Raw genomic sequence first — 288,358 nt, forward strand, 5'->3', positions numbered from 1 at the left:
TTTTCGTCCGTTTTTGCGGGCCGTAAACTCCCGAAAAACGACCGAAAAATCCGAAGGAGCGTTTTTTGATGTGTTTTTTTTACACATAAAAAAACGACCGCGAAAAAGAAGTGCAGGAAACCTCTTGAGACGTTTTTGGAGCCGTTTTCCATAGACTGTAGTGAAAAAAGCTCCAAAAACGGGCGTAAAAAACGCAGCGAAAATCGCGATTTGCACAAAAAACTTCTGAAAATCAGGAGCTGTTTTCTCTTGAAAACGACTCCGTATTTTGAGACGTCTTTGCCTATGAACATACCCTGACATTTATCAGGCTGTGGAAGGGGCGGGGGAGGGAGACGGGTGCCTGTACTTAGATCAGGGATAGATGGAGGCACAAAGGATAATGATGATTATTACTGTGTAAGGGCTTATTCAGACGAACGTGTAATACGTCCGTGCAACGCGCGTGATTTTCACGCGCCTCACACGGACCTATATTAGTCTATGGGGCCGTGCAGACTGTCTGTGAGTTTCACGCAGCGTGTGTCCGTGTGTCCGCTGCGTAAAACTCACGACATGTCCGACATTTGTGTGTTGTTCGCGCATCACGCACCCATTGAAGTCAATGGATGCGTGAAAATCAATCGCAGCACACGGAAGCACTTCCGTGGTACACGCGTGATTCGCGCGACAGCAGTAAAAAGTATGAATGAAAACAGAAAAGCACCACGTGCTTTTCTGTTTACAAACATACAAACGGAGTGTCATAATGATGGCGGCTGCGCGAAAATCACACAGCCGCGCATCATACGGGGCTGATACACGGAGCTGTTATGTACCTTTTGCGCGCACAAAACGACGTGTTTTTTGCGCAAGCAAAAGGCACACGCTCGTGTAATCCGGCCTCAGACAGTGTGCAGGGAGGGAGCCGTCTGCCTGTAATCTGGAATTAGAGCAAGGAAAGACATGTGACCATAGAGGGGCGTGGCAGTATGCAAATAGCTGATGTGCTTTGGAGGAAGGGGGAGGATGCAACTGTCTCCTCAGATGCAGCCGGGGATCATGGGTATAGTGGGTTACAAGACAGGAAACGGCCAGTAAGGGATGTAAACAAACAGCAAGGGATGTAAACAAACAGAAAAAGCAGCAGTGACGATGGAAATCAAACAGAAACTGGTTAGAAGTTTAATAGGGGGTATTAGGGAAGGCAAATCAAGGCTGGGGGACATTTTTTAGAAATTTTTTTTTCCTGGACAACCCCTTTAAGCCATGAAAATGAAAAATAATTTTTTTTTCCAACAAGATGTAGTTTTAGATACACATTTTTCATTTTTACAAGGAATAGAGAAGAAAAAGCACCCCAACATTTGTAAAGTAATTTCTCCCGAGTACGGTAACACCCCATATGTGGTTATAATCTGCTGTTTACATATATGGGAGCATTCAGAAGAAAAGGAGCGGTATTTATCTTTTGGAGCGTAGATTTTGCTGGAATGGTTTGCGGACACCATGTTGCATTTGCAAAACCCCTGATGTACCAAACAAAAGTGACCCCGTTTTAGAAACTACACCCCTAAAGGCATTTATCAAGGGGTGTAGTGAGAATTTAGACTCCACAGGTGTTTTTCAGAAATGAATACGCAGTGGATTGTGCAAAGTGAAAATTGCAATTTTTACACTGATCTGCCCATTCACCGCACAAGATGTTGTGCCCCTAGAGAATCTTACCCCATAAATTGTTACGCGGGTTCTCCCGGGTATGGTGATGCCTTACTTGTGTCCATAAATTGCTGTTTGGGCACACTGTAGGGCTAAGAAGGGAAAGACCACCATTTTGAGCATGGATTTTGCTTGGTAATAGTTCTGTTTGGGGTTTTGCTGGTATTTCCGTTTATAATGTGGGGGCATATGTAATCTGTGCGGAGTACATCAGGGGTATATGTAATCTGTGCGGAGTACATCAGGGTATATGTAATCTGTGAGGAGTATATCAGGGGTATATGTAATCTGTGCGGAGTACATCAGGGTATATGTAATCTGTGCGGAGAACATCAGGGCATAATAAGAGGGTATAATAATGGGGTAAATAATACAATTATCCATAGGTGTGGGTTATGCTGTGAAGCAATCCGTTATGCACAGGCCGGTGTCGCACTGATAAACGGTTTTCTTTCTTATCCCCCTTCTGTAACGCTCTGCACCTTTTGGGGACTTTTTCTCCTTCGTAGTTTGGGAAATTTTGCTGGGAAAGTTTTGCGCTGGTATAATACGGGCACCCTCGCTTCCAGCGGATGTGCTGTGTCCATTCCCTTTCCTAGTTCCTAAATACTAGGGCCCTGAAACTGAAGGAATGTTCCCCTCCGGCCTGCGCATTGAGATGTTTTTTCATCACCGCATTACTAGTGCCGTAACTTTTTTATTTTTCAGTTGATTGAGCGGTGTGCGGGCTTGTTTTTTGCGAGACGGGCTGTAGATTTTATTGGTACCATTTTAGAACACATACGACTTTTTGATCACTTTTTATTTCATTTTTTGGTAAAGGAAATTACCAAAAACAAGCAATTCTGGAATTGTTTTTTATTGTTTTTTTTATCGGCATACACAGTGTGCCCTAAATTACATGTTAGCTTTATTCTGCGGGTCGATACGATTACGGCGATACCAAATTTATATAGTTTTTTTTATGTATTGCAGCTTTTGCACAATAAAATCACTTTTTTTTATAAAATCATTTGTTTTCTGTGTCGACATTCTAAGACACATAACTTTATTATTTTTGCGTGCACAAAGCGGTGTCAGGGATTATTTTTTGCGGGACGGATTGTCGTTTTTATTGGTACTATTTTGGAGTAAATGTGACTTTTTGATCACTTTTTATAGCATTTTTTGGAAGGAGATGTGACCTAAAAACAAAGATTCTGGCGTTGTTTTTCATGTTTTTTTTTACGGCGTTCACCGTGCGGGATAAATTACATAATTGTTTTGTAGTTTGGCTCGTTACGTACGCGGCGATACCAATTATGTATCGTTTTTTTTATGTATTGCGGCTTTTGCACAATAAAATCACTTTTTTTATAAAATCATTTGTTTTCTGTGTCGCCATGTTCTAAGACCCATAACTTTTTTATTTTTGCGTGCATGAAACGGTGTCAGGGATTATTTTTTGCGGGACGGATTGTCGTTTTTATTAGTACTATTTTGGAGTAAATGTGACTTTTTGATCACTTTTTATAGCATTTTTTGGAAGGAGATGTGACCTAAAAACAAAGATTCTGGCGCTGTTTTTCATGGTTTTTTTTTACCGCGTTCACCGTGCGGGATAAATTACATAATAGTTTTGTAGTTTGGGTCGTTACGGACGCGGCGATACCAATTATGTATAGTTTTTTTGATTTTTACGGTTTTTCCCATAATAAAAGACTTACTATGGGAAAAAAGTCAGTTTAGCTTTATTTTTATTTGAAACTTGTGTGTTTTTATTGTTTTACCACATTTTTATTAACTTTTTTTTACTTTTTTTACTTGTCCCACTAGGGGACATGAGGGCCTGATGCCCCGATCGCTACTCTAATACACTGCACTACATATGTAGTGCAGTGTATTAGCGCTGTCAGTTATTCACTGACAGCAAGCCTATGAGGACACACCGCAGGCGGGTCCTCATCGGCTCCCGTACAAGGCAGACTCGGACGCCATTTTCTGGCGTCCGATTGCCACAGCAACCCAGCGATTGCATCACTGGGTTGCCGATCGGGTGAAAACCTATCTATTGAGCGCAGCATCTGAGGGGTTAATCTGCCGGATCGGAGAATAGCTCCGGTCCTGGCAGTTACAGGAGGGTGCCAGCTGTATAATACAGCTGTCACCCCGCGGTGATGGTGCCGGCTCTGCTTCTGAGCCCGCACCATCACTGCGCCGTACATATACGGCGCTTTGCGGGAAGCACCTCCCGACAGCGCCGTATATATACGGCGGATGTCGGGAAGGGGTTAAGGTGATACCAACTTATACAGGTTTTCTTATATTTTACTACTTTTACAAAGTAAAAACTATTTGTAAAAAAACAAACGTTTTGTTTCACCACAATCCGAGAGCCGGAACTTTTTTTGTTTTTTGGTCGATTGAGCGGTGTGAGGGCTTATTTTTTGCAGGACGAGCTGTAGTTTTTATTGGTACCATTTTTTGGTACATACAACTTTTTGATCACTTTTTATGAAAAAAAATTTAAAAGCTAAGGTGACCAAAAAACAGTGATTTTGCCATTTTAAATCTTTTTTTTTTTATGGTGTGGACCGTTCAAGTTAAGTAATGGTATATTGTAATAGTTCAGACTTTTTGCGGATGCAGCGATAACAATTTTGTTTACTTTTTTATTTTTTACATTACTTTAGAGGAAAAATGGGAAAGGGTTTTTTTTTGGTCGTTAAATATATTATATATTTTTTTCACTAATAACTTTATTAACTTTTTTTTTTTACACATTTTATTAGTCCCTCTAGGACTATCATTAGATTGCAGTATAATGTCATTTTAACAGGCTCCTGTAACAGCGCGATCGCTGTTCCTGTCCGTTAGTCCCGGGTGTAAGCTGTAATACACAGCTGACACCTGCAGCGCGTGAGCCCGCTCCATATATAACCCCCCGCACTACGACATGCTATTAAGTCGTGGTACGCGAAGGGGTTAATGCGCAGCGGATGGTGCAAAGTGACAACTACAATTTTCCACTGATATGCCATTTTAGTGCACAATATGTTGTGCCCAGTTTGTGCCACTGAAGACAAATACCTCATACAATGTTGAGCGGTTCCTCCCGGATATAAAATGTCATATATGTGGACGTAAGCTGGTGTTTGGGCACGCTGTAGGGCTCAGAAGCAAGGGAACGCCATTTGACTTTTAGAGCGCAGATTTTGCTTGGTAGTATTGCTTGGTAAACTGTGCGGATTACATCAGGGTATATGTAATCTGTGGGGAGTACATCAGGATATATATAAACTGTGCGGAGTACATCAGGGTTTATGTAAACTGTGCGGAGTACATCAGGGTATATGTAAACTGTGCGGAATACATCAGGGTATATGTAAGCTGTGCGGAGTACATCAGGGTATATGTAAGCTGTGAGGAGTACATCAGGGTATATGTAATCTGGGCGGAGTACATCAGGGTATATGTAAACTGTGAGGAGTACATCAGGGTATATGTAAGCTGGGCGGAGTACATCAGGGTATATGTAATCTGTGGGGAGTACATCAGGATATATATAAACTGTGCGGAGTACATCAGGGTATATGTAAACTGTGCGGAGTACATCAAGGTATATGTAAACTGGGCGGAGTACATCAGGGTATATGTAAGCTGTGCGCAGTACATCAGGGTATATGTAAGCTGTGCGGAGTACATCAGGGTATATGTAAGCTGTGCGGAGTACATCAGGGTATATGTAAGCTGGGCGGAGTACATCAGGGTATATGTAAACTGGGCGGAGTACATCAGGATATATATAAACTGTGCGGAGTACATCAGGGTATATGTAAACTGTGCGGAGTACATCAAGGTATATGTAAACTGGGCGGAGTACATCAGGGTATATGTAAGCTGTGCGCAGTACATCAGGGTATATGTAAGCTGTGCGGAGTACATCAGGGTATATGTAAGCTGTGCGGAGTACATCAGGGTAATATGTAAGCTGTGAGGAGTACATCAGGGCAAATGTAAACTGTGCGGAGTACATCAGGGTATATGTAATTTGTGCGGAGTACATCAGGGCATAATAAGAGGGTATAATAATGTGGTAAATAAATAATAATTCATAGATATGTGGCCGGTGTCGCACTTATAAATGGTGCCCGATTTTATCCGCTTTTGGAACACTGCACATTTTGCATCACCATATTCTGAGAGCCAGAACTTTTTGATTTTTTTTTTTTTCACAGGAGCTGTGTGAGGGCTTATTTGTTGCGGGACAATCAGTATATTTCATTGGTACAATTTTAGGGTACCTGCGATTTTTTGATCACTTTTTATTCCATTGTTTGGCAAGCAAGGTGACAAGAAAAAAAAAAACTTCTGACAATGTTTTTTGTCTTTTTTTTTTACGAGGTTCACTATGCTCTATAAATGACATTTTACTTTTTTCTGCGGGTCAGTACAATTACGGCGATACCATATGTATATGGTGTTTTTTATGTTTTGTGGCGTTTGCGCAATAAAATCACTTTTCTATAAAATAAATTATTTTTTGTCACCATATTCTGAGTGCCATAACTTTTAAAATTTTCTGTCAAAAAAAGCTGTGTAAGGGCTTGTCTTTTGCAGAACAGGTTGTAGTTTTTATTGGTACTATTTTGGGGTACATGCGACTTTTTGATCACTTTTTATTCTATATTTTGGGAGGGGTGGTGACCAAAAAATAGTGGTTCTGGCATTGTTATTTTTTTTGCGGTGTTACTTTGCCGGAAATATAATATTATAGTTTTATAGGTTGGGTCGTTACGAACGCGGTGATACCAAATATTTGTACTTTTGTAACGTTTTCATTTTTTCCCTATAATAAAAGGCTTATTATAGGGAAAAAAGCATTTTATGTTTCTGTAACTTATTTTTACACTTTTATAAAACATTTTTATTACTTTTCACTTGAAAACTTGCAGCACTGATAGCTGCTATAATACATTACACTACCTAGGTTGTGTAACGTATTGTAAACTGTCAGTGTGACGCTGAGAGTGACACTGACAGGAAGTATATGTGGATCAGCCTCCGGCTGGTCCTCATAGTCTTCCGTGCATGGCAGATCCGAAGGCCGTTGTATGGCCTCCGGTTTTGCCATGACACCAACGGCAGCAACCGCAATCGGTCCCTGGGAAAGTTTGTTGCAGCAACAAACTTTCCCTGCGTTCACATGATTGGGACCTGAACTAATCTCCGGGACCAGAGGCCGGTGTTAACAGCGCGATCCGGGTGTCAGCGCTACTCTGAGACACCCTATCGCGCTGCTAACACTCTCTCTGTCTTCTCTCTCCTCCGAACTCACACTGACAGGTGGCAGGACAGAGAGAAAGTTACAACCATCAAGTGCCGGGAAAGTTTGCTACTACAACAAACTTTCCCTGTGGTCGCTATGATTGGCTATCATAGCGATCACATGAATGGGACCTCAACGAATCAGGCCCTGATGAGAACACCCAGACCAGAGGCTAATAGCAACAGCCCATTCCGGGTGTTAGACGCACTCTGGGGGACCCGATCGCTGACTTTAGGAGGAACATAAATTAATGTCGGCACTGCACAAAGCCCAGCAAGCGCCGACGTTAATTTACCGTCGGCGGTCGGGAAGCGGTTAAGTTTGTCAGTTGGGAAAGATCATTATCTTAGTAATTGAAAGAAACCTGTTTCCTTTAAAGATCCACAGGTTTCAGTTTCCAAATTTCTATCTGGGTAGTTGAAATCACCCATAATAACAACTTCATTATGATTTGACGCCTCATCTATTTGCCTTACCAAAAGATTTTTTGTGGATTCTGTTATATTTAGTGACCTGTAAGGGTATATCCACACATAGCATAAATACTACGGACTTGTCGCAACGTATATCATTACAGTAGCATCAAAGTGGAAGAGATTTGAACAAATCTCATCCACACGCTGCGTAAAAGTGCCGCCGATAAAACGTTCATAAATTGACCTGCATTGCGTTTTTTTAATCCGCAGCATGTAAATTTCTGCTGGCTGGTTTTCTGTTGCGTGTTTTTTCTATTGAATTCAGTGGGAGGTAAAACCCGCAACAAATATCCGATGTTGCAATTTTTGCAGCAGAAAAGCCACGATTCTGCCGCAAAAATCGTAACTCAGAAAAGAAAAAAAAGATTATACTGCCGCAGTAACACGGGATGAAACGTCATTCCACAATTTGGTGCGGTTTTTCATCCGGAATTACCTGCGGGGACAGCATCTGCCCTGCGTGAACATACCATAACAGTATTTTTTTTATGGTTTTTCCCTTATATATTTCTGCCCATAGATAATTTCCCTCACATTTATCGTCCTGTATTGTCGGCTACAGAAGAGACCTTACAGAAAGGCAGAAACCTCCCCCTTTCCGGTTTTTACGATCCTTTCTGAATATTTGTAGGGTCATGTAAGGTTAATGTAGTTATATGTATGTTCGGAACATATTGTTTACAGATTCTTGTTCTCAATGGCAAAATATCCCTGAATTTTTTTCTAAATAAGTCCACAGAAGTGCAGGTATTGCTCTTTGAAGTTTTCTTATGTCACTACACTGACCTTAAGGGCATACATATAGCTATAGTTCATATTTTCGAGAATAGTACATGGGTATTTAGCTATGTTCTTCCTTTTAGAGAAAAAACAGGTCATATGTAATTATCTTATGGAAACAACGAATAAACACAAGTACAGAAATTTTGTTGTTCGACATGTCCAAACTTATGGGGTCAGTCCAGTTTTCTCATGTAGACTACGTGTATGACATAGCCATTGTACAAAATTGGGAAGGCTTTTTTTCTGTAACTTTCTGCATTTTACATATTTGCACAGGATTTAAAGATGCTCTGTCACCACATTATAAGTGCCCTATCTTGTACATGATGTGATCGGCGCTGCAATGTAGATTACAGCAGTGTTTTTTTATTTAGAAAAACAATCATTTTTGACCTAGGACCTTTTGAGTTAGGACCTATTTTAGCTTTATGCTAATGAGTTTCTTAATGGACAACTGGGCGTGTTTTACTATATGGCCAAGTGGGTGTTGTGGAGAGAAGTGTATGACGCTGACCAATCAGTGACCAATCAGCGTCATACACTTCTCTCCATTCATTTATACAGCACATAGCGATATAGGTATATCGCTATCTGCAGCCTCATGCACACACTAACATTACTGCAGTGTCCTGACAATGAATAGACATTACCTCAAGCCAGGACGTGATGTGTATTCAGAATCCTGACCACTTCTGAAGCGTCTGTGTGAGACTACTAAAAGAAGAGTAGTAAGGATGCACTCCAATTCGTTGGTGCTATTCAGGTTCGGGTTGTACCCCACTAATAGATATATAGAAAAACCTAAAAACACTCCAAAGACATATGGTTGTATTGATTCCAAGGAAGAATTATTTATTTTTCATTCATTCCACATGGTTTAATATATGTACAGAACAGAAGAAATTTGAATGCAAGCGATAGGCATTTAATGACGTTTCGGCCCAACCAAGGCCTTTCTCACATTCGCTGCGATAAAGACAAAAAGTACAAGATCATATATAACAATTTGTATAGGACAGAGAAAAATAATAAACATTAAAAGATAAAGAAATAATAATATATAAATACATTCAAATGTTCCAATAAGAGAAAATCGTTCATAATGGAAGTTAACAATATAAATGATACTCTGCATAGGCAGTAAGACATATTCCATAAATTTGACCATTTCATTTATGATCCAGTACAGTAAAGATTGTCTCCCTAGAACTAGGTATACAGAATATATATAAGGGATATGACCTAGAAACATGCAGATCTACAAATTGCAATGTATAACATAAATACAATTAAGGCATCCGAGCCTGATCTAGTTGGAGAGGTATTGAAAAAATACCTCTCTAGACCATACCATAAAATACCGGTGTGGAAGTCAATGGTGGGTAAGAGTATAGACATAAAAAGTAGATAGAAGATGAAGGGATAGACTGGTACCAGATGGTGTCATACCTGCACTACAGCACAGCACAGCGAGATCTTGCGAGACTACGCCTGCTATGCTGTAAATCACAGAGAAGTGCAGAGAAGTGACAGGATTCTGAATACACATCCCGTCCTGGCTGGAGGTAATGTATATTCATTGTCAGGACACTGCAGTAACATTATAGTGTGTTTATGTGGCTGCACATAGCGATATAGCTATATCGCTATGTGCTGTATAAATGAATAGAGAGAAGTATATGACACTGATTGGTCAGCGTCATACACTTCTCACCACAACGCCCACTTGGCCAATAAGTAAAACACGCCCAGTTGTCCATTGAGAAACTCATTAGCATAAAGCTAATATAACTCCGTCAAAAATGATCGTTTTTCTAAATAAAAAAACATTGCTGTAATCTACAACACAGCGCCGATCACATCATGTACAATATAGACCACTTATAATGTGATGACAGAGCCTCTTTAACATGTCCTCATCAATTGTAAAAGGATTGTTCAGTTTAAGCAAATACTTAGTCCTTACAGTTTTCAAGATCTCTGCTTTTTGTTATTTAGTAGGAACCTTCATTGTTTACTTCCAGGGGATAAAATCCAGTCATGGTCATGTGATGGACGCACAGGGGGAGGTCTTATTATGGTTATAGTATGTATATCAGAGCTCAGAACGTGTGTCCATCACATGACCATGGACAGAATTTTATCCACTGGAAGTTATCAATGCATTTTCTTATAAAATAACAACAAGCAGAGATCTTGAAAATCCTAAGAAATGAAAGACTATGTACATCTTTGAAAGGGATTTTCTTTGGGGAAACTTTCTAATCAGTTTTAATTAAAAATTTGTTGTACTTTTTGAGGTACAGCTGCTCTTAATTGTCTATACACAGCAGTTGTATCATGGGTTCAGTGTCAGCATGTCCTGCGTGTCTCTGACACACAGGATCCACCTGTGAACTTAGATGTGATGGATAACAGATGGATCCTGCATAGTCTGGAAGTAATTATGCCTGGGTGTGGCTAGTGAAATTGAACCCAGTTGTATCTAACGCTGAATCCTGTACCCGCCAGGTCCGTGGTACTGACGGGTTCAGTGTAAGCGGGTCCTGCGTGTCTGACATGCAGGATCCACCTGTAATCCATCGCATCGAAGTTCATGACTTATAAGTGACCGATTACAGGTTACAGGTGTCAGAGACACACAGAACCTGCTTTCACGGAACCTGTTAGTCCCACACAGGGCCGCCATCAGGGAAGTACTAGCAATACTCCTGTCAGGGGCCCGGCCACATGGCGGAAGGGGCCCCCCGCACTGTCGCCCCCCCTCGTGGGCTCCCCTTCGCAACCCTCACGGGTCCCCATTTGCAACGCTCGCGGTCCCCCCCGTCGCAATGCTCACGGCCCCCCCTTCGCAACGCTTACGGCCCCCCTCCTTCTGCAGACCTGTTGCTTTATCAACTGGACGTGGAAGATGCAGCATGTAAGCAGAAGCTCCATGTGGAGATCCCGCCCCCCAGCTCCTTCTATACACCGCCGACTGGACCCGCAGGCTGGCGAGTTTTCCCCCCCTCTCCATCCTGCTTCCCATTTCTCCTGACCCCACTTGTAGAATATATAAAGTATGTTAAAAATTATTATTTTATTTTTTTCGTTTTCCTAGCGTTTTTTTTGGTGCAATCGCAATCGCGTCAAAAATGGCGCAGTTTTGCCACGATTATATAAAAATCACAACAAAACCACGTGTTTTTTGCCGCGATTACGAAAATTGCATAAAAAAATGGATACAAAACTTTAAAAAATAGGGCTGTTAGGGTATATGTATGGGTGGCACATCCAGTGCAATATATGAGCACAGGAACCAGACAGGTGGCAGATTTTACACAACTTTACTTCAGAAATATAAGGCTATATTCAGACCAACGTGTGTGAAATCAGCCGTTTTTCACGGCCGATTTGCACCCGTGTGGGACCCGTTTTCACAGATCCCTCATAGACTTGAGTCTATTGAGGGATCCATGAAAACGCACAAATATAGGACATGTCCTATTTTTTTACACGGCCTTCACACAGTCCGTTAAAGCAACAATCATGTGAATAACCCCATAGAAATACATGCAGCCGTGTGACGGCCATTAAAAAAAACGTCCTTCACACGGACGATTAACACGTTAGTCTGAATAAGCCCTAACTCATGTAAATGGGGTTTGTCCAAACTTCATGCACGTGCAGAAAAAAAATCTGCTTGGAATTTAGGACGTGCTGCTGATGTATAACCCCTTAACGCAATATCACGTAACTGTACATGATAAGGGTTAGGTATGTATGGGAAGTATAGAGCGAGCTCACGGGCTGAGCTCGCTCCATGCACAGCAGGTGACGACTGTATTACGCAGCCAACACCTCACTGCAACGGACAGAATGAAAGATCACTTTGATTCTGCCCATTTAACACCTAAATGCTGCGGTCAATCGCGACCGCGGCATTTAAAGTGTTAGAATCAGGGGGCGTACCCTGAAACAAGCCATCACGCCAAACACCCCCCCTCCCCAGGATCGGCTGTTGACAACGGTTGTTATAGCAGCCTGGGGTCCTAATGAAAGCCCCCCAGGTCTGCCATCTTTTTACTCCTTTGAAGGGCTTCAAAGGAGACTGTCAGTATCAGGATATACTGCAATACATTAGTATTGCAGTATATCATGCAGTGGATGATCATTGCAGTGGATTGCTGCTTCAAGTCCCCTAGGGGGACTAATAAAAGAAGTAAAAGTAAAAAAACTATTAAATAAAGGTTTTTTTTATGTTCCAAAAAATAATTAAAAAAAATTAAGTAATAAAATAATAAAGTATTAAATGTTAAAAAAAAAAAACCTTTTCTCATTTTTTTCCCTAAATCAATGTTAAAAAAATAAAAGTTGGTGGCGGAGCTAGCGCGCTGAACAAGATGGACGTGTGAGAGCTCTCCCGGTGATCACAAATATACACCATCATCTGCCGACCTAGCGAGCTGAAACTCACCCCGATCCTGCCGGACACCATAGCAGAGACATCAGGAGTTGCCAGAGGTGGAAATCCTTTAGCTGGCGACGACGGCTGTGTAACACGGGACCGGCCCAAATATTGCGGCCGGAAGACGCCGACACATGGAGATCTCTCCTGCTAGCACCCCTCTCCTCCAGATCTCTCCCCCTCCTACAACTACATCAGCTGGTGGTACCGAAGAATACCGGGACATTGAGACGGCACACAACTGCCGAGTCCTTGTTGCGGCGGCCTGCAGGAGAAAATAGCCTGCGGCCTTGATTTCCCAAACGGGAAGAAGACGACTGCACTGTCACCATCCTTTTAGCTGCACTATCACTTGATGGACGTTGAAGGAAAAAGACTCTCTGCTGAGCCGTGAGTACACAGATTTGGCGGGGCTTGTTACACTGTAAAGCAGTGACCCTGAAACTGGAGCCTGTCAGAGCTCTGCGACCGGGGCCTTAATTAGTCTCACAGACACAGGCAGCGCATGGTGCAAACGAGGAAACAGATCTGATTCCATAGCGGCAGCGGCCTCTACTAGGGGCACAGCGTGCACACCTGTGTAACTGGGCTTGGCTCAAATTTTTCTTGAGGTCTCATACGGCCTCTACTACGCTCACCGTTACATTAAACCTACTGGGGTCTTAGGCCCAATTTTTTACCCTATTGGAACTGTTTACATGATGGTACCAATCTGAACAGGAGAACTAGGAGGGGAGAGACTTAACGAAAACCACATAACGTTTGCTTCTAATATTAACAAAAAGAGAGATCAAACATGGTCAGAGGCCATAAAACAGATAGCTGGGACACCCCCAAACAGAAGAAAAAAGGTCAGACAGATATTGATAAATTCCTAAATAAAAAATCTCCTACTTCGAAAAAAGATGGCCACAAAAATGGGCAAGCGCCACCCCAACAAACAGATCAGATAGATTCATCTGACGACAGCTCGGAAGACGAGGCTCCTAGTGGTGCTGGCTCGATTAATATATCAAAGGCGGTAATGCAAAAGATAATTGAAAACGCTTTGAAACCGGTTTTGAAAGAGCTTGTAGACTTCAAGCAAGAAGTGCGACATATGCATAAAAGAGTCGAGGTACTGGAAGAAACCCAAACCAAACTGCTGACTCACAGCGCAGCAACAACTACCGCAATGGAGAACTGCCAAATTCATTTTAATAGTATTCTCTCCTATGTAGAAGGACCAAGATAACAGGGGACGGAGAAATAACCAGCAGTTAAAAGGTATCCCAGAGACGATCTCACCGACGGAAATCCCATTGACAGTAGCCAAAATGTTGCAAGCATTGATGCCAGATGACCAAGGAGACAATCTAGTGGTGGAAAGAGCACAAAGGGCGCTGAGACTGAAACCAAAAGATGGGGACCCCCCAAGAGATGTGATTTGCCGACTCTTGAACTCAACACATAGAGATATAATTCTCCGGAATGCCAGAGAGGCTCACACGTTATCGTACAATTGCTATACCTACACAATATTCCACGATATCTCTCCAGTTACCATGAACAAAAGAAGACAACTAAAACCGCTGACAGAAGCTCTGAGAGCCAAAGGTATTCAATACCACTGGTTGTTCCCCTTTGGGATCGCTTTCGCAGTTAATGGGTCTATGAAAACCATACGATGTCCGGATGACTTAACACTTCTATATGATGATCTTGGAATGGTCTCTCGACGACCGTTGTCCTGGCTCCAAATTGTTGATGTTGCATCGCTTCCGAGACCTCCGAACCCTCCCATGATTGCACCGTGGATATCGGCACGGGGACACAACAGTAGGAAGAGACTTTCCACCCAAACGGAAGTTGACACAGAAGAGACCCCTTAAAGAGGTGTTTGTATCCTTACTTGAAAGGCTTGTTTCTAAATTGTTTCCAAAATCTTTTTCAGAAATGTATATTTTTGCACATTATATAATTATATATATAATTATATACTTGCGCATTCGAATGTTCTATACACTCAGTTTATTATATGATCTCCTCTCCTGGTTTACCATATACTGTGATATAGCTGTATAAGTAACCCATTATACTTGTATAAGTTCGTTGTCCTAATTGACACTTCACGTATTCTTACTAACACAGTTCCCAGTATTAGTTGATTTAACCCACACATGTCTGACATACACGTAACGACATGGAATGTAAAAGGAATGAATTCACCAACAAAGCGGTCCAGACTTCTCCAGGTCTTGAGATCCCAAAACACAGATGTTGCCATACTGCAAGAAACGCATTGGGTAAAGGGGAAGATGCCCCAGCTATCCACAACATACTTTAACAAGTGGTTTCACTCGCCACATCCTGATTTAAAAAAATGTGGTGTGTCCATAGCAATAAAAAAGTCTGTACCCTTTACATACATTTCCCAGCTTTCTGACCCAGAAGGGAGATTCCTTTTTGTTAAAGGCTTAATTGCTAACACACCAGTCACGATTGCAAACATATATGCACCAAACACTCAGCAAGTAAAGTGGCTGGTAGCCACTTTGCAACAATTGAAGCTATTCCAATCCGGGATATGCATTCTGGGAGGGGATCTAAATGTTACTCTAGAACCGTTATTAGATTCGTCCAAAGGTTGCTCACAACAATCATACAGGAGTCTTAAATTACTGCAAAAAACACTAGCAGACCTACAGTTGAGGGACATATGGCGATCATTTCACCCAACGGTTAAAGATTACACACACTTTTCAGTGCCTCACCAATCCTATCATGTCTTGACTATTTGTTCGTTCAGGCCCCACAGCTTGCCATGGTGTCCACAATAGCTATACGACAAATTGTTGTTTCAGATCATGCCCCGGTGGTTATGAGTTTTAAGGTGACATCTTTACCCAAATCATCACACACCTGGAGGTTAAATGAAACATTACTGAGGTCCTCTGTAAACACACAGAAGATACTAAGTAACCTTCAGCATTACTTTGATGAAAATATAACTGAAGATGTATCCATGGGCAACACTTGGGAAGCACACAAAACGGTAGTTAGAGGAGAGTTCATTTCCATAGGCTCTCATGCTAAAAAAACCCACATGAAAGAAGTAGATGAGACTATGAGGAAGATATTAACATTAGAGGGACAACATAAATTGACCTTGGCTGTACAGACCCAAAAAGAACTGGTTACACAGCGGGAACACCTTAAACAGATACTAAACCTTAGAGCCTCTAAAACTTACCTAAATTCCAAACATGCCATGTACCTTCATGGAAATAGAGGATCGAAGCTCATGGCCCTCATGGCCAAAAAGCGGCAGGATCAGGCTTATATTAAAACAATTAAGATAGAAAGTGGAAACACATCCATGGAAACAGGAGTCATTGCTCAACAATTTAAATCCTATTACGAGACTTTATATGGCATAAGGACACTGGAGTCCGGGGACCAGTTTACAAAAAGAGGTGACTCAATAGATACTTTCTTGCAAAACGTACACCTTCCTTCGCTTGACGGCAATCAGAGGGAAGTGTTGTCTCAGCCCTTCTCCCTGCCTGAAGTAGAAGCAGCCTTGCAAGGCATGCCTCTAGGAAAGAGTCCAGGTCCAGATGGCCTCCCAGCGGTCTACTACAAAACCTTTCGAGATTTATTATTACCACATATGGTATCGACATTTAATTCAATGTCTAAGAGCAGTGGGTTTACCCGACAGACCTTAGAGGCGCACATCACTATCATTCCTAAAGCTGAAAAAGACCTGACTCTCTGTAGCAGTTATAGGCCTATATCATTACTAAATGTAGACATAAAGATTTATGCTAAGGTACTCGCAAATATTAGTATTACATTTGATACAACTGGCCCATAAACGCCGACTTCCTTTAGCGCTGTTATCCACCGACGCGAAGAAGGTGTTTGATAGGGTAGATTGGACTTTTATGGTCAAAACGCTACAAAAGTTTGGCCTGCCGGAATTCATTATCTCGCAAATTATGGCTCTCTACACTTGCCCTACTGCAAGGGTCCGAGTGAATGGTACCCTATCCCGTCCATTTCAGATCTCAAATGGCACGAGACAGGGATGTCCGCTATCACCTCTGCTTTTCGTTTTAACGATTGAAACCCTGATTCAACATATTCGTCAATGCAAACAGATTCGAGGGGTAGAGATTGGAGGCCGATTACACTTGACGGCAACCTTTGCCGATGACCTCTTGCTACTAACCTCAAACCCACAAGTCTCGTTTCCGATACTAGCTGACATGTTTGCCAAATTTGAGAAACTCTCTAATTTTAAAATCAATCCTGATAAATCAGTAGCATTAAACATAACGTGCTCTGCAGAGGTGGTAGCGGGGGCCCAACTCACATCTCCATTTAAATGGTCATCAAAATCGATAAAGTACTTAGGTATCCAGATTGCACCTTCCCCGGACTCCTGGTTCTCACTTAATTATAAGCCTCTGGTCTCGCAAGTTGACAGATTACTGACAAATTGGAAATTACCATATATATCCTGGCTAGGTAGATGTAACCTGATAAAAATGTTGGTAATTCCCAAGATAACCTACTTATTACAGACAATGCCTATTCTCCTGCAGCAGCATTACTTTCAAAGCATTAACTCTAAACTACTAAGATATGTCTGGGACGGGAAAGGGCATAGGCTGGCGCATAAAACATTAACTAGACCCAAAATATTTGGGGGTCTTAACTTCACAGATATACAAGTTTTTTACCAGGCTATTCAGATAAGCAGAATACTGGATTGGTATGGGGTGTCTCACTCTAAATTGTACGTAGCTATAGAAGAAGAGATGTGTGGTAGGCCTTTAACCCAAGTGTTTGCCCCTGATCAGTATTGCCTGACCTAAAAGATGCTCCTGCTAATATACTCACAAAACCGGTGTTGGCTGTTTGGAAAAAACTGTCATTAAGAGAGGACATCTGCCCCACTCCTACACTCCTAACAAAACTAGGTGATTTACTGGGTCTTAAAGAGGTGGGAGAGGGGACTCATACCTCAGCAAGTTCAGATTTAAAAGATGTGGCCTTAGGAGATATTGTACACACTGGCGACTTTCCTTCATTGGAGGATTTAAAATTAAAGTATCCTCACACACGACTACACTACCTAGACAATATGCAACTGCTCTCGAACTATAATTTTATTGTTAAACATGGATTTGTCACAAGACCAATAACATGGTTTGAGTCATTGCTGTCCTCGTAAACTCCAATGCCAAAATCCCTCTCCTTGCTATATAAGAAAATAATATCAATGGATGGGACAAATGTCTTACCTCACATTGTGTATTGGGAGAAAGAGTTAAATGTTCAATTTACAAAAACTGAAATACAACATATTTATAAATCTAGTTGTGGGCCCTCTAGATGCATAAACCTACAAGAAACCTCATATAAATTAGTAAGTAGATGGTACAAAATGCCGGAATTACTTCATCGTATAGAGCCTACGATATCCCCCCTATGCTGGAGATGTAACCAACAAGTAGGCACATACGCACACATCTGGTGGGAATGTACACTCATCCAACCCTACTGGAGAGAAGTGCAGCGCATTCTGACAATGATTTGCCCCACAGCTCAGACTCTATCGCTCACTTATCTACTTCTGAACTTACATTCTGACAACCTTGCAAGACACCCTAAGGAATAATTGTGGCCACAATTAGTGCTGGCAGCTAAGGCTCTGATCCCGTTGTGCTGGAGGAAGGTAACTCCCCCATCTATAGCCCAATGGTTGAATAAAGTAGCTCAAATGTCAAGATTAGAGGAACTGAGCTATTTAGCGTTAAGGAATTTAGGTAAATATTATAAAATCTGGCAAACTTGGCTGGCCTTTATTAATGATCCTAGGGGTTATATAGAATGTCTAGATAATTGAAATAAATGGCATATGCAGACCTCCTCTGGACTCAAGATAGAGATGTAGCCTAATTAAAGCATTCAAAATATTAAGTACTCACAAAAGTATAAAGCTAGTATAAGTAGTATGTGGATGACATAGCTTGATGTAATGGAGTTTACCTTTTACGCTAATTTGTTGGATTTTGTGGATTCTGACACACTGCATTGTTTTGTTCTCACCTGGTTAAGCTACTGTATAATTATTACAAAGTGAATCATCTTTACTGTACTGTATAACATGTATGATGGAAAAATGGAAAATCTAATAAACAAAGTTTTGATAAAAAATAAAAAAAAATAAAAGTTAACATAACTGGTATCGCCGCGTCCTTAAAAGTCTCAACTATCACAATATAGCATTGTTTAACTCGCTGGATGAATGCCATAAAAAATATATATATAAGACACGCAAATTGCTGGTTTTTGGTCACCTTAGCGTTCCAAAAAAGTGATCAAAAAGTCGCATATAACCCAAAATGGTATCGGTGAAAACTACAGCTCGGCCTGCAAAATTTAAGCCCTCACTTCACTAAATTGATGGAAAAATTTAAAAGTTATGGCTCTCAGAACATGGCGACACAACCTGTAGAATAAGGTGAATATGTAGTTTTTACCACCTGATGGATGCCGTAAAAACAAAACCCCCAAAAAAATGGCTGTTTTTTGTCCATTTCACCCCACAAATATTTTTTTTTCAGCTTCCCAGTACATTATGCGGTACAATAAATGGTGCGAGGAAAAACTACTACTTGTACCGCAAAAAACAAGCCCTCATATGGCTATATAGACGGAAAAATAAAAAAATTAACGAATTTGTAAGGTGGGGAGGAAAAAACAAAAGTGAAAACCTGAAAAATGGCTGAGGAGGGAAGGCGTTAAATCAGCTGCATGCCTATTATGTTGCAGAATTGTAACATATTTCATCCTTTACAATGTAAAGGATTAATTTGCTGTAAATCCCGAGAAAATTCTGCAATGCACACGTTGAGGAATTTGGTGCACAAAATCCGCATCAAAACCGCAGGTAATTCCGCAGGTAAAATCTGCACCTAAGGGTATGTTCACACGTAGTCAACAAAAACGTCTGAAAATCCAGAGCTGCTTTCAAGGGAAAACAGACCCTGCTTTTCAGACGTTTTTTTACCAACTCACATTTTTCGCTGCGTTTTCACGCCGTTTTCGCGGCGTTTTTTACGTCCGTTTTTGGAGCTGTTTTCATTGGAGTCTATGAGAAAACAGCTCCAAAAACGTCCAAAGAAGTGTCCTGCACTTCTTTTGACGAGGCTGTATTTTTACGCGTCGTCGTTTGACAGCTGTCAAACGACGACGCGTAAATAACAGGTCGTCTGCACAGTACGTCGGCAAACCCATTCAAATGAATGGGCAGATGTTTGCCGACGTATTGGAGCCGTATTTTCAGACGTAAAACGAGGCATAATACGCCTCGTATACGTCTGAAATTTGGCCGTGTGAACATACCCTAACAGTGCGTTTTACATTTTGATACGGAAATAGGTGCAGGTTTTATGCTGCAGATTTATTTTTATATTTTGAAACTGGTCAGAAACAATTCGCAAGCGGAAACGCAAGATAAATTAACATGTATCATATTTTCAAATACGCACTGCAGGTAAATTTTTGTGCAGAAAATGTGACATGTAGATGAGATTTCTTGATCTTGGTACTGTATTACACTGAAAATACCTGTGACAAATTTGCATGTAATAAGCATTGTGTGTATTTGACCTTACAGAGTTTTTCTTTATACTCACCCTAAGGCCTGATTTACAGAAGCTTGTGCGTTTTGCGCACGCAAAAAACGCGGCGTTTTGCGTGCGCAAAAGGCCCTTAACAGCTGCGTGTGTCATCAGTGTATGATGCGCGGCTGTGTGATTTTCGCGCAGCCGCCATCATTATGACACTCCGTTTGGATGTTTGTAAACAGAAAAGCACGTGGTGCTTTTCTGTTTACATTCAGAGTTTAGACAACCTAACCAAAAACCTCACACCATAGAAATGGCATGTAGTGGGGTCCCCTATAGCAATAGAACCTAACAACGAACCAGATGGGACATATCCCTTAAGAAAATATTGTACTCAATATAAAAAGCACAAAAAATATCTTTATTAAATATAATGACAAAATAACACAGTAATAGAAAAAGAGAGATAATACAGCATATACGGAGACATATACAGCAGGGTCAGATAGAAAAGACCATGACCAACAGAATCAACCATATACTAATGATCACTCACACGCTCAAATAATATCCAATAATAACACAAGCCCAGGGGTGTGTAATATAAATCCCACATGTAGCAAATAAAAATGAGAAGGTGGCCTGTACAATATCAGAACCTGTACAAAAAGGGGAGGGCAGGATAACATGTGGCAGCATGCATATAATGATAATACGTCAGAGCCAACACAGAAAGAGTGCAGCTAAATCGATATGTATACAATAATACGTATAAAGACAGCGCAGTATAACTAAATAGATATATATATACTGCTAAATAGGAGTCAGCACAAGAAAAGAGTGTAGCTATTGACGTATATCAAGAGATAGTGTAGCTCAGATAGCTATAGAAAAAAATGCAGCTGCCATAGTTTAGACAATATAGCCCAAAAGTCAGTATAGGTTTAGCAAAAGCACATACACATACCCTGAGACATGTTGAAAGAGCGTGGAGGATCAGAAGATCTGGATGAACAAGCGCCTCGACGCGCGTTTCGCCCGATAGACCGGCTTCGTCAGGAGGCTAATTTAAAATGGTATTCCAGGGTTATAAATAGAGGACATAAAGTTAGGCTCACCTGTGATGAGCGCAAATCGGCGCTCAGAACACACGCCCAGTGACGCCCACATCACGGGACGCGCCGCGCGTCAGATGGAGAGGACGCCGCATGATGAAAGATCACCATAGCGACGTAAGACGCTAAGCGGCACTCCCGGATGTAGGCCACACTGCGCATGCGCAACCGAGCGTCTGTGCGGACACCACAGGGGAGACAACAAAAAACAAGACTAACACAATGGCAGTTTAGGAGTGGGGAGTAACTACGAGAATGCAATACATTCAACGGAATCTAGCAATAGAGGGTACATGTAGATAGAACAGGATGTAAAAAATACACAAAATACCAGGGGTCGCGTAACTAAAAGTAATAAAATAAAATAGGACGGGGGAAAGTACACATATAACAAGACTGTGCACAAAAGGAAAAAGTAAGTGGACTGTGATCCAGTAGAAAAGTGAAGCAAATATAAAAAAGGAGGGGGGGGGGCATTTAAATAAAATAATAAATATAATATATCGTGTGAAAAGTGGTATACATGAATGTGAATGGGCAATTCCCAAACACCCTATAAGAATAAATGTACATAGTACAAAAATTAAATAATGAAATGGTGACAAGTGAATACATATATATATATATAAATAAATATACATGAAACAAAATACATCAAAATGTTTAAAATACATCAATATACTCCATCCTATATATCCCACTATATATAACAGATGGAAAGCCGACAAAGTGGAACCCAAAATATAATAATACAATGGAATCCACAGTATCGGCAAAAATACACACATATAGATACATTGGTGGATGTACAAAATGCTGCAACATCAAATATACCAAAAATAGATATAAAATGCTACACAATATATAAAAAATACATATATAAATAGAAATATATTCTTATATAGTTAGTTGAAAAACGCAGCAATCGCTCCAAAAAAAGTTTTTTTTAGAAAAATACACACATTGGCAGAAATGATACAACAAATACATAATACATCAAAATTACAATATGTGTATAACTTCTCCACTTCTGGTTTGCAATAAAGGCCATATGCGATCCTCGTAGACATATAGAGAAGTAGACCCACTCACTGGACAAGATAAACTGCAATATACAAAAGTAAGTATAAAACACAAGAAAAAAACCCTAGAAAAAATAAAATTCACGCATGGTTAAAAAGATTACAAAAAAGGCCTAAAACTAGTGGCTTCATTTAAGCCAGATGGAGCTACAGTATTAAGTAACGTGATCCACTTCATCTCTTTTCTTAATAACGCCACACGTACATCCCCACCTCTACAGCCCAAAGAGATCTTGTCAATTCCACGTACCTCAAAACCTTTTGGATTACAGGAGTGGAACTCGCGAAAATGCCGGGCAACAGGCTGGAGTTTATCAATGTCCACGACAGTAAGTGCCGATTTAATCTTACTCACGTGTTCCAGCACCCGCACCTTCAATTGCCTGGTAGTCATACCAACATAAATAAGCCCACACGGACAGGTAGCAAAGTACACCACAGCCACGGTATTACACGTGATGTGGTAGACAATTTTATAATCTTTCCTTCCACTTGAGCTATAAAAGTTAGAGGTACGTAGAATATATTTACAGGCAGAACAATGGCCGCAGTTAAACGAGCCCCAAGGAGGGCCTCTACTCCCAAACGGGTTGGGGGGAGCACTAGGAATGTAGTGACTCGCAGTCAGAAGGTCCTTAAGATTTTTAGACCGCCTCCAGGTAATGGAGGGATAACTGGGTAAGACCCCTGCCAAGTCGCGATCAGTGAGAAGGACCCGCCAGTGCTTTTGCAAAATATCACGAATCTCAGTCCAATGAGGGTTGAAAGTAGTGATAAATCTGACATTCTGATCTATTTTGTATCTCTTGGGTCTACTCACCAGAAGTCCATCGCGAGTTGAGTTTTTAGCTCTTAGATAGCCTTTCTTAATGACCCTCTGACTGTACCCACGACTCTTGAATCTGGCTGTAAGATCCAAAGCTTGACGCTCAAAGTTGCTGTCACTGGAGCAGATACGCTTTGCCCTCAAAAACTGGCCCACGGGTATGGATGTTGTAACCTTTGGGTAGTGGGCAGACGTAGCATGGAGGAGGGCATTTGTAGAAGTTTTTTTTCTGAAAATATCGGTAGAAATAAAACCGCTATTATCTCTGCAAATCCTGATGTCCAGAAAGTCAACGCAAGTGAAACTAAACTGCCACGTCAATTTGATGTTGATATCATTCCTATTAAGGGAATTGAGGAAAGATTCCAAGCTAGACGTGGAGCCCTGCCAGATGAATAGAATATCATCTATATACCGTGACCACAGGAGCACTGAATCATGACCCGGAGTCTGCTGCACAGTCTCCCACTCCCACAGCCCCAAGAACAAATTAGCATATGAGGGCGCACAAGTGGCCCCCATTGCTGTGCCCTGGAGCTGTAGGAAGAGACGGTCCTTAAATACAAAAAAATTGTGTGTTAGTGCAAAGTCGAGAAGGCATAGAATAAACTCAACAAGATCCGGGTCATGATTGGTCATCTGTAAAAAATGTCTAGATGCTCGGATCCCGTGGTCATGGCATATAGATGTGTACAGGGACTCCACGTCACATGTAACAAGAAGCATGTCATCCTCAAGATACAGCCCATCAAGACGTTGCAACATATCCGTGGTATCCCTAATATATGACGGCAAAGTTTCCACACATTTCTGTAGATAAAAATCCACGAATCTGCAGATGTTCTCACATAAGCCTCCAATCCCTGACACTATTGGGCGCCCGGGAGGGCAGATGACATTTTTATGCACTTTAGGCAGTAAATAAAAAGTGGGCTTAATGGGAAAGTCCACGGAAAGACCATCTCTTAATTTGGAGTTGATAATATTTGAATCCACACCACGTTGCAATAAACTATCTAGTTCTGCTTTAAAGGCTAGCGTAGGATCCGATGGTAACCTACGGTAACATTGGCTCATATCTAGTTGACGAAAGGCCTCACATTCATACATCTGTGCCGGCCATAATACAACATTGCCCCCCTTATCAGCTGGTTTAATAATAACATCCCTAAGTTTTCTAAGTTCCAGAACAGCCTGCCTCTCCTTATAGTTGAGATTGCATGATGTCCTAGACTCGGAAATACTTTCCAGATCCTTCTTGACTAGTTTGAAAAAAATATCCACTGAGGGGCATAGAGTGAAAGGGGGGAAATGTTGGGAGCGGCGGCACAGATGCATGGGAAGTCTGGAATCAGTGTGAGCCTCCTGTTCCTCTAGAAGTGATAGAAGGGCATCAAATGCCTGTCTCTCTGCCGGGGAACCCATAGCAGCACTATAATCCCTTCTACCAAAATGTTTTTTAAACAGTAGTTTTCTAGAAAAAAGAGCCAAATCCTTAATAGTAGTAAAGAGATCAAATTTACCCGTAGGGGAAAAGGACAGACCCTTTTGCAAAACATTTATTTGGGAGGACGACAAAGTATGGGAAGAGAGGTTAATTACCTTTAGAGCCTCCTGTTTCTCTTGTCCCTGTTGAATACCCCTCTGGTCTTTCTTTTGACTGCCGGGGTTCTGGGGTCGAACAGGGGGTCTCCATCTCCCGTGGCCTGAGGTTTGTCTAAAAAACCGCCACATTCTTCTTCAGATACAAGAGAAGCAGAAGAGACAGAACGGGACAAGGACCGAGCTCTATCCCTTTTGGTATGCCAACGATAGATTTTATTTGACTGGAAATCACCCAAATCGCGCTGGAATTTTCTGGTTTTAAGATCTTGTATCTCTCTCTCCCACTTTTTCAGCTCCTCCTCCAATGCCTTATCAAAAGTGCCAAGCTCTTCTGTACTAAGAGATTGATGTATCTTTTCCTTAAGGGAATCAATTTCCTTTTCCAGAGAGTCGAGGGTTCTACGATCTGCCCCAATGAGCAGCTCAATAAGCGTGCGCGAACATTTAGTAAGGGAATCTTCCCATTTCGCAACAAAAGAAGGATCTTCCGTATCCAAAGTGGGGAACACCTGCAGGCGTAGGCCGCGAGGTATAATATCTTTCTGCAGATAATTTTCCAAGGCTGCCTTGTTCCACCAAACCTTGGTGCGTTTTTTGAGAAGATCACGTATTTTAAGTTTCAAGCCCTTAATGTTACTACTTTCTGTAGTCACTGCTGAATTCTCTCCGAATATGGTACCGAGTTGTGTAATCCAATCCTTATCTCTTTTCCTGAAATCCATAAATCCTGAGGTATTTTCTGTAAACACAGACAAGAATAGTCAAGACAACCTAACCAAAAACCTCACACCATAGAAATGGCATGTAGTGGGGTCCCCTATAGCAATAGAACCTAACAACGAACCAGATGGGACATATCCCTTAAGAAAATATTGTACTCAATATAAAAAGCACAAAAAATATCTTTATTAAATATAATGACAAAATAACACAGTAATAGAAAAAGAGAGATAATACAGCATATACGGAGACATATACAGCAGGGTCAGATAGAAAAGACCATGACCAACAGAATCAACCATATACTAATGATCACTCACACGCTCAAATAATATCCAATAATAACACAAGCCCAGGGGTGTGTAATATAAATCCCACATGTAGCAAATAAAAATGAGAAGGTGGCCTGTACAATATCAGAACCTGTACAAAAAGGGGAGGGCAGGATAACATGTGGCAGCATGCATATAATGATAATACGTCAGAGCCAACACAGAAAGAGTGCAGCTAAATCGATATGTATACAATAATACGTATAAAGACAGCGCAGTATAACTAAATAGATATATATATACTGCTAAATAGGAGTCAGCACAAGAAAAGAGTGTAGCTATTGACGTATATCAAGAGATAGTGTAGCTCAGATAGCTATAGAAAAAAATGCAGCTGCCATAGTTTAGACAATATAGCCCAAAAGTCAGTATAGGTTTAGCAAAAGCACATACACATACCCTGAGACATGTTGAAAGAGCGTGGAGGATCAGAAGATCTGGATGAACAAGCGCCTCGACGCGCGTTTCGCCCGATAGACCGGCTTCGTCAGGAGGCTAATTTAAAATGGTATTCCAGGGTTATAAATAGAGGACATAAAGTTAGGCTCACCTGTGATGAGCGCAAATCGGCGCTCAGAACACACGCCCAGTGACGCCCACATCACGGGACGCGCCGCGCGTCAGATGGAGAGGACGCCGCATGATGAAAGATCACCATAGCGACGTAAGACGCTAAGCGGCACTCCCGGATGTAGGCCACACTGCGCATGCGCAACCGAGCGTCTGTGCGGACACCACAGGGGAGACAACAAAAAACAAGACTAACACAATGGCAGTTTAGGAGTGGGGAGTAACTACGAGAATGCAATACATTCAACGGAATCTAGCAATAGAGGGTACATGTAGATAGAACAGGATGTAAAAAATACACAAAATACCAGGGGTCGCGTAACTAAAAGTAATAAAATAAAATAGGACGGGGGAAAGTACACATATAACAAGACTGTGCACAAAAGGAAAAAGTAAGTGGACTGTGATCCAGTAGAAAAGTGAAGCAAATATAAAAAAGGAGGGGGGGGGGGCATTTAAATAAAATAATAAATATAATATATCGTGTGAAAAGTGGTATACATGAATGTGAATGGGCAATTCCCAAACACCCTATAAGAATAAATGTACATAGTACAAAAATTAAATAATGAAATGGTGACAAGTGAATACATATATATATATATATAAATAAATATACATGAAACAAAATACATCAAAATGTTTAAAATACATCAATATACTCCATCCTATATATCCCACTATATATAACAGATGGAAAGCCGACAAAGTGGAACCCAAAATATAATAATACAATGGAATCCACAGTATCGGCAAAAATACACACATATAGATACATTGGTGGATGTACAAAATGCTGCAACATCAAATATACCAAAAATAGATATAAAATGCTACACAATATATATAAAAAATACATATATAAATAGAAATATATTCTTATATAGTTAGTTGAAAAACGCAGCAATCGCTCCAAAAAAAGTTTTTTTTAGAAAAATACACACATTGGCAGAAATGATACAACAAATACATAATACATCAAAATTACAATATGTGTATAACTTCTCCACTTCTGGTTTGCAATAAAGGCCATATGCGATCCTCGTAGACATATAGAGAAGTAGACCCACTCACTGGACAAGATAAACTGCAATATACAAAAGTAAGTATAAAACACAAGAAAAAAACCCTAGAAAAAATAAAATTCACGCATGGTTAAAAAGATTACAAAAAAGGCCTAAAACTAGTGGCTTCATTTAAGCCAGATGGAGCTACAGTATTAAGTAACGTGATCCACTTCATCTCTTTTCTTAATAACGCCACACGTACATCCCCACCTCTACAGCCCAAAGAGATCTTGTCAATTCCACGTACCTCAAAACCTTTTGGATTACAGGAGTGGAACTCGCGAAAATGCCGGGCAACAGGCTGGAGTTTATCAATGTCCACGACAGTAAGTGCCGATTTAATCTTACTCACGTGTTCCAGCACCCGCACCTTCAATTGCCTGGTAGTCATACCAACATAAATAAGCCCACACGGACAGGTAGCAAAGTACACCACAGCCACGGTATTACACGTGATGTGGTAGACAATTTTATAATCTTTCCTTCCACTTGAGCTATAAAAGTTAGAGGTACGTAGAATATATTTACAGGCAGAACAATGGCCGCAGTTAAACGAGCCCCAAGGAGGGCCTCTACTCCCAAACGGGTTGGGGGGAGCACTAGGAATGTAGTGACTCGCAGTCAGAAGGTCCTTAAGATTTTTAGACCGCCTCCAGGTAATGGAGGGATAACTGGGTAAGACCCCTGCCAAGTCGCGATCAGTGAGAAGGACCCGCCAGTGCTTTTGCAAAATATCACGAATCTCAGTCCAATGAGGGTTGAAAGTAGTGATAAATCTGACATTCTGATCTATTTTGTATCTCTTGGGTCTACTCACCAGAAGTCCATCGCGAGTTGAGTTTTTAGCTCTTAGATAGCCTTTCTTAATGACCCTCTGACTGTACCCACGACTCTTGAATCTGGCTGTAAGATCCAAAGCTTGACGCTCAAAGTTGCTGTCACTGGAGCAGATACGCTTTGCCCTCAAAAACTGGCCCACGGGTATGGATGTTGTAACCTTTGGGTAGTGGGCAGACGTAGCATGGAGGAGGGCATTTGTAGAAGTTTTTTTTCTGAAAATATCGGTAGAAATAAAACCGCTATTATCTCTGCAAATCCTGATGTCCAGAAAGTCAACGCAAGTGAAACTAAACTGCCACGTCAATTTGATGTTGATATCATTCCTATTAAGGGAATTGAGGAAAGATTCCAAGCTAGACGTAAAACCAGAAAATTCCAGCGCGATTTGGGTGATTTCCAGTCAAATAAAATCTATCGTTGGCATACCAAAAGGGATAGAGCTCGGTCCTTGTCCCGTTCTGTCTCTTCTGCTTCTCTTGTATCTGAAGAAGAATGTGGCGGTTTTTTAGACAAACCTCAGGCCACGGGAGATGGAGACCCCCTGTTCGACCCCAGAACCCCGGCAGTCAAAAGAAAGACCAGAGGGGTATTCAACAGGGACAAGAGAAACAGGAGGCTCTAAAGGTAATTAACCTCTCTTCCCATACTTTGTCGTCCTCCCAAATAAATGTTTTGCAAAAGGGTCTGTCCTTTTCCCCTACGGGTAAATTTGATCTCTTTACTACTATTAAGGATTTGGCTCTTTTTTCTAGAAAACTACTGTTTAAAAAACATTTTGGTAGAAGGGATTATAGTGCTGCTATGGGTTCCCCGGCAGAGAGACAGGCATTTGATGCCCTTCTATCACTTCTAGAGGAACAGGAGGCTCACACTGATTCCAGACTTCCCATGCATCTGTGCCGCCGCTCCCAACATTTCCCCCCTTTCACTCTATGCCCCTCAGTGGATATTTTTTTCAAACTAGTCAAGAAGGATCTGGAAAGTATTTCCGAGTCTAGGACATCATGCAATCTCAACTATAAGGAGAGGCATGCTGTTCTGGAACTTAGAAAACTTAGGGATGTTATTATTAAACCAGCTGATAAGGGGGGCAATGTTGTATTATGGCCGGCACAGATGTATGAATGTGAGGCCTTTCGTCAACTAGATATGAGCCAATGTTACCGTAGGTTACCATCGGATCCTACGCTAGCCTTTAAAGCAGAACTAGATAGTTTATTGCAACGTGGTGTGGATTCAAATATTATCAACTCCAAATTAAGAGATGGTCTTTCCGTGGACTTTCCCATTAAGCCCACTTTTTATTTACTGCCTAAAGTGCATAAAAATGTCATCTGCCCTCCCGGGCGCCCAATAGTGTCAGGGATTGGAGGCTTATGTGAGAACATCTGCAGATTCGTGGATTTTTATCTACAGAAATGTGTGGAAACTTTGCCGTCATATATTAGGGATACCACGGATATGTTGCAACGTCTTGATGGGCTGTATCTTGAGGATGACATGCTTCTTGTTACATGTGACGTGGAGTCCCTGTACACATCTATATGCCATGACCACGGGATCCGAGCATCTAGACATTTTTTACAGATGACCAATCATGACCCGGATCTTGTTGAGTTTATTCTATGCCTTCTCGACTTTGCACTAACACACAATTTTTTTGTATTTAAGGACCGTCTCTTCCTACAGCTCCAGGGCACAGCAATGGGGGCCACTTGTGCGCCCTCATATGCTAATTTGTTCTTGGGGCTGTGGGAGTGGGAGACTGTGCAGCAGACTCCGGGTCATGATTCAGTGCTCCTGTGGTCACGGTATATAGATGATATTCTATTCATCTGGCAGGGCTCCACGTCTAGCTTGGAATCTTTCCTCAATTCCCTTAATAGGAATGATATCAACATCAAATTGACGTGGCAGTTTAGTTTCACTTGCGTTGACTTTCTGGACATCAGGATTTGCAGAGATAATAGCGGTTTTATTTCTACCGATATTTTCAGAAAAAAAACTTCTACAAATGCCCTCCTCCATGCTACGTCTGCCCACTACCCAAAGGTTACAACATCCATACCCGTGGGCCAGTTTTTGAGGGCAAAGCGTATCTGCTCCAGTGACAGCAACTTTGAGCGTCAAGCTTTGGATCTTACAGCCAGATTCAAGAGTCGTGGGTACAGTCAGAGGGTCATTAAGAAAGGCTATCTAAGAGCTAAAAACTCAACTCGCGATGGACTTCTGGTGAGTAGACCCAAGAGATACAAAATAGATCAGAATGTCAGATTTATCACTACTTTCAACCCTCATTGGACTGAGATTCGTGATATTTTGCAAAAGCACTGGCGGGTCCTTCTCACTGATCGCGACTTGGCAGGGGTCTTACCCAGTTATCCCTCCATTACCTGGAGGCGGTCTAAAAATCTTAAGGACCTTCTGACTGCGAGTCACTACATTCCTAGTGCTCCCCCCAACCCGTTTGGGAGTAGAGGCCCTCCTTGGGGCTCGTTTAACTGCGGCCATTGTTCTGCCTGTAAATATATTCTACGTACCTCTAACTTTTATAGCTCAAGTGGAAGGAAAGATTATAAAATTGTCTACCACATCACGTGTAATACCGTGGCTGTGGTGTACTTTGCTACCTGTCCGTGTGGGCTTATTTATGTTGGTATGACTACCAGGCAATTGAAGGTGCGGGTGCTGGAACACGTGAGTAAGATTAAATCGGCACTTACTGTCGTGGACATTGATAAACTCCAGCCTGTTGCCCGGCATTTTCGCGAGTTCCACTCCTGTAATCCAAAAGGTTTTGAGGTACGTGGAATTGACAAGATCTCTTTGGGCTGTAGAGGTGGGGATGTACGTGTGGCGTTATTAAGAAAAGAGATGAAGTGGATCACGTTACTTAATACTGTAGCTCCATCTGGCTTAAATGAAGCCACTAGTTTTAGGCCTTTTTTGTAATCTTTTTAACCATGCGTGAATTTTATTTTTTCTAGGGTTTTTTTCTTGTGTTTTATACTTACTTTTGTATATTGCAGTTTATCTTGTCCAGTGAGTGGGTCTACTTCTCTATATGTCTACGAGGATCGCATATGGCCTTTATTGCAAACCAGAAGTGGAGAAGTTATACACATATTGTAATTTTGATGTATTATGTATTTGTTGTATCATTTCTGCCAATGTGTGTATTTTTCTAAAAAAAACTTTTTTTGGAGCGATTGCTGCGTTTTTCAACTAACTATATAAGAATATATTTCTATTTATATATGTATTTTTTATATATATTGTGTAGCATTTTATATCTATTTTTGGTATATTTGATGTTGCAGCATTTTGTACATCCACCAATGTATCTATATGTGTGTATTTTTGCCGATACTGTGGATTCCATTGTATTATTATATTTTGGGTTCCACTTTGTCGGCTTTCCATCTGTTATATATAGTGGGATATATAGGATGGAGTATATTGATGTATTTTAAACATTTTGATGTATTTTGTTTCATGTATATTTATTTATATATATATATGTATTCACTTGTCACCATTTCATTATTTAATTTTTGTACTATGTACATTTATTCTTATAGGGTGTTTGGGAATTGCCCATTCACATTCATGTATACCACTTTTCACACGATATATTATATTTATTATTTTATTTAAATGCCCCCCCCCCTCCTTTTTTATATTTGCTTCACTTTTCTACTGGATCACAGTCCACTTACTTTTTCCTTTTGTGCACAGTCTTGTTATATGTGTACTTTCCCCCGTCCTATTTTATTTTATTACTTTTAGTTACGCGACCCCTGGTATTTTGTGTATTTTTTACATCCTGTTCTATCTACATGTACCCTCTATTGCTAGATTCCGTTGAATGTATTGCATTCTCGTAGTTACTCCCCACTCCTAAACTGCCATTGTGTTAGTCTTGTTTTTTGTTGTCTCCCCTGTGGTGTCCGCACAGACGCTCGGTTGCGCATGCGCAGTGTGGCCTACATCCGGGAGTGCCGCTTAGCGTCTTACGTCGCTATGGTGATCTTTCATCATGCGGCGTCCTCTCCATCTGACGCGCGGCGCGTCCCGTGATGTGGGCGTCACTGGGCGTGTGTTCTGAGCGCCGATTTGCGCTCATCACAGGTGAGCCTAACTTTATGTCCTCTATTTATAACCCTGGAATACCATTTTAAATTAGCCTCCTGACGAAGCCGGTCTATCGGGCGAAACGCGCGTCGAGGCGCTTGTTCATCCAGATCTTCTGATCCTCCACGCTCTTTCAACATGTCTCAGGGTATGTGTATGTGCTTTTGCTAAACCTATACTGACTTTTGGGCTATATTGTCTAAACTATGGCAGCTGCATTTTTTTCTATAGCTATCTGAGCTACACTATCTCTTGATATACGTCAATAGCTACACTCTTTTCTTGTGCTGACTCCTATTTAGCAGTATATATATATCTATTTAGTTATACTGCGCTGTCTTTATACGTATTATTGTATACATATCGATTTAGCTGCACTCTTTCTGTGTTGGCTCTGACGTATTATCATTATATGCATGCTGCCACATGTTATCCTGCCCTCCCCTTTTTGTACAGGTTCTGATATTGTACAGGCCACCTTCTCATTTTTATTTGCTACATGTGGGATTTATATTACACACCCCTGGGCTTGTGTTATTATTGGATATTATTTGAGCGTGTGAGTGATCATTAGTATATGGTTGATTCTGTTGGTCATGGTCTTTTCTATCTGACCCTGCTGTATATGTCTCCGTATATGCTGTATTATCTCTCTTTTTCTATTACTGTGTTATTTTGTCATTATATTTAATAAAGATATTTTTTGTGCTTTTTATATTGAGTACAATATTTTCTTAAGGGATATGTCCCATCTGGTTCGTTGTTAGGTTCTATTGCTATAGGGGACCCCACTACATGCCATTTCTATGGTGTGAGGTTTTTGGTTAGGTTGTCTTGACTATTCTTGTCTGTGTTTACAGAAAATACCTCAGGATTTATGGATTTCAGGAAAAGAGATAAGGATTGGATTACACAACTCGGTACCATATTCGGAGAGAATTCAGCAGTGACTACAGAAAGTAGTAACATTAAGGGCTTGAAACTTAAAATACGTGATCTTCTCAAAAAACGCACCAAGGTTTGGTGGAACAAGGCAGCCTTGGAAAATTATCTGCAGAAAGATATTATACCTCGCGGCCTACGCCTGCAGGTGTTCCCCACTTTGGATACGGAAGATCCTTCTTTTGTTGCGAAATGGGAAGATTCCCTTACTAAATGTTCGCGCACGCTTATTGAGCTGCTCATTGGGGCAGATCGTAGAACCCTCGACTCTCTGGAAAAGGAAATTGATTCCCTTAAGGAAAAGATACATCAATCTCTTAGTACAGAAGAGCTTGGCACTTTTGATAAGGCATTGGAGGAGGAGCTGAAAAAGTGGGAGAGAGAGATACAAGATCTTAAAACCAGAAAATTCCAGCGCGATTTGGGTGATTTCCAGTCAAATAAAATCTATCGTTGGCATACCAAAAGGGATAGAGCTCGGTCCTTGTCCCGTTCTGTCTCTTCTGCTTCTCTTGTATCTGAAGAAGAATGTGGCGGTTTTTTAGACAAACCTCAGGCCACGGGAGATGGAGACCCCCTGTTCGACCCCAGAACCCCGGCAGTCAAAAGAAAGACCAGAGGGGTATTCAACAGGGACAAGAGAAACAGGAGGCTCTAAAGGTAATTAACCTCTCTTCCCATACTTTGTCGTCCTCCCAAATAAATGTTTTGCAAAAGGGTCTGTCCTTTTCCCCTACGGGTAAATTTGATCTCTTTACTACTATTAAGGATTTGGCTCTTTTTTCTAGAAAACTACTGTTTAAAAAACATTTTGGTAGAAGGGATTATAGTGCTGCTATGGGTTCCCCGGCAGAGAGACAGGCATTTGATGCCCTTCTATCACTTCTAGAGGAACAGGAGGCTCACACTGATTCCAGACTTCCCATGCATCTGTGCCGCCGCTCCCAACATTTCCCCCCTTTCACTCTATGCCCCTCAGTGGATATTTTTTTCAAACTAGTCAAGAAGGATCTGGAAAGTATTTCCGAGTCTAGGACATCATGCAATCTCAACTATAAGGAGAGGCAGGCTGTTCTGGAACTTAGAAAACTTAGGGATGTTATTATTAAACCAGCTGATAAGGGGGGCAATGTTGTATTATGGCCGGCACAGATGTATGAATGTGAGGCCTTTCGTCAACTAGATATGAGCCAATGTTACCGTAGGTTACCATCGGATCCTACGCTAGCCTTTAAAGCAGAACTAGATAGTTTATTGCAACGTGGTGTGGATTCAAATATTATCAACTCCAAATTAAGAGATGGTCTTTCCGTGGACTTTCCCATTAAGCCCACTTTTTATTTACTGCCTAAAGTGCATAAAAATGTCATCTGCCCTCCCGGGCGCCCAATAGTGTCAGGGATTGGAGGCTTATGTGAGAACATCTGCAGATTCGTGGATTTTTATCTACAGAAATGTGTGGAAACTTTGCCGTCATATATTAGGGATACCACGGATATGTTGCAACGTCTTGATGGGCTGTATCTTGAGGATGACATGCTTCTTGTTACATGTGACGTGGAGTCCCTGTACACATCTATATGCCATGACCACGGGATCCGAGCATCTAGACATTTTTTACAGATGACCAATCATGACCCGGATCTTGTTGAGTTTATTCTATGCCTTCTCGACTTTGCACTAACACACAATTTTTTTGTATTTAAGGACCGTCTCTTCCTACAGCTCCAGGGCACAGCAATGGGGGCCACTTGTGCGCCCTCATATGCTAATTTGTTCTTGGGGCTGTGGGAGTGGGAGACTGTGCAGCAGACTCCGGGTCATGATTCAGTGCTCCTGTGGTCACGGTATATAGATGATATTCTATTCATCTGGCAGGGCTCCACGTCTAGCTTGGAATCTTTCCTCAATTCCCTTAATAGGAATGATATCAACATCAAATTGACGTGGCAGTTTAGTTTCACTTGCGTTGACTTTCTGGACATCAGGATTTGCAGAGATAATAGCGGTTTTATTTCTACCGATATTTTCAGAAAAAAAACTTCTACAAATGCCCTCCTCCATGCTACGTCTGCCCACTACCCAAAGGTTACAACATCCATACCCGTGGGCCAGTTTTTGAGGGCAAAGCGTATCTGCTCCAGTGACAGCAACTTTGAGCGTCAAGCTTTGGATCTTACAGCCAGATTCAAGAGTCGTGGGTACAGTCAGAGGGTCATTAAGAAAGGCTATCTAAGAGCTAAAAACTCAACTCGCGATGGACTTCTGGTGAGTAGACCCAAGAGATACAAAATAGATCAGAATGTCAGATTTATCACTACTTTCAACCCTCATTGGACTGAGATTCGTGATATTTTGCAAAAGCACTGGCGGGTCCTTCTCACTGATCGCGACTTGGCAGGGGTCTTACCCAGTTATCCCTCCATTACCTGGAGGCGGTCTAAAAATCTTAAGGACCTTCTGACTGCGAGTCACTACATTCCTAGTGCTCCCCCCAACCCGTTTGGGAGTAGAGGCCCTCCTTGGGGCTCGTTTAACTGCGGCCATTGTTCTGCCTGTAAATATATTCTACGTACCTCTAACTTTTATAGCTCAAGTGGAAGGAAAGATTATAAAATTGTCTACCACATCACGTGTAATACCGTGGCTGTGGTGTACTTTGCTACCTGTCCGTGTGGGCTTATTTATGTTGGTATGACTACCAGGCAATTGAAGGTGCGGGTGCTGGAACACGTGAGTAAGATTAAATCGGCACTTACTGTCGTGGACATTGATAAACTCCAGCCTGTTGCCCGGCATTTTCGCGAGTTCCACTCCTGTAATCCAAAAGGTTTTGAGGTACGTGGAATTGACAAGATCTCTTTGGGCTGTAGAGGTGGGGATGTACGTGTGGCGTTATTAAGAAAAGAGATGAAGTGGATCACGTTACTTAATACTGTAGCTCCATCTGGCTTAAATGAAGCCACTAGTTTTAGGCCTTTTTTGTAATCTTTTTAACCATGCGTGAATTTTATTTTTTCTAGGGTTTTTTTCTTGTGTTTTATACTTACTTTTGTATATTGCAGTTTATCTTGTCCAGTGAGTGGGTCTACTTCTCTATATGTCTACGAGGATCGCATATGGCCTTTATTGCAAACCAGAAGTGGAGAAGTTATACACATATTGTAATTTTGATGTATTATGTATTTGTTGTATCATTTCTGCCAATGTGTGTATTTTTCTAAAAAAAACTTTTTTTGGAGCGATTGCTGCGTTTTTCAACTAACTATATAAGAATATATTTCTATTTATATATGTATTTTTTATATATATTGTGTAGCATTTTATATCTATTTTTGGTATATTTGATGTTGCAGCATTTTGTACATCCACCAATGTATCTATATGTGTGTATTTTTGCCGATACTGTGGATTCCATTGTATTATTATATTTTGGGTTCCACTTTGTCGGCTTTCCATCTGTTATATATAGTGGGATATATAGGATGGAGTATATTGATGTATTTTAAACATTTTGATGTATTTTGTTTCATGTATATTTATTTATATATATATATATGTATTCACTTGTCACCATTTCATTATTTAATTTTTGTACTATGTACATTTATTCTTATAGGGTGTTTGGGAATTGCCCATTCACATTCATGTATACCACTTTTCACACGATATATTATATTTATTATTTTATTTAAATGCCCCCCCCCCTCCTTTTTTATATTTGCTTCACTTTTCTACTGGATCACAGTCCACTTACTTTTTCCTTTTGTGCACAGTCTTGTTATATGTGTACTTTCCCCCGTCCTATTTTATTTTATTACTTTTAGTTACGCGACCCCTGGTATTTTGTGTATTTTTTACATCCTGTTCTATCTACATGTACCCTCTATTGCTAGATTCCGTTGAATGTATTGCATTCTCGTAGTTACTCCCCACTCCTAAACTGCCATTGTGTTAGTCTTGTTTTTTGTTGTCTCCCCTGTGGTGTCCGCACAGACGCTCGGTTGCGCATGCGCAGTGTGGCCTACATCCGGGAGTGCCGCTTAGCGTCTTACGTCGCTATGGTGATCTTTCATCATGCGGCGTCCTCTCCATCTGACGCGCGGCGCGTCCCGTGATGTGGGCGTCACTGGGCGTGTGTTCTGAGCGCCGATTTGCGCTCATCACAGGTGAGCCTAACTTTATGTCCTCTATTTATAACCCTGGAATACCATTTTAAATTAGCCTCCTGACGAAGCCGGTCTATCGGGCGAAACGCGCGTCGAGGCGCTTGTTCATCCAGATCTTCTGATCCTCCACGCTCTTTCAACATGTCTCAGGGTATGTGTATGTGCTTTTGCTAAACCTATACTGACTTTTGGGCTATATTGTCTAAACTATGGCAGCTGCATTTTTTTCTATAGCTATCTGAGCTACACTATCTCTTGATATACGTCAATAGCTACACTCTTTTCTTGTGCTGACTCCTATTTAGCAGTATATATATATCTATTTAGTTATACTGCGCTGTCTTTATACGTATTATTGTATACATATCGATTTAGCTGCACTCTTTCTGTGTTGGCTCTGACGTATTATCATTATATGCATGCTGCCACATGTTATCCTGCCCTCCCCTTTTTGTACAGGTTCTGATATTGTACAGGCCACCTTCTCATTTTTATTTGCTACATGTGGGATTTATATTACACACCCCTGGGCTTGTGTTATTATTGGATATTATTTGAGCGTGTGAGTGATCATTAGTATATGGTTGATTCTGTTGGTCATGGTCTTTTCTATCTGACCCTGCTGTATATGTCTCCGTATATGCTGTATTACATTCAGAGTTTGACAGCTGTTGCGCGAATCACGCAGTTCGCACGGAAGTGCTTCCGTGCAGCATGCGTGGTTTTCACGCACCCATTGTCTTCAATGGGTGCGTGATGCGCGAACAGCGCACAAATAAAGGACATGTCGTGAGTTTTACGCAACGCACTCGCGCTGAGCAAAATTCACGCACTGTCTGCACTGCCCCATAGACTAATATAGGTGCGTACGACGCGCGTATATTACGCTTGTGTAAATGATGCCTAAGGCCCCCTTCACACACGTTCGATTTGATACGGATTCCGATGACATGCCGATGATTCTGCATCCCATGCATATGAGGTTTCTGCAACCCAGTTCACATGCTGAGAAAATTTTTCCACGTGTATTTTTGTCCGCACCATGAAAAGAAATCCACCACAACAATAAGTAGCATGCTTATTATTTTGCATGGAAAAGCCGAGGATAAGAAACTTTGAATGACAATGGAACTTAGGCCTTGTTCACACAGTTTTTTGCAGGCAGAAAAATCTGCCTCGAAATTCCATCAGGCTTTCTCTGCCTCCCATTGATGTCAATGGGAGGTCAGAGATGTAAATGCCCGAAGAAAGGGCATTTTGCTTCTTTTTCACGCAAGCGTTTTTGTCCGCTCGCGGGGAAAAAACGCCTTCGCCTCCCATTGAAGTCAATAGGAGGCGATTTCAGCTGTTTTTTGCCGCAGTTTCCAACGCGGTTTCCGCTACAAAAAATGTGGCAAAAAAACAGGGCCTTATTCTCGTGCGGATCTGCTACAAAGCTTGTGACACATCTGCGTCAGAAATCAAAGGGTAAGTCTCAGATTTTTGCTGTGGAAAAACACATTGAACTTTAATGGCAACGTAAGAATGGAGCATTAGTGACAAGCTCTTCCCCATTCCCTTAATGCCCCTTCACATCATGTTGTTGCCCTAAGTATATTGTGTACGTCAGGAAATCTCCTAACGTACACTATAAACAACGTAGACGATAATCCACAGGGCTCCATTATCTCCTTTTAGCCTACGTCGGGCAGATAGACGTCGGTATACCTTATTTTTGAAGGATGGAATAGCGTAGTAGATTTTGCTATTCCGGAGTCCCAAGACAGGTCATCACAAGTGCTCTACCCATAGACTTTGTCCCTGGGAAAGCTCTTGACATCACTGTCCATATATGTAAAGTGACGTCAGGGGATTTCCAAAATCCCTGTCCCGAGTGTTACCGACGCTCCGGCCGTGTACTCAGGCTTTGCAAAGCTTCTGACGTCACTTTACGTATATGGACATCAGGAACAGTGCCATAGTCCTTGGGCAGAGCGCTGGTAGAAGGCTCCAGCCCTGTTCATGGACAGTGACTTCAGTAGTTTCCCCTTGGCCATTCACCGGGCGACGTATCCCACTATATGTCATACAGTCGGATACGTTTTGACTAAATAGATCAAAATCCAGAGCATTAACCAGTCACTGCCGGCTCCATGGTTTCCTTCACTGTAATTGACATCAGCACCAAAATCAGTTAAAACTTATTTACACGAGCGTATTTCACGTCCATGATACGCGCGTGAAAATCACGCACGTCGCACGGACCTATGTAAGTCAATGGGGCCATTTAGACATTCCGTGTTTTTCACGCAGCATGTGTCCACTGCGTGAAACTCACTGCATGTCCTATACTTGAGCGTTTTTTGCGCATTACACGCACCCATTGAAGTCAATGGGTGCGTGAAAATCACGGACATCACACGGATGCACATCCGTGTGCTGTGCATGATTGCGCAACAGTTGCTCAAAAAATGATGAGAAAAAGAAAACCAACTCCTTCATTTCATTTTGCATACGTCAAAACCACTTGACATAAGGATGCCATATGCGCAAAAATAACGCAGACACACACCAAACACTGATGACACACGGAACTGCAATGCACGCAAAACGCAGCGTTTTTTACACGCGCAAAACGCACACGTTCGTGTGAATCAGGCCTTAATGCGTATAACGTACAAACGTGAGTGCCACACTTTCCGTTGCCCACCCCTGGTAATGCTGTATTTATGTACTAAGCTTAGTACTGGTGCTGTATATATATGTACTGATCTAGGTTCTTTTTGTGTCCTCGGTCGCTAACCGCTAGCACGCTGTACTCCCCGGCAGCCGCGACTGCGGGAGACTGAAGGCCCGTGGTCGCCCAGGAGACGCTAATACACGCAGCTGCACTCTGCTTCTCTTGCCTCTAGGGCGCTCGTTCCTGGCCTTAAAGGGCCAGCACACGCACCAACAAAGTGTTACCTAACCTATCCTCTTACATCCTGGACTATATAAAGGGCTCTGCCTTTCCACCTCTTGCCTGAGCATTGTTGTTGAATTCCCATGTTAGTCTAGCAAATGGTCCTTTAGTTGTATCCTGCTCACAGTGTTCCCGTATCCTGCTTCCTGTATCCTGTATCCCATAACTGAGCTGTATCTAGTGTTGGAGGGTTATACTATCTGTGCCAGGACGACATGGCAACAATAGGCAAAGGGGACAACTACGGTTATCTTATCTGTAGCAGGGCCATAAGGCAGAAATAGGCAAAGGGGACAACTATGGTTATACTATCTGTACCAGGGTGACATGACGGAAATGGGCAAAGGGGTCATCATGTGTTCTTACCTAAGGGTGATATTTAGCCATTCCTCCGGAGTGATGCACTGGTGTCCTGGAAGTTGAGTATGGGACGCAGGTCCGACAGCAGAAGGTCAAAGGCTGAGATGGACAGACAGCAGTAGCTGTGGAACTTGTCCGGGTGCTGGCGCAGGTAATTGTAGAGGGTGTGGAAATTACCCTTCCTAGGCCGTTGGGGGACAATGGGATGAACCCAATACCTCCTCCTCTTCTCTTCTTTTCCAGCATTAGTGCTTGTTGTCCGAATCACTGAAAGAGGAGCCAGTTCTCGAGAACATCATCCTCAGGATCGCAAGATATCTTTGCAGTGAAGGTATCACCAGAAACCAGAGCTAGATCAGCAGAGGAGTCAGACAGAGCTCTCAACAAAGCTAAAACGCAAGAGAAAATGGCGCCAGAGCGATTATGTGAGCTACTCAGGAGGGTCGGACTACTAGTGACATATTTTCCAGCCACTGATGGCGCACGAATGGACAGCACTCTTTTAATTGGCTTTTACTAAAAAATGTTTTACTTTTTACAATGCAATTTCTATGTATCCTGTATACATGGAAGCTATATCATTCTCTCTTGGCCGATTCTTTTAGTTCAGCTGAACTGACGGCTTGGCTAAGAGTGGGTCCACTGTGTCTCTGACACAAAGGATCCACCTAATATTGATCAACTTAGATGTGATCGATATTAGCTGGATCCTTTGTGCCAGAGACACAAAGGACCCGCTCTCAGCCAAATCCTCAGTTCAGCATAATTGGCTGAAAGAAAGAAATACAACAGGATACATAGAAGCTGTATTGTAAAAAAATTAAAATAAAAGTCAATTAAAAAGTGCTTAAAAACCCAAAAAAACTTGATTTAATAAAAAAAAAAGGATTTTAATGTGTACATAGTCTTTAACCCCTTAGTGACCAGCCCATTTTAGGCCCTAATGACCAAGCTATTTTATTTGTTTTTCTATAGTCGCATTCAAAGAGCTATAACTTTTTTATTTTTTCGTCTACATAGCTGTATGAGGACTTGTTTTTTGCGGGATTAGTTGTACTTTTTAATAGCACCATTTTTGGGTACATATAATTTTTTATTAACTTTTATTACTTTTTTTGGGGGGATTATAAAAAAAACCTGAAATTCCGCCATTGTTCTATGCGTTTTTAAGGGTATGTTCACACGAGGGCGTCCGTAACGGCTGAAATTACGGGGATGTTTAAGCCTGAAAACATCCCCGTAATTTCAGCCGTAACGGCATGTGCAGGTGCTTGAACGCCGCGTAAATTACGGGCGTAATTGGCGCTGCTATTGATTGGAGTCAATGAATAACGGCTCCAATTACGCCCAAAGAAGTGACAGGTCACTTCTTTGACGCGGGCGTCTATTTACGCGCCGTCTTTTGACAGCGGCGCGTATATTACGCCTCGTGTGAACAGACAAACGTCTGCCCATTGCTTTCAATGGGCAGATGTTTGTCAACGCTATTGAGGGGCTATTTTCAGACGTAATTCGGGGCAAAAACGCCCGAATTACATCCGTAAATAGGCCGTGTGAACATACCCTAAAACTGTAAAAAAGTTAAAAAAGAAGTTAAATAAAGAATAGTTAGGTGTATAGTACCTGCATAGATAGGATGTTAGGGTAGCGGTAGTTTATGTTTAGCTAGTACCTGCATAGGTAGGACATTAGGGTAGCAGTAGATAAGGGGTAGCTAGTACCTGCATAGGTAGGGCATTAGGGTAGCGGACATATAGGTTAGCGTCCGTTTTATAATAAAAAAAATTATATAACATTTTAGGTAGTTTTAGCTATACAAATTTTCTAAAGTTAGTGTCAATTTACTGTAGTATATTTCAGCCCCCTGTAGATATTACACACCCCCCATAGATAGCGCCACACACAGTCCCCTATACATAGTGCCACACACAGCCGCTGTGGATATTACACACCCCCATAGATAGCGCCACACACAGCCCCCTGTAGATATCACACATCCCCCTCGTAGAGAGCGTTACACACAGCCCCCTATAGATACAAATGAATAACCCCCAAACGAAAATCTTTAGCAAAGTTTCCATCACCATTGAGATCAATGGTGATGCAAATGGAAGCTGAGGTTTCCATTTGCATTTCCGTTGAGGGGTTAACCAGACAGAACCCCTCAACGGAAAGGCATTGGTGATGTGAAGAGGGCCCATGTGCATGTGTAATACTATTTGTTGGACCCTGTATCTAAGCCTAAGGTAGGCTTAGATACAGGGTCCAGCAGACAGTATTCTTATGCAGTATAAGCTGGGGCCCTGTAGCTAAGCCTAACACATGGTAGGCTTTAAAGGTTGTCCAGTCCCTAAACATTGATGGCCTATCTTCAGTATAGGCCATCAATAGCTGATGGATTGGGGTCAGACACCCGGGACCCCCGCCAATCAGCTGTTTTGAAGGGGTTGCAGCCGCTCGTACGTGTGCTGCTTTTACCCTTCATTTCCCTCACTTGCTCACACTGTGAATCGCTGACACGACCGTGTCGGCGATTCAGTGTGAGAAAGTGACCGGAATGAAGGGGAAGTAGCGCTCGTACGAGCGGCTGCAACCCCTTCAAAACAGCTGATAGGCGGGGGTCCCGGGTGTCGGAGCCCAACCCATCAGCTTCAGCAAGATACTAGAGTTAAAATTACCTCCTCTTCGGACTCCATCAAGTGTCGTGACGTTATGCGCTGCGCACAGCGCTGTGACGTCAGAACCTCCGATGCGCTCCAGGAAGAGGAGGGGTAAGTACTGTCAGTCACTAGTAACAGGGGCCCGTGTAGTTTATTACATAGGCCCCACTTACTATAATAACTTTTCATTGATGTGTGAATGTGGCTGCCGCTAGCACCGGGGCCCCCTCCGGTGCTAGCAACGCCCCACCGGGCATGAGGGGGGCCGTGCGATCATGTGTGGTTCGGGCGGCCACCCGAACCGACCTAATGATAATCCGCCACTGAGTACACCCCCCCTAATAAAAATGTCCCAATCATCCCAAAGGGTCTATTCAGCAGAGGAGGCATACACCATCCTGGCCTCAGACACTGATTCCACCAGCGAGGGAGAAGAGGAATTTGTCCCATACATCTTGTCCTCCTGCCCCTCATCATCATCCAGTGATGAGGAACCCCCCCCCCCCCCCGCAAAGGCGACCCAGGACATCAGCTGAGGAAACCCCCCCAGATAAGTAATCCCGTGTGGAACCCACCCCCTGAGAATTATGAGCCTCAGATCCCCGAATTCATAGGTAGCTCAGGAATTCATTTTGAGACTGAAGGGTTCAAAGAAATAGATTTTTTTAAGGTTTACTTCAATGAGGATTTAGTGAATTTAATGGTGGTCCAGACCAATTTATATGCCCAGCAATTTATTGCCCAGAACCCCACGTCATCCCCACGAAGTGGACCCCTGTAGATGCAGCAGAGATGCTCAAATTTTGGGGCCTGGTGCTGCATATGAGGCTAGTAAAAAAGCCACAGATCAGGCAATACTGGAGTACACCCCCAATTTACTGCATGGCAATGCCCCGTACTCGGTTTGAAGCTATTCTTACATTTTTGCATAATAATAATGCACAGTGACCGCCCTGTGATGACCCCACATTTGACCGCCTATTCAAAATCAGGCCAGTAATTAATCATTTCTGCACCAAATTTCAAGAAGCGTATACCCCCCAAAAGAACATTGTAATAGACGAGTCCCTTGTACATTATAAGCTAAAATTCCGCCAATACCTGAACAGTGAGAGGGCAAGGTATGGGATAAAAATTTACAAACTGTGCGAGAGTAGCTCAGGTTACACCTACAAGCTTCAGTTTTATGAAGGGAAGGACTCCAGAATTGAACCTCCAGAATGCCACCCGTCCTGGGAGTTAGTGGGAAAATAGTGTGGGATTTGGTACCCACCCACTGCTGGACCAGGGTTATCAACTTTACAGGGATAACTTCTACACCAGCATCCCACTATTTAAATGCCTCTCCACCAGAAATATTGCAGCATGCGGCACGGTGCGCAAAGACCAGAGATGCCTCCCTAAAACACTGCTTGGCACTGAGAGCAGGGCATTATGCAGCGAGAACGTGTTGTTCGTCAAGTATAACAGCTCCTGATTTTCAAAAACAGCTCCTGATTTTCAGACTTTTTCGCTGTGTTTTTTACGCCCGTTTTTTGGAGCTGTTTTCAATAGAGTCTATTAAAAACGGCTCCAAAAACGTCCCAAGAAGTGACCGGCACTTCTATTTTGGCGGCCGTTTTTCAAAACGGCCGCACAAAAAAACGGCCGGTCGGAACGGAACGCCGTACTTCCCATTGAAATCAATGGGCAGATGTTTGGAGGCGTTCTGCTTCCAATTTTTCGGCCGTTTTCGGGCGTTTACGGCCGTGTGAACATACCCTAACGCTTACGTGGCATCCAAATGTGCGGGCCGGACAGGGTCATTCCTTAATTTTCAGGAGGAGATTATCAAGGTGCTTGTGTTTCAAAACCAAGCAGGGGAGGGCCCAAGCCCATCTGCTGAAAGTGAGGGCGCCAGTATTGTACCAGGGTAACACTTTGCCGGCATCGTTCCCCATAGTGCAAAGAAGGGAAGATCACAAAAAAGGTGCCGAGTGTGTAGCAAAAGGGGCATAAGGAAGGACACCACTTATCCGTGTGACACCTGCCCGAAAAATCTGGCCTGTGCATAAAGAATTGTTTCAAGGATTACCACACATCAATGAATTATTAATTGTATTATTCCTGCACCCTTTAATTATACTCTGATTTGCTCTTCACAACATACACATGCCCTCACATTATATAATGAAATACCAGTAAATACGGCCTAATTCAAATAAATTCAGACAAAAAGACCTGTGGAGTCAAAATGCTAACTATACCCTTAGATAAGTTTCTTGAGGGGTATAGTTTCCTAAACTGGCTCACTTTTTGGGTGTTCCCACTGTTTTGGTCCCTCAGGGGCTTTGCAAATTCGACATGGCCTCCACAAACCAATCCAGCAAAATCTGCATGCCAAATAGCACCTCTTCCCTTCCGAGCCCTGCCGTGTGTCCAAACATTCGTTTATGACCACATATGGGGTATTGTTTTACTCAGGAGAAACTGATCTACAAATGTTGGGGTGCTTTTTCTGCTTTAGTTATTGCGGAAATTAAAAACAATTAGCTAAACCTACATTTTATTGAAAAAAATGTAGATTTTGATTTTCACGGCCTACTTCCAATAATTTCTGCAAAAAACCTGTTGGGTCAAAATGCTAACTATACCCTTAGATAAGTTCCTCGAGGGCTGCAGTTTCCTAAATGGGATCACTTTTGGGGTGTTCCCACTGTTTTGGTCCGTCAGGGGCTTTGCAAAGGCGACATGACCTCCACAAACCAATCCATCAAAATCTGAATGCCAAATAGCACTTCTTCCGTTCTGAGTCCTGCCGTGTGTCAAAACAGCCGTTTATGACCACATATGGGATATTGTTTTACTCAGGAAAAACTGATCTACAAATGTTGGGGCACCTTTTCTGCTTTAGTTATTGCGGAAATGAAAATAAATGAGCTAAACCTACATTTTATAGAAGAAAATGTAGATTTTGATTTTCACGGCCTACTTCCAATAATTTCTGCAAAAAAACCTGTGGGGTCAAAATGCTAACTATACCCTTAGATAAGTTCATTGAGGGTGTAGTTTCCTAAATGGGGTCACTTTTGTGGTATTCCCAATGTTTTGGTCTCTCAGGGGCTTTACAAAGGCGACATGGCCTCCACAAACCATTCCAGCAAAATCTGAATGCCAAATAGCACTTCTTCTATTCCGAGCACTGCCGTGTGTTCAAACAGCCATTTATGACCACATATGGGGTATTGTTTTACTCAGGAGAAACTACTCTACAAATTCTGGGGTGCTTTTTGTGCTTTAATTCTTGTGGAAATGAAAAACAATTAGCTAAACCTACATTTTATTGAAAAAAATGTAGATTTTAATTTTCACGGCCTACTTCCAATCATTTCTGCAAAAACCCTGTGGGGTCAAAATGCTAACCATACCCTTAGATAACTTCCTTGAGTGGTGTAGTTTCCTAAATGGGATCACTTTTGGGGTGTTCCCACTGTTTTGGTCCCTATGGGGCTTTGCAAATGCGACATGGCCTCCACAAACCATTCCAGCAAAATCTGAATGCCAAATAGCACTTCTTCCCTTCCGAGCCCTGACGTGTGTCCAAACAGCCATTTATGACCACATATGGGGTATTGTTTTACTCAGGAGAAACTACTCTACAAATGCTGGGGTGCTTTTTGTGCTTTAGTTCTTGTGGAAATGAAAAACAATTAGCTAAACCTACATTTTATTGAAAAAAATGTAGATTTTAATTTTCACGGCCTACTTCCAATCATTTCTGCAAAAACCCTGTGGTGTCAAAATGCTAACTATACCCTTACATAAGTTCCTTGAGGGGTTTAGTTTCTTAAATGGGATCACTTTTGGGGTATTCCCACTGTTTTGGTCCGTCAGGGGCTTTACAAAGGCGACATGGCCTCCACAAACCAATCCATCAAAATCTGAATGCCAAATAGCACTTGTTCCATTCCGAGCACTGCCGTGTGTACAAACAGCCATTTATGACCACATATGGTGTATTGTTTTACTCAGGAGAAACTGCTCTACAAATGTTGGGATGCTTTTTTTTCTTTAGTTCTCGTGGAAATTTAAAAAAAATTAGCTAAACCTACATTTTATTGAAAAAAAATTTGACTTTAATTTTCACGGCCTACTCCCAATAATTTCTGCAAAAACCTGTGGGGTGAAAATGCTCTCTATAGCCCTAGATAATTTCCTTGAGGGTGTAGCTTCCTAAATGGGGTCACTTTTGGGGGGTTTCTACTGTTTTGGCACCACAGGACCTCTTCAAACCTGACATGGTGCCTAAAATATATTCTAATAAAAAGGAGGCCCTTAAATCCACTAAGTGCTCCTTTGCTTCTGATGCCTCTGCTTCAGTCCATTACCACTCTAGGGCCACATGTGAGATATTTCTAAAACTGCAGAACCTGCGCAATAAATATTGAGTAACCTTTTCTGGTAAAACCTTCTGTGTTACAGAAAAAAAATGGATTAAAACTGATTCTGTCTAAAAAAAATATGAAATTTTAAATTTCACCTTCACTTTGCTGTAATTGCTGTGAAGCACCTAAATGGGTTAAGAAACTTTCTAAAAGCTGTTTTTAATACTTTGAGGGGTTAGGTTTTTAAAATGGGAAGGGCCCTCAAAGTCACTTTAGAACAGAACTTGTTCCTAAAAAAATATCCTTTTGAAATTGTCTTGAAATTGTGAGGTATTGCCGCTAAATTTCTAAGCCTTGTAATGTCCTAGAAAAAGAAAAGAAAGTTCAAAAAAACTACGCCAACTAAAGTAAACATATGGGATATGTGAACTAGTAACTATTTTATGTAGTATAAACTACCTGTCTTACAAGCATATACATTTAAATTCAGAAAAATGCTAATTTTTTAAAATTTTCTCTACATTTTTCTTTTTTTTTTACAAATAAACACTGAATGTATCGAACAAATTTTACCACTAACTTAAAGTCCAATGTGTCACGAGAAAACGAACTCAGAATCGCTTGGATAGGTGAAAGCATTCCAAAGTTATTACCACATAAAGTGACACATGTCAGTTTCGAAAAAAATGGCCTGATCCATAAGGCAAAAAAAGGCTGTGTCCTTAAGGGGTTAAGTTACTTTTTTTTTGTTATGTAAAACATTTATTAAAAATAAAAGAAACAAAACAGTAATAACTCAAACCACAACCAAAACAGTTTCATCAGTCAAGTAAAAAGTGAAAAACATGTTGTGCCATTAAGAGTATTCAATCCGGTCATCAAGAAGTGAGCCTCCAAGTAACCTGTTCGTATAACTACTGCAATTCTGAAAGCTTTGGTTGAAAGTTGAACTGTCACCGAATGCATGTGAAAATATTTCAGTTTATGTCATTTTTTATTATTATGCTAGTCTTGTTTATTGTTATGTTTGCTAATTACTCATATATAATAACATTAATTAATTACCCTATATTTGGAGAATTGGTCCAATATGCATGGAAAATAGCTAACACCAAAAAAGAGAATAGATACAGGACCATAAATAGTCAATAAAAATATCATTTTATTAAGTCAATGATAAAAATGTGCATAGTGCTACTGTTTCCCGGGGGTCTTACCTCTTTGTACCTTTACAGGATCTATTTACCACTGTTGATTACTTTTTGTATTAAGGGATGTTTTACCCCCACGTAAACATGTCAGTGTGGTTTAATTGACACTTCTCTTGCGCTGTATGTATGATCATCTATATGGAATATGGAATGGTTTTTATTATTTCTAATATATATATATTTCGTATTTTTTTTATTGACTTAATATAATGATATTTTTACTGGCTATTTTGGCTCCTGCATGCATTTTCTTTTTTGGTGTCTAATTACTCATTTAGTCTACAAAATTAAGCATTAACCTTCACGAAATCAGTTTAATTTCTAAATACAAAAATGTCATACATTGTTATACTCTTACGTGTCGTACATTTACAATATTTTTTTTAAGACACAGTCTCCTTCAGAACTTAAAGATAAAGTTTGTGCAGTAAAATTCCAATTCGGCATCAACAGGGCCTGATAGTTGCCAGATTATCAGATTATCAGATTTTCTGGACTATCAGACTTTTATATAAAAGTATATAAAACTCACATATAGTACGCAACACACACAAAAAAAAAATGCTAGAGTGGTGCCACAGAACCACATGAATGGGAGTTTCAACTATCATGAATGTTTCTTCAAACTGTATTGAATAAAATGTACCATGCATTTTGACACTGAGCGGAAGTCTTTTTCAGGTACATCTGTTTGTTCCCTATATAAAACTCACCTGTAAGAGACCCTTCAAGAAGACTGCACAAAATTAAATGTTAATACAAAATCTCCTGCCGTCATTTGTAAACAGGAAATTAAGAATTAGGATTGTAAAATGTCACATTATATTGCAATTCTATGCTTGGAACAAGATCCAGATTAGGAGACTTTCTATATTATTGGATAAAAAGTATTTTACTGTAACATATGAGTGCTACAAAAAATGGCATATAACTGTAGATGATTTTTGAATTTTACAGATTGCATCATGAAACTTTCTTGTTTTACAGTACAAAAATGTTAAACTCACAATCATCTAACAAAGTAATACTTGCTTTATGGGAGTTAAATGGATTTTTTTTTTACAGAAAATTTGTAAACCTTACTTTTGCACTTCAAATGGATCGGTCAGGTCACTTATGCTGGCCTATATTAGTTGTTTAACCCCTTTCTGCCTAGCTCTGTAAATGTATGCCGTTAGTAGCTGGTACTCCAATGCATTTTAATTTAAAAAAAATGAAACAGTTACTGAATCAAAAATAGAAACCTCATATTACCACAAACTACTTCTACGATTTTTCATCTTGTGACCATATCTCATTAGGATATGTCAGCAAGTGTGAACAATTTGGTGACGTGGTACAACCAGCAGATGAAGAAAAAGGTAAATTGGTACACACATTTCTGCTATAGACATTCTAGAAAGGGATCACTTCGGATTTGAATCATGCCATAAAGGTAAACTTTATGTAATTGCCAGCAGGTGACTCTGATGTACTATCCTCTATAGCAGGGGTCTCCAACACGTGGGCCGCGGGCCAAATGCGGCCCCTGAGACTGTCATCTGTGGCCCGCGGGGCAGAGAGCAGCTTGAAGCAGTCTGAAGGCTGTCACACAGCCCAATATAGATAGTGCACCCCCAGTAGATAGCGCCCCACACACCCCACCCTGTTGACAGCGCTACACCCTCCCTTCCTGTTGATAGCTCCATTGGGGCTCGCTCTAGGAGTGGAATCCTCAGCCAGAGATTTGCCGACGCTATGGCCGGGGAGTCCTCTGCTGGAGGAGACCCTGGAGTCACTGTCCACATATGGACAGTGATGTCAGGGGCTTCCCCAGAGAAGAAGTCCCAGAGCAGGGATAACACTAGCGCTCTGCTCCGAGACTCCTGCTCTGGGGAAGCCACTGACATCACTGTCCATATGTGGAGAGTGATGCCAGGAGCAGAGCTGGAGTCCCAGTCAGAGTGCTAGAAGCGGCTCTGCTCCCGGATTCCGACTGGGGAAGCCCCTGACATCACTGTCCATATATGGACTTATCTAAAGAGGGCACTGTGACACTATCTAAAGAGGACACTGTGGCACTATCTAAAGAGGGCATTGTGGCACTATCTAAGGAGGGCACTGTGGCACCACCTAAAGAGGGCTTTGTGCCACTATCTAAGAAGGGGCTGCCCAATCTTGACATTCTTGTGTCTGCCAAATGCTGCCAACTGAGCCGCAGGACTGCATTTAGTGACACTTAAACTGGAAAACAGAATTGATAAAATACACATGGAGTAGACTCGCAAATTTCTGGTAAGTGTAAACCGAATGGTATGATTATAGTAATGTAGTATTGTTATAGTAGTTCAAATAACTAATTGAATAACAATAATTTTATATTGTATCAAATTTGAATGTAATGCAACCCATCAACTTCCCATTTTTTCTATGTGCGACCCATTTACCCGGCCAAGTTTTAGACCCCTGCTCTATAGTATACCCCATACATAGTATATTCAAGAAATGTATAATATTAAAGGTAATAATTCAAACAGTAGATCTAATGCAAGATTAAAAGTTAGAGTCCCCACAACATTTCAAAGTCAGTCCTCAAATATGTATACATCACCTATGGACGTTATCTGGATCCAAACACCATTACACCTGTTTCATATGGGGAGGTTCCAAATGCTTGTCCATTCAAAGTAGATGCAGTAAATGTCATAAGAAGTGCCGTCGTATCCACAAGGTGTTCTGAAGCTAGTGGTTCTCCCTCTCACTACTTCGGCTTCATGTAAGACAGACTTCAGTAGTGGAACATAGAAGCAAGGATAATTTATTGTACTCACAAAATGTACTTACTGTCAATAAAATCTGTGCACAGCACGCCAAATAATAGCCTAACGCTGGGTTTAACTCTATTCTGGCTTCTCCCGCGGTATGCACATTTTAACTTTTTGTTATGTATTTACATGCCATTAAGAGATGTCAGGTGATAGAATAAGCTGCGACCCTGACTGATTCGGAGAGATTTTCCATAACTTATTATACCCAGCACCAAATATTACTTCATCCTCAGTGCCACCTTAACTAATAACTTATGCAAAGACATAGGGCATATGTCCCAAGGCACTGTGTCAGGGATTCTTGTCATTCGTGATGGATGGGAGGGTGACAAGAACCTTATGTTCAGATAACTTAACCTGGAAACTCCTTTTCATTTGCTGCAATATCAGGTCAAAATAACGTTGTGAGAATTCTTATTTCTCACTACTGTATTTAGAAACCCAGTCTTTGATATGTCTGGGTACCTAACCTGTAAGTAACAGGTACCCAAATATAGAGATGAAGAAAAAGCAGAAAAATAACAGAAAGGTGACTATAGGGGTTGGCATTTATTTACAGTATATAAGAACTGTACTAGGGGCGCACTTTGCAGAAAATGAGGATCAGTTTATTTTCAATACCTCTAATCTAACTCACAGGCAGCTACATCTTAAAGTTATTTCATTCAATCAGTACATTGTCTATCATTCTTTATTTATTATTTATTTACCTTTACTTTCCATAAAAGGGAGTTTCATGGCGACCATCACTGTCTGTATCTCCTGTTATGACATATGGATATTGTAGATTGAAGTTCTTTACAATTATAGACAAATAATCTTAACTAAACAAATTACACAAAAACAGTTGTAGTGTTCATGTATTTATTTAGTATATTGAGAACACATACACAGTACAGGGAGAAAAAGTATGTGGACCAGTAAATTAAAAATCTGTAGAGTCCTTTAGCAGCAATTATCTCCACCTATGCCCCCCCCCCCCGATCAGATCCCCCCTCCCCCGCAAACCAGACTCCCCCATATCGGACACTGCTATTGTCTTCTCTTGTCCGCAGTAGGACCGCGCCAGATCCCGTCAGGCTGCCGCATTAGGTAAATGCAAGGTCCTGATGCCGGGACAGGTCAGGAACTTATATGCAGCGCAGCACACAGCATCCTGACACTGCCCAGCATCAAGACTTTTGATGTGCCGCAGCACAGTCTGATGTGGCAGCCTCAGGGTGATCTGGCGCAGGCCCTCTGCATGTCCCTTTTCTCTTCAGGCCAGCTTGCTACTGCGATCGTTATGCCAGTGGCTTTGGGTCATTGTCTTGTTATATTACCAAATGTCTCTTCAGCTTGAGGTCATGGAGTGCTGCCTTTACATTCTCATGTAAAAGTTTTTATACACCTTTGAATTCATTGTTCCCTCCATGATTGCATTGAGAAATGCTCGAAACGTCGCATGAACACTTGTGTGGAATAAACCAATTTTGCTTTTCATAATTGCAGACTGTGTGCTGTTACTTTTTTATTTGTTAGGGATTGGGGTTGGGGGTTAGATCATTTCCTGATGGTAACGTGCACCAGTCTAATTTGAGTCCAAAGTGCTGCACTTCTTCAATTTGATATCACTGATTGAAAAGTGTTTAGGCCATGAGGCAGTAAAGCAGCCTCAGACCATGACGCTCCTTTCACCATGCTTTACAGTTAGAATGAGGTTTTGGTGTTGGTGTGGAGTATCCTTTTTCCTCCAAACATAGATAGTGCACTTGTTCCACTTTTGTCTCATGTGTCCATAGAATCTTTTCCCAGAAGAATTGCAGAACATCCCGGTGGTCTTGGGCAATACTTGAGAATGGCCGCAATGTTTTTTTTTTTTTTGCAGCAGCAGCAGCTTTATTCATGGTGTACTTGTATAAATACCACTCTTGTTCAGTGGTATTCTAATAATGGACACACAAACAGTGGTTTTTGCAGTTTGTAGTCTTCAGTAGGTCTTTTGCTGTTACCCTTAAGTTCTTTCCCTTCTCTCTCAGGATTGCCCATTGTGATCTTGGAGTGATTTTAACAGAATACCCACTCCTAGGGAGAATAGCAACAGTATGGAATTTGCTACATTTTTAGACAATTTATCTAAACGTAGATTGATGTACTGTAGCAATGCGGTTGTAGCCTTTTCCAACTTCATGTTTCCCTATAAGACGTCTTCTGAAAGTTGTTTGCCTCGATGCATGGTTTACTCTAACCAATCTTTCTTGAGAAGAGCAAATTTGTCAGTAACTATGCTTTGTGTGCCTTTATTTATTAAAGGGCAAATCACCCGTGAAACCCACACTTCCAATCACATCCCCTTAATTAAACCATCTGTTGCCAATTATATTTGGAAAGGTCATTAATGGATATGTACACCTTTGAAAGGCAATTTTTTTTTTTATAAAATGGTATATCAGTTTGTCATGTGTAACTTTGTAAATACTTTTTATTAAAAATTTGTTTTACTTTTTTAGATACTGTTGCTCTGTATTCTCTATACAGAGCAGCTGTATCTAGTGCTATTCACTGAATCCGTCAGTCCCGCGGACCTGGCGGATTCAATGTCGGCTGGCATGGAGGATCCACCTGTAAACTCTCACATCTAAGTTCATAAATAAGATGTGTTTGATTACAGGTGGATCCTGTGTGTCGGAGACACGCAGGACCTGCTGACACTGAACCACTGCCTTTAAAAAGGTTTACATAGCCTTTGACACTGAGGTTTGCTTACTTTTTTTCATTAATGACATAAACAGTACATTTGTTTGTGTGTTATTAGTTTAGCTAGATTGTGTTTGTCTATAATTGTGACTTAGATAACAATTAGATAACATTTTATTAGTAATCAATGCAGAGATCCATTTTCTCCGTTTATCAGTAACCAATGGTGAGACATATCGAAACCATTGTGTGTTTATGTCACGGGTAAAAAGTCTGTGTCACCCAAAGACTTGGAAAGAGACAGTGAACAGGATTCGAGCTTTGTATGAGCGTAGGCCTAGAAAGTCGACCATGCTGACTATTATGGAACTACAGGTGCCACAAACCATGATATGTCGTATGTTACTAAAACGTCTGTGTTGTAAGCCATACAGATTACATTTTCTTCTGGAGCTGAAACCAGATCACAGACCAAAACGCAGTGACTTTTGCATCGACTTGCAGTGCCGATTGGAAAAGGATGAATTCGCTGACAGGCTGGTGTTCAGCGATGAGGCTACCTTTCACCTCAGTGGGAAAGTCAATCGCTACAACATTAGAATTTGGGGCTCAGAAAAACCATGTGCCCTTATCAAGCACATGAGGGACTCAAAGTAAACGTGTTCTGTGCAATCAGCAGGCGCAAATTCTATGGTACCTTCTTTTTTGCCGAGGTTACTGTCACTGGTCACCTCTTCCTGGAGATGTTAAAAGAATGGCTTATGCCACAGATAGAGGAAGATCTGCCAAACGTAGTCTATCAGCAGGATGGTGCCTCTCCACATTTCCATTTGGATGGTCGCCGATACCTAAACGAAACTCTGCCGGAAACAATGATTCACCAATATTGTGCTCGGCACACGATCGCCAGCTCTAACACCCTGCGACCTCTTTTATATTAATATATATGTCCTTGGTAACCAGTAACATCTTGTTTGATAACATACAGTGCTACAAAAGTTGATGGCACTATATGAAGAAATAATGCTAATAATAATAGTAATTTATTACAATTTATTATAATTATTTATCTAATAGACAGATTGTCCATGCATGCATCATTGCTGCAGACTGATAACACTATTTTATAAACAGTAAACAACATTTGCTTATAATTGAACTCCATGTATAATAATATGAACTTTACAGCTTAGGTTAGCACAACTATTTCCTGTGGCCTGTATGCTGCTGTGTTCTCTACACACAGCTTGTGGCTATTTATACAGATGATCACACAGGGAAAGGACTATGTGAAAAAATATATACCATATACAACAAGCCATGGATAAAAGGGAGAACATCTGTGATAACTAGATGATTTGTAAGTGAGAATTAGAAAGTGGAGATGAAGCAATGGGACCAAAAAGTGTGCAGCCATTCAGATCATGACCCAGTGGTCCAATGCTTAGAATGAGTTCACAACACTGGCGTAGCTATAGGGGTCGCAGCGGTCGCAATTGCGACCGGGCCCCGAAGCCAGGGGGGCCCACGGCCCCCCGCACCACATCAATAAAAAGTTACTATAGTAACTTGGGCCGCGGGCCCCTGTTACTATAGTAACATACTTTACTTACCTTCCTGGTTCCGGATGGCAGCGGAGGTCCTGACGTCAGGCGCTGTGCGCAGCGCATGACGTCACAGCGCTATGCGCCGCGCACAGCATCGAGACGACAGAACTCCCGCCGCGGCCCAAGAGGAAGGTAAGGTTAGCCCTGACTGGCGGGGTCCGACTCCGTGTCGGCAATTCACAGTGTGGGCGAGTAGTGAAATGAAGGGGAAGCAGCTCTCATACGAGTGCTGCGCCCCCTTCAAAACAGCTGATTTGCGGGTCCCGGGCGACACATCAGCTATTGATGGCCTATCCTGTGGATAGGCCATCAATGTTTAGGGACTGCACAACCCCTAAGCCTATGATGTATCAGGCTTAAGGGGCCCATGAGACAGGATCACAGATTGTGTGATCCTGTCTGCTGGGCCCTGTATCTAAGCCAATCACATGGTAGGCTTAGATACATGGCCCATGCGTGATCCTGTCTGCTGGGCCCTGTATCTAAGCCAATCACATGGTAGGCTTAGATACATGGCCCATGCGTGATCCTGTCTGCTGGGCCCTGTATCTAAGCCAATCACATGGTAGGCTTAGATACATGGCCCATGTGTGATCCTGTCTGCTGGGCCCTGTATCTAAGCCAATCAGATGGTAGGCTTAGATACATGGCCCATGCGTGATCCTGTCTGCTGGGCCCTGTATCTAAGCCAATCACATGGTAGGCTTAGATACATGGCCCATGTGTGATCCTGTCTGCTGGGCCCTGTATCTAAGCCAATCACATGGTAGGCTTAGATACATGGCCCATGTGTGATCCTGTCTGGTGGGCCCTGTATATAAGCCTACCACACTGTAGGCTTAGATACATGGCCCATGCGTGATCCTATCTGCTGGGCCCTGTATCTAAGCCAATCACATGGTAGGCTTAGATACATGGCCCATGTGTGATCCTGTCTGATGGGCCCTGTATATAAGCCTACCACACTGTAGGTTTAGATACAGGGCCCCAGCACACAGTAATCTTATACTGTATAAGATTACTGTCTGCTGGACCCTGTATCTAAGCCTATGTTGTGGTAGGCTTAGATACAGGGTCCCACAGACAGTATCACACATGGGCCCTGTATCTAAGCCTAACACATGTGTTACTAATAATTTTTTGTGTGTTTTCTTACAGGTTCGGTCATTGGACTATGTCAGATTCCAGGACTACTTCGATATACACATATTTTTTTGGGGCGGACACATATGTATTGGGGCTATTTCCCTGACATTTTAAGCCCTGAGGGTATGTTCTCACGGCAGCGTCTGTTACGGCTGAAATTACGGTGCTGTTTTCAGGAGAAAACAGCACCGTAATTTCAGCCGTAATGGCATGTGCAGGCGTCTTTCGCTGCGTCCATTACGGACGTAATTGGAGCTGTTTTTCCATGGAGTCCATGGAAAACGGCTCCATTTACGCCTGAAGAAGTGACAGACACTTCTTTGACGCGGGCGTCTTTTTTACGCGCCGCCTTTTGACAGCGGCGCATAAAAAAAAATGACCGTCGGCACAGAACATCATAAGACCCATTCAAATGAATGGGCAGATGTTTGCCAACGCTTTTGAGCCGCATTTTCGGACGTAATTCAATGCTAAAACGCCCGAATTACGTCCGTAAACAGGGTGTGTGAACCCAGCCTTAGTGACGCCCCCGGCTGCTAGTGTTGCATTGTTGGGTCACTTAGGAGACCCAGCAATGCAGCTGAAAGCTGCGGACCGTCGGCCATGAGAAGTTTGCGGGGGGGGGCCCAGTAAGAATTATTGCATCGGGGCCCATGAGCCTTTAGCTACGCCCCTGGTTCACACGACCTCTTTTCAGACGTAAACAAGGCGTATTATGCCTCGTTTTACGTCTGAAAATAGGTCTACAATACGTCTGCAAACATCTGCCCATTCATTTGAATGGGTTTGCCGACGTACTGTGCAGACAACCTGTCATTTACGCGTCGTCGTTTGACAGCTGTCAAACAACGACACGTAAAATGACTGCCTCGGCAAAGAAGTGCAGGACACTTCTTTGCAACGTAATTTGAGCTGTTCTTCATTGAAGTCAATGAAGAGCAGCTCAAGATTACGGGCGTCAAAGACGCCTCGCATAATGCGAGGAGGAGCTTTTATGTCTGAAACGACGCAGCTGTTTTCTCAAGACGTAAAAGACAGGTCTCGTGTGCACATACCCTTAGGCCAAAACACTGATTTCAGTCAACATATTTCACTGTGTAGGGAAAGAAAATCCTCCTGAAGCAAAGAGAATTCAGTAGCACTCTGCAGCACATGTAATACATGTTTAACAATCTAGAGCTGTCAGAATGTGTTCTAAGACATTTTAACATTTAGTGTATGTTCACACGGCTTATTTTCTACTGTTTATCGGGCCGTCCCGTATTGTAATCATGTTTTCAGTACAGGACAGTAGTTCCGCGGAGAGGCAGGGACACCTAGATAACTATGATGCTAAGAGCCCAGCTCCCTGCAGTATGTTCGGTCCGGGAAATGCAGCCGAGGTACGTACCGTATAACACAGACAACACGCTCATGTGAATCCGGCCTAAATGGGTTTATTCAGTTGCATTCAATCTTTGACTGCAGCTATAACAAAATAGTTAAAATTAATCAGTACTACAAAAAGTCTCAGTGTAGCCCTGGCCTAGTTGTCAGTAGCAAAGCTCTTAGGGTATGTTCACACAGAGTTTTTCCGACGCGGAAACCGCATCGGAAAACCGTCTCGCGGCAAGAAGAAGCGATATGCCCTATCTTCGGGCATTTACGTCTCTGACCTCCCATTGACATCAATGGGAGGCAGAGAAAGCTTATTTTGCGGCGAAAAACGGCGTGCAGGCAGAGCAAAATCTATTTTGAGGCAGATTTTCTGCCTGCAAAAAACTCAGTGTGAACCTACCCTTAGATGCCCCATGATTCAACTGGACAAAAGAGAGAATTACATAAAAAATAATATTTTGCAAATAACAATATAAAAGTTTCCCCCACAGTGGAGAACCAACTTAAAGAGAACCTGTTAGTTCCCCTGACGTATCTGTTTTAGTAAATACTTGCATTCTTTAATATATATCAATTCTATAGTATGATTGATTTCAATGGAAGGCAGAGGCTTTTTTTTCCCGCGAGCGGAAAAACCGTCTCGCGGGAAAAAGAAGGGACATGCCCTATCTTCGGGCGTTTACGCCTCTTACCTCCCATTGACATTAAATGGGAGGCAGAGAAAGCGTATTTCGCTGCTTTTTTTGCCCGCGGCGCTCAATGGCATACCACGTGCGGAACCCCTTTTACAAGCATGTTGCAGCACAAGCACTTTTAATAGAAAATACGGCACTCACATGGAAGCTGTACAGGTGTATTCTATGGATTTGTATATATGGATACAGCATTCAATGGAGTATGTTGCATTTAATTTTTTTTTTACACGTGTTGCGTAAAGAAACACTGTGTGAATAAGTCCATAGAAGAACATTTTCTGCACATTCAAGAATCTTTTCTTGCTGTTTTCAGTATTGCTGAATAGGATTGTCCAACAGTCACCTGGGGGCTCCTATTTTCCTGAAAGGTGGGGGTCCAAGAGAAGAGTAGTATATACATTACCCATATAAATAGTGACTGCCAGGGACGTAACTAGAAAACGCTGGATCCCATAGCAAACTTTCAAAAGGCCCCTCCCTCAGTAAAGTTTGGGGCCTTTTTAATGAATGTAATACCCAGATTGTCGCTCTATGATTCTAGTTCTATTTCTCTCTGTAGTAAGGATTTTTATGTCTTATGGTGTTGTTCTGCACTTTATACTCACACAAGAAAAAATTCAGGGTAGATGGTACAACATTGTATTTGAGGAGGCATTCACCGAGGAGGAGAAGAAGGTTAGATCCAATGTTGCTGATTTCCATGAATCTATGAATCTAATGAATATATATGCACAGTTATGTTGTTTATTTTGACTCCGAATAAAAACATCTCCATTGACAGACATGTAACATTTGGATTAATCCAACATTTGGAGTGCCACTCTCTCTTTTCTATTTTCTGTTATGATCTAGGCTTGGAGCTGAGCGGAACACCCACCTGGGAATTAAAATCCTTTGCACAGTGCCACTCTACAGCATTTTTTTAATATATATATATATACTCCCCAACATTGAAATTGCAACACCAAGAAGGGAAAGCTGTAAGGTTATGCAAATCGAGAAAGTAGCAGATGTCACTAAGATCATCACATTTCCAAGCATCTAGCTCCAGTCTGTGGCATGTGGGAGGGTATAAATGCCAGATTGAAAGTAATGTTTTTTAGCCACATGAAACCTCAAAAATTGGATCAAGTGGTGTGGGATGATTGTGTGATGCCTCCTGTTCATCAACGTGCCAGTTGTCACCACTTGTCGCAAACTGAGAGGGACAGAATCTTTGAACTGAGAGACCTTGGTTTATCACTCCAGCACAGTGGCGTAGCTATAGGTGTCGCAGCGATCGCAATTGCGACCAGGCCCCGAAGCAAGGGGGACCCGAGGTTCCCTGCACAACGTCTACAAAAAGTTACTATAGAAACTAGCGCTATGTAATAAAATACACGGGCCCCTGTTACTGTAGTAATAACAATGTACTTACCCTCCTCATTCCTGAGCGCAGCGGAGGTCATGGACCCAATGTCATTTTTAGAAAAAAAATTAAAATAATTAGAAAAAACGATGTACAACACAGCAGCAGCAGGCTAGCATTACCAAGGGGGGAAGGCCCACTGTTTCTGGCCTTTCCAAGTCGAATAATACAAGCCTGCCGCCGCCCCAATGCCCGGCCATCACTACAGATGGTCTGGTACTGGATCACACCCGGTTCTTCCCAGCACCCCTGGTGGCTGTGGGTACCAGGGTAATAATTGGGGTTAGTGTTAGCCTTTTTATCGGCTAACATTAAGCCCGCCTTAGTAATGGATGCTGTCAACCAGCCAGCGGCCATTACTAAGGCGGTAGTAATAAAGTTTTAAAAAATACAAGGCCATAAAAAAAATACTTTATTGAAATAAAAATCCCACACACAACCCTCGTTAATAAAAAAGTCGTCATGGAAGTAGTCCTCGAATTCGAAGTAGTCCAACAACCGAACCTGTAAAAAAACACAAACACACAAACAAAATTAGGTCCTATATCTAAGCCTATCATGTGTGATACTGTCTGCTGGGCCACTGTATCTAATCCTATCATGTGTGATACTGTCTGCTGAGCCACTGTATCTAATCCAATCATGTGCGATACTGTTTGCTGAGCCGCTGTATCTAAGCCTATTATAAGTGATACAGTCTGTTGCAATCACATTCTAATCCTATCATGTGTGATAGTGTCTCCTAAGCCAAAGTATCTTATCCTGTCATGTGTGATACTGTCTCCTGAGCCGCCGTTTCTAAGCCTATCATATGTGATACAGTCTGCTAAACCACTCTATCTAATCCTATCATGTGTGATACTGTCGAGCCACTGTATCCAATCCTATCCATATGTATAGGGTCGTAGTGCTGCAGATATACTCCTATATATGTGTGTGTATATATATATATATATATATATTTATTTATACATATATATATAGACGCACACACATTTTTATTTGGGGGGAATATGTATTGCCCCTCACATTTTAAGACCTTAGCGACGCCCTTGGCTGCTACAGCTGCATCGTTGGGTCACTGAGGAGACCCAGCGATGCAGCTGAAAGCTGCGGGCCATCAGCCATGAGAAGAAGTTGGGGGGCCCCAAGAAGGACTTTTGTATCGGGTCCGATGGGCCTTTAGATACAAAAAAGGCCCCTGCTCCAGCAGATCCCTACGCACCCAGGCCGAGATATCAACACTGTGCAACATTTTGTGTCCCGGAGCTTGGGAGAGCAACGAACGAGAATGACAGCAAGAGATGCACGGAGGTGAACCTCTGCACGGATGGATCATCTGATTGGAAGAATGACACATAGTGATCCATTCTGTACTGAAAATGAAGTTGGACATCACATCCCAAGCCTAGGGCGGAAACCAGTGTCGACACTAACCCTCATAAGGTATTTACACGACATTGGGCTACGAGCCAGACATCCAGCTACAGGTGTTGCATTGACCACCCGCCACCGCTCTCAAAGGCTATCTTGGTGCACACCAAGGAGGCTGGAATGGAGGTCGATCCTCTTCACCAATAAGTCTCGCTTTTGTCTCGGACGCAATGAGAGCAGGAGATTGGTCTGGAGACCGCATGGGCAACGACATGAAGAGACCTTCACAGGGGAAAGTTACACCGGTCTTACTATAAGGTGTGGGGTGGCACAATGTTCGCTAGCTGGACCCCTCTAGGCTTCATTTCAGGTACACTAACAGCTCGGCGTTACATTGATTTAGTCGTGGAACCAGTGGTACGGCCATTTCTCCAAAGTGTTCCAGCAGCCGTTTATTTACAGTACAACAACAGGGCGCATGTTGCTCGTGCTATAGTGAGCAGCCTGCATGGCCTACATGTGCTACCATGGCCTGCCGCGTCTCCAGAGTTGTCTTCCATCGAGCACATCTTAAACGTGATTGCAATCGCAAAGGGAGATGCCTGCAGCCAGTCTTGATGATTTGCGTGCCCTAGTGCATTCAGCGTGGCATAACATTTCTCAGACAACCATTAATAACCTAATTGATAGCATGCCAAGGCCTGTATGTGCATGTATTTCTGCGTGTGACGCTGTAATGTCCGTGGCTGCGTGCTGTCAGCTCCAACCTCCCCCTAACAGCCGCAGTCACGAGTCGGCAAGCGCTGGCCCCAGCCTCCTCCTTAGGTGACGCCAGCGCTCGCATACACTCACCTCTGTCGGATCCCGTATGGTGCTCACGCATGCTCGCTCTTAAAGGGGCAGCGTGCGCACTGGACCTCATGAACGAACTCTGACCTGTGAATACCCTGGACTATAAGAGGGGTCCAGCCCCCTAGTTCTATGCCTGAGCGTTGTTGTGTTCCCTATAGTTTGTCTATGCAAATGGTCCCCTAGTGTTTCCTGCTCCCAATGTTTCCTGTTCCTGTATCCTGATCTAGTGCCGTGCTTGCTATTGTCGTGCTATGCTGGATACCACGCCTGTCTGCTTCTCCACGCCTGACGTCCACCTGCTGCCTAGTTCCTGCCAAGCTTCTGTCCATGCTGCCACAGGTACCCTATATACTATAGACTTCCACCTGCTCCCTGTTGGCCAGTTGCCTTACCGCCAAGGCGGTACGGCCCGATGGGTCCACAGACCCTTTGTGACAGATGCTCATACACAATACAGAATAAATCAAGATGTTTGGAATATTTTGTTTCCATTTTTTTACCCTTTGCATATCTTTAACATGTCTATCGATCCTGTGATTTCCACAATTCCAAAATTCTCCTTCTTGGTGTTGCAATTTCAATGTTGAGGAGTGTATATATATAGGTCCTTAGCTCATATATACCTTCTTAAAGGGTTATTGAAATTAGATGATAGATAGATAGATAGATAGATAGATAGATAGATAGATAGATAGATAGATAGATAGATAGATAGATAGATAGATAGATAGATAGATAGATAGATAGATAGATAGATAGATAGATAGATGATAGAACGGACCTTGACTCAAAGGCTGGATTGTGAGGGCCCCTTGAACCTTAGGGTGGATGAGGTCTTGGGGCATATGCCCCTTGTGCCCTTCCTATAATCTGTTTGTAGCTATTCTGCCCACACTAGAAGATCAACGCTCCCATTTATATTTGTATGGACAAAGAAAACTACAGGTGGCTGGGCAACAAAAGATATTTTAGACTTTTAACTACCAGGCAGATACCAGGATAGGATGTGATGGCATGATTGACATTCTCACAGCACAAAATGGACACCGCAAGGAATTCCAGCAGAAAAACCGCACCAAGATGTGCTGCAGTTTTTCGCCTGGAATGTCAGCTGCGGAAAATAGCAGGTAAAACAAAAATAAGTTTATACTTACCCGTAGCCATGGCGACATGTCGCTCTGACCTCCTGCAGCCCGCAGGCCTCCTGGGATGACGTTTTATCCCATGTAACTGCTGCAGCTTGCAATTAGCTGCAGCCATCACATGGGATGAAACGTCATCCCTGGAGGCTGGGCTGGACTCAGTCGCAGAGAGATCAGGGTAAGTATGAGATTTTTTTTGTCCTAGTTGCGATCTTTGTGGCAAAATCTCAGCTTTTCCACTGCAAAAATCGCAACTAATGCTATTTGTTGCGGGTTTTACCTTCCCATTGAACTCAATGGGGAGAACCCCCAACAGAAAAGCAGCAATACCGCAACATAAATTGACATGATTAAAAAACGCACCGCAGGTCAATTTATGAGCGTTTTTTTCGGTTGATTTTTTACGCAGTGTGTGAATGAGATTTGTTCAAATCTCATTCACTTTGCTGCTACCGTAATGCGCTCTGGATTTTCCGCAATGAAATCTGTTGCGGAAAATGTGCAGTATTTACGATACATGTAAAGCTGGCCTAACACTGACATGCAATAAAAAAAAATGTATATATTAAAAGTTCAAAAAACCCTCCTTTTCCCATTTTCCTCCTAAAGTAGTGTAAAAAATAAAAAAAGTTAACAAAATTGGTATCGCTGCATCCGTAAAAGTCGGGACTATTACAATCGCTGTTTTTTGATCACCTTAGCTCTAAAAAAAAAATTAATAAAAAGTGATCAAAAAGTTCTAAATTACAGCTCGTCCCGCAACAAATAAGCCCTCACACCACTCAATTGGTAAAAAAAATTAAAAAGTTATGGCTCTCAGAATGTGGCGACACAAAACATTTTTTTTTTAACAAAAACTTTATTATCAATAAAAGTAGAAAAATATAACAAAACCTATATAAAGTTGGTATCACCGTAGTCGAATTGAGCCACAGAATAAAGATAAGTTGTCGTTTTTACCGCACGTTGAAAGCCGTAAAAACGAAACCCAAAAAACAATTGAGGAATCACAGTTTTTTCCAACTTCAGTTTTTTTCAGTTTCCCAGTACATTATATGGTACGTTATATAGTACCAAAGGAAACTAGAACAAAAATTCGCCCTCACACCACTTTATTGACGGAAAAATAAAAAAGTTATGGCTCTTGGAATGCGGAGAGTGAAAAACTAAAATAAAAAAATGGCTTCGTCCAAAAGGGGTTAAAGGTCAGAAAAGACCTCTGGGGTACTTTATTATTTGATTTTTCTGGACACTAGACTTTTCTACTGTAACTTCTGCTGCAGCCCCGGTTACAGGGGAAATCAGCTCGGTTATAGGGAACTATTGTCATTGATAGGACTGTGCTTATTCTAGTTAGACCCAGCAGCAACCTCCTACTACCGCCATCCCGGCGAACATGTGACCAGTCACATGACTACCTAGCTTAAAGGAACAGTGTCACCAAAAAATTTTTTTTAATATGTTAAAGATGTTAGTGCTTTATTAAAAACGTTTGGATTAATTGGTGTGTTTGTGTGTTACTTTTTTTTATTTTTACACTTTTTCTTCCCTATGGGGGCTGCCATTTTTTTTTCCATTTCTGTATGTGTCGATTAACGACACATACAGACATGGAATACGGCAGCTCCAGTCCCATAGGGACTGCGAACGGGGCCCGTTCCATCCACTTTCGTGTACGCCGCTGTGTGGGAACGGCGCATGCGCCGCTCCCACACAGTTCAATTTGAAATGCGCGCCGTCCGGCGCCATTTTCCTGTGGACCGGAAGTCGCGGCCGGACAGTAAGATTACTACTTCCGGTCGCGGCTTCCGGACTTGTGCACATGGAGCAGCGGCAGCAGACGGAGCGGATGGACCGGAGGGAGCGGCGGCGACTGGAGCAGGTAAGTTATTTCTATGTATGTTCGTGTTTCAGTGTGTTTACTACTGTATGTTAACCTTCTACACTGTGTGTTAGCTCAAAAAATGGTGACACACAGTGTAGGAGGTTAGACCGTTCAAACCCCTCGTTTATCCCGGCACTAGCCAGGATAAAGGAGGAGGGGATTCTGAGAGCTCACTAGAGCGAGGGATTTTTACCCAATTTTGCAGCATAAAGCAATGTGGTTGCTTTACCACATGCAATGCTGCAATTTTGGGAATGGCTCCATCTAGTGACCAGTGCTGGGAAATATTATAAATTTAATCCAATTTATAATATTTCCTGACTCGTGAAAAAAAAAAAAAAATTAGAACAATGTTTAATCACCTATACACTAACTGTTTAATTAAAAAAAAACAAAACATGTTTTGCTGGCAACACATTCCCTTTAATAGAGGCAATGGCATTGAGCACTGTGTACATGAGGACAGAGAAGACCATAGCGGTGAAAAACGCTTTTATCTTCTTGACAGGGTCCCTGGCAGTCTCTGACTGCTGGGCACCGATACTCAGCTGCCCATTCGCTCAGACAGGAAGCTGAAACCCATACCGTATATATATATATATATATATATATACAGTGGGCGGTCCTCAACCGGCAAACAGGTCAAAGGTTAATGATAATATCACTGCTAATACTACTGCTACTATTACTAAAAATAATGTAGAAAATAATGTAGAAAAAAAAGGGGTAGCCAGGTTAGAGAGGGGTCAGACTATATTGGTGGGGGGAGAAACAGACGGTGGGGAGAGGACTAGGCAACAAGATAAGGAGATCCTTTCGTTACAAAACAGCAGTGAAAATAAAAAGGCCCAAATGTCAAATAATCACATTTCTGATAGTGAAAGTGAAACATTTAAAGGCAAGTTAAAGTGTATGTTCACAAATGGCAGAAGTCTAGCAAGCAAAATGGGGGAGCTGGAGGCCTTGATACAGGAAGAAAATATAGATATAGTTGGTGTTGCTGAAACATGGCTGGACTCTTCACATGACTGGGCTGTAAATCTACAGGGTTTTACACTGTTTCAGAAAGACAGGGCAAATAGGAAAGGTGGTGGTGTATGTCTGTATGTGAGAAGTGATATGAAGGCGAGTCTGAAAGAGACAATAGTGGGTGAATACTGTGAGGAGGTTGAAACCTTGTGGGTGGAACTAGAAAGGGAGGTAAACACTGAAAAAATTACTTTTGGTGTAATCTATAGACCCCCCAATATAACTGAAGAGATAGAAGGTCAAATATATAAACAAATGGAGCGGGCTGCACAGGCGGGTACTGTTGTGATAATGGGAGATTTTAATTATCGGGATATTAATTGGTGTCATGGTTCGGCTTCAACTGCAAAGGGGAGACATTTCCTCAACCTGTTGCAGGAAAATTTTATGTGCCAGTTTGTGGAAGACCCGACTAGAGGTGAAGCTCTGTTGGATCTGGTCATTTCTAATAATGCAGAGCTTGTTGGGAATGTCAATGTTCGTGAAAACCTTGGTAACAGTGATGATAATATAGTTATATTTTACCTATACTCTAAAAAACAAACGCAGGCTGGGAGGGCAAAAACATTTAATTTTAAGAAAGCCAATTTCCCCAGGATGAGGGCGGCAATTCAGGATATAGACTGGGAAGAACTAATGTCAAATAATGGGACAAATGATAAATGGGAGATTTTCAAATCTACTTTGGGTAATTATAGTGCAAAATGTATTCCTACAGGTAACAAGTATAAACGACTAAAATTAAACCCCACATGGCTTACACCTTCTGTGAAAGGGGCAATACATGACAAAAAAAAGGCATTTAAAAAATACAAATCTGAGGGTACATCTGCAGCCTTTATAAAATATAAAGAGCTTAATAAAATCTGTAAAAATGTAATAAAATCAGCAAAAATACAAAATGAAAGGCAGGTGGCCAAGGATAGTAAAACAAATCCTAAAAAATTCTTCAAGCATATAAATGCAAAAAAGCCCAGGTCTGAACATGTAGGACCCTTAGATAGTGGTAATGGGGAGTTGGTCACAGGGGATCAAGAGAAGGCCGAGTTACTAAATGGGTTCTTCCGCTCTGTATATACAACAGAAGAAGGAGCAGCTGATGTAGCCGCTGCCGGTGCTGTTAATATATCAGTTGATATACTGAATTGGATGAATGTAGATATGGTCCAAGCTAAATTAAATAAAATAAATGTACACAAGGCCCCGGGACCAGATGGGTTACACCCTAGAGTTCTTAAAGAGCTTAGTTCAGTTATTTCTGTCCCCCTCTTCATAATATTTAGAGAGTCTCTCATGAGTGGTATAGTGCCAAGGGGCTGGCACAGGGCAAATGTGGTGCCTATTTTCAAAAAGGGCTCTAGGTCTTCGCCGGGTAATTATAGACCAGTAAGCTTAACATCAATTGTGGGGAAAATGTTTGAGGGGCTATTGAGGGACTATATACAGAATTATGTGACAATAAATAGTATTGTGACAGCCAGCATGGTTTTACAAAGGACAGAAGCTGTCAAACGAACCTGATTTGTTTTTATGAAGAGGTAAGCAGAAGCCTAGACAGAGGGGCCGCTGTGGATATAGTGTTTTTGGACTTTGCAAAGGCATTTGACACTGTCCCTCATAGACATCTAATGGGTAAATTAAGGACTATAGGTTTAGAAAGTATAGTTTGTAATTTGATTGAGAATTGGCTCAAGGACCGTATCCAGAGAGTTGTGGTCAATGATTCCTACTCTGAATGGTCCCCAGTTATAAGTGGTGTACCCCAGGGTTCAGTGCTGGGACCACTATTATTCAACTTATTTATTAATGATATAGAGGATGGGATTAATAGCACTATTTCTATTTTTGCAGATGACACCAAGCTATGCAATATAGTTCAGACTATGGAAGATGTTTGTGAATTGCAGGCAGATTTAAACAAACTAAGTGTTTGGGCGTCCACTTGGCAAATGAAGTTTAATGTAGATAAATGTAAAGTTATGCATCCGGGTACGAAAAACCTGCAAGCATCATATGTCCTAGGGGGAGCTACACTGGGGGAGTCAATTGTTGAGAAGGATCTGGGTGTACTTGTAAATCATAAACTAAATTTCAGCATGCAGTGTCAATCAGCTGCTTCAAAGGCCAGCAAAATATTGTCGTGTATCAAAAGAGGCATGGACTCGCGGGACAGGGATGTAATATTACCACTTTACAAAGCATTAGTGAGGCCTCATCTAGAATATGCAGTCCAGTTCTGGGCTCCAGTTCATAGAAAGGATGCCCTGGAGTTGGAAAAAATACAAAGAAGAGCAACGAAGCTAATAAGGGGCATGGAGAATCTAAGTTATGAGGAAAGATTAAAAGAACTAAACCTATTTAGCCTTGAGAAAAGACAACTAAAGGGGGACATGATTAACTTATATAAATATATGAATGGCGCATACAAAAAATATGGTGAAATCCTGTTCCATGTAAAACCCCCTCAAAAAACAAGGGGGCACTCCCTCCGTCTGGAGAAAAAAAGGTTCAACCTGCAGAGGCGACAAGCCTTCTTTACTGTGAGAACTGTGAATCTATGGAATAGCCTACCGCAGGAGCTGGTCACAGCAGGGACAGTAGATGGCTTTAAAAAAGGCTTAGATAATTTCCTAGAACAAAAAAATATTAACTGCTATGTGTAGAAATTTATACCTTCCCTTTTCCCATCCCACTTCTCCTTTCCCATCCCTTGGTTGAACTTGATGGACATGTGTCTTTTTTCAACCGTACAAACTATGTAACTATGTAACTATGTAACTTATAATAAAAAAAAGTATAAAGAAATAAAATTTGTTTGATGTTCTCTCTGTAATATTGAGGGATGATAGATAGATAGATAGATAGATAGATAGATAGATAGATAGATAGATAGATAGATAGATAGATAGATAGATAGATAGATAGATAGATAGATAGATAGATAGATAGATAGATAGAGTGAAGGAAATAAGTATTTGATCCCTTGCTGATTTTGTAAGTTTGCCCACTGTCAAAGACATGAACAGTCTAGAATTTTTAGGCTAGGTTAATTTTACCAGTGGGAGATAGATTATATTTAAAAAAAAACAGAAGATCACATAGTCAAAATTATATATATTTATTTGCATTGTGCACAGAGAAATAAGTATTTGATCCCTTTGGCAAACAAGACTTAATACTTGGTGGCAAAACCCTTATTGGCAAGCACAGCAGTCAGACGTTTTTAGTAGTTGATGATGAGGTTTGCACACATGTTAGATGGAATTTTGGCCCACTCCTCTTTGCAGATCATCTGTAAATCCTTAAGATTTCGAGGCTGTCGCTTGGCAACTCGGATCTTCGGCACCCTCCATAAGTTTTCGATGGGATTAAGGTCTGGATACTGGCTAGGCCACTCCATGACCTTAATGTGCTTCTTTTTGAGCCACTCCTTTGTTGCCTTGGCTGTATATTCCGGGACATTGTCGTGCTGGAAGACCCAGCCACGAGCCATTTTTAATGTCCTGGTGGAGGGAAGGAGGTTGTCACTCAGGATTTGACGGTACATGGCTCCATCCATTCTCCCATTGATGCGGTGAAGTAGTCCTGTGCCCTTAGCAGAGAAAAACCCCCAAAACATAATGTTTCCACCTCCATGCTTGACAGTGGGGACGGTGTTCTTTGGGTCATAGGCAGCATTTCTCTTCCTCCAAACACGGCGAGTTGAGTTAATTCCAAAGAGCTCAATTTTAGTCTCATCTGACCACAGCACCTTCTCCCACTCACTCTCAGAATCATCCAGATGTTCATTTGCAAGCTTCAGACGGGCCTGTACATGTGCCTTCTTGAGCAGGGGGACCTTGCGGGCACTGCAGGATTTTAATCCATTACGGCGTAATGTGTTACCAATGGTTTTCTTGGTGACTGTGGTCCCAGCTGCCTTGAGATCATTAACAAGTTCCCCCGTGTAGTTTTCGGCTGAGCTCTCACCTTCCTCAGGATCAAGGATACCCCACGAGGTGAGATTTTGCATGGAGCCCCAGATCAATGTCGATTGACAGTCATTTTGTATGTCTTCCATTTTCTTACTATTGCACCAACAGTTGTCTCCTTCTCATCCAGCGTCTTACTTATGGTTTTGTAGCCCATTCCAGCCTTGTGCAGGTCTATGATCTTGTCCCTGATATCCTTAGAAAGCTCTTTGGTCTTGCCCAAGTTGTAGAGGTTAGAGTCAGACTGATTAATTGAGTCTGTGGACAGGAGTCTTTTATACAGGTGACCATTTAAGACAGCTGTCTTTAATGCAGGCACCAAGTTGATTTGGAGCGTGTAACTGGTCTGGAGGAGGCTGAACTCTTAATGGTTGGTAGGGGATCAAATACTTATTTCTCTGTGCACAATGCAAATAAATATATATAATTTTGACTATGTGATTTTCTTTTTTTTTTTTTATATAATCTATCTCTCACTGGTAAAATTAACCTAGCCTAAAAATTCTAGACTGTTCATGTCTTTGACAGTGGGCAAACTTACAAAATCAGCAAGGGATCAAATACTTATTTCCTTCACTATAGATAGATAGATAGATAGATAGATAGATAGATAGATAGATAGATAGATAGATAGATAGATAGATAGATAGATAGATAGATAGATAGATAGATGGATGGATGGATGGATGGATGGATGGATGGATGGATGGATGGATGGATGGATGGATGGATGGATGGATAGATAGATAGATAGATAGATAGATAGATAGATAGATAGATAGATAGATAGATAGATAGATAGATAGATAGATAGATAGATAGATAGATAGATAGATAGATAGATAGATAGATAGATAGATAGATAGAAAGATAGATAGATGATTAAAAAAAAAAACATTTTTTAGATAGATCTAATTTTTTATTTTTTTTAGATAGATAGATAGATAGATAGATGATAGATAGATAGATAGATAGATAGATAGATAGATAGATAGATAGATAGATAGATAGATAGATAGATAGATAGATAGATAGATAGATAGATAGATAGATAGATAGATAGATAGATAGATAGGATATGATAGGATATATGTATTTTAAATCCAAGACAAATATATATATTGCTGTTGGTATAGTTGAATCCACACTGAAACGATCATACAGATAATATATAGTAGTTTAAAATAACTGTCTGTAAAATGAATCTATGTCTATAATATTTGGAGGACGTTTACATTCCTGAAATTATAACACTCAGTTTCTCACATAAGGATGCATTGCTTCTGTTTGCAAATGTCTAAGATTACAGGAGGGCTCCTTTAAATTTAGGTTCTGCCTTCTATGAAATGTGATGCTGGGAGGCAGACCCTTCTCTCATTAGCAAAAATGAAGTGTGTAAATGTAAGATCTCTGCAAACACAGGCAGCACATTGCTGAATCTTCTGCGGACTTTACAGAACAAGGTGGGTGCTCTCTATGATTCCAGTGCAGATTATGTGAATGATTTCTGATCAGCAATACAAGTTATGTATTGATCACATTAACAAATTATAGTGAAACTTTATTATTTCTATATAGATAGGTTTAATGTACTTTATATTAATATAGACTCATGACAAGTCCAATATTCTTTGCTGCGATTTATTGTTTGTTTGTTTTTCTACTATACAAGAATGAATATATGTTCTCTCACAAAGACACCAAAGTCAATTTTCTGTGTACTTGTATTTAGTTATTTTCAAAGTGAGTGCTTGGTGAAATTTCTATGATTTTTTTTAAATTTGTTTTTTTAATCTGGATTAGTGCTGTATACTGCAATGCCCTTGTTGAACCTAGACATTTATGCACTGGAATAACATGAGGGTTGCTGGTATAACAACATAAGCAGGAGGTTTTGGCACTAGAGGTTCACAAGCTGTAATAATTCATCTTCCACTGTCACCTTTATGGTCAGTCATTTGTCAGTATATTATAGATCTGACCCAGATTATATATCCCGATGCACCTCTCTGCAGTGAGCAACCTTGGAGCAGTGGATTACTGTATGCCCTGGAAATGAAGCAGCCCTTGCTGCTTATACTTTGCCCTAGTTGATACTGTACTTTGGTAACATCCTGCTTGTCAGCACTTTAAAATGATTACCAGGGATACTTTGCTGCCAGGCAGTTACATACAAGTACGTCACATGTGGTACTGTCAATATAGACTTGGTGTCCTAACAACCCCCTTTAGCTGTTCAGTGAATGCAGTTGGATTTTATTTTTTTCATTCAATTTTAAATATGCTGCAAGAAATATTACACTGACACTACCCATCACTAAAATGTAGAAGAGCTAAATATGTCATTTATTAGCTTTCTTTTATTCAGCGTTAAAACCCAGTAGGTTTACCTGCAGCCCGATGATGAACCACAAATCCCACACATCATGCCTAATAATAAGCTCAGCTATACTGGTCAGTAAACACATCAATTGTCGCCTAATACTGCAGTTTTAAAGAGGCTGTCACCAGATTATCAAATCCCTATCTCCTATTGCATGTGATCGGCGCTGCAATGTAGATAACAGTAACATTTTTATTTTTTTTTAAAACAATCATTTTTGGCCAAGTTATGAGCAATTTTATATTTATGCAAATGAGCCTTTCTAATGGACAACTGGGAGTGTGTTTTCTCTTATTTCCAACTGGGCGTGTCTTGTGTTTGTAACATCTGGGCGTGTTTACTTGTTTTACTAGCTGGGCGTTGTGAATAGAAGTGGATGATGCTGACAAACACTTCTATTCACAATGCCCAGCTAGTAAAACAAGTAAACACGCCCAGTTGTCCATTAGAAAGGCTCATTTGCATAAATATCAAATTGCTCATAACTTGGCAAAAAATGATCGTTTTAAAAACAAAACAAAAACGTTACTGTTATCCACATTGCAGCGCCGATCACATGCAATAGGAGATAGGGATTTGATAATCTGGTGACAGAGCCTCTTTAAGTAAAACATCATTTTAGGTTCATACATTCCAAAATGGTAATTTGTGTTTTTATCATAGAAAGTTAGACTTTTTGTGTTGATTTAGGACCATCATTTCTTATATAAATAGACTACTGAGAACTTGAACCCTCTGATTATAAGGTCCTGCGCTATGTGGAGGAAATGCCCCCATAAATAGAAGAAATTAAGAAACTTTTAGGAGATAGACTTTTTACTTAAAGACTTAAAGAGCTATAGCATGAGCCTCTATAGATTTCAGTTAAAAATTCAAGATTGTATAGTGATAATAATCAAATTTCATTAGAAAAAAAAAGTATTCATTATACAAATATTAGTTTTGTCCCTTCATACACTGATACACAGTATCAAGAACTATAGCATTGTTCATCGACTTTTCTGTCCATGTAGCCTTATATATATATATATCACTTAGGTCTGTGGAAAGCTAAATGACAGTTCCAATATGCCGTGTATTGAACGCTATTGATTGTTGTGAGTGGACTAACATCTGTTCTATATAACGTGAGGTAGACATGGCTTTACAGAATACTTCAAGACTTCACACAACAGGACAACTCAGGGACATGGGGTAAAAGTTCTTTATTTTCTATACAAGATGAACATGTCTTTCCTGTTGTAGTATAATAGATGAACCAATGATGCACCTAAGGGGACACTATGACCTTCTGGCTACACAACTGCATAAGGTTCAAAAGCAGAGGCTACAGAAGTCTGAAATATGTGCATTTCCCCAAAGCAAACTTCATGACGGATTATGTTATTGTCGGTAAACCCTCTTTCTACATAGGTGTATGGAGACTTATAGAAAACAGCCCAGATTTATATTGCCTCTATTCACTGGTGACAGGTCTTTTATATGTATATAAACACATTGAAGTAGATTTATCAAAACTGGTGCAAAGGCAAAGTGGAGTAGTTGCAAATGGTAACCAATCATATTCCACCTCTGGTTTTTCAAAGGTCCTTTGGAAAATGAAAGCAGCGACCTGATTGGTTGCCATGGGCAACCTCTCCTCTTTTACTTTGCACCAGATTTGATAAATCTCCCACAATGTGTATCAATCTTTTCACAACAGAAATGTAAATGTGTGCCATATGTACAACCCATTGCGCCATTCCGCATTGCCAAATGCCAGCAAATAAGGGAGAGGCTAGACAGCCCAAATTATACCACATGTATAAATATGTTACTCAAGTTATCTGTCAAAAAAAGTGTAGTGCATGTGTAAAAAGTTTGACCTGCTATACATGCTTCTATTCAGTTCAATGTGTGACAAAATAATACATTATAAAACAATTGGGAGATACAGTAACTTGTAATGGCACAAGAATCAAAACTGATATGTTGTTCAAGTGATCCTATAGATACAGAGGTGGACATAATATTTAGAGGTCCCCTGTGCAGTAACAATATACAGCCGCCCCCCCCCCCCCCTTTTCTTTCCAACTACTAATTTAATGAAAGTGTAAGACAATCTCACCCAGATGTATACTGTAATATCCCTCACTGGTACACCAGTCCACCAGAAATTGTGAGCCAGAGGAAGGTGTGAGTGGAACCCATTACCCCCACAGGGCACCATCATGAGTTTGCCATTTAACACAACTCATCATAAAATCATTTCATGGCATATTTGTTGGCTAATTTAGAGTATACTGTTACATACTAATAGATTTCTGTAGGCCAAATGTATGAGAAAACTGTCCTTTTGGTATGTGTTTGACAGGTTTACATCCGGACACAATTTTTTTTACTGTTTGAACATTGGTTGCTCCGCTACTATTCAATACCTTAAAACAAACATGTATTTCACGGTATACACTTGTTTACAGTGAATCAGTAGTCAACGACTGGGACTGCATAGCTATGACTGGGACTGCATGGCTATTACTGTAATGTTACAGGGACCTTCAATGTGCAAAAGAAAGAGTTCAATAGCAAGTTGGGCTTTACTACATCTTTGTAAGAAAGATATCATAGTTGTTAATAACTATTCAATATAAACTTTATAACTTGGCTTTCTAAAACCCATTTCAAACATGAAGCACCCAAAATAAGTATGTCAAAACCTGCATGTTAAGTCAGTCACTGCACATAAAACTTAAAAAACATTATAAATGGGGTAAAGTAGACACAAAAATGCCAAGGATTGGGCCTGCTTAAAGTTATTGTCCTACAAAAACTATATTTTATTAGATAAAGCTCAAAATGCGTATCTTTTTCTGACAGACCTATTCACTTCTACAAAAATGGCTGTGCACACATAACAAACACGGGGACTTGGGGCCCAGAGATTGGATCCCGACCTGTCATACTTTTAGGACCTATCTTAAAAGGGGACAACTTTGATAAACCATGTAGCTCTTTGCCATAGTACACTATAGCATGCCTTGGCTCTGTGATAATAAACCACATGCGGACTATAACACAGATACATATCATTTACAACTGATAATATTTTGTATTTTTCCCAAAAGGAGTCTACATAGCTGACAATATGCATTCTAAATCAATTCAGCTATTCGCCCTCGGGCTTCAAAGGAATTCTGGCATAATACATTTTATTATATCAATCATAGCTGTCTTGTTAACTACTCACTATTAATATTGTTAGTTCTAACCGGCTTCTGATAAAGGATAGGCATGTCGTTTCTTTCCACCTTTACAAGAGGATACGCACTGCTATACAATTTCTATGAATTATTTTATATAGAGAATGCATTGTACTGCACACAAATCATGCTGCATGGTTAAAAGACAGGCAACATCAATTTGAGTCAACGTCAGTGTTTTATTGGGCAGAGATCCCGACATTGACTTTACTGTTTTCATCCAAGGGGCAGGGCTATGCTCCACAGCGGGACTGCTTCACCTTGTCACCTACCCTAGAGCTGTTTAGATCAGAAGGGTTTGGAATGTTCTTTGCAAAACAGAATAAGGGAGGTGGCTAGGGGCACAACCCAGCCTTTTGGCCTTGCTAAAAAATAGTTGGACATAGGTATAAAGGTTTTTCTGGCAGTAGATAGTGAATGGATACATAAATATACACATTCTTTCTATGCACAGATATACTTTCCTAGTTGTAATTATCAATATTCACATATACAATATTTGTAAATTGCTGGAATACCAAGACTATGAGCAGAGGAGTATCTTGAATTTCCTGGGCCCCCAATCCAAAATCTTTAACAGGACCCAACAACTATACATTCACGTAATAATAATAGTACCCTAGTATGTGGCTGCAATACCACTGGGCCCCCTTAGGCACTAGTTCCCAGGTGCACCTGCAACCTCCGCACAGGAATTATTCTTACCGTTACATCACAGAACCTACATAATTACATACTAATTTACCACAAAAATTAATAATAAACACAGTGAAGTCACAGTATAGGAATAATAAACACAGGGATATCAGAACACAGTGATGTCTGAACAAGGATAATAAAGATAATAAAAATAGTCATGTCACAGCACATGGGTAATGTGAATTGACATTCCAGGAACAATAGTCACAGTAATATTCTAGTGAAGGAATAATGCACACAGTGATGTCAGAGGGCATGAATAATAAAACAAAGTGAACCAATTGAAAGGGTTATTGCACAGTGATGTCACAGTATGACAATGATAACGTCACGAAATAGGAATAATAAACAGTGATGTCACAGCTTAAGACTAAAGTCCACAATGATGTCACAACAGAGAAATAATAAACACAGTTTTGTCACAGCACAGATGTAATAAGCACAACACCAAAATAAAAGGATAATGAACACAATGACGTCACACTATAGGGATAATTCATTTAGTGATGTCAAAGTACAGGGGTAATAAACACAGTGATGAAGCTGAAAGATAATGCACAGAGTGATGTCACAGTACAGATATAATAAACACTGTTGAGAGTGGTCTTATGGCTTAGATGTCACTACCTACTCTGCAACCCTTATAGTTATGCCCCTTGCTATGAATAGCTGTGCTAGGGCCTTAAATAAGACATACACATTGCTCATATTAAGTTTCATTTGTATAGCACCAACATGTTCCACATAGTTTCAAATCCAACTTAGCATTTATATAAGAATAATATAATTTTTCAAAAATATAATTTATTTTTTACATGTACATGCCCAACCACAATCATGTAAATCAGCTCTCCTTCAAAAGGACGAAAACTGTCTTTCTAGTGGGGACTATAGGTAGCTACCATGAAAGTCAATGTCCAACCTATTAAAGAAACTTGAATCATGATTAGGGATTTCAGCCAAACCAAAGACACCCAGAAAAACTCAGAAACAGGGCTGTCTAAAGATGTGCGTCTCTGGTTTGGCTGATATCCCTAGTCATGTTTCAAGGCTCTTTAATGAGTTGGACATTGACTTACAGGGTAGCTACCTATAGGTGGCACTAGAGAGACAGTTTTCTTTCTGGGGAGAGCAATTTTGCATACTTTTCCCAGGGAACATTGCCTGTAAAAGTCCCGACACCAGCTTGATCTCCGCAAGAAGAATCAGTGCCGTCAAAGAGCAACCACAACCAGAAATGTTATCTTTTTTTTACAACATGTTCTCCTTTCTTTTCATACAATCCTCTAACTTGTCTATTTAAAGGCTGTGTATGCCTTTGAAAACATTTGAAAGCAGCTATATCTCAGAAAATGTAATTAGAAAGTTGCACCAAACACACTGATAAGCATTGTTATTAAAAAAAAGTTTTCAAAGTTGTACATAGCCTTTAATTGTATTCTTTACAATTGGTCATACATACAGCTTGCATTTTGCAGAAATTTACCAAACACGACGCTCATTCCAACATTTTGATTGCATAGTTACATAGTTAGTACTGTTGAAAAAAGATACATGTCCATCAAGTACAACCAAGGGATGGGAAAAGTGAAGGGAAAAAATTCTGCACATAGGAGCTTATATTTTTTTGTTCTAGCAAATGATCTAAGCTTTTTTTAAAGCCATCTACTGTCCCTGCTGTGACCGGTTCCTGCGGTAGACTATTCCATAGATTCACAGTTCTCACAGTAAAGAAGGCTTGTCGCCTCTGCAGATTGAACCTTTTTTTTCTCCAGACGGAGGGAGTGCCCCCTTGTTTTTTGAAGGGGATTTACATGGAACAGGATTTCATCATATTTTTTGTATGTGCATTCATATATTTATATACGTTAATCATGTCCGCCCCTTGTCATCTCTTTTCAAGGCTAAATAGGTTGAATTCTTTTAATCTTTCCTCATAACTTAGATTCTCCATGCCCCTTATTAATTAATGCTTTGTAAAGTGGTAATATTATATCCCTGTCCCACGAGTCCATGCCTCTTTTAATACACGACAATATATTGCTGGCCTTTGAAGCAGCTGATTGACATTGCTTGCTGTTATTTAGTTTATGATCTACAAGTACACCCAGATCCTTCTCAACAAGTGTCTCCCTCAGTATAGCTCCCCCTAGGACAAATGTTGCATGCCAATTGTTGGTACCCAGATTAATAACTTTACATTTATCTAAATTAAACTTCATTTGCCAAGTGGATGCCCAAACACTTAGTAGGTTCAAATCAGCTTGCAATTTACAAACATCTTCCATAGACTGAACAATACTACATAGTTTGGTGTCAACTGCATAAATAGAAATAGTCCTATTAATCCCATCCTCTATATCATTAATAAATAAGTTGAATAATAGTGGTCCCAGCACGGAACCATGGGGTACACCACTTATAACCGGGGACCATTCAGAGTAGAAATCATGAACCACAACTCTCTGGATACGGTCCTTGAGCCAATTCTCAATCCAATTACAAACTATACTTTCTAAACCTATAGTCCTTAACCCCTTCCCGACATTTGACGTACATGTACGTCATGGAAAGCATTGACTTCCCGCAAAATGCCGTACATGTACGTCAAATGTTTGGCACCGGCTCAGAAGCTGAGTTGGTGCCATCATCGTTGGATCTCAGCTGTATCTTACAGCTGACATCCGACTGTAACGGCGGGGACCGAAATTAGCTTCGATCCCCGCCATTAACCCCTTAAGTGCAGCGCTCAAACGCGATCGCTGCACTTAAGGTGTTTGCAGCTCATCGGAGCCCCAGCAATGAAATTGCCGGGGTTCCGGTGGCTGCAATGGCAACCGGAGGCCTAATACTGGCCTCCCGGTCTGCCTAGCACCGAAGCCGGTCAAGATCCGCCCGGCGGCGGAGCCTGATCGGCTTCCGTAGCTGCCGGCAAGATGGCGCCGGGTCAGGAGCTGATCCTGCGTCATCAGCGGTGGAAGTCAGCTGTACTGTACAGCTGACATCCACCTGTAACGGCAGGAACCGGAGCTAGCTCCGATCCCTGCCATTAACCCCTTCGATGCAGCAATCGAAAGCGATTTCTGCATCGTAGCGGTTACTAGCAGATCGCCAGCCCTGATGGGCAATCGGGACTGGCGACTGCTGTTATGGCAACAGGAGACACAATGGTCTCCTGCTCTGCCATTACGGAAGCCGATTTAGGCCCCGCCGGGAGGCGAAGCCTAATCGGCTTGCTGTCAGTGAATGACTGACAGATCTAATACATTGCACTACATAGGTAGTGCAATGTATTAGAAAAAAAAATATCTGACCGTTGGACCTTCAAGTCCCCTAGATGGACTTGAGAAAAAGTGTAAAAAAAGTATAAAAAAGTGTAAAAAAAAGTGCAAAAAATAAAAGTTTGAAAACAATAAAAGTTTCAAGTAATCAAATAAAACACAATCCCCCTTTTACTCTTATCAAGTCCTTTATTATTGAAAAATAATAATAAACCATATGTATTTGGTATCGCCGCGACCGTAACGACCTGAGGTATCAAAATATTATATTATTTATTGCACGCGGTGAACAGCGTAAAAAAACCCCGTAAAAAACGTTACCAGAGTTTCTGTTTTTTGGTCACTTTGCCCTACAAATATTACAATAAAAAGTGATCAAAAAGTCGCACGTATCCAAAAATGGTACCTATAAAAACTATAGCTCGTCCCGCAAAAAACAAGCCCTCATACACCTCCGTCGACAAAAAAATTAAAAAGTTATGGTTCTCACAACTTGGCGACAGAAAAAATACATTCTTTTTACAAAAGTAATTTTATTGTGCAAAAAGTTGTAAAACATGAAAAAGTGCTATAAATTAGGTATCGCCGGAATCGTACGGACCCACAGAATAAAGTTAACATGTAATTTATAACGCATGGTGAACGCTGTATAAAAAAAACGAAAAAAGCTGAGCCAGAATTGCGTTTTTTTGTTTACCTGGCATCCCAAAAAATAGGATAAAAGGTGATCAAAAAGTCACATGTACCCCAAAATGGTACCAATAATAACTACAGCTCATCCCGCAACAAACCAGCCCTCATACCGCTACGTCTATGAAAAATAAAATAAGTTATGGCTCCAATAAGTCAGGAAATAAAAAAATATGCAGTTGTGCCCGAGGGGAACATTTCTTCTGTTTCAAGAGGCGATTTATCAAGGACCTAAAATTAGGGAACCAGGAAGGGGAGGGTCCAAACTTATCCGCTGGAAGCGACGGTGCCCGTATTATACCAGGACAACACTTTCCCAGCAAAATTCCCCAAACTACAAAAGGTGCGGAGTGTGGACCAAAAGGGGGATAAGAAATGACACAATTTATCAGTGCGACACCGGCCTGTGCAGAAAGGATTGCTTCACAGCGTAACACACATCTATGGATTATTTTAATTTTTTTATACCACCTGACTATGCCCCTTATATACTCCGCCCCGCTTACATGTACCCCCACATTATAAAACACCAGCAATACTCAAACAAATATAGTACCAAGCAAAATACGCTCTCCAAAAGCCAAATGGTGCTCCCTCGGCTCTGAACCCTACAGCGTCCCCAAACAGCAGTTTCCTTCAACATATATGGCATCGTCATACCCGGGAGAACCCTTTTAACAATTTTTGGGGTGTGTGTCTCCAGCGTCATAAGCTGGGCATGACATATTTGCCACTGAATGGCATATCTAGGGAAAAATATAAATTTTTAATTTGCACCATCCGCAGCGCATTCATTTATGGAAAAGACCTGTGGGGTGAAAATGCTCACTACACCCCTTAATTAATGCCTTGAGGGGTGCAGTTCCATAGTGGGGGTCACTTATCAGGGGTTTCTTTTTATTATTTCATATCTGAGCCTCTGCAGTTGTGAACCAATACTTTGTAAATCGCCAAATTAGGCCTCCACTCCGCATGGTACTCTTCACTTCTGAGCCCTGTCATATGTCCAGACAAAAGATTAGGGCCACATGTAGGGTGTTTCTAAAACCGGGAAACACCGCATAATAATTAGAGAGCTGTCTTGTTATGGTGGCACAAGCCGGGCACCACATATTGGCATATCTATGGAAAAAAATCCCATTTTCACTCTGCAACATCGAGTGAACACTAATTTCTACAAAACACCTGCAGGGTTAAAATGCTTACTACACCCCTTGGTAAATGCATTGAGGGGTGTAGTTTCCAAAATGGGGTCACTTCTGGTGGGTTTCCACTGTTTTGGGCCCACAGGTGCCCAGAAACCAATCCAGCAACATCTGCACTCCAAATGGCGGTCCTTCCCTTCTGAGCCCTGCCGTTTGCCCAAACAGCAGTTTATGACCACATATGGGGTATTGCCGTACTCGGGAGAAATAGCTTTACAAATGTTGGGTTCTTTTTTTCCTTTATTTGTTGAGAAAATGAAAAAATTTGCGCTAAAGCTATGTCTTATTGAAGAAAAAGGACTGTTTTTATTTTCACTGCCTAATTCTAATAAATTCTATGAAACATCTGTGGGGTCAAAATGCTCACTACACCCCTAGATGAATTCCTCAAGAGGTGTAGTTTCCTAAATGGAGTCCCTTTTTGGGCGTTTTCATTGTTTTGTCCCCTCAGGGGCTTTGCAAATGTGACATGGCCTCCGCAAACCATTCCTGCTAAATGTGAACTCCAAAAGCCAAATAGCGCTCTTTCCCTTCTCAGCCACGCCGTGTCTCCAAACAACCGTTTATTACCACATGTGGGGTATTGTTTTACTCGGGAGAAATTGCTTTACAAATTTTGCGGTGCTTTTTCTCCTTTAGTCCTTGTGGAAATGAGAAAAAAAATCGCTAAACCTACATTTTCTTTGAAGAAATGTTGATTTTAATTTTCACGGCCTACTTCCAATAATTTCTGTAAAAAACCTGTGCGGTCAAAATGCTCACTATACCCCTAGATAATTTCCTTGAGGTGTCTAGTTTCCCAGATGGGGGTCACTTTTGGGGGATTTTTACTGTTTTGGCACTGCAAGAGCCCTTCAAACCTGACATGATGCCTAAAATTTATTCTAACAAAAATAAGGCCCCAAAATCCACTAGGTGTTCCTTTGCTTCTGAGGCCGGTGCTTCAGTCCAGTAGCACGCTACGGCCACATGTGGGACATTTCCTAAAACTGCAGAAACTGGGCAACAAATATTGAGTTGCATTTCTCTGGTAAAACCTTCTGTGTTATAAAAAAAATTGTATTCAAAATTTATTTCTGCAGAAAAATATGAAATTTGTAAATTTCACCTCTACTTTGCTTTAATTCCTGTGAAATGTGTAAAGGGTTAAGACATTTTCTAAATGCTGTTTTGAATACTTTGAGGGGTGCAGTTTTTAAAATGGGGTGACTTTTTGGGGGTTTCTAATATATAAGGCCCTCAAAGCCACTTCACAACTGAACTGGCCCCTGTAAAAATAGCCTTTTGAAATTTTCTTGAAAATGTGAGAAATTGCTGCTAAAGTTCTAAGCCTTGTGAGGTCATAGAAAAATAAAAGGATGTTCAAAAAACGATGCAAATCTAAAGTAGACATATGGGTGATGTTAATTAGCAACAATTTTGTGTGGTATAACTGCCTGTCTTACAAGCAGACACATTTAAATTGAGAAAAATGCTAATTTTTGCAATTTTTCGCTAATTTTTGGTGTTTTTCACAATTAAATACTGAACATATCGAGCAAATTTTGCCAGTAACATAAAGTCCAATGTGTCACGAGAAAACAATCTCAGAATCGCTTGGATAGGTGAAAGCATTCCGGAGTTATTACCACATAAAGTGAAACATGTCAGATTTGAAAAATGAGGCTCTGTCAGGAAGGTCAAAAGTGGCTAAAGAGGGAAGGGGTTAATTTACCCATTAGATGTCTATGAGGGCAGTGTCAAACAGCGGCCCCTCTGTCTAGGTTTCTGCTCACCTCTTCATAAAAACAAATCAGGTTGGTTTGACAACTTCTGTCCTTAGTAAAACCGTGCTGGCTGTCACTTATAATACTATTTTTTGTCACATAATCCTGTATATAGTACCTCAATAGCCCCTCAAACATTTTCCCCCGGATGGATGTTAAGCTTACTGGTCTATAATTACCCAGGGAAGACCTAGAGCCCTTTTTGAAAATAGGCACCACATTTGCCCTGCGCCAGTCCCTTAGCACTATACCAGTCACTAGAGAATCTCTAAATATTATAAAGAGGGGGACAGAAAAAACTGAACTAAGCTCTTTAAGAACTCTAGGGTGTAACCCATCTGGTCCCGGGGTCTTGTGTACATTTATTTTATTTAACTTAGCTTGGACCATATCTACATTCAGCTAAATAAGAATATTAACTGATATATTAACAGCACTGGCACCGGCTACATCAGCTGCTCTTTCTTCTGCTGTATATACAGAGCTAAATAACCCATTTATTAACTCTGCCTTCTCTTGATCCTCTGTGACCAACTCCCCATTACCACTATTTAGGGGTCTTTCATGTTCAGACCTTGGCTGTTTTGCATTTACATACTTGAAGAATTTTTTGGGATTAGTTTTACTATCCTTGGCCACCTGCCTTTCATTTTGTATTTTTGCTGATTTTATTACATTTTTACAGATTTTATTAAGCTCTTTATAATTACCAGAGGCTACAGCTGTACCCTCAGGTTTGTATTTTTCAAATGCCCTTTTTTGTCATATATTGCCCTATTTACAGACGGTGTAAGCCATGTGGGGTTTAATTTTAGTTGTTTATACTTGTTACCTATAGGAATAAATTATGCACTATAACTATACAAAGTAGATTTTAAGATCTCCCATTTATCATTTGTACCATTATTTAACATTAGTTCTTCCCAGTCTATATCCTGAATTGCAGCCCTCATCCTGGGGAAATTGGCTTTCTTAAAATTAAGTGTTAATGCTATCTCCAGCCTGCGTTTGTTTTTTACAGTATAGGTAAAATATTACTATATTTTGATCACTGTTACCAGGTTTTCATGGATATTGACATTCCCAACAAGCTCTGCATTATTAGAAATGACCAGATCCAACAGAGCTTCACCTCTAGACGGGTCTTCCACAAACTGGCTCATATACTTTTCCTGCAACAGGTTGAGGAAATTTCTCCTCTTCGCAGTTGAAGCCGAACCATGACACCAATTAATATCCCGGTAATTAAAATCTCCCATTATCACTACAGTACCCGCCTGTGCAGCCTGCTCCATCTGTTTATATAGCTGAACTTCCGTCTCCTCAGTTATATTGGGGGGGGGGGGGGGGTCTATAGATTACACCAAAAGTAATTTTTTTCTGTGTTTACCTCCCTTTGTAATTCCACCCACAAGGTTTCAATCTCCTCACAATCTTCACCCACTATTGTCTCTTTCACACTCCCCTTCATATCACTTCTCACATACAGACATACACCACTGCCTTTCCTATTTGTCCTGTCTTTCCGAAACAGTGTAAAACCCTGTATATTTACAGCCTAGTTATGAGATGAGTCTAGCCATGTTTTAGCAACACCAACTATATCATTATGTTCCTCCAGTACCAAGGCCTCCAGCTCCCCTATTTTGCTTGCTAGACTTCTGGCATTTGTGAAAATTGTATTTCATTTTATTGGAAATCCAATTATCTGACTGTCAAATAGTATGGAATAAACTTCAATGGTAACTTGGTTGCTCTATGATTGGTTGCAGGATTGGTATATTTGTTGTGGTCTCAGGACTAATTTCATCTTATTTTTAAATCAGAAAGAGTTGTGTATTGCTGTACGTAGTTCCTGTAGTGCATCACATTTGAAAACATACCTAATATTAATGTAACATCCGTGGTCGCAGACAAAAAAATCCTTCCAACCAGTCGACGCCCCTCCTCTCCAGAGATGTCTGCACATACGGCCGTCCAGTTCCACAGTGACCACCATGGTGCGCTCACGAGCTCAGTCCAGACTAAGAAGCCAAAGCGCACGCAGATGGGAGATTGAGCTGATTGCTCCCAGAGCACCCTGGGATATAAGAAGGGCCCAGTCCCTTCCTCCCATGCCTGAGCGTTGTTGTCGTACCCAAAGTTTGTCTATGCAAATGGTCTCCTAGTGTCTTCCAGTTCCCAGTGTTTCCCGTACCTGTATCCTGTATCCCGTGCTATCCTGGTCAAGTGTCGTGCTGAGCTGTAGTCATGCTGTGCTGCATACCACGCCTGTCCTGCTGCACCACACCTGACGTCTGCCTGCTGCCTAGTCCAAGCCGAGCCTGCCTTGCTACTGTCCGAGCTGCCACAGGTACCCTATACGAACTATAGACTGTTACCTGCGCCCTGTTTCCCAGCTGCCATACCGCCAAGGCGGTATGGCCCAGCGGGTCCACGAACCCAACGTGACAGTACGCTCAGGCCATGAACCCCGCTGGTCAATCCAAGACGAAGACGACGTCACAAGAGATATGGGGCGGATATGCTGGACCTCCGGTCTCGATAGGACTCCTCCAGGCCTTGAACATTCTCGCACGTCGGCATGATGCACAAGCTGCCGTTCCTCCTTCCACACCTCTTGGCAGTGTTGATCCTCAGACTACACCTCCTGGCAGTGTTAATCCCCGTTTTTCTTTGCCACTTCCTGACCGCTATGATGGAGACGCAGGTACCTGTCGTGGATTTTTGAACCAGTGCCAGACCCCACTTCAGCCTGTATGCAAGGGCATTTTCGTCTGATGGTGCAAGGGTCGCTTTCATCATCTCTCTCCTCACTGGCAAAGCTCTTGCATGGGCGAATCATATCTGGGAGAGACAAGGACCAGGGACCCGTGACTTCCAGGGTTTCCTCCAGACTTTTCGCATGGTGTTTGAAGTGCCTGGACGAATCTCATCTGCAGCGGCTTCCTTGCTAAACCTACGCCAAGGAGACACCTCCGTGGGCGAGTACGCCATCCACTTCCGCACCCTGGCGGGTGAACTGTTGTGGAACAATGAGGCCCTGGTGGCTACATTCTGGCAGGGACTGTCTTTTAAGATTAAGGACGAACTTCCCGCTCGAGATCTGCCATCTACCATGGATGACCTCATCCTTCTGTCCGCCCGGATTAATATGAGGATCCGAGAACGGCTCCAAGAAGCTCGTCGGGAGGGAGGCCATCTTAGTCCGGTCCCATCCTTGCAGCAACCTCTGCTGTCCTCAGGTGCCGATCCTCCTAAGGAGTCTGTCAGGATTGACCAGTGTAAGCTATCCACCCAGGAGAAACAACGCAGACGCACTTCGGGACTCTGTCTATATTGCGGTCATCTTGTGCGTCTGTGTCCCCATATGTCCCAAAGCCTAGGGTTGCTAGGAGAGACATCCTTGGGTAAAAAAGGACATCCGACGAAATTGTCCATACCCGTGACCATAGTGTCCGGAGAGAAAACGCATGGGGTCTCTGAGTATCTGGACTCTGGATCCGCTGCTAATTTCATTTGTAGAGACCTGGTGGATCTTCTTCAATTACCCACGAGAGGCCATTGACGGTTGCATCAGTAAATGGACTACCTCTGCCAGACCCAGTTATAGCTGTGACCAAGCCGCTGAGGCTCCAAGTGGGAGCTCTCCACTCCGAGCTGTTTTCGTTCTTTGTCTTGTCCAAGGCCGTTAACCCCGTGCTGCTTGGCCTGCCTTGGCCCCGATTGCATGCCCCCGTCCTGGACTGGAACTCTGGAGAGGTTCTCCAGTGGGGCCGTGAGTGTCACCAACATTGCGTGGGACAGATTCGTTCAGCTCAGCCTGCTTTGCCTCAGTCATTGGCAGGATTGCCTGGTCATTATGCTGAATTTCGGACATCTTCAGCAAGAGAGAGATGGAGACGCTGCCCCCACACCGGGCGTATGACTGTCCTATCGAGCTGATTCCTGGTGCATCCCTTGCCCGTGGTAGGGTATATCCTCTCTCCTTACCAGAGACTCTGTCCATGTCCGCCTATGTTAAAGAGAACTTGGAGCGGGACTTCATACAGAAATCTTCCTCCCCGGCAGGAGCCGGGTTCTTCTTCGTCAAGAAAAAGGATGGTTCTCTGCGTCCCTGTATCGACTACCGGGGTCTCTCTCAACCAGATCACGGTGAAAAATAGTATCCGTTGCCATTGATCTCAGAACTACTTGATCGTATACGTGGTGCCAAGACTTTTTCCAAACTAGACTTGCGTGGGGCTTACAACCGAGTTCGGATTGGCCAGGGTGATGAATGAAAGACTGCATTTAATACCCATGATGGACACTATGAATATCTAGTAATGCCCTTCGGCCTGTGTAATGCTTCTGCGGTCTTCCAGGAGTTTATTAATGGCATCTTCCGTGACCTCCTCTATGTTTGTGTAGTAGTCTATCTTGATGGCATCTTGATTTTTTTTCTCCAGATCCTATGACTCATCAGAGACATGTCCGTCAAGTTTTACTGCGTTTCAGGGAGAATCGTCTGTACGCTAAGTTGGAGAAGTGCGTTTTTGAGAGAGATTCTCTACCCTTCCTGGGCTACATCGTCTCGAATTGAGGTTTCGAGATGGATCCTGAAAAAGTTAAGTCCGTCCAGGAATGGCCACGCCCGCAAGGCTTGAGGGCCATACAGAGCTTTCTGGGATTCACCAATTTTTACAGACAGTTCATCCAAAACTTCTCCTCACTGACATCTCCTATCTCTAACCTCACCAAGAAGGGCATGAACGCCAAGGTGTGGACTCCTGAGGCAGAGTCCACATTCAATAGCCTGAAGCCTCTATCCTCCATCATCCAGATGTTTCTCTACAGTTCTCGTTGGAGGTGGACACCTCCTCTGTCTGTGCTGGTGCACTCCTGTTCCAGAGAGGTTCCAAGGGCAAGTCAATGGTATGTAGATATTTCTCTAAGCTCTTCTCTTCCGCAGAACGCAACTTCTCGATTGGGGATCGGGAGTTACTGGCCATCAAATTGGCTCTGGAGGAGTGGAGACGTCTACTAGAGGGCACAGCTCATCCCATCTTAATTTTTACGGACCACAAGAATCTCACCTATCTCCAGATGGCCCAATGGCTGGTGGTCGCTGTTATTTACCAGCTTCCAGTTTGAGCTCCATTATCACCCGGCTGACAAAAATCTGAGGGCCGATACCTTGTCCAGGTCTTTTGAGACAGAAGACACCATGGAAATTCAGAACATTATTGATCCGTCTTGCATTGTCTCTGTCAACCCCCCTCAAGTTGGGGACATTCCTCCAGGGAGAACTTTTGTGAGCCTGGCTGACAGAGGGAGAATCCTCTGCTGGGGACACTCCTCTAGACTGGCAGGTCATGCGGGGACCCGTAAGACCCGAGATCTGATTGCCCGTCATTTCTGGTGGCTCACTCTGCCCAAGGACATTATGGACTTTGTTTCTTCCTGCTCAGTGTGTGCAGTTATCAAGGTCGCTCACTCCAGACCTGCTGGCCTGCTCCAGCCATTGCCTGTGCCCGATGCTCCCTGGCAGCACATAGCTATGGACTTTATCACTGACCTGCCCCTCTCTGCTGGACGCAGTACTGTCTGGGTGGTGGTGGATCAATTTTTGAAGATGGCCCACATCGTTCCTCTGACCGGTCTTCCTTCTTCTCCTCAACTGACCGAGCTTTTCATCCAACACATCTTCCGCCTGCACATCTTACTGCAGCATATTGTGTCTGATCGGGGGTTCAGTTCACCTCAAAGTTCTGAAGAGCCCTCTGCGGACTCCTAGGTGTAAAGTTGGACCTTTTCTCTGCCTACCATCCTTAGTCCAATGGTCTGGTCGAGAGGATCAATCAGATCTTGGAGAACTACCTACTCCACTTCATCTCCAAGCAGCATGATGACTGGGTGCAGTTGCTCCCGTGGGCCGAATTTCTCATACAATAATCACACCAGCGAGTCCACAAGGAATACACCGTTCTTTATTGTCTATGGCCAACACCCACAAATTCCTCTCTCGGTGCCTGATACGTCTGAGATACCAGCAGCTGACACTGCCTTTAGGGACTTTCTGCAGATCTGGCAGCAGACTCGATCCCCCAACCTGCTGGCGGTCGACCGCATGAAATGGAAGGCAGACAAAAGGAGAAGAGAACCTCCTCAGTTTCTCCCTGGCACGAAGGTCTGGCTGTCCTCGAGAAATATTCGACTGAGGGTGCCATCATATAAATTTGCTCCCAGGCTCCTCGGACCCTTCGAGATCCTACAGCAGATCAACCCTGTCACCTACAAGCTTCGGCTGCCTCCTACCCTCAAGATCCCCAACTCCTTCCATGTCTCCCTCCTGAAGCCAGTGGTTCTGAACCGCTTTACCAAGACTCCTAGCCCTGTGGTTGCCTCCAGCGGTCCTTCAGACACCTTCAAGGCTAAGAAGTAGAAAAAGTAAGAGGATTAACCTTTTATTTAGTAGATTGGAATGGGTTTGGTCCAGAAGGGAGGTCCTGAGAGCCAGAAGAGAATCTTGATGCTCCTACCCTCGTTAAGAGGTTTCTCTCTCATTCTGGTCCCATGAGGAAGGGGCGTAAGAGGGGGGATAATGTAACGTCCGTGGTCGCTGACCACAAACTCCTTCCATCCAGTCGACGCCCTTCTCTCCAGAGATGTCTGCACATATGGCCGTCACCAGGGTGCGCTCGCCAGCTCAGTCCAGACTTAAGAAGCCAAAGCGCACACAGGTGGGAGATTGAGCTGATTGCTCCCAGAGCACCCTGGGCTATAAGAAGGGCCCAGCGCCTCCCTCCCATGCCTGAGCGTTGTTGTTTTACCCAAAGTTTGTCTATGCAAATGGTCTCCTAGTGTCTTCCTATTCCCAGTGTTTCCCGTACCTGTATCCTGTATCCCGTGCTATCCTAGTCAAGTGCCGTGCTGAGCTGTAGTCATGCTGTGCTGCATACCATGCCTGTCCTGCTACATCACACCTGACGTCTGCCTGCTGCCGAGTCCCAGCCGAGCCTGCCTTGCTACTGTCCGAGCTGCCACAGGTACCCTATACGAACTATAGACTGTTACCTGCGCCCTGTTGGCCAGCTGCCATACCGCCATGGCGGTACGGCCCAGCGGGTCCACGAACCCAACGTGACAATTAATTCACTTATACATATTTATTTTCTAAACATATATGCTAGTTTCAGCAATTTTCTCTTATATGTTTGGTATTGAAGGGGCATCTCCAAATATACAGGCTTTGAATGTATACAGAATGATTCAAATGGTTCTCAGTGGAGCTGAAAGGAAAAAAATGGGGCAAACAGGGCATTACCCACAAGCAATGTTGAATTGAAAGTGTTGTAGTGATATGCTCACCAGGTGTATGTCTAATGTGCATAATTACTTCATTATGTGCGGCACATGGAAAGACATATTATTAGTGACTTGAGTGTAGAAATACTTCTAATATTTCTACACTCAAGTCACTAATAATATATGTCTTTCTATGTGCCGCACATAATGAACTAATTGTGCAAATTAGATGGACAGTCTGACCTTTCACCTTTTCCCATTGTCTGTTTCCCAGGTTTTTTCTGTATTAATGTTTGTACCTCGTGTTGAGTTCCTTTATCTCTGTGATACTGCCTGAGGAAGGAGCCGATGCATCTCCGAAACGCATCGCTTGTATCCATCCATATCATTAAAGAACGTTCAACTTATATTGCTTGCTTCCTTGCCATGCGGCACCAAGTAACCAATTTCACATCCTTTTAAAAGGGAACAGCGCCGTTTGTAGGGCTGATTTTTGGGACTTCCCACCACACTGCTACCACAAATAGTTCTCAGTCATACACATGAGAGTAAAGCGAGTATCTACTGAGAATTGATACTGATTTCTCTGCAGACTGAAGAAATCTGTGGCCATCTTTAAAGAGGCTCTGTCACCACATTGTTCTACATAATGTGATCGGCGCTGTAATGTAGATAACAACACTGTTTTTTATTTTGAAAAACTATCATTTTTGAGGAAGTTATGAGCAATTTTATATTTATGCTAATTACTTTCTTAATGGCCAACTGGGCGTTTTTTAACTTTTGACCAATTGGGCGTTGTAAAGAGAAGTGTATGACGCTGACCAATCAGCATCATACACTTCTCTCCATTCATACTCAGCACAGCGGGATCTAGCGAGATCATGCTGTGCTGTCACATACACCCACATTAACTTTACTGAAGTGTCTTGACAGTGAATAGACATCATCTCCAGCCAGGGCGCGATGTCTATTCACAATCCAGACACTTCGGTAAAGTTTGTGTGGGACTTAATCCCTGCACAGCGTGCTCTCGCGAGATAATGCTACTGCTGTCATTCATAGCGAGATCAAGCTGTGCAGCTTGAATGACGGCACAGCGTGATATCGAGAGATCACGCTGTGCTGTGTGAGTAAGTCCCACCAAAACTTTACCGAAGTGTCGGGAGTGTAAATAGACATTGCGTCCTGGCTGGAGGCAATGTCTATTCACTTTCAAGACACTTCAGTAAGGTTAATGTGGCTGTATGTGACAGCACAGCGTGATCTCGCGAGATCACACTGTGCTGATTACAAATGGACATGAACGGAGGGAAGTGTATGACACTGATTGGTCAGCATCATACACTTCTCTTTATAATGCCCACATGGTAAAAAGGTAAAAAAAACTCCCAGTTGTCTATGAAGAAACGAATTAGCATAAATGTAAAATTGCTAATAACTTGCTAAAAAAAATGATCGTTATCTACATTACAGCGCCGTTCAGATTATGTAGGAGATAGGGCATTTATAATGCGGTGACAGAGGAAGCACAAAGAAACGGGAAACATTGAGGACTGTAGACGCAGTGGTTGGCCAAGGAAACTTAGTGCAGCATATCAAAGACAGATCATGCTTACTTCCCATCGAAAAGAAGTCCAGCAGTGCCATCAGCCCAGAAATCGCAGAAACCAGTGAGACCCATCTACTGTTCGGAGAAGCCTGGCTATAAGTGGTCTTCATGGAAAAATTGCAGCCAAAAAGCAATACCTTCGATGTGGAAACAAGACCAAGTGACTCAAGTATGCAAGAAAACATAGGAACTGGGGTGCAGAAAAATGGCAGCAGGTTCTCTGGACTGATGAGTCAAAATTTTAAATATTTGGCTATAACAAAAGGCAGTTTGTTCGCCGAAGGGCTTGGTAGCAGTACAATAATGAGTGTCTGTAGGCAACAGTGAAGCATGGTGGAGGTTCCTTGCAAGTTTGGGGCTGCACTTCAGCAAATAGAGTTGGGGATTTGGTTAGGATTAATGGTGTCCTCACTGCTGAGCAATACAGGCAGATACTTATCCATCATGTAATACCATCAGGGAGGCGTCTGATTGACTCCAAATTTATTTTGCAGCAGGACACGACACCAAACATGACACCAAACATACAGCCAATGTCATTAAAAGTTATCTTTAGCGTATAGAAGAACAAGGAGCCCTGGAAGTAACAATATGGCCCCACAGAGCCCTGATCTCAACATTATCGACTCTGGGATTGCATGAAGAGACAAAAGGATTTGAGTAAGCCTCACTTCACAGAAGATCTGTGGTTAGTTCTCCAAGATGTTTGGAACAACCTCCTTGCCGTGTTATGCTTACGGGAAGGTGCGCGTGCCGTTAAAAAATATAGAACATGTCCTATTTCAGGCTGTAATAATGGCACAGACTGGATCATAGAAGTCTATGGGGCCTCCGGAATTACGGGGGGCTACGTGTGTGCACACGTAATTACGGGATCGTTGCTAGGCGATGTCAGGGGATAGTCACTGTCCATGGTGCTGAAAGAGTTAACTGATCGGCAGTAACTCTTTCAGCAGATCTCTTCATCAGGCAAAGAAACATACCATATGTTTCTTTGCCTGATGAAGAGATCGGTCCGATCTCGTAACGCGTAGCATTCTTATCCATTAAACATATATCTCATTTAAACTTCTTGCCTTGGATTGAATCCTTTAATTCCACAAAATTTGGACAGCGCTGGAGAATTTTATCCTCCTTTTTTTCTCCATTTATCTCTTTCTCATGTACATTGACCTTAACTGAGGCAAGTGAGGCCTTCAGTTTTTTTTAGATGTTTGTCTGGGTTCTTTTGTGATCTCCTGGATGAGTTGTCGATGTGCTCTTGGTAATATTTTTGTAGAACGACCACTCCTGGGAAAGTTCACCACTGTTCCATGTTTCCTCCAATTGTAGATATTGGCTTTCACTGTGGTTTGCTGGAGTCCCATAGCCTTAGCAATGGCTTTGGAACTCTTTGCAGACTGGTAGGTTTCAATGACTTTGAACGTGGCATCATATGCAGCTTTTTGAGAGCAACTAGCCTGCTTCACATTGCCAGACAGGTTCTATTTAGGTATTGTTTAGACTCAACAGGTCTGACAGTAATAATGCCTGCGGGACTGACGGGTTCAGTGTCAGCAGGTCCTGAGTGTATCTAACACATCTCCATCACATCTAAATTTATAACTTAGATGTGATCGATTACAGGTGGATCCTGCTTTTCAGAGACACGCAGGTCCCGCTGACACTGAACCCGTTAGTCCCGCGGACCTGACGGATTCAGGTCTTAGCGCATGATACAGCTGCTCTGCATACAGAATACAGGGCAGCTGTATCTCAAAAAGTAAAAATAATTTTTAATAAAAACTAATTATAAAGTTGCACAAAACACACTGATACACCTTTTATTTTAAAAAATCGCTTAAGAAGGTTTACATAGCCTTTAACCCCTTAGTGACCACTAATACGCCTTTTTACGTCGGTCACTAATGGGCTTTAGGCTAGGCTGACGCCTTTTCACGTCAGCCTAGTCTAAGTCCTGCACGGGTCTCCCGTGCAGGCAGGAGCAGGGGCTCTGCTGTCTGATGACAGCTGAGCTCTTGCTCCAACGCCCGCGATCGAAGTTTACTTCGATCGCGGCCGTTTAACCCGTTAAATGCCGCCGTCAATAGCGACCGCGGCATTTAACCTTGTTTACAGAGGGAGTGCGCTCCCTCTGTCACCCATCGGCGGCCCGCGAATGAAATCGCGGGTCTCCGATGGGGTGTCATGGCAGCCGGGGGCTTGATAAAAGCCCCCAGGTCTGCCCTGGACATATTCCTGTTAGGACGCGCCGGAGGCACGTCCTAACAGATTGCCTGTCAGATTTACACTGACAGGCAATAATGCTCTGGTATACGAAGTATACCAGAGCATTATAGCAGCGATCGGAATATCGCACAGTAAAGTCCCCTAGTGGAACTAATAAAATAAGTCATCAAAGTGAAATAAAGATTATTAATAAAAAGTACAGTAAAAAAATAAATAAAACCATTTTTTTCCATAAAAAGTGGTTTTATTTAGTAAAAGTGTAAAAAAAAAAAAAAAGTACACATATGTGGTATCGCCGCGACCGTAATGACTCCATTAATAAAGTTAATATGTCATTTAAACTGCAAAGTGAACACCGTAAAAAAAAAACGCAAAAAACCATGGCGAAATTGCTATTTTTTTCCATTGCCCCCCAAAAAAGTCATAATAAAAATGAATCAATAAGTCCCATGCACCCCAAAACAGTACCATTCAAAACTACGTCTTGTCCCGCAGAAAACAAGCCCAAAAAATCACTACATTGATGGAAAAATAGAAAAATTACGCCTCTTGGAAAGAGACGATGCAAAAGCAAATAATTTTAGTTCAAAAGTGTTTTTATTGTGCAAAAGTCGTAAAACATGAAAAAACCTCCACATATGTGGTATCGGCGTAATCGTACCGACCCATAGAATAAAGGTAACATGTTATTTACATCGCATACTGAACGGCGTCAATTTAAAAACGCATAGAACAATGGCGGAATTTCAGGTTTTTTTTATAATCCCCCCCAAAAAGGTTAATAAAAGTTAATATAAAAATTATATGTACCCAAAAATGGTGCTATTAAAAAGCACAACTAATCCCGCAAAAAACAAGTCCTCATATGTAGACGAAAAAATTAAAACGTTATAGCTCTTTGAATGCGACTATAGAAAAACGAATAAAATAGCTTGGTCATTAGGGCCTAAAATGGGCTGGTCACTAAGGGGTTAAATAAATTAAATCATCATATAAAAGCAGCATTTTGTGTTTACTTGGATTATCTTTGTCTAATGTTAAAAGTAGTTAAATGAGTTGAAACATTCGAGTGTGACAAATATGAAAAAATAGAGGAAATTGGGAAGATGGCATACACTTTTGTGCAGCACTGCATATGTACACTACCCCCTATACATTTCATGATGATCATAGTGTATCTTATTTGTCATGTGATAGGCAGTGTTATATGATATCACTGACCTGTTACACTCAACTGTGCAATAGAAAACTAATATGAGGCTAAAATGGTGCTGGTGTGGGTATCAGCCTGTCCCTAACATAGCCATAACATAGAGGGTGGCCTGGGTTAAACTCTTGGCACTGTTTGTGGGCTGCAGATTGTGATCTGAAAAAAATGAATGCATAATATTTAGGCAATATTATATTGTAAGAAAATAAATAGTTTAAATTGTTAGGCCCTTTTCACACAGGGTTTTTTGCAGGCAGAAAAAAATCTGCCCCAGAATTCCATCAGTAATTTTGAGGCCGATTTTGACCTGCCTGCGCTTTTTTGCCATAGTTTTTACATCGTTTTACGCCGATGGCCATTGAATCTAATGCAAGGACTGTGGGCAAAAAACGCAATGAAAAATGTTCGGAAATGAGAGCCGCAGGTTTTTCTGCCTTCCATTGATTTCAAGAAAGAACATGGCGCTTTCCTTTCCTGCATGCAGCAAAAAGCCGCCCGGAAAAAAATATTCCCCCTGCCTCCCATTGAAATAGATGAAGGGCGAATTCTGACATTTTTTTGGCTGATTTCGACGTGGTTTTCGCGTCAAACTCAGTGCCAAATAACTCTATGTGAACAGGGCCTTATTGCTCAGGTATTTCAATGGTTTTTCATAAGGGGGATATAGGGATCTCCTGCAGACCCCAAGATGATGGAGGCCCGAGGGGAAATTGTCTTAATTGTCCTATAATGTGGCACAGATGTAATCGTGCTGTTGGACTGGCATAAAACAGATATTAGCCATTATTAAATATATGTTTCTTCAATAAATAATATGCTAGTACCTTTGTCTAATACAATTGATAAACAGTTGACACTGTTGTTTCTACAACAGTGCAACTAAATCTTCCCTCTTGTGGTAAGCAGAATATTCAATGGCCATATCTGGGAGACGTCAGTTAACAACAAGAAGAATTGAACCATGAAAAGGAAAACTGTGATGTGATTGAGAAGTAGTAAAAAGATATTTCTATAAGGGTCAAGTTTTGCAAGTATAAGGCTGGGTTCACACAATCTATTTTCAGACGTAATGGAGGCGTTTTACGCCTCGAATTACGTCTGAAAAAACGGCTCCATTACGTCGGCAAACATCTGCCCATTACTTTCAATGGGCTTTACGATGTACTGTGCCGATGACCTGTCATTTTACGCGTCTATGTCAAAAGACGGTGCGTAAAATTACAGCCTCGTCAAAAGAAGTGCAGGACACTTCTTGGGACGTAATTGGAGCCGTTTTTCATTGACTCCAATGAAGAACAGCTACAAATTACGTCTGTAAACAGCTCCGTAATTTCAGACGTAATTGCAGTTATCGTAATTATAATGGTTACTCGGGACCATTTCAAATATTTTGAAGAAAATAAAAAAATGTAGCTTATTAAATGAAGGTTTTATAGCAAAATGGGGAACTCCTAGATAAGTACGTATTAAGATGTAGTTCCAAGATGTAGAAAATACATCACTATTGTGATTTCTAGAAAGGGTTGTAAAACAAGTGGCCAAAAAGTTACGAAGGGTATTGATTAAAAAAACCTGCAGTGCAACATATGACCAGGTGGTGATGCAAAGATACCGTACATTCGGAAAATACTATTACATAATGTCATTTGTATAATGCCAAGAAAAACAGGTAATGCTGCGTTCAAATCTGCGACTACGCTATTCATTCCGTCAAACGACGGAACCCTTGTACAACGGAGACAAACAGAAACCATTTGCACCGGATCCGTCCCCATTGAAATCAATGGTGATGGAAAAGGAAACCTATGGTTTCTGTTTGTGTCAGTCAAAGCTCCGACGGAACCCTGACGCAAATGTGAACGTAGCCTTAAAATGTGATGCAATGAAATTATGGAGCAGACACATGTAAACATATTTATTTATTAAAATAGCTGCACCACTTTTAGTGACAATAATTGCAACCAAATGCTTCCTATATGTGGATGCTAGCCATCAACATGATTGGTGAATATAATCCCAATTTGTATTAACCTTACAATGAAGTAGTCACCACAATGTTTTTACAAGAGCATAATGACCATTCCTTAAAACACTATTACATGTAGAATCACACTGAATATACAATCAAGTTGTCTTCAGTCTATCATATATGTAGTAAACCAGCACAAGTGGTAGTGACAGTACAGGCTTGATTCTTGTGTCTCTACAAAGCCATCATTAGAAGATTAAAGTACTTGTTATAGTATTGCCCTAGTAATGTCATATCTTTAAAATACAATGTGGGGTGGGCACCACTCTATATGTAAATATGATATATAGATTGCAAAGTGCTACATTTATAAATAGACCAAATATGACTAAAAGGCACATACACAATATATATCAAGAAATACAATATACTTTATCCTTGATATCTGATTTTTATATATTTTTATACCTTCTGTGCCAGGTTACAAATGTGTCCACCCTTACCTTTGCTTCAATTTGGTTAAGGACTTCAATTTCTGATGAAACTAATTCAATACAGTAACAGGAAATGCTAGCAAAACCCTTGACAGGATTCAATTCACATAACAACCACTGGTGGCCACACATAGACACATATCGCATAGATATCTCGTGACAGAGTATCGCAAAATCATGCTTGTTTTTTTCCAAAGCTGGTCATCTCGCGCCACACATCTCAGGATATGTTCAGATCCAAGGAAAGGTAAGGAAGGTTTTTCCATATATATTCCAGGGATGGTCAACAGCTAAAGTCATATTATGGATGGCCACTCTATGTATAGTTTGTCAGTACTAGTTTCTGTACACCTTAAAAGATTTTAAATAATTGTTTGTGTGTTTTCATGGATAAATAAAGTATAATTTGTATGAATTGTTTGACAGATATTGTGGGTATGTGCTATTTTTGTCTCAAAGTCTTATCTAGTAATGTTTTATAAACCTATATAGGCTGTCATTGCATACATATTACATTCTGTGTTGTTTTCTAGTAACAGTGTTGTTTGCATATTATCACTGTTACTACAGTATCTCTATTGGAGTTGTTATTTACTTAACACATCATTTAGGTAGGAATTCATTGTAAGCTATGTTTTTTTTTGTGTGTTTTTTTTAAACCCTAGAGCTTCCTTTTAAATATCATATGCATGTGTAGTATGATTGTACATAGTTACATAGGTTGAAAAAAGACACAGGTCCATCGGGTCCAACCTTTCTCAATAAATTACACGTCTTTCATTGCTTGATTAATTATAACCTTCAATACCATTCATCAGTAAATAATCATCTAGCCTTTTTTTATATGCAGAAATAGTATCTGCCATCACTTTTCCTTGGGGTAGGGCCAGTAGCGTAACTACAGCTGTAGCAGCCATAGCGCCTGCTACGGGGCCCGCGGCATGAGGGGGCCCGTGTCGCCTGCTGGCACGGGCCCCCACCATGGCCGGAGGCTCTGCTAGCTGCCGCTATGGCTACTACAGTGCGTCGCCACTTAACACTAAGGCAGAGCAGGGAGGTATCTCCCCGCTCTGCCATTAAAGGGGTTGTTCATACAAAAGACATGTATCCCCTATCCACAGGATAGGTGATACATGTGTGATCACTGGCAGCGATAAGGAGAACAGGGGACCGAAAGTCCCCTGAAGTTCTCCATCACAAACCTCGGACTTCCGGGGTCTGTGTCGGCAGCTCCGTAGAAATGAATGGAGAGCGGTCGCGTTTGTGCGCATGCGTGACCAGGGCTCTTTTCATTTTTATTGAACTGCGCAGACGCCGGAGGTCAGAGGTTAGTCATGGAGAACTTCGGGGGACTTTCGGTCCCCCGTTCTCCTTATCGCTGCCAGCGATCACACATGTATCCCCTATCCTGTGGATAGGGGATACATGTCTTTTGTAGGACAAACTATAGGTCTGATTTTTTTGGGGTGTTGTGGCTGTATGGCGTTACTTACAGGGGGGGCTGTATGGCGTTACCTACAGGGGGGGCTGTATAGCGTTACCTACAGGGGGCTGTATAGCGTTACCTACAGGGGGGGCTGTATAGCGTTACCTACAGGGGGGCTGTATAGCGTTACCTACAGGGGGGCTGTATAGCGTTACCTACAGGGGGTTCTGCATGGCGTTACCTACAGGGGCGGCTGTATAGCGTTACCTACTGGGGGGCTGTATAGCGTTACCTACAGGGGGGGCTGTATAGCGTTACCTACAGGGGGGCTGTATGGTGTTACCTACAGGGGGGCTGTATGGCGTTACCTACAGGGGGTTCTGTATGGCGTTACCTACAGGGGGGTTCTGTATGGCGTTACCTACAGGGGGGGCTGTATGGCGTTACCTACAGGGGGGCTGTATGGCGTTACCTACAGGGGGCTGTATAGCGTTACCTACAGGGGGCTGTATAGCGTTACCTACAGGGGGGCTGTATAGCGTTACCTACAGGGGGTTCTGCATGGCGTTACCTACAGGGGCGGCTGTATAGCGTTACCTACAGGGGGGCTGTATAGCGTTACCTACAGGGGGGCTGTATAGCGTTACCTACAGGGGGGGCTGTATAGCGTTACCTACAGGGGGGCTGTATGGCGTTACATACAGGGGGGCTGTATGGCGTTACCTACATGGGGGGCTATATGGCGTTACCTACAGGGTGTTCTGTATGGCGTTACCTACAGGAGGGCTGTATGGCGTTATCTACAGGGGGGCTGTATGGCGTTATCTACAGGGGGCTGTATGGCGTTATCTACAGAGGGGGCTGTATGGTGTTATCTACAGAGGGGGCTGTATGGCGTTCACTACAGGGGGGGCTGTATGGCGTTCTCTACAGGGGGGCTGTATGGCGTTCTCTACAGGGGGGTCTGTATGGCGTTACCTACAGGGGGCTGTATAGCGTTACCTACAGGGGGTTCTGCATGGCGTTACCTACAGGGGCGGCTGTATAGCGTTACCTACAGGGGGCTGTATAGCGTTACCTCCAGGGGGGGCTGTATAGCGTTACCTACAGGGGGGCTGTATGGGGTTACCTACAGGGGGCTGTATGGCGTTACCTACAGGGGGTTCTGTATGGCGTTACCTACAGGGGGTTCTGTATGGCGTTACCTACAGGGGGGGCTGTATGGCGTTACCTACAGGGGGGGCTGTATGGCGTTACCTACAGGGGGGCTGTATAGCGTTACCTACAGGGGGCTGTATAGCATTACCTACAGGGGGCTGTATAGCGTTACCTACAGGGGGGTTCTGCATGGCGTTACCTACAGGGGCGGCTGTATAGCGTTACCTACAGGGGGGCTGTATGGTGTTATCTACAGAGGGGGCTGTATGGCGTTCACTACAGGGGGGGCTGTATGGCGTTCTCTACAGGGGGGCTGTATGGCGTTCTCTACAGGGGGGTCTGTATGGCGTTATCTACAGAGGGGGCTGTATGGCATTATCTACAGGGGGCTGTATGACGTTATCTACAGGGTGGGCTGTAAAAAAGGCACTATCTACAAGGTCAGAGGTTAGTCATGGAGAACTTCGGGGGACTTTCGGTCCCCCGTTCTCCTTATCGCTGCCAGCGATCACACATGTATCCCCTATCCTGTGGATAGGGGATACATGTCTTTTGTAGGACAAACTATAGGTCTGATTTTTTTGGGGGGTTGTGGCTGTATGGCGTTACTTACAGGGGGGGCTGTATGGCGTTACCTACAGGGGGGCTGTATAGCGTTACCTACAGGGGGCTGTATAGCGTTACCTACAGGGGGGGCTGTATAGCGTTACCTACAGGGGGGCTGTATAGCGTTACCTACAGGGGGCTGTATAGCGTTACCTACAGGGGGTTCTGCATGGCGTTACCTACAGGGGCGGCTGTATAGCGTTACCTACAGGGGGGCTGTATAGCGTTACCTACAGGGGGGGCTGTATAGCGTTACCTACAGGGGGGCTGTATGGTGTTACCTACAGGGGGGCAGTATGGCGTTACCTACAGGGGGTTCTGTATGGCGTTACCTACAGGGGGATTCTGTATGGCGTTACCTACAGGGGCGGCTGTATAGCGTTACCTACAGGGGGGCTGTATAGCGTTACCTACAGGGGGGCTGTATAGCGTTACCTACAGGGGGGCTGTATAGCGTTACCTACAGGGGGGCTGTATGGCGTTACCTACAGGGGGGCTGTATGGCGTTACCTACATGGGGGGCTATATGTCATTACCTACAGGGGGTTCTGTATGGCGTTACCTACAGGAGGGCTGTATGGCGTTATCTACAGGGGGGCTGTATGGCGTTATCTACAGGGGGCTGTATGGCGTTATCTACAGAGGGGGCTGTATTGCGTTCACTACAGGGGGGGCTGTATGGCGTTCTCTACAGGGGGGGCTGTATGGCGTTCTCTACAGGGGGGTCTGTATGGCGTTATCTACAGAGGGGGCTGTATGGCGTTATCTACAGGGGGCTGTATGGCGTTATCTACAGGGGGGCTGTATGGTGCTATCTACAGGGGGGCTGTATGGCTTTATCTACAGGGGGGGCTGTAAAAAAGGCACTATCTACAAGGTCAGAGGTTAGACATGGAGAACTTCGGTCCCCCGTTCTCCTTATCGCTGCCAGCGATCACACATGTATCCCCTATCCTGTGGATAGGGGATACATGTCTTTTGTAGGACAAACTATAGGTCTGATTTTTTTGGGGGGTTGTGGCTGTATGGCGTTACTTACAGGGGGGGCGGTATGGCGTTACCTACAGGGGGGCTGTATAGCGTTACCTACAGGGGGGGCTGTATGGCATTACCTACAGGGGGGCTGTATAGCGTTACCTACAGGGGGCTGTATAGCGTTACCTACAGGGGGCTGTATAGCGTTACCTACAGGGGGGTTCTGCATGGCGTTACCTACCGGGGCGGCTGTATAGCGTTACCTACAGGGGGGCTGTATATCGTTACCTACAAGGGGGCTGTATAGCGTTACCTACAGGGGGGGCTGTATAGCGTTACCTACAGGGGGCTGTATGGCGTTACCTACAGGGGGGCTGTATGGCGTTACCTACATGGGGGGCTATATGGCGTTACCTACAGGGGGTTCTGTATGGCGTTACCTACAGGAGGGCTGTATGGCGTTATCTACAGGGGGCTGTATGGCGTTATCTACAGACGGGGCTGTATGGTGTTATCTACAGAGGGGGCTGTATGGCGTTCACTACAGGGGGGGCTGTATGGCGTTCTCTACAGGGGGGCTGTATGGCGTTCTCTACAGGGTCTGTATGGCGTTATCTACAGAGGGGGCTGTATGGCGTTATCTACAGGGGGCTGTATGGCGTTATCTACAGGGGGGCTGTATGGTGCTATCTACAGGGAGGCTGTATGGCGTTATCTACAGGGGGGGCTGTAAAAAAGGCACTATCTACAAGGGGGGGGTTGTGTGACACCGAGGGGGGGGCCAGTCAAAAGTTTGCTATAGGGCCCAGTCTTTCCTAGTTACGCCCCTGGGTAGGGCATTCCATTGTTTGACTACTCTAACTGTAAAGAACCCTTTCCTATATTGATGTGTGAAACGTCTTTCTTCCACACACAATGAATGTTCCTGTTCCTTTGTAGAGTCCTTGGAAGGAACAGATCATGTGCTAGTTCTTTGTATTGCCCACGCATGATCCACAGCACAGGGTGATTGTGCAGTGAAAGAAGCTGGGCTGGAACAATGAGTAGTGTAGGTCACTGATTAGCCACTGATTGGTCAGCCTCATACACTTCTCTGTACAACACCCAGTTGGTAAAAAGTAAAAAAACGCCCAGTTGTCCATTGAGAAACTCATTAGCATAAATCTAAACTAGCTCATAACTTGCTAAAAAATGATCGTTTTTCAAAATAAAAACCACTGCTGTTATCTACATTACAGCGCCAATCAGATTATGTTCAGAGATAGGGTACTTATAATGTGGTGAAAGAGCCTCTTTAAAACATCATTCAGAAAGTTTCTTAACCCTTTAGGCGTTTTGCAGGAATTAAAGCAAAGTAGAGGTGAATTTTACAAGTTGAATTTTTTTTGCCGAAATTCATTTGTAATACAATTTTTTTATGTAACACAGAAGGTTTTACTCAAGAAACACAACTTAATATTTATTGCCCAGATTCTTCAGTTTTTAGAAATATCCCACATGTGGCCCTAGTGTGCTAATGGACTGAAGCACAGGCTTCAGAGGCAAAGGAGCACCTAGTGGATTTTCGGGCCTCTTTTTTTTAGACTATACTTTAGGCACCATGTCAGGTTTGAAGATGTCTTGTGGTGCAGTGGAAACAGTGGAAACCCCCCAATGATGTCCCCATTTTGGAAACTAAACTCCTCAAGGAATTTTTCTAGAGGTATAGTTAGCATTTTGACCCCATAGGTTTTTTGCAGGATTTAGTGGAATTAGGCCGTAAAAATGAATATTAACATTTTTCACAAAGAGAAAAAGCACCCCAATAGTTTGTAAAGCAATTTCTCCCTGCTACGGCAATACCCCATATGTGGTCATAAATGTTTTTTCATTAGAAATTAATGAACCCTTTCAGGACTGATCCTTTTTTGCTTTTACATTTGAGTTTTTCACTCCCTGCCTTCCAAAAGCCATAACTTTTTTATTTTTCCGTCAATAGAGTGGTGTGGTTTACGACGTTCACCGTACGCTATACATGATTTTTACTTTATTCTGCGGGTTGATTACGGCGATACCAGATGTATATCGTTTTTGTTTTTTTGCAGCGTTTGCACAATAAAATCACTTCTTTATAAAATTATTTATTTTTTTGTGCCACCATATTCTGAAAGCCGTAACTTTTTATTTTTCAGTCAAAAATGCTGTGTTTTTTGCGGGACGCGTTGTTGTTTTATTGGTACTATTTTAGGGGAAATGTGACTTTTTGATCACTTTATTCTATATTTTGTGAGGGGTGGTGACTAAAAAATAGCGATTCTGGAATGTCTTTTTTTTTTTTGCAGCGTTCACCCTTCGGGAGAAATTGCATTATAGTTTTATAGTTTGGGTCTTTGCGAACGTGGTGATACCAAATATTTTTACTTTTTCTTAACGTTTTCATTTTTTTCCCCTTTAAAAAAAATACTTATTATAGGAAAAAAAGCCAGTTTTAGTTTTTTTTTAACTTAAAACTTTTATTTTTACACTTTTCTAAAACATTTTTATTAACTTTTTTTTATCCCACTAGGGGACTTGAAGACTTGCAGCACTGATCGCTGCTATAATAAATTACACTACCTATGTAGTGTAATGTATTATAACTGTCAATGTGACGCTGAAAGTCACTCTGACAGGAAGCCTATCAAGACCAGACTCCGGCTGGTCCTAATAGTCTTCCATGCATGGCAGTCCCGGAGGCCATTATATGGCCTCCGGTTGCCCTGACAACCAGCTACAACAAACTTTACCTGCAATGTCACATGATTGGGACCTGAACCAATCAGGTCCTGATCATGTCTCTGGGACCAGAGGCAGGTGTTAACAGCGTGATCCGGGTGTCAGCGCCACTCTGAGACACCCAATCGCTCTGTTAACACGTGTATTCACGTCGGCGCTGCACAGAGCCAATTAAGCGCCGACGACCAATTTACAGTGAGCGATCGGGAAGCAATTCATAATCTAGTCGCCCGCCTTTGAACCCTCTCCAGTTTTCCAATATCCTTTTTTACAATTTGGAGTCCAAAACTGAATTACATATTCAAGATGTGGCGTTGCAAGGGATTTATAGAGGGGTAATATTACATTTGAATCATGGGTTTTATCTCTCTCTTCATACACCCTAAAATCCTATTTGCTTTTGCAGCTGCTGCTTGACATTTGCTGCTGCTTAGCTTATTTGTAACCAGAATACCCAGGTCCTTCTCTTGTTTCATTATCCCCAGTTTTATTCCATTTAATGTATATGCATTAATACTATTATTGCTTTCTAGGTGCATTACTTTAAATTTATCAACATTAAATATCATCTGCCATCTGCCATGCTTTTGCCCATGCTACTACTTTTCAGTTAAACTATTAGTTTTTAAGTGATTACACATTGTTTTAATTTTTTTAATTTTTTTCACAATTCAGGAAATATTATAAATTAGGTTCTAATTTATAACATTTCCATGTGCTGGCCACTAGAGGGAGCAGTTCCCAAAATTGGAGTGGACACACTCTCCTCTAGTGTCCTCACACAATCCCCCCTCCCTTCTTAAGACTAGTGCCAGGAGAAGGAAGGGTTTGAATGTCTTCAAACCTCCTACACTGTGTGCCGCCATTTTCTGAGCGACTGCACAGTGCTAGGAGGATTAGATACAGGGCTCAGCAGACAGTATCACATGAACATAATACACACAAACATAATACACACGAACATACATGAACATAAATTACCTGCTCCTGCCTCAGCCTTCGCTGGTCTACGCTCCTCTTTCTTGCGCCTTCGCTTCGTTGAACATATGGCCGGAAGCCGTGGCCGGATGTCGTCATCTTACTGTCCAGCAGCGGCTTCCGGTCCACATGAAAATGGCGATGGATTTCGCTCTACGAACGAGCATTGTTTTGGTCTGTGTGGGAGCGGCACATTCGGTGCACGCAACTGAGAATGGAACGGCTCCTGTTCGCATTCTCTATGGGGTTGTATGTGCCGTATTCCATCTCTGTATGTGTCATTAATCGATACATACATAGATGAAAAAAAAAATGGCAGCCCCCATAGAGAAGAAAAAGTCAGAAAACATTAAAAAGTAAAACATGAGAACACAATTAAATAAACATGAGAACACAATTAACACAATTAACATGAGAACACAATAAAATAAAATATTTGAAAATATTTTATTAAAAGCAATATGATAAAAAAAAATTATGACACCTTCACCTTGCCGTCTGGGTCATTGGATTTATCAATGTTTATCTGGCACTGGGTGCTTATCAGTGTCTTTGCTAGTACAGTTTGGGTTGTATGATATTGTGGCCGTTATCTCCATGACATCATAGAGTTAACATAATAAAAATAAAAAATCTCCCAGGAACATGTGATTTACATATTTCTCATCCTAGCCATGTTCCCCTCTGAATGCACAATAACCATACAACCAAAACAAATCCTTTATTAAAAATATAATACTTGATAAAGGGTGGTAAAAGAATTGTAAGTGCTATACACTGCCTAGACCAATAGTGCCATAAACTGTCCAGACAAATAGAGCTATACACTGCCCAGACCACAAGTATCAAAAACAGCAGTGCCATTCATTGTCCAGACCAATACTGGGATATAGCGCCCAGACCAGTTGTGACATTCTGAAAATAGTGCTACACTGTCCAAATAGTGCCATACACTGCCCAGATTAGTAGTGCCATACAGTGCCAAAGCATCAGTACCATAAAGTTCTCAGACCAGTAGCGTCCTACAATGCCCAGACCATTACTGCCATACAGTAGTAAGACCACTAGTAATATACTGTGCCCTCCTACCATGGTAAAAAAGACGGGATGCGGAAATGGTGCATCAGGTGATATAACTTAAATGGACACTAACTGTTAAAACAACATATGATAATCCCATAGTAAACCTGATAAATATCAACTTTGTAATTTACTTACTGTTAAAATTTAGTTGTTTTATCCATGCAAATTTTGTGTGAAGTTACTGCCGCTAGATCTCTCCCTTCCTATAATCTGCTGTCCAGCCCCTGTTTTCAAGCAGAATCCATTTCTAGTTACAGAGCAAAGGAGACGGACTGCTGAACGTTGGGGTGTGTCTATTTACAGCCTGCCTATAAATGTTCATGGAGAGAGGAGGGAAAGCATGAAGATTGGGGATCAGGAGCAGAGAGGAGACACGGAATGCTGCCTGTAGAAGTCAATGGAGAGGAAAGGGGGAGCAGGAGGAGAGAGCAAAGTGAAAGACCCAGACATGCTGCCCAGAGAAGTCTATGAAGAGGGGAGGGGCGAGCAATAGGAGAAAGCAGGAGCAGAGAGAGAAACAGACACGCTGCCCATAGAAGTCTATGGAGAGGGGAGGAGGAAGCAGGAGCAGAAAGAGGGAGTGGGAGATGCTGCCCTCAGAAGTCTATGAAGAGAGGAGAGCAAGAAGAGGGAAAGACACAGACAAGTTGTCGATTGAAGTCTATGGTGAGGGGAGGGGTGAGCAGGAGGAGGAAGCAGGAGCAGAGAGACACAGACATATTACCCAAAGCAGTCAATGGAAAGGGGAGAGTCATGCAGAAAGAGGGTGCAGAAGCACAGATAGAGATACAGACAGATGCTGCTAATAGAAGTTTATGGAGAGGGGAGATGAAGCAGGATGAGGGAGTAGGAGAACAGAAGGATACACAAAAGGTGGCAATAGAAGCCTATAAAAAGGAGAGGGGCAAGCAGAAGAAAGCATAGCAGTCCCCATAGTATAATGCCCCCTAGCTTCCCCCACAGTATAATGCCGCCCATACAGTGTAATGCCCCATAGCAGTCCCCATAGTATAATGCCCCCCATAGCCACCCCAGAGTATAATGCCACCCATACAGTATAATGCCCCACATAGCAGTCCCCACAATATAATGCCCCCATAACTGCCCCCACAGTATAATGCCCCACATACAGTATAATACCCCTCTAGTATAATGCTGCCCATACAGTATAATGCCCCCCATAGCCGCCCCAGAGTATAATGCCACCCATACAGTATAATGCCCCCCATAGCAGTCCCCACAATATAATGCCCCCATAACTGCCCCCACAGTATAATGCCCCACATACAGTATAATACCCCTCTAGTATAATGCCGCCCATACAGTATAATGCCCCTCATAGTAAAATGCTCCTATAGCTGCCACCATATTAGCCCCCCTTCTCTACCCATTATAATGCCCCATAGTGCCTAATAGAAAAATAATAGCATAATTACTTACCTATCCCCGTTCCCACAACAGGTGGAGGATCCTTCTCCTCCGTTCTGTGCTGTGAGTGACTCGGCGCAGACAGGCGCAATGACGTCACAACATCGCGCCTACCTGCGCCGAGCCGCTCACAGCAAAGTGAATGCTGGAGCAAGGAGCCATCAGCTACAGCATTTATGAAGTGGGACCAGAGTGAAGAGCGCTGTGTGGCTACGGGGCCCCCCAGCATTAAGAGCCTGGTCGCAATTGCGACCCCTAGAGCTACGCCACTATGCAATAGCCTATGGCAGAGCAGGGAGATACCTCCCTGCTCTGTCATAGTGTTCAATAGCATGTGCGTCCTAAGGACATAGATACTATTGATTGTGGCGTCGCTACCACTGTAGCAGCCACAGCGGCTGCTAGCGGCGCCACTGGGCATGGGGGGGGGGCTCGGTGGCACGGGCCCCTCATCCTGCGGGCCCTGTAGCAGCCACTATGGCTGCTACAGCAGTAGTTACGCCAATGGTTAAATCTCACCCTATTGCTGGATTCTCAACTACACTGCAGATTACTGCTATATAATTTCCTAATGCTGCTGCTGCTGCTGCTGCTGCTGCTGCTGCTGGTGCTGCTGCTACTATATAAATGTACTAGTAGGATTCTCCACTTTTCTTTCTCTTTTCTTATTTATTCACTAGCACAGAGGCAACTGAGAATTAGAGAGAGAGCTTGCAGAAGGGGAAAAGTGCTAAAAAAAAAATGCAGAATACAAGTCATATAATGACCAGAAATAGCATTATTTCTCATGTATACAATTATGACAGATTATTCTGAAGTCATCTGAAAAGTTAGGTATGCTTAACAGAAATAATGGATCATGATTAGGGCGGTTCACAGGGGGAAAATCAGGACCCAGAACCAGTCCCCTGCACTCAATTGTATCCGCGTCCTTAGGATGTGAATACAATTTATTAGTCTACCACTGGTGAGACACGGGAACAATCAGTCCATTCAGCACTTCACCAATGATGACGTCATCGCTCTGCCTGCATCGTTCCGCTGGATGGGTCCTGGTCTCTGGCCTGCATCGCTAGAGGATGGTGTGGGAAATGGGACAGATGAGCAAGTAATCTTTTTTTTTCAGTGGGCAGTGTTGGGGGGTAGAGTCTACACGGGACAATATAGGTGACCATATCTACAGGGGGCACTATAGAGGGAACTCTATAGAAGGAACTCTATGGGGGCACTATCTGCATCCCCTATGGGGAGCACTATATACCGGGGCACTATCTTCAGGGGCCTCTATGGGGCACTATCTACAGGGGTCACTATATACGGGGGCTTGATGAGAGCACTATCTACAGGGGTACTATTTACAGGGGGCTCTATCGGGGCACTATCTACAGGGGCACTATCTATATGGGGCTCTATGGGCACTATCTACAGGGGGCACTATCTGCAGGAGGCTCTGTGGGGGCACTATCTACAAGGGCACTATCTACAGGGGGCTCTATGGGGAACTATCTACAGGGGACTCTATGTGGGCACTTTCTACTGGGGACTCTGAGGGGCATTATCTACAGAGGGTTATATGAGGGCCCCTATCATCAAGGGGTCTCTATGGGGGTACTATCTACAGGGAACTCTTTGGTGAGCACTATCTACAGGGGACTCTATGGGGGCACTATCTACTGGGGGCTTTGAGGGCATCATCTACAGGGGGCTTTATGAGGGGCACCATACACTGCATCCCTGAGTATAATAGTGCCATACACTGCGTCCTTGAATATAATAGTACCATACACTGTGTACCTAAATATAATAGTACCATACACTGTGTTCCTGAATATAATAGTACAATACACTGCACCTGAATGTAATAGTATCATAAACTGGGCCCTGAATACAGTTTTGTCAAGCACTGTAATGTAAAGCACCACACACACAGTGCCCCCACTGCAAATTCTGCAGAAATGGGTCATGGTCGGGAGAAGTTGGACCGGAAGGTGAAGAAAAGAGAAAAAGAATGACTAGACTATGATGACATCCGTGAGTCACTGGATTTATAGAGAATCTGTCACCTCCCCTGATATGTCTGCTATAGGAAGTTCTTGTATTCCACATAAAGTCTTTGTGTAGCCCAGGACTAATAGACAAATGGATGGTACCATTTCCCTTGTCAGGAGTATGTGTCCTTACACAGTGTGATGCTGTCAGCGATTATTGGAGACTTTCAGTTTGTAGGGATACAGCCCTTTGACAAAGGGAATCGTAACACCTATTTTGTTAATGCTCGCACAGAAAGGTGGTGTTAACTATAGACACAGCGTGGCAGGGCGGTGGTGGAGTATGGGGGCCCATTTTAGGGAACAGCCCAGAGCCTATGGTCTACTTAATCCGCCACCGCTTAACAGTATGTTTTTGTGAAAACAGTGGTAAGGTAGTGGAGGGGTGGGGCAAGATGCTGCAAAAATGCATTAGTTCACCGTAAAAGCAGTGACTTAACGTTTGCAGGGGTGCAACCGTTGTTCAGCCTGGAGGTGAAGGGGGCCTGCAGGAGGCCAGTCTCGGTTCCCCTCGGGCTGCCACATCAGGCTCCGGTGAAGTTCTGCGCTGTGGCACATATAAGGTCCTGACGCTGGGCAGAGCTAGAACGTTGAGTGTTTCGTCACATATAATGTCATGACGCTGCCGCAGTGCAGACCTTCGTCAGGTATAATGAGGCAGCTTGAAGGGATCCATGGTGGGCCCCCTGAGGACAAGAGAAGAGGAACAGAGCAAAATCTTTTTTTTTTAATGTCTGATCTTATGTCCTATTTTATGTCATGTCCTATTTTATGTCCTAACAGGGCCCGACTCTATCTTGCTATGTCCGTGAATAAAAGATACTTCAATAAACAGTAGCGTAGACATGACCTTACACACTATTCTACAATTTTAGACCCTATCCTATAGCGATTTCATCACTATAAATGTTAGTAATAACTGAAGGCTTTTTGATGTTTACTGGGGAACCAGACTTAATTTACTAGTATAGTACTGTAAGGGGGGATTCACACGAGCGTGTATTCGGTCCGTGCGGGCCGCGTGGTTTTCACGCGCCACGCATAGACCAATACAAGTCTATGGGGCAGTACAGACAGTCCCTGCTTTTTGCGCAGCGTTTGTTCTCTGCGTACAAAACGCGACAGGTTCAATAACTCTGCTTATTTCGCGCATCACGCACCCATTGAAGTCAATGGGTGCATGAAAACCACGCAGGTTGCACGGAAGCACTTCCGTGCGAACCGACTGAAACAGCACACCAGCTGTCAAAAGGATGAATGTAAACAGAAAAGCACCACGTGCTTTTCTGTTTCCGAACATCCAAACGGAGTGTCTTTGAGATGAGCGAACCCGGACAAGCGAACCGAACTTCACCGGGTTCGGCCGAACTCGTTTTGGCCGAACCCGGCAAAAAAATGTCCGGTACGCGACGTCAGGAGTTAGTCACTGTCCAGGGTGCTGAAAGAGTTAAACTGTTTCAGCACCATGGACAGTGACTACCGATCCCAAAAAACATGAACCTGTAAAAAAAAACGAAGTTCTGACTTACCCATAACTCCCGGCTTCTTCCTCCAGTCTGACCTCCCGGGATGACAATTCAGTCCAAGTGACAGCTCCAGCCAATCACAGGCCAAGCACAGGCTGCAGCGGTCACATGGACTGCCGCGTCATCCAGGGAGGTGGGGCCCGATGTCAAGAGAGGCGCGTCACCAAGGACGCGTCACCAAGGCAACGGCCGGGAGGGAAGTTCTCGGTAAGTACGAACTTTTCTTTTTTTTTAACAGGTTTTCACTGTCGAGGGTGCTGAAAGAGTTACTGCCGATCAGTTAGCTCTTTCAGCACCTTGGACAGTGACGGCCGTCGACTAGCCTCATCTCTATGATGGCGGCTGCGCGAAAATCACGCAGCCGCGCATCAGACACGGATGACACACGCAGCTGTCAAATGGTTTTTGCGCGTGCAAAACGCCGCGTTGTTTGCGCGCGCAAAAACGCAACGTCCGTCTGTATCTGCCCTAAAGCAGTCTGAAAACACAGAATTTGGAAGGTGCTCTACTTGCTGCTAATCTCAGAAGCTAGGGGTAAGATTGTAGCTGTATTTCTGTAAAACGTTGCTTATGATTGCTCATATGCAGTGGTCTTTAAAGAAGGTGACTAAGAAAAAATATAGAATAAGCTGTTGTGTTATAGCCTTATCAGCTAAAAGTCATTTTCTGGTTAGTGCACTGCTTACCATTTTGTGCTTGTGCTGCAGAAAATAAAAAACCCTTGGATGAAAACACCATATGTCTCCATGCACCAGGGAAAAGGTAGTCAGATACAAGCAGTAACTAAATTTTGCTAAAATAACTTTTGCAGTTTTAGTTAAATAATGTGTTATCCCTCTATGAATTAAAAGTTCTACATCTTTCTAATAAACTTTGTATTTGAAATCCTCAGCATTTTCTAGATTTGTGTTTGTTGTCAGTAAATGAGAACACTTGATTACATTCTGAGGCAGCAAACCTGTACAGACCTTTTTCTGCTCTCCACTGAGAATGGAGTATAATTATATCCAGTTTAGACAATGCTCTGTGACCCTTATGTCAGGAAACCTAATAACTCCATCAACCATACTAAACCATATAATAATAAACTATATAATTATATTATATAATATAATATTAACTGTTAGTTATATGCATGCACTGATGATGTCAGTATTGTCATTTTAGTACAGAGAAGCTTTAATTATTGTGTCTGGAAAAATTAACATATTATGATATATTTTGTTTACAGAGGAGTGGTAGACTCGGATCAGTTATTAGTTTTCTCCTAATACATTCATCACTTTCAAGAATATTATATTTAAGAATACATTTATCATGCAACTATTATAATTCCTTATTATCATATTATTATTATTATTATTATTATTATTATTATTATCATCATCATCATCATCATCCTCATTGCTACCATGATGTTGTTCTTCTGTGGTTTGAATATAAATGTCTCGCGTATGAACAATTCATGTTACGGGCATGATCAGACGTGGCGGAATTGCTCTGGAATTCCGCTGCGGAAAGTCCACTGCGGAAATCTGCAGCTTACACGTTTCTCCATTGCTTTTTAGTGAGGTTCGTTTACACGTTGCGGAAAACTCTGCTGCGGACCATAGGCTGCAGTGCGGAATTTGGTGTCCGCAGCATACACTGGTTGTTGCGGACGTGTAGCGGACTTGTTGCGGACTCATTGCGGAATTTCTCGATTGACTTCAATGGAGAGTCAAAATTCCGCAATGAAGTCCGCAGATGTTATGTGTGTTGCGTAGCGTATTTGTTTTATACGAACATGACATTTCTTCATTCTGGCTGGACCTATGTATTTCTAGGTCTACAGCCAGACTGAGGCACCATGCACACTAACATAAAAACGCCCGTAATCACGAGCCGCTATTACGGCATGGGCGGGCCCATAGAAGTCAATGGGGCTCCCGTGATTACGGGTGACTACGTGTGTGCACCCGTAATTACGGGAGCGTTGCTAGGTGATGTCAGGTGATAGTCACTGTCCAGGCTGCGTAAAGTGGCTCTGTCACCAGATTATCAAATCCCTATCTCCTATTGCAATGTAGATAACAGTAAAGTTGTTTTTTTTTAAACGATAATTTTTGTCTAAGTTATGAGCAATTTTATATTTATGCAAATGAGCCTTTCTAATGGACAACTGGGCGTGTTTTCCCTTATTTCCAACTGGGCGTATATTGTGTTTTTAGCAACTGGGCGTGTTTACTTTCACTGCACAATCACACTGTGCTGTGGATCACGCTGGGCTGGAACAATGAGAAGTGTAGGAAATTGATTAGTCACTGATTGGTCAGCCTCATAGACTCCTCTGTACAACACCCAGTTGGTAAAAAGTAAAAACACGCCCAGTTGTCCATTGAGAAACTCATTAGCATAAATCTAAACTAGCTCATAACTTGCTCAAAAATGATCGTTTTTCTAAATAAAAACCACTGCTGTTATCTACATTACAGCGGCAATCAGATTATGTAGGAGATAGAGCATTTATAATCTGGTGACAGAGCCTCTTTAAAGAGTTAAACGATCGACAGTAACTGTTTCAGCACCCTGGACAGTGACTTCCGATCACAATATACATCGACCTGTAAAAAAAATAGAAGTTCCTACTTACCGAGAACTCCCTGCTTCTTCCTCCAGTCCGGCCTCCCGGGATGACGTTTCAGTCCAAGTGACGGCTGCAGCCAATCACAGGCTGCAGCGGTCACATGGACAGCCGCGTCATCCAGGGAGGTCGGGCTGGATGTTGAAAGAGGGACGCGTCACCAAGACAACGGCCGGGTAAGTATGAATTTCTTTTACTTTTACTAGGAAAAGGGCTGTCCCTTCTCTCTATCCTGCACAGATAGAGAGAAGGGAAGTACTTTCACCTCAATACGCAATGGCTAGTGAGAGCCAATTTGTTTCTTTGTGACATCTATCTTTTATCCATGGCAGAGAGTAATAAAGATAAGATGATTCACATTTACTAATGCTGTCTAATAGTTAGACAGCGTAAACTTAGACCTGGCAGTCACAAAATGTGTCAAATTTATCACAGTGTTGCATTTGGTATATTAATATTGGCGCATCTTGCATGACTCGTTAGACACTTTTCACTTCCTTACACCTCTTTTAATTTGGCACATGTTGCCCCAGAATTTTGTTACACCCCTTTTCCATCAAGCCGCGCACATTTCCCTCTAAGCCATGCCTCTTTTGCAGGGTCGGCCTTAGGGGTGTGTGACCTGTGCCATTGCACATGGCGCATCCTTCCAGCAGGTGGAAGGGGGCGCTGCGCTTGCCTCAGAAGCACCCGGACCCGGCGACTGCAGTCGACCTTTCCGCCCGGGTGCTTCTTCACTCAGTGGTGTCACTACCGCTGTAGCAGCCATAGCGGCTGCTAGCGGCGACACCGGGCATGAGGGCGCCTAAGCTGAGGTATCTCCCTGCTCTGCTATCTACTGGCGCCACTGTAGCTCCCTGAAGGTGCGTAATCCCCGTGTGTCATATATGGACAGTGACATCAGGGGCAACTCCTGAAGTGGAATACCCGTTCACAGCGTTGCCGACTCTGTGACCGGGGATTCCACTCCAGGAGGAGCCCCTTTTCCTGGAGTGGAATCCCCGACGCTGTGACAGAGACATCAAGCGGAGCGCTCCAGGAGCGAAATCCCCGTCCACAGGGGGATTCCGCTCCTTCAGGGAGCTACAGTGGCGCTATCTACAGGAAGGGGGGGGGGTGCTATCTACAAGGGTCTGTAGGCTGTGTGGCACTGCCTACAAGGGGGCTGTGGGCTGTGTGGCACTACCTACCAGGGGGCTGTGTGGCACTACCACCAGGGGGCTGTGTGGCTCTACCTAAAGGGTGCTGTGTGGCACTATCTACAAGGGGGCTGTGTGGCACTATCTACAAGGGGGCTGTGTGGCACTATCTACAAAAGGGCTGTGTGGCACTATCTACAGGGGGAATCTGTGAGTGGCGGGCTGATGGTAATTTTAGTGAGAGTGGCGGGCTGATGGTCATTTTACTGTGAGTGCTGGGCTGATGGTCCTTTTATTGTGAGTGGGGGCTGATGGTCCTTTTATTGTGAGTGGGGGCTGATGGTCATTTTACTGTCAGTGGCAAGCTGATGGTGATATTACTGTGAGTGGCGGGCTGATGGTCATTTTACTGTGAGTGGCGGGCTGATGGTCATTTTATTGTGAGTGGGGGGCTGATGGTCATTTTACTGTGAGTGGGGGGCTGATGTTCATTTTACTGTGAGTGGGGGGGCGGCTGATGGTCATTTTACTGTGAGTGGCGGGCTTATGGCCATTTTACTGTGAGTGCTGGGCTGATGGTCATTTTATTGTCAGTGGGGGGCTGATGGTCATTTTACTGTCAGTGGCAGGCTGATGGTCAGTTTACTGTGAGTGGCGGGCTGATGGTCATTTTATTGTGAGTGGGGGGCTGATGGTCATTTTATTGTGAGTGGGGGGCTGATGGTCATTTTACTGTGAGTGGGGGGCTGATGGTCATTTTACTGTAAGGGTATGTTCACACGCTGAGAGGCTTTTACGGCTGAAATGACAGACTGTTTTCAGGAGAAAACAGCTGCCTCGTTTAAGCCGTAATTCCTCCTCGCATTTTGCGAGGCTTCTCTGACAGCCGTAAATTTTGAGCTGTGCTTCATTGAGTTCAATGAAGTACGGCTCAAATTCCGTCTGAAAGAAGTGTCCTGCACTTCTTTTGACGAGGCTGTATTTTTACGCGTCGTCGTTTGACAGCTGTCAAACGACGACGCGTAAATGACAGGCCGTCTGCACAGTACGTCGGCAAACCCATTCAGATGAATGGGCAGATGTTTGCCGACGTATTGTAGCCCTATTTTCAGACGTAAAACGAGGCATAATACGCCTCGTTTACGTCTGAAAATAGGTCGTGTGAACCCAGCCTGAGTTGCGGGCTGATGGTCATTTTACTGTGAGTGGTGGGCTGATGGTCATTTTACTGTGAGTGGGGGGCTGATGGTTATTTTACTGTGAGTGGGGGGCTGATGGTCATTTTACTGTGAGTGGGGGGCTGATGGTCATTTTACTGTGAGTGGGGGGGCGGCTGATGGTCATTTTACTGTGAGTGGCGGGCTTATGGCCATTTTACTGTGAGTGCTGGGCTGATGGTCATTTTATTGTCAGTGGGGGGCTGATGGTCATTTTACTGTCAGTGGCAGGCTGATGGTCATTTTACTGTGAGTGGCGGGCTGATGGTCATTTTATTGTGAGTGGGGGGCTGATGGTCATTTTATTGTGAGTGGGGGGCTGATGGTCATTTTACTGTGAGTGGGGGGCTGATGGTCATTTTACTGTAAGGGTATGTTCACACGCTGAGAGGCTTTTACGGCTGAAATGACAGACTGTTTTCAGGAGAAAACAGCTGCCTCGTTTAAGCCGTAATTCCTCCTCGCATTTTGCGAGGCTTCTCTGACAGCCGTAAATTTTGAGCTGTGCTTCATTGAGTTCAATGAAGTACGGCTCAAATTCCGTCTGAAAGAAGTGTCCTGCACTTCTTTTGACGAGGCTGTATTTTTACGCGTCGTCGTTTGACAGCTGTCAAACGACGACGCGTAAATGACAGGCCGTCTGCACAGTACGTCGGCAAACCCATTCAGATGAATGGGCAGATGTTTGCCGACGTATTGTAGCCCTATTTTCAGACGTAAAACGAGGCATAATACGCCTCGTTTACGTCTGAAAATAGGTCGTGTGAACCCAGCCTGAGTTGCGGGCTGATGGTCATTTTACTGTGAGTGGCGGGCTGATGGTCATTTTACTGTGAGTGGGGGGCTGATGGTTATTTTACTGTGAGTGGGGGGCTGATGGTCATTTTACTGTGATTTGCGGGCTGATGGTCATTTGACTGGGAGTGGCGGGCTGATGGTCATTTTATTGTGAGTGGGGGGCTGATGGTTATTTTACTGTGAGTGGGGGGCTGATGGTCATTTTACTGTGAGTTGCGGGCTGATGGTCATTTTACTGTGAGTGGCGGGCTGATGGTCATTTTACTGTCAGTGGGGACTGATGGTTTTCAAGTGGTTTCCACCTCTGACCTCCAATTGAAATTAATAGGAGGCAGAAAATACCTGCAACGCCCGTTTGGAGTGCTTTTTTGCCTGCGTCTTTTGCATTAGCTTCAACGGCTTAAAACAAAAATCAAAAAAAAAAATGCTGGTACGCTGTCAGTACAAAATCTGCTTCAAAATTCCTGAGGGAATTTTGGGTTAGATTTTTTTTGCCTTAAAAAAAACGCTGTGTGAAAACAAACCCTAAGGGCCGATTTACACGAACGTGATCTGCGTCCGTGCAACCCGGGTGAATATTACGCGGGTCGCACGGACCTATGCAAGTCTATGGGGCAGTGCAGACTGTCCGTGATTTTTGCGCAGCGTGAGTCCGCTACGTAAAACTCACGACAGGTTCTATATTTCGGCTTTTCCGCGCATCACGCACCCATTGAAGTCAATGGGTGCGTGAAAATAACGCGCACCACACGGAAGCACTTCCGTGGGACGCGCGTTATTCGCGCAACAGCAGTAAAAAATGAATGTAAACAGAAAAGCACCACGTGCTTTTCTATTTACAAACATCCAAACGGAGTGTCATTTATGTCTCTCACTGAGCATAATTTATGACAGATCATGCTTTAATATTACTAGACATCTTTAAAGGGGTTGTCCAGTCTCTAAAAATTGATGGCCTATCCTCAGGATAGGCCATCAATATCTGATGGGTCAGGGTATGACTCCCGGGGCCCCCACCAATCAGCTGTTTTGAAGAGGGTGTAGCGCTTGTACGAGCTGATTGGTGGGGGTCCTGGGAGTTGGACCCCAACCCATCAGCTATTGATGGCCTATCCTGAGGATAGGCCATCAATCTTTAGGGACTGGACAACCCCTTTAAATGCCGCAAACAGCTACTCTACTTAAAGAGGCTCTGTCACCACATTATAAGTGCCCTATCTCCTACATAAGGAGATCGGTGCTATAATGTATGTGCAGCAGTGCTTTTTATTTAAAAAAAAACCGATCTATTTTTACCACTTTATTAGCGTTTTTAGATTTATGCTAATTCGTTACTTAATGCTCAAGTGGGCGTATTTTTACTTTAGACCAAGTGGGCGTTGTACAGGGGAGTGTATGGAGTGACCAATCAGCGTCATTCACTCCTCTCCATTAATTTACTCAGCGCATAGGGATCCTTTTAGATCGCTATGTACGGTCTTATACTAACACATTAACAATACTGAAGTCTTTAGACAGTGAATAGACATTCCACGGGATGTCTATTCACAATCTGTGCACAGTGTGAACAGGGCCTTAAGCAAATATTCTGTAGCTTTTCCTTTTTTCTCTTTTTTTTTTCTTTTTAAACAAACAAAAAGAGAAATAAAGATCAGTCAGACTTTCCATATACAACTGTCAACTACAAAGCTCGTCAAACCTTTAGTGACATACATTACAATCATCATAGACAATTCTGTCTCCAGTCTTCCCCCATTCATTTATAACTATCACAGAGACAGTATGCAGTTAGAGATAATTATTCTTTTTGATCCATGAAGAATCCCCCCTCCCCACCTGTGAAATCGAATGAAGAATAAAAACAACTTTTTAGTTAGCAAACTATTATTGGCCTATTCTTACCCCTGAAAGTACCAAAGCTTTTCCGTTTGGTAAAATACAAGATGAGTATACATACATTTTTTACATAGCATTTTAGAAATCAAAATAAAATAAGGGTGTATCTTTTCTGCAGAGCTGCGGATTGTGTTAAGATGTCACAATATACAAATATCTGTGAACTGAGGGCTAATGTCACATGTAAGCAAGTTGTGGATCTAATCTTAGAAAAACTGTGATAAATATAAAGACCATAATATTTCCAAATTAGTTCAAATGGCTATTTTCTTTCATTCCGTTATTTTGTCAGTGCATCAACATGTTTGAATAACAGGCTGGAAGAGGTGATTTCAAACAAATATGTACTATGGCACAGTGGTGTTACACACCTTCATAAGTTAAACATCAAAGTTCATGAAACAAATGAGCACATACTTGCGCACTCATTTTCATTTAGAAAATGTTTTGGCAAAATGGTTTGTGGGTTCATGGACAGATCTGGGTAGGTAGCAGTATTTTTTTCCAACTTTGCTGGCTCCTGTTTTTATCTAAAGAGTACATTTTGTAAAATTAATTATTTGAACTACTAAATTAAAAATATTACTTTTAACTTCTTGCATGTTTTCTATTGTACATAAATCCCAATTGTACATTTTTGGGTATTTAAAATAAATGTGTACATCCAAATACACTGATTATACAGTGCTGTGCATTGCTACAAAGGCTCAACTATGGCTGGATTTGCATTAGGGACATATCTCATACCAAGGGGTGGCCTAACGAGGTCCCTTGATTTCAAAGATATACAGATGTGTCTAACCCTTAACTTTTCTTGAATTGCATTGTTACGACTGCAGCCGCAAACCGCCGCCGCTCCACTCTGTTGGAGGTCCGCGATCGCAGACTCCTGGCTTCTTGCCAGCATCTCCCTTCTAGGAGATGCCAGCTCGTGTGACCGTCTTACCCTGGACCGACTGTCAAGGCGCGCGCGCTTGTCCCCGGCCTTAAAGGGCCAGCGCGCCTACTAAAAGATCCCTATCCAATCCCCAGATCCCCCTGGACTATAAAAAGGGTGCCTCCCTTTCATTCCAGCATTGCTGTCTACCCATGTTCATATTGCAAACGGTCCCTTAGTTGTATTCTCCTCCAAGTGTTCCTGTATCCTGCTTCCTGTATCCTGTTGCTGTTGTTGTCTCCTGTACCTGAGCCTTTTGTTGGAGTCGTGTCTATCTTCTGCCACGCCTGATGTCATATGCCACGCCTGGTGTCACCTGCCATGCCTGCTGTCTCCTGCCATGCCTGCTGTCACCAGCCACGTCTGCTGTCACATGCCACGTTTGCTGTCATCTGCCACGCCTGCTGCCATATACCACGTCTGGTATCATCCGCCACATCTGTACAGTCTACGTCCAAGTTCTGGAGAGCTCTGTGTAACCTGCTACATGTTAAGCTGCACTTCTCTTCCGCCTATCACCCAGAGTCCAATGGTCAAGTGGAGAGAACCAATCAAATTTTAGAGAATTACCTTTGTCATTTCATTTTCACCCAACATGACAATTGGGTACAACTTCTCCCTTGGGCGGAATTCTCCTACAACAATCATGCAAGTGAGTCTACTGCCTCTTCTCATTTCTACATTGTGTGCAGCCACAAGTTCCTCTTCCTGTGCCAGCCATGACAAGTACCGGCAGCTAACTCTTCATTTGGGACTTTTATTCACATCTGCCAGCAAATTAAGTCCGCGATCCTCCAGGCAGTGGACCGCATGAAAAAGCATGCAGATAAAAAAAGAAAAGTTCCTCCTCAATTTGTCTCTTGGAGTCAAGGTCTGGCTATCCTCAAGAAACATTAGTCAAAAGATGCCCTCTCACAAATTAGCTCCCAGGTTCCTCGGTCCTTTCAAATTTCTGCAACAGATAAACCCTGTATCCTATAAACTTCGATTGCCTCCTACTCTCAGGATTCCCAACTCTTTCCACAAGTGCCTTCTTAAACCTGTGGTTCAGAACCGCTACAGTAAAGCTCTTAGTTCTGCAGTTGCTCCAAGCGGTTCTTCTGATATGTTCGAGGTGAAGGAGATCCTGGACTACAAGAGGGTAGGAGGAAGGACTTTCTATTAAGTGGATTGGAAAGAGTTTGGTCCTGAGGAGAGATCCTGGGAGCAAAAAGAAAATCTTAATGCTCTTACACTCATTAAAAAATTCTTCTTACGCTCTGGACCCACGAAGAGGGGGATTATTGTTACGGCTGTGGCCGCGGACCGCTGCCCTCCCCTCTGTCGGAGGTCCGTGACCACAAACTCCTTGCTTCTTGCCAGCATCTCCCTCCTAGGAGACACAAGTTGGTGCGGCCGTCCTGCCCTGGATTGGCTGTTAAGTTGCGTCCGTGCGCACGCTTATCCCTGGCCTTAAAGGGCCAGCACGCTTACTAAAAGTTCCCTGGATCCCCCTGGGCTATAAAAAGTGTTCCACCCTTGCATTCCTTGCCAACGCTTTTCAAAATCTCTGCTTGTTGTTATTCAGCAGGAACATTCATTGTTTACTTGTAGTGGAAACAATTCTGTCTCTGGTTATGTGATGGACACACAGGTGCTGGGATCATTAGAAGACACAGCTCTGATACACATGATGTAACTGTAATTAACCGTACACATGACCATGGACCGAATTTTATCCACTGGAAGTAAACAATGAATGTTTTTTTTATTTATATGAGTAGGTGTATTCACGATATTTGGATATTTCAAAGGCATAGTCCATAGTACATTATATATCACATTTAAAGTGAACCTACCACTGGTTTTGGTGCCACTAAACCACCAGCATGCCGTGCAGTTGGGGCTTAGGGTTCCAAACAATCTATCTCAAAAATTTACATTTAGGAAATAATTAGTAAAATATATTATAATTTACTGAGATCAGAAGTAGTATCGGGCGCATGCCCATTGTCCACATAAAGCCGAGGACGGAAAATTGTTAGTGCCCGATGCCGCCGGATTTCTTACCCGGACTACATTCGGTATGTTGTAATTTACGTTACTAACTATTCCCTAAACATCCATGTTTGTGGTATGCAGATTTGGAACACTAAAACCCAGCTGCATAATGGCATGCTGGTGGTTTAGTGGCACCAAACCTAATATCAGGTTTCCTTTAAATTAGATATACAATGAACTATAAACTATGCCTTTGAAATATCCAAAATCCTTAATACAGCTCCTCGTATAAAATGGAGAACATAACTGCATAAACTATATCTAGGATGCAGATTTTGCTGATACCACCTGGTATCTGGGTCAGTTTATTATGTTGGCCCCCACAAAGTCAGGCACAAACATTCTTGTGAAGCTGGGACAGCAGTAGAATAGTATAACCCCAGGAAATATCTAAGGTTTTGAAAGGATGATAGAAAATTATTTGTTTGTGTAACTCCCCCAAATAAACACCATAAATAGATTTCTAGTTTTAGTGCACTGATCTCCCATACATTGTGAGCCAGAAAAAATATGACAAACATTCAAGCTATTAAATTAAAGAACAGCAGATCACAGAGTTGTAGCAAACCAGTATTTACAGCTAAGTGATAACAGCAGTCTACATAGTAATGATTCATTACTGTCAGGGTTAGTATTCTATTATTGAAGTCCAAACTAAATATAGTGGCCTACAACTAGGTCACCAGCACCCTACACCAGCATAGAAACCTTTCCACCCCCACAGACTGTTTTGTTTCTGTTTACATGTGGTTAGAGGTACATATGGTCCACCATAAAAAGTGCATAAAAGTCACTAAAGCCTGAATAACTGCAGAGTTCCAAACCTCCTCTGGCATTAACATCAGTACAAAAACTGTGTGCCGGGAGCTTCATGGAATGGGTTTCCATGGCTGAGCAGCTGCATACAAGCCTAGCATCACTTTGCACAATGTCAAGTGTCGGATGGAGTGCTGTAAAGCTCGCCGTCACGTGTTCTGTGGAGTGACGAATCACGCTTCTCGATCTGGTAGTCAGACGGACGAGTCTGGGTTTGGCGAATGCCAGGAGAATGTTTCCTTCCTGACTGCATTGTGCTAACCGTAGTTTGGTGGAGGAGAGATAATTCTATGGGGTTGTTTTTCAGGGGTTGGCATACCAAGACATTTTGGACAATTGTATGCTTTCAACTTTGTGGGAACCATTTGGGAAATCCCTTTTTTGGACCAGCATGACTGTGCCCAGTGCACAAAGCAAGGTCCATAAAGACACATGGTTGGGTGCAGGGGCATAGCTAAAGGCTCATGGGCCCCGATGCAAAGGTTCTTCTTGGGCCTCCCCAAACTTCTCAGGGCCAACGGCCCGCACTTTCAGCTGCATCGCTGGGTCTCCTAAGTGATCCAACAATGCAGCACTAGCAGCCAGGGGCGTCACTAAGGACTTAAAACATCAGGGGGAATAGCCCCAATACATATGTGCCCCCCTCCAAAAAAAATGTGTGCATGTATGAATATGTGCATATATATATATATATATATATATATATATATGAGACAGCATATCTATAGCACTACGACCCTAAAGCTATAGATAAGATTAGATACAGTGGCTTAGCAGACAGTAGCACACATTATAGGATTAGATACAGTGGCTCAACAAACAGTATCACACATGATAGGATTAGATATAGGGCCCAGCAGGTAGTATCACACATGATAGGATTAGATATAGGGCCCAGCAGACAGTATCACACATGATAGGATTAGATACAGTGACTCAACAGATAGTATCACACATAATAGGATTAGATACAGTATCACAGTATTACACATAATAGGATTAGATACAGCAGACAGTATCACACATGATTGGATTAGATATAGGGCCCAGCTCGCTGACATTGCAGTTCCAGCAATGGACCCAGGAAAGGTAAGAATAATAATTATTTTCCTTTTTGACGTGATACTAATTATTTTTGTGTATTTGTTTTTTTACAAGTTCGGTTGTTGGACTACTTCAGATTCGAGGACTACTTCGATAACTGCGTTTTTTTTTATTCTCAATAAAATGGATAACGAGGGTTGTGTGGAATTTTTATTTCAATAAAATATTTTATCTATGTCTTTGTTTTAACTTTATAACTACCATCCTAGTAATTGTCGCTGGCTGATTCACAACGCCCGTTACTAAGGGGGGGGGGGTGACTTAATGTTAGACATGAAGAGGTTAACACTAATCCCCATTATTACCCTCGTACCCAGCGCCACCAGGAAGAGCCGGGTATGATCTAGTACCCGACCATCTGTAGTGACAGTGGGGCACTGGGGCGGCCGCAGTCTGGTATTATTAGGCTGGGACAGGCCAAAAACTGTGACCCTTCCCACCCTGGTAATGCTAGCCTGCTGCTGCTATGTTGTATCTGGCTGGTTATAAAAATGGGGGAAACCCACATCGTGCTGTCCAATTATTTATAAAAAAAAATGATGTGGGGTCCCCCCCATTTTTCATAACCAGCCAGATACAACACAGCAGCAGGCTAGCATTACCAGGATGGGAAGGGCCACTGTTTTTGGCCTTTCCCAACGTAATAATACCAGCCTGCGGTCACCCTAGTGCCCGACCATCACTACAGATGGTCGGGTACTGGATGACAAACGGAAACCATTAGCAAAGTTTCCATCACAATTGAGATCAATGGTGATGCAAACAGAAGCTAAGGTTTCCGTTTGCCTTTACGTTGAGGGGTTAACCAGATGGAAACCCTCAATGGAAGGGCAGCGGTGATGTGAACAGGGCCCATGTGCATGTGTGATACTGTTTGTTGGACCCTGTATCTAAGCCTAATGTAGACTTAGATACAGGGTGCAGCAGACAGTATTCTTATGCAGTATATCCTGGGGCCCTGTATCTAAGCCTAACACACGGAAGGCTTTAAAGGTTGTCCAGTCCCTAAACATTGATGGCCTATCTTCAGTATAGGCCATAAATAGCTGATGGGTTGGGGTCAGACACCCGGGACCCCCGCCAATCAGCTGTTTTGAAGGGGTTGCAGCCGCTCATACGAGTGCTGCTTCCCCTTCCCAATATTTTTGTCCAAATAGTGTACATTACGTTACTTATCCTGTCATGGTCATGATTTACAGCCTATATTATTATCAGGAGCTGCATATATAATTCTGCTGGTTGTCACTGGAAACAGAAGACAAACTTGTCAGAAACATCTCTGCTGTGTGATAGTTGGTTTAACCTACATTAGGCTTCGTTCACATATGCGTCAGGGTTCCGTTCTGGAACGGAACGTTGGAGCTTCCCGTCAGAACGGAACCCTGACTGAGGCAAACGGAAACCATAGGTTTGCAACACCATTGATTTCAATGGTGACTAATCCGGTCCAAATGGTTTCCGTTTGTCTCAGTTGTGCAAGGGCTCTGTCGTTTTGACAGAATGAATAGCGCAGTCAACTACGGCATTGATCCCGTCAAAACGACGGAACCCTTGCACAACGGAAACCATTTGCACCGGATCCGTCACTATTTAATTCAAATGGAACGTCAAAACGGAACCCTGACGCAGATGTGAACGAAGCCTTAGATAACTGTGCAAGGCCTCATGTAAAGACTACACTTCCTAGAAGACCTGAAAAAGCACTGTGCGGACATTGAGCCAGCAAAGAATGCTGAAAATGGAAACTCACTAAAATCTTTGTTCTATGCAGGGCCGGCCTTAGGGGCGTGCGATCTGTGCCTTCGCACAGGGCGCATCACTCCAGCAGGTGGAAGGGGGCGCTGCGCTGGCTCCCTTGTCCTGTTTGTTTCAGAAGCGCACCGGCCCGGCGACTCAGCAGTCGCCTTTCCGCCCGGACGCTTCTTTACTTAGTGCCGTCGCTACCGCTCTAGCAGCCATAGAGACTGCTAGTGGCGAAACCGGGCATGAGGGCGGTGGCGCCGCTAGCAGCCGCTGCTGCTTCTACAGCGGTAGCGACGGCACTATAGCAGAGCAGGGAGGTATCTCGCTGCTCTGCTATCTACTAGCACCACTGTAGCTCCCTGCAGGAGCGGAATCCCCAGGTGGCCGGGGACTCCGCTCCTGGAGCGATCCTTGCTGTCTCTGTCCATATATGGATAGTGACATCAGGGGAAACTCCTGCAGCTGCAGTGGGATCTCCGTCCACAGCCTTACAAGGGTGGCTGTGTGGTCCTACCTACCAGGGGACTGTGGGCTGTGTGGCACTACCAACCAGGGGGCTGTGGGCTGTGTTGCACTACCAATCAGGGGGCTGTGGGCTGTGTGGCACTACCAACCAGGGGGCTGTGGGCTGTGTGGCACTACCAATCAGGGGGCTGTGTGGCACTACCAACCAGGGGGCTGTGGGCTGTGTGGCACTCCCAACCAGGTGGCTGTGTGGCACTACCAACCAGGGGGCTCTGGGCTGTGTGGCACTCCCAACCAGGGGGCTGTGTGCCGCTCCCTACCAGGGGGCTGTGTGGTGCTCCCTACCAGGGGGTTGTGTGGTGCTCCCTACCAGGGGGCTGTGTGGCGCTTCCTACCAGGGGGCTGTGTGGTGGTCCCTACCAGGGGACTGTGTGGTGCTCTCTAACTAGGGGCTGTGTGGTGCTCTCTACAGGGGGCTGTGTGGCGCTATCTACGAGGGGGCTGTGTAGCGCTATATACAAGGGGGCTGTTTGGCGCTACCTACAAGGAGCTGTGTGGCGCTACCTACAAGGGGCTGTGTGGCGCTACCTACTGGGGGAATCTGTGAGTGGTGGGCTGATGGTTATTTTACTGTGAGTTGGGGGCTGATGGTCATTTTACTGTGAGTGGCGGGCTGATGGTCATTTTACTGTGAGTTGGGGGCTGATGGTCATTTTACTGTGAGTGGGGGGCTGATGGTCTTCAAGTGGTTTCCGCCTCTGACCTCCAATTGAAATTAATAGGAGTCAGAAAATACCTGCGGCGCACGTTTGGAGCTTTTTTTCCTGCGTCTTTTGCATTAGCTTCAACGGCTTAAGAAAAAACACCAAAAAAAGGTCAAACAACGCCTTCACTTCCTGAAGGAATTTTGAGGCAGATTTTTTTTGCCTTACAAAGAAACGCTGTGTAAACATAGCCTACGAGTGTAGTGTTTTTCTTTTTTTAGCTGTTTTCTGTTTTCTCTAAACAATTTTTGGTAGGGGTGCCCTGAGGAAATGTTATTTTTCCAGTGCTGCCTCGAGTCCGAAAAGATCGGGAAACTCTGTACTAGGCTACAAGATCCTGTCGTGGAGCAGCTCAGTTCGTCATGGGAATGGGACCTAGGTGAGTACAATTTTTGTTTTTGTGTGCGGGCACTGTCTACAAGGGGGAGGTGGGGGACTGTATGGCACTGTCTACAAGGGGGAGGTGGGGGGCTGTATGGCACGATCTACCAGGAGGAGGTGGGGGATTATGACACTGTCTACAGGGAGGCTGTTTGGCAAAATCTACAGGGGGGCACTATACTGTGTGGGGGGCACTATACTGTGTGGGGGCCACTAAGCGGACATTATACTGTGTAGGGGTACTACAGGTGGCATAATACTGTGGGCATAATTAGAGGACAAAATACTGAGTCCTTGAAGGGGTTGCAATATATTATATTATTAAATATTATTATTATACTGTATGCATTAAAAGGGGCATTATAATATTTTTATGGGTCATTTTTTTTTAATGATGGGTTGGGGCGCCTAAAGCTAATTTTGCACAGGGCGCCATCTATCCTAAGACCGGCTCTGGTTCTATGGGACTCCCACCAATGGAACCTCCGCGATTAGTAGTACAGGGCTCCCAAATCTACCAGTCCTCCTCACTTGTATGACCAAAGTGAGGAGAAGTTTGTGTGAAGCGGCGGATCAATTCTATGGGACTTATGGAAAGAGCTGAAGGTAGATAGTGTAGATAGCTGTTGATAGTCGATAAATGTTTATTGTATGAAAACCCTTAATGCAATATTACTTTTCTTGGAGGTTTATTTTTATGCTTTGTTACTTTATGGCTCTAAATGTTTTATTCTTCTTTTTCCATAGAAACCTAAAATGAAACAACAAAAGGGAACACAGTGATTTATTTTATTGCTGACTAATATTTTGAGTCTGCCAATAGTATTGACTGGCAATTAACAGTACTAGCATTGATGTAAGAGAACAACAAATATCATTGTCATTCAATATGCAAAAAATACTTTTCAAAGAGTGTGCATATAATAAAAACCTTTATTTATATAGCAACAACATATTCCGCAGCACTTTACAATTCAGAGGGAACATGTACAGACAATATCAGACATTACAGAGTGACAAGTAATTAATTCACACAAGAGGATTGAGGATCCTGCTCCCAAGAGCTTACAATCTATGAGGAAATAGGGGTGTCACAACAAGTAGTAAGTGCTTATTTTGTGCAATGGTCCAGCCATCTTTTATAAACATACAGTACACATAAAGCTGCATTAGCCGGTCACCAGCCAGTATCTGTATAAGACAGACATGAAGTGCATTAGGGTGCAAGCAGAGGCGTAGCTAGGTTCTCCTGCACCCGGGGCAAAGATTCAGATTGACGCCCCCCCAACTTATTTCCCGACATCTCCTTCCCCCTTGCCATGTTTGCTTTCTCTACCAATCAATGAGGTGTATTTTTTTTTCACATTTTTTTTTATGCATTTCTACATTTTACAAGCGATATAGTTCTATGATGTAATTAACGTAAAAATAAATTAAAAGAAAATAAATTAAGGAGGCCACACACAGCCCCCTGTAGATAGTGCCACGCACAGTCCCCCTAGTAGATAGTGCCACACACAGCCCCCCTAGTAGATAGTGCCACACACAGCCCCCCTAGTAGATAGTGCCACACAGAGCCCCTCTCTTGTAGATAGCGCACACACAGCCCCCCTTATAATTAGCGCCACACAGCCCCCCTTGTAGATAGTGGCACATACAGCTCGCTTCTCCCCTAGTAGATAGCGGCACACTCACCCCCTTGTAGATAGTGCCACACGCAGCCCGCTGCCCCTTTGTAAATAGCGCCACACTCCCCCCTTGTAAATAGTGCCACATTCCCCCCTTTTAAATAGCGCCACACTCCCCCCCCCTGTACTTAGTGCCACACTGTGAACAGAGCGGTGAGCAGTAGCCTACCGCTACCACTCTCCGCTCTGCCTGGTGTGACTTACCGGAGGAGCCGAGGAGGTCATGCGGCGCAGGCAGCGGCGTAGTTCCTTCTGAATAGGGTTAGTGACAGCCAGGGCCGGCCTTAGCTTGGATGGCGCCCTGTGCGGGACTCTCTATTGCCGCCCCCTACACAAACCAAAAATTAACCACATATATGGACACGCTGGAACATATATACTGTACATACATAATGACAGATATTTAGACATACAGGCAAATATACATACACACATCTGGAATATATACATACAGGTAAATATATAGATGTACAGACACATATATACACACACACACCGGCAGATAAATACACAGACAGGAACATATGCAAATACATAAAAGGCACAAATATACAAGCACAAAGACACATTCACAAACAGACCCATATATACCCACACAGGCATATATGTACACAGCACAGATAATGTAGTAGATGTCACCTGCAGTCCTATGCAACACCATAGATAACTTGCAGTGATAACTCTCTGATTACAAGATGATGTAGTAGCTGTTACCTGCAGTCCTATGTAACACCACAGATAACACAGTGATAACTATCTGAGTACAGATAATGTAGTAGTGTTACCTGCAGTCCTATGTAACACCACAGATAACACAGTGATAACTCTCTAATTACAGATAGTAGTGTTACCTGCAGTCCTATGTAACACCACAGATAACACACAGTGATAACTCTCTGATTACAGATAATGTAGTAGCTGTTACCTGCAGTCCTATGTAACACCACAGATAACACAGTGATAACTCTCTAAATACAGATAGTAGTGTTACCTGCAGTACTATGTAACACCACAGATAACACAGTGATAACTCTCTAAATACAAATAGTAGTGTCACCTGCAGTCCTATGTAACACCACAGATAACACACAGTGATAACTCTCTGATTACAGATACTGTAGTAGTGTTACCTGCAGTCCTATGTAACACCACAGATAACACAGTGATAACTCTCTAAATACAGATAGTAGTGTTACCTGCAGTCCTATGTAACACCACAGATAACACAGTGATAGCTCTCTGATTACAGATAATGTAGTAGATGTAAGACACACACACACACACACACACACACACACACACACTGTAACATATACACATACAAAGACAGAGACACACACTGTATTCACACTACACACGCATTTACACACAAACACTCACCATGTCTCCTTGCTGACAGGTCAGGACGGGCTGTGGGCGGAGCTTCCTCTTCTGCTTGTCGGCTCTGTGTAACAGCAGAGCTGGAAGGCTGCAGCATGGGAGTGGACCAGTCCCCTAACCTGAGTCATCTGACCTCATGTCACTGACTGAGGTCAGGTGACAGGTAAGGTGACTGGACTGGTCCACTCCCTTACCGTCACAGACCCCAGTCAGAACGCCATAATTTCCTGGCTCTTCCTAAAGCTGCAGCAGGTGTCCGACATACGGGGCGCCTATCAGCAGCGATCAGCTGCCCTTCGGCACCCCCCTTTCCCTACCACCTAGTTGCGCCCAGGGCACATGCACCGCCTGCCCCCCTAGCTACGCCCCTGGGTGCAAGGAGTGGGGTGGATACTGCCGAATAAAGACATACAGTTCTGTGGACTAAATGTAATGGGGGGGTAAAGAAAAAGGGGTCATATTATGGAATGTGATAGGACTGTCTAAAAATATGTGTTTTCAGGGCACGCTAAAAACTGTGTATGTGTGGAATTAATTTGATTGTCTTTGGTAGTGTATTCTAGAGGACTGGTGCAGCACAAGAAGATGGGAGTGAGACGTTCTGATTATGGAGAATGTTAATCTAAGATCGCTGGCAATACGTAGAGCAGGGGTAGGGTGGTAGACAGAGATGAGGGAGGAGTTGTAAGAAGGTGCAGCACTGTGGAAAGAGTAATACTTTGTGGGTGAGAGTAATTCTTTTAAATTTAATTCTAAAGTGAATGGGCAACCAGAGACTTGCGTGGGGTAGAGGCGTTTGTGTAGCGGTTGGTCAGAAAGATAAGCCTGGCTGCTGCATTCGGGATAGATTGGAGAAGGGAGAGTTTTGTGAGGAGAAGACCAATTAGTAATGAGTTACAGTAGTCAAGACGAGAATGGATAAGAGCAACAATGAGAGTTTTGGCTGTTTCAACAGTAAAAAAAAAAAAGGGCAGATTCTGGAGATGTTTTTAAGGTGCAGGTCTTGATATGCAACGCGTTTTGTTGCCCATTTGCTAAATTTATAAAAAGTTGCACGACCACCTGCAAATTTGGCGCAGACACTATAAATGCCATGTCTTAAGCCAAACTCATTCCCTTACATATTTAACCCCTTAACGCTCAGTGACGTACTATTCCGTCATGGCAACCGCCCTGTTCACGCTCCATGACGGAATAGTACGTCACGGGATGAACGGCCATTTCGGCCGTCCTCCCGACACATACAGGAGCTGTGACAGCTGCTGTCTCGTACAGCAGCTGCCGCAGCTCCTACAGCGGGGACCGATCGCTGTGTCCCTGCTGATTAACCCCTGAAAAGCCGTGTTCAATAGCGATCACAGCTTTTTAGGGGTTAAGCTGCCATCGCCGGCCTGCTACACGATAGCGGCCGGAGATGGTGACTATGGCAACCGGACACCAAACAATGGCGTCCGGCTATGCCATCGACGGAAGCCTAGTGGGTCCTGACGAAGTCAGGACCCACTATGCTTGCTGTCAGTGAGTAGCTGACAGTTCTAATACACTGCACTACGCATGTAGTGCAGTGTATTAGATTAGCGATCAGGGCCTCCTGCCCTCAAGTCCCCTAGTGGGAGAAAGTAAAAAAGTTACAAAAAAGTAAAAAAAAGATGTGTAAAAATAAGAAAATAAAAGATTTAAAAGTAATAAAAGTAAAAATCCCCCCTTTTCCCTTATCAGTCCTTTATTATTAATAATAAAAATATATAAACAAACAAATAAACAAACTATACATACTTGGTATCGCCGCGTCCGTAACGGCCTGAACTACAAAATTATTTCGTTATTTATCCCGCGCGGTGAACGCCGTAAAAGAAAATAATAATAAACCGTACCAGAATCACAATTCTTAGGTCACTTCACCTCGCAAAAAATTGAATAAAAAGAGCTCAAAAAGTTGCATTTACCTAAAAATGGTGCTGATCGAAACTACAGTTCGTTACGTAAAAAATAAGTCCTCGCACGGCTTTATTGATGGAAAAATAAAAAAGTTCTGGCTCTTAGAATAATGTAACACAAAAAGTAAATGATTTTTTACAAAACTTATTTTATTGTGCAAACGCTATAAGACATAAAAAAAAACAATAAACATCTGGTATCGCCGTAATCGTATCGCCACGCAGAATAAAGTGAATATGTCATTTATAGCGCACGGTGAACGCTGTAAAAAAAAATAGAATAAAAAAACAATAGTAGAATTGCTGTTTTTTAGTCACCGCGCCACTTAAAAATAGAATAAAAACTGATCAAAAAGCCGCATGCACCCCAAGAAAACTACAATGAATTCCTCAAGGTGTCTAGTTTCCAAAATGCTGTCACTTTTGGGGGGTTTCCACTGTTTTGGCACCACAAGACCTCTTCAAACCGGACATGGTGCCTAATAAAAAGGAGGGCTCATAATCCACTAGGGGCTCCTTTGCTTCGGAGGCCGGTGCTTTAGTCCATTACCGCACTAGGGCCACATGTCGGATATTTCTCAAAACTGCAGAATCTGGGCAATAAATATTAAGTGCCGTTTCCCTGGTAATACCTTTTGTGTTATAAAAAAAAGTGGTATAAAAAGGATTTTCTGACAAAAAAAAAAGTAGATTTCACATCTACTTTGCTCTAAATTCCCGTGAAACACCTAAAGGGTTCATAAACTTTCTAAATGCTGTTGTGAATACTTTGAGGGGTCTAGTTTCTAAAATGGGGTGTTTCATAGGGGTTTCTAATATATGGGCCCCTCAAAGCAACTTCAGAACTGAACTGGAACCTAAAAAAATAAATAAATTAGGCAATACTTCGCTTCTTACATTATACTGATAATGAGCCGTGCCCACCCCGAGATGACCCCAGTTTTGACCGTTTGTATAAATGGAGACCCCTATTAGACCGTTTCAGTGCCCGGTTTTCCCAAGCATACACCCCCGAGAAGTGTATTTCTATTGATGAGTCCATGGTACATTTTAAAGGGAGGGTTCAATTCCGCCAGTACCTGCCGGGTAAGAGGGCAATGTATGGCATAAAGATGTATAAGCTGTGCGAGAGTGCATCAGGGTGTACCTACAGATTTAGGATATATGAAGGGAAGGACACCAGTGCTCAGCCCCCAGAATGCCCCCCCCCCATTACTGGGAGTTAGTGCAAAAATTGTGTGGGATTTGGTGCACCCACTGCTGGACCAGGGTTACTACTTCTACCTGGATAATTTTTATACCAGCGTCCCACTCTTCAACTGCCTCGCTTCCAGTCCTGCGGCATGCGGCACTGCTAGAAAAAAATCTGAGAGGCCTCCCTAAGACTCTGCTTGGGCAACCACTCAAGGGGTGAGAGCAGGGCACAATCTAGCAGCAACATATTGTGTGTCAAGTACAAGGACAAGAGAGATGTCACACCAGTACCCATGTACCAGGACGAGGTACCAGTACAGAGACCCCCCAAACCAGACTGCATCCTGGACTACAATAGGTACATGGAAGGGGTGGACTTGTCAGATCAAGTCCTGAAGCCCTACAGCGCCATGCGGTGTGGTATAAGAAGCTGGCCGGGCACATCATACAGATGGCATTGTACAATGCGTACGTGCTACATCGATGTACAGGCCAGACGGGAACTTTCCTGGAATTTCAAGAGGTGGTTATCAAGAAACTAATTTTTAGGGACCAAGAAGGGGGGGCACCCAGTACTTCTGGAGGCGAGGCCACACGCATCGTACCAGGGCAACACTTTCCAGGAGAAGTTCCCCAAACTGGCAAGAAGGGAAAAAGTCAAAAGAGGTACAAAGTCTGCTATAAGAGGGGGATAAGGAAGGACACAATATATCAATGTGACACGTGTCCCGAAAAACTAAGGCTCCGTATGAAAGAGTGCTTCAAAATGTATCATACATCCCTTGATTTTTAATCTACCCCAGTTTTACTTACCCTGATGCACTCCGCACAGCTTATCCCCCCTCGTCTTTCCCCTCTGAGCCCTGCTGCGTGCCTAGGCAGCTGATTACAGCCACAAGTAGGGTATTGACGTACCCATGAGAACCCACATTACAGTTTATGGGGTGTATGTCTCCGGTCAAAATGCTCACTACAACTCTAGATTAATGCCTCAAGGGTGTCGTTTTTAAAACGAGTTCACTTCTTGGGGGTTTCAACTGTACTGGTACCTCAGGGGCTTCTGCATACATGACTTTGCACCAAAAAATCCCCAGTAGGCCAAATGGTGGTCCTTTCCTTCTGAGCCCTCCCATGGGCCCAAACGGCATTTTATCACCACAAATGGGGTACTGCCGCACTCAGGATAAATTGGGCAACAGAATGGGTTATTTTATTTCTTGTGAAAATTAGACATTTTCAGCCAAAACTACATATTATTGGAAAAAATAATTTTGTTTTAATTCCCAGCCCAATTCAAATAAGTTCTGTGAAAAAACTGTGGGGTCAAAATAGTCACCCAGAAATGAATTCTTTGAGGGGTGTAGTTTCCAAAATGGGGTCACTTCTGGTGGGTTTACATTGCTTTGATACCTCTGGGGCTCTGCAAATGCGACATGGCACACGAAAGCCAATCCAGCAAAATCTGGACTCCAAAAAACACACAGCGCTCCTTTCTTTCTGAGCCCTCCCATGGGCCCAAATGGCAGTTTATCACCACAAATGGGTTATTGCTGCACTCAGGACAAATTGGGCAACAAAATGGAGTATTTTATTTCTTGTGAAAATAAGAAATTTTGAGCTAAAACTACATATTATTGGAAAAAATAATTTTTTTTAAAATTCCCAGCCCAATTCAAATAAGGCTGGGTTCACACGACCTATTTTCAGACGTAAACGAGGCGTATTATGCCTCGTTTTACGTCTGAAAATAGGGCTCCAATACGTCGGCAAACATCTGCCCATTCATTTGAATGGGTTTGCCGACGTACTGTGCCGACGACCTGTAATTTACGCGTCGACGTTTGACAGCTGTCAAAAGACGACACGTAAAATTACAGCCTCGTCAAAAGAAGTGCAGGACACTTCTTGGGACGTTTTTGAAGCCGTTTTCTCATAGACTCTATTGAAAACAGCTCCAAAAACGTCTGAGAAAACGCCGCAAAAAACGTGAGTTGCTCAAAAAACGTCTGAAAATCAGGTGCTGTTTTCCCTTGAAAACAGCTCCGTATTTTTAGACGTTTTTGGCTCAGCGTGTGAACATACCCTAAGTTCTGTGAAGAAACTATGGGGTCTAAATAGTCACATTACCCATAAATGAATTGTTTGAAGGGTGTAGTTTCCAAAATGGGGTCACTTCTGGTGGGTTTCCATTGCTTTGATACCTCTGGGGCTCTGCAGGACAAATTGGGCAACAAAATGGGGTATTTTGTTCCCTGTGAAAATAGGAAATTTTGATCATAAATTACATCTTATTGGAAAAAATTTCATTTTTTTAATTTAACAGCCCAATTAAAATAGGTGCTGTGAAAAAACTGTGTGGTCAAAATGATAACAACAACCATAAATGAATTCCTTGAGGGGTGTAGTTTCCAAAATGGGGTCACTATTGGGGGATTCCTACTGTTTTGGCACCTCAACACCTCTTCAAACCTGGCATGCTGCCTAAAATATATTCTAATAAAAAAGAGGCCTCAAAATGCACTAGGTGCTTCTTTGCTTCTGGGGCTTGTGTTTAAAGAGGCTCTGTCACCAGATTTTGCAACCCCTATCTGCTATTGCAGCAGATAGGCGCTGCAATGTAGATTACAGTAACGTTTTTATTTTTAAAAAACGAGCATTTTTGGCCAAGTTATGACCATTTTTGTAGTTATGCAAATGAGGCTTGCAAAAGTCCAAGTGGGTGTGTTTAAAAGTAAAAGTCCAAGTGGGCGTGTATTATGTGCGTACATCGGGGCGTTTTTAATACTTTTACTAGCTGGGCGCTCTGACGAGAAGTATCATCCACTTCTCTTCAGAACGCCCAGCTTCTGCCAGATCACGCTGTGACGTCACTCACAGGTCCTGAATCGTGTCAGACGAGCGAGGACACATCGGCACCAGAGGCTTCAGTTGATTCTGCAGCAGCATCGGCGTTAGCAGGTAAGTCGATGTAGCTACTTACCTGCAAACGCCGATGCTGCTGCAGAATCAACTGTAGCCTCTGGTGCCGATGTGTCCTCGCTCGTCTGACACGATTCAGGACCCGTGAGTGACGTCACAGCGTGATCTGGCAGAAGCTGGGCGTTCTGAAGAGAAGTGGATGATACTTCTCATCAGAACGCCCAGCTAGTAAAAGTATTAAAAACGCCCCGATGTACGCACATAATACACGCCCATTTGGACTTTTACTTTTAAACACACCCACTTGGACTTTTGCAAGCCTCATTTGCATAACTACAAAAATGGTCATAACTTGGCCAAAAATGCTCGTTTTTTAAAAATAAAAACGTTACTGTAATCTACATTGCAGCGCCTATCTGCTGCAATAGCAGATAGGGGTTGCAAAATCTGGTGACAGAGCCTCTTTAAGTCCACGAGCGCGCTAGAGCCACATGTGGGACATTTCTAAAAACTGCAGAATCTGGACAATACATATTTAGTAGTATTTCACTGGTAAAACCTTCCATGTTACACAAAAAAAATTGAATAAAATTGAAATTCAGCAAGAAAAATGAAATTTGCAAATTTCACCTCCACTTTGCTTTAATTCCTGTTAAATGCCTGAAGGGTTAAAAAACTTTCTAAATGCTGTTTTGAATACTTTGAGGGGTCTAGTTTTTAAAATGGGGTGTTTTATCGGGGTTTCTAATACATAGGTCCCTCAAAGCCACTTAGGTACTGAAGAGGTACCTTAAAAAAAGGCTTTTGAAATTTTCTTAAAAAAAAGAGAAATTGCTGTTTATGTTCTAAGCCTTGTAACGTCCAAGAAAAATAAAATAATGTTCAAAAAACGATGCCAATCTAAAGTAGACATATGGGAAATGTGAACTAGTAACTATTTTGGGTGGTATAACCGTCTGTTTTACAAGCAGATGCATTTAAATTCTGAAAAATGCTATTTTTTATACATTTTCCCTACATTTTGCAATTTTTCACCAATAAATACTGAATATCGTCCAAATTTTACCACTAACATAAAGCCCAATGTGTCACGAGAAAACAGTCTCAGAATCGCTTGGATAGGTTTAAGCATTCCGACGTTATTACCACATAAAGTGAAATATGTCAGATTTGAAAAATGGGCTCTGAGCCTTAAGGCCAAAACAAGGCTGCGTCCTTAAGGGGTTAAAGAGTAAAGTCACAAAAATAAGATACATTTTAATAGCAATAGCAAAACGTCTAAAGAAATCTTCTTTACATTAAATTATTAATTATGCATATATATTCAGGTTGCATCACCCATCCATGCTGAAGGGGACGCCACCTGTCACTTCCCATAATATAACATATTTTCTTAGAACTCTGCACAGTGCCATTCCTCTATTATACCTCCTGAAAATGTAAAAATAAATTAACAACTGGGTGTTACGATTCCTCTTGTCGCTACACATTCTGGCACTGTCCAATCAGTACTCAGAGTCAGAGTGTGTGAGGACACGCTCCATTGACATGGGGAATGGTAACGCCCAGTTGTCAATTTGTTCATACATTTCCAGGAGGTATAGCGGCAAAACGCAAATCTCTAAGGAAAATTCTCCAGCATGGTTTTTTTGTGGGAAATGCAAGTATTTACTAAAACGGACATGACAGTTCCTTTTAAAGTTTAAAAAGAGAATATTGCACCTTTTGTCTGGATAAAGTGGAGTAAACACATTCAACTGCAGTTGATATTTTTAGATTTTATTTTTTGTTTGTTTGTTATATGTAAATATATGTGTTGAAATCAAAGAGAATTATGTCATAGACCCTTGCATGACTCTTTACCTTTGGTGAACTTAATGAGAACTTTTATCAACTTGTTTCTGTCATCTGGGAATGTTCATAGTTTTAACTTCTTTACTTCTATACACTTTTTATATGTTTCTCTAATTCAGAAAATACGAGTCATACAATTTCGAATTTAGAAACTTTACATGCGACATCACTAAATTTATGACCATCCTCCTGGTGAATTGAAAGAAGACATTCTTTGAGAATTACAAATGGAATATTTCATTGCAGAAACCAAACTAAGGTAGTCTAGGATCTACCTCCTGTGCCATCATTGGTTCAGGCTAATGATCTCTCTCTCCACACTGTAGCTCTGCTGCTTTCTATTGGTTGCTGTGTATAAACACATGTCCATTACAAGCTCACCAGTCAGTCAATACATGAAGACCTGATTTCTGTTACAGCAAGGACTGAATAATTATAAAGTATAAATTGCTTAAAATAAGCCTTGGTAAGAGGAGATTTACTTTAACTTTGTAAAAACAATCTAGCCACATGGCATGTTTTTATTTGCGTGTCATTGGCAATCATTTATTATACTAATATACAATTAGATTATAGCTAGCAGTGTGCAATGGCTGTGACAGAACAAATGTGTTGAGCCTCATGCACACGACCGCATTGGTTTTGCGGTTTGCAAAACTACGGGTCTGTTGCGGTCCGTCGGACCACAAAAGACCCTTGTTGTGCATCCATGTGTCAACCGGACTCACAGATCTACAACTATTCACCAGTATTGGTGAATCCGCAAATCCGGACTGTAAAATTACTTGTCCTGAGTTTTTTGTAGTCCGGATTTGCAGCCCCCGCACCGATCCGTGTAAATCATAGTCGTGTGCATGGGGCCATAGAAAAGAATGGGGCCGCAAATCATCTGCAAATAATGTGGATAAATTTGGTCGTGTGCATGAGGCCTTATTCCTTAGTGTGTGTGTGAGTGTGTGTATGTAAACTGCTTATTGTTCTAAATAGTATTTGCTACTAAAATGTGTGTGTATAACGGTATACAATGATGTAGTTTGTATTCTTGTATAAAACAACCCCCATAGTCCACAAATATAGTGCCATTAGACTTATCACTTTTTAGCTCCAAGGACCAATACTTTAGTGAGATTAGGTGCTTTGTCATTTTTAAATGGCAGCATGGATCACTCTAAAAATATTGCACAATGCATTCCTACAAATTGTGCAAGCATGTACAATGCCACTTTGATAAGAGAATCCCCTGACAATATGATGATTACAGGGGGCGCTACTGCTGCGACTCCCAGCAAATAGCTGTAATCTGCTAGAAAACTTGGCAACACGTTTTCAATTCCACTGCAGAACCACCGCAGGGGAAATGAAGCATTACACAATTAATATAAAAATCAAGGGGTAGGGCTCTGACATGCTGGGTCTTCTAGAGTGAGTTGTAGCCTTCCAGAGTGAGTTGTAGCCTTCCATAGTGAGTTGTAGCCTTCCAGAGTGAGTTGTGAATGTGGGACTCCCATCTATCAAATGAGAATTCCCTAAAAGAATATTTGAAAATGGGGTTTAACCCAGACAAACAATTGAAAGTTCTATTTAGGGTGAAAATATTTTTTTATTACTCACAAGTGAATAAAGAAAAATAGTGACAGTATTTCAATACTAATGGAAAAATAAAAAAGTTGTTTTGAATAGCTTATTTCTTGTTACTATGGCATTTATACTTAGGTTTTGTTTTGTTTTTTTAATAATACACTCTTGTAATTCATTATGTCAGGAGATGATTAGGTTAACAAGTGCACAGTGATGTAGACTAGCAAACTACTGGTTATCTTTCTTTGCTTCAGGACACAGATCCAGTTTTTTTTAAGAAGATGTACACAGCCAAATTCGTTGAGTACACAGTGTCTGGCGTAATCAGGTTTTATCTACTGAATCTGACGCAACTTGAATAGGTTTGGTCCTTTATGCTAGTTTTGATTGGTTTAGAACTTACACTCCCACTTCTCTTTAAATATTTCACTGCTGTATGACACAGGAAAAGTCTTCACAATTGTAAGTGGCCAAAAAAAAGTTTATCAAAATCGGTTGCCTCGAAAGTGTGCAAACTGGACTTTCAGGTAGAATTCTAATACATTTCTTAGATTGTAAAATTGTTTATTTCTTTTATGAATTTATATATTTTATTTTAACAAAATGTATTTGGCTGTTTTTTAAATGGAAGAACACTAAGAATTATTTTACAAATTGCACTTTATAGAAAAATAGATAACAAATTTTTGTATTTTTTTTAAAGTATAGTCATTTAATACTTATATTACAATTTGATGATTGATTTACTTATAAATTGCTTAATGCAGTAAATTATTATTCTGAATTCAATTCTGAAGCATTTGTATAAATTGGTTGGTGTTATAAGTATATATAAATATCTGTATATGTAATTTTTTTTTATTTTACTGTCAATTTGGACTCAAACATTGTGCCATATAATTGTCTTTTTTTTTAGTTGCCCCAAGTGCCTGATGGAGGCCCATAATTTGCTATAGTTTCTTAAAACTGGCTACACAAAATTCACCAAAAATTGGACAACATTATTTTTTATTATTTTGGCTTTAGGAAAATGTAAATGCAACTCACACAATAACCGGTATTAAAGAGTAATATGATAAGGGTCATAAATTATGTAATACATGTAAATATGCATTTCTAAGCATAAATTACTTTTTACCCAACATATTAATAGTCTCTTTCAATTGTGTAGCTAGTTTTATACTGCCACATGATTTAAACAATAGATTAAAAAGTTTTTATTGGTCTACCATTTTCTATTGGATCTATAGTGACTTTTTTGTAAACAAGTAATTTAGTATATTCGCATCTTGCTTAATTTTTTTAATGTAAATCCAGGATTACATAACTAATTTAATGGAATAGGATGAGCTACTGTATTTTTCAGAATCACCAAAAATGTGATAAGATATTTGTATGTCCAATAATAGGAAATAGATTGTGGAGTACTGGGGTGTTTTCATTTTTTTGGGCTTACAGTTTGAAAAAAAAAAAGCCATCTTCTTGGGTACAAGCCTATAAATAATCAATTTCGGTTAAGATAAGTCATAAGAAAAACTATAACAAACACCAAAAATGTGTATAACATACTTATATGCATACCCCATATAAGAAGGTGCACCTCACACAGAATCATATTATATTACCAGTTATCTGCGGCTAGATTCACCCCACATCTGTTGTACACATTCGCCCACTAGCTAAACATATGCCAAAATATTGTTCCTTTAGTATTAGTTTGGCTATCGAAATCTATGGGCATGTTAGATGCCTACATTAGCAGACTTTTCCACATATACTCTAAATCTACACTACAGACATGGTGTAAACCTAGCCTCAAAGGCAGGAGCGTACACAGACAGCAGGGGCTCCTGTGCAAAAACTGTAAACAGGACTGTTGCTCTACGATAGCTCATAATAGAACACACACTATATGTCTCTTAAATAATCCACTAGTAATTGGGAGCCATGAAACGAATTACCCAGTTCCTTTCATGAAATCTAACAGACATTAGAAAGCTAGCAGTAGCATTGGGGCCCCCTAGCTACCGGGCCCTTGCGCAGTTGCACAGGTTGCACATATGGTATGTGTGCCCAGATTTAACGGCATGATATCCAGCCTGTTAACATTACCTATATCATTTTGGCCTAGTATCTTTCTTGAAGTTTATGACACCCTAAGCAAAAATCATATACTTTATTTAATAGGGAATTACAATTATTAGATTGGTTTCACTGATATGTAACAATGTCTTTGAAACTATGGTTACATAAAATAATGACAAATAGATAGATGATAGATAGATAGATAGATAGATAGATAGATAGATAGATAGATAGATAGATAGATAGATAGATAGATAGATAGATAGATAGACAGACGATAGATAGATAGATAGATAGATAGATAGATAGATAGATAGATAGATAGATAGATAGATAGATAGATAGATAGATAGATAGATAGAAATGAGATAGACAGATGATAGATAGATAGATAGATAGATAGATAGATAGATAGATAGATAGATAGATAGATAGATAGATAGATAGATAGATAGATAGATAGATAGAAGATATAGATATTAGGTGTGAGATAGACAGACAGATAGATAGATAGATAGATAGATAGATAGATAGATAGATAGATAGATAGATAGATAGATAGATAGATAGATAGATAGATAGATGTGAGATAGACAGATGATAGATAGATAGATAGATAGATAGATAGATAGATAGATAGATAGATAGATAGATAGATAGATAGATAGATAGATAGATAGATAGATAGATAGATAGATGATAGATAGATAGATAGATAGATAGATAGATAGATAGATAGATAGATAGATAGATAGATAGATAGATAGATAGATAGATAGAAGATATAGATATGAGGTGTGAGATAGACAGACGATAGATAGATAGATAGATAGATAGATAGATAGATAGATAGATAGATAGATAGATAGATAGATAGATAGATAGATAGATAGATAGATAGATAGATAGATAGATAGATAGATAGATAGATAGATAGATAGATAGAATATATAGATATGAGGTGTTTCTGTTCATGTAAAAAGTCAAAGATGAACTGGAAAAGCTTCCAGGTATGACAGGAGTAAGCGCATCCAATACGTAATCAATGCTGATGTGAGGAGATGTAATGCTTTCTTTATATTTTGTTTGCAGTACAAAGTGTTCTGAAAATCAACACGTTGTGTGAGAACGCTTAATAAGAACGGTAGTGTTTACTTTAAAGAAAGGTGTGCGCCAAGTCATTAACTGCTGATCGCTGAAATGGACCGCATGGAGCTGCAAAGAGTCAACACAGATCCTGATGATGACAGCAACAGTGGAGAGAGCGTTGAAGATGGATATTGCAAAGATATGGATGCTGAGAAAGTTACTATGAACAGGTGAAAAGTGGGAATTAAAGTGTTTAACCCCAATAGTTTACAGATACTGTCACAAGTGAGAATATGACTAATCATTTAATGAGAAAATACGTGTAACACCTAAAGAAGCCTATTATATGTACATATGCAAACCAAGGCATCTGGTAAATGCTAGTTCTGCTAAATTGCCAATGCAGTACTGAATGCCATCATATCATCTTTACAAATTATTGAGCCTCAACTTTTTTTAAAGGGTATAATGATAACATGTCTCACACCAAAAGTTAAGAGTAACGGTGGGAAATGCAGCTGGGAGACAAGGCCAGTCCAGTTGCCTATTTAATCCTACAATGCCAATAGCCTTTTATTTGCAGGGGAAAGTTACAGAGCTGTCCGATTTCCTAAGCTAGCCAAACCCATATTTCCTGACCACGTCTCTCGTCATCACATTTAAAGACTATGTACACCTTTGAATGGGTTTGTTTGTTTTTTCATTAAACCAATGTGTTATGTGTTTTAAAGCAATTTTCTTATTGACTTTTATTTAAAATTTTTTTACTTTTTACGATACAGCTTCTTTGTATCCTGTATATATAGAAGCTGTATCGTTCTCTCTAAGTTTATACCTTAGATGTGATCGATATTAGGTGGATCCAAGGTGTCAGAGACATGCAGAACCAGATTTCAGCCGAGCCGTCAGTTCGGCTAAACTGATGGAATTAGCTGAAAGAGAATTTTACAGCTTCTATGTATACAGGATACATAGAAGCTGTATTGTAAAAAGAAAAAGAAAAAAAGAAAATAAATGATAAAAGTCAATTAGAAAATGGTTCAAAAACACATAACAGAAATAATAAAAAAAATCCTTCACTTATTTTTTTAACTTTTGATGGCATTGGGGTCATCACCATCATTGGAGCTACCCTTTAAGCATGGTATGTCATTTTTCAATAGGAGTGTCCATCTTACCATGCTATGGTGTAGTGCAATATTTGAGTTATTAAACCATGGAAAGTATACTTTACCTTAAATAATATAAAGAAGACAGATACAGAAGAGTTGCACCAAAACCTCATTCAACCCTTCAGACCTGCATTTAGTAGTCTTCTGAAGATAATACTGAAGAATACTCAATGTATTTAAACTAGTGTAGGTGCCAGACAAAATATAGCTTTTCTTTTCAAATAATTTCCATGAAATTGCCACATAATGGAAAGAGCAGTTACAAAAATAAATTAGTAATATTCTGTATAGCTAATACATTTCTTCCAATGCTAGTTACCTAACTTTAACACCTTAAAGTGAATCTTCACCTTTTTATCCACAGGTAATTTTTTAGGTACAAAATTCTGAGATTAATATTTTCTTAATATATATTTACAGGGGTAGGAGCTCAGATTTTCAGATATAAAGCTTCAAATCCCATACCAATACATGGATTTTTAAAGATAGCATTCTGGCTTCTTGCAGCCGCCACTAGACGGAGCATAGGAGCTCACGGTCTAATCACTGAGTACAATGTATAACAGTATTCAGTTGGCTCCTAAGCTCCCTCTAGTGGCGGCTACAGGTAGCCAGCATGTTATATTTTAAATGTATGTCTATACAGGGAATTTGTAACTTGTATCTGAAAAATGGAGCACTGACGCTATAAAGATATATTAAGAAATTAATCAGCACAGAATATTTTACCTATTTGGATTTTTAAAAAAAATGGTATATACGTATGTACTCACTTTAAGTTTGGCAGTTCTTTTAGAATTAGGAACTCCCACTTATTCCATTAACCCGTTAGAGACCGCCCCATAGTGTTTTTACGGCGGCCACTAACGGGCTTTATTCCGATGCAATAGCCTTTTTACGGCGCTGCATCGGAATAAATAAACAGAGCAGGGAGCCGTTAAATGTCCCTGCTCTCAGCTGCCAGAGGTAGCTGAGGGCTGGGGCGTCCCTGCTCGACCGGGTGAGATCGATATCAGTATCGATCTCACCTGTTTAACCCCTCAGTTGCGGCACTCAATAGCGAGTGCCGCATCTGAGTTGTTTCGGAGAGAGGGAGGGCACGCTCTCTCATCCCACTGACACTCGGCGATAAGATCGCCGAATGCCTGTGTCTCCGATGGCAGCCGGAGGCCTAATAAAGGCCCCCAGGTCTGCCTGTAGTGAATGCCCGCTACATCATGCCTCTGACAGAAGTATTGCAGTGTATTATAAATGTGATCAGATAATCGCATAGTGAAGTCCCCAAGTGGGACTAGTAAAAAAGTACAAAAAAATGTAATAAAAATTGAAAGAAAAAAAGGGAAAAAAAAATGAAAAAAACATTTTTCACCCTTACAAACTGCTTTATTATTCAAAAACAAAATAAAGTAAAAAGTTACACATATTTGGTATCACCGCGTTCGTAACGACCCCAACTATAAACTTATTACATCATTTAACGCACGGTAAACATCGTAAAAAATAAAATAATAAAACATGCAAAAATTTATTTGAATCCAGCCTTAAAAAAAATGTGATAAAAAGTGATCAAAAAGTCGCATCTACTTCAAAATGGTACCGATAAAAATTACAAGTCGTCCCGCAAAAAAAAAGCCCTCATACAATTGTATCGGCGAAAAAGTCAAAAAGTTATGGCTCTTCAAATATGGAGACACAAAAACAAATAATTTTGAATAAAAAGGGTTTTCGCTGTGTAAAAGTAGTAAAACATACAAAAGCTATACAAATTTGGTATCGGTGCAATCACAACAACCCATTAAATAAAATGATTGTGTTATTTATACCACACGGTAAACGGCGTAAATTTAGGACGCAAAAAAGTGTGGCGAAATTGCTGGTTTTTTTCTATTCCCCCCCAAAAAATGTTAATAAAACTTAATCAATAAATTATATGTACCCCAAAATGATGCTATTAAAAATTACAACTTGTCCCGCAAAAAACATGACCTTATACAGCAATGTCGATGCAAAAATAAAAAAGTTATAGCTCTTGGAATGCGACGATGGAAAAATGTAAAAAATGGCTTGGTCAATAATAGGCTGGTCATTAAAGGGTTATATAGCATATACATGAATCTTATTATTATCATTATTATTATTTTTATGACATCATTCAGCATTTAGGTCAATTTAATAAACTGTATAGTACCCTAAGCATGTCAATACTCGCTATGGTTACATATCACTGCTTTCCCACACAGCCAATATGTCGATGAAGGAGATGCTGAAAGTCAAAAGTTTCTAACTAATGGAATGGCTGGCAAGAAGAAATTAGATGACTACACAGAAGAGCATGTAAGTATTACTGTGCATTGTGAAGTACTGCTTAGCTATATAAAAAACATAAAGAAACACATTTTGGGAATGTTTCTATTCTTCTGTTTTATGTTCCTTTTTATGTATCAGCATTTTCCTTATGCCTGTTTCCTGGCACTATCCTTTGCCTTCCCAGGAATAACAAGTTTCCAGCACTATTTAGCTATTTGCATGTATCATTTAACTAACACAAATCTGGATCTAAAATGTCAGTCTCAGCTATCCCTTGTGAAACACTGGCCTTAACCCTATGACCTTATCATCTACGTTACTTTGACACAGCAAGTCTCAGTAAATGCAGGACCGTGTGGATACGTTTGGATTATGTGTAATTATTAACTCATACATGCACTGCCGTTCTGAACACATCATAGATAAAAATCGTCAGGTGGTTGAGAAATCCATGACCTCTTGGCAGAAAATGACTCCATAACATTTAAATTCCAGCTATTAAAATAAAATATCTCTTTACTTTTACCAAAAGCATCCTGGAACCACTTCATTTGGAATGTCCGTTTTCAACCTAGGCAATGCCATCATGGGCAGTGGAATTCTTGGACTTTCCTATGCCATGGCTAATACAGGCATCGTGTTGTTTGTGTAAGTACTGCTAATAATAATACAAATTCTGATATGAATCATATAAATGTAACGACAAATAAATGTAACAAGAACGTGTAACGTATAAGACATGGCTACTTTGATGTTATACTTGCTGGGGGTTTTCAAGCTACAGACAAGCGGCTTATCCCACAAACATGTTTTCCAACCCTGGAAAATATTATATTCATTCTCAAACCGGTTTTAGAGCACAAATTTAAATGGTGGAAATATTGACCCATTCCCTTCAGTGTTTTACAGTTACGATATCAGCTTGATGTTGTTTCTTTAGCTCCTTCTTAGATATTAAATGTTACATCAATAATTCTCCGAGCTTGTTTCAAACCAAGTGAACTCAAGGTAATTGTATGTACCGGCAGCTGGCAGCCCATACACTTATATGGAGTAACATACTCTAGGCAATATGATCTACTGAATGAAGCATTGCACAATTCTGTTCACTCCATAGCTTGGAGGTGACTTGTTAGGTTCAGATGTTTCTCTAAGGACGGTCTTGTTTGAACAAGGATCAAATATAGTTCCTGTGCCTAAAATACAAATACTGTAAACTTGAGTTATAGCAGTATACAATACATGGTTGGATAAGACAGAGCTATAAGTAGCTTAGACTTCTAAAGTAAATATCAGTGTTAATGATACGTTCTGATGACATTGCTTATAAGAATTGAACTCTCATGAATGGTATGCATAACACAGACAAAGCCCCTACAGTTTCTCAGGTTGGCACCCTACCCCATCCAGTGCGTTAAAGGGGATCTGTCAGGTCTCATACGTTCCTATCTGAAAGCAGCATATAAGAGGAAAAGACGATCGGGGACATATTTCTTTCTTTAGTCCCAAGGAGAGCTGTTAAATACTCTGTGTGGGAAGCAGCAGTCACGGCAGCATATAAAAGGCTTCTTACTTTAAAATACTGTATCAAATCATAGAAAACTATTTATTTCCAATCCGTCTCTTCCCTGGTAAATTAACAACCCCTCAGATAGGGTAGAATAGGAAACCTGACGGAGCCGACTTAAAAGGTTATCCAGGTTTCTATTTTTTTTTTAGCAATGTCTGCTAATGACCTGAATTAATGAAATAAGTAGTGCTCACCTATCCTTTCCCCCGGCGATCCAGCGCTAATACTCCGGCGGCCCTCCCAGTGATTGTTTGCAGGCAGGCAGCATGTGACTGCTGCAGCCAATCAGAGGGCTCGGCGGTGATAATACTAGAAATGCAACACATGAGCCCTCTAATTTGCTCAGAATCGCCAGGTGGAAAGGATAGGTGAGTACTAGCTGATTTCATTCAGGTAATTTGCAGCCAATACTAAAAAAAATTAAGAACGCGGATAACCCTTTAAGTCGGATCTGTCAGGTCTCCCCTTAAACCTGGAATCCCTTTATGGAGAACCACTACAATATTGGCAAACAATGTTGCCAATGTTGGGAACAGGACCTAGAGTCAAGAACATGGTCACTTCTGGCCACTGATGGGAGAGTGTGCATGAATGAGCCCCATAATGGGAACTCTATTTTCATTTGTGACATGAAGCTTCCTCTCCTTTATGTACAGCCTGTCTCTTTGACATCATTTCATTGTGCATTAAGAAATGTTTTCAATTATTTTCATTATAGATATCCCTAATTATATATTATTACTTGGATTTTAAAAATATTACTATAACATGTGATCTACAAATTTGGAAAATTATATGGTCACAGAAATACTTTATGACTTTCAATATCTTCATAGCTATTCATATCCTTGCCTTAATGCAAAGACTAGGATCCCTCAAAGCTGGGAAAGCTCCCAGCGCACACGCCAAACGTATCCATAGGGTCCTATTCACACGGCGTACGCCAGCAGAGTGTCCTTTTCGCATATGCCCGGCTGTTATGTGTCGGAATAGCCTTTCTGTTTTACTATATAGGAAAGTGTAGTCTGTTGTGCTTTCTTGTACAGAGGGATATAGTAAAACACTGTGGCATACATCGCAGCCTTCAATCTGAAGTATGCACCGAGGAATACTCCCAACGTATACCTTCTCTGAGCAGAGCCTAATTATAAAGGTGTAAAAATGTACATTTGAATCTATTTTTGAAGAAGTTATATTCTGAAAATCTACTCCATACATCTAAATGTGATTGTCTCTGCAGCATGTAAATGGATTTCTGCAAACCTCTTCAAATAAATGGGACAGTCGTAGAAATTTCTGCAAAAAATCTACCATGTGAACGTACCGATATAATGCCAATATTTTGCTATTAAAGGGGTTTTCCCATGAAGGACATTTATCACCTATCCACAGGATAGGTGATAAATGTATAATGGCTGGGGGTCCCACCACTGCGACCCTCACCGATCACTAAATTGTGCAGGGAAGAGGATTTTAAATGGAGAGGCAATCACCTATGTGTGCTGTCGCTCCTTATAATGTCTATAGGGCCGACTGAAACAGCCAAGTACAGTGCTGGGACCAACAGCCCTCATACATTTATCACCTATCATTTGCTTATGTGATAAACGTTCTTAGTGTGATACCCCTTTAAATACCCATATTAATAGTAGCCTCAATAAATACATGAGACTGTCACGACTTCATACTCCGAGCAGAGCAGTCAGTGTCTTTCCTTGGTTTATTTTGTAAAAATGTTAATAATGATGAGCCTTACATAAAACTGATAAACATCACATGTGTTCTGTATCTTTAGGATTCTTCTGCTTGCAGTTGCCATTTTATCACTGTATTCTGTACACCTTTTATTAAAGACAGCAAAAGAAGGAGGTAAGACAATTTAAATGTGTCAATATATCAGATATAAGCATTATATTATAATGTCATTTTACTTCCAACCATATATACTTCCAACTTGTTCACTTTGACTTTATTCTTCATTGTTGAGGACCTGTTCCATTAAGTTTATAAAGAAAAATAGAGACCGCAATATAACAAAAAACTAACATACACCCATTTTCTTTTTTGGAATCCCCTCAAATGTACAGCTCTATGCATTGACAAGGGGAATGGTAATGCCGATTTGTCAATTTATTCATAAAATTCCAGGATGAATAATAGAGGAATGGCAAAGTGCAGTGTTCTAAGAAAAGATGCTCCAGAATTGTTAGGTTATAGGGAATACAAGTATTATCACAAACAGGCATGGAAGGGGAACTCACAAATCCTTTTTAACCCATTCCAGCACAACGCTATAATTGTACAGCACTGGCAGTGGGTGGTTCCCACACCACGCCGTACTATTATGGTATAGGGATAGCGCAGACTCAGGAAGGAGCTGTGCCCGCGCCATCTGGCTTTTTAACCCTCTAAATGTAGTCAATGCTGACTGCGGCACCTAAGTGGTTTTAGAGAGAAAGTTGGCTCCCTCTGTAAGCCCATAGGCACCCCTGCCAATGGGATCACATAGTCATGTCCCAATGGAGACTAAAAAAATAAATCAAGTCAATTAAAGTGTTCAGAAAAAAAAATCTTAAGCAAAAAATACAAAATAAAGTCCTCTTACATGTTTTATTATTGAAAAATGTACATGGTTGGTATCACCGCGTCCGTAGTGACTTGCACTTTAAAATTAACATGTTAATTATCCTGCATGGTTAACGCTGTAAAAAAAATAATCTTTTTTTTTAGAATACCTTTTTTGTGTTCATCCTGCCTCCAAAAACAGGAATAAAAAGTAATCAAAAAGTAATATGTATCCCAAAATGGTGCCAATGAAAACGACACAAAAATTACTTATATTTATTCTGCAACCAAAGTTAAACATAAAAAAGTTTTTATTGTGCAGAAGTAGTAAAGCTTAAAAAAATAGATGAATTTGGTTTTTGCCATAACTGATACACAGAATAAAGTTGCCATATTATTTAAACCGCTCGGTACCTCAAAATTTAAAAATATAACTCATTCCTCAGTAAACAATTCCTCATATGTCTAAGTCAGCAGAAAAATAAAGAAGTTATGACTTTCAGAATGCAAAGATTAAAAAAGGTCCTAGGCCCATACTAGGCTGCATCCTTAAGGGGTTAACCATCTTTACTTGTAGTGCAGAATAAATGATTAGATAGTGTTTCCATAAAGCTACATTGTTTACATGGAAGAGTTTAAATATCACTTTTTTAACCGTTTTTTAACTGTTAATAGTTGTAGAATAGTAGAGTTCAGCATGCTGCGCTATTGTCTCCGGTAATCTCCAGGAAACTCTCGGCCGGATCTGCGACGGAGACCACTAATGGAGCCTCCAACACAGATGTGAACGTGGCCTTAATACCATCTGCCCTAGAACAATGGCAGATATAAAATATACCTATGCATTACTATCACTTTGGGTCCTCAAGTCATCAGCTGCTCAAAAAAAAACAATTTTTTTTAAACAGGTTCATTAATCTATGAGAAATTGGGTGAAAAAGCCTTTGGATGGCCTGGAAAACTTGCTGCATTTATATCCATCACAATGCAGAACATTGGGGGTGAGTTCATCACATTACTCAGTGGTTCAAGTATATATATATATTTTTCCTCAAAAGCGCAGGACAAAAAGCCTCTCAGGCTCATCAGAGACTCATCAGCGGGAATTCCGTACATGTTGGTTAATAGATGGACTCCACTGATAAGTCTCCGCTTAGATAAAAGCAGTAATGTAATGAAAGACAGTGAGCAAAACATAATCATGACTTTTTATTTAATACTACTCCAAATATTAATGTTTTTAGATGGGGACAGGAGACTCCCAGAGATCAGACCTTAACTAATTCAATGTGAACACTCCTGTTGTTCTAGGTATATAGCTACAGTTGATGCAGAGTTAACAGTCGCAGCCGGGCACTGGTGCCTGAACTAACCAAAATAAGAAGCCCTTAGTATTATAAAGGGCACGTGGTTGGTGTGGGAGGCCTAGATATCCTGAATGGCTGGCTGTGAAATATCACCTCCCTTTCCCTTGCAGGTCCTCTACCAAGATGGTCAGTTCCCATTGGCATTGACAGAACACTAGTTTACACTGTTTAGTAATACATCAATATTATAAGGTGTTACCAGTTTGACTTAACCCTTCACTTCTGTAGCATATCGCTTTCCTAGAAGCCTTTCTGATTTAATTCCACCTCTGGCAGTTCTTATTTTTAGAACCTTGGCATAATTCACTTGTCTTTTGTAACATTGGGCAAAAACTTAAATAATCTCTTCCAAACTAGATCACTGATCTTCTCCCCTCCAGCTTCCGCTTGAAAGTAAACAAAGTTTACAGTTCCTTATGTGGTAAATCTTAAGCTTATAGCAATATGATCTCATGGGAAATGTATGACTGTGCAGAATACGGTAACATCACAGTAAAGAAAGCGTAGCATGAATCTAATCCATTTAATTCCTCCTAAAGAAATTTCTCATAGTTCAGTCAAACTTTACTTTGATTATAACCTTAGGGGCATAGACAGTTTTAAACATTTGTGGTTTAACTGAGTTGTCTGGTAAAGTTTTATAAATGATACAAAATGAAACTTAAAAATATGTGATTTATGAATTGAAAGTTCAAATTGAAATCTAAAATAATCGATTTTACAGTATTGTATGCAATTATCTGGGTTGTCTGAGACTTGTTTTTTGGCTTCTGGTTATAATAAAAACTTGTTCAGATGTTTTTTTTTATTTCATACTAAACTGTGGTCTGTGCATTTCCCATGTCATACATTTGATGGATAGTTATTAACATTGTATGTGCATAAACCTCTGCACTGCTATTCAGTTTTTTAATACATTTGAGAGGTTTTGCCACCAAGAACATTTATTAGACATCAATTAAATAATTCAGAAATGTTTGATGGGTAGAAATCTGACTGCTCAGGTCCCATCAATCATGAGAACTGGAATGCATGGCCCTGGTTTCTTGCCGAGTTGGACACACATTTGCTCTCTATGGGAGATAAAGAAACCATTGAGTGTTCTCATGCCTAAAATGGTGAGTGACACCGAATGCCAACTCTTAGTGAGGAAAAGGGACGAATCACTGTCACCGATAAGACATTTATGACATATCAAATCGATATACCATATATGTTAGTTATGGTAGGGCACATCAAAAACAATATATATAGTCCCTTCAATCCATCCATCATCAACGATCTATTGTCTGTAATTATACCCTTGTAATATATATATATATATATATATATATATATATATATATATATATATATATATATATTCTACATTCCTCAAAAAATATACTGGTTACCATAGGTCTAAGTAGTTGCCTATTATAGACTTTGTTAAAATGCGAGCATAGAATCATGTTTTTACAAGTTCTGATTTAGTATAACCTAACAGTTATAATAAAAACTACTAGTGATTAATATAAGGGGTTATAAATCTCCTAATGTAAATTATAAGACTAGTAGAAATCACTGAAGGGTTTTTGTGATCATAAATATGCTGGAGGCTTCTAACATTATTAATAATTTATAGTAGGCGGGTTAATTTAACCAGTAGCAGACAAATAATAGTTACAAGCGTATGTTTAGGATTATGTAAATGCAACCCAGAGGCGTAGCTATGTTCTCCAGCACCCGGGGCAAAGATTCAGTTTGGCGCCCCCCCCCCCCCCCAACCTCTTTCCCGACATCTCCTTCCCCCTCGCCGTGTTTGTTTTCTCTACCAATCGACGTGTAATTTCTTTTTATGTAACGCGAGCATAAAATTATTTGTACATTTCACAAGCAATGTGGTTCTATACACAACACCAGAACCAAGCTCACTACATATATACAGCACCAGAACAAATATAGCTCAATTTAGTGCAACCCCTGACGTATAGGTTTGTACGGCGTAAAACTACAGCTTCCAGCATGGCCCGAACAATGGTAAGGATGTGCTGGGAGATGCCATTTCACAAAAAATAAATCCTATCATAATCACACCACCCATCATCTCGCTGCAGATCATACAGTGACTACAGTGCTGATTAGAGGCAGAGTGAACATTTACATTAAGTGACTCACCGGTGACGTCTCAGATTCTAGTTATTTTTCTCCATTTGGTCCAGACCTCTATGGTGGCTTCTCCCGGTCCATTTCTGCAGTTTGCCGCTCAGATGTCTTCAGCTTCTCACTTTTCCAACATTTCTGCACCTATAAATAAATATAAAGTTATCATTATACCACACACTACGCCCCTACATATAATAGCGCCATACACTGCACCTCTAATTATAATAGCACCATACACCGTGTCCCACACACACTGTGCCCCCTGTAGATAGTGCCTGCCATAGAGCCCCTGTAGATAGTGCCCCCATATAGACCACCCCTGTATATAGTGTCCCACAAATAACTCCCCCTATAGTGCTCTACAGATAGCCCAACCATGTATGTAGCCCCCCTGTAGATATAGTCCACCCCTGTATATAGTGCTCCACATATAGTCCACCTCTGTATATAGTGCTCCACATATAGTCCACCCCTGTATATAGTGTTTCACAGATAGCCCACCCCTGTATATAGCCCCCCCTTGTACATATAGTCCACCCCTGTATATAGCCCCCCCTTGTACATATAGTCCACCCCTGTATATAGTGCTCCACTAGATAGTCCACCCCTGTATATAGTGCTCCACAGATAGCCCACCCCTGTATATACTATATATATACAGGGGTGGACTATATGTACAAGGGGGCTATATACAGGGGTGGGCTTTCTGTGGAGCACTATAGGGGGAGCTATTTGTGGGATACTATATACAGGGGTGGGCTATATCTACAGGGGGACTATATACAGGATTGGGCTATATCTACAGGGGGACTATATCTACAGGGGGACTATATCTACAGGGGGACTATATCTACAGGGGGACTATATACAGGGGTGGGCTATCTACAGGGGGACCATATCTACAGGGCTGGGATATACACAGTGGGGCTATATCTACAGGGGTGGGCTATACACAGGGGGCTATATCTACAGAGGGGGGCTATATACAGGGGTGGGCTATACACAGGGGGGCTATATCTACAGGGGTGGGCTATACATAGGGGGGCTATATACAGGGGTGGGCTATATACAGGGGGAATATATCTACAGGGGGCTATATCTACAGGGCTGGGCTATATACAGGGTGACTATATCTACTGGGGGGGCTATATACTGGGGTGGGCTATCTATGGAGCACCATATACAGGGGTGGGCTATATCTACAGGGGGCTATATACTATATAGCCCACCCCTGTATATGGTGCTCTATAGACAGCCCACTCCAGTATATAGCCCCCCTGTAGATATAGTCCCCCTGTATATAGCCCCCCTGTAGATACAGTCCCCCTGTATATAGCCCAGCAGATATAGTCCCCCTGTATATAGCCCAGCCCTGTAGATATAGCCCCCTGTAGATATAGTCCCCCTGTATATAGCCCCCCTGTAGATATAGTCCCCCTGTATATAGCCCAGCAGATATAGTCCCCCTGTATATAGCCCAGCCCTGTAGATATAGTCCCCCTGTATATAGCCCAGCCCTGTAGATATAGTCCCCCTGTATATAGCCCAGCCCTGTAGATATAGTCCCCCTGTACATAGCCCCCCTGTAGATATAGTCCCCCTGTATATAGCCCAGCAGATATAGTCCCCCTGTATATAGCCCAGCCCTGTAGATATAGCCCCCCTGTAGATATAGCCCCCCTCTATATAGCCCCCCTGTAGATATAGTCCCCCTGTATATAGCCCAGCAGATATAGTCCCCCTGTATATAGCCCAGCCCTGTAGATATAGTCCCCCTGTATATAGCCCAGCCCTGTAGATATAGTCCCTCTGTATATAGCCCAGCCCTGTAGATATAGTCCCCCTGTATATAGACACCCCCCCGTAGATAAAGTCCCCCGTGTAGATATAGTCCCCCCGCAGATACAGCCACACGTCTATTACAATTTAAAAAAAAAAAAAAAAAATCAAACTCACCTTAATCCCGCTCCCACGCCGTCCGGCAGCCATGGAGACCTGCTCTCTTCTGCGCAGGTCTCCAGGGGGTTGAACACAGCGTCTATGAAAGGCGCTGATTGGCTGGGCAGGATGACTTTCCCTGCCAGTCAGTCAGCGCCTTTCATCGACGGAAGCGTCACGTCGCTTCATTGGTGGAGAGGCGCTGAATGGCCGGGCACGGAACGTGCCCGGTCAATCATTGCTTCTAATTGTACCTGTGTCCTTGCGACACAGGTACAATTATAGTGCAGGAGGAGGGGGCGCTGGCGCCCCCCTCTGAACTGCGCCCGGGGCACATGCCCCGCTTGCCCCCCCCTAGCTACGCCCCTGTGCAACCATTAAAGGTGTTGTCCGGGCTGTAGCTATTTTTTTTATTAACCTCTTATCTATGAAGAGCGATTTTCAATATAATGTCTGTTAAACAAAGACCTCCCTCTCCCTGGCGCCCGACTGAACTGAGCATCGCTGCATGTAGATATTGACAAGCGCTTAAGTTGGTAAAAAGCCCCTTCTTCCCCTCACAGTCTGTGCAATGTACAGGACACAGCTACAATAGAAAAAGCATTTTTGTGCAATGTACAAATGTCTCGTATAATTCACAGACTGTGATGGGTGGGCATGTTCGGATGTAAGTAGGCACTGTTAGGAGGAAGGGCATTTTTTTAACAAATGTTATATAAAAAATTCTTCAAGGGCTTAAATACACAAAAATCTATATCCCGGACAACCCCTTTAAGCAGCTTCCTTACAGCCATTAAGCAAGGTAAGAGGGGGTTAGGGCTTATTCAGACGAACGTAGAGTATGACCGCGTGACGGCTGTTAAAACAACGGCCGTCACACGGATACATGTATTTCAATGGGGCCGTTCACACAGCCGTTGTTTTAACAGACCGTGTGAAGGGTCAATTGAAAAATAGAACATATCCTATTTTGTTCCGTTTTAACAAATCCCTCCATAGACTATGGGGATCCGTGGAAACGGAACCCGCACGGGGGCACCCCGGATGTGAAAATTGTTTTTCACATCTGAGTTTCCCTTCCCTTCGTGTGAATCTGGCCTAACAATGGGGTTTCTGCAGCCCTTTGCCCCAGTAGGGTTCTGTCACTAAGACATCAGTCATGTTTCTGGACTGGGGTAAGTATTAATACAACAGATGTCACCACATAGGCTGCTAAGCAATTTATAGATTATATAACAGTTTGTTCATTTAATCTTTGTTTTCCATTTTTTTTCAGCAATGTCAAGTTATTTGTTTATTGTTAAATATGAACTTCCGGAAGTTATAAGAACTTTCATGCAGCTAGAAGAGAATTCTGGGTATGTGTCTATGGTTGTTGTACTCTTTGTTTTTATGTGTTGAGTTTGAAGTTGTGAATTGCTGTTGCTCTTCTCTTAATGGTAAATCATGTTTTACTTGTGCAGGGAATGGTATTTGAATGGAAACTATCTTGTGATATTTGTGTCTGTTGGAATCATTCTTCCATTGTCTCTCCTGAAGAATTTAGGTAATTATGAAAGGTTTCCTTCATAATATAGAGAATGCATAACATATTGTAAAGACTTAACAGATGACTTACTATTGTTGACAAATGATGTGTATGTCTAGCTTTATCCAACATTACTTTTATCCTGTCTGAGCAATAATTCATTGTGTTATTAAATGAACAGGTTACCTTGGGTACACAAGTGGATTTTCTCTGTCTTGCATGGTGTTCTTCGTCAGTGTGGTAAGAGTTCTTATCAAATTTTGCAAACATTTCTGATTCTTATATTGCAATGATCGTAATGAATATATTTGGTAATCTACATACAATTGTACTTGGATTAAAATTTTTGCACTTTGATTAACATTTCAAAATAATTAGTAAAGCTTGCTCCAGTAAAAAACAAAGTAACATATAACCATACTTTAAGGGAGCTCCAGAGTTCTTCAGTACTGAGGTAAATCTTTCTCAATAGATGGCAATACCTTGTAATCTTCCTCTCCTCGCTGTTTTTGTTGCTTACAGTTTATAATCATTCTATCATTCTTGTAATGGAAATTCACGAGCTTTTGGTGGGCTTGTGCTTATATATAGGAGCTAGTCTGAACAAGTAGAGCTGCAGTATAAATTCTGATGGAGGGGCGAAGTAGCAGTCTCAGCCTTTGCATAGACAAGGGGTAAATAACCTCAGACTAAATTTGGAATTTAACTTTCTAGAGTAGCACTGGACAAAACACTCTGAGCAAACCTAATATTCGTGGTTAAGCCTAGCGCAAAGCCTGAGTGAGCAGGGCATGACGATTCAAAGAACACCAAACAGAAAATCCCAGTGTCAAACATTGCCCCCTCTGACCCTGTCTTTCAATTTTTAAATCGGTAGGTTTACATTCAGTCCTATGTAACCCCACAGACAAAATGATATCAAGATGAGTTGTACAGCATAATAAACAGTCTTTGTCTGCATCTGAAGGCTCAGTCATGCTACATCTGTACACTGCAAAGAAGTTGGCAAATAGTAGTCACATGTAATTCATTTGTGAAAAAGAAGGCAAAATATTCAGATTTAGAATACTGAAAATTATGTAGAAAAAATATACTTTGGTTAAAAAAAATCATTAAAACCTATTACATGTTACAGGTCATCTATAAAAAGACTCAGATACCCTGTCCGTTACCTTTGTTGGATCATCATTCTGGAAATTTAACAAACAGCACTTACCATCTGCACCCTGTTATGATGCATAACTACACCCTTAGTACCGGTGTGAACTTTATGATGGATTACACGCAAGAAGAGACAGGCCTAAATGGGCACAAAGATAATAACCATGGAAGTGGGGTGGAATTTGAAGCCCACAATGATGATAAATGCCAGCCAAGATATTTTGTGTTCAATTCACAGGTAGGATTATAGTATACCACAAAGAAATATAAAATTTCAATGTTTGTGTGCAGATGTTAATGCCAGAGAAGGTTTGGAACTCTGGAGTTATTGAGTCAGCAGAGTGTTGTCGACTTTTATGCACTATGCGCCTCAGCACTTGGCGAAACCGCTTTTTTAGGCTTCTTTTACATGGCCCAATTTAAACAGCAAAAGCAAGCACCGATCGATGAGTCAGCCCGTCAATGGGTGCTCATTTGCTCCTTTCACAAGAAGTATTGGTCGGTTACGTATAGGGATGAGTGATATTTACTACAATCTTTCGTCCCTATACATTTCTATCATGTCGGAAGCACATATCCCTGTTTACACAGGTTAATGTGCTGCAGACTCGCGTCTATTTTATTGGCCGTATTATCGAGCAGATCAACTGATGAACGAGCTCGTTCTTCGACTGAACGTTGCTCATTTTACACAGGGCAATGTTTGGAAATGAATGTTCATATGAACGCTTGTTTGCCCCATGGCCCGTGTAAAAGGGCCTTTAGTCATCATATACTGTGGCTGAACCTCAAAGGGCATAATAACTCCTAGCTGACATATATTAGATATATATTATGTATATAGAGAAAGCCTAAAGGTCCTATTACGCTTTTGGCCGGTGGAATGAGCGCTGATCAACTAGACAGCTTGTTGATCAGCGCTCGTTTGCTCCTGTCACAAGGAGCTATGTATGGGGATGAGCGGTCGTTACTCCGATTGCTCGTCCCCATCCATTATTATCATGTTGGCAGCGCGTCTCGCTGTTTACACAGGGAAATGTGCTACTGACTACGATAATATTTCAGTTTTTTTAAAACGATACGATCAGCAGATGAATGAGCGTTTTCTCGTTCATCTGCTGATCGCTGCTTTGTTTACAGGGCAATTATCAGCAACGAGCCTTCTATGAACGCTTGTCTGTCCGATAATCGCCCAGTGTAAAAGGGCCTTAACTGTCAAGAGAAACAATGTCTAGATAGGTTGGTTTTTTACCTCTCCAAATCCATGGTACACTGGAACATAGTGCTTGGCCAGTGCTTTAAAAAAAATCTTCAATAAAAAGGATATTTTTATTAAGACTGGCATATAAAATGTCCCCCTATGTCTATGCAGGGGATTTTTCGATTTCTGTATCAGAAAAATGAAGCTCCAACTGTGATAAAGATATATTAAGAAATTATTTGGCATAGGATTTTAAACCTAGAAGTAACATGGTGTTAAAAGGTGGACATTCACTTTATATTACGATATTTGATTGCAAATGAACGTTAACAACTCAATAGCCACCTATGTGATGTTAGTCGACTGCTCTGATAAAATGTATAAATAGCACTTTGATTTCACATGTCATGTTAGACAGGTTTCATTATGGAATGTAATAATTATTTAGCATTATTAGTTATAGGGATTCTAAACCTTAATATACAAATATGACACATAACTAATATTTTAGTAGTGCACTAAATGTTTTCTAGGTTTGCAATATACTCTATATGAAAATTTGGAGTTGATCTCATACCATAGCTACAAGTGGACTGTATATTTGTTTTTTACACTCAAATCCATATAGCAACCTATATGGATGCAGGGATTTTTATGTATGTACTGTCTTTACAGCATGTTATGTAACCGTTGTTGTAGACAAACACAGCCACCCTGCAGCCATGGTGCCTCAGCTCAATATTTGATGTCCTGTAGATTATATTACAAATAATAGACATTTACATAGTTTCTTCAAGTAATCTCTACTGAATATCACATAAAAAATTTTTTTCCTGTAGACTTAAAATGTTATTACATTTGAGTTACGATAATACGATATGTGTAGAAAAATGTGAAAACATTGGAACATTTTGCTGCAGGAAAATAACAGGCTGTCCTTATATATTTCAGACAGCTTATGCTATTCCTATATTGGCCTTTGCTTTTGTGTGCCATCCAGAGGTCTTACCAATCTACAGTGAACTCAAAAGGTATGAATATTAATGCCCTGAAGAGGTAAATAAATCCCATAGAAAAAAATAACATGAAAAAGGTTCAATATACTGTATGTAGGAAAGGGAGACCTGGCAGAAGGAAGTGGGAGAAGAAGACCCTTTTATGTAAATTAAACATGTAATAAAAATTGTTTTCAATATCTTACCTCAATGCTCATATATGTTTTCTTAATGTACAATTAGGGGCATTTTTCATTTTCTTTTGGTAGCTCTCCATAGATGGAGTGCTGCTCAACTCCCACCATGTTTGGCATTCATGTTCATGTTCAGTGTAACCATTTAAAAAGGTCCTACTGAAAGTATAGACAGAAATATTCAACTGTATACCTATCTCATCTACCGCAAACTGTCGTTACAAAAAATTATATATTATTTTGTATACAGTTGTGTTGAAAAGTGTAGTCAACTTAATTTTTAAATACAATTGGGATCTCAGGATCCCAACTAATCATACCTGACATACATTTGCCCACTAAAGTGTATGGGCAGGTTGGCAATAAACTTTGGCAAAACTCCACATACGGATGTAGCCATCTTTATCTTGACTCTGGTAACTTGACTCTGATAACTTGCTGCAGTGTAATATCACACAACAACAGCCATTGAAAAGTCATTGAAAAAGTCAAGATAAAGGATCTTGCCACTCTGTATTTAATGCGTTAAAAGTCAAGATAAAGATGGCTACATCCGTACTTGATGTGAACTTAGCCTATTGCAGACCCTATCTCTGAGCGCCAACTTGGGACATGATATGATATACCTCAGTTGTTAGGCAGTGTATCCTTAGTAACCATTCGTCCTCATACTACTCAACTACTCAGCTCAATGCTGGGTTTTCCCCGTGCTAATAGAGGGAAAATTAGCTTGATGGTTGTCAAACTATGCCTTCTCGAAATCTTACATTATTCATTTTTTTATGTTTAGGGTTAATCTAAAGTAGAAGAGTATATCCTAATCTATAGTATCAGGATGTTGATATCAGGTGCAATATTACAACTGTAAAAGAGAGAGTATAATATATATATATATATATATATATATATATATATATATATATATATATATATATATATATATATATATATATATAGTATATAGATTTACTATTTATGTTATTCCAGCTATGTGTCATGATAGTCTGACATGTATATTAATGATCTCCTTTCAGCCGTTCTCGAAGAAGAATGCAAAATGTTTCTAATCTGTCAATAGCTGCAATGCTGGCAATGTATCTCTTTGCTGCACTCTTTGGTTACCTTACATTTTATGGTAAGTACAAAAAACGAATATGGTTAATAAAAGATGCCATTATAATAGATAGATGATAAATGTTAATTGTGGGAAACTCCTTTTAATAACATTTCATATCTTATATATAGTAAGAAAACATGAACATTAAAGGACAGCATTTTTCTAAAAACAGCGCCACAGCTATCCAAGGGTTGTGTCTGGTATTGGAACTCAGTTATATTGAAGTGAATGGGGCTGAGCTGCCATATCACACACAACCTATGGACAGGTATGGCATTGTTTTTGGAAGATAGCAGCCATGCTTTTCTGATCCTGGATAACCATTTTAAAGGAAATAAGTGATGTATTTAATTTTTTGTTTCATTATTTAGAGTAAAGTATATAAATGCGAAATAATGTGTTTTTTTTGTTTTTTTTTAAATGTTTAAGCTATTTATTTATTTCTTATTTGTAAACCTTCCCCTGGGGTGGCAATATTGGAGACACACTTCCTTCCTGTACTCCCTGTATAGTCAGTCCAGCAGAATGTGCATACCAGAGAAGATGCATATAGAGACTTATCTGCGTATAGTGTGTAGTAGTCATATTCTACCTTATCTAGTCTTCCAGTAATACTATAGATCTGTCATTAACTTTCCCACCGTCTAATGATGATGAGATGATTCTCCTCATCCTGTATATACAGCAAAGCTGACAAGTAAGCTATAGAGAACATCAGCTTATTGTGACTGCTCTACTGACTAGTATAAAAACTGTAATATTGCAAGATTTTTTTTTATGTGGATAGTTACATAGACAAAAACACACCAGCAATTTTTTAAAAAAAATGACGTGTTTAAGAATAAAGTAATTTAAATAACATGTCATTTTCAGCATCTGTATTCTTTCAGTGGAGAGAGCAGAGGAGCTATTATGACAATGGTCATCTTGTTCTTTGCTGGTGACTCCGGCAGAGCAGATGCAAGGCATGTGAATTTCTCACTCCTGCTCTCCTATGTTAATTGTACCAAAGTTGGCTCTGTTCACACTGTGGCTATGGCAGAAGGCTACGTTTGGTTAACAAAAAAAAAAGTATACAAATATATCCTTTTTCTATGGGCCAAAAGTATGGCCAAAATGTGTCCTTTTATCATACCGTATGTTTGACAGCTTAGCATCTAGATATCGTTTCTTGACAGTATTGTAAATCATAATCTACCATGCTCTTCAATTCTGCAAAACAAAAAACATATATTAAAATCAATGGCAAACATATGAACTGACATATAGCTGCATATATTTTTGGCTTACAATTGAGCATATGTTCTTTGGTAAAAAACAAGAAATAAAATGTATACTTGAACTGACCAGCAGTTTTATTTAGCAACTCCTACTACCTCTCAGAGAATAAAATAAATAATTTCAAGTCCACTAATAATGGTATAAGGGCACGTTCAGACGTGGCAGAACTTTTCCGCTGCCAATGTTGGTGCAGATTTGGGGCAATTATGCAATGAATCTGTGCCAACATTTGCATATTTGACAGGTAATTCAGACGTTGCAGATATCACAGCGGACTTGCCACAGATTTCAGTTTTTGCATTGCAAATGCTGAAATCCGCAGTGAAATTCCGCTTCTCTGTAACGTCATGAGCATGTTGCAAAGGGAAAATTCTGCACCGCAGCCTGATTTCCGCACAGTTATTTTCTGAACTAACTCTCCTAAAAATGTATAGAAAGAAATGAAAAAAATGGCTGCTGCGGAATTCCACTGTGGACTGTCCGCTGCGGAATTCAACAGCAATTCCGCCACTTCTGAATGTGCCCTAAAAGGTCAGGGTGATATGTGACAGTGGCAATGTATAAAGATGGAAAGGAAAGGAAAGGAAGAGATGGCTAGTAAATACTAGGAGCATAGTACTACAACATTGCAAATAGTAAGGAGGAACAACGTGGAAACACTCAATCAGAATATGTTACTTGTTTAAGGTTATCGATGTAAATAAATAAATAAATATATATATATATATATATATATATATATATATATATATATATATATATATATATATATATTAGTCTTAGCCCAACACTGTTTTTCCTCTATTATGGTAATTTACTGCAGGAGTATAGATTGTATCTCGGAGCTCGTTTCATGTTCTTTCTGGTTCAATCCAGAATACATTTAATTTACCCAAGTACTTTGCTGGAATTGACCATATGCCAACACTCAATCTCTGTGTGGGCTAAATACCTTTCATATAGTAGCCAAATGCTAATGTTGACAATACGTTCTTTTAATATTGCACCAAATAACATAAGAAATTGAGAGCATTACGACTTCCGCACCATGCTGTGCCAGTGTTTATCCAAAGATCTTGCTGCCCACACCCTCCAAAACCAGCTAGAACATTTGCAGTTATGCACTTTGGAACCACTTGGGTGCGCCACATGAATGAAAACAGTTTTAGCTTGAATGTTTACAATATTCTGCTACAGTTTATTTTGCTTGGCATTGTATACAATACAGCAAAATGCATACTGATGTGGATATAATAATGGCTACTTTAAAAAAAAAATATATATATATATCTTTTATTGTTTATTTTGGGCTATTTACTTTCCACATATTATATTTAAATAACTTCATATAATGCTTACTGAATGACTCATATATGACATAGGACCCCTTCTTGGTATGTAAAAGCAAGAGACAACAAGCTAGGTCTTAGGCCTGATTTACACGAGCGTGTGCGTTTTGCGCGCGCAAAAAACGCTGCGTTTTGCGCGCGAAAAAAGGCATTTGACAGCTCCGTGTGTCATCCGTGTATGATGCGCGGCTGCGTGATTTTCGCGCAGCCGCCATCATAGAGATGAGGCTAGTCGACGCCCGTCACTGTCCAAGGTGCTGAAAGAGCTAACTGATCGGCAGTAACTCTTTCAGCACCCGCGACAGTGAGTTCCGATCACAATATACACTAACCTGTGAGTCAAAAAAAGACGTTCATACTTACCATGAACTTCCTGCTTCCTCCAGTCCGGTCTCCCGGCCGTTGCCTTGGTGACGCGTCCCTCTCTTGTCATCCGGCCCCACCTCCCAGGATGACGCGGCAGTCCATGAGACCGCCGCAGCCTGTGATTGGCTGCAGGCTGTGCTTGGCCTGTGATTGGCTGCAGCTGTCACTTGGACAGAATTGTCATCCCGGGAGGTCAGACTGGAGGAAGAAGCCGGGAGTTCTCGGTAAGTCAGAACTTTTTTTTTTTTTTAACACGTTCATGTATATTGTGATCGGAAGTCACTGTCCATGGTGCTGAACCAGTTTAACTCTTTCAGCACCGTGGACAGTGACTGTCTCCTGCCGTCGCGTACCCGAACATTTTTTGCCGGGTTCGGTCAAAACGAGTTCGGCCGAACCCGGTGAAGTTCGGTGCGCTCATCTCTAATTTGACACTCCGTTTGGATGTTTGTAAACAGAAAAGCACGTGGTGCTTTTCTGTTTACATTCATCCTTTTGACAGCTCTTGCGTGATTTTCGCGCATGCAACGCAGGAGCGTCCGTGTGTCATGCGTTGTTTTCACGCACCCATTGACTTCAATGGGTGCGTGTTGCGTGAAAAACGCACGATTATAGAACATGTCGTGAGTTTTACGCAACGCACTCGCGCTGCGCAAAATTCACGCATCGTCTAAACTGCCCCATAGAGTAATATAGGTGCGTACGACACGCGTGAAAAGCACGCGCGTCGCACGCGCGTATATTACGCTCGTGTAAATGAGGCCTAATACTGAACTCAGAGAAAACAAATATTTTTAATGTTCACCCTGGGGAATAAATGCCACATACATGTGCCCTGGCTCTAATTGCCAATCTCCTTTGATCCTAATAGATCATGTGGGCGTCTTATGTCCAATCAGGCAGCAATACTATAAATTATTTCATTGGCTCCTCCATTTCTGACCCAAAGTGTCTGTTGCATCCAGGTCTAGTATAAGAGTTTGCAGGACTCTTCCAATACCTGGCAGTATTATGGATTACTTTCCACTCCACTAGCAGATAGTTCAGAGCAGCTGGCCACTCCTGGCCATAGAAATCTAAACGTGCCAATGTTCAATGGAGCAACTGTGCAATGAGTGTATTCAGCTTCTCTTTCACATACTACTTGGTAAACTTAGTATCTGAGTTCTCTTTTAGCTATGACCTTCATGTAGCATCTTTGTATGGGTACTCATGAACTCAGATCCCTTTTGTACTCTTCTTTGCTGTAATCCAGACAGACTGACAATAATTTATTGCCTACAATCCCTGGAAATAATGAACATCAACTGCAAATAAAACTAGTAATTACCTGGGATTGTAGCACAGGGGAGTGTTCGTGTACGTGGGGATCCACCCTGAGATTTCACAACAGAATTCATAAATGACAGAGTTATTAAAGTTAGTCAACTTTCCCATCCCCAATCTCAAACGAATTGTAGTTTTGGTTTAAAAATATGTAGGTACAAGTTCTGAAAGGAATAATAACTAAAACTTTTTTACAAGAGTTTTTGCCTTCAGTGGTAGTAAGCAGATAACTTTACATCTGAGGGCTCTACTCCTAGAAACAGACATTGGCACAGATTTACTATGGCAAATATGCCACAATTGTTACTTGTTTTAGATACTTTTTGCGCCTTACTAGACAAAGTATCTAGAAAACGGTACGTGGCTAAGTGGAGTCCTAAAATGGGTTATAATTTTGGTGAAAAATATTAGTCTAAAGTAAGCTGACCTAGTAGTAGCGTAAGTTGGAGAAAATTGTCTAACATGTCTATGACGATAAGCCAAATCTATCACACAGGATGTACCACTGTGACACTTTTAGAACATCTTCTTCCTATCTCCTCTAGTTTTATGCTGTCCTTATTTTAGACAATATTAATAAATCTGCCCCAATGCCTTAAATACATAGAGCTCATCTAAATCATATATCAGACTTGTCAAAAAAAGAAACCTGACCCCTAAAACCTGTCTGTAAGGGGTCAAGAGTAACTGTCATCACCTTTTTTCTCATATGAAATAAACATAGGGAAGTCTACAGATTAGTTTCCAAATAATACTTCCATACAGTTGCCTAAATAACAATGCTATATGTCACCACTGTACACAAATATTACACTATATAATGCAGAGCAGCGCCAGACAAAGCCTAAGTAAATAGCACCATTCAGCGTTCAAAGGATACCGGCATACAGTGACTAAAAAATAACGCTGTACATAAAAAAATATTATAATATTACTACACACTGCCTAAATAAAATTGCTATATAATTAATATTAAAGGGTAACTAAACGTTCAACAAACTTCTAAATTGTCATAGTGACATGTTAGAAGTTTTGATTGGTGGGGGTCCGAGCACTGAGACCCCCACCGATCACTAAAACGAAGCGGCTGCTTAGTTTCTGTTCGGCTTTTTCCGGAAATCAATGTATCGGAGTACGGACTCAATAGAAAGTCTCTGAGCCCGTACACCGCTACATCGACTTTCCTGAACAAGCCGAACAGAAACTAAGCGGCTCAGCGCTCACACAAGCACTTCTGCCACTTCGTTTTAGCGATTGGTGGGACCCCCACCAAATCAAAACTTCTGACATGTCACTATGACGTCAGAAGTTTGTTGAACGTTTAGTTACCCTTTAAGATTTGGGTTGGTCGCAAGCCTCCGGTACTGAACAATCTAAAATGCACCATTCAACTGGTGGAGCCCATGTGCCCCCATAGGTCGCACACCCCCAATGCCAGCAGTGCCAGGCAGAAAAGAATATACATATCATGCACAGCTTTTAGCCAATCACATGACAAATTAATAACCCCACTTTTCATGTGAAAAGCTCAAAAAGTAGCGAGAGAATACTTTCTGCCTTGGACCCCTGCAAGTTTAACTTGCATAGGCACAAAGGAAAATTATATGTCCCTTAAGTCTCCAATAGAGCAATTTATTAAATTAAAAAAAGATCCTCCCATTGTTTAGAGGGCCTTTACACACAACTATTATTCTATGTCAAAAGAGTTACCCGCAATGCTCTTCCTTATAATAAATATGTGTACTCTTATTCCAGTGTTAGTGGAATATTAATGGACCTGAATTTATTTATGGGTATTAGGAGCCACCTTGAATTTCTATCAATTGCATATCAATTACAGTCAATCTCAGGCTAAGTGACTTATAAAAGGTATTGCTACCCAGGGCAACCCCTGTCCATCTGCCCCAATAGGGAAAGTGGACTTAATAGAGGAAATTCCCCTAACAATGCAGAGCAGAAAGACCCCGTCACGAGTCTTACTCTGGTGGATTCTGAGTGACTATAAATGACATAGTGACATGGCACCATGTTCTGCATTGGAAATACACAGGCATTTTACAGAGGACACTTTACTTGCTGGACACCCCTTTTAAAATGAGGTAACACAATAACCCATATATATAATATTGAGGTTATGCCCTCTGTTTCTTGTAACCATGTTCTTTCATGTCTCCAAATCTTGCAGGTGAAGTTCAAGATGAATTGCTTCACACGTACACAAAAGTGTATAAATTCGACACCCTTCTTCTCTGTGTTCGCCTGGCTGTACTTGTGGCTGTTACCTTGACAGTGCCAATTGTATTATTTCCTGTAAGTATTTATATATACCTAAAGTTTTTTAAATGAAATGTGTGACCTAGACTTATGGATGATAACAGAAAACAGCACCTGCATATGAATGTGGTTACCCAGTATATAGGAGAAAGTCAATTATGTAGATTGAGTATTTCTGAATTCATAGGAAAACATGAAGGTGCTTCTTATTCTTGTGGACATTGGTCACACCAGTCTAGCTCCCAAGCACTACGCACCAAATATTTTTACGTGCAGAGCTCCAAATGCTGTTAGTGGGACAGAAAGTAATTTACTCCATTTACAGCTTTAGGAACAGGGTCCCTACTAGGTCCTGTTATGTTCAAGAGACTGGAGGGGCAATGTATTATGTAACCGTCACTGTGTACCTGATTGGCAACTGCTCAGAACGCCCATTGCTTGTGTCGCTACAATTAGGGCATGCCCAGACGTGGCGGAATTGCTCTGGAATTCCGCTGCGGCCAATCCGCTGCGAAATCCGCAGCGGACATTTTCTCCATTGGTTTCCACACCTTTTTAGTTAGGTTCGTGCACACGTGGTGGAAAACTCAGCTGCGCAGCATAGGCTGTTGCGGACTTGTTGCGGACTTGTTGTGGACTTATTGCGGAATTTCTCCATTGACTTCAATGGAGTTTCAAAATTCCGCAATGAAATCCGCAGATGTTATGTGTGTTGCGTTGCGGATTGGTTTTACGAACAGGATATTTCTTCATTCTGGCTGGACCTATGTGTTTCGAGGTCTATAGCCAGAGATGAAATGTTTTAAAAGACAGCAGGAAGTACCTCTTCACCTGAATACGCAACGGCTAATCCGCATCAATTTACTGCACATTTTATGCAAAGCCGCAACAGAATCTGCAACGCAGATTATGTGCGGCATTGATGCGGACAGTGTCGGCAGAAATACGCCACGTCTGGCCATGCCCTTTTGGCATTTGTCCTTATGTCATCAACTTCATTATATGCTGAAATTGTATTTTACTGTAAAACAGCAGGACCTAATATAACAGGCTTTTAACCCCTTAGTGACCACTAATACGCCTTTTTACGTGATGCACTAATGGGCTTTAGGCTAGGCTGACGCCTTTTCACGTCAGCCTAGTCTAAGTCCTGCACGGGTCTCCCGTGCAGGCAGGAGCCGGGGCTCTGCTGTCTGATGACAGCTGAGCTCCTGCTCCAACGCCCGCGATCGAAGTTTACTTCGATCGCGGCCGTTTAACCCGTTAAATGCCGCCGTCAATAGCGACCGCGGCATTTAACTTTGTTTACAGAGGGAGTGAGCTCCCTCTGTCACCCATCGGCGGCCCGCGAATGAAATCGCGGGTCTCCGATGGGGTGTCATGGCAGCCGGGGGACTGATAAAAGCCCCCAGGTCTGCCCTGGACATATGCCTGTTAGGACGCGCCGGAGGCACGTCCTAACAGATTGCCTGTCAGATTTACACTGACAGGCAATAATGCTCTGGTATACGAAGTATACCAGAGCATTATAGCAGCGATCGGAAGATCGCACAGTAAAGTCCCCTAGTGGGACTAATAAAATCAGTCATCAAAGTGAAATAAAGATTATTAATAAAAAGTACAGTAAAAAAATAAATAAAACCATTTTTTTCCATAAAAAGTGGTTTTATTTAGTAAAAGTGTAAAAAAAAAAAAAAAGTACACATATGTGGTATCGCCGCGACCGTAATGACTCCATTAATAAAGTTAATATGTAATTTAAACCGCAAAGTGAACACCGTAAAAAAAAAACGCAAAAAACGATGGCGAAATTGCAATTTTTTTCCATTGCCCCCCAAAAAAGTCATAATAAAAATGAATCAATAAGTCCCATGTACCCCAAAACAGTACCATTCAAAACTACGTCTTGTCCCGCAGAAAACAAGCCCAAAAAATCACTACATTGATGGAAAAATAAAAAAATTACGGCTCTTGGAAAGCGACGATGCAAAAGCAAATAATTTTAGTTCAAAAGTGTTTTTATTGTGCAAAAGTCGTAAAACATAAAAAAACCTCCACATATGTGGTATCGCCGTAATCGTACCGACCCATAGAATAAGGGGAACATGTTATTTACGTCGCAAAGTGAACGGCGTCAATTTAAAAACGCATAGAACAATGGCGGAATTTCAGTTTTTTTTTATAATCCCCCCCAAAAAGGTTAATAAAAGTTAATATAAAAATTATATGTACCCAAAAATGGTGCTATTAAAAAGCTCAACTAATCCCGCAAAAAACAAGTCCTCATACAGCTATGTAGACGAAAAAATAAAAACGTTATAGCTCTTTGAATGTGACTATAGAAAAACGAATAAAATAGCTTGGTCATTAAGGCCTAAAATGGGCTGGTCACTAAGGGGTTAAGAGAATATTATTGGCGTGGAGAAGGGTTAAAATACATAAAATGAAATAGTAGATTGAACAAAAGGCAAAAAGTAAAACTTTATTTGCAATGATTAAACCTTATTTTAAGCGACAGTTCACACTAATGCTGCCATTCTAAAAGAATAAATATTGATGTAATTGAATAGCTACAGCATGTAACTGTACAATAAAATAGGAAATCCCTAGTATAACAATCCTTATCTATAGCGCCCTCTGCTGTACTGTCAATAGTTCACTTTTCATGTAGTGAAAGTTCCTGAATGAAGGTGAATATGCAATAGCTTTTACTGGAGCCTGGGCCGTGAAGATTTAAGGCAGCTGTTGGCTTGTTATGGCAGTATTGCCTTTCATGTGCTCTAAATATAATCTTGTTGTCATAAAATGTTAAAAATGTTTGCTCAGAGACGCTGCTGCAATGTTTAAATGGGATTTTACACTGGTCAATTATCAGGCAAACGATCATTTATAGAATAATTGCCCTGTGTAAACATGGCAGCGATTAGCAGATGAACGAGCAAACGCTCCTTCATCTGCTGATCGTATCGTTCTAAAAAATATCGTTGGCGCCAGCGCATCTCTCTGCCGACATGATAATAATGTATGGGGACGAGCGATTGGTGTAACGACCGCTCGTCTCCATCCATAGCCCAGTGTGACAGGAGCAAACAAGCGGCGATCAACAAGCTGTCTCATTGATCGGCGCTCGCTGCATGGGCCAAAATCGGCCGGTGTAATAGAGCCTTTACTTTCAGAGCTCTACCATAAATGTATTACATGCACATATTTGTGTACTAATTATATCACTTATTAATATTTAATAATAATAATAATTAAGAATTTAATATCGCAGAATAAAGTCAACTATATTAGTGTGAAAACACAAAAGATTCTGAATGTATGAAAGTGTCCTATTGTCTACACTTTAATAAATTCAAGAGAACACATTTGACCTGTCACTCTGGATAAATGCTGTCAGCAAGTAGTAGACACTGATGCTAAAGAATGTAAAATAGCCTAAAGGCACTTCACAAAATATGATTAGGAATACACATTCCAAGGTGAGATATATATATATACACATGTGTGTATGTGTGTCTGTGTATGTGTATGTATGAATTGTACGAGCTTCAGTCATGGACAATCTCGCTTGTTTATTCTGCCTGGGGCTTGAAATGAGAATGTTTGTCCAAGCACCAGACACTGTGGTTATCAATCTCAGCTCACCAAGCTCATAATAAATAACCTCCTCAAACAAAAAAGAGCTAGGAATACAGCAAAAAATGCTCTTCAGACTCTTTTGTGAATCTTCTCATGTGCAGTCAATTAAAATTATATATATATATATATATATATATATATATATATATATATATATATAGCCCAAAGGCTAAGGGTCCCCGCTCAGGTGCATGAAGTGCTTTCCTTTTCGTGGGGAACACAGATTGATGGCTCTATGCTATCCAGCTCTGCTATGTGGGTTGTCCTTTATGCAGTAGATCTGATATACGACACTACTATACGTCACTTTAAAAGCTGCTCAGGTATAAATAGCTATGCTGCTATTTGCATTACTACAGTTTAGTTTACTGTCAACTAGGTTTACTATGTTACTATGGGGCCTTATGAATTCTACTTATACCCCTGGCCTTTGTTCTGGCAGTCACCAGAATTGAAATACTTTATTAGTATTAAAGTACTATACTGTACTTTATCAAGTCACACAGCACATAGATCCCTAACAATTTTCTTGCTGACACCATAAAAGATTTAGTTTTATGACAAATGGAGAAGATTAATAATTAAAGAGGTCCTCCTCAGAAAATGTTCATAAGAACCTATCCTTGGGACCAGCTATGGGGGCGGGGGGATATCTACATTGGTCCTAATAATGGAAAAGGGCGCAATGTTTAATATCTTATATAATCTACGGACACACTGATTGGTACAACTCATTGTCATACTGATCGGTACAAATGATTGACACACAGTACCAGAAAAGCGCTGATTTGTGGATAGGAACATTTCTCCTTGCCTTTCTGAGGTGAGAGCCTTATTCCTATACACACACTACTAAAGTGCCAGTGCAGTTATACTCTCCCGCCCAAACTAAGGCCCCGTGCACACGAACGCGCTTTTGCGGCCTGCAATTCCCCCGAAAATCCATGGGAGAATTGCGGCCCCATTCATTCCTGTGGGCCCATGCACACGACCGTGGTTTCCACGGTCCGTGCATGGCCCAGGAGTCTGGACCGCAGAAAGAACGAACATGTCTTATTACGGCCGTGTTCTGCGGTCCAGGCTCATAGGTAATAATGCACGCGGCCATGTGCATGGCCCGCGATTTGCCCGAAAATCACGGCCGTGCACATGGCTATGGTCGTGTGCATGAGGCCTAACATCGGACGTGGAAAGTTGCTCCTGCACGCTGGCGTTACTGTTGTCATGGCAAATGTACGATGCCCTGGAGTGTTTGTTTTTTTATGGCAAATGTTAGATGTTAGGTAATAGGATTTCAGACAATTGTATTCATGATTATTATTATTTATTTATTTTTATTTAAAAAAAAAACATTTTTTTTTTTAAAGCTTGTTTTGTTATCTGTGTATGTGTGTGTGCTTGTGTGTAAGAATGTGTGTCAAAATATTTAGTATGCATTTGACTATGCACTTATGTAGGTGTGTGTGTGTTTGTGTGTGCGTGTATGTGTGTGTGTGTGTGTGTGTATGTGTGCGAATGTGTGCATATGCATGCATTGATGTAGGTTATTGTATTTGTCTGTGTATATGTCTATATCTGTGTGTATGTACAGTATGTGTGCATACCTTTTGTGCATGTTTATAGTTGTGCATATGCATGTGCACATGCGTGTTTGGCCTAAAACTTGTGTTTTCCTACCAAGACCCAAATTCCTTCTCGATTGAGCCACCAGTTATATAATTACTGTTTACTGAGGTCTAGTTAAACTTCCTCCTTACGCCCAAAGCACACGGCCGTAATTTTGATCCGCAATTACGGACCGTAATTGCGGATCAAAGTACGGACCCATTAATTTCTATAGCCCACATACACCTTCCCGTATATTTATGGGAAGGTGTCTGGGCCGTAGAAAGGCTCCACCATAAATAGGACATATTCTATTTTCTTATTTTACGGACCGCCCTCCCATATGGGAGCACGGCCCGCAAATGCAGGTGACTGTCCATGGCCAGCTGTAGCCGTAGTCACGGACCAGGATTACGGCTACGGCCGTGTGCAGGGGGACATAGAGAGTAACAATACTTTCATCAACTTTTGATATGTCATAGAGAAATATCAAAAGTTTGTATCGGTGGAGGTCCAGGTGCTGAGACCCCCGCCGTTGCTAAAACGATGGTGCAGAAGCTCTCAGCTGAACACTTTCCTCCTTGGGGTGTGATCAATCTGAAATGGAAAATATCAGCTTGTAAAACTCTACAAGAAGTAGCATGCCACTTGTTTTTTTACAAAGCGTATTTATACGAGCCATTTTTTAAATTCAGCAGTGTAAAAATACGCCTTATATGAACTACACTGTGTATTCCCATTGAAATCAATGGAAGCTGCTTGTAGGTGTATTTCAAGTGTATTTCGGAGCATAATACAAGTGTTTTACGCTCTGAAAAAAAGCTTTAAAATATACTGTGTTAACATGGCCTAAAACTTGATTAATAGTGACTTTCATGGTACATATAGCCTGAAACGATGTTTTCAGAACAGAAAGTATCTGCTAGGCAAACAGCAAACAGGTGGCCTTACATTTTCAAGCAGTGTTAACAACATGGTAGCCCTTCCTCATTTGTGATAGCAATTTATGATCAGGTTATTTTTAGTGTACTATAACCCGGAGCACGGTATAGCACAACACGTCAGTGCCCACATTACTCTTAATGGCACTGTACTTAATAGATAATAGTATTTTATCATTTGTAATGTAGCATTAATAATTTACATGAATATTCTACCTTTAAACCAAAATATGAAGGTGGTTAGTATGTGAAAATATAAGATATTTTGTGATTTATACATTTTATATTTTTATAAATTAAGTGAAATCACAGCACATTGATAGTATTAGCAACTTTATTAACATTAAAAATCCTGCTCACAGTGTAGGGGGTGCCACAATATATTGTTATATTTACTGTCTGACCAACTTCCAATAACTGCCACAATCCGATACCTCTTCACAGCTCCCCAATAAGGCCATGTTCACACGTGGCAGAGTTTTTCCACTGCAACTGTTGGTGCAGATTTGGGGCAATTACGCAACGAATCTGCACCAACATTTGCATATTTGACAGGTAATTCAGACGTTGCAGAAAAAACAGCGGACTTGCCACAGATTTCAGTTTTTGCAAACCCTGAAATATGCAGTGAAATTCCGCTTCTCCGCAACAGACAGTGCATGCTGCAAAGGGAAAATTCCGCACCGCAGCCTATAGTCCGCAGCGGAGTTTTCCACCACATCTGAACTAACTTGCCTCAAAATGTATTGAAACAAATGTAGAAAACGGCCGCTGGAGAATTCCACTGCGAACTGTCCGCTGCGGAATTCCACAGCAATTCCGCCACCTCTGGCCATGCCCTATGGGTATGTTCAGACGTGGCGGAATTTTTCCGCTGCAAATGTTGCTGCAAATTCGCAATTAATCTGCAGTAACATTTTGATATTTGACAGATAATTCAGACGTTGCAGATATCACAGCAGACTTGCCGCAGATTTCTCCGTAGTGAAATTCCGCTGCTTCTTCGCAACATAATGAGCATGCTGCGGGGTGTAAATTCCGCACCGCAGCCTAAGGGTATGTTCACACGGCCTATTTACGGACGTAAATCGGGCGTTTTTGCCCCGAATTACGCCTGAAAATAGCGCCTCAATAGCGCTGACAAACATCTGCCCATTGAAAGCAATGGGCAGACGTTTGTCTGTTCACACGAGGCGTATATTTACGCGCCGCTGTCAAATGACGGCGCGTAAATTGACGCCCGCGTAGAAGAAGTGACCTGTCACTTCTTTGGCCGTAATTGGAGCCGCTATTCATTGACTCCAATGAATAGCAGCGCTAATTACGGCCGTAATTGACGCGGCGTTCAAGCGCCTGCACATGCCGGTACGGCTGAAATTACGGGGATGTTTTCAGGCTGAAACATCCCCGTAATTTCAGCCGTTACGGACCCCCGCCGTGTGAACATACCCTAAGTTTCGCACAGTTATTTTCCGCAATGTCTTACCTAAGTTTCCTAAAAATGTATAGAAACCAATTAAAAAACGGCTGCTGCGGACTATCCGCAGCGGAATTCAACAGCAATTCCACCACATCTGAATGTGCCCTATGTCTGCATGTCTGATAGCGGTATATGGGCATGACCAGACGTGGCGTATTTCTTCCGCCACTGTCCGCATCAATGCCGCACATAATTCTGTTGCGGCTCTGCCTAAAACGGGCATTAAATTGATGCGGACTAGCCGTTGCGTATTGAGGTGAAAGTACTTCCCTTCTCTCTATCAGTGCAGGATAGAGAGAAGGGACAGCCCTTTCCCTAGTAAAAGTAAAATAAATTCATACTTACCGGCCGTTGCCTTGGTGACGCGTCCCTCTCTTGACATCCAGCCTGACCTCCCTGGATGACGCGGCAGTCCATGTGACCGCTGCAGCCTGTGATTGGCTGCAGCCGTCACTTGGACTGAAACGTCATCCCGGGAGGCCGGACTGGAGGAAGAAGCAAGGAGTTCTCGGTAAGTATGAACTTCTATTTTTTTTACAGGTTGATGTATATTGTAATCGGAAGTCACTGTCCAGGGTGCTGAAACAGTTACTGCCGATCGCTTAACTCTTTCAGCACCCTGGACAGTAACTATTTACTGACGTCGCCTAGCAACGCTCCCGTAATTACGGGTGCCCACACGTAGTCACCCGTAATTACGGGAGCCCCATTGACTTCTATGGGCCTGCCCGTGCCGTAATAACGGCCCGTTATTACGGGCGTTTTTACGTTAGTGTGCATGGGGCCTTAGTCTGGCTGTAGACCTAGAAATACATAGGTCCAGCCAGAATGAAGAAATGTCATGTTCGTAAAACAAATACGCTCCGCAGCACACATAACACCTGCGGACTTGATCGCAGAATTTTGACTCTCCATTGAAGTCAATGGAGAAATTCCGCAATGAGTCCGCAACAAGTCCGCTACACGTCCGCAACAACCAGTGTATGCTGCGGACACCAGATTCCGCACCGCATCCTATGGTCCGTAGCGGAGTTTTCCACAATGTGTAAACGAACCTCACTAAAAAGCTGTGGAAAGCAATGGAGAAACGTGTACGCTGCGGATTTCCGCAGCGGACTGTCCGCAGCGGAATTGCAGAGCAATTCCGCCACTTCTGGTCATGCTCTAAATGTGATGAGCAGAGGCCACACAGAGCAGTCCCCTATCTCCAACATTGGATCAGCAGCTCCTTTAGTGCAGTGGCATTGTTGAAGACTAGAATAATATGTTCTCTGTGCGACAGGGAGGCATTCGGGGGTACCAGCTAGTGAATGTTGAGCTGTCAGGCCCACTAAGGGCGGATTTACACGAGCGTGTGCGTTTTGCGCACGCAAAAAACGCAGCGTTTTGTGTGCGCAAAAGGCACTTAACAGCTCCGTGTGCCATGTTCATATGGATGCGCGGCTGCGTGCTTTTCACGCAGCCGCCATCATTAATGACACTCCGTTTGGATGTTTGTAAACAGAAAAGCACGTGGTGCTTTTCTGTTTGCATTCACTTTTTTACTGCTGTTGCACGAATAACGCGCGTCCCACGGAAGTGCTTCCGTGTGGTGCGCGTGATTTTCACACACCCATTGACGTCAATCGGTGCGTGATGCGTGAAAAACGCCGAAATATAGAACCTGTCGTGAGTTTTACCCAGCGGACTCACGCTGCGCAAAAATCACGGACAGTCTGCACTGCCCCATAGACTTGCATAGGTCCGTGCGACCCGCGTGAAATTCACGCGGGTTGCACGGACGCAAATCACGTTCGGGTAAATCCGCCCTTAGAGAGAAAGAGCAAGACTCTATTGATATATGTACTAGCTCACTCAATAAATACACATTGGATTCCACTGCCGATGTTTAATATAACATATAATATGAAATATCATTATGTATTTACTATTAGAAATTAACAAACGTCTTATATTTTTTCATACTAAAAAATTCCACGCAAATTACCTAGGCTCTTTTACCTGTGTAGACAGCACTATATAGGCTGCAGGAAAAGACACAGAGAATATAATTTCCCCATGGGTTCCCTGTCCCGTTGACCAAATAGTAACTAAAAGTTCATTAAAGAGGTTCTCCAGGCATTTCATATTGATGGCCTATCTTTAGGATAGACCATCAGTATCAGATCGGTGGGGGTCCGACTCTTGACACCCCACCGATCAGATGACTGAAGTTGCTATGGCAATCATCACCATACACATCCGTAGCGGCAGTGCCTGGGATTGCAGCTCAGTCCCATTCACTTGAATAGGATCGGAACTGCAATACCAGGCACAGCCACTAGGGATGTGCACAGTACTGTTCCTGTAAACTTTAAGAAGGCGTTGACGAACGCTGCAGCACAATCAGTCAGCTGATCGGAGAACCCCTTTAAAGAGGCTCTGTCACCAGATTCTCAAACCCCTATCTCCTATTGCATGTGATCGGCGCTGCAATGTAGATAACAGTAACGTTTTTGTTTTTTTTAAAACGTTCATTTTTGGCCAAGTTATGACCTATTTTATATATATGCAAATGAGGTTTGAAATGGACAACTGGGTGTTTTTGTTTTTCGTTATGTCCAACTGGGCGTGTATTGTGTTTTTAACTGGGCGTGTTTACGTGTATGACGCTGACCAATCAGTGACCAGTCAGCATCATACACTCATCTCCATTGATTTACACAGCAGCGATGTGCAGCCACATACACAGAGATTAACGTTAATCAAGTGTCCTGATAATGAATACACATGAAATCCAGCCTGGACGTCATGTGTATTCAGAATCCTGACACTTCTGAATCTTTTCTTTGAGATTTCTAGCAAGGGAAACAAAATCTCGGGAGATTACGGAGGTAAACGAGATTTTGTTTCACTTGCTGGAAATCTCACAGAAAAGATTCAGAAGTGTCAGGATTCTGAATACACATGACGTCCAGGCTGGATTTCATGTGTATTCATTATCAGGACACTTGATTAACGTTAATCTCTGTTTATGTGGCTGCACATCGCTGCTGTGTAAATGAATGGAGAGGTGTGTATGATGCTGACTGGTCACTGATTGGTCAGCGTCATACATGTAAACATGCCCAGTTAAAAACACAATACACACCCAGTTGGACATAATGAAAAAAAAACGCCCAGTTGTCCATTTCAAACCTCATTTGCATATATATATAAAATTGCTCATAACTTGGCCAAAAATGAACGTTTTAAAAAAACAAAAAAAAAACATTACTGTTATCTACATTGCAGCGCCGATCCCATGCAATAGGATATAGGGATTTGAGAATCTGGTGACAGAGCCTCTTTAAGGCCAGGATCACACACGCACAGTTTTGATTCCGTTTTTGGTTTATTTTTTTAAACCGAAAGCCAGAAGTGGATTCAAAAGGAAGGAAAGGTATAAAGAAAAGACTGATGCATCTTCCTTCTTTTGAGTCCACTCCTGTGTTTGGCTCAAAAAAGCGGAGCCAAAAAAACCGCTTCAAAAGTCTGTATGCGATCCTGGCCTAAAAGAAGAAGAATTACAAACTTTCTCATCAAAGTTTCAAATATTCGGCGCATTGTAAAACATCATCAGCACAGTGCATCAATCTGAGAAACATGTTTGGAGAAGGCCCATATCATTCCAGGACATCACTGAACACGTTCCTTCAGATCCATGAATGGAGAGCACACTGCACAGCCAGCAGTTTTATTTAAGAATCTAGTGGAAATGAATTTGAGCTTGCAGATAGCAACATCTTCCTCTCCACACCCATAACATTTTGTTCGCAGTAATTTAATCTGTCACAGGGCACTTGTGAACTTTCACCTACTTCTTCTTCCTACTGCAGTGAAATCTCGGCTTTGGACATCCAGTCCATTCGTTGTGTAAATGTGGATAAGAATGTTACGTATGCTTGAGAAATATTTTGGTGCATATGCTGTTAATGTTGTACACTGAGAGCTACATATAAAGTGCCCTGCTAAACCCATAAAAAGTGTGTCATTCCATTGGCCCTATGCCATATTAAAAATATATTCAAAGGCTATGTAAACCTTTAAGCCCTTTTTTTGTATTAGGGGGAGTTCACACTGAGTTTTTTGACAAGTTTTTTGGTGCAGATTTTTTTACTTTTTGAGATACAGCTTCTATGTATCCTGGACACATATAAGCTGCATCCTGGATACATAGAATCTGTATCCTGCGCTTAAACCTGAATATGTCAAGTCCACGGGACTTACGGCTTAGATGACAGCGGGTCCTGCATCTCACTGAAGCCGTCAGTCCCGCTGATCTGACGGATTCGAGTTTCAGCATAAAATACAGCTTCTATGTATGCAGGATACATAAAAGGCAAAACCAGAATTGGATCCAGGAGAGGAAACCTACGTATAAGGCCTTCCATTATATATTTCTTCTATTTAGGTTCCAGTCCTGGTTTTAGCTTAAAAAAAACCCATGCAAAATCTGCCTAAATCTGCACTGTTTGAACAAGGCCTAAGGGTGAGTTGACACATAGTTTAAACACTGCAGAATTTATGTACAGATTTTCTGTGCGAATATTCCACATCGTTCTTGCAACCTAAATTGACATTCTGCAGATTGAAAATCTATACAGCAAGTTATTTTCCACACGTCTCCCACACAGAAAATCTAGAAAGAAATATCTGCAGTGTTTACGCTACATGTGAACTTACCCTAAGGTTGCAGTCACATGTGGCATACTTGCTTTGTATTTCCTCAGCATAAACATACGCTGCGGAAAACTTACCTACGGGAAAAATATTCTGTAATTCAGACAGATTTCTCCAGTTCTTTCGTTGCAAAATATTTTACCTATTGGCCTGCATTGCTTACAGTGCAAGTACGCCACGTGTGACTGCACCCTTAATGAAAATTTGGGCCCTTTTGCTGATCCAGATATAAAATCTGAACCATATAAAAGTATAAGAGGTAAATCATTGCAAAGCATCAAATAAATCTTCTAGCAAGTATGACAGGTATATGTGAACATTTTCTTCAAATGTACCTGACATACCTGGAAAATACGTTGAATATTCTTTATTTTGTACACAATGAATGCACTTTTGCTTTTTTCAGCATCCACATAAATATAGCACAAATAACAAAGTATAGAATACATGCCGATTTCCTGATGTAATATTACAATAGTCCCCAAATGTTGGTCTCAGATACTATGGCTGCAAAGGGGACATTTTTGTATATTTACATCTCGTCCATGGACAAGGAATACATAAAGAGACCCCATAAATGTACAGAATTCTCATCCATGCGTATATGAAACGGTTCATTCATTGTTTTGGAGTAGTTCTTCATAATACACATGTGCTTTCTTAAAATTCAGTAAAGTTTCATCTGTAAGGCTATATTCACATCACCGTCGCTTTCCGCTGAGGGGTTCCGTTGGTGAGGAGATCAATGGGGAGGGAAACGGAAGCTTAGGTTTCCGTTTACCTTTCCGTTGAGGGGTTAACCCGACGGAAACCTCCGACGAAACCTCTCAACGGTAGGGCAACGGTGATGTGAACGGGGCCTAAGATCTCCACATAACGAATTCTTTTTTTGTTTCCAGGTCCGTTCATCAGTCACTACACTATTATTTCCTGGAAGGCCATTCAGTTTACTACGGCATTTCCTGATAGCATTTATTCTCCTGGCCTTAAACAACACCCTGGTTATATTTGTGCCCACTATTAAGGATATCTTTGGATTCATAGGTTGGTTAACACAAGTGTTCTACAGTGACATTTTTCTATTGTTATGGCCTTTATTATTTTCAAATAAAAAAGTTGGAATTTTCTGTGACAAATTCAGTCTAGATTTTTAACTTAACTTTATATTACAAAGTACTTACCTTTTACAGGCTATTTAAAAAAAAAAAAGATGTCTACCCAAAAATACTGTGAAGGTTTTTTTAAGGGTATATTTATACGTGGCGGATTTCTTGCATAAATTTATGTGACTATCCTATTCATCTGAATGGGGCCTGAAGAAATCCATGCACACGCTGCAGAAATACCCCCCATTCAGATGAATGGATTTGCAGTCGCAGAAATGTCTGCATTGAATTCAGCAAAATTGAAAGCGGGTCCAAACATTCTCTGCCAAATAAGAGTAAAGTACAAACAAAAATTCCATGTGAAGTTTGGGATAGCACTGGTACATTTATTTTGCCTCCATTACTGACAACACTAAGGGCAAAGCCCCAAGTGGCGGAATTGCTCTTGAATTCCGCTGCGGACACTCCGCAGCGTTAATCCGCAGCGGAGCCGTTTCTCCATTGCCTTCCACTTCTTTTTAGTAGGCTTCGTTTAGACGTGGCTGAAAATTCCGCTGCGGAGCATAGGCTGCGGTGCGGAATTTGGTGTCCGCAGCATACAATGGATGTGGCGGACTGGTTGCGGACTCATTGCAGAAGTTCTCCATTGACTTCAATGGAGATTCTAAATTCCGCAATAAAGTCCGCAGATGTCATGCACATGTTATGTGTGCTGCGGATGCGTCTTGCTTTTTTGACATGACATTTCTTCATTCTGGCTGGACCTATGTATTTCTAGGTCTACAGCCAGACTGAGGAAGTCAATGGGGCTCCCGGAATTACGGGAGCGTTGCTAGGAGACGTCAGTAAATAGTCACTGTCCAGGGTGCTGAAAGAGTTAAGCGATCGGCAGTAACTGTTTCAGCACCCTGGACAGTGACTACCGATCCCAATATACAGCAACCTGTAAAAAAAATAGAAGTTCATACTTACCGAGAACTCCCTGCTTCTGTCTCCAGTCCGGCTTCCCAGGATGACGTTTCAGTCTAAGTGACGGCTGCAGCCAATCACAGGCTGCAGCGATCACATGGACTGCCGCGTCACCCAGGGAGGTCGGGCTGGATGGCGAAAGAGGGACGCGTCACCAAGACAACGGCCGGTAAGTATGAAATTATTTTACTTTCACTAGGGAAAGTGCTGTCCCTTCTCTCTATCCTGCACTGATAGAGAGAAGGGAAGCACTTTTCCCGCAGTCCGCAGCAGCTAGTCCGCATCAATTTTCTGCACATTTTGGGCAGATCCGCCGCAGAATCTGCAACGCAGATTCTGTGCGGCATTGATGCGGACAGTTGCGGAGGAAATCCGCCACGTGTGGCCATGCCCATAGAGAGAAGGGAAGCACTTTTACCGCACTACGCAGCAGCTAGTCCGCATCAATTTACTGCACATTTTGGACAGATCCGCTGCAGAATCTGCAACGCAGTTTCTGTGCGGCATTGATGTGGACAGCTGCGGAGGAAAACTGCCACGTGGGGCCATGCCCTAAGAGAAAGTCCACAGGTAGCGTAAACACTGCAGATTTTTCACAACAGATTTCATTGCAGAAAATCCGCAGCGTAATTCAGTAGCATCAAAGTGGATGAGATTTGAAATCGCATTCAAACGCTATTTAGAAAACGCGCAGAAAAAAACATTCATAAATTGACCGACAGTGGGTTTTTTAAATCCGCGGCATGTCAATTTATGCTGCAGAATTTCAGGTTTTCTTTTGCGGATTTTCCCTATTGTATTCAGTGGGAGGTAAAAAAACACAACAAATCGCTAATTTGCAATGTAAAAATCGCAAACTAAATAAAAATGACGATTATACTTACCCAGATCTCTCTGCTTTTGCGCCCAGCCAGGCCTCCAGGGATGACGTTTCAGCCCATGTGACTGCTGCAGTTAATTGCAGGCTGCAGCGGTCACACGGGGTGAAACGTCATCCCAGGAGGCCAGGCTGCAGGACGTCTGAGAGACGCGTTGCCATGACTACAGGTTTTTTTTTACCTGTTGTTTTCCATAGAGGACATTCCGGCTAAAAAACGTCACCATAATTTGGTGTGGTTTTTCAGCCAGAATTCCCTGCGGGGACAAGGGCGGAAACACTGTGTACTTTTACACAGTGTATCCGCCCTGTGTAAGCATAGCCTACAAAAAGGGAGTATGGTAAAACGGTTTACACATGTATCACTTCTCCTATGCTGGTTTGTTTTTTATTCGGCCATGGGAGCTTTAAGCTATATTTCTGCTTAGGCTAGTTTACCACTGCATTCGGGCATTACGTTCAACAGGACCACTTCAAACAGTCCACTGAACATATGCCATAGATGTAACTGTATGCTACAGCTGCATATGTCTGCCGTTGACTCATTTAAAAAAGTTTTTTTAAAAGTATACATTGAAAACATATCCTGAAGTATACACGGTACACCCGAGCCAAATCCTAGCCTTAGCCACCCCTTTGTTTTAAAAAAACAAAAAAATGACTGTGAGGGAAGATGCAGACGGACGTTGCGTTTTTGCGCGCGCAAACAACGCAGCGTTTTGCGCGCACAAAAACCATTTGACAGCTGCGTGTGTCATCCGTGTATGATGCGCGGCTGCGTGCCGAAAATTCTGCAACTGTCCTATTCTTCTGAATGGGTCTTGCAGAAATCCAAGCACATGCTGCAGAAACAACCCCAGTCTGATGTTTTGAATTTATTTTCAGTAGAAGAAATGTCGGCAACAACTGTCGCGTGTGAACATACTCATAAAGTTGGAAGCAGAAATCACAGGATCACACCTTTGACACAGCTTAGTTCCTGATCCCTCCTCCCCCTTCCTGTATAATGACTACTGTACATGTCACAGAACATGCCCACAAAACCTTTCCATGTTGAGTAGCTTTCTGATTCCATTTACATAACCCATTTTTGGCCGTTACATTAGGGCAGATACAGACGGACGTTGCGTTTTTGCGCGCGCAAACAACGCAGCGTTTTGCGCGCGCAAAAAACATTTGACAGCTGCGTGTGTCATCCGTGTATGATGCGCGGCTGCGTGATTTTCGCGCAGCCGCCATCATAGAGATGAGGCTAGTCGACGCCCATCACTGTCCAAGGTGCTGAAAGAGCTAACTGATCGGCAGTAACTCTTTCAGCACCCTCGATAGTGAATGCCGAACACAATATACAGCAACCTGTTAAAAAAAAAGAAAAAGTTCGTACTTACCGAGACCTTCCCGGCCGTTGCCTTGGTGACGCGTTCTTGGTGACGCGTCCTTGGTGACGCGCCTCTCTTGACATCGGGCCCCACCTCCCTGGATGACGCGGCAGTCCATGTGACCGCTGCAGCCTGTGCTTGGCCTGTGATTGGCTGGAGCTGTCACTTGGACTGAATTGTCATCCCGGGAGGTCAGACTGGAGGAAGAAGCCGGGAGTTATCGGTAAGTCAGAACTTCGTTTTTTTTTACAGGATCATGTTTATTGGGTAGTCACTGTCCATGGTGCTGAAACAGTTTAACTCTTTCAGCACCCTGGACAGTGACTATCTCCGGACGTCGCGTACCGGAAATTTTTTTGCCGGGTTCGGCCAAAACGAGTTCGGCCGAACCCGGTGAAGTTCGGTTCGATTGTCCGGGTTCGCTCATCTCAAAGACACTCCATTTGGATGTTTGGAAACAGAAAAGCACGTGGTGCTTTTCTGGTTACATTCATCCTTTTGACAGCTGGTGCGCTGTTTCAGTCGGTTCGCACGGAAGTGCTTCCGTGCGACCTGCGTGGTTTTCACGCACCCATTGACTTCAATGGGTGCGTGATGCGCGAAATACGCGGAGATATTGAACCTGTCGCGCTTTTTGCGCAGCTGACAAACACTGCGCAAAAAGCACGGACTGTCTGTACTGCCCCATAGACTTGTATTGGTCTGTGCGTGGCGCGTGAAAACCACGCGGCCCGCACGGACCGAATACACGCTCGTGTGAATCCCCCCTAAAGGTTGAGATGAGCAGAGTGGCGCAAATGTTGATAAATGTGATAATTACAAATAGAGGAATGGTAACTTGAAGCTCTTGTGCCCCAATGCTAAATCTGTAATACTCATCGACCACGTGCCATTTAATATATTTTAACAGTAAAGCCACCTATGTCTATTTATGGAGAATACTGAGATAATTGCTTTCTTCTCTATAGGTGCGTCAGCAGCAACCATGTTGATCTTCATACTTCCTGCCGCATTTTATTTGCGAATAGTGAAAAAAGAACCTTTTCGTTCACCACAAAAAATTGGGGTAAGACTAAACAATCCCTTAATAATTAACTTTACAAATAGGTTCAAATATTTATCATACAAACGCCACACAATCACTACTACGAGCATAGGCTTCTGATTGCAACACAACTTTGTGACCAGTGGAGGGAGCACTGTTCCTTAAAAGGAGAAAAATAATGTACAGTGTGGATTAGAATCACGTTTTGATCTTTTTGGAGCTGCAAAGGGATTTGTATTATGAAAAATAATACTGACAAGTTTGTCATACAAAATACACTATTGATACCTGACGCCTACTATTTGTGTAAACATTAAATCTTTGTAAATCCACATAATACAAGGCGCCCCCTACAGCAGATATAATATATTGTCTTCCAGTGTCCTTCACACATGATGTACTACTGATTTCTTCTAGGTTTGGATGACAGACTATAAATACTAAATGTCTAAATACTAAACATGTTCTTTGCAGTTAGTTACATGACTTCCTATTTCATAACAAGGAAATATATCTATCCCAAGGATAAAAAAGGAAGGAAAAAAAGGGGGACAACGAAACCCCCCCAAGAAAAAGTTATGAAGTAACCAGAAATGTATCCAATTAAATAACCCAGATAATATAAAGACTATTTTGTCCGGTGCCGTCCAAGACAAAGTATAAGCTATAAAAAAAAAGGAAATAGTATTCCCGGACCAAAACATCACACGCTGAGTAGAAAAGATTTAAAATAATTTATTAACCATAAGTTAAATATCAAAAAATTGCCCTTGATACACAACGTTCCTGCTGCGGTCTAATTACCTGGTCAGCCAGTCATGTGGTTTTTTAAAACAAAAAACTAATATATTAGTCTATAATAGATACTTATTTCTATTGTGTTTTGATAAAATGCGGTTGGTATTTGACCAAGAAATGGGATCTACAATACTTTTTTAATAAATACATTTTATATTCAATTTTTTCGATATTTAACTGATGGTTAATAAATTATTCTAAATCTTTTCTACTGTGCTGGTTTGGTCCGGGAATACAATTTTTTTTTTTTTTTTATAGCTCCTATTTCATAACACCTGCAGAAATGTACAAGCTCTTATTATACTGTTCTCAAGCCAATTGTTCCAACTTGTTAATATTGTTCTACACACCCAAAGAATGTACAAGCAGCCTTTCAGGGGTGAGTCATTATTACTGGAACAGTGGAGAAGATGGATCGTGTCCATGTGAATTTACAACAATAGAGGGCGCTGTGTTTTAATAATATTATGACATGTGATATCAATATTTTTCTTCTATATAATCAAGTTAAAGCATAATCTGGGTAAAACAGTTACTACATATTATTAGTCTCATTGTAATACTGTATAAATGTATGTATCCTATTTCATATAGTGCCAGTATACTGCACAGTAAGGGCAAGCACTATATACATAGGGAAAGAGATAGCAAAGTATCATACAGTATGGTAAATAATGATAAGAAATAATCTGAAACATCTATGTGTTTGATCCCATAGGCTTTTGTTTTCCTTGTGGTCGGTTTCATATTTATGATCGGAAGCATGTCACTTATTATATTCGACTGGATCCACAACCCTCCCTCCTCCAAACACCATTAACCCTTGGATGCTCAAGGAATGCTCTACGTGTGTCTTAAGCTGGAAGCCAGTGTGAATGACTGGAAAACAAGACGCTAGATCAATCCAAAGACTGTTGCTGGTACCAACATGTGGAATAGAAAGTTCTTTTTATACAGCGGTTGTTATTTATGCATTAACACATGCAAGTGTTTATTTTATTAGAAATCTTTAAATGGAGTAGGTGGTCTCTGCAAAGGTTTGTTGCAAATCAAAGAGGAAATGCTGCTGGATTATAGATGCTGTTATTTCTGGAGGACACTGGCGGACTGACTGTGCCATGACTGTATTACCCTTGTGTTCTTATAAGAAATTAACCTTGGAAAATTACTGAAATTAGCGTCATGGAAATTTGTACACTTTGCAGAACATTTAGCTTTAGACAGCTATACTTCTGTATTTCTACCATAGTAGATAATCTAACATATAAAGATGTTTTTATACTATTCATTTCAACAGATTTTACTCAAAATAAAGGAGCATCAAGATTTGACAGGCCCCCATCCCTCAAGTGGCAATCCCTTCCTATGTCTTTGAATTGTCCAGACAGAAGCATCTTAAAAAACAGTCACACTGATTTCTAAGGGTTTTACTATTTTATTTTTTCATATTCTTCAGACATACATACTGTAACACAAAATACTCCATAAACATGGTAGTTATAGCTTAAACCAGAATTACCATAACACGATAAGTCATGAAAATGCTTCACTAATAAGGAATACATCCTGATACAGTCATTTCTTTAAAGTGATTCTCCACCTTTTATCACCATGTGATTTTAGGTGCAGCATTCTGTGCTGATAAATTGTAAAATATTTTTCGAGGGTTCCGTTTTTATGGTATAGAGTTCCAGATACCTTTCATAGACATGTACATTACATTAAGAAAACCTAGATTCCTGCAGCTGCCACTAGGGGGAGCTTACTGCAAACTGTGTTATTATTCAGTTCAACATATTAACAGTATGCACTAAACTCCCAAGCTCTCCCTAGTGGTGGCTGCAGGCAGACAGATTTTTATTATTTAGCTCCGTGTATATTCAGAACATTTGGAGTTCTGTACCAGAAAAATTTAGCTCCAACTGTTACAAAAAAATATATTAGGACATTTTTCAGCATCGAATTTTGGAACTGTTTAAAAAACAAACAAACAATAACGAAACAGTGTTTAAGAGTGGACATTTAACTTGCTTCAGTTTAACACTGCTTGGTAGGTACGTGCTTTCATCTTTATATAAATTAATATTTTTCTTAACTATAGAGACCATTAAGAAGGTCATATTTAGATGAGGGTATTGATAAGATGCTGTATCAGTCAGAACCCTTGTAGAGCCATTTTGGGGACTAGGAGTAGCTTGCCCTGTCTCCCTACTCCTACTCCCTGGTAAGACATTAGTGCTATGGGGAAATGTGACATCTTCTCTTTCCCGTGTCTGCTTAATGGTTGGAAGCATTTAATAGGAGAAAAATATATATATATATGAATATTAACTAATGTGGCATCTTTAGATGTCTTAATTTAAAAGGGCCAGTCCCAGTGACAGCTTCACAATTAATAATCACAAACACCTTATAAACCAGCAAAATGCACAACAAGTCTTATCGATCTTACCATATTATATATGAATCAACATGTGTAAAGTTCTTTTGAAACAGCATTCGACACTTTAGACAATGCTTTAAAAGTGGCTACATTAGCTAATTTTTTAAGGTACCATGAAACTGAATTAGGTTAAAACATGCACCTTTATGTGTAACTCAGTCAATTGAAATATTATATATACACATGGTGCCATTGATTTACTACTGTTCCATTCTAGGATTCCCATAAATTCTTGTTTCTTTATAGAATAGTCCTATAATATTTGGTGCTGGGTGTTTAGTTGGTAATTCCATATCTCTGAACAATGTCCATTCACTGTATGGCCGTGTCTTCCAGAATGACTGAAGAGTATAGAAATCACTTGGGATGTGATGATTAGGAGACGACTTATTCTAGCTGATGCAAAACTCTGCGACTATTTTATATATATATATATATATATATATATATATATATATATATATATGTATATATATATATATATATATATATATAAAACTCTGATATATATATATGTATATATATAATAACTTTTTTGTTTTCATCTAAACTCGGTTTTATTCATGCTCCATATTCACTATAAGTACATACTGTATAAGCGTTATTTCTGGTAGCTAGAAATCCTTTTGTTTAATGGATGCAGTTTGCACAACATAGCAAACCCATGGATTTTACAATTGGCCTGAAGTATTTTTGTATGTTTTATATTAATAATACTTACAGCAAAGCAGCACAATACTGAAAATGGAATATTTTCCAATTTAAAGAACGTACTGATCCTTTACACTTTATAATACTTGCATTTTTGTTGTAAATTTACTCTGAACTAAAATATAACTTCATTTTAGCCCAATAGTCCTGCATGTGTTGATATGATACATATTACTTTCAGCAGGAGATGCTACATCCGCTGTAGCTCTTTGATCTCAAATTCAGTGCTATTTAAATAATATAGATTGCTTTCAGCATGGCAGTATTGAGTGTGGTCTCACACTAATATAAAATAAGCCAATTTCAATCACAAACAGTTTGGAAGCTATATATAACGAAGTGTGAAAAATCCATTCACTCACTTGTTTTATATTTTGTGGAGGTCTTCAAATACTAGATTAGGTTACCTATGCAAAAAAAATCTAGATATCCTACTGTTTTGTGTGTATAGATGCTATCTATCTCCATGGTTACAGACTACAAACTCTGTGTGTATTCTTATCTATACCCTTCTTGCTATCAGACTACACATAGGGTTTGTTTGCAGTCTGTAACCATGGTGACTATACACAAAACAGTAGGATATTTTAAACTAAGACTATTTGCAAAGTTTCTTCATTTTTCTTATTTTAGAGGCATTGGAGCAATAAATAAAAATAATACAAATTGCATGTAACCTTTAGGAATTCTTGTTACCCTTCAAACAATAACTTCTGTCACTCATCTTCATACTGCAGTGATGAGAAAAAGATGTATAACAACTGCTCATACCACTAGTCGGTATTAGAAAGGGGTTACAATTTTTTTTCTGTCTCAGTTTACTGCTGATATGCGAAGAGAAAGTTACTTCTTCACACTTCTCAAAAAATGTATCCCATGGCCAGTGTAACATCTATCATCTGCTCAGAACGATATTATGAGCCTTTGTAAACCATTTATGAACCTTATTTTTTATTATACTAATATGATTAATATGTTCCTGATTATTTCTAAGATTGACCATGTTATATACTACCTGTCATCAGAAAATACCTCATATAATGATTTCAAACATCTTCTCACATATAATGTAGAGTTAATGTTTATGTACTGTAAAGTCCCTGAAAAGTCCTGGAAAATGCCTGTGATTATAATGTGTTATTGGTTTTCTTTGTATATATTTCTTTACTTTGGCAACATTGTGTAGTGTATGTTTCACTTTGCGTTTGCTTACATTAGATATAACTAATTTGAATTCTATATTTTTTCCAACACGTTAAAACAATTAGAGATATTATGTTTATATCTTCAAAACAAAACTTCAGGTATCCTGCTCTAGGTTGATTTGGATGGATTTTTCAAATTGGAATTGTGATGTTTTGCTATATTCGTTTGTATAATACTGGGATTTTTTTTATAGTAAGAAAACATGTATAGAATTAAAAAAAAACTTTTTTTTGAAAATATGTGTTTTTGTCTTTATCTGTAATCACAAAATAGAATAGGTACGTATGACTCATGGGACAAAACACCAATTATGTCACAAATACCTTCGAGAGATGAATTAGACAAATTATATTTCTATTCAATTACCATTAGTTTACAATCTGAAAATTGAAATCCATTTTTCCAAATTACTCACAACTTCCTATGCTATGAGTATCAGGAGTGTTGTTATTTTTCCTGTGAACAGATGGTTCCTGAACAGATGAATATGGTCCCAGTACTCCAAAAAATGACAGCTGATCTATGGGTGGTGTCTAGTAGCGGAACAACCTGTGATCACCTTATATTTTTCCAACAAAAAACCATTGTACAAAGCAGACAACAGGAAATGAACACTCCAGGCAATGCTCATACGCTGTATTCTGCCTAGTGCAGGGCCTGAGGGGCTGGTGCATGATACAGGAAAACTACAAACATTAAAGCGAGACCCTGTCTGTCATGCAACACCCCATCATTCTTCATGATAGGCATAACACAATGTATCAGTTTTCACCAGAATATGAGAGACTTACATCACAAAATGGTCAACAGCATTTACATGATGAATTATTACTTTTGTCTTAAAAATAATAATTTTACATATATATATATATATATATATATATATATACAGTCCAGAGTAGATGAACACAGCACTCCAATGCTATAACAAATCAGGCCATGTGCACGTTACCTGGGGGTGAATCAATTCCCCAAAATCCAATAGAGAAAAATATAGAGCGCAGTAACGGCACCAGGACTTCAAGATAGATGAAAGCAAAAGTGGATTTATTTCACCTCAACACAGCAACGTTTCGGTTCAACAGGAACCTTTCTCAAGCCATAACAAACTGAATAAAGTGTCAAGCATTTATAGGAGGAGCATACATCAATCGATAATAAAGCAATTATATGTATAAATCCATCAAAACATGTATGGAGCATATGTACATATTAAATAAAAGCATTTTATACAGTGCACATCACTCTACCACTGTGAAATATATAGGAAGAATGCAATATATATACAAAATGTGGTAAAAATTACAAGGGATACTGTAAATGAGGGCAATTTCGGATAATTGGAAGCAGGCAGAGGCTAATTGCAATATAGCACACATGTACTCACTGTAAATCAATCTGTAGAGAGAATGGAAAGTGCGCCCGACACACACATGTGTGTGTCTAATGCGCATGTCCCAAGATGGCGCCCAAACCGGATGTTATATCCGGTGGACCGCATCAGACAGCAGGTTCCCACTGCGCACGCGTCACAGCGGAGCTTGCGTTCCACCGCTCCTGCGCATGCGCCAGCCGGGATACAGCTAATTAGTTAAGAACCTATGAATATCTGTGTATACCATAATGTCCAAAATAGGATTGGGACAGAAACTAGGACACACTTATCCATCCACATAAAAGCATATCGATATAAGTCCATAAAAATAGAACGACTATACCAAATGCATATGTGTACATAGATGCAGTGCTGTAAATGCAGTATATGGCCCCCCAGTGGTAAAAAACCAAATCTACACGTTATGTTCTCTCAATATGATGTGATTATAATCACTTAATGGAACTGCTACGTATAATATATAAAGGGAAAATACACTCCAAACATGGATATCAAATAATCCCAGTAGAATAGTGTAACAAAGAGAAACACATTGAACCAATATTTAAATGGAGAAATGAACTAACGTTTATTAGAATTAACTGGGAGGAATTACATACATGAACCGCATTGCAACAGTATGGTCCGGATACACAGTACTTCCAGGTTATAATTGAATTTAGCTATCTCAAAAGAGCCCTACAAAAATATATTCCAAGTGTAACGTTGGTGCTTTTCAAAGAGAGAAGAGAAGAACTTCTGCCGCTTTCCAATATCTCTCAAAATTGCTTAACAAACAGTTATGTATCTAAAACGTGGGAAAAAAAAGAGAAAAAGTGCATTAATATACAAAATATGCAAGTTTAAAAAAAATATATAAAATATATAATATAGTATGTATATTCAAGGAAGGTCAACATGGGACCTCACTTGAACTATACATAACAGACACAAATTATACCTTTGAGAACGCCAACCCATCCTATCTTTATAGGTCCACGGGAGAAAATGAATACGTAGTCACTAACTCAAATATGTGGGCCACAAGGATATTCTATGTTCAACCCCTTAGGAGACATGGTTTCTAGTCTAAAAATCCACTCGAGCTCTTTTCTTTTGAGCATTAACCCCCTGTCACCACCACGTCTAAGCTGAGGCACCGAGTCAATGATTCTAAATCTCAGCTGTGATAAACTATGCTTCTTCTCAACAAAATGTCTCGATACTGGTAGATCTTGTCTCTTAGTTTTGATGTTTGATTTGTGATTTCTTATCCTGAGGCGTACCTCTGTAGTGGTCTCACCAACATAGTGAAGACCACAGGGGCAGCTGAGCAGATAAATTACATATGATGATTGGCACGTAAAAAAACCTTTGATATTTATAGGTTGGTCATTATGTGGGTGATTAAAAATGCCACCCTTGATCATCATATCACAGATGTTACAACCAAGACATGGGAAGCACCCATATTTCGGGGGGGCCAGAAACATCTGGTTTCTCCGATGCGACCCAATATCGGCCTTAACCACACTGTTTTTGAGTGTTTTACCTCTCCTATAAGCCATCATAGGCCTCTCCCGGAATTCGGTAACCCTCGGAAGAGCTCTTTCCAACATCTTCCAATCCCTCCTCAGAATCCCACCAATCTGTGGGCTTAATGAGGAGAAAGTGGAGATAAATGGCAACCGAACATTCTTTTTAGTAGCAGTCTGACCACCAAGAAGGTCTTGCCTATCCAACAAATCCACCTTTCGTCTATTGAGATCCAATACATAGTCTGGATAACCCCGATCTGAAAATTTCTTACACATTTGGTTGAGTCTTGAGGATAACTTATCCTCCTGACTCACCACCCTTTTAACTCTGATAAGCTGACTATAGGGTAATGACTTTAACAGCATACTTGGATGCCCACTAGTGAAATGTAAGAGATTATTTCTGTCAGTTTTTTTAGAGAACAGATCAGAAACCAATCTATTATTAATAATGGAAATTCGAGTATCCAAAAATTCAATAGAACTTGTAGAGAAAGACATGGTAAATATTATTGTGGGATTTAAATCATTTAGAAATGTAACAAACTCCTGTAATTGATTCATTGAACCGGTCCATATGAGGAAGACATCGTCTATGTATCTCCACCACCGCAGCACTGAACTGAAGTGGTGGGACACATAGACAAGGCCCTCCTCAATACTCCGCATAAAAATATTGGCGTATGTAGGGGCCATATTGGACCCCATTGCCGTTCCTCTTTTCTGTAGATAAAAAGTATCTCCTACCAAAAAGTAATTTTTCACAAGAATAAATTCCAATAACGATCGAATAAACCCAATTTTATCGTCAGAAAAGCCAGATCTCTCTAGATAGAAGAGTGAGGCATCAATACCCTCCTGATGGGTAATTGAGGTATACAGACTCCCTACATCAAGGGTAACCAGAACCGACCGGTCAGGAATCACCAAATCCTGAATCCTGACCAGGAAGTCCGAGGTGTCCCTGATATAGGAGTCTGCACCAATAGCAAATTCCCTAAGAATTTTATCCAAAAATGTTGCAGCTGGGACAAATAGGGAATCACTCCCCGAGACAATAGGTCGTCCAGGGGGCCGAGTGGAATCCTTGTGAATTTTAGGCAATAAATAAAGGACAGGGGTCACAGGGAATTTCACCTGTAAAAAATCATGTAAATTCCTGTCAATGATTTTGCTCTTAAATGCATTGCCGATCAGGATATCTAACTCACGTAAATACGCGAACTTAGGGTCACCCGAAAGAACAGCATAGACATTATTATCATTCAGTTGTCTGGTCATTTCTTCCAGATAAAGGGAGGTGTCCATAACAACTATGGCACCCCCCTTATCTGCCGGTTTAATGGTAAGATCCCTGTTACATATCAATTCTTTAAGCGCCATATTTTCTGAGTGTGTCAAATTTCTCTGAATATACTGACCACTCTGCACTTTCCTCAATGAATTTATCTGTTCTCTAACAAGTAAGATATACGTTTCAACAGCATGGATATTTTGGGGAGGTTGAAATTTGCTTTTATTAAATAACCCATAATCCTTAAGATGGAGCATCTCACTAGCTGAAGTTATGGAAACAACATCAGCCGATTGAGGCTGTTCAGAGAAATACGCTTTAAGCCTTAATGATCTAAAAAAACATTCAAGATCTAAATTCAATCCAAACCAATCTACAGGGTTATTAGGACAAAAAGATAGGCCACGATTGAGCACTTTGACCTGTAAATCGGTAAGTATACATGACGAAATATTCACCACTAGATCTGGGGATTTTTCTTTCTGGTCTGGTATTGCCGTGTCCCCCGTGCTGGAGTCGACCTGCCTCTGGTTCTGTTGGCACTCACTCTTCCTCCTGTGTTTCCTCCCGCCCCTGCGGGTTCGCTTTCTCCCATAATGGGGGTGTCCATGTTGTCCCCTAAAAAAGGAACATTATACTGGTCATCAGAAAATTCTGAATCCGTGACGTATGGCTCGGCTCCCCTTTGTCTTCTTCTGGGTCCTCTTTCGATCCTCCTGGGACCCCTTAGGTCAGCATCTTCGCCCTGCCAGCAATAAATTTTGCCAGTGGCGTAATCATCTAGATCTCGCTGCCATTTCTGGCGTTTGGTCTTCTCAATATCGCCACGAAACCTCTGTAAAAATGCAGAAACTTTCTCTCTCAGGTTTGAGAAATCTTGTGTGGACATCATCTCTCTCAGCTGGGCCTCTTTCTCGCTCAGACGTATTTTCACCAGATCGATTTCTTTCTGTAAGAACTCCAGGTTCAACAGCAAAAGATCTTGGGAATACTTGTTTGAGATAGCTTCAAACCTCTCCTTAAATGCTGTATTGGCAGGAAAGAGATTGGGCCTCAAATGTGAGCGCATGCCACGCGGTATACGGAGACATCTATAATACTCGCCAAGTGTTGATAGGTGTAGCTCAAGGGAAATCACTCTCTTAGAATCTGCCTCCCATTTTCTCCGTACGTTTTCAACGGTGGGAACACTTAGAAAGGTGACATCTCCCGATAGACCTTGTAGGATACGGTCAGCGTCCTCTCTGGTATAAGTAAAAACTTGAGGCGTAATCACACCTATATCCAGCTCATCTTCAGTAGACATAATTGAAAAAATAAAAGCAGGGTGCACGTGTTCGATTCAACCAAACACAGTCCAGAGTAGATGAACACAGCACTCCAATGCTATAACAAATCAGGCCATGTGCACGTTACCTGGGGGTGAATCAATTCCCCAAAATCCAATAGAGAAAAATATAGAGCGCAGTAACGGCACCAGGACTTCAAGATAGATGAAAGCAAAAGTGGATTTATTTCACCTCAACACAGCAACGTTTCGGTTCAACAGGAACCTTTCTCAAGCCATAACAAACTGAATAAAGTGTCAAGCATTTATAGGAGGAGCATACATCAATCGATAATAAAGCAATTATATGTATAAATCCATCAAAACATGTATGGAGCATATGTACATATTAAATAAAAGCATTTTATACAGTGCACATCACTCTACCACTGTGAAATATATAGGAAGAATGCAATATATATACAAAATGTGGTAAAAATTACAAGGGATACTGTAAATGAGGGCAATTTCGGATAATTGGAAGCAGGCAGAGGCTAATTGCAATATAGCACACATGTACTCACTGTAAATCAATCTGTAGAGAGAATGGAAAGTGCGCCCGACACACACATGTGTGTGTCTAATGCGCATGTCCCAAGATGGCGCCCAAACCGGATGTTATATCCGGTGGACCGCATCAGACAGCAGGTTCCCACTGCGCACGCGTCACAGCGGAGCTTGCGTTCCACCGCTCCTGCGCATGCGCCAGCCGGGATACAGCTAATTAGTTAAGAACCTATGAATATCTGTGTATACCATAATGTCCAAAATAGGATTGGGACAGAAACTAGGACACACTTATCCATCCACATAAAAGCATATCGATATAAGTCCATAAAAATAGAACGACTATACCAAATGCATATGTGTACATAGATGCAGTGCTGTAAATGCAGTATATGGCCCCCCAGTGGTAAAAAACCAAATCTACACGTTATGTTCTCTCAATATGATGTGATTATAATCACTTAATGGAACTGCTACGTATAATATATAAAGGGAAAATACACTCCAAACATGGATATCAAATAATCCCAGTAGAATAGTGTAACAAAGAGAAACACATTGAACCAATATTTAAATGGAGAAATGAACTAACGTTTATTAGAATTAACTGGGAGGAATTACATACATGAACCGCATTGCAACAGTATGGTCCGGATACACAGTACTTCCAGGTTATAATTGAATTTAGCTATCTCATATTATATATTTTATATATTTTTTTTAAACTTGCATATTTTGTATATTAATGCACTTTTTCTCTTTTTTTTCCCACGTTTTAGATACATAACTGTTTGTTAAGCAATTTTGAGAGATATTGGAAAGCGGCAGAAGTTCTTCTCTTCTCTCTTTGAAAAGCACCAACGTTACACTTGGAATATATTTTTGTAGGGCTCTTTTGAGATAGCTAAATTCAATTATAACCTGGAAGTACTGTGTATCCGGACCATACTGTTGCAATGCGGTTCATGTATGTAATTCCTCCCAGTTAATTCTAATAAACGTTAGTTCATTTCTCCATTTAAATATTGGTTCAATGTGTTTCTCTTTGTTACACTATTCTACTGGGATTATTTGATATCCATGTTTGGAGTGTATTTTCCCTTTATATATTATACGTAGCAGTTCCATTAAGTGATTATAATCACATCATATTGAGAGAACATAACGTGTAGATTTGGTTTTTTACCACTGGGGGGCCATATACTGCATTTACAGCACTGCATCTATGTACACATATGCATTTGGTATAGTCGTTCTATTTTTATGGACTTATATCGATATGCTTTTATGTGGATGGATAAGTGTGTCCTAGTTTCTGTCCCAATCCTATTTTGGACATTATGGTATACACAGATATTCATAGGTTCTTAACTAATTAGCTGTATCCCGGCTGGCGCATGCGCAGGAGCGGTGGAACGCAAGCTCCGCTGTGACGCGTGCGCAGTGGGAACCTGCTGTCTGATGCGGTCCACCGGATATAACATCCGGTTTGGGCGCCATCTTGGGACATGCGCATTAGACACACACATGTGTGTGTCGGGCGCACTTTCCATTCTCTCTACAGATTGATTTACAGTGAGTACATGTGTGCTATATTGCAATTAGCCTCTGCCTGCTTCCAATTATCCGAAATTGCCCTCATTTACAGTATCCCTTGTAATTTTTACCACATTTTGTATATATATTGCATTCTTCCTATATATTTCACAGTGGTAGAGTGATGTGCACTGTATAAAATGCTTTTATTTAATATGTACATATGCTCCATACATGTTTTGATGGATTTATACATATAATTGCTTTATTATCGATTGATGTATGCTCCTCCTATAAATGCTTGACACTTTATTCAGTTTGTTATGGCTTGAGAAAGGTTCCTGTTGAACCGAAACGTTGCTGTGTTGAGGTGAAATAAATCCACTTTTGCTTTCATCTATCTTGAAGTCCTGGTGCCGTTACTGCGCTCTATATTTTTCTCTATATATATATATAGATACATTGGTATATATATATATATATATATATATATATGTATAATGTATTTGTATATATACATATATATATTGATATATATATATATATATGTATATATATATTGATATATATATATATATATATTGAGATATATATATATATATATATATATATATATATATATATATATATACATATATTGATATTGATATATATATATGTATATATATATTTAAACAAACATTTATACAGTGGTACATTGAAAATGGAATCTAAAATATTTTAGCTGCATCACATATGAAAAGAACAAATGTTTAGTAAATAAGGGAGGTTGAAATGATCAGTCATGTTAAACTAAATATTGCACAAGTGTCTCTGAAATTAAACAGGGCTAAGCTCTTGTAGCAGATGTCTAAATCCTTTCTAATAAAATTTTGTTAGGATAATAGGAAAAAAGTATGTTTTAGCAGATTAATTCATATCTAAGCTTCATCTGAATCATTCAAAGAGAATGGTCTTATTTGAAAAGAAAAAATATTGTTTTATTTTTTACTGTGAAAACGATTTGCACATTGACCTTGAAAGGAAACAGATTTATCATGTAATTTCCTAAATGATACTTCAGTTTTTATCTTATCATAAAGTGAATGAATACATTTGTCCATTACATTGAGACATCCCTACTTACAAAAATGTACCTACGGTCAAAAAATAAAAACAGGATTGTACGTTTCCCAAGTAAAGTCAAGCAAAGCCAGTAGGAGCTGAAGGGCAAGGCACTCAGACCCTTTGTTTTAGCGATTGATGGAATTCTCAGCACATAGACCCCACAGATCCCAACATTTAGTACGCCCTTTGTGGAAAATGATAGTTAAACTTTTAAATGAATATCCACCCTAAGGGATTAGAGCTGTTACAGAACTCCAAATTCTCTGCTTTCTTTCAAAGAGCCATAGTGCTAAATGATAAAATTCTATTTGCCAGTACCCACCACTAGGGGGTGCTTACTGTATACAGATTTAATATCACATATATTTGGGGTTGTCTAAATCCATATGCAGTAAGCATTCACTAGTGCTGGATGCAAGGAGACAGAACTTTATCAGACAGGCGATTTGAAGCTCTGTAACAAAAAAAAAAAATATATTTAAATATATTATTAAATTAATCAGCACAGAAATTTGTATTTATTTATATTCAAAAATAAAATGTTGTTCAAAGAATTCACTTTAAGGTCTCTTGTACATGGACATATTACCACTCCGTACAATCTCTAAGGTTGTATGGAGCTATAATTCGACAGCCATAGAAATGTAGACTATATGGCCTTACTGTATTTCTGTGTCTATAATTTTATAGAGTATGAATCTGGCAAAAAAATCAGACTCTAGGTGAGAGTATTTCCGACATATGGCACTACACCAAGTCCCTGCAGCTGGCACTACTTAGCTGCAGAGGACTCCGTATGTTGCCACACAGCCTATTACACCTTTGCTGAGATTTGTCACATAACATTCAAAATTCTTGGAATTGGAGCTAGGAATCTGACTACATGCTGCCATTCACAAACAGGACTGTATTTTGAGTTGGTGCTGCCCTAGGCACTTTTAGCGCTGACGCCCCCGATAATGCAACTTTTCGACTGCAAAAATTGCAACATGTGCTAATTGTTGCAGGTTTTTCCTCCCCAATGAATTCAATGGGGAAACCCTGCAACAGAAAACCAGCGATCCCGCAGCATAAATCTACATTCTTCTGAAATGCACTGCAGGTCAATTTATGAACGTTTTTTTGATGGATTTTTTTATTGAGCCTCTGGATGAGATTTGCTCAAATCTCATCCACTTTGCTGCTACCTCATTACGCTGCAGATTTTTCACGATGAAATCCGTTGCTGAAAATCCACAGTGTTTACACTACGTGTGAACTTACCCTAAAATAAATGGATCATACCCGGCTAATAAGGGCGGGTTCACACATGGCGGAATTGCACTTAAATTCCGCTGCGGACACTCCGCAGCGTTAATCCGCAGCGGAGCCGTTTCTACATTGACTTTCACTTTAATTTAGCAGTGTTCGTTTACACGATGCGTACAATTCCGCTGCGGAGCATAGGCTGCGGAGCGGAATTTGGTGTCCGCAGCATGCTCTGTCTGTTGCGGAGCAGTGGCGGACTCATGGCGGAATTTCTCCATTGACTTCAATGGAGATTCAAAGTTCCGCAATGAAGTCCGCAGCTGTCATGCACATGTCATGTGTGCTGCGGATGCGTCTTGCTTTTTTTACTTGACATTTCTTCATTCTGGCTGGACCTATGTATTTCTAGGTCTACAGCCAGACTGAGGAAGTCAATGGGGCTCCCGTAATGACGGGAGCGTTGCTAGGAGACGTCTGTAAATAGTCACTGTCCAGGGTGCTGAAAGAGTTACGCGATCGGCAGTACCTGTTTCTGCACCCGGGACAGTGACTACCGATCTCAATATACATGTATCTGTAAAAAAAAATGAAGTTCGTACTTACCGAGAACTCCCTGTTTCTGTCTCCAGTCCGGCCTCCCAGGATGACGTTTCAGTGTAAGTGACGGCTGCAGCCAATCACAGGCCAAGCACAGGCTGCAGCGGTCACATGGACTGCCGCGTCATCCAGGGAGGTCGGGCTGGATGCCGAAGGAGGGACGCGTCATAAAGACAACGGGCGGTAAGTATGAATTTCTTTTACTTTCACTAGGGAAAGTGCTGTCCCTTCTCTCTATCCTGCACTGAATAGGGAGAAGGGAAGCACTTTTCCCGCAGTCCGCAGCAGCTAGTCCGCATCAATTTTCTGCACATTTTGTGCAGATCCGCAGCCGTAATCCGCAACCCGGATTAGGTGCGGCATTGATGCGGACAGTTGCGGAGGAATTCCGCCATGTGTGGTCATGCCCTAATAGGTACCGGGGTAATAATGGGGGGTTAGTGTTAGCCTCTTCACTGGCTAACACTAAGCCCCACCTTAGTAATGGACGCTGTCTATCAGATAGCCGCCATTAATAAGGCAGTAGTATTGAAGTTAAAAAAAAATACCAACACAGAAAAAATATTTTATAGAAATAACCCCCCCTCCCACAAACATCTCTTGTTAACCATTTTATCAAAAATAAAAACGGCTGCATCGCAGTAGTCCTCGAATCCGAAGTAGTCCAACAACCAAGCCTGTAAAAAAAACACACACAAAATAACCATTAGTAACACTAATAAGTAAAAAAACAAAACCAGTATCATACTTACCTCCCTGGGTCTGTGACAGTAAACTAAGCAGTGACGACTCTAAGCTGTCATTGGTTAGTTTACATCACATGGGCCCAGGTTACCTCAGGTCATTGGGCTTACTTTTAAAAGTAAATAAACCAATATTTGTCTCAACTTAAAAAATAATAATTAACAACCATATAGACACGTAATGTCCAATCATAAACATGCTTTATTAGTCCATAGACATGGACAAGCCCCGTCATACAAATATATACAAAAGTTTAAAACATAGACTCCAATGAGACCATCAGCTCTACCAGCCACACAGTAGTAAAGTAGTCTATTGCATAATATAATATGGCTCACAAATGTCCAGGGAAAAGTGTCTAGATTACAGTCCGAACCAAAGTGCAAGACCAAAATATATATATATATATATATATATATATATATATATATATATATATATATATATATATATATATTCAGCATTACATAAAATAGTTCAATTACCTGTAGCTGGCATGATGGACTTCACTGTTGATTGATCATAACAGTATGATTGAATTAAAAAAATACTTTGCTTTTTCACCGAAACAGTATAATAGATCTTACCTATTAGGGCACGTTCACACGTGGCTGAATTGCTGTGGAATTCCACTCTGGACAGTCCACACTGGAAATCAGCAGCAGACAGTCTGTCCATTGGTTTCCACACCTTTTTAGTTATCTTCGTGCAGATGTTGCGGACAACTCCGCTGCGGACCATAGGCTGTGGTGCGGAATTTGGTGTTTGCAGCATACACTGGCTGTTTTTGCGGACTTGATGTGTACTTGTGGCGTAATTTCTCAATTGACTTCAATGGAGTTGCAAAATTATGCAATGAAATCCACAGATGTTATGTGTGTTGCGTTGCGGATTGCTTTCGCGAACAGGATATTTCATCATTCTGGCTGGACCTATGTTTTTCGAGGTCTATAGCCAGACTGAGATGGAATGTTTTAAAAGAGAGCAGGATGTACTCTTCACCTGAATCCGCAACTACTAATCAGCAGCATTTTACTTCACATTTTAGGCAAAGGCGCAACGGAATCTGCAACGCAGATTATGTGCGCCATTGATGAGTACAGTGTCTGCACAATTCCGCCACGTCTGAATATGCCCTAACAAAACTTCTAAAGGCCTAAACATACCCTTCTTCTAAGAGAACAGACGGTTGTTTATGTCGCCATTCAGAACCATTCATATTCTTTTGTGTTTGTGAATATTACATATTCACATTTTTGAATGTGTACACAAGACACATTTATAACATTTTATTGACAATCAAACCACAGCTGCTGTAGTCACTTTTATGCAAGATCCTAAAATAGGAAACTTCAGATTGAGCCAAGAGTCATAATGCCAACTGTGTCAGAGCTATCAGTTCCTTCTAGTCTATCTTGCCATAAAGGGCATCTTACCTATCCCTCGTGCTGATTAGTGCCTAGTAATAGAGAGTTTGTTTGTAAATAGTCTGTACATGTTACTAGTCTACCCGTAATTACCAGTGTAAATTCATCTAATGGTATCGATTTCCTGTAAAAAGAAAAAAAAAAGGAGTCAATCATCTTAAATTTGTTAAATTCCATTCCAAGAAACGCTCCATATAGTTGATCAGACGGATCACTCTACATGACAGAAACACCAAATCTAAGATCTAAGGATTATGGGGGCAATTTATTAAGACTGACGTTTCATACTCCAGTCTTAATAGTATGAAAAGTTGGAGTAAGATGCATTTACTAAGAGGAGAAAGCCTCTTAATAAATGTGTTGCATCTTCTGGCAGGGTCATGCACCACAATTGTGGCGCAACGATCGCAGCCATGCGCCGTCAATTCCCCCACATTGGTGATAAATGTTTTAAAAAAAAGCACATACTCAAACCAGCGCTCCTCTTCTCTCCTCCGGCTTCTTCATCACTCCAGTGTTGCTCATACAAGGTTCTCATGTCGAGCAGTGTCAGGGCCTTATATGCGATGTAGCACTTCTACGTCATCAGTGCTGCATCGCATACAACATTCTGATGATGCCCGGCGTCATTACATTGTATGAGCTGCACCAGAGTGATGAGCGAGCTGGAGGGGAAAAGTGGAGCGGAGATGTAAGTATTAACTTTTTTTTTTTACATTTAATTTTTTTTAAATTTACTTAGGCCCCATGCACACGAACGTGCTTTTGCGGCCGCAATTCCCCAGAAAATCCACAGGAGAATTGCGGTCTCATTCATTCTTATGGGGCCATGCACACGACCGTGGTTTCCACGGTCCGTACATGGCCCTGGAGCCCAGACTTCAGAAAGAAAGGGCAAGCCTTATTACGGCCGTGTTCTGTGGTCCGGGCTCATTGAAAATGATGGCCGTGACCATGCGCACAGCCCGCTATTTGCGGGCGGCTCGTGTCTGACACTCCGTGGCTGGCCAACCCAAAAATCACGGCCGTGCACATGGCTACGGTCGTGTGCATGAGGCCTTAACCAAATTGTGACTTTTAGGCCCTTTTGCGACTTTTCTATGCCAGAAAACTAGCATAGAAAGGTTGATAAAAGACCCTTATAGCTGTGTTTTAACTAACTTGCCCTGGTGGTGGTCATGGCAGACTTGGGCTCCAAGCTTTTTTTATAGGGTCCATACTGCAGCTTTTTTACTAGAATATGTTTAATCCTCGGTTATGGTTGGTTTGAAAAAAAATGTTGCAACCACCAGAATAATTGCCTATTCACTCCCCACTTAAAGCTCCATAAGGGAAAACAGAGAAGTTTACAATTTGGGCTTAGCTGACAAGAATCATGGCAGTCTCAAATGCATATTATGCATGAATATGTTGGGGGTGATTTGCTCTACGATTACAGTAGATCCATTTAAAGCTAAGTTCACACTTGCGCTGTATAATCAGTTACTCTTATCCGTTTTTGGATTAGTGGATGTTGTAAAAATAACGGATGCAAACGGATGGTAAATTGTCAGGTTTTTTTTAACCCCTTCCCTCTTTGGCCACTTTTGACCTTCCTGACAGAGCCCCATTTTTCAAATCTGACATGTTTCAACTTCGGAATGCTTTTACCTATCCAAGAAATTCTGAGATTGTTTTCTCATTACACATTAGACTTTGTTACTGGCAAAATTTGCTCAATAACTTCAGTATTTAATTGTGAAAAACACCGAAATTTTGCAAAAAATTTAGAAAATTAGCATTTTTCTAAATTTAAATGTATCTGCTTGTAAGACAGGCAGTTATAACACACTAAATTGTTTCTAATTAACATCCACATATGTCTACTTTAGATTGGCATCGTTTTTTGAACATTCTTTTATTTTTCTAGGACGTTACAAGGCTTAGAACTTTAGAAGCAAATTCTCACATTTTCAAGAAAATTTCAAAAGGCTATTTTTACAGGGGCCAGGTCAGTTGTGAAGTGGCTTTGAGGGCCTTATATATTAGAAACCCTTAATAAGTCACCCTTTTTTAAAACCGTCACCCCTCAAAGTATTTAGAAAGTTTCTTAACCCTTTAAACATTTCACAGGAATTAAAGCAAAGTAGAGGTGAAATGTACAAATTTAATTTTTTTGCAGAAATTCATCTTTAATCCATTTTTTTTGTAAGGGTATGTTCACACGCAGTGAGCAAAAACGGCTGAAAATACGGAGCTGTATTCAGGCGAAAACAGCTGTTGATTTTCAGACTTTTTTAACAACTCATGTTTTTCGTGGCGTTTTTTACGGCCCTTTTTGGAGCTGTTTCATTTGGAGTCAATGAAAAACACCTCCAAAAAGGTTCCAAGAAGTGTCCTGCACTTCTTTTGACGAGCCGTCATTTTACGCGCCGTATTTTGACAGCGACGCGTAAAATAAACGCTCGTAGGAACAGAACATCGTAATTCCCATTGAAAGCAATGGGCAGATGTTTGTAGGCGTATAAGGGGCGTTTTTTCAGGTGTAATTCGAGGCGTAATACGCCCGAATTATGTCTGAAAACAGTGCGTGTGAACATACCCTTAGGGTATGTTCACACGAGGGCGTCCGTTACGGCTGAAATTACGGGGATGTTTCAGCCTGAAAACATCCCCGTAATTTCAGCCGTACCGGCATGTGCAGGCGCTTGAACGCCGCGTCAATTACGGCCGTAATTAGCGCTGCTATTCATTGGAGTCAATGAATAACGGCTCTAATTACGGCCAAAGAAGTGACAGGTCACTTCTTTGACGCGGGCGTCTATTTACGCGCCGTCTTTTGACAGCGGCGCGTAAATATACGCCTCGTGTGAACTGTCAAACGTCTGCCCATTGCTTTCAATGGGCAGATGTTTGACAGCGCTATTGAGGCGCTATTTTCGGGCGTAATTCGGGGCAAAAACGCCCGATTTACGTCCGTAAATAGGCCGTGTGAACATACCCTTACACAGAAAGTTTTACCAGAGAATTGCAACTCAATATTTATTGCCCAGGTTCTGCAGATGTAGGAAATATCCTACATGTGGTCCTAGTGTGTTTATGGACCGGAGCACCGGCCTCAGAAGCAAAGGAGCACCTAGAGGATTTTGGGGTCTTCTTTTTATTAGAATATATTTTAGGCACCATGTAAGGTTTGAAGGGCTCTTGCGGTGCCAAAACAGTAAAAATCCCCCAAAAGTGACCCCATTTGTGAAACTACACACCTCAAGGAAATTATTTAGGGGTATAGTGAGCATTTTGACCCCACAGGTTTATTGCAGAAATTATTGGAAGTAGACCGTAAAAATTAAAATCAACATTTTTTCTCATTTCCACAAGGACTAAAGGAGAAAAACCACCAAAAAATTTGTAAAGCAATTTCTTCCGAGTAAAACAATACCCACATGTGGTCATAAACGGCTGTTTGGACACACGGCAGGGCTTAGAAGGGAAAGAGCGCCATTTGGCTTTTGGTGCTCAAATTTAGCAGGAATGGTCTGCGGAGGCCATGTCACATTTGCAAAGCCCCTGAGGGGACAAAACAGTGGAAACCCCCCACAAGTGACCCCATTTAGAAAACTACACCCCTTGAGGAATTCATCTATGGGTGTAGTGAGCATTTTGACACCACAGGTTTTTTATAGAATTTATTAGAATTGGGCTGTAAAAATAAAAACAATCCCTTTTCTTCAATAAGACGTAGCTTTAGCTCAAAATGTTTCATTTTCTCAACAAATAAAGGACAAAAAGAATCCAAACATTTGTAAAGCAATTTCTCTTGAGTACAGCAATATCCCATATGTGGTCATAAACTGCTGTTTGGGCACACAGCAGGGCTCAGAAGGGAAGGAGCGGCATTTGGCTTTTGGAATGCAGATTTTGCTGGATTCGTTTCTGGGCGCTATGTCGCATTTGCAAAGCTCCTGTGGGACCAAAACAGTGGAAACCCCCCAGAAGTGACCTCATTTTGGAAACTTCACCCCTCAAGGTATTCACCTAGGGGTGTAGTGAGCATGTTAACGCCGCAGGTGTTTTGCAGAAATTAGTGTGCACTTGATATTACAGAGTGAAAATGGGATTTTTTCCACAGATATGCCAATATGTGGTGCCCAGCTTGTGCCACCATAACAAGACAGCTCTCTAATTATTATGCTGTGTTTCCCGGTTTTAGAAACACCCTACATGTGGCCCTAATTTTTTGCCTGAACATTCGACCAGGCTCAGTTGTGAAAGAGTACCATGTAAAATTGAGGCCTAATTTTGTGATTTACAAAGTATTGGTTCACAATTGCAGGGGCTCTGATGTGAAATAATAAAAGAAACACCTGAGAAGTGACCCCATTTTGGAAGCTGCATTTTCACCCTACAGGACTTTTCCATAAATGATTGCGCTGCGGATGGTGAAAAGTAAACATTTGCATTTTCCCCTAGATATGCCATTTCAGAGGCAAATATGTCATGCCCAGCTGATGCCACTGGAGGCACACATCCCAAAAATTGTTAAAACGGTTCTCCCGGGTATGGGGATGCCATATATTTTGAAGTAAACGGCTGTTTGGGCATGCTGTAGGGTTCAGAGGAGAGGGAGCGCCATTTGGCTTTTGGAGAGTGGATTTGCTTGGTAGTAGTTTTGTTTCAGTATTGCTGGTGTTTCCGTTTATAATATGGGGGCATATGTAAGCTGGGCAGAGTACATCAGGGGCATAGTCAGGTGGTATAATAATTGGGTTAAAAAAAACAGAAAAATAATCCATAGATGTGTGTTACGCTGTGAAGCAATCTTTTCTGCACAGGCCGCTGCCACACTGATAAATGGTGTCCTTACTTATCCCCCTTCTGGTACATACACGGCCCCTTTGCAGTTTGGAGAATTTTGCTGGGAAGTGTTGTCCTGGTATAATACGGGCACCCTCGCTTCCAGCAGATATGTTTGGGCCCTATCCTTCCTGGTTCCCTAGTTTTAGAGCCTTGATAATTCGCTTCTTGAAACAAAAGAAATGTTCCCCTCGGGCCTGCACAACTGCATATTTTTTCTTTCCTGGCTTATTGGAGCCTTAACTAATTTTATTTTTTCATAGACATAGTGGTATGAGGGCTGTTTTTTTGCAGGACGAGCTGTAGTTTTTATCACTTTTTATCCTATATTTTGGGTGGCAAGGTGACCAAAAAACTGCAATTCTGGCATAGTTTTTTTGTTTTTTTTTATACAGCATTCACTATCTGTTATAAACAACATGTTAACTTTATTCTGCGGGTCAGTACGATTCTGGCGATACATAATTTATAGCACTTTTTTAGGTTTTACAACTTTTTGCACAATAAAATTACTTAAAGAATGTAAAAAGAATGTATTTTTTCTGTCGCCAAGTTGTGAGAACCATAACGTTTTAATTTTTTCGTTGACGGATCTGTATAAGGGCTTGTTTTTTGCGAGATGAGCTATAGTTTATATAGGTACCATTTTTGGATACATGCGACATTTTGATCACTTTTTATTCCAATATTTGTAGGGCAAAGTGACCAAAAAACAGAAATTCTGTTCGTTTTTTTTAAAAAAAATGTACGACATTCACCGCGTGGAATAAATAACATAATAATAAAATAATAATATTTTTATAGAAAGAATTGTATTCGGCACACTCATGGAAAGGTAAAGTGAATTTATTTCAAATTTTTTCGTAATGCCAGTGGCTATATGTGCAACATAACGTTTAGGTCGTAAGACCTTTGTCGGACACTGAGCCGTACTGGGGACTGTTTTAACGATGTGGCTAGCGCTGAATCTATAATGGCGGCTTACTGCTCTAGGTGGCGCCCCCTAGAGCGGTAAGAGTGTTCCGAATACAATTCTTTCTATTTCTTCAACTGGGTTGGGACCCTATTCTGAGCACCTGAGAAAAACTAGTGCTATCTGAACAACACCACACTTAATATTTTTATAGTTTAGGCCGTTATGGACGCGGCGATACCAAATATGTATGGTTTATTTATTTATTTCAACAATAATGGACTTGATAAGGGAAAAGGTCGATTGTGTTTTATTTCATTACTTGAAACTTCTATTATATGTTTTAAAACTTTTTTTTTTACACTTTTTTATACTTTTTTTTACACTTTTGTTCAAGTCCCACTAGGGGATTTGAAGGTCCGACTGTCTGATTTTTTTTTCCCTAATACATTGCACTACCTATGTAGTGCAATGTATTAGATCTGTCAGTCATTCACTGACAGCAAGCCGTTTAGGCTTCGCCTCCCGGCGGGGCCTGATCGGCTTCTGCAATGGCAAAGCAGGAGGCCATTTTTAGGTTTTCTGTTGCCATAGCAGCATCGGCAGCCCTGATTGCATGGGCTGCCGAACTGCTAGCAACCTCTAAGATGCAGCGATCGATTTCCGATCGCTGCACCTAAGGGGTTAATGGCAGAAATCGGAGCTAGCTCCGGTTCCTTCCGTTACAGGTGGATGTCAGCTGTAACATACAGCTGACATCCACCACCGATGACACCGGCTCAGCTCCTGGGTCGGCGCCATATTGCCGTCGGCAACGGAAGCCTTTCAGCTTCCGCTTCCGGCCGGGACCTGGAAAACTTCCATGCTAGGCAGACCGGGAGGCCAGTATTAGGCCTCCGGTTGCCATTGCAGCCACCGGAACCCCTGCAACTTCATTGCTGGGGTTCCGATGAGGTGCAAACAACTTAAATGCAGCAATCAAATTTGACCGCTGCATTTAAGGGGCTAATGGTGGGGATCTAAGCTAATTTCGGTCCCCGCCATTACAGCCCGATGTCAGCTGTAACACACCACTGACATCCAGCGATGATGGCACCGACTCAGCTTCTGAGCCGATGCCATGCATTTGTCGTCTGGATACGGCGAGATACGGGAAGCACTAGCTTTCCATGACGTTTCCATACGTCAAGTGTTGGGAAGGGTTTAATAAATCCGTCAAAAAAACAGACAAGAAGCATCCGTTTGCGTCAGTTTTTGTCAATTTTTAACGGATCAGGTTTTTTTTACACTCTTTTTTGTTTACTTGATAGTCTGTTGCTAGGCTCTTATCTTAAATTATTTTTTCCTTGTGGGCCTATAAATGAGTAGTTTACATGAGTATGAGTACAATTATCAATTCACACCATTATGACAAAGCTGAAAAAATAAAAATTCTCACCAAACTTTATGAAGATACAGCTCCAAAATGGCAATAGAATGTCTTCTGGGGGTCACTTCCAGTTTCTTCCTATCACTAGAGGTGTCCTCCTTTCAATAGCGTTTTAATTGATTTGCAAAATGCTGTCTGCAAATGAGCAGAGGAAAAAAAAAGGCTTCTTTTAGGCTTCGTTCACATCTGAGCCAGGGTCTTGTTCCGACGTTCCGTCAGAGCTTTCCATCGGAACGAAACCCTGACTGACACAATCAGAAACCAAAGGTTTTCGTTTCCATCACCATTGATTTCACTGGTGACAGGTCCGGTGCCATTGGTTTCTGTTTGTCTCCATTGTGCAAGGTTTCCGTCGTTTTGACGGAATCAATATTGTAGTCGACTTTCATTTTCCATTACCACATTCCGTGAGACATCATTTTTTTATTTTTTCATTGCTGTAATTGCATGAGCATTTGTTTTTTTCAACGTTACCATTTTGGGGTACCTATAACTTATTGATTAACTTTTATACATTTTTTGGGGAGGAAAAAAAATTGCAATTCTGAAAATGTTTATTTTGTTTTATTTTTTTCATGTCGTTCATCGTACGGTATAAATTACAATTTAACTTTATTGGATGGGTCACTAAGCTTATCCCGATACCATATGTAAAGTTTATTTTATATATATTTTATAACTTTTGCACAATAGAAACATTTCTCCTTAAAAAAAATATATATTTTTGCACTGGCAGATTCATTACTTTGTTATTTTTCAGTTAACGTAGTTTTTGCAGGATGAGTTATATTTTTTAATGGCGCCATTTTGGAGCACATATAACTGATTGATTGACTTATTTATTTTTTTAGGGGAGTTAATGGGTAAAAACAGCTATTCCACTAGTGCTTTTTGGGATTTATTTTACGTTGTTATACTGTGCGGCATAAATAACATTTTAACAAAAGTATACGGGTCAATACAAATGCAGTGTATTTTTGCTTGTTAGTGGTTTACTGACAAGTAAAGGCAGGGGATAATAGGCATATACGAATGGCAGACACAGGGCTTTTATTAGGCTCCTGGCTGCCATGACAGTTGCAATCCCGCTGTCTAACCGCTTTGATACTGTGGTCGCTATTGACAATGACATCTAAGGGGTTCAAAGGCTGGGATCAGCGTCAGCTCCGATACCGGCCATTGCAGCAGGGTGTCAGCTGTATGCCGTACATTAAAGGCGATTTCTGTTAAGGACCAGACACCAACACTGTAAGGGGGGATTCACACGAGCGTGTATTCGGTCCGTGTGGGCCGCGTAGTTTTCACGCGCCACGCACAGACCAATACAAGTCTATGGGGCAGTACAGACAGTCCGTGCTTTTTGCGCAGCGTTTGTCAGCTGCGCAAAAAGCGTGACAGGTTCAATATCTCCGTGTATTTCGCGCATCACGCACCCATTGAAGTCAATGGGTGCGTGAAAACCACGCAGGTCGCACGGAAGCACTTCCGTGCGAACCGACTGAAACAGCGCACCAGCTGTCAAAAGGATGAATGTAACCAGAAAAGCACCACGTGCTTTTCTGTTTCCAAACATCCAAATGGAGTGTCTTTGAGATGAGCGAACCCGGACAATCGAACCGAACTTCACCGGGTTCGGCCGAACTCGTTTTGGCCGAACCCGGCAAAAAAATTTCCGGTACGCGACGTCCGGAGATAGTCACTGTCCAGGGTGCTGAAAGAGTTAAACTGTTTCAGCACCATGGACAGTGACTACCGATCCCAATAAACATGAACCTGTAAAAAAAAACGAAGTTCTGACTTACCGATAACTCCCGGCTTCTTCCTCCAGTCTGACCTCCCGGGATGACAATACAGTCCAAGTGACAGCTCCAGCCAATCACAGGCCAAGCACAGGCTGCAGCGGTCACATGGACTGCCGCGTCATCCAGGGAGGTGGGGCCCGATGTCAAGAGAGGCGCGTCACCAAGGACCCGTCACCAAGGCAACGGCCGGGAAGTTCTCGGTAAGTACGAACTTTTTCATTTTTTTTAACAGGTTGCTGTATATTGTGTTCGGCATTCACTGTCGAGGGTGATGAAAGAGTTACTGCCGATCAGTTAGCTCTTTCAGCACCTTGGACAGTGACGGGCGTCGACTAGCCTCATCTCTATGATGGCAGCTGCGCGAAAATCACGCAGCCGCGCATCATACACGGATGACACACGCAGCTGTCAAATGGTTTTTGCGCGCGCAAAACGCTGCGTTGTTTGCGCGCGCAAAAACGCAACGTCCGTCTGTATCTGCCCTAATGTAACGGGCAAAAATGGGTTATGTAAATGGAATCAGAAAGCTACTCAACATGGAAAGGTTTTGTGGGCATGTTCTGTGACATGTACAGTAGTCATTATACAGGAAGGGGGAGGAGGGATCAGGAACTAAGCTGTGTCAAAGGTGTGATCCTTTGATTTCTGCTTCCAACTTTATGAGTATGTTCACACGCGACATTTGTTGCCGACATTTCTTCTACTGAAAATAAATTCAAAACATCAGACTGGGGTTGTTTCTGCAGCATGTGCTTGGATTTCTGCAAGACCCATTCAGAAGAATAGGACAGTTGCAGAATTTTCTGCGACAATTATGCTGCATTACACCCTAATGTGTAACCTTTCCTTGTAATCTTGCTCTCTGATGATACTGAGATGACTGCCTGAGTCCAGCGCTTGCTATCTTCGGCAGTCCCATAGAAAATTAATGGAGCAGCAGCGCGCACGCGTGACTGCCGCTCCATTCATTCACGGGACATGGAACCCCTGTTCTCTTGATCAGTGAGACCCCCAGCGATCAAACACTTAGCACCTATTCTGGTGGGATAACCCCTTTAATGAAAAAAGGGGTTCAATAAATTTTTCTTTTGGGGGAGATTTTTTTTAATGACATTTTATAAAACATAATTGTGATTTCTTTTTTTGTCCCACTAGAGAACTTGAAGCAGCGATAGTGCCTGTTGCACTGACAGGCAACCTATTAGGCCATGCTTCCATTTGATCATGACTGCGGTATTACAGTCGTTGCTCGCTCCTTGTCGCTTAGGCACACTTGCCGCGCGATCAGCTCGACAAGTATGCTCATCCTAATGCAATAACTACCTGCAATACCAGACACAGCAAATAGACAAGAATGGAAAAATGAATAGTCCCTTTTTTATAATCTCACACAAATCCTATAATCTGTTTGTATTTAATCTCAATCACTTATAAATTAAATGCCTGCAAAGTCAATTTTGGCTGGGTTCACACAGAGCTTTTTGCAGGCACAAAAATGCCTGCACGCCGATTTTCACTGCGTTTTTCACCCGTGGCCATTGAGTACCACGGGCAAAAAACGCAGCGAAATACGCTTATTCTGCCTCCCATTGATATCAATGGGAGGTCAGAAGTGTAAACGCCCAAAGATAGGGCATGTCCGTTCTTTTTCCCGTGATCCGTTTTTTCCGCTCGCGGTAAAAAAACGCCTCCGCCTCCCATTGAAATCAATGGGAGGCATTTTCGGACGTTTTTTGGCGCGTTTTCCGACGTGGTTTCCGCGTCAAAAAACGTGTCAAAAAAACTAAGTGTGAACTGGCCCTTAATGTTCAGCATATAATATTTTTTATTCAAACCATTTATGAAGGGGTCATTGTAAAGAATGCAAGATATATAAGTAGTAACATGTTGCATTTATAATATCAGTACCTTACAGTACTACACTGTATGCTGTGCTATTGTATCACAAGTTTCTGTGCATCTTTAGACTAAGCTCTGATTTTATTATTATCAGTGTGAGAAACAGAAATCGTAACGTCACAGATATTCATGTTCCCATAATAGTGCAAGTGCTATTATCATAAATAAAGGTTTTTATCAGGATACAGCTTAGAAAGTGTCATTTTATTAACCAATAAACATGACACTGAAACCACTGACAGGTAAAATGAATAACATAGATCATCTCGTTACAATGGCTCCTGTCAATGGGTGGGATATATTACGTGGAAAATGTATTGCAGTTGATGTGTTGGAAGCAGGAAAAATGGGCAAGTTTAACGATCTGAATGACTTTGACAAAGACCAAATTGTGAAGGCTAGATGAATGGGTCAGAGTATCTCCAAAATGACAGGTCTTGTGGAATGTTCCCGTTATGTGGTTAGTACCTACCAAAAGTAGTCCAAGAAAGGACAATAGGTGAACTGGTGATAGGGTCATGGACCCCAAAGGCTCATTGATGCATTGAGAATGAAGTTTAGCCCGCCTGGTCCAATCCTTCAGAAGAGCTAGGTCCAATCCTTCAGGTGGATGGTGAGGTGCGTGTGCCTTGCTCACCTGGCAAAGAGATGGCACCAGGATGCACTATGAGAAGAGGGCAAGACGGCAGAGGCAGTGTGATGCTCTGGGCAATGTTCTGCTGCGAAACCTTGGCTCCTGGTATTCATGTGGAGGTTACTTTGACATGTACCACCCACCTAAACGTTGCTGCAGACTAAGTATAACGTGCCCTGCCGCAGGTGCCATAAAAGAAAAGACTACATCTTATAAGAAGTATAAACAAACCAAAAGTGTAGTTGAAAGAGACTTGTATAAAATTAGACAGAGGGAGGCAAAACATGTTATTATAGAGTGACAGCACTTCCAGAAAACTTTTGATATGTCAGAGAAACATATCAGAAGTGTCATTTCCATGGCCGCAGGCCTCCCTATCTGGATTTCAGCAGAGCCTTTGATACAGTACCACATAAAGAGCGCGCACACACAAGTTATTAAAAATTGGATTTTATCCTTGGATAGTTCCGTGGATTCGCAGTTGGCGAAAATAAAAATATCAGAGTGTTGTTAATGTAGAGAGAAACTGGTTACAAGCTTCTTTTCTGGGCCCTATTAATTTTAAATGTGTTTGTAAGTGACATAAGTAGGAGAGGGTTTGGTAGGTAAGGTATGCATGCTTGCCGATGACACATATGTGTATGATAGGGATGATATTCCTGAAGCTGTTTATAACATGAAAAATGATTTATGTAGCTTTACTGGAAAATTGGTGAAAACAATGGAAACTACATTTCAGTGTTTCCAAATGTAAAATAATGCACTTGGGAAGAAAGAATCTTCTGTCTGAGTATTGTATTAGCAGTTCTAAGTTAGCCAAGACTTCAGAATAGAAGGTGGACTTTAGGGGGTTTTCTGACAGCTTTAAAGTGAGTCAACAGTGTGACCAAGCATGGGCCTGTTCACATCACCGTTCATTTCCGTTCCGGGGTTCCGTCTGAGGTTTCCGTCGGGTGAACCCCGCAACGGAAAGGGAAAGTGAAACCACAGCTTCCGTTTCAGTCACCATTGATATCAATGGTGACGGAAACATCGCTAATGGTTTCCGTTCGTCACCATTCCGGCAGGTTTCCAGTTTTAACGACGGAATCAATAGCGTAGTCGACTCCGCTATTGATTCTGTCGGAAAACCGGAAACCTGCCGGAATGGTGACGAACGGAAACCATTAGCGATGTTTCCGTCACCAGTGAGATCAATGGTGACTGAAACGGAAGCTGTGGTTTCACATTGCCTTTCCGTTGTGGGGTTCACCCGACGGAAACCTCCAACGGAACCCCGGAACGGAAATGAACGGTGATGTGAACAGGTCCTTACAAAGCGGGGTTGCCGAGTGCTTAGGAGCATAGTGCATAAAAGTCGCCAACGCTCTGTTGACTTAACTGCAGAGTTCCAAACCTTCCCTGGCATTAACATGCGCACAGGAACTGTGTGCCAGGAACTTCATGGTCTTACATCATCAAGCACAATGGCAAGCGTTGTATGGAGTGGTGTAAAGCACGCCGCCACTAGACACTGGAGCAGTGGAAATGTGTTGTGTGGAGTGACGAATCACACTTCTCTATCTGGCAGTCTTATGGATGAGTAAGGGTATGGTGAATACTAAGAGAGAACGTTACCTGCCTTACTGCATTGTGACTACTGTAAAGTTTGGTAGAGGAGGAATAATGCTATGGGGTAATTTTTTGTGATTGGCCTAGGCCCCTTAGTTCCAGTGAAAGGAAATCTTAATGCTTCAACATACCAAGACATATTAATCAATTGTATGCTTCCAACTTTGTGGGAACAGTTTGGCATTAAGACCTTTTCTGCTCCAGCATGACTGTGACTTTGAGGACACAGCAAGACCCATAAAGCCATGGTTGGGTGAGTTTGGTGTAGAAGAACTTGACTGACCCGCACAGAGCCCTGACCTCAACACCATCTAACACCTTTGGAACTAGAACGGAGCTAGTAAGCCAGGCTCTCTTATCCAACATCAGTGTCTGACCTCACAAAAGCTCTTCTGTATAAGTGGGCAAAAATTACCACAGACATACTCCAAAATCATGTAGAAAGCCTTCCCAGAAGAGTGGAAGCTGTTTTAACTGTAAAGGGAGGACAAACTCAATATTAATGCCTATGGATTTAGAATGGGATCTTATAAAAGCTCCTGCAGGTGTAGTGTGTAGGTGTCACAATACGTTTGTCCTTTTACTGTATAAGTAGTAGAAAAATTAAGATGTAGATCTCACTGTACAGAGCTCTAGCGATACCACATTTGGAATACTGGGGCTGATTTATTATTTTTCATGAGAGACTAAAAAAATTTTATTTGCATAGCCTTGAGCAAAGAAGGAAAAGGGGGACAACATAGAAATCTTCAAATATGTTAAAGGTTTACATACTGTAAGAAAATAAACACAAGGGGAACAATCTGAAATTGGTTAGGGAGAAGATCAGAAGCAATGTTCAGAAAATATTGATGCACTGAAAGAGTTGTAGACGCTTGGAACAAACTTCCAGCAAAAGTGGTTGGAAAATGAACAGTAAGTGAATTTCAACATGCCTGGGATACACCTATATTTTCAGATAATAAATAATAAGCACATAATATAGGGGCAAGCTAGATAGACCATGTGGTCTTTTTCTACCCTGAGCTTCTGTTTACCCCCATTGTGATGTTGTTTTGTTTTGCTGCTGTCAATCTTCTATGTTTCTATGATACTGCAGTTTTTTTACATTAAATAATATATTGATTCAATTGTATGATGGCATATGGCTTTGTCCATTTTGTCATCCACTACTTTTGATTTTATGTCTTTGAAATATTTTAACAGTTTTCTTTCAATAAAGCTTTTAGTGTCAATAAAGTAAATTTTTTATATACTTAGAGTAGATACTCTATTTTGGTCGAGATGTGTATATTATAGGGTTGTCACAATACTGAAATTTGGACTTCAATACCGATAATTCGTGTAGTATTGCGGTTCTCAATACCAAGACAATACTTTGCCAACTATAATAATAATCATTTAAAAAAAAGATCTTCCATTTTCTGATGTGGGGCACGTGGTATTATGAATTTAGTACCTCCATGTGCCTCTCATTAATAGTAATTAACCCCATCATGTTTCTCACATTCATAATGGACAACATTGCATTAATGGGTGAGGTACAATGGGGTTAATTACTAATAATGAGAGGCGCATGGAGGTGCTAAATTCATAACACCTTGTGCCTCACATTAATAAGTGAAAGAAGGAAGTTATTATTAATTTTTTTTTACAGCGTACACATAAATGAGTCTATAAATTTGTTGTGCAGGTTATTACGATTGCGACGATACCAAATATGTGTGTTTTATGTATTGAGACTTATTTTAATGTATATTGTAAAAAATTTGTGTCTATTTTTTACATTTATTTTTTTATTTAACATTAACAATTTTTACTTTTTTTATTTTTACACAGGCACTTGTTAGGACATACCGAAGTATGCCCTAACAACAGGAAATATGGTCAGACAGTCCTGGGGTCCTTCAATGGACCCTGGGCTGTGTACCCATATATGGTATTATGGTATGTCCCTCGATCGCTGCACAGGGATTCCCTGTGATGTGATCTAAGGGGCACTCCCCTTCTCATTTTCCCCTTGAATGCATCAGTCAGATTTGATCAATTATCACAAAGAGACAAATCAGAGCCTTTAACACCAATATATAGGTAAAAATATTTTTCAATCTTTATTAAACAAACACAATACATATTTAAAATCACATAAAGAAAAGACTCTAGTATACATGGAGACTGTACCAAAGAGGTTACTGCCTGGCATCTAAGGATAGCTATATAAATGGTTACATATATTTCTGTTACAATTGCATCATGACTGAGGAAGCACATCGTGGCGAAACGCGTGTTGGGGTCTATGTAGTGGAGCAGACACCTCTTGTGTTGCACTGGCATGACTCTATCTATGGGTAAGCTTCACATTATAGCAGTTATGCTTTCTATTCCCTGTTACTTTGCCTGACAGGTACTGCACCTTTCCTTATTTATAAACCTTCTATTTATAGAGACATTACCTTGTTCTTTATGATTGATTAACTCTCTGTATACTCCTTTGGAAGTGGTGCACCACTGTCATGATGCAATTGTAACAGAAATATATGTAACCATTTATATTACTATCCTTAGATGCCAGGCAGTAACCTCTTTGGTACAGTCTCCATGTATACTAGAGTCTTTTCTTTATGTGATTTTAAATATGTATTGTGTTTGTATAATAAAGATTGAAAAATATTTGTATCTATATATTGGTGTTAAAGGCTCTGATTTGTCTCTTTGTGATAATTGATTATCATAGAGCCGCCTTAATGATATGTGGGGACAGTTTTTGTTTATAAAAGAGTTCCCAACCCTTACTATAACCCTGTTAGGAGTCTATATATTGAGTCAGATTTGATCGCAGTATTCAAGGGAATAGACGCGGAGATCAGAGGTTTCTCTGATTTCTGCCGTTAGAGCAGGGATGCGGCTGTGTAATACAACTGACAACTAGTGTGCGCGGTCAGCATGATGTGATACCACCAGCGCTGCACTAATGAGCGCCGGCACTGAAGATAGAACATCGGGGTGTTTTGCCGTGCGGCCACCATGTTCTCTGTCTTCAGTGCCAGTGCTAATTAGTGCAGCGCCGGCCGCATTTCCTCATTCTGATCGTGCATGCACACTTGTTGTCAGGAACGGGGCCATGGCTGTATTACACAGCCGCAGCCCCGCTCTGACTGAATTCATGTGTTACAATACTAAGCACTTAGCACAGCTTAGTATTGAAACACATGAATTAACGGTATTGAACCGTTTCAAGGTGCACGGCATCTAAATGGTATCCATATTTTGATACATCGTGCAACCCCAGTATATCATGTGTTATGTGCGTATGTGTATGTTTGATTTACATTTTTTGGACTAGAACATTTCTTTCTGCACATTGTGTTATTTTTCTCTTTTTCTTCTTGGATTTCCGGGCATGAATTTATGGCTTGATTCTACTTATTTTTAATGTCCCTAGATCTGTAACAGATTTGTTTTTCATCCTAGGGAAGAAAAAATAGGTAATTTTGGTATTATGTCAAAGCTGGAAGCAAACAGGAAAAACACAAAATGAAGACAAAAATATAAGACTAAAAAGGAAAATCCTTGATATCCTAAATAATATATGCAGAGCCATTATCTGACCAAACTATAGCAATATGTGAGTTCACAATGCGGTTCATGTTATTGTTTTCCGTCCCTGAATTTTATCACTTCCAGTTATCTGCTGCTTGAATATTTGTTGTGCTTTTGTCGCTGTAATGCACCATAGTAGTCACGCTCAATAATAAATATTGGCACCATATACAGTTACAATAAATATTGTCGATTTTGATTGTGGAACTGTGGGATATGGTGACACTTTATTAAAACGAAAAATAAGGTTGAAGTAATAATAATAATAATAATAACAATTTTGTCATAGTAATAGCGTCTCATTACTGTTGTCATGCAGGTCACTAAGTGGCACTTAATTTACTACACGTTCAGAGCATTGTAAATAGCAAAATGTATAAAAAGCTCCAGATTTTATACAGCATTACATCAATTAAATCGCTGAAGGACAACAATAATGATAAGACTGAAAAATTGTAGATGGAAACTTATAAATTACGTATATTAGGCCTAATTTATCTAACAGAATAACTGGTCTTGTTGCCGATAGCAACAAATCAGATCGCAGATTTTATTTTTCTACAGCAGTTCAAGAAATGACAAAATTGATTGCTATGGCCAGTTTTTCTATGGACAGTTTTAATAAATGAGGGCCTTTGGGGTGAATTTATTAACTTTTCTATGCCGTTCCCCGGTGTAGAAAAGTTGCAAACGGCAGTAAAAATTTCAAGTTTTGTACCGTTTCCGAAACTCACGCCTTTTTTCAAAAAATTGGCAGAGCTTAGCAGAAGGGGGTACGCACGGCCAACAAATTTGCCGTAATTGATGCCAGAAACGTATGAAACGCCATTCTTAAAAAATTCCTCCTTCGTGTTTTAGTTAGGTCATTTCTAACTGTCAGGTTTGATATGGGAAAATATGTGTCATCTACGTAACAGTCATTAACTTCCACAACACAAAAGAAGTACAAATGACACTATTACAAACTTTTACCATTACATATGGGGGAGCGATGTAGCTGCATGGATTTTTTTTACCTGGGTGGTGGGTGCTTCCTGCAATTTCTTTTTCAGCCTATCTATGGCATTTGCGTAGCATTGTTTTTCAATATTCACTTCAAGGGCAAAAAACACAGCCAAATAAATCCAAAATCCCTACATAGGTTACAGCTATGTGATTTTTTTTGTGTTTGTTTTTTTTTTTGTAGAAGCTTGTCTAGGAACAATTCATAGAACTTGATTCTTAGCACAACAAACTTAACAGTAGTAAGAAAATTTTCCATTGAACCTAATCATGCAGAACTCAAATTCCTTGGCAGAGCCACAAACTGGCACATAAAGAAATACAAGGATATGGTGTGTTGGCACAGCTGGCATGAAGTAACTGAAGAATCTGTCTGACCATGTCATTGAAATAATTTTTCGTGTTTAAAACAAAAAATACACAGATTAAATTAGTGAGCAGACATGCTTAAATTATTTTGGCGTATTCTAGAACGTTACGAGGTTTAGCTTTATGTTTCTGTGGAATTTTACTTCAATTTTAGTAATTTTGAAATAATTTAATTATATTCAATGCTACATGTCAAGTCAATGGATTTTGTCATACAATGTATCTTTATTCTCAGTACTACAGTAAAGAATAAGGGATATATTAAAAACATTTGCATTTGTGTAAAAGCAAACATTCAGCATCTAGTATGTGTTGATACACAACTATAATAAAATTATTAATTTCTACTTCATGACATTGTATTATGTTTACGTATACTTTTAGCAATTGTACAAGCTGTTTTTATGCAAGGTTATTTGTAGGGTGTACTGCATTATTTTTTCAATGTAGCAACTATCTTTACCAACCAAACTTGAACCACAATTTATTCAGAAAAAGGCCATCTGAAATCCCTAATATATGGTTAGATTTCTGTCCAATTTCAATATCTGTAAGGTTGCCCGAGTTGCCCGTTTAAACAAACAGATATTTTGTTAGGATGGAACCAATTTGTCTTTTTCATCTGTATTAATCAAATAAAACCTTCATATTCTCTATATTGGAGTTGTTTTTGAGATATACTATATGGCCAAAAGTATGTGGACACTAATTATTTAGCTTAGGTGTTTCAGCCACACCCATTGCAAACAGCTGTGTAATCTCTATAGACAAACATTGGCAGTAGTATGGGTGAGCTAAGTAACTTTAAACATGGCAGTCATAGGATGCCACCTTTGCCATAAATCAGTTCATAAAATGTCTGTTCTGCTAGATCTCCCCAGTCAACTGTAAGTTTTATAACTGCAAAGTGGAAGCATCTAGGAGTAACAACAGTTCAGCCACTAAACAGTAGACCACGCAAACTTACAGAGCAGGGGCCATTGAGTGCTGAGGAGCGTGTCACGTAAAACTCTCTTATCATCTCTTGCATCACAAACTACAAAGTTCCAATGTAACATAAGCACAAGAACTGTGCGTTGGGAGATTCATGAAATGGGTTTCCGTGGTCGAGCAGCTACACACAAGTCTAAGATCACAATGCACAATGCCAAGAAAGGGGAAGGGGTGTGATTATATGTAAAATCCTGCCTAAAACCCATCCTCGTGATGATGTATATAAGGAAAATGATCAGGTGGAGTCCCTATGGGTAAAAATAAGTGGAGAGAGAAAAAAAAATACTAATAGGGGTATGTTATAAGTCTCCTAGTATAATGGAAGAAGCAGAGAGTTAACTAATAAAGCAAATAGATGAGGCAGCAAATTATTAGAAAGTAATTATTATGGGGGACTTTAACTACCCTGATATAAACTGGGAAGCAGAAACCAGTAGGTCCAACAAAGGAAAATGTTTTTTTTTTACAATAATTAAGGACAATTACAGAGCAATCAGAATGTCTTCAGATCCTTTCACTTTTTTCACATTTTGTTATGTTGAGGTCTTGCGCTAAAATAACAAAAAAATCAAGTTTTCCCCCATCATTCTGCACTTAATACTCCATAATGACAAAGTGAAAACAGAATTTTATTAAAAATGAAAAACTCAAATTTCGCAATATCATAAGTATTCAGAGCATTTGCTATGACACTTGAAATTTAGCTCTGGGGGCCTCCCATTTCTCTACATCATCTTTAAAATGTTTGTACACCATGATTGGAGTCCACCTGTGGTAAATTAATTTGATTGGACATGATTTGAAAAGACACACCCCTGTCTATATAAGGTCCCACAGCTGACTATGCATATCAGAGCAAGAACCAAGCCATGAGAACATAAGAACTACCTGTAGAGCTCAGAGAAAAGATCGTGTGGAAAAACCTAAAAATAAAGAAAAAATGCACGGCGCCAGATAGTGCAAGATCATCCGGGTAGATAAGATGAATAAAATGCGAGGAGAAGCAGTTATGCTCACCGTTTGTAGTTGTGCAGTTCAGGCAAAACGCTGATATTGGCATATAAGAAGTGTGAGATAGTACAATAAGAAAAGACAAAGGATATAAAGAAAGCACTACTGACATATTAGGTAAGTCGATGTTTTTCAATAAACTGTGTAATTTATTTAATATGGCTACGCATTTCAACACAGCACCTGTGTCTTCATCAGGCCAGAAGTATTGAGGAATTACGACAAAGGCTGGGTTCACACGGAGTTTTATGCAGGGTGAAAATCTGTCTCAAAATTCCGTTTGGAATTTTGAGGCAGATTTTACTCTGCCTGCATGCCGATTTTCGCTGCGTTTTTCGCCCGCGGCCATTGAGCGCCATGGGCATAAAACGCAGCGAAATAGGCTTTCTCTGCCTTCCATTGATATCAATAGGAGGTCAGAGACGTAAATGCCTGAAGATAGGACATGTCCCTTCTTTTTCCCGCAAGCCGGTTTTTCCGTTCGCAGGAAAAAAACGCCTCCGCCTCACATTGAAATCAATGGGAGGCATTTTCGGAAGTTTTTTGGCGCGTTTTCCAACGCGGTTTCCGCATCTAAAAACTCGTCAAAGAACTCAGTGTTAACTCCTCCAAACATGTCCTATATATGCAAACAAAATAAGGCTCACTGATTACTTAAAAAAAGCAATGCCAGAAAACAGCAAAAAAAACTGCCAATGACGTCATCTGACAGGCTGAAGATGAGTGACGGACATGTAGTAAAACCAATCAAAACTATTTCACAGTTACTAGTTTTAAGATTGCAGAATAAGGAATCTAAAACTAAAAAGGATAAAGCATGTTATTGTAATAAATTCTAAACATTATATAAGTCAATGCTGTAAGGCAGTATCACATGGTCGGACACAGGAAAAGACACAAGTAGTAATCACACAATTAAAACAAACAGTAATATAATGATTCATGGAAAGTACAGTTAAGGTACAACAAAATACTTACTAAATATAACCCGTAGGTGTCCCCGTTGGTATGACAACCAGAGAGCTATGGAAGCCGAAAAAGGTCAAAAACACTTGCGATAAGAAAATTCTGAGAGGGCAGAAGCGCCGTAATGAAAAGTCACAGGGAATGAAACAATGTGACTGAATCGGGCAATGAGAAGGTAAACAGACAAAATAAATACACGGGACAGAAATGACTGTACGTAGCTAGAGACATTAGCTTGAATAGAGTTTAAAGTGACAGATAATCACGATTGACAATCAATCTTTGCAAATCACTAAACAGATAGAGTTTGAAGGACGAATATGCAACTCTGCAGTCAAGGAAAAATATAAAATATAAAGATGGACCCGAGAAATATGAGTGCAAGGATATAACATGGAGATTTGACTGCATTAGATATAATAAAAACTAATGGACATAAGAAAAGAAAAGTATAAATGTATAAAATAGAAATATAGCTACATTAAATATAATAAAAGCATGATAAAGGAATTATACGTGTGAGTTATTCGGAGGAAAGCAGGGGGATTTACTTATTAATAAGAACAGATAATAGATTTCATCTAATGAAGTTTCAATAACATCATTTAGACCCTCAGGCTCTAGACATGATCGCTTATATATACAAAAGTTCTCTCTCTGTGTTAACCTGTTAAATCTGTTTTTTTTAAAGGGAATGTGTTGCGAGTTTTTTTTTTTTTTTTTAATTGAACAGTTAGTGTAAAAATGATTAAACAGTGTTCTAATTTTTTACTTTTTTTCACTAGTCAGGAAATATTATAAATTAGATTCTAATTTATAATATTTCCCAGCGCTGGTCACTAGATGGAGCAATTCCCAAAATTGCAGCATTGCATGTGGTAAAGCAACCACATTGCTTTATGCTGCAAAATTTGGGAAAACTCACTCGCTCTAGTGAGCTCTCAGAATCCCCCCTCCTTTATCCTGGCTAGTGCCGGGAGAAACGAGGGGATTGAACGGTCAAACCTCCTACACTGTGTGTCGCCATTTTTTGAGCTAACACACAGTGTAGTAGGTTAACATACACTAGTAAACACACACTAAAACACGAACATACATAGAAATAACTTACCTGCTCCAGTCGCCGCCGCTCCCTCCGGTCCGTCCGCTCCGTCTGCTACCGCCGCTCCAAGTGCACAAGTCTGGAAGCCGCGACCGGAAGTAGTAATGTTACTGTCCGGCCGCGAGTTCCGGTCTAGAGGAAAATGGCGCCGAACGGCGCGCAGTTCAACTTGGACTGTGTGGGAGCGGCGCATGCGCCGTTCCCACACAGACGGCGTACAGCATAGTGAATGAAATGGGCCCCGTTCGCATTCACTATGGGACTGTAGCTGCCGTATTCCATGTCTGTATGTGTCGTTAATCGACACATACAGAAATGGAAAAAAAAATGGCAGGGAAGAAAAAGTGTAAAAATAAAAAAAAGTTAAACACAAACACACAAATAAATATAAAAGTTTTTAATAAAACACTAAAACCAAACTGATGTAAAAAAATTTTTTTTCGTGACACTGTTCCTTTAAAGATGTAATCAATCGGAGTTACTGTCACATTTTTTAAATCACAATTATGTACTGTAGTGAAATGTCTAGAGACGCTATGTTTAAAAAAACCTATGTTAACATTAGATCAATGTTTATTGATTCTACATCGCAATTGTTGTATGGTTCTCCCCACGTATAGTAGGCTACAGGGGCATTTAAGAAGGTATATAACATACTCACTGCTACAGTTCATCATGGTTTTGACTGGAACAGTTTCACCTGTCACAGTTCATATAAACGTGCTACATCGATGAGAAATGTTGGTGCAGCACAAACACCTCTGGTGGCCGCACCAAAAAGAACCAACCACGGTAGGAAGTAAATTGGACATTTCAATTTTACTACTTGGTGCTATAATGTTACGGAGTGTTTGTGACCTTCTGTATTTGATTTTAGGTCTATCTGGGAGAATTCCTTTAAGATAAGGGTCACTTTTAAGGATATGGAAATGTTTATTTAGGATATTCATACAGGCTTTGCTGCAATACGGGGCAAAGTGTGAGCCCATGGCACAGCCTCTTTTCTGCTTATAAAACTTTGATTTAAAAGTAAATATGTTATGTTTTAAAATGAAATCAATGCAATCTAAAAGAAAATAGGATTGAATGCGGGGCGGGGTATGTGTGGGTTCAAAGTAAGATATGACTCAATATATTGTAGACCTTTCTCGTGGGGAATGTTGGTATATAAGGCGGATACATCAGCTGTTAATAAACTGAGGGGTATAGAATTGTGTGTTTTAAATCCATGAAATTCGCTAATCAATTGTGTTGAGTCTTTGAGGTATGAGGGTAATTGCAGAACATAGGGCTGAAGATGTAGATCTATAAAGTGGGAAAAGTTACTGGTAAGGGAACCTATACCTGATATGATGGTGCGACAAGGGGGTTGGTGATTGACTTGTGAATCTTGGGAAGATAATATAAAAACGGCATATCCGGGTGAGGCTCATTAAAAAAATTAAATTCCTTCTTAGATAAAAGGTCCTAGCTAAAACCACGGTCAATTTATTGTTTGTATTCAAGTATATAGGAACTGAGAGGATTGTCATCCAATTTTTCATAAAACGTACTGTCAGATAAAAGTCTAAAAATCTAATTTATGTAGTCAGTTCTGTTCTGAATCACTATACCACCCCACCCCTGAACTTTCCTCCGTTGATCTTTTCTTTTCTGCTCTCGGGCTCATTTATGACGAGACTGACAAGACTGCCTTTGCCGAGAGTCAGCTGGTGACCTTACGTCAGGGTAAGAGACCTGTTGAGGAGTATTGTTCTGACTTTAGGAAGTGGTGCATAGCTTCTCGGTGGAATGACCCTGCCTTAAGGTGCCAGTTTAGATTGGGTATGTCGAACGCCCTGAAAGACCTGCTAGTTAGCTATCCCTCTTCTGACTCCCTAGATCAGGTTATGGCTTTAGCGGTACGACTTGACCGACGTCTCAGGGAACGACGACTTGAACGTGTTTGTGTTTTCTCCTCTGACTCCCCCATGATGCCTCCCGAGGTTCCGTTGCTTCGTTCTTCCACGGAAGACTCGGAGGTACCTATGCAACTCGGGGCCTCCGTGTCCCCCCAACAGCGTAGAGAGTTCCGCAGGAAGAATGGTCTCTGCTTCTACTGTGGGGATGACAAGCATCAAGTGAACAACTGTCCTAGGCGTAAGAATAAGCAGCCGGAAGAACTTCCGCGCCTAAGTGACCGTCGGGGAGGTCACTTGGGCGCACAGGTATTTCCCGTAAATATGAAAGGTAATAAAATCTTGCTTCCCTTTCAGGTCTCTTTTGGTGGTAGGTCTGCTACCGGCAGTGCCTTCGTGGATTCAGGGTCTTCTGCTAATATTATGTCTGTGGAATTTGCTATGTCTCTAGCTATGTCATTGATTGATTTGCCTAAACCTGTCCCGGTAGTGGGTATCGACTCCACTCCTCTTGCTAATGGTTATTTTACACAGCATACCCCTGTTTTTGAACTCCTTGTTGGCTTCATGCATTTGGAGCAGTGCTCTGTACTGGTGATGCAGGGATTATCGTCCGATTTGGTTTTAGGCCTTCCCTGGTTGCAGTTGCATAATCCCACTTTTGACTGGAATACTGGGGATCTTACCAAATGGGGTAATGAATGCATGACGTCATGTTTTCCTGTTAATTCTATTTCTCTCCCTGAGGAGGTGAACACTCTACCTGAGTTTGTTCAGGACTTCGCTGATGTTTTCTCTAAAGAGGCCTCCGAAGTGTTACCACCTCATAGAGAATATGATTGCGCAATTGAATTGGTACCAGGAGCTAAGCTCCCTAAGGGTAGGATATTTAATCTCTCTTGTCCCGAACGTGAAGCCATGAGAGAGTATACCCAGGAATGCCTGGCCAAGGGTTACATTCGCCCCTCTACTTCTCCGGTAGGTGCTGGCTTCTTCTTCGTAGGGAAGAAGGATGGTGGTCTTAGGCCATGCATTGACTACCGTAACTTGAATAAGGTCACTGTAAGGAACCAGTATCCCCTTCCTTTGATTCCTGATTTCTTTAATCAGGTTCAGGGGGCCCAATGGTTCTCTAAGTTTGATCTACGGCGTATAACCTTATCCGCATCAAAGAGGGGGATGAGTGGAAGACTGCGTTTAACACGCCCGAAGGTCATTTCGAATACCTTGTCATGCCCTTTGGGTTGTGTAATGCTCCTGCGGTCTTCCAGAATTTCATAAATGAGATTTTAAGAGATTACCTGGGGGTATTTCTTGTAGTGTACCTTGATGACATACTGGTGTTTTCCAAGGACTGGTCCTCCCACATTGAGCATGTCAGGAAGGTGCTCCAGGTCCTTCGGGAAAACAAACTGTTTGCGAAAACCGAAAAATGTGTGTTTGGGGTACAGGAGATACCATTTTTGGGTCAAATCCTCACTCCTCATGAATTCCGCATGGACCCCGCCAAGGTCCAGGCTGTGGCGGAATGGGTCCAACCTGCATCCCTGAAGGCGTTACAGTGTTTCTTGGGGTTCGCTGATTATTACAGGAGATATAATGCTAACTTCTCGGTCATCGCTAAGCCTCTTACGGACCTCACTCGCAAAGGTGCTGATCTCCTCCATTGGCCCCCTGAGGCTGTCCAGGCTTTTGAGGTCCTTAAGAAGTGCTTTATCTCGGCCCCGGTCCTGGTTCAGATCAAACCAAATGGATCCATTTATCGTGGAAGTTGACGCATCCGAGGTGGGAGTGGGGGCTGTCTTGTCCCAGGGTACCAGGTCCCTCACCCATCTCCGTCCCTGTGCCTACTTCTCCAGGAAGTTTTCGCCCACTGAGAGTAACTATGATATTGGCAGCCGCGAACTCTTAGCCATTAAATGGGCATTTGAAGAGTGGCGCCACTTCCTGGAGGGGACTAGGCACCAGGTAACGGTCCTTACCGACCACAAGAATCTGGTTTTCCTAGAATCTGCCCAGAGGCTAAACCCGAGACAAGCTCGATGGGCGCTATTTTTTACCAGATTCAACTTTTTGGTTACCTATAGGGCTGGGTCTAAAAATATTAAGGCCGATGCACTGTCGCGTAGCTTCATGGCCAGCCCTCCTTCGGAGGAAGATCCTGCTTGTATTTTGCCTCCTGGTATAATCATTTCTTCTATTGATTCCGATTTAGTCTCTGAAATTATGGCTGATCAAGGTTCAGCTCCCGGGAACCTCCCTGAGGACAAGCTGTTTGTTCCCCTGCAATACCGGCTAAGGGTACTTAGGGAAAATAATGACTCCGCACTATCTGGTCATCCAGGCATCCTGGGTACCAAACACCTCATTGCCAGAAACTATTGGTGGCCTGGGTTGCCTAAAGACGTTTGTCTGCTTGTGATTGACCTTGGCTTTTCTGACCACTCTTCTGCTCTGCGTTTTTTTACCTCGCTCATCTCCTGGTTTGACTTGGCTCGTTCACCTCGCTTGTTGCTCACGGTGTTCTCATGGGCAACTTCCCAATTTCCCTGGCTTCTTTGTACCCTTGTCTGTTTGTCTGTCGTGCACCTATTGAGTGTAGGGACCGTCGCCCAGTTGTACCCCGACATTACAAAGTACTAATTTTTATACCTTTTTATTCCTATTGAATTACCTGCTTCCTTCAAGTGACCCGTGAACGACTCAAGGCTGACAGTTCGGTGGATCGGATATATTGACTATAACACACGGTGAGTATTTGTGACTCACTACACAACTAACAATAGTGAGCATAACTGCAAACAACCCCCACCAAACAACATAAGATCCCCACATGAAGCGATTCTCTCTCTTTTTTCCCCCCATCTAACAAATATATAAATGGACAGTACAGCAATCTTTCTAATGATATTTTTGCACCTTGGCCTGTAACAAGGACAAGGGGGGCATCCACTACGTCTAGAGGAAAAAAAGGTTTCACCACCGTCACAGATGGGGATTCTTTATTGTGAGAGCAGTGAGACTATGGAACTCTTTGCCGCAGGCTGTTGTGATGGTTGATTCTTTAACCCTTTAGTGACCAGCCTATTATAGGCCCTAATGACCGAGCTATTTTTTAAGTTTTTCAAGTTGACATAGCTGTATAAGGTCTTGTTTTTTGCGGGACAAGTTGTATTTTTTAATAGCACCATTTTGGTGTACTTATACTTTATTGATTACATTTTTGATAAACTTTTTTGGGGGGTTAGAAAAAAAGTTTTGACACACTTTTTTGCCTCCTAAATTTACACCGTTTACCGTGTAGTATAAATAACACAATAAGTTTACTCAGAGGGTTGTTACGATTGCAACTAAAAATATAGATTTTGTATGTTTTACTACTTTTACACAGTAAAAACTTTTTTTCAAAATTATTTGTTATTGCGTCTCCATATTTGAAGAGCCATAACTTTTTTATTTTTCTGTCAATGCGACTGTATGAGTCCTTTTTTTTTTGGGAACGACTTGTTGATTTTATTGGTACCATTTATTGGTACTATTTAGGAGTACATGAGACTTTTTGATCACTTTTTATCAACTTTTTTTTAAGGCAGGATTCACAAAAAAACAGCAATTCTTGCAATGCCTTTTATTTTATTTTTTACGGCGTTCGCCAAGCGGGTTAAATAATGTATTAACTTTATAGTTGAGGTTGTTACACTTTTATAATACACTGCAATACTTCTGTATTGCAATGTATTACTGCAAAACGGACAGGAATCTGCTAGGCCTCTGGCATGGCCTATCAAGCATTGACTAGAGGCAGACTTGGGGGCCTTTATTAGGCCCCTAGCTGCCATAGAAGACACCGGCACCCTGCGATTTTATCGGAGATCGCAGGGTGCTGGTGGGGTGAGAGAGGGAGCTCCCTCCCTCCAAAACCACTCAGATGCGGCGCTTGCTATTGAGCGCCACATCTGAGAGGTTAAACTAGCGAGATCGATACTTATTTTGATTTTGCCCATTCCAGCGGTTATTCTCCCAGCTCTCAGCTACCTCTGGTAGCTGAGAGCAGGGAGATTTAACTGCTCCCATCGCTGTTTATTTATGCCGAAGCAGCGGCGTAAAAAGGCTACTGCATCGGAATAAAGCCCGTTAGTGGCCGCCGTAAAAACACTAATGGGCGTTCACTAACGAGTTAAACAAGCTCATGAAGGGCCTTGATGCCTTTCTTGAAAAATATAATATTACAGGTTATGAGTACTAGATTTTGGAGGTGGGTCGTTGATCCAGGGATTTATTCTGATTGCCATATTTGTGGTAAGGAACGAATTTTTCCCCTAATGAATTAACTATGTATCAACTATGTACAGTGAAGGAAATAAGTATTTGATCCCTTGCTGATTTTGGAAGTTTGCCCACTGTCAAAGACATGAACATTCTAGAATTTTTAGGCTAGGTTAATTTTACCAGTGAGAGATAGATTATATAAAAAAAAAAAAAAGAAAATCACATTGTCAAAATTATATATATTTATTTGCATTGTGCACAGAGAAATAAGTATTTGATCCCCTACCAACCATTAAGAGTTCAGCCTCCTCCAGACCAGTTACACGCTCCAAATCAACTTGGTGCCTGCATTAAAGACAGCTGCCTTATATGGTCACCTGTATAAAAGACTCCTGTCCACAGACTCAATTAATCAGTCTGACTCTAACCTCTACAACATGGGCAAGACCAAAGAGCTTTCTAAGGATGTCAGGCACAAGATCATAGACCTGCACAAGGCTGGAATGGGCTACAAAACCATAAGTAAGACGCTGGGTGAGAAGACGACAACTGTTGGTGCAATAGTAAGAAATGGAAGACATACAAAATGACTGTCAATCGACATCGATCTGGGGCTCCATGCAAAATCTCACCTCGTGGGGTATCCTTGATCCTGAGGAAGGTGAGAGCTCAGCCGAAAACTACAGGGGGGGAACTTGTTAATGATCTCAAGGCAGCTGGGACCACAGTCACCAAGAAAACCATTGGTAACACATTACGCCGTAATGGATTAAAATCCTGCAGTGCCCGCAAGGTCCCCCTGCTCAAGAAGGCACATGTACAGGCATGTCTGAAGTTTACAAATGAACATCTGGATGATTCTGAGAGTGATTAGGAGAAGGTGCTGTGGTCAGATGAGACGAAAATGGAGCTCTTTGGCATTAACTCAACTCGCCGTGTTTGGAGGAAGAGAAATGCTGCCTATGACCCATAGAACACCGTCCCAACTGTCAAGCATGGAGGTGGAAACATTATGTTTTGGGGGTGTTTCTCTGCTAAGGGCACAGGACTACTTCACCGCATCAATGGGATTATGGATGGAGCCATGTACCGTCAAATCCTGAGTGACAACCTCCTTCCCTCCACCAGGACATTAAAAATGGCTCGTGGCTGGGTCTTCCAGCAGGACAATGACCCGAAACATACAGCCAAGGCAACAAAGGAGTGGCTCATAAAGAAGCATATTAAGGTCATGGAGTGGCCTAGCCAGTCTCCAGACCTTAATCCCATCGAAAACTTATGGAGGGAGCTGAAGATCCGAGTTGCCAAGCGACAGCCTCGAAATCTTAATGATTTACAGATGATCTGCAAAGAGGAGTGGGCCAAAATTACATCTAACATGTGTGCAAACCTCATCATCAACTACAAAAACGTCTGACTGCTGTGCTTACCAACAAGGGTTTTGCCACCAAGTATTAAGTCTTGTTTGCCAAAGGGATCAAATACTTATTTCTCTGTGCACAATGCAAATAAATATACAGGGTGGGCCATTTATATGGATACACCTAAATAAAATGGGAATGGATGGTGATATTAACTTCCTGTTTGTGGCACATTAGTATATGGGAGGGGGAAACTTTTCAAGCTGGGTGTTGACCATGGCGGCCATTTTGAAGTTGGCCATTTTGTATCCATCTTTGTTTTTTTTAATGGGAAGAGGGTCATGTGACACATCAAACTTATCGAGAATTTCACAAGAAAAACAATGGTGTGCTTGGTTTTAACGTTACTTTATTCTTTCATGAGTTATTTACAAGTTTCTGACCACTTATAAAATGTGTTCAAAGTGCTGCCCATTGTGTTGGATTGTCAATGCAACCCTCTTCAACCACTCTTCACACACTGATAGCAACACCGCAGAAGAAATGCTAGCACAGGCTTCCAGTATCCGTAGTTTCAGTTGCTGCACATCTCGTATCTTCACAGCATAGACAATTGCCTTCAGATGACCCCAGAGATAAAAGTCTAAGGGGGTCAGATCGGGAGGCATTTCTTCTGCGGTCTTGCTATCAGTGTGTGAAGAGTGGGAGAAGAGGGTTGCATTGACAATCCAGCACAATGGGCAGCACTTTGAACACATTTTATAAGTGGTCAGAAACTTGTAAATAACCCATGAAAGAATAAAGTAACGTTAAAATCAAGCACACCATTGTTTTTCTTGTGAAATTCTCGATAAGTTTGATGTGTCACATGACCCTCTTCCCATTGAAAAAACTAAAGTTGGATACAAAATGGCCGACTTCAAAATGGCCGCCATGGTCAACACCCAGCTTGAAAAGTTTCCCCCCTCCCATATACTAATGTGCCACAAACAGGAAGTTAATATCACCAACCATTCCCATTTTATTTAGGTGTATCCATATAAATGGCCCACCCTGTATATAATTTTGACAATGTAATTTTCTTGTTTTTTTTTTATATAATCTATCTCTCACTGGTAAAATTAACCTAGCCTAAAAATTCTAGACTGTTCATGTCTTTGACAGTGGGCAAACTTACAAAATCAGCAAGGGATCAAATACTTATTTCCTTCACTGTATGTAAGTGTCTGCTGAAATGGTGTAAAGCATGCCGGTGGACTCTAAAGTAGTGGAAACGTGCTCTCTGCAGGGATGAATGACTTTTTACTATCTGGCAGTCTAATGGTTGAATATGGGTTTGTCAAATGCCAGTAGAGCCCTGCCTATGGAAATGCATAGTGCCTACTGTAATGTTTGGTGGAAAAGGGATAATGGTCTGGGCCCATTATTTGCAGTGAAGAGTAATGTTAATGCTACATCATACAAATACATTTTAGACAATTGTATGCTTCCAACTTTGTGCCAACAATTTGGGGAAGGCCCTTGTCACAGGGCGAGGTGTGGACCCACTGGGCCATACCACGTAGCGGGATGGCAGCTGACCAAACAGGTATGGTACAAAGTCTATAGTCCAGAAAAGGGTACCTGAGGCAATGTAGGCAGCAGCAAGGCAGGCTCGGCTGGGACCAGGCGGCAGGTAGACGTCAGGCGTGGAGCAGCAGAACAGGCGTGGAGATGAAGCACAACACGACAACAGCTCAGCACGGCAGTAGACCAGGATGGTACAGATAGCACGGGAAATAGGATACAGGATACAGGTATGGGGAACACTGGGAAGCTGGAAGACACTTAGGAGACCTTTTGCAAGACAGACTAAAGGAAACAACAACACTCAGGCATAGAAGCAGGGGGCTGGACCCCTCTTATAGTCCAGGATACTCGCAGGTCAAAGTTCATCACAAGTTCCGTTGCGCGCGCTGCCCCTTTAAGAGCGGGCGCACCCTACGGGATCCGGCTGAGGTGAGTGGATGCGAGCGCTGGCGTCTACTGAGGAGAAGGCTGTGTGCAGCGCTTGCCGACTCGTGGCTGCGGCTGTCAGGGGGAGGTTGGAGCTGACGGCCCGCAGCCACGGACATTACAGCCCTATTCTGTTTCAGCATATCATTGCCACAGGTTTGGAGTGGATTAACTTGAGTGGTCTGCACAGAACCCTGACCTCAACCCCGTGCAACACCTTTGAAATGAATTGAAACCCCAATTGTGAGCCAGACTTTCCATCCAACATCAGTGTTTAACCTCACAAATGTTTTTCTTTTAACATAATATATATAATGTCAATTGACGCTGATCATCTATACAATGTATATAGAGAACATCCTCCCGGGTTTTTTTTAATATACAGGGTATCTATAGACAGATATTGCAAAGTATTTATACTGTTGCAACCTACATAAGGAGTATGAAGTTAATCGCTGTCAATCATTATAAAATTAGATTGACTGCCAATCCCACCATCGGAGGGGTTCAGCTAAGCTTTACCCAAAGTATATGAGCGTATTAAGAGTCACACTCTATGACGGTGTATTGTTGGAGAGTGGTCAATTTTCAGTTTAGAGCAACTCGACTTGCATGATGTGATTGGGAATAGCTAAAATAATTGACAGGACAGCAGGACAGAATGACATGTTGCCTTATGCCCAGCCTACAAATGAATAACGTCTGTATAGCCCAAAACTAAAATTTTAAGCACTGGACAAAACACCTCTTTTTTCAGTTTCGTAGCTGAAAAAATTTAAGGAAAATACAATGCGTTAACATAATGGTGGAGATTTATCAAAACTAGTGCAAGCAAAAAGTTCAGCAGCTGTCAAAGCAAGACCATCAGATCTTTGCTTTCAAGTTCTAAAAGGGATATTGAAAAATGTTTGGTTGCCATGGGAAACTGCTCCCCGTGAAACAACATTTGACTTACAGTATGTAAAAGATACAACACGCCATGTAACATGATTGTAGTAATTTTTCTGTGCGATGCCACCTTGTACTCTAAAATATGTCCTCCTTATAGCATATGTCAACAGCTTTTCTGCTGCCTGTAGGTGGAAATTGAAATGGCGCCCCAAGGTTTTGATTGACATCCCCCTGGCTGTTCTATATCACTAGCAGCCTCCTACAACGTTTGCAGATGCGCCGTTGCCTTCTACTCCCCTGGCATACGCGGTGTATCGATGAAGCCTGGCAGAGTATACCTCGCTGCACAGTGTGTGCCCAAGGAGTACAAGGCAATGGCGCATCGAGAAGCGTGGAGGAGACTGGTAGTGATGTATAATAGCCACGGGGATGTCAATCAAGCATGGAAATGTGGGTTTGGAGTCAGGACTATGTGACTCTTCAGGACAGCGGCACCGCCCCATGACCCTTAAATGAGTAATTAGCATATAGTGTGCGCCGTTTTAAAAGTTGATTTTACCGATTTTTCTGCATCTGAAAAAAACATAAAAGGGAATGTTTGGAAATATTGTCAGGTCATGTATAACTGCATGGTGGCAGTTCAAGGGATTAAAACTTCCTGATAGGTTCCCATTAAATATACAATGAAATTAAAACAATTCCATGTGCCCTGCAATTTTGTTATTATACATATATCTTATATAATTACAGCTCCAGAACCAAGCTCATACATATATACAGCACCACAACAAAGCTCAATACATATATACAACACCAGAACAAAGTTCATTACATAAATACAGTTCAAGGACCAAGCTCTGTACATAAATACAGCACCCGAACAAAGCTCAGAAAATATATACAGTAACAGAACAAAGCTCAGTACATATATACAGCACCAGAACGATGCTCATTACATAACTGCAACACCAGAACAAAGCTCTCTACATATATATAGCGCTAGAACCACGCTCAGTACATATATACAGCACCAGAACAAAGCTCAATACATAAATACAACACCAGAACCAAGCTCATCACATAAATACAGCTCCAGAACAAAGCACAGTACATAAATACAGCACCAGAACAAAGCCCAGTACATAAATACAATACCAGAACTAAGCTCAATACATAAATACAACACCAGAACAAAGCTGAGTGCATAAATACAACACCAGAACCAAACTCAGTACATAAATACAGCATCAGCACAAATACAGCTTAGTACAGAGATCATTTGCAAATTTAGTGTAACCCCTGTCATATAGGTTTGTACGGCATAAAATTACAGCTCCCAGCATGGCCCGAACATTGGTAAGGAAATGCTGGGAGTTTACCACCCATCATCTCGCTGCAGAGTATACAGTGACTACAGTACTTATTAGAGGCAGAATAAACATTTACATTGAGTGACTCACAGTTGACATCTTCTCAGATTCTAGTTCTATATTATTTTTCTCTTTCCTTTTCCATCCAGTCCAAACCTCTATGAGGACTTTTCCCGGCCACGGCCCATTTCTGCAGTTTGCCGCTCAGATGTCTTCAGCTTCTCACTTTTCAAATATTTCAGCATCTATAAAATAAGATGAAATTCTCATGGTGACACACACTACACCCCTAAATATAATAGCGGTATACACTGTGTCCCTGATTATAATAGCACCATACACTGTATCCCTGATTATAATAGCACCATAACCTGTGGCCCTGATTATAATAGGACCATACACTGTGTCCCATGCACACAGTGCCCCCTGTATATAGTGCACCCCATAGAGCCACCTGTAGATAGTGCCCCCATAGAGCCCCCTGTAGATAGTGTCCCTCATAGAACCCCCTGTAGATAGTGCCTCACATAAATATTGCCCCCTATAGAGCTTGATGTAGATATTGCCCTCCATAGCACCCCCTGTAGATAGTGCCCCCATAGAGCCCTTGTAGATAGTGCCCCCCATAGAGCCCCTGTTGATAGTGGCCCCCATTAAGCTTCCTGTAGATAGTGCCCCACTGGAGTACCCTACTTAGATCTCCCTGTATAGTGGCCCCATAGATCCTTCTGTACATAGTGGCCCCTGTAGATAGTGGCCCACATACAGCCCCTTGTAGATAGAGCCACTCACACTTTTAAATGAAAAAAACAAAAACTTTACCTGCTTACCTGATCCCGTTCCCACGCCGTCCTCTAGCAATGCAGGCATGCTCTCTTCTGAGCAAGTCTGTTAGGGCTGAACTATGGAAGCAGCGCGCTGATGTCATCACACTGCTTGCATCATTAAAAGGAGCTGAATGGCAGGACAAGGCACATTCTTGCCCTGCCAATCAGTGCCTTTCAATGATGCAAGTGGCGTGATGACATCATCACACCGCTTGCATCATTAAAAAGCGCTGAATGGCAGTGTGCCCCTCACTGCCATTCAACTATGCAGGCGGCGCGATGACGTCATCCCATTTCTTTCATCAATGCTGATTGTTCAGGCCATGCTGGGAGCTGTAATTTTAAGCTGTACAAACCTATACGGCAGGGGTTGCCCTAAATTGAGCTGCATTTGTTCTGGTGCCGTATATATGTACTGAGCTTGGTTCTGTTGCTGTATATATGTACTGAGCTTTGCTCTGGTGCTGTATATATGTACTGAGCTTTGTTATGTTGCTGTATATTTGTGTTGAGCTTGGTTCTGGTGCTGTATATATGTGCTGAGCTTGGTTCTGGGTCTGTATTTATGTACTGAGCTTGGTTCTGGTGTTGTATATATGTACTGAGCTTGGTTCTGGGGCTGTATTTATGTACTGAGCTTGGTTCTTGGGCTGTATTTAGTATTTATGTGCTAAACTTGGTTCTGGGGCTGTATTTATGTACTGAGCTTTGTTCTGGAGTTGTATATATGTACTGAGCTTGGATGTGGTGCTGTATTTATGTACTGAGCTTGGTTCTGGGGATGTATTTATGTACTGAGCTTGTTTCTGGTGTTGTATTTATGTAATAAGCTTTGTTCTGGTGCTGTATGTATGTACTGAGCTTGGTTCTGTTGCCGTATATGTCAGAGCTTGTTTCTGATGCTGTAATTATATTGGATATATTTATAATAACAAAATTGCAGGGCAGATGGAGTTGTTTTCAATTCATTGTATATTTAATGGAAACCTGTCTGGTAGTTTTAACCCCTTGAACCGCCACCATGCGGTATTGCATGACCTGACAATATTTCCAAATATATGTTTTTTTAAGATGCAGCAAAATCGATAAAATTGACTTTTAAAACGTTGCACACTATATGCTAATTACTCATTAAAGTGTCATGGGGCGGTGCCGCTATCCTGAAATGTCACATAGTCCTGCCTCCAAACCCACCTTTCCATGTTTGATTGACATCCCCCTGGCAGATACAACTTTCTCGGATGCGCCACTGCCTTGTACTACTTGGGCACGCACCATGCAGCGAGGTGTACGCAGCCCGGCTTCATCGCTGCACCGCGCATGCTAGGGGAGTACAAGGTAACGGCACATCCGCAAGAGTTTGAGAAGGCTGGTAGTGATGTAGAAGAGCCAGGGGGATGTCAATTAAAATCTTGGGGGCGCCATTTCAATTTTCAGACGCAGATACAATTCTAGAAAAGGAGGTGGTGGCGGCAGCTGGTTTCAGTGGCACAGCCACCCCCTCAGAGAGGCAGCAGGCCACCGCCTAAGAGAGAAGCTCATCTTGCCTCATGGATGGGGCAGCCATGTCTGTCGATCAAATTGCATCACTTTCTGTCTCAGTGACCATGACTTCTCGTCTGCTAACAAACCTAACTTGTGGCCTGAGAGAAAACAGGACAGGGAGGCTCCGCTTATGAACCCAGAAGCAGTGATGGAAGATGACTCCCAGTCCTGGGCTAGGTTAGGAGGACACAGGCTTGAACTACGGGATGGAATGTATGTAATTAAGTGGAAAATAAAAGTGGCAATGAGCAAGAGCCTGGGGTTTTAAAGTTTTTTTTTTGTGGGGGAATTAGACGTTAATATGTATTTTAATACATATTTTTCATTTCATAGTTGTAAAGCACACAGTAATGTATTTTTAATAGATACAATATGTAGTGTATGTTTCAATTAAAAGGCAATTAAGCCCAGGGATTTTCTGTAGATTAACTACACGACCAGTGTTATCTTCTTGGATATATCAAATAATGTCCATAGCAGTAAAATAAAACTGTATTTAAACCCCAAGGAAATTAAAGGGGTTATCCAAAAATATTTAAATTTTGTAGGAGGACATGGGAGGGTGTAAAATAATAAATAAACAGGTACTTACCCTTTGAAATGGCCATCGCTCCAGCGCTGACACCCCGTTTGCCGCCACTCTGGTCCCCGGAAGCTTCTGCTCCTGTCACGTGCCATTCATCGATCCTGTGCCATTGCAGCCAATCGCTGACCTAAGCAGTGATGCTTCCATGAATGGCACGTGACCACCCCTGCCTTTCTGCAAAATTTGAAAACTCCTAGATAACCTCTTTAACCCTTTCGCTGCCAGAGGTGCTTGGACATTTTGCATATTGGGAGCTAGGACAATTTTCACACTTTGGACAAGTATAACAGGCAGACGTATTAGCACTGTATCTTTTTACGTTTTAAAGCATTCTTCTAATTTTGAAAGGACCTGTTGGACCTGATTTAAGGTTGCATTACATAGGGATGCATTTATTTACTAAGCAATTATTTAGTACTGTAGAGACTGAATCCCAGCTTCAGGCTGCAGCTGCCCTGTCAGGGGCGTAACTAGGAAAGACTGGACCCTATAGCAAACTTTTGACTGGGGCCCCCCCCTCCGCTGGGTATCACATAGCCCCCCTTGTAGATAGTGCCTCCCTGTAGATTCCACCACACACGCCCCCTATAGATAGCACCATACACAGCCCCCTGTAGATAACGTCTTACAGCCCCAATCCCCCTGTAGATAACACCATACAGCCCCCTGTAGATAACGCCATACAGCCCCCCTGTAGATAACGCCATACAGACCCCCCTGTAGATAACACCATACAGACCCCCCTGTAGATAACGCCATACAGACCCCTCCTGTAGATAACGCCATACAGCCCCCCCTGTAGATAACGCCATACAGAGTCCCCCTGTAGATAACACCATACAGAACCCCCTGTAGATAACGCCATACAGACCCCCCCCTGTAGATAACGCCATACAGACCCCCCTGTAGATAACACCATACAGATCCCCCTGTAGATAACGCCATACAGCCCCCCTGTAGATAACGCCATACAGAGTCCCCCCTGTAGATAACGCCATACAGAGTCCCCCCTGTATATAACGCCATACAGAGTCCCCCTGTAGATAACGCCATACAGACCCCCCATGTAGATAACGCCATACAGACACCCCCTGTAGATAATGCCATACAGACCCGCCTGTAGATAACGCCATACAGACCCCCCTTTAGATAATGCCATACAAACCCCCCTGTAAATAACACCATACAGAACCCCCCTGTAGATAACGCCATACAGATCCCCCCTGTAGATAATGCCATACAGACCCCCCCTGTAGATAACGCCATATAGCCTCCCCCCCCCAAAAAAAAAATGCCTATAGTTTGTCCTACAAAAGAGATGTATCCCCTATACACAGGATAGGGGATACATGTGTGATCGCTGGCAGCGATAAGGAGAACGGGGGACCGAAAGTTCCCCCAAGTTCTCCATGACTAACCTCGGACTTCCGGAGTCTGCGCAGTTCAATAAAAATGAAAGGTGCGCTGGTCACGCATGCGCACAAGCGCGACCAGTGCACAATTCATTTCTATGGATCTGCAGACCCCGGATGTCCGAGGTTTGTCATGGAGAGCTTCAGGGGACTTTCGGTCCCCGTTCTCCTTATCGCCGGGCGTCCCAGCGATCACACATGTATCCCCTATCCTGTGGATAGGGGATGCATGTGTTTTGTAGGAACAACCCCTTCAGTGGCATCGCACTGTAGCAGCCATAGCGGCTGCTAGTGGAGCCTCCTGCCATGGGGGGCCCGTGCTGGTGGTTGGCTCGGGCCCCCTCATGCTGCGGGCCCCGTACTAGCTGCTACGGCTGCTATAGCGGTAGTTACGCTTGATACATAATCTACAAATAAGCAGAAAAACTTGTCATCTGCAAAAGGGGAAAACTTTGACTATAGATTTTCATTCAGTTGGCTTTATTTCCTTACCTAATACCAATTAATATCCGTCTTTTAAAGGGGTTGTCCGGATTCACTAAATTACTGTTATTTTGTTATGTATAATTAAACGTTATCCAATTTTACACTATACTTTCTGTATTAATTCCTCACAGTTTTAAAGATCTCTGTTTGTTGTTATTCAGTAGGAGCATTCATACATTTATTGATTACTACAAGTGGATACAATTTTGTCCATGGTCATGTGATGGACACACAGGTGCACGGCTTATCAGAAGACACAGTTCTGATCAGTGGCGACACTAGCATCAGACTTTCGGGGCCCAAGCACCAGATCTTTGGCCCAGTGCCCCTGATCTCGGGGCGACTGCCACATAATGGCGCAGCTATAGCTGTTGTAGCAGTCGCAATTGCGACCGCGCCCCGAAGACGTCTATAAAAAGTTACTATAGTAACTGGGGCCTATGTAATAAAATACACGGGCCTCTGGTACTATAATAATAACAATATACTTACTCTCCTTGTTCCTGAGCCCTGCGGAGGTCCTGACACCTTCTGGCGTCATGACGTTATGACACTGTGCGCTGCGGACAAAGTTGTGATGCCGGATGGCGTCAGGACCTCCACTGCATCCGATGCCGAAGAGGAGGGTAAGTTTAATGTTTCTGTCTCCAGGGTTTCTGTATCTAAGTCTACCTTGTGGTAGGCTTAGATACAGGGTCTAACAAACTGTATCACACATGGTGTGATCCTTTCTTTTTGTAGGTTATTTGTTCTACTTTGTGAGTTTCCACCGCTTACAAATGTGTACATTTGGGCTGTGCATACTTTCAAAATGTGATTTTTATTCATGATGGGGTGGGGGATTTGGGTTGTCCTCCATATCGGTTGGTTGCCTATATCTAAGCCTATCATGTGTGATACTGTCTGCTGAGACAATGCATCAAATTCTATCCAGTGCGGTAGCTATAGGGTCTTTAGTCTTATAGATATTATATCTCCAAAATGCATGTAAAAATATTTTTCAGGGGGGGGGGGAGCCTTGTGCCCCTAATCTTTTAAGACCCTAGCAATGCTCCTGGTTCTGATACACATACTGTAACGATCCTAGCACCTGTGTGTCCATCACATGAACATGGACAGAATTGTATCTACTAGAAGTAAACAATAAATGTTCTGACTGAATAACAACAAGCAGAGATCTTAAAAACCTTGAAGAATTAATACAGAAAGTATATGAGAAAAAAGTATAACTTTTAATTCTGCAAAAAAAATAACATTAATTTATTGAAATTTGTGACCTGGTAATCCAACCTGGAAAGTTCATACCATCTTATGGTCTAGCCAACGCCAAACCGATTGCAGCTGAGAGGATCCCCTTCTCTGGTGACAAATGTAACATTGTCTACCTGCAGCCACCACTAGGGAAGCTTCTGAGTATTAAAGGGAAGGTGTCATGAATTATTTTTTTTTATCATATTGCTTTTAATATGATATTAACATAAATTTTATTTATTTGTGTTCTCATGTTCTACTTTTTACTTTGTTCTTACTTTTACTTCTCTATGGGGGCTGGCATTTTTTTTTTCATCTCTGTATGTGTCGATTATCGACAAATACAGAGATGGAATACGGCACATACAACCCCATAGAGAATGCGAACGGAAGCCATTCCATTCTCTGAAGCGAATGCCGTCTGTGTTGGAATGGCGCATGCGCCTCTCCCAAACAGACCAAAACTAAGCTAGTTCGCAGAGCGAAATCCCGCGCCATTTTCATGTGGACCTGTAGCCGCTGCCAGATAGTAAAAAGACGACTTCTGGCCGTGGCTTCCGGCCATATGTTCAAGGAAGCGAAGGCGCAAGGAATAGGAGCGGAGGCGGCGGCGGCAGGAGAAGGTAATTTATGTTCGTGTATGTGATGTGTGTATTATGTTCGTGTATGTTTGTGTTATACTGTCGTCTGAACACTGTATCTAATCCTCCTACACTGTGCAGTCGCTCAGAAAATGGCGGCACACAGTGTAGGAGGTTTGAAGATTCAAACCCCTCCTTCTCCTGGCACTAGCTAGAAGAAGGGAGGGGGGATTGTCTGAGGACACTAGAGAGAGTATGTCCACCCCAAATTTGCAACATAAATCAATGAGGTTGCTTTACCACATTGACCATGCTGCAATTTTGGGAACTGCTCCCTCTAGTGCTCAGCACATGGAAATGTTATAAATTAGAATGTAATTTATAATATTTCCTGACTTGTGAAAAAATGTACAAAATGAAAACAACGTGTAATCACTTAAATAATAATTGTTTAACTAGAAAAAAAAATAATTCTAGCGACACATTCCCTTTAAGGCCAGGATCACACACGCAGTTTGTGGCCCAGTTTTATGAGCCAAAGCCATAAGTGTATCCTAAAGGAAAGGTATAAAGAAAAGACTGATGCATCTCCTTTCTTTTGTGTCCACTCCTGCATTTGTCTAAAAAAAAAATCTGAGCCACAAACTGCACCAAATACTGCAACAAAACAAACTGCGTGTGTGATACTGGCCTTCAGGTTTAATTTATAAAGGACACAGGGCGTATAAGATTATGCAGGAACTCTTGTAAAATATATTTTCTTTTTAAGCATCCTAGAGGGGAACTGATAGGTACCCGATCCAGGTTCACAAGATATTTCATTGACCTTGAAGTATTCAACAAGCAGTTTCAAAGAAACTGAAAAGTAACTAAGACTCTTATCACCAAAAATGTAGGTGAAGGGGAATGAGAGAAGATTTATGAATGTTATTTTGTCTTGTTATTGTTAATATTTTTAGTATTATTATTATAAAAAATTTAACCTGTGATTTATAACTGAAGGTCTAGTTTCCCTGGAAATGCTACTGCACAGAAGAACATCACTAACCAAGGGGCAGTTCATTGAATCAAAGTAATTATATGATATTTAGTTATGGTTTTCCTGGACCATAAAAAAAAAATGCAAAGAATGTTTTTTCAAATATATTTGGCCTGTGCACCAAACTAGATGTAAATGGTTATTGATGCCGCTGATCATCATCTGTAACTGCAGAAAGATTAGATTCTTTACCCTCAATATATTTGAGACACCAATGACATAAAAATGGTAAGATATGTTGGATTGACAGTATTTGCAACAGAGCACATGAAGGGACTAGGACTCGGAGTATAAATATAATCACTGCAGGTCTGGCAACTCCCAACCATCAGGTGATATCACCAGGGAAGCTGTGAAATGAAAAATGACATTTCTTCCATCAAATGAATGGACAACCATGTAATACATGATAATGTCCACCAGCGGGGGAACCACTCTTTCTAGAGGATCTCAGCTATAACTCACAAAGGGGGACATGACTGGTGGGCACCCCTCTATGATGTCCATATGCGACAACCCCTTTAAGTGTATTTTTATAGAGTAATAATTTGTTTGGTAGAAATAATTGAGAATAAATAGTGTAATGATGGACTAAGATGTCCATACATAGTGCTTTTCAGACGCACCTTCTTCTATATCTTCATGTGTTATATTGGCATTTCCAGTTCAGTACAATCTGTGCAAGATGTTTCTTTGTGAATTTTTCAACAAACCTTATGTTCTTGTGAGAATCTGTATACTTTTCAACTTCCTTTTTGAGCAGCCTACTAATTTGGTTTGGTTCTGTAGCCTTTCTAATAACTATTATATCATAGGATCTTGGCCCTATAAAAAATACTAGTTAAAAATTATCTTCACAAATCCCTACAGTATTTTAACATAAACGCCATTAACCTCCAAGTGCCAGAAAGTGTGAGCAGCGGAATATATTTTGTAACTCATCACTTTTTTATAGTTTATTAAATCTTTATATCTTAAAATGCAAATGTGCCTGCAGACAAACCATAATACCCCATGTCACCCAGGGGTACAGAAAGCTGAGATATGGTGAGTTGACAAGGTCCTTTAGTGGAAAATGAAGTATATGGTTATTTTTATTTTTTGTGTTTTTATGTAGATGGGTAGCAATTATAGAGGCATAAACGTTGATTTTATTCCTGGTAGTTAAAAACGTGCTGTACTCTGTGTTCCTGCAACCAGTATTATCACAGGGTAGTACATATACCGATCAGCATAACCTTAAAACCACCTGCCTAATATTGTGTAGGTTCCCTTTGTGACCCATCGAGGCATGCATTGCTCTAGACCTCTGAAGGTATCCTGTGATATCTGACACTAAGACGTTAGCAGCAGATCCTGTAAATTGCTTGGTGAGGGCTCCATGGATTAGACTTGTTTTCCAGCACATCCCAAAGATAATTGATTGGATTGAGATTTGGGGAATTTGGAGGCCAGATCAAAACCTTGAAATCTTTCTCATGCTCCTCAAACCATTCCTGAAAAAATGTTCTTGGAACAAATAAATCACGTGCAAGTTTTTGTATTGACCACACATTTCAGGAAATTCTGGGGTTTAGTGGCTTCGTTTTTTGAGTCTGTTTTGGGGTGTGAATTTATTTAGGGGTTTGAAATGGGGGAGAGGGAGTTAGCACTACTGCAAGAGAAAAGCTAGGTTTGCAGACAGATTTATGTGGCAAGGGTTTCCATATCCATTTGTTCAGTGGTCCTCAGCATTCAAGAGGCAGTTAGACATATGTAAAATGATGAAGGGAGAAGATGAAAAATGCGGCACTCACAAAGCAGACAGCTAGCAAACCTCGCTAGCTGTCTGCTTTGCCCTCCCTCGCTGTGCCATATTAAAGAAGTTTTTGTACCATTCTGCGTGAGTGCTGCATTTTTCATCTTCTCCCTACATCATTTTATTTAGGGGTTTGGTTTGGGGTCTGAATTCGTTTAGGGGTCTGGTTTGGGGTCTGATATAATTTTTGGGGTCTGGTCTGGGTCCTGAATTAATTCACGGGCTTGGTCTGGAGTCTGAATTAATTTTGGGGTCTAGTCTGGGGTCTGAATTAATTATGGGGTTTAGGGATTAAATTAATTTTGATGTCTAAGTGTGTGTTTACATCAGCGTTGGGCTTCCGTTCATCAGTTCCATTCGACCTTTCCGTCTGAGGAACCAGTAAACGGAAAGCCAAACAGAAATTATTGCTTTTGTTAGCATTAGCATTGATTTCAATGGTAATGCTTTCTTTGGAATTGGTTTCCGTTTGCTTCCGTTACGTAAATTTTCTGTTTTTTTTCCACGGAAACAAAAGCACAGTAAACTACACTATTTTTTCCATAAAAAAACAGAAACTGTACAGAACGGAAACAAACGGAAACCAACTACAACAGAAGCATTACAATTTACATCAATGGTAATGCAAATGGAAGCTATGGTGTAATGACGGGGTAAGGAGACAGACAGGTGAGCCCTAATCTACCCGCCACTCAGTTCCTGTCTATTTGCACGACCCGTCCTAGGTGACGGCCTACAACTGGGCGACGGTCCCTACGCTCAATACGTGCACGAGAGACAAACAGACAAGGGTACACAGAAGCTAAGGGAAATGGGGTAGTTGCCCACGGCAACACCGTGAGCAACAAGAGTAGTGAACGAGCCGAGTCAAACCAGGAGTGTACGAGGTACCAAACGCAGTGCAGGAGCGTAGTCAGTAAAGCCAGGGTCAAAATGAAGCTGAGGTCAATAGTAATAGCTGGAACAGCAGAGCCAGGAAACATGAGAGATGCACAGGCAAAGACAAGAAGCAAATGAAGGTATACATAGACCAAGGGCGGGAGCTAGAACCGTCTGGCCAGGCTGTGATAGGTTCTCCCACTCCTCAGCCTACCAGCCTGAGTGGTAGCAGATCGAGTCACTCTATCAGACCTAGGAGCAGGTGCAGACTGATTAACCATGGGCGTCGACACAGAAGCTGTGTCTGGCAGATCCTTTACATATGGTTTCCGTTTGGCTTTTCGTTCATCGGTTCCTCCCATGAAAAACGTTGAACGGAACTCATAAACGGAAGCCCAACGCTGAAGTGAACGGGTCCTAAGGTTTGAATTTATTTAGAGCTTCTGCTCTGTGGTCTGAATTAATTGTGGGGTGTAATCTGAAGTCTGGATTGATTTTGTGGTCTGGGGACTGAATTAATTTAGTGGTCATGGGTCTGAAATAATTTTGGGGTTGGAATTCATTCACCACTATAGGGTCACTGTATTGCAGTATAATGGTTAAATTGGTCTTTATATAGTAGTATCAAACTCTCGTCCCTGACTGAAAGAGCAAGGGTACACCCACCCCTGACTGAGAGATTAGGTGTTACTGTGTTCCACTTTTATTTTACTTCATGTGTTGACACTGCGGCTTACGGCACTTTAAGGCCTCATGCACACGAACGTGAATCCCATCCGTGTGACGGCCGTTAAAACAACGGCTGTCACACAGACTCATGCATTTCACTGGGGCCGCTCGCACGACCGTTGTTTCAATGGAGCGTGTGAACGCTCCGTTGAAAAATAGGACATGTCCTATTTTACTGCATGTCACGCATCCCTCCATAGACTGTAGTCTGTGGGGGATCTGTGACAACGCATCCCCCACGGGTCCACCTCGGACGTGAAAAACGGCTGTTTTTCACATCCGAGGTGGGCTATGTTCGTGTGAAGGAGCCCTAACATGGGCCAATGACCGAGCAAACGAGCATTCATACGAATGCTCATTCCTGGTCATTGCCCTGTGTAAACAGGACAACGAACAGCCAATGAACAAGCAAACTCTCATTTATCGGCTGATCACATCTTTTATGCGACTATAAAAATGGTCGCTAGTCGGCAGCACATCTCCCTGTGTAAACGGGGAGCATGGGGAGAAAATGGGGAGCATGGGGAGAAAACCAATGCCGATCAATGTGCTGCATTGTCATACAGCGTTCGGTTTCACAGCCAGAAATCAGGCTGTGTAAAAGCACTATTACATATTTAAGTGGTGAGAGGCATCACCAAATATAGAAAAATTTGCCGCACAACATTTTTTCCCATTTTAGCTGTGCGTCCTCGATGCATTGCTTCAAGACTCTTGATGCCTCATCATCCAACACTTTTTCAGAGCCATTTCACAAAACCTCCGTAATGGGTTTCAACAAGTGTTGACTTGCTCTTAGCTGACGGCCATCATACTCCACAACTATTGTTTATGGTTCACTTGATTCTACTAGTACAAAAGATTGCAGTCCTAATGATAAGCTACATCATGTTCTATGAAGAATATTACAAGTTTCTCTGTTAAAAGCTTTCATCTATTGCACATTTCTACGACTCCTTTTTTAATTATTTTTCATGGGAAACTAAACCCTGCCTGAGTATTGAATATAGTGCAAAGAGATATTCTTAACAATGTATGACAGGTGCAGTGGAATAAGGGATCCTGGGCAACTGGGAATTAATTATTTGATGGCTTGCTTAAGCCCTGAGACTCATGTATGTATATATATACTGTATATATATATATATATATATATATATATATATATATATTTATACACATATATAAGTATATATATACATGTATGCTAAATGACTATTTCACATCATTCCTTTTTGGAAATAGTGACCAAGATGTCTAATTGATCAGAGTTTACTAAAGTATAATTGGCAGTAAAGAATAAAGGGGCTGTTGCAATCTGTTCCAGGAACACTTTCTGTGTATTTAACTTACAAAATAACAGTCCTTTGACCTCTGTCTGATTTCAGGTAACTAATATGTAAAAAGGAGTGATCATTTTCCTCCAATGCCAGTGATGCTTCATGTGTCAATAGGCTTGCACATACTGTGACGTAGATGTGCAATATGTGAAAACAAGGTTGTTATCTGCAACAAATAACTTATCCATGTAAAACTCTTGACAACATGTTTATGCCATGCTTATCTAGCCTAACGCCTAAACTATTTATTTGTAGAATTTTTTTAAATAATTTTTCATTAGATAAACAATATACACTATGTGGACAAAAGTACTGGAACACCTACGCATTACACCTACAGGAGCTTTTATGACATCCCATTATAAATCTATAGGCATTAATATAGAGTTGGTCCTCCCTTCACAGCTAAAACAGCTTACACTCTTCTGGGTAGACTTTCTACAAGATGTTGGTGTTTCTTTAGGGATTTTTGCCTGTTCATCCAGAAGAGCATTTGTGAGGTCATTAGCTCCATAACCCCTGAAGAAGCCACATGCAGCGAAACATGTCGGGGGGCTTTAAATAATATTTGTTTTAGCAATGTGTCCTATACTGTCCTATGAATATACGTAAATAGCAATCTACAGTCGGATACATGTCCTACGGACACACCACGCTAATAGAAATCGTAATTCGAAATAATGCTTGCCAGAAAGAAAGCTTTTGAATATTATAAAATTCACTTTCAGACAATTTGGACAGGTAGGGACAGACAATTTTAATATCATTGTATGGTATGGGGAAATGTCATTTCAATTTTAATTGTGATCAATAAAATATACGTCTTAGATATTTTGTGTGAGGCAAAAATTAGACACCCTCTTCTTTGCCCTAGGGCAATTTGTACCCATTTGCATTTGTGAGGTCAGACGCTGATGTTGGACTAGAGTGTCTGGCTCACAATCTCTGTTCTAGTTTATCCCAAAGGTGTTCGATGGTGTTGAGGTCAGGGCTCTGTGCGGGCCAGTCAAGTTTTTCCACACCAAACTCACCCAAACATGTCTTTATGGATCTTGCTTTGTGCACTGGGGCACAGTCATGCTGGAATAGATAATGGCTATCCCCAAACTGTTCCCACAAAGTTGGAATACTACAATTTTCCAAAATGTCTTGGTATGCTGAAATATTAAGATTTTCCTTCACTGGAAATAAGGGGCCTAGGCCAACCCCTGGAAAATAACCCCACAGCATTATCCCTCCTCCACCAAACTTTACATTTGGCACAATGCAGTCAGGCAGGTAACGTTCATCTATCAGACTGCCAAATAGAGAAGTGTGATTCGTCACTCCACAGATCAAATTTCCACTGCTCCAGAGCCCAGTGGTGGCATGCTTGACACCACTCCATCCGACGCTTGGAATTATGCTTTGTGGTGTAAGGCTTGCATGCAGCTGCTTGGCCATGGAAAGCCATACCTTTGCTGTGGTTCCGAAATGGTTCCACTTTGCAATAACACCACTAACAGTTGATCGTGGAATAACTAGGAGGGAAAAAAAATTGCAAACTGACTTGTTACAGCAGTGTCATCCTATTACAGTACCACGCTGGAATTCAGTGAGCTCTTTAGAATGACCCATTCTGTCAAAAATGTTTGTATAGGCAGACTGCATGGCTAGGTGCTGGATTTTATACAGCTGTGGCAATTGGACTGAATGAAACACCGGAATTCAATGATTAAGGGGTGTGTCCCAATACTTTTGTCCACGTAGTGTATGTTTGAATAATTTAACTTGCAACTAATGATTTATAAAATGATCGAATCTGCAAATGTTTTATTGTGAGAGTTCATTGTAGGTTTCATGATGTATGCATGAAAGCTATTTAATCTGCTCAGTTAACTTTAGTGGAATATTGATCTGCTATTCAGTGTTCAACTTGCACATAATGTGAATTTACCAAAGGGGAAAAGGGAAATCCAGTCAAACTTAGGGCCTGTTCACATCAGTGTTGCCCTTCCGTTGAGGGGTTCCATCAAAGGTTTCCGTTGGGTCAACCCCTCAACGGAAAGGCAAACTGAAACCTTAGCTTCTGTTTCCCTCACCATTGATCTCAATGGTGACAGAAACGTTGCTAATGGTTTCTGTTTGTCCCCGTTGTGACAGAGTTCCGTTGTTTTTTACAGAATCAATAGTGCAGTCGACTGTGCTATTGATTCTGTCAAAACAAGGGGACCATGTCACAACGGTGACAAACGGAAACCTTTAGCAACGTTTCCGTCACCATTGGGATCAATGGTGAGGGAAACGGAAGCTAAGGTTTCAGTCTGCCTTTCCTTTGAGGGGTTGACCCAACGGAAACCTCTGATGGAATCCCTCAACGGAAGGACAATGCTGATGTGAACACAGCCTTACCTGAATGGTGTTTATTAAGCTTGCCATAAACTCAAAGGGGTTCTCTCGGAAAAGAAATAAATTAAGTAATAAAAAAAATATTTGAAAATAAGTAAATTTAAAAATACCTTCATTAAAAATAAAATGCTGAACTTGTCTAAAAGATAATCATTGTAGTCAATTAAAATGACCACCGTCACCCTATCTCATAAAACATGAGTCCTAAAATGAAGAGTACACACAATGGGACGGGTTATGTGAGGAAGCATTGCTCGAGACGTGAACGTGTATAGCTGGACATGTATGTGGTGCTCAGTGGGCTTGTCAGGATTTTGGAGGCAAGGTCAGAGTTTGCAGCATCAGCAGCTGATTGTGGAAGAGCTGAGGAGAAATTTTTGTGTTTTCCACAATCAGCTGCTGATGCTGCAACCTCTGACCTTGCCTCCAAAATCCTGACAAGACAACTGAGCTCAACACCCATGCTAAGCTTTGCACGTTTACGTCGCTGCTGCCAGTCAGTCTGAACGGGAAGGAGGTCTTATGCCGCTCCCACACAGATGCATTTTAGGACAGATTTCTGATAGGATTAGTTGACGATAGCCATTTTAATTGACTGCAATAATTATCCCCTAGACAAGACGAGTGTTTTCTAAATATTAAAGGTATTTATATTTCTTTTAATTATTATTTTTGTTCCCAGAGAAGGATTGGCTACAATGTGTATGAACATGTGACCATCGACATGCCAGACTAAATAGGCAGATCAGGAACATAGTTAAAAATAAGTGTAATACAACAGAATGCACTCGCGCAAAGTGGCAATTGTTTAGGTCATACATGTGTAGTTTAGTTGATGATGGTCGAAAAAAATCCAAAATTACAGATCACTTTTTGGGTAGACATACATCTGTCACCGACCAAGTTTCACATATAATTTCGTCCAACATGGTCAGATCAGCCATTTCGGACGACTTTCGTCTTATATATATGGCCAGCTTTAGGCCAGGAATGCATTAAGGAATTTCCAGCTGCTACAAGTCTATTTGAAGGTATATTTAATTATGTTCTAAAGTTAATAGGTGTATAATGAACAAATAAAAATGTTGTCTGAGCTATTAAAAAAATGTTGAATCAATGGCAGATATTACTAGCATGTTGGAAAATTTCTCCTTTTAGACATTTTGGAGTGACTGAACCTGCATATGGAAAATCAGAAGACCTGAAGGAAAATATTGCTGCGTGTGTCTTATGATCTTGCATTATTTATTTTCTTAATGCATAAAATTGCTATTCATATGCCTATAGTTACACTTCCCTATAGGAATGTATAGCACAGATTGAAAGCACCAATTTACCTGTACCAAAGCACAAAGAACAGAGACTTATCAAAAATATAGGAGACCTTTGAATTTGGTTGAATTAAGTTACTACAGCTTGGATCACTCTAGTTTGATAAAGGCTTCTCAATTCTCTGTGGACCATTGTAAATATTGTAATTTAGTACATTGATTTCTCTTTTTATATATGATATATGTACATTCAGCACTATCAAGCAAACTTGATTTAGCGACATTTTATACTATTCTGTCTTGATACATCATAGTTATGCATATGGCAGTCTTAAAGGGGTTGTCCAATTTATTAAACCCATTTTCATTTACTCTATTAGGGAATTCTGAGTGAATGAAGGTGGATCCTCTGTCCAGGATCCTAATTTCTTGGGCAGAGTGGAGCAAAGAGTATCTGGGGCTTTGGAGGACCGTCCTGCATTAAATAGACAACCCATTGAATCAACAAGTAATTTTGTAATTCTTAATTTCACCTGTGGTGGCGCTGCAGAGAAATTGAACACTTACCAGATTTCCCTACAAATAACAGCTGATTGCTGGGGGTACCAGCAGGGAGACACGTTGTGATCGACTTATTGTAAAGAGGTTCTTCCCAAATAGGTTCTTCCCATAAATGCATCCAATCCATAAAATGTGGTCTCTACTCCACTTTTCCATTAATTTCTTGAGGTGTGTTAGTATAAGGGAGATAGTTAGCAGAATAAATGGACTAAACGTGGTTAGTCAGGTGAGTGCCCAAGTAATTTAAACCAGGGAAGCAGGAAGGGCATTAACAACATTAAGGGAAAGAGTAAAATTGAATACTGTAGATGTAGTATGGTTGACCTGAAGTCTTGAGAGAGTTGCAAAGATGGACAAGTCCTCAAAGGGATTAGGGAGAGAAATTACAGTAGAGGTAAGGGTGATCAGGATGTGATCTACAAATAGTTCGAGTATAGGATGAATAAATGCTAACTTGACTCACATATTGGGGTGTGAACGTAGGCGGACAGCAAGGGTTGAAGGGTTATAATCAAAAGAAGAGGGAAGAAGGGGCAGCCCTGGTGAGTACCACAGGCGATTGGAAAACGCAAGGATGATTAACCACTATAGCAAACTAAGGATGAAGAGGAACTGTAGAGGGCCCTAACCCATTTGATAGTCATTTATACATTTCTAGTAATTGAGTACTGTAAAAAAAAATATGGCCAGGACAGAGAACCAAATGCTTTTTGTATATCTAAAGATCATAGCATTGCCTGTATTTTGCATGAATTGCATAGGTGAATCAAATAGGATAGGTGCCTGACACTATCTACATATAGAAAAATTGGATTGCACTCCTGGTTAAGATATTCAGGTGCTGTGAGGGTTCGGGTTTGGGCAACCCACAATATTCATCAAGAAGATAACCAAAGCACTCAAACGTATAAATAAGTGAGATTCGTTTAAAGTGAGATTAGTTTATTATTTTGTTTTCAGTTTTATCTTCACTGAAGATTTTTCTTCATCAGGTAGCAAAACGCGCGTCGGGGTGTTTCCTTGGATCGGAGACTGTCATCCATCGGTATGTCTACCATAGGTAAAACGTCTTGACATTGTTTTGTCTTCATCATGATATATATTTTCTGCTGATCCTATGGTGCAATTTGAGAGACCATATTCTAGATACTTGGTCTCCTGCAGATACATCCACTTTATTATATGTCGTTTTTACTGACGAATATATACTCTTTCATGTTTTGGTGGAGTCTCCTGTCCGAGGTTGTCTTTTAAAATATGTGTTTTTTAACAATGTATGTATTGTGAGTAAATAGGGGGGTATTCCCGCAATGGGACAATAAAGATTGCTATTTTTTGAAATTTGAAATACATGGTTGTTATTTTAGTCTGGACATTTTTTGGTCTTTTCTGATGCTTTTTCATGTCTTGACTAATTATTGAAAGCTTTGAATACAATTTTGGTGGATATAATATCTGTTCTAACCTGATTGATTTTATATCGTCATCCGAAACAATTCTGGCAATTCTTGTGAACTGAGATCTAGGTAGAGAATGTTTGGTGTTCCTGGGGTGATTGCTCTGATAATGTAGTAGACCATTCTTGTCGGTAGGTTTAGAGTAAAGATCTGTAGTCAATTTACCCTCATTATCCTTCATGACTATGGTGTCTAGAAAGCAGATGCTGTTGCTGTCTGAATTGAGTGTGAACTTTAATTCATCTCTTATCTGGTTAATATATAGTAGAACATTTTCTAAAGAATCTTGGATGCCCTCCCAAATGCAAAATATGTCATCAGTGTATCGATGCCAGCATCTGGCATGTTGTATGAAATCTAGGTTTGTGTAAATATGCTCTTGTTCAAATAATGCCATATAGGCATTCGCGTAAGGAGGTGCGACATTTGACCCCATGCCCGTGCCGCGAATCTGCACATAGAACTCATCTCCAAACATGAAAAAATATTCATGTAATACTAAGTCTAAGAGTTTTAGACAAAATGCCTTAGATTCTGTAGTCATGTTAGTGGATGTAAGAAGTTGATTAGTGGCTCGTATGCCCTTTTCATGTTCTATCGAGGTGTACAGGCTATTTACCTCGACAGTCGCTAAAATGCATGATGGATTTATCCTGGATTGTTCCTTCATTTTTTGGAGAAAATGTCCAGTGTCTAATATGAAAGATTTGTTAGATTTAATCAGTGGAGTGAAAATTTTTTCTAAAAAGATGGAAAGTGGTGAAAGAATTGACTCTGTGGAGGCCACTATAGGTCTACCTGGTGGATTTTGAAGTGATTTGTGAATCTTTGGTAAAATGTAAAAGACAGGAATAACCGGATGAGAATTTTGTAGATATTTAAGAGTTTTTTCATCAATAGTCCTGTCAGGATTCTGTTGTTGTACTGCAAAATTACCACTAGTGGCCGCTGTTTTACACTTTGAAGAATTGTGCTGCAGTTTTACTCCTTACCACTGGAGGCTGCTGTTTTGCCCTTAAACCTGCCCTTAACCAAGATTGCAAATGTTGCATCGTGTGGAACCACCTTGTTTCCTGTTTGGGCCTACTTCAGACCACATGGAATACCAAACAGTGCTTGAGTATTGTGACTTGTTCCAGTCTCCTGCTCCTGAGAACTGTCTTTGCCAGACTGTTCCTACTTCCTTGCTATTGACTACTACTCGTGTTCCACCCTCCAAGCACTGTTCCTGGGGACGTCTCACCGGGTTCTGCACTGTGCTCCGCTCGCTACTTCTGACCATAGGATTCCAGCAGTGTTCGCCAGTATCGTAACAGAATCCTGACAAGTCCCTAAATGATGATAATGTTCTACAATAATGGAAATTTTCTTGTGAATATTGGAAGTAGGGTCATTAGGGATTTTCCTGTATGTGTTGCCATCAGATAATTATTTTTCTACCTCAGATATATAATCCGCTTTATCCCAGACTACTATTGCTCTTCCTTTATCTGCCGGTTTAATCATGATATTTTTATTGGCTCTCAAGGATGTTAGTGCATTAGACTCATCTTTCGTCATATTCTTAAGGTGTGGGTATAGACCTAGTTTATATTTTTTAAGAATACTCTCAGAATCCCTTTTAATCAATTCAATGGCTGTCTCAGTGGCATGGTAGATTCTAGGTGGTGAAAAGTTATTTTGATTTCGTAAACCCAAATGTGAGATAGATAATGATGTTTGTGGTAAATTCTCAACTGTAGCATCAGTGACTGTTCCAGACAATCCAAAATGTGTTTTTAATCTTAATGTTCTATAGAAACGATTAAATTCTTGTTCTAAGATGAATGTGTTACATGGTGCGGAGGGACAGAAGGACAGACCATTTTGAAGAACAGCTAATTCGTTGGTGTTAAGGGAGTAGGAGGAAATATTAACGGAAGGATGAATAGCGCCTCGATGCGCGTTTCGCCAAGCAGACCGGCTTCGTCGAAATGCGCGTCGAGGCGCTATTCATCCTTCCGTTCTGGGTCGTTGATTCCGCTCTCCATTATGTCTCAGGGTACGTGCTGGCATCGGGTTTCTGTATGACACATTTACTGTTTTTCTATCTATCACTACAGTCTTACCTTGCCTGACTATTTTTGCCCAGGTATTCTGTTGGGATTTTCCCAAGCCTGTTCATACGTATTGTATGTGTAGATAGGCAGTATTTCCCTATACATCTGGGCACAGTCATTCTATATGTACAATTCTTTCCCTGTGGGTTACATGAGCGGTTCCCGACTTCCCTTGGTTGGCTGACTCTGCATGTTAATGGTCTTTTACATCTGACCGCACTGTCTTTATCTCCATATGTGGTTCATTCGTTTTTATATTCCGTGTTATCTGTTATATCATTTCTAATAAAGATTGTGTACTTTTGTATATTACATAGTTTATTATTATTTTTAGGGCTATGTCCCTTTTTTGTTCGCTTTAGGTTGTCTACTTGTATCAAGGGACCCCTTTCTATGCCATTGTTTTGGTCAGAGGTTTTGTAGGTTGTTCAGCCATTGCTATGAGTGCTGCTGCAGTTATCTAACTTTTACATTAATTTGTCAATCACCAATCTTCATCACAACGTTCACAAATCTTCTTCAATAATATTAAAGGTGTTGTCAGTGGATCAAAAATTGCTTAGAATTTATATTTTTATGAGAAAACAAGTCACTTACTAATGTACTTTCATTTTTAATTCTGTACTGAATTGTGCAGTTCAAACCCAGGGAAGTGGTGCCGGAAGACCTGTAGTTTTCCTAATATTTTTTTTTTTTTTTCACAGTGCTTAACATATTTAATGTACATTTATTCTTAACATGTGGAACATATAGTATAAAGATTTTATACTGAATAAATGAGGAAAGGGAGGAATTTACAACAAGTTTTTTTCATTTTCTTTTTTCTTAACTACATTTTCTTGAAAGACAAATATGTTTCATCACAGAAAAACCTCAATAGTTTTGTTGCTTCATCCATTATGGTGTAATAACTTCTGTCTGTATTATTCAGTCTACTTCAGTTGGCAGACAACTATTTGCACATAGTGACCAGTAAGAAACGTGTTCGGCTGCTATCCTGAAGTAGAGCGTTAATTTATACATACAGAAACTTGCACTTGCACTTCTTGGTTGGAAATATGGCCAGGCGTGAATGATTAATTTTTCAGTGCCATGAATAGGAAGAAGAAAAAATGAAAAGATGACCATAAAAATCTATCACTTTAACCACATCATGGGGAAATAGACAAATCATGTACTAAAATTAATGTTTTCGAAAACTGGAACAAAAAAAAAAAAGGAAAATTTAAAGGCCTATACATTTCTTATATGCATTACCCTTGGGAAGTAGAAAATAAAATAGAAAAAAATATATAATGAAATATCTAAAGTCAGTGCGAAAAGTCAAACAAGAACCAGGTTTAATTATGACAGTGTGTATTACTCAACTCATTTCAATGTAACTGTTCAAAAATTTTATTTTACTCGTATTTAATTTTCCCATAATAGTCTATTCATTCTGCTCCTATTCTAATGTTCCGGTTATCCAAAGGATAAAAACTGTATATCCAATACTCCTTTTCTACATATAATTTCACTAACCGTTCTATTGCACACAGGTTTGGGCCATTTTTTTTTAAAATATATAACTCAAGGTGGGACAAATATTTTGAAAATAAAAACAAAAGAAAAAACGAACTTTTCTAATATTGATGACGCACCGACACAGACTCATGTGACTTGCTTCCTGTGCATTTCGTTTCGGCGTGTTATCAAGAAAATGACCGTAAGGGTCTGGAAAATTGCCTATTGATGGAGTCCTTGAGCAGAGCATCAGCTAGCACTGTGCCCCTGGACTCCAGCACTTCTCTCGATGTCACTGTCCATATATGGACAGTGATATCAGGAGTTCCATATCGCTGGAGTCCCCAAGCACAGTATCAGCTGATGCTCTGCCCGGGGACTCCAGCACTGCTCCTGACGTCACTGTCCATATATGGTTAGGAGAGATAAAGGAAAATTAACCATAGCAGGTAATTCAGAAAAAATGCAGTACAAAGTATAAGACCCTTGATATGTCAAGAAAGAGAGACTAAAGTTTAAACAAATACGAAAAAAAAGGGAAATATTATACCGCTCTAACGATTTAAAAAATAGCAACCTAGTGAAACTTTCTTAGCAGATATCCCTTTACTCAGCACATACACAGATAGGAAATAAGTAAAGTCCAAAAAGAATACAAAAGGTGGACAACTTCTCCTGAGGCCTGTAGTTCTACGGAGGCTAATTCAGATTTTTCAAGGTTGGTTGCCACTACACATAAATCCAACAGGTTACAGATTTTGTATTTCTAGATGAAAAACTATTTCTAGAAATGCAAATTCTGTAACCTGTTGGATTTATGTTTAGTGGCAACCAACCTTGAAAAATCTGGATTAGCCTCCGTAGAACTACAGGTCTCAGGAGAAGTTGTCCACCTTTTGCATTCTTTTTGGACTTTATTTATTTCCTATCTGTGTATGTGCTGGGTAAAGGGAAAACTGCTAAGGATGTTTCACTAGGTTGCTATTTTGTAAATCGTTAGAGCGGTATAATATTTCCTTTTTTTTCGTATTTACATTTGAGTGTTGTGGATTTGACACTTTTTTATACCTGCTCCGGTTTATGATAATTGTAGTGGGAGCATTTCAGAAATATTTGCAAATGTGGCTGATGCTTAGTATCAGAGTAATAAAAAGTAAGAAAAAAAATTGCAGATAAATGGCAATATGTTTCAATTCTGGTCCTCTAGATTTAGAAGGCAACTTGTAACAGGGGAAAAAAGTAAAGCAAAAGTCATTACAACTGAGACTGCTGGGTGTAAGCACTAAAGCTGGATCTAGATGACCATCTCTAGGAAAATCAGGGGACTTGTCTGGTAGAAGCTGCACTTCTGTCACTGGATGCAGGGCTTGGTGGCACATCTTGTTAGAATGCACAAAGTTGATCATGGGCTGGGTCATCTAAAGTGAGGGACCATGAAGGAGAGACATCCAAGGTGGTGTCTAGTCGGAGTTGGTGTCTCAGGGGAGAGTAAATTTTTTATCATATACTTATGGGAAAAAGTGAGTTGAAAGGGAAATCCCCAATTGTATTTCATGTTTTTGTCCTGCAGGATTCTAAGGAAAGGCTTCTGCGCCTGTTGCTTTGCAATGGTAGTGGGTGCCAGGTTCGGAAATAGTTGATATGCATGTCCCTAAAAGGTCAGGGAGGCGGTGTTGCAGGCCTCCTACAATAGCTCAGCTCTAGTACCATAGGAGTGGAGCATGGTGATAATATCACGGGGAGGACTTCCGACATTCTTGGCTGTCAAGGACTAGTGCACCATATCCATTTCTAGGTGCTCTACTAGGATGTTGGGAGCAGGTTCTTGGAATAGTGCAGTAACTGTGGGCTACAGGTCCACGATGTGTCTGGGATTTCTCTAATGCGAATGTTGCCTCTCCTCGCCCTATTTTTAAAGTCTTCTAGTTTATTTAGGAGCTGTTACTTCTCCCGGGTTCCTAGGAAATGGTGTTGCAATGGAAACTGCGAGGATTCCATGACGTTGATACGTTGTTCTAGAGCATCAGTACAAGTACTAAGTTTTCCAATCTCGTTGGTGAGATCATAGGTGATTTTGGCGGTATTGAGGTTTTACTCAGCTCTTTTTGCAACAGTGTGTGCAACTGTACGAGCCTGGAAGAATCTGTGGAAGAGGCTGTAGCTGACTGGGAAGCATTCCGGGTGAAAAGTGGCAGGATTCTGCAGAGACCTGCTGGGAGGAACGTGTGGCCTCATCATGTTGTTGAGAGGTGGATGCTGTCTTAGAGCTGCTGTAGAACCAGAGGGTTTGGAATTTGAGAGGTGCCCACGGCCCGTAGGCATATTATGGAGAGCTCTAGATTAGGCATTTTCCTTATAGAAAGGGGAACAGTAGAAGATGTGAGTTGCCAGATGCATGTCTGTTGCTAGGATAATTATCTCCCGGTGGTTCAGAGTGACATCACTGTGCGTGCTGTTCAGGTCGAATGTCCGCATGCAGCACCCAAGGGGTTACAGTTTAGTGGTCCATTAAGTTTGTTAACCTAGGTACGATGTCTGGAGTAAGGCAGTATTGATTGAGGTTTGGACTCCCAGAGAGTAACCTTAAAAATTAGAAGAGTGCCCCTATAAATAGTATGCAGCAAGCAATAGAGACCATTCATGGGGTAGTCCTAAGAAAATTAGGGCTGAGTGGAGTGGACTAGCAGACAGGCAGGAGAGTCCAAAAAATTTAGTCAGTCGCCCTTTAACAGTGTACAGTAATGGAAAGCTGGCTTGGATCTTAGAGTAGGAATCCCTGAGTGCTGACCTGGGAGGGTTGCACCGGGAGTTATGGTGATCCTATTGGTGCCACAAGTTGACAGGAGAGTATGTGGCTAGATTAGTGAGCAGTGAGTAGAGGCCTCATAAACGGGAAGACAGAGAGAGACTAGAGTCCGAGTAAGAGACTCGCCCACCCTCAAAAGCTCTCAGTTAGGAGCTGGGTGCAAATCCGCCCCACGGACATGGACCAGCATGTATTGTTGACTGAGGTATAGGCCACATGGAATGGCTAGGAAGAAACAGTTCTGGCTTTAATTTTGTACTGCCCCCCCCCCCTATACACACAACTTGTGAACCCGATTGTCAAAGGGCAGCAGGTCTGGTTATTGTGGCATGCCTGCAACAGAAGGGCCCAGGGGAAAGCCAAAAATTGAAGCCGCTACTTGGGCCACTGAGGCCACAGAATGGAATTTGGCTAGAGCTAGATAGCAGGCATGTCTTTGGATCCTGAGTAGTAAGAGGTGCTTAGACTGTAGCAAGAATGTACGAGTAATGATGGATGGAGCAGGATTCTGGTACTTGGAGTATTGGGAGTATTGGGAGCGGGGAATACTTCAACAAGTTGGATTTTAACCTAACTGAGTCTTTCTTTCCTCTGGAGATAAGCGACTACAGAGTGTAAGACAGCTGCTTATTTTCCTTCTGTTAAAATAGGCCAAGCCAAATATGTACTGTATGTTTATGGGGGATGTGAGGAACATAGATGTAAGTAGAATGATTGGCCAATGTTATGTGGATATCGTCAGACATAATCAATCGTCTGTTCTCAAGAATAAAATAATGAAACATAGAATTATTTTTGTTTTCTCCAAATATAATACATTTCACAAGTGTCTTATAGTGTCTGCTGTTTTTTACAATACCACATGGATTATAGCAAAAAATCTCTACATATATATATATATATATATATATATATATATATATATATATATATATTTATTTATTTTTATTTAAAGAAAATCTGGTTTAAAAAACAAAAACCTGTCACCTAGATGTGAAAAAAGGCCCTAACTAGGTCTCAGAGACATTTGCTATGGAAGTTGTGTTTATTTGTGTTGGAAAGAAATATATTGACATGCTTATATACTACGGTAGACATAATTATTCGGTTGACCTTGTATGAAGATATTTACATTATTTCACCGCTGAAATGACTTGGTAACTGGCAGAAAGCAGTCACTGTGACCCAATGTGCCCAGTGCAACAAGACAATGAGCAAGAAGACCAGAGTACAATGACCTTTTATTAGGAAGGAAGAAACAATTGTTTGCTGTCAGCGGAAATGGAAACAAAAGAAATACATTTCATTAGTTAATAGTTAACATAGATTTTTAAAAAAAAAAAAAGTCTATCAAGGTCAGGTACAGCAGAAACTTTGTAAGCATCTGCCCATGTTCAGCAGAACATAAATTATATCAGGGATATTATTCATGATATGAGATAGATCTGTAGTTTAATAATGTTAGACAATCCCTACTTGTTAAAAGGGTCCCTTGACATTTAGCTGATGGCAAAAAGTGCCCCTGCTGGGACCCCCAATCAGCTGTAATATGTGGAAAATACTGGCAGTAAGGGCTTGTCCACACGTAACGGATTTGCCACAGAGAATTTCCAAAGCATTTACGCATCAACTAGCAGACAATCCGCTGCGAAAAATCCGCACCATTTCATGTGTTTTTTTACTGCAGATTTTTGCCGCAGTTTTTTGTTGCATTTTTTTCAAGGGCTTTGTGATGAAAATATATCTGCTTCCTGTGATGTAATTTCCATCCCCTGTAAGAAATCCTGCAACGTTTCCGCAGCAAGTTACGCAGTACATCAGAAAAACATCAGTCTACTTTCCGCAGAAATATTTGACATGTTGCAGAACTAAAATTATGCAACCCAGGTGAATTTCTGGACTGAATTTTTACGCAGCGTGTGGATGACATTTGTTTAAACACACCCACTTTGCTCCTACTCTATTCTGCTGTGTATTTTCTGTCCGCAATTCCAGTTGGAAAAATACGCAGCAATTCCGTTACATGTGGACAAGCCCTAAGTGTTCAAATCCCCTGCAGTGCCACCACACGGAACTAAAGCATTACACATTCAAATTAATGGGTTGTCTGTGTAATGTAGGACAAGTTCTCCAGAGCAAGAGATGCTTTTTGAAAAAGCTCTTAGCTCAGGTGGCTAAAATGGTTTTCTAACCTAAACCCCTTTAATATATGTGTGTGTACTTATGTAACATCCACCAGGGTTTTGGACCCACTGGGCCACTCCGCCGTAATGGAGTAGCATCTCATCAAACAAATATAGGACAGTCACTGGTCAGTGGTACATGGATGGCAGGCTGGTGCCGGATAGCTGGAAGCTGACTTGTGCTGGATTATCGGAAGCGGGTTTGTGATGGATTATCGAAAACTGTCTTTTGCTGGATTATCGGAAACTGGCTTGTGCTTGATTATCGGAAGAAGAACTAGGCTCGGACGCTGGACGCAGATGCTGGACTTGTCACGGATACCGGATATGGATACTTAAGTCGTCATGGGCACTGGACTCAACACAGACACCGGACACGGATACTGAAGTCGTCACGGACACTGGACTTGACACAGACACGAATGCTGAATTCGACAGGGAGACTGGACTTGACACAGACACCTGGACATGGATACTGGATACAGGAACAGGCTACGGAACCTTTGCAGGCTAACACAAGGTTAGCAACAATATTGCTCAGGCACTGAGGAAGTGGGCAGAGGTCCTTAAAAAGTCCAGGGTGTGCTGGGATAGGTTGGGAGCAATATTCCCGATATGCGCTCGCCCTTTAAGAATGCCTGCACACCCTACGGGCACAGGTTGAAAGAGAGAGCAGAGCTCGCCGGCGTCTCAGAGCAGAGAAATGCCAGCACAGAGGACAGGAAGGCTGGCGGCCGCTGGGGAGAGTGAGAACCGCGGCCGCCGGTGCTACAACTAACATATTAACACAGTGTATTTTTGATAGTAACAGGGTTGGTAAAATGCTTCAATTTATTTAAAATATTAAAGATACATTTCTTAAAAGCCATCTTTCATCAAATGCGTTTTTCTATGGTTTAACAAGAATAATTTTAGAATAATATACACCATGTTCCAAATTATTATGCACATTGGATTTAAGTGTCATAAACATTTAATTATTAGTTTTTCAATTAAACTCATGGATGGTATTGTGTCTAAGGCTGGGTTCACACGACATATTTTCAGACGTAAACGAGGCGTATTATGCCTCTTGAAAAAAGTGCAGGACACTTCTTTGAAACGTAATTTGAGCCGTTTTTCATTGAATTCAATGAAGAACAGCTCAAGATTACGGGTGTCAATGACGCCTCGCAAAATGTGAGGAGGAGCATTTACGTCTGAAACGACGGAGCTGTTTTCTCTTGAAAACAGTCTGTAATTTCAGACGTAAAAGCCAGTTATCATGTGCACATACCCTTAGGGCTCTTTGGATCATTGTAATCAATCTCAGACACCTGTGATAATTCGTTTTCCCGGTGTGCCCAATCAAAGGAAAACTACTTAAGAAGGACGTTCCACATTATTAAGCAGGTCACAGGTTTCAAGTAATATGGGAAAGAAAAAGGATCTCTCTGCTGCCGAAGAGTGTGAAATAGTGCAATACCTTGGGCAAGGTATGAAAACATTGGATATTTCAAGAAAACTTAAGCGTGATCATCGTACTGTGAAAAGATTTTTGGCTGATTCAGAGCACAGACGGGTTCGTTCAGATAAAGGCATAATGAGGAAGGTTTCTGCCAGACAAATTAATAGGATTAGGAGAGCAGCTGCTAAAATGCCATTGCAAAGCAGCAAACAGGTATTTGAAGCCACTGGTGCCTCTGGAGTCCCGCGAACCTGAAGGTGCAGGATCCTCCAGAGGTTTGCAAGTGTGCATAAAGCTATTATTCGGCCACCCCTAAACAATGCTCACAAGCAGAAACGGTTGCAGTGGACTCAGAAATACATGAAGACTAATTTTCAAACCGTGTTGTTTACTGATGAGTGCCGTGCAACCCTGGATGGTCCAGACTGATGGAGTAGTGGATGGTTGGTGAATGGTCACCATGTCCCAACAAGGCTGCGACGTCAGCAAGGAGGTGGCGGAGTCATGTTTTGGGCTGGAATCATGGGGAGAGAGCTGGTAGGCCCCTTTAAGGTCCCTGACGGTGTGAAAATGACCTCTGCAAAGTACGTAGAGTTTATGACTGACCACTTTCTTCCGTGGTACAAAAAGAAGAACCGTACCTTCTGTAGCAAAATTATCTTCATGCATGACAATGCACCATCTCATGCTGCAAAGAATACCTCTGTGTAATTGGCTGCTATGGGCATAAATGGACAGAAACTCATGGTGTGGCCCCCATGTTCCCCTGACCTCAACTCTATTGAGAACCTTTGGAGCATCCTCAAGCAAAATATCTATGAGGGTGGGAGGCAGTTCACATCAAAACAGAAGCTCTGGGAGGCTATTCTGACATCCTGCAAAGATATTTAAGTAGAAACTGTCCAAATACTCACAAATTCAATGGATGCAAGAATTGTGAAGGTGATATCAAAGAAGGGGTCCTATGTTAACATGTAACTTGGCCTGTTAAGTTTTTTTTGATTGAAAGAGCTTTTGATTTCTGTAAATATGACCTCCTGATGCTGCAAATTCAACAAATTACCATTTTAGTTCTCTTTACAACCTTTAAAATGTTTTGATAATAATTTGAAACAGTGCATTTTGAGTTTTTTACTTCTAAAAAAAAATCTGTTATCATTAGGAGATTTGTTCAATAAAATTTGCATTATACTCCAACGGTTGATGGCTTAAAAATTATACTGACTGTCATTTGCATCGACAATTTAGGAAAATCAGCGAAAAATAACATTTGCATAATAATTTGGAATGCGGTGTAATAAACATATTAAAAACTATATGAGGGTTATGTTTTTAATTTAACTGACATTGTGATTTTTTTCTGAATTTGATTTGGTTTTTGTAATCAAAAAGGCAGCTCATATTTATATATACACTCCTCAACATTGAAATTGCAACACCAAGAAGGAAAATTTTTTGAACAGGATCGATAGACATGTTAATAATTTGCAAATGACAAAAAAATGGAAACAAAATATTCCAAACATCTTGATTTATTTAGTATTGAGTAAGAGTGCCACGCGCAGAATTGAACGCACTTACACGCCTTAGCATGCTATGAATGAGGTTATTAATAGTTGTCTGAGGATTGTTATGTCACGCTGAATGAACTTGGGCACACAAATCATCAAGATTGGCAGCTGGCAGCTCCTTTTGCAATTAGTGACCAATGTTGACCTAGATGTGCTCAATAGGAGACCAGTCCGGAGATGCTGCAGGCCATGGTAGCATGTTTTGGCCACGCAGCCTGCTCACCGTAGCAGAAGCAACATGTGGCCTGGCATTGTCCTGTTGAAAAACGGTTCCACAACCTAAAGTAACACTGAGCTGTTAATGTACCTGAAATGAAGACTAGAGGGGTCCGGCTGCCGTACATTATGGAACACCTGTAGCTGGACGCCTGGCGCGTAGCCCAATGTCATGTAAATGCCCTCTGATGGCTTGTGTCAACACTGTTTGCTGCCCTAGGCTTGGGAGGTGACGTCCAATATCACTTAGGGTATGTGCACACGCACTAATTACGTCAGTAATGGATGGACGTATTTCGGCCGCAAGTCCCGGACCGAACTCAGTGCAGGGAGCCGGGCTCCTAGCATCATACTTATGTACGATGCTAGGAGTCCCTGCCTCTCCGTGGAACAACTGTCCCGTACTGAAAACATGATTACAGTACGGGACAGTTGTCCTGCAGCGAGGCAGGGACTCCTAGCGTCGTACATAACTATGATGCTAGGAGCCCGGCTCCCTGCAGTGGGTTCGGTCTTGCGGCCGAAATACGTCCGTCAATTACGGACGTAATTAGTGTGTGTGCACATACCCTTACAGTACAGATCACTACGTGCCATTCTTCCAATCAAGCGATCCATCCGTGCAAAGGTTCGCCTCTGCGCACCTCTTGCTGTTATTCCCATTGTTGTTCTCCCAACCTCTGTGAAACGCAACGTTAAACAGTGCTGACATCTCGGCCTAGGCGCATAGCAATCTGCTGGTTCAAGGATTCTGTCCCTCTCAGTTTGCGACAAGTGGTGATAACTGGCAAGTTGACGAACAGGAGGCATCTCACAATCATCCCACATCCCTTGATCCGATTTTTGATGTTTTATGTGGCTAAAAAAACATTGCTTTCAATCTGGCTTTTATGCCCCTTCCAAATGCCACAGATTGGATGTAGGTGCTTGAAAATGTGATCATTTGCAGATCTCAGCGAGCCCTGCTACTTCCTCGATTTGCATAACCTTACAGCTTGCCCACACCGCGGTGAAAAAAACGCAGAAATGTAATATGAAAAGTGTTCTGACTTTGAATTCTGTAGCACGTCAATTTACGCTGTGGGTTCTGTTCGGAGATACTGCGTATTTGACCAATAGACTTTAATGGGGAGCATAAATTCCGCAACAGATTTGTTTTATTGCGTTTTTTACATCGTTTTACGCAGTGGAAATGCAGTAAAAAAAAAAATGCTGGAAATCAGCAGGTGAACATATACTTTGCTATAATCAATGTTTAACACTAAATTTGCAGGTAAAACAGCTGCGGAAAAAACAGTTTTTCCGCAGCAATGTGCTCAGCAAAAACGCACTTTTGCTTCGGATTTTTGTGACAGATTTATCTGCGTTTTTTTTTTAATATTCTGTTGTAGATTTCTGTTGCAGAAAATCTGCAGCATACCCTGTGTGTGGGAACACACTTTAAGGCCGGGTTCCCATGGGTCGGATACGATCCGTAAAAACCGTGCAGCGTATCCCACCTGGAACCCGCAGCACATTCCGTCTGAAAAACTATGTGGTGCAGTTTTTAGGATGGAATTTCCGCTGCGGAAAGCAGCGTAGAAAAAAAACAACACGTTTAAACCCCCTCCCTATCTTCTGTGTGTAGTCTGGCCTCCTAAACGATCTTGCAGGCCATGTGACCGCTGCAGCCAGACTGCAGCAAGAAGCAGGGAGTTCTGGGTAAGTATGACATGTTTTTTTTCCTTAGTTGCGATTTTTGCGGCGGATTCGCTGCGATTCTGCCACAAATGTTGCAACACTTTGCTTTCTGTTGCAGCTTTTGCATCCCCATTGAATTCAATAGGGAAAACCCGCAACAGAAAAGCAACGAAATCGCAGCATAAATTGACATGCTGTGAATTTCAATTCCTCACCGCAGGCCAATTTATTAACGTTTATGCTGAGGTTTTTTCCGCAGCCTGGGCATGAGGTTTTCTAAATCTCATCCACTTTGCTGCTACTGTAAATTCTGTGGAATTTCCGCACAGAATTCTGTTGCGGAAATTCCGCAGCGTTTACGCTACGTGGGAACCCGGCCTTCGGATGCAAAATGTAGTAGTTTCCTCTACATGCTAACAGCTTATTGGGCTGCTCCCAGGGTATTAGATTTACTGCTGAGCAACGTAGTTGGTATTTAATTGGTCGAAGCTCTCACCACTGGCGTAGCTATAGGGGTCGCAGCGGTCGCAATTGTGACCGGGCCCCGAAGCCAGGGGGGCCCACAGCCCCCCGCACCACATCAATAAAAAGTTACTATAGTAACTCGGGCCCCTTTAAGCCTACAATGTAACAGGCTTAGGGGGCCCATGAGACAGGTTGTGTGATCCTGTCTTCTGGGTCCTGTATCTAAGCCAATCACATGGTAGGCTTAGATACAGGGCCCATGTGTGATACTGTCTGTGGGACCCTGTATCTAAGCCTACCACACTGTAGGTTTATATAAAGGGCCCCAGCACACAGTAATCTTATACTATATAAGATTACTGTCTGCTGGACTCTGTATCTAAGCCTACCTTGTGGTAGGCTTAGATACAGGGTCCCACAGACAGTATCACACATGGGCCGTGTATTTAAGCCTAACACATGTGTTACTAATAGTTTTTGTGTGTGTTTTCTTACAGGTTCGGTCGTTGGACTACGTCGGATTCCAGGACTACTTCGATGACGGCTTTTTTTTTATTATCAATAAAATGGTTAATGAGGGTTGTGTGGTTTTTTTTTAAATTTCAATAAAATATTTTTTCTATGTCTTTGTGGTTTTTTTTTAAACTATATTACTACCACCTTAGTAATGGCCGCCGGCTGAGTGACAGCATCCATTGCTAAGGCGGGGCTTAGTGTTAGCCGGTGCAGAGGCTAACACTAACCCCTTTATTACCCCTAATAGTTTTTGTGTGTGTTTTCTTACAGGTTCGGTCGTTGGACTTCCCAGGGGTGCTGGGAAGAGCCGGGTACCATCCAGTATTCGACCATCTGTAGTGATGGTCGGCCACTGGGGTGGCCGCAGGTTGGTATTATCAGGAGGGGAAAGGCCAAAAACAGTGGCCCTTCCCACCCTGGTAATGCTAGGCTGCTGCTGCTTTATTGTATCTGGCTGGTTATGAAAAATGAGGGGGACCCCACGTCATTTAAAAAAAATAAATAAATAAATAATTGGAAAGAACGATGTCGGGTCCCCCCCCCCCCCCCCCCCCAATTTTCATAACCAGCCAGATACAACACAGCAGCAGGCAGCATTACCAGGGTGGTAGGTGCCACTGTTTTTGTCCTTCCCCAGCCTAATACTACCAGCCTGCGGCCACCCCGGTGCCTGGCCGTTACTACAGATGGTCGGGTCCTGGTTTGTACCCGGCTTTTCCCAGTACCCCTGGTGGCGGTGGGTACCGGGGTAATAATGGGGGTTAGTGTTGGCCTTTGCACCGGCTAACATTAAGCCCCGCCTTAGTAATGGAGGTTGTCAATCAGCCAGCGGCCATTATTAAAGCGGTGATAATAAAGTTGAAAAAGATACAAGCACATAGAAAAAATATTTTATTGAAATAAAAAAACAACCCTCATTAACCATTTTATTGAGAATAAAAAAACGCCGTCATTGAAGTCCGCGTATCCAAAGTCCAACAACTAAACCTGTAAAAAACCACAAACACACAAAAATAATCAGTAACACATAAAGAAGCAAAATTATTATTCTTACCTTTCCTGGGTCCAGCGCTGGAGCCGCAATGTCAGCGAGCTGAGTCCTGTATCTAATCCGATCATGTGTGATACTGTCTGCTGAGTCCTGTATCTAATCCTATCATGTGTGATACTGTCTGCTGGGCCCTATATCTAATCCAATCATGTGTGATACTGTCTGCTGGGACCTATATCTAAACCTATCGTGTGATACTGTCTGCTGAGTCATTGTAACTAATCCTATCATGTGTGATACTGTCTGCTGAGTCATTGTATCTAATCCTATCATGTGTGATACTGTCTGCTGGGCCACTGTATCTAATCCTATCATGTGTGATACTGTCTGCTCAGCCACTGTATCTAATCCTATCATGTGTGATACTGTCTGCTCAGCCACTGTATCTAATCCTATCATGTGTGATACTGTCTGCTGAGCTGTGTATCTAATCCTATCATGTGTGATACTGTCTGCTGAGCCACTGCATCTAATCCTATCATGTGTGATACTGTCTGCTCAGCCACTGTATCTAATCCTATCATGTGTGATACTGTCTGCTGAGCCAATGTATCTAATCCTATCCATAGTTTATAGGGTCGTAGTGCTATAGATATGCTATGCTGTCTCCTATACACACTTTTTTTTTTGGGCGGACACATATGTATTGGGGCTATTTCCCCTGACATTTTAAGCCCTGAGGGTATGTTCACACGGCAGCGTCCGGTACGGCTGAAATTACGGTGCTGTTTTCAGGAGAAAACAGCACCGTAATTTCAGCCGTAAAGGCATGTGCAGGCGTCTTTCGCTGTGTCCATTACGGACGCAATTGGAGCTGTTTTTCCATGGAGTCCATGGAAAACGGCTCCATTTACGTCTGAAGAAGTGACAGGCACTTCTTTGACGCGGGCGTCTTTTTTACGCGCCGCCTTTTGACAGCGGCGCATAAAAAAAATGACGGTCGGCACAGCACATCGTAAAACCCATTCTAATGAATGGGCAGCTGTTTGCCAACGCTTTTGAGCCGCATTTTCGGACGTAATTCGGGGCTAAAACGCCCGAATTTCATCCGTAAATAGGGTGTGTGAACCCAGCCTGACGCCCCTGGCTGCTAGTTCTGCATTGTTGGGTCACTTAGGAGACCCAGCGAAGCAGCTGAAAGCTGCGGACCGTCGGCCATGAGAAGTTTGCGGGGGTGGGGGGGCCCAATAAGAACTTTTGCATCAGGGCCCATGAGCCTTTAGCTACGCCCCTGGCTCTCACTAATAATGTACGCAAGCTGCAGCTTATAACTCATTCAGAAATAGACTGGTCTATTAGAATGTCTGTATAAGAAGTTAACGATATAATTCAGAACACACAGACGCTTTAAGGACGAACAGTACATTTCTGTCATTTGCTGCACATTGATGGTTTTTGCAATCATTAAAGGTTAGCACGGTGGTTACTTTGGAACACTTCTTTATGTACTTTGGCTGTCTATTTTTGAAACCTTAGTTGATAAAGAGAAAATTATCTTGCAACAATTCTAGTCATAAATTGCTTTAAAATTAGAACACTTCATATTTCCACTTAATACATATTATATAGATTTTAATGAAATTCTAATAGATGACAAAATACTCATTCATCGCCTCTGTGGGAAAACATTTCTTCATTTTAACTTTCATTTTAATGAAACAAGCTGCGCTATTCTGTTGGATCAATCACATATTTCGTCTTTGTTATCCATTATAATTTTTTTTTCCCCGTTATTTATTATTCAATTCTATTAATGTATAAAAAATAAATAAATAAAGAGAAGCATAGTCTTTAGGGACTTTTTTTTTTGCTTTGGATTTCCATTTTTCCTCTAGTTTACCAATTTTTTTGATCTATTGCACCTTAAAGGAACAGTGTCATCACAAATATTTTTTTAATATGTTAAAGATGTTAGGGCTTTATTAAAATTGTTTATATTTATTTGTGTGTTTGTGTTTTACTTTTTCTATTTTTACACTTTTTCTTCCCTATGGGGGCTGCCATTTTTTGTTCCATTTCTGTATGTGTCGATTAACGACACATACAGACATGGAATACGGCAGCCACAGTCCCATAGGGACTGCGAACGGGTCCCGTCCCATCCACTTCTGTGTACGCTGTCTGTGTGGGAACTGCGCATGCGCCGCTCCCACACAGTCCAGTTTGAAATTGGCGCCGTCCGGCGCCATTTTCCTGTGGACCGGAAGTCGCGGCCGGACAGTAAGATTACTACTTCCGGTCGCGGCTTCCGGACTTGTGCACTTGGACCAGCGGCAGCAGACGGAGCGGACGGGCCGGAGGGAGCCGCGGCGGCAGGAGCAGGTAAGAGATTTCTATGTATGTTCGTGTTTCTGTGTGATTACTACTGTATGTAAACCTTCTACACTGTGTGTTAGCTCAAAAAATGGCGACACACAGTGTAGGAGGTTAGACTGTTCAAACCCCTCGTTTATCCCGGCACTAGCCAGGATAAAGGAGGGGGGGGGGATGCTGAGAGCTCACTAGAGCGAGGGCTTTTTACCCAATTTTGCAATGCTGCAATTTTGGGAATGGCTCCATCTAGTGACCAGCAATGGGAAATGTTATAAATTAGAATCTAATTTATAATATTTCCTGACTCGTGAAAAAAATAAAAAAAATTTGAACAATGTTTAATCACCTACACACTAAATGTTTAACTAAAAAAAAACAACATGTTTTTCTGGCAACACATTCCCTTTAAAGAATTACATATTTAAGCCAAAACTAATATATGGTCATAATACATTTTTCAAGAAGCATTATAACTCATATAAAGCTGATATTATATTCTAACAAAACAATCATAAAAGTGTGGCTACAGCTATCAATTACCATATGTACACCTGTGACGAGCAAGAACATTCTTCACCTTTTATTTCACCATGTCTGTAGTGCTGTACATAAACTGTTACCACTTCCATCCAACGATCAACTGATTAAAATAAGGATGTTCACAAAAAAATCTATCTATTATATTGCATTTAAAAATGATAATTCACATCAATCATGAAGATGAGTCAAATTAGTCATAATAAATAGTCATTAGTCATATAAAATGATATCATCAAGACTTGGGAATCTTACCCCACCAAATGAGTTCAGAAATGGGATCAATGGTATAACATGCCGTAACATGTACAATATGCAGAAAGGCTTATCCTGAAGCTTAAGGAGTAAATGCTGCTGCTGGCAGAATACAGTTTATTTCTCATTTATGTACAGGAACTAATAACCTTAATTGCAGAGCTTCCCTAATTAGTTTCTCCTACTTATCGACGAGATCTCTATGTATTAAAAAGCCTATAGACCCCCCCTGATGGTGGTGTAACTAAAGCTAGTTCTACATATATCAGAGCAGTTTCACCCATTATTTCAATGGATAAGCAACTTTCAGACACCAGTGGCGCCACTTATCTCCAACAGATAAAAAAGAGACGGATAGTAAAAATCCAATCTGTCAGATCCCTGTTTTCTAGATTGCCGATCGGGGCTAAGTTTTGTCAGGCTCCATTAATATTACATTTCTAGTGGATCCCATTGAAATTGGTTAAAGAAGACCTCCAGTGAAAACACACTTTTTTCCATGTCTGCATTCCCTACCTGACTGTATACCACACTCTACACTTTTTTTTATGTATACTGTACTTACTTTATGAATTGCTGCCTTGTCTCGCTTAGAAAAAGCCTCCATCTTGATTCTTAGATTTCCCCAGATTTCTCTTCCTCTTTGCTTTGCTATCAATCCCGTGATGCTTCAGTACAGCATCACATGACCATCTAAAGACCATACCATTTCTGCATGCTGGGGGACACTGTGATTTTCATTCTCTCTATATTCTGAGAAACCAAGTATACGGACAGGGAGGCTGCACTATATTCTTCTACGTTATTCCTATGTGACAGGAACCTGTCTAAGTATCAGTGGTACCCGATGATAGAAGATTCCATCCCCCCCCCCAACTGCAAAACTAGTGAGATACAAGAATTGCTGAAGCCTGTGATGGGTGACACATAGATCTCCATAGACTCAAGTAGAGAAAGCATGTCACCGAGCCTGATTCCCACTACTGCTAAGCAACTATCCCAGTCTAATATATAGAGGTAGAAGCAGCAAGAAAAATAATAGGTGAGAGACTGAGACATGGAATACCCTAATGATACACAAGGGAAAGTTTTGTTTTGACTGGACTGTCCCTTTAATTGGTTAAATATGGCCAGATCTGTTGTTCATTCACCACTTATTAATAGGTTAGATTTACTGTAAAATGTACTGTAAGAGAGGAATATAATATTCCAAATATGAAAGTTTCATTGATAAAACAAATAAACGTATCTGTATGCAAAAAGTCCTGCTTCATTGTGTCAGTTCAGTGCAATATTTTTTTTTTTGTGGTTTTAAGTTCTTTTGGACAGTGACTCATTGTTTAACTCTGGGAAAGTATACGAGCATGCTCAGATTAAATTCTAATTATAACATTACATTCTCTATTATATAACACTTACAAAGATAATTTAGTTTCAATATTGTATGCTTTGTTTCACCTTCATTCATTGTTTTAGAAAATAATAAGTGAATTACTTTTTAAAATGCAAATGTAAAAGGTTTCTACAGGGCAAACTATCAAACAGTATGCAGACTTGATCATTATCATTTTCCTGTAAATTTCCACTGCTAAACATCTGAGCATATTACTGTCTAATAAATTCCACAGAGATAATGTCATAAATACCCAGTATAAATAATCTAAAACTTTCATGCATCAATGGGAACATTAAAAGATCCTATTCCCAGCCTACCAAAGAAATACTAAATCAACAAACAACCAAGATGAAAAAAACTCAAGCCATAGAACACTAATCCAAAAATATCTCTATAAAAAAAACTGCAAAAACATATAGATATGTGTGCTACATGTAAATGTCATTTTTTAATATTCAGATTTTATAGTAAGTATGCTAGGCTACTCTACCCAGTAAAAAAACAATCTGACGGAAACTTGTTAATGGGAACTAGATCGAAACAGATATGTCATATCCATTATGGATCCTGTGAAAAGGGAAACCATATTGCCAGTGTCAATAGAGCCTAACTTTAAGACCATACCCTATATTTCGTTCAAAAGCCAACCATAGTCTAAAGCCGGCCATAGACATGAGATAGCTCTTGGCTGACAGCTACAGTGGCATACTAAGTAGACCTTAGGCCCTGGGCTGTTCCCCAAACTTGGGCACCCCTACTCCACTGCCGCCCTGCCGCGCCGTGTCTGTAGTCAACCCCACATTGTGTGTGAGCATTGATAAATGAGTGTTACGATTCCCCATGTCAAAGGGCTGTATCACTATATACTGACTGTCTCCAACCATCGCTGATAGTATTACACTGTGTAGGGCACATCCTCCTGACAAGGGGAATGGTAACACATATCTGTCTATTAGTTCTGGACTACACAAAGATTTTTTGTGGAATAGTGCCACACACTGGCCCCTGTAGATAGTGACAGCGCCCCCTGTAGATAGTGCCAAAGGGCTTCCTGTAGATTGTACCACACCCCCCCCCCCTGAAGATAGTGCCACAATGCCCCCTGTAGATAGTACCACACAGCCCCCTGTAGATAGCGCCACACAGCCCCCTGTAGATAGCACCACACAGCCCCCTGTACACAGTGTCACACACAGCCCCCTGTAGATCATGGCACAGTGCCCCCTGTAAATAGGGCTACACACTGCCTATGTAGATAGTTCACACACTGCCTACAAAGATAGTGCCACACACAGTGCCCATGCAGGTAGTACCACAGTGCCCATGTGACATGGATACAATTTAATTCTATTGTGGTTTTATTCTTTGGGTGGCCAGGGGCCCCCCAGGAGACTTGGGCCCCTCATGAGCCTCTGGCCCAAAGCGGCCGTCCTTAACAGCCCTATGGGGATCCGCTATTGGACAGCTATCATCACATCATCACCAAGTCATCCATTAATATGCCCATTCAGCTCCAATCTGTCTGATCCATGTTTACTGTATTGAAGGCAGTTGTCACTTCCTCTTCCATTCAGACATAATGGTGCAGACAGGTAATACATTTTCAAGGCAATTGGATTTCCAAATATGGTCTGAACTTTCAATAATCCAGATGAGTAGGTCAAGGGTCCTGAATTACCCTCACATTTATCCAATTGCTCAATTCTTTGGTCACTTTACATTAAATTACGTTTCAAAGCTCCTACAAACAATTCTAGTTTAAAAAAATTGTCCAGGATCATATCGACGAGGCTAGGATAAATGGTGCTGATGTGAGCTGGGCCATAATTGCCTCTGTAAATGCAAATGTCACTAAGAGCGGCATGTACTGATTGTGCTGCCAATGTCTATATAATTTACAGAGGCATGATCGATGTATTTTTATTGCTTATCTTCTCCATCATTCACACTGGCCAATTATTGTTATGAATGCTCAGAAACTATCCCAGTTCTGCACAACTCCTGTTTCTGAGGGCTAAAGACCAGACTTTGAAAATAACACTGATAAATCAGAGATAGATTAGTGAAAACTCTTGCCTCATGTTCTTAACTGCTACTTGAGTAATCAGTAAAAGCCTTTAACTCTACCTGTGCATGGTCATCAAGGTGAGGAGATGAGCTTATCTAAGTGCAAATATAGGTTTTTTTCTTTTAAAAAACAAGTAGGACGGATATACTTTGATTATTATGCAACACATACAATATATCTATTATGTGCTGTGAAAGCCATTGTTATGGTGTTGTTACTTTGATGACACGTTCCATCTGTTATCTATGATCAGAGCCGGCCTTAGGGTGTACGACCTGTGCCATTGCACAGGGCGCATCACTCCAGCAGGTGCTGTGATGGCTCCCTTCCCCTGCTTGTTTCAGAAGCGCCCGGGCCCGTCAACTCAGCAGCTGCCTTTCCGCCCTGGCGGTTCTTCTCTCAGTTGCGTCGCTACCATTGTAGCAACCATAGCCGCTGCTAGCGGCGACACCAGTCATGAGGGTGCACCCATGGCCGGCGGCGCCGCTAGCAGTCACTGCGGCTGCTACAGCGGTAGCGACGCCACATTCAATAGTATCTGTGTCCTTAGGATGCAGAAACTATTGAAAACTATATCACACTAGGGAGGTATCTCCCTGCTCTGCTATCTACTAGCACCACCGTAGCTCCCTGAAGAAGCGGAATCCCCGTGTGACCGGGGATTACGCTCCTGGAAGGAGCGCTTGATGTCTCTATCCATATATGGACAGTGACATCAGGGGCAACTCCTGAAGCGGAATCCCCGTCCACAGCGTTGGCATGGAGATTCTAAGTTATGAGGAAAGATTAAAAGAATTAAACCTATTTAGCCTTGAAAAAAGACGACTAAGGGGGGGCATGATTCATTTATATAAATATATTAATGGCACATACAAAAAATATGGTAAAATCCTGTTCCATGTAAAACCCCCTCAAAAAACAAGGGGGCATTCCCTCCATCTGGAGAAAAAAAAGGTTCAACCTGCAGAGGCGACAAGCCTTCTTTACTGTGAGAACTGTGAATTTATGGAATAGTCTACCGCAGGAGCTGGTCACAGCAGGGACAGTGGATGGCTTTAAAAAAGGGTTAGATCATTTCCTAGAACAAAAAAGTATTAGCTCCTATGTGTAGAAATTTTTCCCTTCCCTTTTCCTGTCCCTTGGTTGAACTTGATGGACATGTGTCTTTTTTCAGCCGTACTAACTATGTAACTATATATGTAAATATGTAACGCTGTGACCTGGGATTCCACTCCAGGAGAAGCACTTGACGCCAATGTCCATAAATGGACCGAGACGTCAGGGGCTTCTCCTGGATTGGAATCCCTGGTCACAGCGTCGGCAACACTGTGGAAGGGGAATCCGCTTCAGGAGCTGCTCCTGATGTCACTGTCCATATATGGACGGAGACATCAAGCGCTCCGTCCAGGAGCGGAATCTCCGGCCACAGGGGGATTCCGCTCCTCCAGGGAGCTACAGTGACGCTATCTACAGAAAAGGGGGCTATCTACAAGGGGGCTGTGTGGCACTACCAACAGGGGGGGTGTGGCACTACCTACAAGGAGGCTGTGTGGCACTACCTACAATGGGGTGTCTGGCACTACCTACAGGGGGGTGTGGCACTACCTACAAGGGGATGTGTGGCACTACCTACAAGAAAGCTGTGTGGCACTACCTTCAAGGGGGCAGTGTGACACTACCTACAAGGGGGCTGTGTGGCACTACCTACAAGGGGGCTGTGTTGCACTACCTACAAGGGGGCTGTGTGCCACTACCTACAAGGGGGTTGTGTGGCACTACCTACAAGGGGGCTGTGTGGCACTATCTACAAGGGGGCTGTGTGGCACTACCTACAGGGGGGCCATGTGGCACTACCTAAAGGGAGCTGTGTGGCACTACCTACAAGGGAGCTGTGTGGCACTGCCTACAAGGGGGCTGGGTGGCACTACCTACAAGGGGGCTGTGTGGCACTATTTACTAAGGGGCAGTGTGGCACTACCTACAATGGGCAGTGTGGCACTACCTACAATGGGCCGTGTGGCACTATCTACAGGGGGCTGTGTGGCACTATTTACAGGGGGAATCTGTGAGTGGCGGACTGATGGTCATTTTAGTGAGAGTGGCGGGCTGATGGTGATTTTACTGTGAGCGGTGGGCTGATGGTCATTTTATTGTGAGTGGGTGGCTGATGGTCTTCAAGTGGTTTTCATCTCTGACCTCCAATTGAAATTAACAGGAGGCAGAAAATAGCTGCGGCACTCGTTTGGATCGCTTTTTTGCCTGCGTTATTAGGATTTGCTTCAAAGGCTTAAAAAAAATGCAAATCAAAACATCAAATAACGCTGTCAATTCAAAATCTGCAGGAATTTTGAAGCACATTTTTTATGCCTTACAAAAAACGTTGTGTGAACATACCCTAAGAGTGTTGTGCTTATTTTTAGCTGTTTTCTGTCTTTCTCTAAACTGTTTTTGGTAGGGGTGCCATGAGGAAATATTTTTTTTCCAGGGGTGCCTCGAGTCCGAAAAGGTTGGGAAACTCTGTGCTAGGCTACAGAGACCCTGGCTCAGCAAATGCAGGGTCTCTCCCTACAGGTCCAGGACCTGGCTCAGAGGGTCAACCAGCCTGATGCTACCATGGTAGTCCCCCTCACCTCACCTCTTGAACCCCACGTCAAGTTGCCCGACCGGTTCTCAGGGGATTGGAAGACTTTTCTCTCCTTTCTGGAGAGTTGTAGGCTCTATTTTCGTTTAAAGCCCCACTCCTCAGGTTCTGAGAGCCAGCGGGTGGGTATAATTATGTCCCGGCTCCAGGAAGGGCCCCAAGAATGGGCCTTCGCCTTGGCTCCTGACGCCCCTGAACTTTCCTCCGTTGATCTTTTCTGCTCTTGGACTCATCTATGACGAGACTGACAAGACTGCTTTTGCCGAGTGTCAGCTGGTGACCTTAAGTCAGGGTAAGAGACCAGTTGAGGAGTATTGCTCTGACTTTAGGAAGTGGTGCGTAGCTTCTCGGTGGCATGACCCTGCCTTAAGGTGCCAGTTTAGGTTGGGTCTGTCGAACGCCGTGAAAGATCTGCTAGTTAGTTATCCCTCTTCTGACTCCCTAGACCAGGTTATGGCTTTAGCGGTATGACTTGACCGACGTCTCAGGGAACGACGACTTGAACGTCTTGATGTTTTCTCCTCTGACTCCCCCATGATGCCTCCCGAGGTTCCGTTGCTTCGTTCCTCCCAGGAAGACTCGGAGGTACCTATGCAACTCGGGGCCTCCGTGTCCCCCCAACAACATAGAGATTTCCGCAGGAAGAATTGTCTCTGCTTCTACTGTGGGGATGACAAGCATCAAGTGAACAACTGTCCTAGGCGTAAGATTGCAGCCGGAGAACTTCCGCGCCTAAGTGATCATCGGGGAGGTCTCTTGGGCACACAGGTATTTCCCGTAAATATGAAACGTAATAAAATCTTGCTTCCATTTCAGGTCTCTTTTGGTGGTAGGTCTGCTACCAGCAGTGCCTTCGTGGATTCAGGGTCTTCTGCTAATATCATGTCTGTGGAATTTGCTATGTCTCTAGCTATGCCTTTGATTGATTTGCCTAAACCTGTCCTGGTAGTGGGTATCGACTCCACTCCTCTTGCTAATGGTTATTTTACACAGCATACCCCTGTTTTTGAACTCCTTGTTGGCTCCATGCATTTGGAGCAGTGCTCTGTACTGTTAATGCAGGGATTATCGTCCGATTTGGTTTTAGGCCTACCCTGGTTGCAGTTGCATAATCCCACGTTTGACTGGAATTCTGGGGACCTTACCAAGTGGGGTAATGAATGCTTGACGTCATGTTTTTCTGTTAATTCTATTTCTCGCCCTGAGGAGGTGAACACGCTACCTGAGTTTGTTCAGGACTTCGCCGATGTTTTCTCTAAGGAGGCCTCCGAAGTGTTACCTCCTCATAGAGAATATGATTGCGCAATCAATTTGGTACCAGGAGCTAAGCTCCCTAAGGGTAGGATATTTAATCTCTCTTGTCCCGAACGTGAAGCCATGGGAGAGTATATCCAGGAATGCCTGGCCAACGGTTACATTCGCCCCTCTACTTCTCCGGTAGGTGCTGGCTTCTTCTTCGTAGGGAAAGCTTGAATAAGGTCACTGTAAAGAACCAGTATCCCCTTCCTCTGATTCCTGATCTCTTTAATCAGGTTCAGGGGGCCCAATGGTTCTCTAAGTTTGATCTACGGGGGTGTATAACCTTATCCGCATCAAAGAGGGGGATGAGTGGAAGACTGCGTTTAACACGCCCGAAGGTAATTTCGAATACCTCGTCATGCCCTTTGGGTTGTGTAATGCTCCCGCAGTCTTCCAGAATTTCATAAATGAGATTTTAAGAGACTACCTGGGGTTATTTCTTGTAGTGTACCTTGATGACATACTTGTGTTTTCCAAGGACTGGTCCTCCCACATTGAGCATGTCAGGAAGGTGCTCCAGGTCCTTCGAGAAAACAAACTGTTTGCTAAGACCGTAAAAATGTGTGTTTGGGGTGCAGGAGATACCATTTTTGGGCCAAATCGTCACTCCTCATGAATTCCGCATGGACCCCGCCAAGGTCCAGGCTGTGGCGGAATGGGTCCAACCTGCCTCCCTGAAGGCGTTACAGTGCTTCCTGGGGTTCGCTAATTATTACAGGAGGTTTATTGCTAACTTCTCGGTCATCGCTAAGCCTCTTACGGATCTCACTCGCAAAGGTGCTGATCTCCTCCACTGGCCTCCTGAGGCTGTCCAGGCTTTTGAGGTCCTTAAGAAGTGCTTAATCTCGGCCCCGGTGCTGCTTCAGCCCAACCAAATGGAGCCATTTATCGTGGAGGTTGACGCATCCGAGGTGGGAGTGGGGGCTGTCTTGTCCCAGGGTACCAGGTCCCTCACCCATCTCCGTCCCTGTGCCTACTTCTCCAGGAAGTTTTCACCCACTGACAGTAACTATGATATTGGCAACCGCAAACTCTTAGCCATTAAATGGGCATTTGAAGAGTGGCGCCACTTCCTGGAGGGGGCTAGGCACCAGGTAACGGTCCTTACCGACCACAAGAATCTGGTTTTCCTAGAATCTGCCCGGAGGCTAAACCTGAGACAAGCTCGTTGGGCGTTATTTTTTTACCAGATTCAACTTTGTGGTTACCTATAGAGCTGGGTTTAAAAATGTTAAGGCTGATGCACTGTCACGTAGCTTCATGGCCAGCCCTCCTTTGGAGGAAGATCCTGCTTGTATTTTGCCTCCAGGTATAATCATTTCCGCTATTGATTCTGATTTAGTCTCTGAAATTGCGGCTGATCAAGGTTCAGCTCCCGGGAGCCTTCCTGAGAACAAGCTGTTTGTTCCCCTGCAATTCCGGCTAAGAGTACTTAGGGAAAATCATGACTCTGCACTATCTGGCCATCCAGGCATTCTGGGTACCAAGCACCTCATTGCCAGAAACTATCGGTGGCCTAGGTTGCCTAAAGACGTTAAGGCCTACGTCGCCGCTTGTGAAGTTTGTGCTAGGTCCAAGACTCCCAGGTCCCGACCAGCAGGCTTACTATGTTCTTTGCCCATTCCCCAGAGACCTTGGACCCATATCTCCATGTATTTTATCACCGATTTGCCTCCATCTCAAGGCAAGTCGGTGGTGTGGGTTGTAGTAGACCGCTTCAGTAAGATGTGCCACTTTGTGCCCCTCAAAAAACTACCCAATGCTAAGACGTTAGATACCTTGTTTGTCAAACACATCCTGCGTCTCCATGGGGTCCCTGTCAATATTGTTTCTGATAGAGGGGTACAATTTGTTTCATTGTTTTGGAGAGCCTTCTGTAAAAAGTTGGGGATTGATCTGTCCTTCTCCTCTGCCTTCCATCCTGAAACTAATGGCCAAACTGAGAGGACTAATCAGTCTCTAGAACAAAATTTAAGGTGTTTTATCTCTGACTGTCAATATGTTTGGGTCTCATTCATTGCCCTCGCCGAATTTTCCCTTAATAGCAGGGTCAGTAACTCGTCAGGGGTCTCCCCATTTTTCTGCAATTTTGGGTTTAATCCACGGTTCTCTTCCGTTTCACCTGGTAATTCCAACAATCCAGAGGTAGAGGTCGTTCATCGAGAACTGTGCACAGTCTGGGCTCAGGTTCAGAAGAACCTAGAGGCGTCCCAGAGCATACAAAAAACTCAGGCAGATAGAAAACGTTCTGCTAACCCCTTGTTTATGGTCGGTGATCTGGTGTGGCTATCGTCTAAAAATTTGCGCCTTAAGGTCCCGTCCAAGAAGTTTGCTCCCCGGTTTATAGGGCCGTACAAAGTCATTGAAGTCCTCAATCCTGTCTCCTTCTGACTGGAGTTGCCCCATCTTTTCGAGTACACGACGTGTTCCATGCCTCCCTCCTTAAACGCTGCTCCCCATCCTTGGCTCCCTCGAGGAAACCTCCGGTCCCTGTTCTCACCCCTGAGGGGACAGAATTCGAGGTGGCCAAGATTGTGGACAGCAGGATGGTCCAAGGCTCCCTCCAGTACCTGGTCCATTGGAGAGGATACGGGCCTGAGGAGAGGACTTGGGTACCCGCTCGGGATGTTCACGCTGGGATATTGATCAGGAGGTTTCACCTTCGTTTCCCCAGTAAACCAGGTCCACTTACAAAGGGTCCGGTGGCCCCTCATAAAAGGGGGGGTACTGTAAAGGATCTGCCAGGCACAGCTTCGGGGTTAACGCCCATAGATAATCAGTCTGCACCTGCTTCTATGTCTGTGAGACTGACTCCATCTTCCACTGCTCAGGGTGGCAGGCTTAGGAGTGGGAGAACCTATCACAGCCTGGCCAGACGGAGCTAGCTCCCGCCCTCTGTCTATTTATACCTGCCTTTCCTGTTCCTCCTTTGCTTATGATTCTTCTTGTTTGGTTTCTTGGCCCTGCTGCAGCTTCTTGTACCATTGTCCTTGCTTCATATTGACCCCGGCTTGCTGACTACTCTCCTGCTCTGCGTTTGGTACCTCATACACTCCTGGTTTGACTCGGCTTGTTTACTACTCTTCTGCTCTGCGTTTGGCACCTCGTACTCTCCTGGTTTGACTCGGCTTGTTATCTTCTCTTGTTGCTCACGGTTTTGCCGTGGGCAACTGCCCCTTTCTCCCCCTAGCTCTGTGTACCCTTGTCTGTTTGTCTGTCGTGCACTTATTAAGCGTAGGGACCGTCGGCCAGTTGTACCCCGTCGCCTAGGGCGGGTCGTTGCAAGTAGGCAGGAACTGAGTGGTGGGTAGATTATGGCTCACTTGTCTGTCTCCCCAACCCCGTCATTACACATACAGAAAATTTTTCTTAAAAATGTTTCAGGCCCCATTACACATTTATAGAGGCATTGAGCTGCCAGAACGATAGAAACCCCCACCATAAATGACCCCATTTTCAAAACTAGACACCTTAAGGTATTTATCTAGTGGTGTAGTGGGCATGTTGATTGCAAAGTTTTTATAGCATAAAATAAGGTGTAAAAAAAATAAATTATATATATTACATATATATATTGTCATGATCTGTGGGTTTGTAAACTGTAGTGGGATAGCAGCTGGCCAAAGGGGCTACCAAGTCTATAGTCCGAGCACAAGTGTACTTGTGGTAGTTCAGACAGTAGTAACGGCTAGGCTCAGATGGGACCTTGGCAGCAGACACCAGGCGTGGTGTAACACAGCAGCGACTCAAACTCTTCAAGGACACGAAACCAGGTATAGCACGTGATACAGGTAGCAGGGCACAGGAACACTGGG

General features: G+C 41.6%; 1 protein-coding gene across 2 annotated transcripts; it reads left to right on the top strand.

Annotated features, from left to right (window-relative positions):
* Positions 1–72,628: 72,628 nt before the first annotated feature.
* On the top strand, positions 72,629–193,936 carry SLC38A4 (solute carrier family 38 member 4). 2 transcript variants are annotated; one of them, XM_075857023.1, is made up of 16 exons: positions 72,629–72,707; positions 144,944–145,170; positions 148,353–148,446; positions 148,952–149,067; positions 151,785–151,858; positions 153,463–153,555; positions 159,281–159,362; positions 159,468–159,550; positions 159,714–159,772; positions 160,668–160,931; positions 162,846–162,925; positions 164,118–164,218; positions 170,708–170,832; positions 184,065–184,209; positions 188,465–188,562; positions 190,058–193,936. In XM_075857023.1, the coding sequence occupies exons 2-16, from the start codon at positions 145,052–145,054 to the stop codon at positions 190,157–190,159; spliced, it is 1,635 nt and encodes a 544-aa protein (XP_075713138.1). In that variant the 5' UTR covers positions 72,629–72,707; positions 144,944–145,051; the 3' UTR covers positions 190,160–193,936. The 2 variants fall into 2 exon arrangements, with proteins under 2 accessions (XP_075713138.1, XP_075713137.1); XM_075857022.1 differs by lacking the exon at positions 72,629–72,707 and adding an exon at positions 142,218–142,293.
* Positions 193,937–288,358: the final 94,422 nt, after the last annotated feature.

Source organism: Rhinoderma darwinii, chromosome 3 (assembly GCF_050947455.1).
Source record: "Rhinoderma darwinii isolate aRhiDar2 chromosome 3, aRhiDar2.hap1, whole genome shotgun sequence".
Classification (NCBI taxonomy): domain Eukaryota; kingdom Metazoa; phylum Chordata; class Amphibia; order Anura; family Rhinodermatidae; genus Rhinoderma; species Rhinoderma darwinii.

Coding starts and splice junctions, on each gene's coding strand:
- SLC38A4 (XM_075857023.1), top strand. CDS start 145,052: ATGGACCGCATGGAGCTGCAAAGAGTCAACACAGATCCTGATGATGAC. Junction 148,447..148,951: donor ATGACTACACAGAAGAGCAT/GTAAGTATTACT, acceptor TTTTACCAAAAG/CATCCTGGAACCACTTCATT. Junction 162,926..164,117: donor ATCTACAGTGAACTCAAAAG/GTATGAATATTA, acceptor ATCTCCTTTCAG/CCGTTCTCGAAGAAGAATGC.